Here is a 242190-nt window from a genome sequence, read left to right on the forward strand (position 1 = left end):
TTCTGTACTCCACTAAGCTTGTATCAAAGAAAATACTCTTTCAACGTTTGCATTGTGAGCTAGCAAACAAGAAAAGAATTGTGCTATTTTTTTTAATTCGTTGCAGTTTTTACCAGCTTCATATTTTTGAAAAAAGTTGCACCACATTTGATTGCAATTAGTGATAGTTTCATCTTCAGGTATATCTTTTACAAACTTATGAAAACAAAGAAATTCGTTAAATAGTTTTTCTTCATCAATTAGTATGTCGCGAAAATTTAAAAATTCCAGTGAAGATTGCAGATTTGGCTATTGTGGTACTTTAACTTTATTAATATCCATCCATTCAAAAATATTCAGCTCTTCCAGGGGTACAATCCAACCCAGCAAACACAGTTACATAACGGCAATGTTAATAAAATAAAATCGAAAGTAACACGCAATATAACATGCGCGTTACATGTAATGTCCATGTTAGTTGTAATTTCCCACTCATAAGAAAAATAACAGTTACATAACAGTTGTATCATATTTGTTATACAGCCCTGTCGAAAATGTACGATTAAAACCAATAAAAAAAAAGTAATCCGAATCGATCGGGATTTCTGCACCGAAAATATAGTATTAAAACCGATTGAAAATAAAAACCCAATCGAAACTTAGATAGATTTATTAAAACAGAATACATTAATGTAAATGTAATAAATGTTTAATTTATAAAAAATATTTCTTGTATTCTTTTCGTTAAAAAGGATTAAAAAAAGATTAAATTTGAATTAAACATTTCATTTAAGTACAAAATTAAATAACAATACAAATTGTTATTTACACATAAAAATATAAAATTTTATATAGAACAGCGTTCCACACACACACATCATGTTTGAAAAAAGTGAGAGCGAGTATTCGTCTCGAGGTTACAATAAGCAGCTCCTAAAAGTCTCACTGAAGTATGAGCTGGGGAGTCGGCCGCCGTGACGCCTAGATATAACGCATGTGGCTGCACTCGACTCACGAGAAAATCTACCACGGCGTGGCCACCTAGTGGTGGCGCCAGAACTCATTTGTTAAATCCATTTTAATTCGAAATTACAGAATTTCATAAATTATAATTAAATCAAATTTTAATGCGATGTGACACATTGAGACGCTAACAATTCTTATGTACCATTTTTAAATAAATATTTTGATGACAACACTATAAATCACGTTAACAAATTTGTAAAATTGTCCGAAAGCTGTTTTTTTTTGGCAATTAATAATTCTTGACAACCGTCAAGAAAAGTTTCCGAACAATTTTACAAATTAGTAAAAATGATGTACAATGTTATTTTATCAAAATAGCTTTTTATTTAAAAAATAGCACGCAAGAATGTTCAGCGTTTCAGCATATCATTTCTCGCTACTAATGTCAGGATTTTGAAACGTGGTCGCTGAGAGTATTTAGGAGTCTTAATACAAATGAATTAAAATTTTAAAAAATTTTTATATTATGCATTACACTTAAATAATTCACAAAAGCGATATTAAAATTAATTACGATTTGTATATAATTAAAACCGATTACTTTTTAATCCTCTCGTGGATTGAATCGATTAAAAACAGATTAAAATCAATTAAAAAGGATTCCGTTTTAATCGGTTTTAATCGCACATTTTCGGCAGGGAGGAGTCGTATTAATAATTCAGTTTTATAACAGTTATATTATTAAAATAAAATGTTTATTATATAAACCTGATAAACGACAGTTATATGACTGTTATAAGTTATTGTGTTGTAATATCAACAATTTAATTTTACATAACTACAATATTGCTAGAATGTAAAAATTCGTTATATAACGTGACACACACAAGTTATATAACTATTATTTTCTGTGTTTGCTGGGAAGATTCTAAGTAATTTTTTATTGTTAGATGAAAGTTATGTACTTCTTCAATGAATTCTTCAATATTTTTTCCAGTATCTTTAATTGTACTTAAAATTTCTTTTATTTTTAATGGCATGAACTTCTGATTGATTCTTTCATTCAAATTGTGAACAATTTCCTTCAAAACTTTTCTTACTTCAATAATAGAATTAACAGCTCTTTCGAGTATCTCAATATTTCTATGCATTATGTTCATGGTTGAGTGTATTATAAACAAAAAAGCTTCACTAATATCGTTTTCGAAAAAATTTTTTAAAACTTTTGGTGGATTTTCTAAACTTAAAAAGTAAAGCTTCAATAGTACAAATAATTTTAATAAACGTTCGATAAGCTTAACCATCTTGTTTTTGAATGATATAAAAGTTTAGAATATTTGATTTCAGATTGTTGGCAAAAATCTTTTAAGCTTCTATTCTTACAGTATATATTGAAAAATGATTAAAAATTTTTATAACAATCGATTCTATATCAATAGAAAAAATGTCACAACCTTTATGAACCGTGTTGTTAATAATATGAGCTGGACAGCCGATGCCAATTATTTGTTTCTGGAGCTTATTCTTTAATTTGGCGTAAACATTGTTTTTCCCTATTCTGTTTTTACCACCAAAATTGGTATTGCAGTTGTCGCCACTGAAAGCCACACATTTTGACAATAAAAAATGTTTTTCTAATTCAGTTAAAATGGCATCACTAATTGTATCAGAAGTTTCATCAGTTATTTTTAATATTTCTAGAACTTTTGTTGTAATACCGCTATTACGAACGTCGTAGTATTGAATAAGTATGGGCAATAATTTTATTGCCCCATAATTACTGGTGTCACATGAAACACTTATGAAAGACACTTCTTCAATTTCTTTCATCATTTTAGAAATTGATAGTGGAAATAACACATTTTTAATTATTGTAGTGGCTTTAGTTCTACTACAAGTAGCGGTTCTAGCAATATCGGAATCTCGAAATAATAATTTATTTAAATTCATCGTACAATCGAGAGATATGAATGACATATGATGAAATATTGTATGATACGCAATAGTTCCTTCTGCTGCGCGGACTTTTTCATTTTCGAACAATTTTGGAAAAAAACTATCGATTTTTGAAGTGCCAACTTGATTTTTATCCCATTGTTTAGGCTTTATCGTACACAAATGTTCGACAATATCATTTGAGCCTTTATTTGCAATTTATATAGTTGATGAGCATAAGGTACAAACTACTTCCCAATCAAAACGCCCACGTTTCATAAATGGATATTTAGTTTGTAGTTCTGCATTAAATTTACATTTTCTTTTTGGCATCTTGTCAGTTCTGAAATAAAAGTTACTCGAATTAAGTCAAAACAAAATATTTTGATTATATTATATAGGTACAGAAACAAAAGTTAAAAATAATGTAAAAAATAATGTACCATTATCTATAAATACATGGATAGTATTAATACTTATTAATACTATCCATGTATTTATAGATAATGGTTCATTATTTTTTACTTACATTCTTATAAAGTACTCTTGATTAAGACGTTTATTTGTTTAAATATTGTTAAACAAATTATAGAATTATTTATTATTTATTAAAATTTAATAAATAAATAAACCAAATAATGTTAACTATATAAATATTATAAATTATATAGGTTACGTTGCACTGCTGTGAAACCGAATGAGAACTAAACAAGTAAACAAAAGACATTAGCGACTCGGCGTTCACTCGGCAACAGTCAATTATGTGTTGGGACTCAGAGATGCTACATGGTGACAGACAATTGCAGCACGCTACGGCACGTGGAAGTGGAAGTGGAAGTGGAAGTGGAAGTGGAAGGGATAGGTCCCATTCCTAACCATCTCCTCTGCTGTAGCGTGGCTGCAAACGTCTGCAGTCTGGCATAAGTTAGTTATTCGGCATCTTTTCTTTGCACTTTATCAAAATTTACAAATTTAGAAAATGTCTTGAAACCTCAGACACACATAATTACCCCGGTCGCATTCAGAACCCCTCCCCGGATGTCCCCGGACGCTTTGAAAAAGAGGACAGTATCCGGGGAAAAGAGGACGGATGACAACCCTACTATAACTACAAAAGTGCTCACAGCGTATTGTTGGCAATTTGTGATGAGCAATATATTTTTCGTTATGTCGACTTCGGAGCCTACGGGCAACAAAGTGACGATAGTATTTTTCAAGCCAGCACAATTGGTAAAAAATTTGATGTGGATCACACGAATGTGCCAAAGCCAACAGCGATTGAAAGAGAACAAGTATTACCGTACTGTTTTGTTGGAGACAAAGCTTCCCCTTTTAAATTGTACCTGTTTCGTCTTTATCCAGTCAGAAATAGACTCACGCAAGAGCAAGCTATTTATAATTATTGCTTGAGTCGTGCCTGAAGGATAATTAAAAATACTTTCGGTATTTTAGCAAGTCAATGGCGAATATACCGAAAGCCAATAATTGCTGAATCAGAAAACGTAATAGCAATGGCGTGTTGTGCCCGGTGGTAGTCCAGGCACGTCGGTAGGTATTTCGGGATTCGCTTTTGTCCAAAGAGTTAGAACTCACAAGACAGCAGCAGCTCAGACGGATTGCCAATCAAGAAACACCTTTCTTGTCGCAATATAATGTAAATTTATTCTTGATACTTTTTGTTGTACAGGTATTACTTATGTTTAGATGCCTTGTTACATTGGATCGCGGTGCGCGTTATCTTCTTTTGTATTGCGTCACGGCTCGACGTATGAGTTACGCACGGCCATGATGTTACTCTGACGGTTGTTCAAATTATTCTCCGTCGTTTTCCGATTCAGAGGCCCTTTTTATCCTTTAATATTGCTGATGCTGAATTGCAGGTCGGTTGCACGCTGAATCGGCGGTACGACATCCGGCGAAAGACTATCTTGTCTTCCGTCATTGTCGCGTTTTTTGCACGTCTTTCGAAGGGAAGTTTTGAAAGATAATGCGCTCTTTCCGTTGCTCTCGCGTTTTGATCGATTCCGAGTATTCGCTTAAAATTAATATGCATAGCAACAAAATTAATTTTTTAGCTTAGGCTACAACACTCTTCCCCCGTTGAGAAAGAAAAACAAAGAAAAAGAGTTTTCTGTATACAACACCTCTGTCCCGTTGGAAAAAAACGGAATTTTTCTAAAAAAAAAAGAAAAATTTATTAGTTTAGAAATGTGCACTTTTATTGCGTTTGAAGATTGATTTTGGTTTTTGTAAGTCATCGTTATCTCTTAATTCTATTGTCACATGTTTCTCGGAGTTACTTTTTTCTTTATAACGTATATTATTATGCCTATAACAATTATTGTGACTACTATCATAGTAGAGCCACTGGTTGCCATTGGACAAATAAAATGTTTTGATTAAAAATACGTATTATTATCTTTATTCATATCATCATTCACTTGTTGTAATTTTGTCTGAAAATTTTTTAATTTTGAATGTTCTTTATTGATTTTTTGTATTTGTGTTATTTGAAATATATTTACATTTACATTTAAATTATCTTTTGGTAGTAAGATGTTATATTCTGATAAATATGATTCTATTCTCGTTTCATTAATTATTTTTGATAACTTTAGTATTATTTTATGACTTATAATTTCACAATTATTTCTTAGTTTTTACCAGTATTTTTAATCTCTTGTTTCATTTGTCCGTGATCTTTATAAATTATATTAACATATTATTTTGTTGACGATGAATATAACCACGCATGGGTTTTTTAGAAGTATCCACATGATGTTATTTGTTGGAATTTGCTTTATGTCGCAATTTTTTTCTTGAATTCTATTTTTTATACATATGTTTATTTCGCAAATTGGATTATTTTTTGTATTTGAAAATTTTGTTCGCACAAATAGTCAATGTTAGTAAACTTACATGTTTGCAGATCATTCTGCGAAAGTATTATGTATGCGCGTTCCTCGGAGCTTATCGCTATTAAGAAGTTTTTTATCTCGATGATAGTAAATATATTTTCTTTTTCTGGTACAGGTAACGAAATTATATTTAATATTTTATATTTTGGGTGTAATATTAACGGAAATTCTAATATCGAGAATATATTTTTTGTATCGCAATACGCGCTCATAGTCATTAATTTTTCTATTTTGAACCATTTATTTTCATTAAAGCGGAATGGGAAGTAAAGTCCTTCCGGCAATTGTAAACTCGCTTCTTTTAGATTCTCGATTATATTTTTTTATCGGTGCTAACCTAGGATGTAATATCTCTTGTTTTTTTGTAGTTAAGTAATCTAGTATATCTTTTATGTCGCAGTTTAAATCTGCTAAGATCGCATTAATTATAATAAAATGTTCGTGAATATTATTGTGGCGTTTATTGGCTATTAATTGCTCCCTTAAATTTTTTGTCGCGCTCGCGAGATTTTCGTTTCTTTGTATTGTTTCTTTTGTATTTTCAATATGGGCTATTGTTTGTTGCAGTATTTTAATTTGATTTTTTACTGCATATTGTGCCGTTTGTTGTTCGTCATGTAATTGTTTGTTAATCATTTTTTTGTCGTTTGCATTGTGCCAAATAATGACTTGGCTATCGTGTCTATTCCGTCAACTAGACCTTTTTTTCTTATTTCTGATGATTCGCACGTAAAATTTATTTTTATCAATCCTTTATTTATTAATGTGTCTAATGACAAAGATTCTGATTAGATTGCTTTGTTACGTCCTGCGGAGTAACGATTCTTTCCTTCGCAACCAGCGGATATTCTAATTAACGGGCGAGCGACGGTGATCTCACCCCGATCCCAAGAATACGATGACTCTCACGGCAATAACCGAATGTCATGAATTAAGTAGCTATAAATTCACCAATTAAGGAGATCTGAGGTGACACCGTTGCTCGACGCCGGAAACACCCAAGATAGTAAAATCAAAGAGCTGGAAGACGCACGTGTGCACCCCTTTGAGTTCTGATGTCCGACACCCGCATAGCAACAAATCAAAGAATTTTTTGACATTTAATGCTTCCGAGAGTTCAATTGTCAAACCTGCCGCTTTCTCGGATAACAATTACCGAAGAATATAAAAAAGTCGTAAAAGTAAATATTGCACGTGGATATATTAATGAATAAAGTGGTGCACACGGCCCTCGATGGGACAAAGGGAATCATAGATGAAAAATAGTATAAATAGGTGCGTCTTCTAGCGGAGCGCACAGTTCACTGCACACAGTTCAGTTCAAGCAATTCAGTTCAGCCTAGTCTAGTCTTCATTCCTCGTCCGAATCACAGTTCCGTAGCATCTTGCATGCCCGAGTTCTGCGACTCTCGGATCCGCGGCCTTTAAACTCGTACCCGGCGCAAGTCTCGGTCGAGAAGAAAAAGTGTCAGTTCAAACGTCCCTGGCTGGGATCTGCGGACCATTGTGCATCGCACCCGGAACACCTCCGACCGGACCTACCATCTCCCGCCGAGTGCAGCCCAGTTTGAAGCCCTACGGCTCCGAGAGAATCACATTGACCTGCATCATTGAACTATACTCTAACTGGAATGGACACTAGCCGCCAGAAAACGTGACGAGAGAGAGCCATTTCGAAGGGCCACCTCTCTTTATCAGTACAGTCACGTTAAAAAGATTTGCAGTACCGGCACATAAGAATAGATAAACGAGCGACTTGAGTGACATACATAAATAAAACAAAAGTAAAATTGTATTGTATTTTTTTAAGTATTTAAGTAACTTTTTAAGTAAAAGTTAATTTCTTCCTCGTTTCCACGAATTTCGTTACATGCTGTATCAACATGAAAACAAAGAAGAAATTTAACTTTTGAGTAGAAATGTAAGGTGAATGCTGACGCATGCGCAGAGGACGCTTAGAAAAAGAGAGGTGGCCCCTCGCATCATGCTATTTCTATCACGTTTTCCGCTTACGGATGTTATATGGCAGTGCCCATTCCAGTTAGAGTATAGTTCAATGACCTGCATCGACACTCACACTACAATCTGCAAGCAGTAAGTCCCGAATCAACCGTTTGTTTCGCTCTCGTTTTTCGAACACCCTTTCTCTCTCTAGTGCGAAAGACTTTAACTTTAAACATAATATATTTATTAAGTTTATTACTCTTTCCTTCCTATACTCCTCTCCATACACACTCTCTCTCTCTCTCTCTCTCTCTCTCTCAATCTCTTTATTTTTAATTCCTCTCTTTCTTGGGATTAACTCGTAAGAGTTAATCCGAAAGAATTTCTTTATCTTTAAATTTTTTTCTTTCTTGGGATTTACTCGTAAGAGTTAATCCGAAAGAATCTCTTTATTTTTAATTCTTCTCTTTCTTGGGATTAACTCGTAAGAGTTAATCCAAAAGAATTTCTTTATCTTTAAATTCTTTTCTTTTTTGGGATTTACTCGTAAGAGTTAATCCGAAAGAATTTCTTTGTCTTTAAATCCTTTCCTTTCTTGGGATTTTCTCGTAAGAATTCTTCTTTCCTTCTCTCCCCTTAGATTCTGTCAAACCTTTTTTTTTCTTCTTCCGATCTTTTTTCCTCGGTTTCACTCGAACCCTATTCGAGTTCGTATAACTAACCCGAAAGAGTGTCTAAATTTTAATCTTTCGCCAAACGGAGAGAAACGAAGTATTTTTTTTATTTTAGTGAATAAAGTCCCCAAAGTTCATAAAAACCGGCCTCGAGCAGCCGCGAAGCGCCACCAAAATCGCCGCAATCGCCGAATCCGCCGCCTGGAAGCCATTGAAATACACCGGAGGAAATACACCGGATCGCCGCCCAAGTCAATCGACTTTGCCTCCCTGTTTCGTACTCTCCGGTCGCACCGGAAGAAGAGCGACTTCCCCCGTTCGCATTTTTCCCCCACTCCCTCGTAGATAATTTTCTTTGCGCCGATTCCCCCGCAGATAGTTTTTATCGCGCCGACTCCCCCTTAGATAATTCTCCTCGCCCCGACTCCCCCGTAGAAAATCTTCTTCGCGCCGACTCCCCCGTAGATAATTTTCTTCACGCCGACTCCCCCGATTCTCAAATAACTTATAGAATCTTCCCGGACTCTCCCGTTTCGCTCTCTTCTCAGGGATCTCCGATCCCTGAAATTCACGATTTGGAGGAAGACCAACCTCCTGCTGATTTTCCAAACGTAGGAGCCCACGAGGAGGAGGAGGAACTTTGCTCCACCCCTCCGATCCTCGGATCGCATAATCTCGAGGACGAGGCTCGTTTTCCTAGCCCCGCGCTTAGTGTAGAGATCGTAGAGGAGCTACCTCCACCTCCCCCACGTTGTTATTTTGCCCCTGGTCCTCTTCAATCACTAGAGTCAATTCTTTCGGTGTTTCCGATCTCTTCTATCCCACTCCCTCCTGGCGCGTTCTCTATCGGCCCCGAAGAATTTGACCTCGAAGCGATCCGTGCTTTCCTTTCTCGGTCTCCCCCCGATGCACCAGTCCCCGTGTATCTCCCCTATATATATCCAAAATATTATTTAATTCCCAAATTAATATTTTTAAATCATTTTCGCCTCAATTTCGCTACTGTAAGAGAAATTAGAGAATAATATTTCTAAATAATATGGACACAATTACACATACACGTGCGAATACCCTGTCCGTCACACTAGTATAGGATATTATAAATGTAAATATATATATATATATGTGTGTGTGTGTGTGTGTGTGTGTGTGTGTGTGTGTGTGTGTGTGTGTGTGTGTGTGTGTGTGTGTGTGTGTGTGTGTAATCGTAATTGTTAATCTCGAGCTTTGTATCACGAGTCTGCGGATTTTTCGGTTTTTTTAATATTACTAAATTGTGTTCCTTAACAGCTCTAATTTGTAATAAATTACTTTCACATAGAATTAATTTTTTTTTTTCTCTTATATATATTTATCTTTCATATTTTCTTTTAATAAATCGATGATTGATTATAAGGAACTTGATTGATTTCTCAACTTGACTCATCATCCCTCGCTCTATTAAGCCAAGCACTAGGTCCGATCCCGAGGTAAAGCAATTAAATTTGCTGCCTCAAAACAGGACCGAGGGACGCGGAACATCCTGAATGTTTGTCATTGGGCCCCCTGCTGTGGACCCATTGACCCATATATTCTGGGTTGTCGACGCGGCCTGCCTGTGCCTCGTGGGCACATTCTCAAGTTGTTACGTCCCTCCTTTCTCCCTCCATGTCTTACCTATCCTACTTCAACTCTGGACGTAACAGCTTTTTGATTTAGTTTCATATTTTAGTTTTAGTGTAGTTTGTAGACCTTAATGTCGTTTTCATTTTGTGTTTTTCTGGATATTTAAACAATATTTTGACTATTTTGTTTTTTTTTTACACTTCTGGCTTTATTTCGTTTGGATTGTTGAATCATTTACTCATAATTGATGAGTTGTAACGACCCGTCTTTTTCCGCGCACGGGGCGGCGCGAGCGCGGCGGACTAGGACGCGGATTGAGGTCGCCAAGAGAACTAGACTTTTCGGTTTGGATGGTATCAAAGTAGCGAGTTTATTTCGCGTAAGATATGTACAGATGACGAGTAACGGAGTGGCTTAGCCACGACGCGCGGACGGACGGATGGCGGTGACGCTCGGACGGACGCAACAGAACTTAAAGCCTACGCGCGGACGGACAGACGAAAAACGGAGCGCGCGGACGGACGAACGGTATTTACAAACGTGTTTGACGCGGTATCGGAGCTATGTACACGGCGCGGTTCGCAGAATTCCTGCGCCGAGGCTTCCGGGAACTCGGAAACCGTCTGTTGACGCGCGCAGACCGTGGCCTTGCCGAAGGCCGCGGCCACGGCTGTAGATGACGCGCGCGTGGTGCGGCTGTACGCGGATCGCGATTCCCGACGCGAAGCAGTTAATACCGCGATGTTCGGCGGTGGTGATCGACTCACGCCAAGAGCTCTTGGTAGAGGCGCGGAACTCCACACCCCAGGTCGTGAGTCGATACCCAAGCGGGGACGGCGGATCGGGAATTGCTGACTACCAGGAGTCCCTGGTGGAGCCCAAGGTGGACTTGAGCCCGTGAACCGACGGTTTCAGGAAGGCGGACGGCTCTTGTCAAGACTTCTTGACGGAAGCTAAGGCGCTTAACTCCCTGTGAGCACTAGGAGGGTTTCTTCTGCGGACAGGAGAGCGGACGGAGAAGAAGACCGCTCGACTCTCGGAGCGGCGGCGCTTATATACCCGAATCTCGTGGGCAGGGACGGTGCGGGGGTACGGAACGGTACGGAGTCGGTGGGGGGTCTCCCCGCCGCTCGAGATCGGTCCGATGGTCGCCACTCCGGTCGAGCGCGTGCGCGCGGAGATCTGCCACGGAGATCTCACGTGCGGATGCGTCAACGCGCGCTACGCCGGTGTTTGTGTGTCTTTTCGGCGCTATGCGCCAGGTTTCTGCTGTCCGGCGGTTGTTCGGCCCGACAGCCCGGAACGGTGGACGGTCCGAGGGGGGAGCAGAAAGGCGGTTTGTTACAGAGTTTATTATTATTATTTGATTATAATCTTCTTCCTTTTTAATATTCGTCTTTATGTTCTTTTTATTCCTTATTTTGCATATATGTAATTGTATATTTTTCTTTACATTATTGTATACATTATTATTTTTATTATTGTTATTATATTTTTTTGTATTATTATTTTGCTTGTATATATATTTTTATGTGTTTGCGTCGTGTATTAATGACTTATAAATAATTTTTTAATTTATTTGCGTGTATGCGTATTTTTTTGGCTTTGCCTTATTGTATAGTTTACGTTGCTTTTGTATTCCTGGTACTTGCTTTTACTTTTATGCTTCATCATTGGATTGTGGTCCAAATTCATAGACGTTTCTCAAAGTCTCAAATCTCAGATCTCAAATCTCAGATCTCAAATCTGTCTTTGTTTCGCGTATGGTAATGTAATAAGCAAGACAAAGACAGATTTGAGATTTGAGATTTGAGATCTGAGATCTGAGATTTGAGAAACGTCTATGAATTCGGACCTATAAGTCACTTTTGTTTAATTTTGACATTTTTATTTTTACGGGTTTTTTTAATTTCTTTTTCTTTTCTTTCACGTATTTCTTTACGTTCCCGTTATCTTTGTAATGATGTATATGATTTCCGTTAAATATTTCATTCTTTATTTTATTATCACATTTTTCTCCGTTTAAATGGTTTACTCGCGGGAAGTCCTTTCTCGAAATTTTGGACATATTTTTTATCTTTAATTTTTTTGATCGCATCTTTGCATATTATTTCTCTTACTTGCGATGCTTTGATTTTTATTTCTTCTTCCGTGGTATTTAATATATTTACAGGGCATGTGGACTCATTAGATTCGACCAGACAACATCCCATATAAATTCCTGGTTTTATTTTTTCTGCCTTTATTATTCTGGTTTTATTTCGATTTGTCGATATTTGCACGATAGTTTCTCTTCGTGGTTTTAGCATTACTCTTCAATATGAAAATAATTTAAAGCTTGTTTTTCCGCATTTTCTGCATTGCGGTGTTTCATACGAGGGAATCCGTTCTTGGAACTCTGATTTATTCTTTTGATAGAAATTTGTATTGCAATTGCTTGGCGTTTTAACTTTTTCTTCGCCGGTTATTGTTTCAGCTAGTGTCGGGTATCGCTGCGCGCGTACAAAGAGCTTGATATCCTTGTGCAATCTGGTCTGATAATTATGGAAAGCCTGTTCTCTAATACTTTCTAAAATGGCTTGTTGTTGTTTTTGAGTGTGCTCTTTGCCTTCTTCCATTGATTCATACAGATCCATTGCCAATGTACCTACTCGGTATCCAAAGTCTTGTGCGTTTTCTCAACTTTTCTGTTTTAGTAAATTAAATTCTATTTGTAAATGCGCTGTGCTTCGTTTGTCTAAATATTCATTTTCTAGCTCTCTTTTTAATTACTTGTAACTTTTTATATTCCGTGTTTGAAAATCTGTCATGGCTTTTCCTTTAAATTTTGTGCAGATCATGGCCTCAAGTAGTGAAGATGTTTTTCCGCTGAGTGGATATTTTTTATAACATATGAGCTAGCATTTATAAATTCTTTTACGCGATCTCGGGTTTTCTCTACTTCTGGGATCATGTTTCGAACGTCTTTCAACGTTAAGAAACTAATATCCTTGATCCTCTCTAATTTCTTATATCATACATAGATCGGCCATAAGAAAGTTTGCGAGCGTGATTATGGAAACTTCTTGTTTCTTGGTTCGGGTCCCTAGGTGGGGTACCGCGGGCTTCGGGTGCGGTTTTCGTGAGAGATTCCTGAAATTCCCTTATTTCGCGTAATAACTCAAAGAAAATTATCCGCGTTTGGCACATTATAACTGGTTCTTCTATTTTGATCAGATTCATTGTTATGCCGACTTGTACCTGGTAGATTTTGCGTTTCGTTATCTACCGTATTATTCAATAAATTGAACGACGGTCCGGCGAGAATTTGCCGTGATGGCGCCTCGCCGATTTGTTGCGTCATACCGTTTAGTCCATCTCCGTCCATATTTAAGAGACTAAAATCGAGCGGATTTATAGGGAATCCCCTTTCTATTATTACATTCTCCGTATCGCTCGTTTTTATTTATTTATTTGATCGCAAATCAATTTTAGCGCAGTTATCGCAATTTTTTATAAAGTTATTGAGGGATTTAGTCTACTGTCACTGTTTACTATTTTAGCGTATCGGGATTTTACGGAAGTAATTCGACTTACAGTAATAACGCAGTGCTCGCTCGCATGTTGGTGTCGGATTGCGCTTTCTCTGGTGTTACCTGCACGCTCTAGCTGGGCTCGCGTTCGTCGGTTTCCTGGCTGTTGCGGTAGGTCTCAGGCGGTGATCTCAGGGATGGCCTCGTTTCGGCTGACGATGCTGTGGTCCTTAGCCCTGGTCCTTTATTTTGCCTGTTGTCCCTTGAAGTGTTGCAATTTCCTCAATGTTCTCGATTATTGGCAACTGTCGTCCTTTTTTGTGCAGTTCCCTGGTGTTGTTTCTCAGCTTATCGTTGATGCGACTTGCAGGATTACTCTCTTCCTGACTTCTTCTGAGCGATATCTTAAGCGGAATCCCACCGTTGCCATCAATTTTACTGTTGTGCCTGGTGGTGGGTCCAGGCACGTCGATAGGTATTTCAGAATTCACTTTTGCCCCAAAGAGTTAGAACTCACGGGACAGCAGCAGCTCAGACGTGTTGCCAATCAAGAAACACCTTTCTTGTCGCAATATAATGTAGCTTTATTCTTGATACTTCTTGTTGTACAGGTATTACTTATATTTAGATGCCTTGTTACATTGGATCGCGGTGCGCGTTATCTTCTCTTGTATTGCGTCACGGCTCGACGTATGAGTTACGCACGGCCGTAATGTTACTCTGTTGGTTGTTCAAATTATTCTCCACCGTTTTCCAAATCAAAGGCTCTTTTTATCCTCCAATATTGCTGATGCTGAATTGCAGGTTGGCTGAATCGGCGGCAGTACGACATCCGGCGAAAGACTATCTTGTCTTCCGTCGTTGTCACGTTTTCTGCACGTCTTTCGAAAGGAAGTTTTGAAAGACAATCCGCGCTTTCCGTTGCTTTCGTGTTTTGGTCGATTCCGAAACACGAATATTCGCTTAAAATTAATATGCATAGCAGCGAAATCGCTTTTTGTTGCTATGCACTGGTATTAGCTTAGACTACAACAGGTGCAAGCAACAGTTTGCTTACACAGTTAGCTCCAAAAAAACGACATGCAGACAAAATTGCATATTTGCACGCAGGTTTAGTCGACAAAGATGATCCGAATAGTTCCAACGGGTTCAGACACGGCTTTTGGCAAAGAATAATGGAAGATAGATGTGCGTTTAGAGATGTAATTCGATACGAATCAAACATGAGTGCTCGCAGATGCATGGGAATTCAGGACAAATTTTATGATTATTTTAACAACAAAGAAGCAGTACCGTGACAAGAAGATCGTTGTTTTTAACGTAATTCCATACAGCACCGAAATTTTTCAGAGATGTCTCAACTGAAAAAATAAAACGTTAAAAAAAATAAAACATTCCATTTTTTAATAAAACGTTGCTTTTGACGTCATTTGCTATCTGGGTAATGTTATGTTATTATTAATAATATCAATATTAATAACATACAATATTATATTTATTATTGCTTGTATTTATTCGCAAATTTGCGTCTAGCATAAAAGAGCATTTTGAATAAACAATGTATGACCTCGTTTCGTGCATCTTCGTCATTAATTGCATGTAGCTCGCTCTGCATAAATCTTGTGAAGTGCGTAACGGCATTTTTGAGTGTGGTGGCGTTTTCCGGTACGGTGGCAAATTTTGATAATTCCACGTTTACGCAAAAAGGCTGGGCAAAGTTAATCGATTGCATCAAAGCTTTTGATAATTCCATATGCAGTTCACGATCACCATCAAGTCTCCGTCGCTTATTGGTGGTACTGTTTCCTGGAAAAAAAATACGGTATATAATTACTTCGATAAGACAACATTTATTAAATTATACGATAAAATTTTGCATAAAAATTGTAATATGCACTTATGTAATGTGCCTGTTGAGGATATTTTCTCGTTTATGTACTATATCAGTAATATCATCAAAATGAGTATACCTAATGAGTCAGTGGCATATCTACCTGTTAAATTGGTTACACTGTTGGTGTCCAGTCCAACGAAATTTTCATTGTTTTCTACCTCCTCTGTCTCACCCGTTGCTGGGTCTTCGTCATCCAATGCGTTCAACACCGTTTTGTAAGATATCATTATTTTTACGTTACTTATATACATATAAGATATATAATATATAAAGTATAAAATATGATTATATAATATTATTGCAATATTACGTACGAGCCTTGTGGTTGAATATCTAAGAGAAATTCCATTCTTTCGTAATGGACCCATGAACTACGCGATAAAGCCGCAGATTCACTCGGCAACTTTCTCTTTCTGCAGTACGCCCTGAAGGAGTCGCATACAGATTTCTACTTTTTTTTATTTCTTTGGCTGACTACTCCTATAGAAAAATTATTCAATTAATATTTAAATAAAATGTACAATTAATATCAAAGAATAATGTGTTATAATGTAAAAAAAATTATACTATTAAGTTTTATGAAAATCTTCCACAGTCTCTTTTTCGTACGAACATCGCGCTCTACGAGTGAAAGTTTAAAATTCCACAGTGGAGGTCTCTGCCAAATCTCTGAGATAAGTTACTCCTTCAGACAAATTTTATCACTTATCCAGGGGCCATCACCTTCACTACTGCAGTTGTTAATATTTTCCCCAACTACCTGTTCAACCCCGTTTTTGCGTAAAATTTGACCATTAGCTGTAAATTAGTTAAAATAAATTTTTATTTGCACTTCAATTTCATACTTTTTATTATCTAGTACTTACCAGCTCTTGCATAATAATATAAATTTTCATCGGTAACAATTTCACGATAACCTTGCACACACTCAGATATGAGTCTCGATTTCCGCTAATTTGCAAACGGTCTTGCAGATTCCGCAAGTATAGTATGGTGTTAGCTTATAGTAATTAGAAGAAAATATCAAATTAAATTTTTGTAAGAAATTGTTCGACACCTTGTTCTTAAAAAAAAAGTCTTTAACGAACTTATTTATTTTATTCCCGCAAAGCGCGTAATATTGCTGCAATATTACAATAATATTGCAGCAATATTGCTGCAAAATCTAATGTCCGTGAAAATTTATCTTATTAATATTACTGAGATATTGCAGTAATATTCTTTAATATTATATAATATTATTTAATATTAAAGAATATTATAGAGATATTGCTGTAATATTGCTGCAATATATTATGTTCGCAATCGATTTATCGAAGAAATATTTCGATATAAAAATTTCGCTTAAAAAATCATATAGACAAAATTCTATGTTGTTATTTTAACTTTGTATAACTTAAAATGTAGGGGAAAGTAGGGTTATTATACGCACTGGGTAATTGTACGCTTCGTGGTTTGGCACCTTCCCGATGAATAGAGATTATATCACGACAATATTTGTAGGCTGAAGGTATTTTTTAAATATATAACCATACGTTATATCATTTAAAAACGTAGTTAATTGAAAAAATAAGAAAAAGTAAAATCGTGATTTTTGTTGCAATTTTGATGTTCAGAAAATAAAGCAATAAGTCCGTATTTTTACTTTATTCATTTAATCTTGTTATATCAAACAAAAATACATTTTTTCTGCGTTTTTTGAGCTATTGTTTATTAAATTTAATTAAATAGTTATCAAGTAATTGTTTTTTTATCAAATCAAGTCTGCCGTGGACAATTTTACGCATCAATCTTGAAAGGCATAAGACCACGTGAGACCAACTATAGTGCCGCTAATACAGTGTAGTGCAGCTAAAAGAATGGACTATAACCTTATTTTTCCTCTGCGTACATTTATCCAACCGCGCGTATACAATTACCCAAGGCGCGAGAAATTTTTTCGTTTATCCACTTAACTCTTTTTGCTGAATATAGCATTACCAAATGTCGGAAAATATATTTCGATATAATTTTTTTTTTTATTTTTGCGTTACGAGCACTTTTGTATTTACATCTAAGCGGGTCACTTCTATTTGGGTAACAACTATTTGGGTTTGAAAGAGAAAATTTTTATTTCCCGTGCGTGTAGACCCCGCAAAGTCTTTTGTCATTACAACCGTTTATTTTAAATTGTATTCAGATTTCTTCCATTTCAAATATTAAATATTTCAATAATTATAATCGTGTCTTAAGTGTGTTTTATTGAGCAAACACTGGGAGAGTTCCGATAGCGCACATCCCGATAGCCCACCAACCAATCATCTTGACTTATCTAACCCAACCTACGGAAAATCTCTAGGCATCTGCCATTGTGAGTGGTTCGTGTGCTATCGGGATGTGCGCTATCGGGACCCGCTGTTAAACAACACTATTTCGCAATCTACGCCTCTACAACACCAAATGAAAAATTGTTCAATATGACAATACATAATGATAAAAAAATGTTTGAGGTTTCTATTTGTCTAAACAAGAAAGCCTATTCGGTCATAGCTGGATCTTAGTGCTTTTGCATACGTGTGATTTTATATACTTTCTCAGACTCAGCCAAACTGCGCACCGTTACTTTTGGTCATATAACACAGTTATAATTGAATAATTATAATTTTCTATTTCTGTACTTGTATCGATTTCAACTTCAAAAATCACTTCACTGCGATAAATTTCCCTTAGGTGCGTGCAATTTATGTACTTTTCTCTATACGACCGAATAAAAAGTTAAATAACAAAAAAACACTCGAGTGTATGTACAGTCGTGAGCTAAAAGGTTGCAACACATTTTCTTCGATTGTTTTTGAAATGTAGACTTGCTCATCGAACGGCGAACATCATTGGTTCTTACCTGTGGATCCAACCAATTACATTCGCCTATCGATGAGCAACTTTACATTCCAAAAATCATCGAAGAAAATGTATTGCAACCTTTTAGCTCACGACTATACATTCGTGAGCTAAAAGGTTGCAACACATTTTTTTGATGGTTTTTGAAATGTAGACTTGCTCATCGATCAGCGAACGTAATTGGTTGAATCCACAGGTAAGAACCAATTACGTTCGCCGTTCGATGACAAGTCTACATTCCAATAATCATTGAAGAAAATGTATTGTAACCTTTTAGCTTACGATTGTACCTTTATGTGATAATACACTCAAGTTTAAAAATAGGAAGTGTATGTAATTAAAGATTAAAAGTTTTCCTTGAAAAAGTTTAGAAATGCTCAAAAGTAAAAATGCCTTGTAACAATTGTCAGTCATTATGTATTGGCATATTAGCATCACTAAAAAACAGCGGGCTACTAAACAAATAACTCCATAAGCAATTGTTAGAATACGTCACCTAATAACGGAAATAATAGGAGTAGCCATATTGTCGACAATAGCCATAATATCCTCTTCTCCTCTACGTAACAAGTTATCTTTAACAAAGAATATTTTCTTGAAAAAAGTCTTTGTTACGTCTGGCGCATAAAAATTTCTTTCTTTTTCCGCACCATCTGTATACATACATAAAAATAATTTTTAACTTACAAGGAAACACATGGAAGTATCCGCCTCAGATTTACACGAGCTTTTAATATGTTGTAGTACAGATAAAAATAAGAGACACATATTTTTTTATATGTGCCCGTTTGCACTTTCAGGGGGTGAAACACCCCTTTGAAGAAAATCGTTTTTTTTTTAAGCGTATATTATCGAAACTATAAGAGATAGAAAAAAATGTTCTGATTAAAAGTTAAATGACTTGAGAAGTATTTTATAAAAGTAATAAAAAACTTTTTAATTTTTTTATTTAACTTTTCCTCACTACTTACTTGTTTCTTCCAAAATTTTTATTTCTTTTTATAAGCAAAATAAAGCTTATTTTATTACAAATTCAACAATGTATAAATAAAATTCTGTTCCGACATTTTCCAAAAATAATTTAAAACGTCTCTACACGCTGGTACGCGCACTCATCCGTGCATTACGAAAGTATCGCTCTTCGATTTTGACGAGCCTTTAATATGTTATAGTACAGATCAATATAAGGAATACACGTAGTATTTTTTTATACGTGCTCAATCTCAATTTTAGGGGGTGTAACATTATTTGAAAACAATCAGTTTTCTTCATTCAAAGCATATAGCGTCAAAATTTTAAGAGACAGAAAAAAATGTTCTAATTGAAAGATTTTGCTTATTAAAAAAAGTAAAAATAAAAAAAAAACAGATAAGTAGTGGATAAAAGTATTAAAAAAATTTTTTTTATATTTATTATACTTGTTATAAAGTACTTTTCAAGACATTTAATTTTTAATCAGAACATTTTTTTCTATCTCCTATAGTTTCGACAATATACGCTTCGAAAGAAGAAAACCAATTTTATTCAAAAGGGCGTTTTACCCCCTAAAAATGCAAACGGGCACGTATAAAAAAAATACGTGTCTCTTATTTTTATCTGTACTACAACATATTAAAAGGTCGTGTAAATCTGAGGCGGACACTTCCATGTGTTTCTTTGTTAGTTGATGTGATATACAATGAAAAATTTGAAACATAAAAATAAGTTAACATAATTGGCATTTCTGAATAAATAAAAATTAAACGGTTACGCATAACAATAACTTTCTGTAACATTTTTCTCATTCTCTTCTCAATATAATTATAAATAGAAATAATAATAAAACAATAGATTTAAGATCGCATAATAATTGCGTGTACTGACTGCTGTCGCGCCGTACACGTCAAACTGAGATCATCACAGAAATTATACCTTAAAACAAATTAAATATCATACACGGAATCTGAGGAATTCGTCCCGCGATATTCGCACGCGCATCCTCGCGTCTCGCGGCTCCTGCTAGCGCAACGAAACTCGCACGCGCTGATTCCCATCTTTCTTTGTAAGACGATTAAAAATAATAGCAACAATAAAATAACAAGTTTCCTATCTCAAAACAATTGCTCGTGTATATTGCTACCTCACTATGCACGTCAGATTAAAATTAAAGCTATTAATATATCTGAAGGTTTCTAGATAAGGAAAAATTTAAATCATATAAAAATAATTATAAAACCTTTATTCTTTAATTGCAAATTTACGAAGTAATGTTAATATGTCAATAAATAAGTCAATATGTTAAACTTATAAATGTATAAACACATAAACTTATAAATGTAACATTAGATCATTTTATCTATTTTTCTAATACTTTTTGTGAAAAAAGAGAATCAGACCATATTGAATACATATATATTTAACACGACCAATACAATAAACGATACTTTTTCTAAAAATCTGCATTGCACTCACGTGTAAATATCTGAACTGTCCCATATTTTAAATTTATGTTTAGAAATATTTTTTTATTTTAAATCTGGACATTAGTTTTTAATTTTGGATTCAGCAAAAAATTAGAAAAAATTGAAAATCTTAGGTTAACCATATAGAGTTACCTTATATAATATTTATAAAGGAAAAGATCGAGTGTATTATGCCCAGATAGCCAAATAATTGCAAGTTGTCGACAACTTGTCACAAATATTCATATTAGTTGTCAGCAAAGCAACAGAAGGGGGTATCCTCTTACCATTACGTTCTTGCCAGCAATAGTTTTTAAAATATAATATCAGCAAGTTTCCAACAACTTATCAGCATTATACTTATTACAAGTTATAAATGGGAATTGTTGCTCACATGTTGCTGTCATGTTGCTCGTAGATTGCTATAAACAATTTTTAAAATATAGTAATGGCAAGTTCTAAACACAACTTACCACAATATAATAACACAGATTGACTTCAATAATTTTTCTACATTTGCTCGACAATAAAACTCAGCATATTGATACTAAATTGACTAAAACATTTTTGTCGCATTAAATAAAAGGCAACGTAATAGCAATTAACAAGCAATTTAATCTGCGCGATGATTTGCTTTAGATTGAGTTATCACGTTTTGCTATCTGGGATGGCTACTGTCGACAATATGGTTACCCCAATTATCTCCATTATTAGGTGACGTATTTTAACAATTAGCTATGGAGTTATTCGTTTAATAGCCCGCCGATTTTTAGCGATGCTAATATACCAATACATAATAATTGACAATTATTACAAGGCATTTTTACTTTTGAGCACTCCTAAACTTTTTCAAGGTACACTTTTAACCTTTAATTCCACATACTTCTTTATTATTCTTAAACTTAAGTGTATTATCACACGAATGTATGTACACTTGAGTGTTGTTTTGCTATTTAATTTTTTATTTGGCTGTACACAGTTATATTCGAGTTGTACAAAGTTAAAATAATAACATGGAATTCTATTAATATAATTTTTTAAATAAAATTTTTATATTAAAATATTTCTTCGATAAATCGATTTATCATTCTAGAGGGCGGTATTCAGAAACATTAGAAATATTATTTTATGGTTATTATTTAATGTTAAACAAAGATAAAATAATATATGTAATGAAATTTCTAATAGTATTTCTAAAGTTTCTGAACGCAGAAAAATTCTAAATCAGGAAAATTCTAAACAATGGTAAATAAAAACATATAATTTTGTAACAAGGTATTGTGTTTCTTTTAAACCCGTACAGCATAGAGAGATTGCAGGAACATCCCACGCAACACAAGGACGTCCTTTGGACGTCCAATGGACGTCGCGGTCCGACATGTCTTGGCGTCCAGTGGCATATCAATTGTGTCTTGTAGACGTCTAGGAGACGTCTAGGAGACGTCCTTTGGACGTACAATGTACCGCCTTCAGGCGCCAAATGGACGTCATTAGAACGTCTCGGCAGGACATAAAAAGGACTTTTATGGACGTTGTTTGGACATAATTTTATATTGTGCGATTAGGCCTTTATTTAGTAAAAAATGATATTTGTTAGTAAAAGTAGTATTAACCCTACCGAAAATGTGCGATTAAAACCGATTAAAAAAAAAAAAGTTATCCGAATCGATCGAGATTTCTGCACCAAAAATACGGTGTTAAGACAGATTAAAAATAAAATCGGAACCCAGATAGATTTATTAAAAACAGAATACATTAATGTAAAACGTAATAAATGTTTAATTTACAAAAAAATATTTCTTGTATCTTTTTCGTTAAAAAAAATTAAAAAAAGATTAAATTTGAATTAAATGTTTTATTTTTGTACAAGATTAAATAACAATACAAATTGTTACTTACATGTAAAAATTATAAAAATTTATGTGGAACAGCGTTCCACACACACGTCACATTTGAAAAGAATGAGAGCGAGTATTCGTCTCGAGGTTACAACAAAGCAGCTCCTGAAAGTTTCACTGAAGTTATGAGCTGGAAAATGAAGACTTGGCCGCGGTAGCGCCTAGATATAAAGCCTGTAGCTGCATTCGACTTACGAGAAGATCTCCCGCGGCGTGGCCGCCTAGCGGTGGTGCCAGCACTCACTTGTTAAATTCATTTCAATTCAAAATACAGAATTTCATAAATTATAATTAAATTGAATTTTAATACATACACGTATTTGATTCACAGAATCATGTAAACAGATATGATTCTGTAAATCAAATATATATACCTTGCTGCTAGATGTATGTATAATTACTTTCTTTATATTTTAAGGGATAACACCACCTTTGAGGCCAATGATATCTAACAAGGAAACACAGGGAAGTTTCCGCCTCAGATTAAAACGAGTTTTTAATATGTTGTAGTACAGATAAAAATAAGGGACACGTATTTTTATACGTGCTACTACGCACTTTAAAGGGGGTGAAACACCCCTTTGAAGAAAATCGGTTTTTTTCTTTCGAAGTGTAGGCCGTCGAAACTATAAGAGATAGAAAAAAATGTTTTAAATGAAAGTTGAATGGCTCGAAGAATAATTTATGACAGCGGAAAAAAAATTTTTTTTTTTAATTTTTTTTAATACTTTCCCCCACCACTTACCTATTTTTTTTCAAAATTTTTATTTTTTTTATAAGCAAAATAAAGCTTATTTTATTACGAATTCAACGGTATATGATAAAGTTACGATACAACATTCCCATTTTCCAAAAATAATTAAAAATCTCTCGATACGCACGGTACGCGCACCCGTCCGCGCGTTCGTGCGTTACAAAAGTGACTTCCTTCGATTTCGACGTGCCTTTAATATGTTGTACAGATTAAAATAAGGGACACGTATTTTTTACACGTGTCCTAATACACTTTTAAGGGTGAAACACCCCTTTGAAGGAAATCGGGTTTTTTCTTTCGAAGCGTGTATCGTCGAAACTATAAGAGATAATAAAAAAAAAACTCCCAACTGCTGCCAAAAGTTGGTTTAATAACAAGAATTAAAAAGTTTAAGATTAAATATTAATTAATAACAAAAAAAATTTTAAATTTAAAAAACAATTTAAAAAATTATAAAGTTAATTAAAATTAAATAAAAATTAAAAAATTAAAAAGTTAATTACAAAAATTACAAAAGTAAGAAAAAACCAACAAATTAATAAAAATTAACTAAATTAACAAATTTAGTAAATAATTGGAAATAAAAAACAAATTAACATAAAAACAGAAAATTAACAAAACTAAAAAATAATAATAAAAAGATTGCTTTAAAAAGTTTGAAATAAAAATCAATTAAACAATTAAAATAACAACAAAAAATAAAACTACAGATACTAAAAAATAGTTTTAAAAGTTTGAAATAAAAATTAATTAAAGCAAATACTAATACTTAACATTTTAAATGCTAATTATATTTTTAGCACATTATTGTACCAATTAAAAATTAAAATTGAAATTTACACTTTGTTTAATAAAATATTTTTTTTTTCAATAATAAATTGTACTTAACCAGCAGTCGGAAGACGCCACGCTAAATAATAAATATAACATTACATTATATCCTGAATAGTTATAACATTCAGCGTTGCGTCTCCCGACTGCTGGTTAAGTACAATTTATTATTGAAAAAAAAAGTATTTTATTAAACAAAGTGTAAATTTCAATTTTAATTTTTAATTGGTACAATAATGTGCTACAAGTAGAATTAGCATTTAAAATGTCAAGTATTTGCTTTAATTAATTTTTATTTCAAACTTTTAAAACTATTTTTTAGTATCCGTAGTTTTATTTTTTGTTGTTATTTTAATTGTTCAATTGATTTTTATTTCAAACTTTTTAAAGCAATCTTTTTATTATTATTTTTTAGTTTTGTTGATTTTCTGTTTTTATGTTAATTTGTTTTTTATTTCCAATTTTTTACTAAATTTGTTAATTTAGTTAATTTTTATTAATTTGTTGGTTTTTTCTTATTTTTGTAATTTTTGTAATTAACTTTTTATTTTTTAATTTTTACTTAATTTTAATTAACTTTATAATTTTTTAAATTGTTTTTTAAATTTTTAATTTTTTTTGTTATTAATTAATTTTTAATCTTAAACTTTTTAATTCTTGTTATTAAACCAACTTTTGGCAGCAGTCGGGAGTTTTTTTTTTTATTATCTCTTATAGTTTCGACGATACACGCTTCGAAAGAAAAAACCCGATTTTCTTCAAAGGGGTGTTTCACCCTTAAAAGTGTATTAGGACACGTGTAAAAAATACGTGTCCCTTATTTTAATCTGTACAACATATTAAAGGCACGTCGAAACCGAAGGGAGTCACTTTTGTAGCGCACGAACGCGCGGACGGGTGCGCGTACCGTGCGTATCGAGAGATTTTTAATTATTTTTGGAAAATGGGAATGTTGTATCGTAACTTTATCATATACCGTTGAATTCGTAATAAAATAAGCTTTATTTTGCTTATAAAAACATAAAAATTTTGAAAAAAAATAGGTAAGTGGTGGGGGAAAGTATTTAAAAAAAATTTTTTTTTTAATTTTTTTTCCGCTGTCATAAATTACTCTTCGAGCCATTCAACTTTCATTTAAAACATTTTTTTCTATCTCTTATAGTTTCGACGGCATACACTTCGAAAGAAAAAAAACCGATTTTCTTCAAAGGGGTGTTTCACCCCTTTAAAGTGCGTATGGGCACGTATAAAAAAATACGTGTCCCTTATTTTTATCTGTACTACAACATATTAAAAACTCGTTTTAATCTGAAGCGGACACTTCCCTGTGTTTCCTTGTAAGTTTGGAAATTTATTGTCGGCAAATGAATAACTTTATATAAAAAAAACTTAGAGGACTTTATTGTTATACATATATTGACAAGTAAAAAAATATTTTTTAATTTTCTTTTATGCACAAAATGGCGGCGTACTAGCTCATTTACGAAATCGTCTTTTCTGAAAGATGAATTTTTGCTTACAAGTTTTCTGCGACATGGTTTATGTTGGAACCAAACAAAAAAATTCTACATATTCAAAGCTAAGGAAGTACGTAGGGATTTTTAAAAATATTAATTTTTATCAAAATGGCAGCTATTTATAGAAAAAAGTGGATTTTTCACCCAAAAATTTGTTTAAAAAATGCTGATTACAAAAAAAGTTTTCAACATATCGCAAAAAGCCTACGTACTTCCCTGTAGAATAGTTACAAGAAGATTATGTTAAAATTTCAAGTCAATCGGATAAAAATTGTAAGAGTAACCTTGCACGCAAATTTGAAAAACTGCCCTTACGGAAATGAACTATTGGAAAGCCAATAATCACTATTGACTTACAATAGTGATTATTCATTCTCTAATAGTGATTATGTAGCATCTCATGATTGGATTATTCGCAATAATCATTTCCTAATAGTTTTTGAATGAGTGATTATTGATTTCATAATGAGATTATTTGCAATAATCATTCCCCAATAGTTCTTTTATGGAATGATTATTGATTTCATAATCAGGTTATTTGGAATAATCACCAGCACACTACTTTTAATAGTTAATATATAAATGATTATTAGTCGACTATTCACAATAAACCCAATAAGAACTGGATTATTTTATACGTTTATTAAACGCAAGTATGGTATAAAACAGGTATAGGTATGTGGCAGATATATATATATATATATATATATATATATATATATATATATATATATATATAGGTAAAACGGTTTTTATACGTTAGTGCAATATACGTTTATAATAGAATGTTTATAATACGTTTCTAATCGTTCTTATTACGTATGTATAATACGGAACGTATTTTATACGTTGAAAAATGGTTTATAAAATGCCAGAAATGTATTTACGTTTATAACACGTATAAAAATACTATAAAATACTATCATATACTAATTAAACGTTTCTTAAATACGTTTATGATTTGTAAAAGTTGTCCCTTTAAATAACGTATCAAAAATAGGATTTAATATCCAGGTATGTTATACTTTTTAAATATGTTAATAAAATTTAAGCGTAAATTGTATTTATACGTTTTTATTGCAGCAATATTTAAACGAATAATAAACGTATTTTATACACATTCGGTATAGCTAATTAAAAATTTATTGAAAACGTATATTATTTATGAAATGAAAAACATTTATAAATCATTTCAGAAATACCGAATACGGTTAAAATCCAAGACATTCAATTATTAATAGTTATTTTACACGTAAAAACATATTACGACAGTGCTTTCAAAAATCGAGCGATTTGCTTTGGTTTTGAGTCTAGACTTTGTACTATGTCTATGGTCTCAAAGCTTTTACGCAACGCCAGTCTTTGCGCCTTCGCGGCTTGCGCGGCTTCCACTCGGTGGCCATGCCGCGGAGAATTTTTTCGTAAGTCAAGTGCGGCCACAGACATTATATCTAGGCGCCACCGTGACTATTATTTTAAATCAAACTTGTTGAGTGAAACTTTTGGGAACTAGGTGTTGTAACCTCGAGACGAATTTTGCTCTCGTTTTTTTTCAAATGTGATGTGTATGTGGTGTAAAATTTTATATTTTTACATGTAAAAATAATCAATTTGTATTGTTATTAGATCTTGTACATAAATGTTTAATTCAGACTTAATCTTTACTTAATCCTTTTGAACGAAAAAAAAGAAATATTTTTTTGGAAACTATAATTTATTACATTTAATTTATTGATTTATCAATAAATATTTTATGACTATATAAATTGTAGTGACTATTCGGCTCAAATATTTTTTAATAGTTCTGTGTAATAGTTCGTCCCAATAATCCGCGAAAAAACCATGACGAATAATCCAATAGTTTTATTAATAGCTTTACTAATAGTTACAACAGTTCATTTCCGTAAGGGTGTGTTTTGAGAAAAACGCGTTTAAAATTTTGATAACTGATTTTTTGTGTATAAAGTTAAAAATTTTTAATTTATCTCTAATCTGCAATGCCTGCCCCATAAAGCTATCCTTCCACAAGTTCAGCAGCCTCATTATATTTCTTTCTTGTTGCTAATAATGATATTCTGGTCTCTTTTGTTTCTTGGGTGAGACTGCGCTCGGCAAGTACGACGCGCCGCGCATCCAATTTTTGGCAATAATAATAACAAATAGTGCCCACCATGAGGTTTTAGACTTGCAAAGTTTTTATTAAACTGTTATAGCCATCATTATAATAACAAACAGCCAAGTTTGTTGCATAAACACAGAAAAACTAATGGCGTCGCATAAACACAGAAACCGACGCTTTCAAAACTATTTACTGATATAGTACAAGTCATAACATCTATATTGTGTTAGATAAAGGTCTATTTTTAGTATATAGATAAGGCCCAAATAACTACGAAGCATAGAGAAGACGGAGCCGATCCAAATCGCTTGCAGCTGCTCGGTAGGCGCATAGAGACGATTCATTTAATCAGCTCAAACACTATAATACAGTTTGAATTTTGTTCTAAAACTACTTACAGCATATTTTTATAAGTATAAACTAATGATTTAAGCAAAAAAAAATCGATTTTTTCAAATCTCAAAGGTGGTTTACCCCTTAAGTTTACGTTCCAAAACGTTTTTTCCGAGAAAAATTTTACTCGATATAATATTCATTATTATTTATTTACATTTTGAGTAGAATTTTCCTCACAAATAAAATGGCTATTAAATAGCATATTAAATTAATCGTTATAGTATTATAGATATGTATTAAATATGATATAACCCATACAGCACAGAAAATTCCAGCAACATTGCAGCAACGTTGCAATGTTGCAGATTGCAATGCAATATATTACGGAGACATTGCAGAAACATCCTGATCTACCAGTTATATACACATATCAGCATAAAGTGTTCACAGGTCACCATGAGGAATCAGTTTGCAGCGATCACGGAGGTCAAGCAACGTTCACCGGAGTCGCGACTTGGATGGGTGACCGCTTGGAAATTTCCGAAAAAATATTCCCGAGATTTTTTTTGCGAAAAATGTTTTTTAAAATGTTACACAAATATTGTTTTGTTTATTGAAATTATGTGATATAATAATATTTATGTGAATATTTTGAAAAAATGGGATGTTTCAATGCAATATTTCAAAAAGCGGACATCTTAATGTTGCTGCAATCTTCCAACAATGTTGCAGCAATGTTTCGCAATCAAATGCAATATTACAATGTTTCAATGAAATCATTCTGCAATGTTCCTGCAATCTCTCTGTGCTGTATGGGGATCTTATTAAAAAAATATATTTTGTAAAGATAACTGTTACTTAAAAAAAGAAAATTGAGTAATTGTTTTTTCTAGCAATAAAATGATATTTTTTTTTTGAATGTTTAATTTACATTATGTAATAACATTTAAAAGTTATTTATCATTATTATTACATCTTTTGAAAAATGCAGGGGGCCTATTCTTGAAAACATGCAAGTAGTTTTCGTATACAAAAATAAATATGCCAATAAAATTATTTAATGATATGGCTATTTTACCATTTTTATATACGAAAATTATTTGCATGTTTTCAAGAATAGGGCCCCAAAAATATTGTTTAAAGAGGTTATCAGTTTTAAAAACATCGATTATTTTGCGCATTTTTTTTAAATTATTATTATCGTTCCTGAATAAAATGTTTTGATCGATGAAATTTACAAAATTACCGATTTAACAGCTAAAACTGCTAAAAGAGTCAAACGATGCAGTGCATTAATTTGATTTTGCTTTTACCTGCAGCGTTGGCCACGTTGCAAGGACAAGGGTCAAAAGATATTAGTACAAAAGGGACTGCCGGTTCACCTTTTTTATTGTACAATATTATCGGGATCAGATTGGAACAGTAGAAGTCTACTGAGAAGAACTAGAAGAAAAGGACCCCCTCTTTAAAGCATCACAGGTAAAAAATTCTTTTAGTTTAAAATCATGACGACACCTCGAATTCTCTTCTAAAGTACAAGAAAACATTAAATATTACATACGTTAAACATTTGACAAAAATTCCAATTTGCTATCAGAGTTCTATCGATGATTACAATTTTAATAAAAAATTCACACAATTAACATTTTTTTTACAATAAAATATTGAACGTACCACGACACTTGGACAAAATGTTTTGTGCTGCCAGGCTCTTTGACTCAACTGAACATACTTCATACTCTCGCATGCGCATTCGATTCGAGAGATTCTAAAGTAATCAAAAAAACTCAGAAAAACCCGAGTTAAATGTATATGTGCATACATACGTATGTACGTACTTCGTGAGACGTTCGACAAATTAAGTATAACAAATTGAATAGTGACATGTTGTGTGTGATAAATGATAGATTACTACGTTTATTACATATTTAAATACTGTTGAATTATAAGTAAATTATACAAAGATTAAGTATTCAAAACAGTTACTCTTTCGCATAACCTAAACGTCATGGCCTGTCAAATTAGAGGAATAGCAATCATACCAGATGTGAATACCGTTAAAAAATTGCTTTACGGCGATGCTATCAGTAAATGTAAGTTCTTCTTTATTCGATACGGTAAATATAACACGCGTATTAATTTTTGCATGTATTTCTTTCAGTCGAGTATATATCAAGCGATGAATTACCTCTTCAAGACTGTTGTATAGCTCTATCGTCGGTTGGAGATGTACTTACCATGGCTTGGAACACAAGAATGATCATATTTGTTTGTAGGTATACATCTTATATGTATTTTTTATGTTAACAAGCCACAAATACAATTTAAATTCATATGATTTTTATAAGTTTTTTTATATACATATGCGCGCGCGCGCGTGTGTGTGTGTAAAAATATGTGTTTATTGTTATATTATATAAACGAACACAAATAATAGTAATACAGTAATAACATATCAAATATGTTTTATGTTCGTTAATAGCAAAATGGGACTCGCAAGAATTAGATGAAGTAAAAAATAAATTTCACGTAACGTGGCATGGAGAAGTAACAAAAGAAGCAAAGTATGTATGTATAACGTTTTCCAATATTATTTAAATTATAATGAGAAATGTTTTTAGTGAATGGGTAACGTCAGTGATCTGCTTACCTTTAATATCCTTGGGAAAGGCTACCGGTCCAGATTGGACCTGTATAGCTGTTGGATACAATACAGGTTTTGTTAGATTCTATACAGAAGTAAGAAAATATTGATTTTGTTTTTCTTGCAATATTAATTTTATATTATATCGTAGTCTCATCGATTTATTATTCTTTGTTTTTATTAGACAGGTGCATTCCTCTTTGGGGAGCAAATACATAATGAATCGGTTCTAGGAATCAAGTGTCAGTCGTGTTGCTTACCCAAACACACTGGAGACGCTGGTTCTAGTGAAGAAATATATATTTTATATAACAGTGGTGTTTGTATATTACAAGGATTTCCATTATTTTCAACTTTACGCGCTTGTAGAAATCATTTAGCTAAAGGTATATTGTTGACCACTGGATGCTATGTCTCACTTTGAGTTTAAATTTAATCATTTTTTTTACAGTTCAAGCAAATTGCAACGATTTGCCACCGGTAACAAATTTATCTTATAAAAAATGGGCGTTTAAAAATCAAGATATTACAAACGATTTAGAAGTGATTGGTACAACGTCGATAAATAGTTTTGATCATTTAATGACAGCTTCGATATGCGGTGGATATAACGCAATGTACAGATCCAGTGCACCACAACATAATTTAGTCCTTGCGACAGGAAAACGACCATTTGTAGGATTCCATTATGCACTGGAAGGTGGTAATGCACCAGTCCTGTCGGATGTTGCCATCGCTATGGCTAGCAAACTGGCTAATGCTATCGGTACTGCTGTACCGTAAGTGTTTCTCATGTATCGTATAATTTCCGAATCAATAGATTCCAAAAATTAATTTATTGTGGAAAATTGATTTTTTCCTCAGATGGTTTCGTGGAAAGAATGCAATGTCTGAAGCGTCAAAGGGTATTAGCCATGAATCTATAGAGACAATGACGTGTCGATTTGGTTTGAGCGATATTATGAGGGAAGGTGATTGTATCGTTTCTAGTCCAAATAAAATGTTTTCGGTAATATCGGACGCTATGGGCAGAGTAATTCTCTTAAATAATAAAAAGGGCACAGCTGTAAGAATGTGGAAAGGATATCGCGATGCTCAGTGTGGTTGGATTGAAGTTACCGAAGAGAGAGATCGTGGAGTACATAGGAATGTTGATAAAAAATCTGGACGTAAAGCTTTATTCCGTACCGCTCTGTTTTTAGTTATTTATGCACCAAAGAAGGGTGTAATCGATATTTGGAGTATACAGCAGGGTCCAAAAATCACTACTTTCACTGCTAGCAAGAATGGACGGTAAGTTTTATCTATCGACTCCTTCCCTTCCCCTCCTCGTCTGCTAAAATAAATTTATTTTATTCTCTACTTTCGTCTTGCGCTTTTTTCATATATATATTCTTGCAGATTATTATACATTAATTATGGTTTTCTTGGTACAAATGATAATGCCATTTTATCGAGAAATAAAGCGCAATACTCTTGCGTATTTATTGACCCACTTGGAGGATTAAAGGAGATTTGTGTTCCATTTCACTTTGCGCTTAATAGTAAAAATGGAAAACGGGCACGCGACGTACATCTACTTAGAAAACTTAGAACGTTTCTGAGAGAGGAGGATTTTAACGAGGAGAAATTAGTTTTCAAAGTTACCGATACTTGTCTGGGTTTAGAAACAAATGAAGTTCGGATACAAACGATAGAGGTTTTAATGAACAGCAAGCATATTTTACCAGATGCTTTGCTTGCTGCAACCAACTGTTTTGCAGTAAAACTAGGTATATGCAAAGCGCATGTTTCACGCTATAAAATGTCTTACGCTGTATACTAAAAATGATACGAATGTTTTGTTAATTTACAGAAGAAGAAGGAAAAAGAAAAGGAGGAGCAGAAGGAGGAAGAAAAGAAGAGGAAGAAGAAAAATTGGAGCCTACCGTCAAGATGCTTCATCAATTGACATTGCAATTACAACATATAATTACATTTTATAAATATATCGAGTCTCAACTTGATATGCCACTCGAGTGCGATATTACAACAGTTAATAACGCAATAAGTGTTAAAAATTTATCTTCGATATTATCAACTTCGGAACGAGAAGTAAACCGTGTTACCAAATTGGCTAAAATATTAAACAACCTAACGGATGATAACGTTTCTGCGGAAACTAAAGTGAAATTTAAGGATGAAAATGTATTCTTTGACTTTTTATCGTGCTTCGAATTGGGCAAATCGAGATTGATTGGACTACGAAATGACGTAAAAGAAGAAAATGTATACAAAATTTGTAAGTATACTTTGTGATGATTGAAAATATGCTACTATCGTGATCGCATATTTTCGTATATTTTTTAAATTTGTGATTTGTGACATAACTTTTGTAGCACGATTGATATATCGAGGACCGATGTCGTCCGATGATACGAAAGAGAAATGGCAGCAAGCTGCTAAAGAAAGTAACATTCAACCGTTTATCTTTATGCGACTGGCATTAATATATTGGATGCACAAGGAGGAAGCTGAGTTTTCGGAAATTGAATTAAAACGCTTTACGCAGCTGCTGCATCTAATTTGTTTATTAACTGGTAAATCGTGATTATTAATTAATTACTTAATTGACTAATTACTTAAAATTATCATGTATCTCGTGCACATAGGGCGTATTGAATTTCTAATTATTTAAAATCTGGCAGATGTGGAAGAGATATGTGTCGAATATAACGAGGTTTCTTCGTGGTGGAAAGACGTACGCACTATTCTGATAGAATCTACGAAGCCTTTCAACGCGTTTACCGCTGCCTTAGCATGCAGGGCAACTGCTATGATTCTAGACAAGTATAAAGAAAAATTACAAAATGAAAAACAATTTGGTAATAACGGAAACGAGGAGGAAGAGGATATTAAAAATGGAAATAATACAACTAAAATAAATGAACTGGAGAGTAAGTCGAATGAGGTGACACCGGACGATGAAACGTACAGTTCGATTAGTGAATGGGAGAATGTCAGTAATGACACTTGTCAATTCACACTGTTGATCGGGAATCTTGAAGACATCGCTATTTTGAATGCTGTTACTAGGTGCGTATCATAATTATCAGAGTGCGTGCGTCATAAACGCAAATACAATATGTATCGTGATATTTCTTTGTTACCGAATAACAAACTTTTGATCCAACTCTTTAGTCAGCGAGTTGTATCGGATGAGACGACGCAATTTTTTGCTCTACCATTTACAAGGCACGACACTTGTTTAGCATCGATTCTCTCTAGGGGAAGAGGTAAACTCGCTAAAGTCTGTTATAGCATAAGCACAGGTGAAGATTCTGCAATTCTTCTTACTCGTTCTTTTTAAATTTCAGGCTCAGTGTCTGAATTGGTTACAAAGTGGCTCAGCACCACGGGTATCGATCCAGCGCGGTTAATCGACACGACGGACGTAGAATTCGATCAATTGCAATTATCGGTAGATAATTCTTTACAATTGTCCGATACGCTGAGTAAAGCGACTGCTGTTCGAATACCTCGACAAGAACGGACGAAACTTGTTTCTTTATCGATCGAAATCGAGGACGAAGCAAAAGTTAACGCGACTGCGGAAGCGTGCATTTTAGGCAAGCGTGCATATTTTCGAAAAACTATAGAGATTTATTCCCTAATTAATATCGTAATTCTCCAAATCTTGTCTCTTCTCCAGACAATATGGCCCTGCTCAAACGCCATTTTCCATACAGTTTAACGAGCAGTGTCTTATTAGCCAATTTATGCTGGGAGTTTGCCATGTCGTGGGATAAGGAGATTACTCGGCTCGATTCACTCGCAGCTGCCTTGACCGTTTTAAGACAAATACCCATGAAGAATATGAGGCATGGTAAAGACGTTTTTACAGCAAACTGCTATTCTGAAATATTAAATATTCCCAGTATAGAGATTTAGGCATTAAGTACGTGTATTTTGTCCGTTCGACAGGCGTCTGCTGTCTTTTGTGGACACTTCACATAAAGAAAAGAATGGAAGCGGCGGCCAAATTGATGAACAAACTCGGAAAGTTGCCAAAGGAGAGATTATGCATGCAAGATATTGGTTTATCTGACATTCAAGTGACAATGTTTTTACAACACTGCGTTACCTTCTTGGATATATTTCTCGATGTACGTAGAATATAGATAATAACATAAATGACATAAATTGTTCGATAAAGTGAAAAATGTACGATTTTTAACTTTATGAGTCAAAATTTGCGCTAGACTGAGATACTCGAACGAGGAGACAGTACGGTAATAAAATCGGAAGAATTGTGGGACGGACATCTCGGTGGACCGCAACCGTTTGCCGCACTAGCCATCTCCCAGACTCCAGCTTGGTACGACTTGATTTTGTTACACGTTCAAGTGGCTAATGTCCTATATATGATGGCGTGTCTCAACTTGAAAATGTTGAAGCCATTAAATAATTTGTTCGAATCCGTGGTAAGTCCATAGTAAATTCATACGATAATTCATTGTATACATGCGTTACGTATACCGACGGCGATTCGTTCGTTACTCGTGCGCTTGCAGGTACAGCCCTATCTCTTTCAAGATATAACGGACAAAGTGATGCTCACGTGGTATCGAGATGACAAGAGGGATAATATACGTACAGAATTTTTGTGTAGAGTAATTACAGCATCGATGGAATTTATTCATCGGGAAACTACCGACGGCGTGACGATTAGTTCGACACAGGCCATCTCGTGGATGAGCAAGTGTCAAGCATTAGCATCTATCTGGAAAATTAATAATGACGAATTGAGGATACATCAAGCCTGTCAGCTATACATAAACGGTTTTGATCGTTTGGCCGAAGAGGTGAATATAAATTCATTTATTATTTACTTTATTTACGATACTTACAATTATGCCATGTATTACATAATATCAAGGATGGAGACTTCCTTACAAAGGGTATGGAAGCTTTCACATCCAGATTTCCCATGAGTGAAATTCCATACCCAGAAATCAGGATTATTAAAAAAAAACTATTTTTTACAAATTTTAAGAAATTTTGAATAATTTGACATAAAAACGGCATTTGACTAAGATTTCCATGCTTAAATATAAAAGAGTATATATGTAGAAAATACATTTCGTGCGTACAACAAAGCGATAAAATATTTGTATATTGTTGAAACCACCTCCATCTCTTCCCTCCTCCCCTTCCTCACACATGAATGAGATACTCCACACCCCAAAAAATCAAAAGTCTCCGTCCCTGCGTAATATATCTATTTTGTACTTACTCTATTCGTGATACACGTATTGTGCTAGGTAACTACAGCGGTAACCGATATCGAACGGTTGGCTGCAAATTTATTGCCTACAGCTGGAAGAAGAATGATGGCATATCTCTCTAAAACGCCTAATCTTCTGGAAGAAATGTCCCGAATGAGTCCAGCGCTTACAAGATACTTGGAAAGCCTGGTAAGTGCGATACAAATCTATTGTATTATCCAGTATTGTCGACTTTTCTGACTTTTTGTTCAATTTTTTCTCAGAACATGCCTGAAATAATCTGTACAAATTGTTCGAATGCCGACACTGTGGAGTTGATTCGCCGAGTATCTGTGCATTTACCTAAAACTCACTGTGATTATCACATTATGGTGTTAATGTTAGACGCAACATTTATTTATAAAGATAGCAACTAGATTTAGATTTTGTAAACTATGTCCTGTGATATCGTCGAGTGGAAAGCCGAGAATAAACAAATTTTATCGAGCTGTACGGTTTGTATATTGATATAATATTAATAACGAAACAAGAAGAACGTATACTTGAAGGCATTAACTTTCTATCAATTGAAAGACACGGTATTAACGATTACGCGTGATAATGTAAAAGTTAGTAATAATGAAGTTGCAAAGTTGTAAATAATGGAATTGTTATGTATCTTTCGATGTATTATAGATAATTTAATTTAAAATTGTATTATACGAGCTATCTCGATTCTGGTTATATTCTGGTTCAAGAAGCGATTGCGTATCTGTACATATAATACTTAATATTGGACTGCATATTATTATATCACAGGACATTAATTAATTGTTGTAAAATGCACATATAGTTTATCGACGCCCTTCACGCGTTTTTACTATGTATAAAATTATATATATACATATATATATATAAAATTTTGTTTAAGAATCTATGGAGTCATTGAATTTATATTTTATAAATATTCCAGTTTCCAAATGTAATCAAATGTAAAACATTTCTTTCATATATATATACGCCGTTTAATATATGTACACTGTTATGAGTAATCATCTTTTAATCATTTTTATAAGGGATAATTTATTAAAAATACATTAAATATCGTATCCGAACCAAATTGTACGTAAATAAAATCTAATTAAAGTCAAAATAAAATAAGACACTGATGCATATTTTATACAAGTGTCACATGACCACTCCGGATGTTATCCGGTCAAACTCCATAATTTCTGAGCATATACCATGCGCCATATCACGCGAATCAAATAATTTGCATCGATATTAGGATTTAATGCATTAAACATATACAGTGCGTTATACAAGTGCTCTTAGAAACGAATGACAAAACCTTGATATTGCTGCTTTGCAACAGTTTCCCAATTTGTAAACTCGCAATGATGTATCTCACTACCTGGACTGCCCACCGATGTTAACCACTGTGCCCTGGGGATTAGATTTATTACACGTTACATATTAAAACTATTATAAATACTGATAGTACTGATTAAGTACCATTGATAAACGTTCGCTGCTAAATTTCTTGATTGAAAAGGAACAGAAAGCACGTATGCACATACGTGTCAGTTTTCAAAATAAGTATACAACAGTCTATACTTTTGTACAATTCATACGGTTGGCAGAGACGAAAAATTGAGTGGTAGTTGATTTCAAGTTTAAGAAGGCCATGCAAATGTTTTTGACGTGTTGCCAATTGCGTCGTTGACATCGTTATTTGTCGTTACCAAACAACGCTGTTGAGTGCAACGTAAGTGTGCGTTCTGTATACGAATGCATTTGCCACTGATGCGTCACATGCTCAAAAATTATAATTAGCGACTAATTAGACCGCCGAGTGCAGATATTCTTACACAAAGCTGTTCAAATGTCTTTACTGTAATACCGTAGCTTGACTGACAATGTTAAATCGCTTCGGGCTATTCGCAAGAATATTTTTACAATTTTAAGATTCAGCTCTCTCGCGTTATAGGTATCTGACGATGTTGTTTACACTGCGTTTACGTGATCGCGATCGAAGAAATGTTATATTGATAATTTCTTGATTCGCCATTTAACTCACATTTCATATAACAATATAAATATTTTCTACATTTCTCTTAAACGACTCGACCATTCTTCTTCCAAGAGCAAATGCATTCTATTTCGCTCTCTTGTCGTAATGCATATATTATGTACTTGTTATTCGTTTGCAAATATACTTGAAGATTTAGCTCGATTAACTTTCTCAGATTGTCTCGAGATCTTTTTTGAAGAAATTGGAAATAATTCCTTGTGCAAGTATAAGATGATCTGTACTCTTTGCTACTCTTTGCCGCGCCGCGCCGCCGTATGTAGAGATGTGGCAATCGCCGACGAAGGAAAGAGATGATACGTCGCTGTGTCATTATTTCATTAAATCGTTATTAAAGTCAGTTTTCGACATACACCGCTTGTTGCATGCAGGCAATTGTTAGTCAAGGCCACGTACGATCGAGGAACTGTACAAGTATAACACCGCGCCGTTATACTTGGGTAACATAATAAACTGATGACTTGTTTTAGTTCAATGATTAAATAGTCTCACTAATGTTAGTTCGATATAGACATTGGACAGATATTAGACAGATTCAGTTACAAAACTTACATCTGATCGACGAGCGCCCGAGGTCCTTGCATCTTTCCGAGGATCGTGCCAGTTTTACTATTTTTCACCCAACCACAGATTTTCAATTGCAGGCATATATCCCTCACGTACTTGGGAAAATATACACCTGCAATTTCGTTGAAGGATTTTTCATTTCTGCTAACGAGCTAAATAACGAGCCAAATTCATATACAAAGGCATGTACATACACCGCCGCGGCCGCGACCGCGCTCGCATTTGCTGCAACAACGACGCGTAAACGACAACTTCAAAAAATTATCATTCCGTGAGCCTCTTTTCTTTGCCTGCAAAGAAAAGAGAACATTCGATACACTGAAAGAAAAAAAAAAAAACTAGACAGTGAATAATATTTTTATTTGCAATCAATAATTACACTAAAATCGCATTTAAAAAATGATATTACAAAATTTTTATAATTAAAAGCATTCACATAAATTAGAAAAGTTGTTGTTTTATGAACTATGTCGTTGTTGAAGAAAATGAACACACGTGTGTCGAACGTCGAATTTACATAAGGTAAATGACGCGTAAAACTGACTTGATTAAATGCAAATATCAAAGGTACCTTTTAATCAAATGTAAATATGTTTTAGCTTTACATTTAAGATAAGCAATAGGTAATAAGAAATACATTTAAGTAATTAGCACTGTTACATATATGTAACATATAAAATTATGCGTGTTGCGGAGGTATAGGATAGAGATAACGTAGACAAGTTTACTACATTTAAAAATAATTTAATGTCGTCGAAACTTTACGATCGACATATTATAAAGGGGGAACATTTGAAATCGAGACAATTCATCTGACCTGAACGATTGCGTAAAATTTAAAAAACGCGAAAGTACTCACCTGAGTACGCGATAGTACTCACCTTGCACTTTTCCAAAAACCTCGAATTCGACGGACACTAATGGTTCCTGGCAGAGGGGATCCACTGCCGCCATTGTCGCCGCCGCCGCCGCCGCCGCCGCCATCCCGTTCCCGAGATTGAATGAAACGAAAAATCGTTTGCGTCGATATTTGTCTTGTTCAAGACTCGTCGTCGAATGTCAGAGGTTGAGATAGACCGCGCGAATGACAAATTAATCTGTCCGTGGACAGAGTGGACAGAATTCGCTATTGGACAGTGGTCGTTTTCGTTCTAGAGATGCTTCACCTTCGCTTTTTCTGGCCACGACTCATCTCGCTGGCTGGTTCTTGTCGCGCCGCGCCGCGCCGCGCCTCCCCAAATAGATCACCCCACCACATTGACATTGATTTAAACGCGATCGATCGAAAACCGATCGACGTGCAGGTCTGATCCTTTTGAAACTCTGGCTGTTTAAACGCGAAATGAAAGAAAGGGAAATATTTCTTCACGTTCGATACGCAACTCGTCACATGGTCGCGTGTATCGTGTACGTCGCGCGAGAGAACATGTTTAAAAATTATTTTTTTACAGGAATGTAAAGAGAAGGAGAAAAAGGGAGAGAGCACTATACGCTCGAAATATCATCTACGATAACAGTGACACGGAATGCAAGTTATTACAATACGAAAACATTGAAACATAAATCCAAGGAAGGAAAGAATAACCAATGGCACGTCAATGTGGCTCTCCTCCCTCCTCCTCTTCCTCCTTCTCCTCTTTTTCCTCCTCCTCCTCACGCTGGCCACACAAAAGAGTTGTTCATTGTGGAAACATTAAATGTAGGCCAGAGGGGCGAAAGCATTTATCGTCGAACTAAGCACTTCCCATCGTGACTGCCGCCTATTGTCCCATCATTACGTCCCACACACGCAGCTAATTAGTTATTAGTACGCTATGACGTAATAATTGCCAAGCACAAGAATGAAAACTACGGGGTGCACGGGATACGAGGGAAGTTACATTCTACTTGGAACGATCCTGCTCCAACGCGAATCTGTCGCCATTGTTATTCAGGGTCTCGCTCCCGATACTAAATTCTGTAACACTATCGAGACGATTCGTCCGAATTATCAACGACGAGCAATCCCAAGCATCTTTCGATCTCGACGAGAAGCTTTCAAATAGCGAAGCGAGTCTGGAACGAATCTGGAACAGGATCGCCTCTAACGATTTTACAATTTGCCGCACCCCGTATTACAAAGATGTAATCTCGTGAAAATAAAATCCTTGTTGGCAATGACATTTTTTTTGTTATCTACTTAAATTACGACCGAGTGACAAGTCCAAATCATACTCGACACACTCCAAAATGCGTGACGTATATGTATATCTCTGTTTTATTGCACTTTTTTTATATTTAATTCATTTACTCTTTCTCCTTACAAAAATTAAATATACCTGTATATTCGTCATCTCTCGCGTAATGTACAGGAAACTAAACGGAACTAAACCAAACGGACTTTGTAATGCTAAATGGCTATTACAGTTGCATTGGAAAAAATGAGTAAATGAATAGTGAATACGCGTACGAGCATATTTTTATTATTAATATTATTTATTCGGTAAGTCCCCCTCTCGACTCCTCGGCCCCGTCGTTTTCTCTGTACTCGATCTATATATAGGTATATGTACATATATGCATACACATAATATATACGTACGTACACGCACACACATCCTCTCGTGTACAGTATACGCGCGTTAGACTGGATATAATCAACTATACAAATAAATTTCGTAGATAAAACACACTCGAACGGCAGCATTAATTTCTATTTGCAAATGCTTAACTTTCGTTACTTTAATGGCACATAAATCACTTTTATATATCTCGCGTATTATCGTACTGTTTTGCCTTGCAAAGTTTGCAATAAATTTTCCGTGGTCACGTACAGAGTCTTGTCGCAAACACATCATTCACTTGGTACGTTCATTCACAGCCATACGTCTTCCCCGATTGTATTTTTCCCTTTGCTCTGTGTATTATTAACGAAAATGTCTCTTTTACAACAATTGATGGATTAATCGCGCCACTCGCGTATAATTACGCGCGAGTAACATCCTTGATTTTCCATGTATTAAGTATGCGCTATTCAGTCCCTGCCTCCCCCCAGACGAGAGGCGAGAGAGCGGGACTCGATCTTTCGGTCCTTTATCATCTTCGCTATCGATCGCACTGAATTAGGCCAATTACTTAATTACGGCTCTTATATGAGCGACAACTTCCTAGCGCGTGGAAAACAAAACGATACAGAAATCTAACGATATCTAATTATTTGTAATAAAACATATATCGATCTTTAATACTGAAATGTTCAATAAAGGAATTCAAGAGCGATAATGGCACGAAACTTGGCACGTAATGTTAATCTATGTAAGAGCGCAATCGAATGGGGCGCTCTCGTCATAGTCTCTAAATCCCGATTTCAATTACCACCATACATTTCCGGAAAAGACCGTAAACTTAAAGACTGGGCAAAAATCGATCTCGAAAGAATCGAAAGAATCTTATTTTGAAAAGAGTTAATAGAGTTTTCGATGCGCCTCATTTTTTTTCACTCGACATATTAAGTTATTTCTCTTTCTCTCTTACCTGGATCTCTCACTCGCATCTATAGAAAAACAAAATCGATTTCTCGTATCGTATCTATGCAAGAGAATCCACGTTCGCCGGTATAATCGATACTGGGGTACTATTTGGCAGAAGAGTCCCGTTTTCACCATCCTTCTCATTTACATCGGTATGACCGATAAAATCTTGAGTGGCTACCAACAGTTTCTGCTGTCGCGCTTGCTTCTTCTCGCGTTCGATCTGGTAAAGCGAAATAAACGATACACAGAACGTTAGACAAAGCTCTGATTGAGAAATTGTTTCATTCAATTTTTTTAGAAATCGATTTTATTTTATTTACTTGTGAACGATTTATACAAACCTTAAAGAATAATCGAAGATAGTGACATGGAAACACAACGCACTGTCCTTCCTCTTCCTCGGCATCGATGTAAACGCCACGAACTAGAATGGTGTTGCTACAATTGAGAAGGACGAGGAAAATGAAGCAGCCAACGTGAGTGATCCAACAGGACAATTCCAGATTGTCCGGCAGCAGCCACAGGTCGAGCGCGTTCCATATACCGCGCCAGACGTTCACGGTTCCCAGAAAGCTCAGAAACAGAAAAACGTCCGCGACCATCAAGCGAACGAGACCCTGTTGACGCGCGCAGATATGTCGCATCAATGGTTGTAGACAAAATGTCACGGCGACTATAAAATACCCAATTGCCTGAAATTTCATAATGTTATTTTTACAACTCATTCTCTCTCTCTCTCTCTCTCTTTCTCTTTCCCGTCTCTCATTCTCTCTGAATACATTTATTAAAAGGAGAAATTTCTCCTTTTCTCTTAAACACTACATTGAAAAATATTGCAAAAAATAAAAAGATAAAAAAAAGATTTATAATTTGGAATAATAATTTTTATAGCAATAAAAATTAAATCAAAAAAATTCTTAAAAACTGATATTTGACACATTTTTTTTTCGTCGTACATTATTTAAACGTGATCGTGCCAAAGGCAATGTGACAAATGTAACGAATCACGGATAACGTGAAACATTACATACGTATACACCGACAATTGTGCCATGTGCCACGGCAATCATGCAATTGGCGAATATTCAATTATATAATCCAACTACCGGGGCGTGTGTAGTACCATAACGCAGTACGTTATGTACGTCGTATGTCTATAATGTAAAATTTGCAATTTCGAATGGATTTAAAAATTGTGAATGAGTGAAGAGAGAGAGAGAGAGAGAGAGAGAGAGAGAGAGAGAGAAACGACATTCTTTAGACGTTTATTCATGATTATTGTCAAAGCTTCCTATTCGAGATATGTCAATTACTTTTATTTTAGCCAATTTTTTATTTTGATCACGTGACACAAGCCTTGTCAATTTGATCCAGGTTTAGTGATACGACGATATTATTAAGTGCCTGCGGATTATTTCGTGTGCTGACGATATCAGATAGTGCGCTCAAAATTTTCCGCTTGCGAATTCAAATACTTAAATTGCCCTGCTATAATGGTACAAAATGGTTTAAAATGTGATTCTCTTGTTATCACGAACAAGTTTGTCGTGTTTGATGTGTGTTTAACGTTAAATGTAAAAATATTTGTTTCAAGATTATGCACTTTAACATTCACTGCAACTATTATCATTATTTTTATTACCATGACTCGTGTCATTGCTCCATTTTCATACTTGTTTTTACAATTAGTATTATTATTATTATTGATTCTTCTCTTTTCTTTTCTTTCTTTCCTCATGTTACATTAGTATCTCGATGAAATTTCCACCTTCTTATAGCTTTGCTCTTTTCTCATTACCGTTGTGTAAAGTTGAGGAGAATTCCGTTAATAAATAATATTGTATATGCAGCTCGATAATGAGATGCAGGTGATGAAAAAAAAGAAAAAAAAGAAAAATAAAGAATAGAATAAAATAAAATATAAAATTTTGTTGTATCTACCTTTTTGTTTGAAGAAACGATTAAACGCGCAACGGATCTACGTGAGCGTACGCGCGAGTTCGTATATGCGGGAACAATACGTAGTACAAAACGATTGAATCAAAAATCGTCTTAAGGGGGGGGAAGGGATTGAATATCGCGTTGATTGTGATTGACAGACGATACGACAGGCTTATATTTACCAGTGAGCCAACGGCAGAATACTCGGGGTTTTCTGGAAACAGGTAAATGTCGATCAAGATCCAAACTCCTCTCCAGACGAAGACAACCAACGTACCCACCACACCGACGCTGAAGGCGCAATCCAGTAAGTACAACGACCAGTCCCTCGTATTCTGTAACGCGATAGATGGATAATTATTGCGATATTACAAATAATATAACAAATAACAACAATGATAGATATTATAAGATATTATATTATAGTAATAGCGAGAAAAAGATATCAAACGAATCTGACAAGTATATATCGAAATGCGTGGAAATTGTGCAGATGACAATTTATATTAATGGGAGGGTACATAAAACGCCAATGCAAAGATGCTATCTTATCTCAAGTTATTTTCTTCCATCGCAGCACAGTGCAATATTTGAGAAAAGGGAAAAATGCAAAGTGTATAAAAGTGTATAATCGATATAATAAAGGTGTCGACCGTCGACTTGTCCAGTTTAAAGATGGCAAATCGGCATCTCATTAGAGAGAGAGAGAGAGAGAGAAGCAGATAGAGATCGATCTTAAATGTGCATGTTATTACGCGAAATTACCTGCACATTTCGACTGCAATAAACGAGATGTAAAATAAACACCAGTTGCAGCAGCAGAGAGAAAGCAACATTGAATTGACTACGATTTTCGCATACGTACAGCAGTGATTGACAATTGAATCAACGTTTCAACTATAAGGGTACTCTAGTCACGTAATATAATCTTTTTTGCGACATCGTCGACATTTACGATCGCAACTGAATTATTTTAACGCGGCAATAAATAAGTAAAAGATGATCATAAGTACCTTTCAAATGCGATTAATCAAACGACAAATAAAATAGCGCACATGCACACGTTGCGCTAATGCGCACGTATAGACTATACTACAGGCGCAATAGTGGTTGACGGTCGGGGGACTTGGCCGGAAACTGCGCTTATACACACCGATAACGCGAGCTTGGACAACGCGCGTGTAAATGAGGTGCATACAATCCATGTAATCGCGATTTATAGTTTACGATTTGCGACGCGTTTTCGCACGGCAGAATCATCGACAGTACAGGGAGTACACATGGAACACAAGGAACGTAAAAAAGAGATCTGATGAATGTTAATGTCGAGAGAGAGAGAGAGAGAGAGAGAGAGAGAGAGAGAGAGAGAGAGAGAGAGTTGTCGCATGTCCAAATGTTTGGCTTTTAACACGAATTCTCCGGATGTGCCGTTGGCACTTTTTCGTTTTTCGGTCTTCTTTCGCATTTCTTTTTCTTGAATATTGACAATTTTTTCTCAACGAAAAGGACTCGAGACAAAACTATACGTATAGATGTTCCTTAAACTCAAGAATAGGCAAGCGCTTTTTACATCACACTTTCCAAAGTTCCTTTACATATTCGGTCACTTATTTTTTAGTGTTTGCATCATCTCACTTGTAAGAGTAATAGCTTTCGCATTTGTCATTATAAAATTGAATATAATTATTACAGACCAAAAAATCAAACGACTTTTGACACGTGTGAATTTAATCGTTGATATATTGAGAGAGTTTGCAAATTTATTCGTCTTAATCAGTCTTGATAGTTTGCATTTGAACGTTACTGACAAACAACATAAACGATATAGTGTGTTACGTTAGTTTTACACGACGCGACGGCGACGGCGACGGCGACGGCGACGATGCGGCGCGGCGTACAAGCACAGTGCAGACGTGCAAAGACAGACGACGTTCACCCTTTTGGGAGGTGAAGAGGGAAAGAAAGAGAGATTATCGAGGGCGAGTGTATACTTACATTGACGCGAAACATAGTCTGCACTTGAAAATAACCCGGACACGAGTCGAGAACGAGGGAGAAGGGTGGCGCGGATACGTTGCGAACCGCACGCATAATGCCAAGCGCGAGGAGACTAACGATGGTCGTAGCAAAGACGGTACTGGGTGTCAGCTCCGTATAGACGTCCAGGGCCTTCCAGGCACCGCGCCAGGCGTTGACGCAGCAGAAGCCGAACACGCCGGTGTAGAATCGCGAGCCGAGATAATAGGACAGCCGATGCTTATCCGGATGCAGAATATCGTCCAGGCCGTGCTGCAGGACATTAAAGGCAAATAGACCGGTGAAGCCGATCGTGATCGAAGCAAAACTGCTCAGCATCGGCTCATCCGGATAGATGTAGAAATCGCTGAGTTCCCAAGTGCCGCGCCAGTAACCGACCACTGCCGGCGCGGCTACGAGGGCGGAGAATATCGTATCGAGGATCGTCAAGATGGCATAGTGCAGACGATTCGACGATCCGGTGTCTAGGCTGCCAGTCATCCTGGCACCAGCCGCACGCAGCTCAACCATTCTTACCCAATTCGAATCGAATTTAGTAGTCACGCTGCCGCCGCCACCGCCGCTCGTCATTACGCATCGTTCGCACCCTCGAGAAATTACTATCGTTTCTAGACGTATGAATATTTTCTACCTTCTGGAAGACGAGCGCGCGAGAGCGAGCGAACGAACGAACGAACGAACGAACGAACGAACGAACGAACGAACGAACGAACGAACGAACGAACGAACGAACGAACGAACGAACGAACGAGCGAGCGAGCGAGCGAGCGAGCGAGTGCGACTTGAAGTCAACTTGAAGAAACGCGCGGGCGACGACCCTAAGCATTTAGGCACGTACGACGCGCGTACGACGTTTCGTTTCTGCTCTCGGCATTCTCTCGGGCATTGTGTATATACGAGTTCGATATAATTTTCATTTAATACGCGCTTCCTATTCGTCGAGATTAACTTTCGTCGTCAACGTCCACCACGTCCTCGTTCTCGTCCTCGCGTCCTCGTCGTCATCGTCGCCGTCGTCGTGACATCGCGAATGAGTCTTCTATCTAGGAAGAATAGTGGCATGCCTTCTCTCGTACACGTCGTCGTAATACTTCCTCATCGAGTTTAAGCAAACTCTTTTGGCACTCTGCGAGATAGCGTAAATTCGATTCGTTAACGACGCTCGTCGACGCTCATCTTCTTTCACTGGTGAATTGAAAAAAGTGACTCCCGTCCGTGACTCTCCTCCAATATTATCCAAATCTCCGGTAGATCTTGCAATCCGATCTTGATCTCCGATCGTTAATCGGTTATCGAAGATAAAGAATGAAAGTGATGTGAAGGAGCAGTTGGCTCGAGTGTCGTCGCATCTACTGTCTCTGGACCAACAACCCTCCGCGTCGTACGTGCGTCGTCCGCGAGCGCTTAGGGCCGACGAACTCGATCGAGCAAACTCGATCGACTCGATCGGTCGGGAAGCGGTCGGGAAGTGGTCGAGAAGCGGTCAGGGTGACTACTGACTTGTCTTCGGTACAACCGTTATCTTTTATTAACCGCTAACCGCTAAACGCGCGGACCAGCACTATCGCATTATCGCGAACAACGTCGTCGCTCGCGCGCGCGGCATATGCTCTCCTTGCCTCCCTCGTTCTCTTCTACGCCAACCATCTCCCCACCTACGTATGCGTATGCGTTATAATCGCCTCGTTCCATCGTGTATCGTGGTGCTATCACCGATTAGAATGATCGGTGGCAGCCGATGACAGCCACGCGCGTTTACTCGCGCGCGAATAGCGAATACCCGATTCCAAGACGATTTGGTAGCAGCGTGCGCTCTGCTTTCAACTGATCGAATCGTTGTCGAATCCGATTATCATCGTCCACTTATAATCTCTTTTAGCTTTCGGTGCGCTTTCATGCATTTTTCTCACTCATTTTAGATTCATTTCAAAAAAGTTGCGACCTTCGTCACCTTGAAGGTATGTACCTCAACGAACAAGTTTCTTATGTATGTACGTAGTATTTTTCTTATTTCTTTTTTTTCTCTTCTAAACTGCAGTGTGCATTATGCAAGAAATACTCTGTGATAAGTCAGACGTATAGCACGTACACGATGCGATGCCAAATTATTGTACGTATTGTAATACGTTGTTAAGAGCGACAAACGTGAGATCAGTATGCAGCTAAAGAGATCTGAAAAAAAAAAAACGTAAAAATGGTTTATATATACTTATAGCGAGAGTGAAAAAAATCTTTAGAAAGAGGCATTTCAAACTAAATCAACAGTGATTCCAAACAGTCAACGAGAATCCATTCCATTACAAGAGTAGACTTGTATTAATTTTGTCATTTGATTACGCGATAGAGATAAAAAAAAGAATGATTTGACTACAATGGCATAATTTTTAGTCACCTTGATGTTATATTTTTCTGGGCAATGTTTCCTGCCTCCTGCATTCATTTAGCCATTGACGTATATTCATTTATTTAGCCATTGACGCTTTAGCCAAAATCGTCGCTAATCAACGATCCTTTTTGTGTGTCAATCAAGCTTGGGTTACAACATCTTGTCACCTTCGTCCTCTAATTCGTCCCAGCGAAACTCGTCAGGGTCAGATGAAGATTCATTGCTATGTCAAAAGTGTCATACGGAAGAGAAATATCGAAAATGAAATGAATTATCAAATATTTTGCTCCATCAAAGTTTACCTGAAATTATTTGTCTCTATACTTGCAATTATATCTACTATTTTCTAAAAAAGCTTTGTAATATATAATGTATGCGTGCCTTTTACTCATAAACACACACACACACGCACACGCGCACACACACACATGCACGCACGCACGCACGCATATCGCGATTTTAAAAACCTCTCAATAAATTAATCCATTGAGACTGTATAATGAGTCTGACTCACCACACACATGTATATGTGTGTCCAAATATGAAAATTATCAATTAGATTAGTTGTAACTTTCTGTGATGCAATGGATAGTTTCAGAAAATAATTTAGTTAATAAATTATTCACTTATTTGTTAAAAATTATATATTAAATATTGATATTTATAGTTCTTAAATTAAAGAATACTATATCGTATGAAAAGCTATGCATGTTTAGATTGAATCCTTGTAAAACATTCTGGAATTAAATTGTATCAATCTCAATAGCTTAATAACACATACGTAAAAACGATAGCAACATATTAATGATGAAGCTATATATAGTTAAGTATTTGCATTTATTTCGGACATTGTTTAGTGGATGTATGAAATTTTTATGTCTCTCTCTCTCTCTCTCTCTCTTTCTCGCGCGCGCACCAGAAAACTAGTATATAAATAATATTTGAAATTGGATTACTTTTCTCTTTCCTTGTTATATTTAACAATGATAGTATGGTAATTGGTCAACGGGAATTTTGGATAAAGAAGCAGTCGTGTGTCTAAATTTCGCAGATAAAATCATTACTTACGTGTCAAATACGACGCGATTGTTACAAACGATATAATTTGTGTCAAATACGAAGAAAAAACGGATAGCGTTTCTTTTGTAGATAAGAAACATACGCGTTGATTCGCGTTTGTATGGAATCGCAATGCCTGCGTATCATTCTATTATCAATAGACGATAATCGGTAAGAGCGTTTCGTAAACTTCCGGGGAAAACCAACGCAACACCGTTTTGATCTTTCTATTTGCAAAGTAGCAAGACCTGCTCTCGGCTATATCGCGTTTCTTTGCAGTTTTTTTTCCAATCATTTTACAACATTCTTTATACATGAAAAAAAAAATTAGTATCGAATCAACAATTTATTGTTTCATATTTAAGCAAAAAGATTTTATATTGTTGCTTATATGTGAAACAATGAATTGTTAATTTTGTTCTGTGTAGGTGAAAAATAATCTTTAAGAAATATCCAACAAATTTTATCGATTATTTTACCTGATTTAAAATTTTAAAATACACAATGAGAAGAAAACAAACGACTTAGCGATTCGGAATTAAATTACTTCGAAAAAAATATATTCCTCGCGCATTATGGAATAAAATCAAAGTAAATATACGTATATAGAATATGTTTGCGCAATTATTGAGCGAACTATGATTTTATCAGTCTAATACGCGATAGCTACACAAAAATTCGATAAGGCGCTCCTTCGAATCTTCCTCAGCTTCGTTATTCGAGACAACTCTTGTGATAACGTTTAAAAAAAAATTCTCTTTTACAACCTACAGAAAACAAATAGGTAATCCAATAGCTACTCTCATCACATCGTCGTCGTATGTAAAGACGGCTTCGTCGAATTAAAGCGACACAAGCAAATTTACACACAGATCAACAGTTGCAGATTGCGATCGAGAAAGCGCACGCGGAAATATGAGTATTTTTTTCCGCATGTAAGTTGGTTAATCAAAATAACAAACTTTAAATTAGACAATTGTGTACATGTATCGTGTACCGCTCCGTGTACCGTACAATTGTTAAACACCATTTGGCAATTGAGTACAGGGTCGGCTCGACACGGCGCGGCGCGGTACGGTGGTGACTCTTCAGACGCCATGGCTATCAGAGAAGAAGAAAAAAAAGAAAAAGAAGCGAGAGACTGTCGCAAAGAGCGCGCACGACTGACGATTGTCGAAGCGATATCGAAGAAATTAAGAATCGTATAAGACTCTAAAGCCAAGAAAAAGTGAAGATTCGAAATGGAAAGATTCTAAGACTCGGTAAAAAGATTTACGATTGCGGAAAATGAGGAGTAGCATCCGACTTTCACAAATTCACGAGGTTCAATATTTGTATTCGCGCGTTTTTAATCACGTTAATCACACATACGTCGCGACGCTTACGTCAATTATATTGCAAGTGTCGGCGTACTCGACGAGCAGCTCAACTACCTAATTTAATCGTATATTGGCCTCTTTTCGCGCTTATATAATTGCAATTATATATATAAATGTTATCCTTGAAATATGACCTGTGATGATGTATATCTTATCAAAGACAAGAGACTAGATTGTTGAATGTTTAACACTTACCACGTTATATCTGGTAGGAAATTGAAAAACGCAACTCGGCGTGTCGATGAAAATTATCAATGGGGTGGCTATCAAGTTTCGAACGGAACGTAGAATCGCCAAACACGTCAGTAGCGAACATGTCAAAGACGTCGTTATCCTATAGGAAGATATCGCGACAATTAATAAACATAATTGATGCATAAGTAGCTCCGCTGTAAAAAAAAAAAATATTTCGCTGTCGAATCGAATGTCGAAATCTCTACACGTCTCTACTTCGACAGCTGTTGGCGCGTGATCATTAATGTAACGTAAAATTGCGATTATATCGAAACAATGAATAACGAGTGTCACCGCTCACGGTCATTTGCACTTACCACATGTGCGTAAATAGATAATTATCAATGATGATCCAACCACCGCGCCAATGCGCGATACATGCCACTCCAAAAGTATAAGTGTACAGGACTCGTAACGCTCGATAAGGCAGTCGTTTTCGCCAACTCAATTTCGCCCACTTCTTCATGAAGACGTTGTGAAATTGATCTTTGAAAATGGTGTATGCCGCGTGCAAAGCTGCACCGAATGTAAAACAAAACCAGCTGGGAAACCTGTTAACAAAGTATTATATTGTATGTACATTCTCGATCCCAAAAAAATGCATGCTACGGAAAACTACTGAGGACAATATTTAATTTTGCCACATCTGCAAATTGAAAAATAATATATAAATTCTCGAATCTCGCGATTATCCTGCAGCGAATCATCGAAATTACTGGAATTGATCGTATCTTTCGGATCTACGACTCTCGTTAGTTAACTGTTGGCATTAGTTAAGTGTTGACCATGCAGGAGTATAACGTAAAGCTCATTGATTCACGTTGGTTGGTGCTGTGTATCGATCGACTCTCGATGGATCCATTATTAAAACAATGTTTTAATTTTTTTTCTCTTCATACAAGTACATCGAATATTCCGATTAGACGAGCAAAGTGTTCTATCACCTAATTGCTAACGACACTAAAAATTCCAACTGTAAACTACAAGTACAACGTACGAAAAATTCACGGTAAAATTTCCATACGTTGTATATAAATCGTAAATGAAATATGTAAACTAACAGCGTTTTTCACTGGACGGCACTCAGTGCGTTTTGCACTAAAACCAAAACTGTCTATTGGAGTTCGTGCCAAATATCCACATTTAATGCGCACTGAGTGCGCACCAGTTCAGCCAGTGAAATACGCTACAAGATCTGACGCTCGGCGCTAACTTTACCTGCGTAAATAGAAACTTATTAAATCTAAATGTCTCATTGATATGTAATTCGCGCGTAATCATTAATTTCACTTTTAATATTGAATCACTTGAATAATTTTCCAATTTTGAACAAGAGTTAAAATTTTAATGGATTAATCTTTAAAGCTATTTCTATAATAGTTTATAAAAAAATACTTGTTTAAACACAAACAAAGTGTTTCTTACAGAGATATTTTTAGATGCTGAAAACGATGCCGTAATTCAATTTTCACCAGCATGTCAAGTTTCAGAAATAACTGACTTGTTTAATTTGCAAAAAATTTTTGCTTTTCTACGATATTTGAAATTTTTTATAAAAAAAGATCATTTTTAAATTCTGATCAGAAATCATAAATGTATTGTTCATTCCGTATAAGATGCATTTTTTGCGGTATCTTACTTTTTAATCATGATATGAAGGATTTAATATGATATAGAATTTTGCTGAGATAGCAAAAGTATTCTATTTATGATAAAGTCATCAAAGTTCTTGTATAATACTTACAATATTCATAGTTTAGAGTTACACACATACATAGTGTAATTTATCCTGATAAATCCTGCAGATGATTCCACTAAATGTATATTTATATATAGGGTATCTTATTTCAATTGTCCACTACAAATTTTTTGAAATAAATGCATTTTTGAAAAAAGTTGTATGATCTAAATATTCTAAATAAAGGCCAAATAAATGATAAAAAAATTATTCCCTTCTTACTGCGGCTCGAGCCACCGATCGTGCGTGTAATGCGACGCAACCTCAGAAGTAGTTCCCATGCAGTTTTAATCTTTCATAGCGTGGCTAAAGATATCGAAATAAGAAAATTACATTTTATAGATGCACAATACATTCGTGACATCTGATGAAAATTTTAAGATAACGTCTTAATCTTTTCTACAAAAAAATTTCAAATATCGCAAGAGAGCGATATTATTTTTTACACGTTAAAACTCAATTATAATTAATATTTTGGAAACCTGACGCCGACGTACAGGTAAAATTTATTATTTGCGGCATCCTGTGTTTAGCAGCCAAAAATCTAAAACAAACACCTTGTACATGATTTAAAATGATTTTTGAACGTAAACTAATGTAATCGTCATCGAAAAGTCTACCTCTAATAAAGTCAACCTGTCACACTGATCTCGTCATTATTCCAATTGACTCTATTACTTTTTGTTACTCACAATTCCGCGCGACGATCCATGCTTGTCCATACACCTCTCCAAAAGCCGATTGCTAAAGGACCAACGATGCACATGGAGATGAATGTATCGAGTAAAGAAAACACTCGTTTCTTGTTGCTTCTCGATCGTTTTGAATCTTCCGATGATCCTTTTGTCGATTTAAACACATGATGACCCAAGATCTCCAAATGGCCGAGCTTTCCACAACATATGCAGTACGATTTTTCTTCCTACGATCCCGTTGTTGTGAAATTAATTATAAAGATGATCAGGTGACGGATTTCGGATGTAGATACGATAGCATTACGATTATATAATAATTTATAATAATCGCAAATTCGTCCAGTGTCCCAAAAGTTTCTAGAAATCTATCAAAACTGAAAACTTGAATACAAGTTGAAAATTGAAGTAAAAAATTTAACTTTGGAAATATTAGATTCGACACATTGAAATAATTATAATGCACGTATTATGAGTTATATCCTGTGTGTAAGTGTGTGAATAATGTATACATTATTATACATATATTTGATCCACAGCAGAAATAATCCTTTGGAGAATACGTGTGTAAATGTATTTCAGCCTCATCTGGTTCAGATCAACGAATGTCGGGCAAATGAAAAGGAAAGAAATTTTACCTTGTATGAGTTATTTCGCGTTTCCTTATCGATAATCGATATCATCTTATCGTTCTCAGCACATTCGTCATTTTCTTCAATTTCCACATTTCCAAGCGTACACACGGAAAGATGGTAGTTTTCATCCTTATCAGTAGATGTTGACACGCTGTCATGTTTAGCGACGTTTGGACGTTTTTCTTGCGATATTACCGGCGTTTGTATACGGCTGTTTGAATGATGATCGACCATCTCAGCCACCGAATTTTCTACAAACTCTTTATGGTCGGATAACGAATGCGTAACGTTTAATTCCGTATCACAGGACATATTTATTCTTTCGTATGGAAAGAAATTTGGAAGAGAAAAACTTTTTCGTTTCTAATCACACGACACGCAACACACATGCGACTGCAATTTCAACACGAAATCGATACGATACACACTGTATACACATAATACGAATGGAAATAGAGCGATCGTTTTTTATCGCGCGATTAAACGCCGCTGTTCCTTAAATGAAAAGCGAGTATGAAGCCTGGCGACTTGCATGTCGCGTTATCCACTTGCACGTACTACATAGTACACATGTATACACATTCTCTAATATATCTAACAAATAAAATACGCAACACCTCTGCGAGTCAATCCTGCGGCCGCCGCGCCGCCGCATTCCATCCTACGTGTTGTCCACCACGCAATTCATTCTTTTAATGTAAAACTAATTATGATACACGTAATACTTGTGTTGCTGTTTGATTTCTTTTTCGGATTTCATGTCAATTTTGCACCTCTCGTTGCGCATCACTACAAATCACCATTCTCGATAACGAGAGCAAGCAGCAGAGGTATCTTTCAGCTTCTTTTCTTTCAGCGACATTTTTTTTTTTTTTTTTTTTTTTAAGACTTGTACAAATCTAAATTTTGAAGATACAAAGCGCAATATTCTTACTTCTCCAAACTCTGAGGATTTCTCATCTGCTTATATCGAAGCACAATTCGCAGATCCAATTATATCCATATAACAAGTGGTAAGTAAATGATACTTGGATAATAATCACGCGCGCGCGGCGATTTGCTTTGGCGCAACATCATCACACGTGTGTAGTATGTACCTATATGTACTGTTCCATTATCATCCAAGTGCTGTTTAAACTTCAAACACGCGTTTGCGCACATCAGACCAAAAAAATATAATTCCATATTCAAGGTAACGTAATCAGCGATAAAAGAAAATTGAGATTTGGCAGTTATGTAAAATATACGTAAGATCAAATGATTCGCAAAAAAATTAATGTATTCTTCCGTTGAATCCTATCATAACCGTCTGTGAGTTACGAAAATAAGTATATAAACAAATGCAAAATTGCGAAACAAAATTGTATATTTAGAAACCTTGATGACGACGTTTCAGTTAATTATACACATTTCATTTCACTCACAGAAAAAAAACTAAATAATAAAATTAAATGTATCGCATAAAATCACATGAAAAATGAACTTATTTCATTATTGTCAAACTCATTTTTCAAGATGCTAATAGAGACAATCTAGCGATGTTTTTCTTTATTTTGCGCATTACCACAGCGATACTGTAATACTTAACTAGAAATAATAAGCTCTTCTCTGTAATAACTATTTTAACTGAAGCTGGTTTGAAAACATTTTATTGTGAATTTTACAAAGTAATAGATAAAACGCTCTATAAACTTGTATTGCATTATTTTATATTTTTCACAGACCAGAAAAAAATGTAAAATTAAAATTTAACGTATCAAGTTCATAGGCCATCGATAAAATATCCAAATTTCTAGGCCGTCTCGTTATTGATTGGTTAATCTATTGATATATATATATACAGGATGATTATTAATGACTGTTCCCACTTTTTACCATAGGAGCACGCATTTGTAATTTCTAATATAATATGTTAGAAATACGTATCCGTCGGTAAATCATGCTCCTGTGGTAAAACATGGAAATAGTCATTAATAATCACCCTGTATATATATACACAGGATGTTCATTAATGATTATCCCCATGTTTTACCATAGGAGCACGCATTCATTATTTCTAATATAATAATATGCTAGAAATACATATCCGTCGGTAAATATTGCTCCTATGACAAAAAATGCGTACAATCATTAATGAACACCCTGTATATATATTCATTTACGTCATGAAATGTATATACTATATAAAATATTTCATAAAGTTGTTTGTTTCAAACTTGACAAGCGTATACCTAGTTTACAATAGTTTCTCTCCTATTTGTATCTTTCAAATCTGATTTATATTATGATTTATCTGAGTTTTTTATTTTGCAAACTTTCGCACAAAATTCTTTTTTTTTGCTCTTTCAGTACGCTGTTCAAGTTTGATGCAAGTCTTGTAAGAGAATCTCCTTTATATATATATGTAAGTAGGAGACTGCAAGAGAAATGTAATGTTATTTACAATTTACATCTCTCACGCACTTATATTTGTATGCAATTATTGAAATACTTGCCAAGAGGTGGAGAACATTGCGAATAAAATTCATTTAAAAATTTAAAATGACAAAGAGAATCAGTCAAGTCGTTATGTATATATATGACTTTGTTGTCAATATTAACCTACTTATTCGTTTTACATTAAAATTATAATCATAATTTAGTGGTATTTCGACAAAAATGTGCCTCTTTTTTAAGAAACTTGCCTTTTTCAGCAATGTGCGTTTATCAAGTGTCAGTTTGAAATGGAAATACTAATCGAACCTTCCGATTTTCAGGAAAAAATTTGAAAATTTCTTACCAACTACTCGTTACATCAAATTCTTCAATGCTACAAAAAGTTGTGATTACTTCGTATATATTAAGATTTCGTATTTTCGTATAATAAATAACAATGACGTATAATATGCACAATATAGAAGATAGATGATGTGATTATTTTGAGATATACGCGCTCTGTATGCCCTGTGTAAATTATAACAAAAAATTTCAAGTATACACACACCTTCCCCCCTTCTATATTGCGCGCCATCTTACTTTGCGTTTTGTTCTTTTTAACAATACCACCAACAAACTTGGCTTGAAATTAGTGCCTTAGTACAAAGCAGGCCACCGAGTTTTCTTACTGATATTTATATACAATCACGTCCGCACATAAGGCGATTTCGAATATAATAACTGAACATGTGATCTTGACTTTTAATGTTATATCTGTTATATATTAAATATTACGCGTTATGTATAATTAAAATTTATCACATAAGAAATATGCAAATCGAACTTTATAATCGTACAAATTGTCCGTTACGTTTTATCTGTAATATTGTAACTAGAACTTTCCATTATACTGCTTTTATTTTAATCACTATTATCCTACTTACCTAAAAATCTTTACGTTTCTCTATTCTATCCCTACGAATTAATCGCTATCCATTGCGACAGATTCTTTAACCAAACTTTCCTTTATGTCAGATTCGTCTACATAATTATATTTTGAATTCTTCTCTTCTACAGATTTTACACACTGAAACGATAATAATAGCACACAATTGTAAAAATCAAGTTTATATACGCACGCACGCGCGCGCACACACAACGCACACGCGCGCATTGAATAATATTGAAAAAAATTAAAAATTGTACATATAAAGAATTAAAACTATCACTAAAAGAATCGACGTATGAAATCTATACAATAGTGAAAATCTAGTGAGGCATACAATAATAAAAAAATATGAAAATGTGTAGAAAAATAAGCTATTCCTTACTTCTTCGATACGTATTCTAGGTGCCATTATTTGTTCAGGATAATGCCAAGGTTTATAATTTGGATTATTAAGTAACTTCCAACTTGGATAACCCACAGAGGCTTTGTGCAATCTTTTTACCATCTAGAAAGTACAGCTTCATAAGTAAATATTACATTAATATTGTTATAATATTTTTCATAAAATGTATCTCACTTTAGGAGCAAATATTTGTGTAACTTTATTAACAAGCCATACAGGTAATTTGCCATGCGGGTCTGTGTGCGATACATAACCCAATTCGGACCCGTCTCCATTGCGCGAAGGCCTTACAATATAGCCTTAAATACAATAATAATACTTTTAAACATATAAAAGACTATGTAATGTATTATACATGTGCATAAAATGCATTTTGATCTAAGATTTTTACCTGTGAGGTAAGATGTTGCTCGTACAAAGTGTTTCCTAGGTGGATAATCTTTGTGATAAACGGAATGATTCAATATTAACTGCTCTACACCAGTATCTAACCAAGATCGTTGTAGGACAAAGTCTCTATTTTTTAATGGAGATGGACATGTCACTAAAATTTGAACAATGATAATAAAGTGAGACCAATATAAAAATTCAAACAAACATAATACTAACTGGAATAATATCCAATATCATTGTTTGGATTAAAAAATCCTATATCTTTCGATTCAATCATATGAGTATCCCAAACTTTTCTATATTCAGGATCATGTAAAACGTCGTACAATGTTTCAGGCGAAACATCGGAAAAGCGCGTTCTAATCTGTAACATAAAACTGTTCAGTCACATTGAAAGAATAAAAAAATTCATTTGTCGTAAAAGAACTTACTTTCACCATTCTAAAACTAATTCCTGGGACGGATTTTGTCCAAACAGATAGATCAGGTTTATTGTAATCTAATTTCCAGTCATTATTATTATCGTAAAGCTGCTTCAATTTCTCAAAGTCTTTATCTTCTGCAATTTTGACAACGCCAATATCCATTGTAGTAGAGTAGTCTATGTACAAGTACAATGATATAAATCTTGTGTATACATATGTATGTGTGTGTTTATAAAAAAATTACCTCTCCCTCCCTTTCAAAGTTATTACGTAATGTGTTGTCTCTTTCTATTTCTCTCTCTTTCTCTCTCACTTGGTATTCGTTTAGCAAGCTTATCGACGGGAGAATAGTGCTATCAATTCTTTTATTCATTCAATTTGTATTTTCGTAAATTTCTGCACAAGCTCAGATATTATTTAAAGATTAGAAGAATACTCAAGCATATCGATTCTCTTTATGATCCATCTACACAAGAAAAGATTATTAGTAAATTACATAGATAAAGATACAAAGAAAGAAAAGGAAAGGAAGAAATGAGGGAAGAAAAGAGAAAAAAAGGGAGAAAAAAACAATGTACATACATGCATGCTTCCGCAGTCCACGATTTCCCCATTCGTGGCCTGGAACGAATCGATGATAATCAAGTCATATCACACGTCTGGTTAAAAAGATTCGTTATCACAAATGATAAAGACTCGGGATAATTGAATGTATTGAGATCGCTCTCGAGCATGTTCAGCCAACGACGAGCTACAGTGATGACTCGTTACCCCCAAGTAGCACAGATAGCACATATGAGCTAAACGTATCGCGGACATCGGGAACTTGTATACTTGGACTACTACGGTAACACATTTTTTGGACAATGCTCGTCTTTTTACGCTCGACGCTCAACTTGTAATACAAACGCGATCGTTTTACCGTCGTTTACTCCGGTAGAAGCAAAAACGGTACTGACAGCTGCATACTCGCTGTCGTGTGCCATCGGATCACGGCAAGGATTTCAGATTCGTTGTTATATATATTATCATCGTTGTGATTCTTTCAACTTTCAAGCCGTTTGGCACGTTTGACACGTCGACAATCGGCCGCCTTGGCCTATCATCGTGACAGCTGATGCAGCCCGGTCGAACCCGGTCCCCGGTGCAGCAGCCAGATGTAACCAGGTGTAACCAAGTACAACCAGGTGCAAACAGGTTGTACAACCGCTAAAACACGAAATCGCGCTCGCGCGCAAGGGAGTGATTCCGGAATTTACCGACATCTTGCCACAAAAGAGGGAGAATGGCTGCGTTCAGCAAAAAAAAGCAGCTTTGCAACTGGTGTAAAATTCTTGGATGCGATTGGTTCTTGCCCTTGGTTCCTACTGGATCTAAATTGATCTAAATGCACAAACCAATCATATTAAAGAATTTTACAACAGTTGCAAAGCTGCTTTTTCTGCTGAACGCAGCCAATGAAAAAGAGCAAGTAGTTTGCGAACCAAACAACTTCCGAAATCACGTTGTATGTTATCAAACTTGACCAAACTCAACCAAACTGTACCAAACTAGTATCAAACTGTTCCGACTACATTGGTTAATTAGGTTAGATTATTTTATTTGCACAACGAAACAAGTGCTTTCGATGATGAATATTATTTGCAATCGTGTCACATCCCGCGTAAGTTTAAAAATAAGAATAGTGAATAAGCGAACGTATAAAATTTTCAACTCTTATATGTATAAAAACACGCAACTAATATTCTTTAGATCAGACCGCTTGTGTTTACAAGAGATTTATTAGTGAGTAGATGCAGACAGAAAGATGATTTTCAAGATATGATACATCCAGAGGGTCGAGAACCTGGCATTCCACGTTATGTAGAACGCGAAGGAGAAGACGCAAGTCTCAAAAGAGCACGGTATTCAAAATTTCATCAGAATAAATGAATAGTCAACCGACAGTTCAAAGTAACATGCTTCTTTCGGAATCTCATGTCGTATGTCATATCACGCGACACGCACATACCATACATTTACAATTTGTGAATATAACATAATGTAACTATAATATAATTTAGTGTTATTGTTAGTATTTAACTATAGTCATACTTTATCGTCAATAATATCAGAATCATTGTTTATAATCTGCAAATGCAAATTCTCGTTACATTTTTGCAATAGGATTTATTTTATTTATTGTTATTTTAGATTGACATATCAGTCTCGTAAACGTGGAATGTTAGAAAATGGTCTGCTTCTCAGCACCTTCGCAAACAAATATTTAAATACGTTTGATGACAAACAATTAAGATTATATGATCGACTTATAAATTTGCCATCCAACGATTGGGATATATTCTATTGGGCAACTGGCGTTAAACCAACTCCACGTGAATTTGATAACGAAGTGATGGACTTGCTGAAAAAGCATATTCAGAATGAAGATCGACAAGCTAGAATAACACAACCAGATTTATAAATAATATATTATGTAGAACAGAGTACCTAAGAGAACTTAACGTATAGTGATATTATAGTCTGGATTCTAATGTAAACTTATTTAAATTATGTATATTAAATTATGTTACAATAAAAGACAGTAAGGAATTTAAAGCGTTATTACTTGAATTTAAAATTATACTTTTCTTGTGTATCCATTTTCATTGATTAGTTAATGATCAAGACATATTTAATTTCTAGTCTAAATAAATATTTAATCTTCCGTAAACCAGGTGGGAAAATCAACATGACAAGCTGTGTGGGGTATTTCATATCCCAGGCTACATTTCACCTCAATAATACTTCACCACTATTTTAATGAAAGAGTAATTCTACTGTCACAATTAATTCTTTCTTGTTCTTTGAGTCATAAAAATAAAATAATAAAAAAGGAATAAACTCTTTAATCTTTTAAAACAAGAAAACAAAAAGTAAAAAGTTGTAAGAATATTTAAATATTGCTGGAATACATTGTATCTCACTTTACCAAAGATTAACAAGATCTCATTTACATACAAAAAAGTTTTTATTACAAGTTTTATTTTACATACATGTCTGGTGTCCACTTAAATATCAAATATAATTTTGCAACGTTTATCAAATTGTTTTATTCAATAAAATGAACGCCATATAACAACTTTTGATACCAAGTATCCCAAAATATGTACAGAGATTATATTTATGCACCATTACAAATGCTATAAATAATTTATAATAAACAGGAAGACTGAATCAAGCAATGTTCATGTATCTGTTGGGGTTTGTAAGATATTGTTTTGTTTGACTGAAACTTGCAAGTCCTACTTCTTTTTTCACAGTTGCTGTTGAACCTTTTGTACTTCTTGACGAGCCTTTTGATGTACCTTGACGACCTTTTCCTTTCCATGCACTATAAACAAGTAAATAAGCTATTACGATTATACAAAAAATACATAGTCAAGTGCATGCAAGTGTGTGTTTTATCATGTTATGTACATGTAACAAGAAAGATGACATACGCACATATGCACCCTTCCCTTACCTCGAGCCACCCCTTTTATATTTTTTATTACTCGTACTGTTAGATCTACTGCCAATCTTTCGTTTCCTGCCACGACTGGCAGTATTATTACTACTGTAAGAGCAGCTGGAATTATTGTCATCCCAGGTGTTGTCATTATCATCACTATCCTGTGCTTCATCATTTTCATTTAACAATCCTAAACATAAGAGAATAATCAATAATGTTGAGTACTACTTTATACTTAATACTATGCATATCATACCAGTTTTTTCTGCCGCATATTTTTGTGTAATGTTTAAAAGAGGTTTGCCATATTTGACAAAGTTAGCCTTAGTAACGTGTGGTATTTGTAACATGGCTTCTTCGGTTTCTGGTAAACGCTGGCTCATAACTCTAACAGCTACCATATTCATAATGGAAGAAGCGGAAACATCCAATGCACCAGCGATTCCTCTTATTATCGTCATCAGCTCGGTATAGCAACGATCTTGCAATTCCTTTATAATACCATCGACTTTCTTTGTAACTGTTGAAACTGTAGCCACACCACTTGTAGATTTATTAGATTGTCTCGTTGGAATTTGTACCTATTCAGAATAGAATAAAAGCGCAACACGTGATGAAAGGCAACAGATAAAAGAAAATTTTCTATATAGTGATATGATACGAATATTTAAAATGAAATGTAAACTTATTCAATTATACATTTTGCATTCTAGATATTCTGTTAAAAACATAAATTTACCTTTACATCTTTTTTTGTCATGAGTTCGCTCGCTTTTGGTCCAATTGTCACATATGCGCAAGCAATTTCATTATTAATATACATATATTCTCGTAAATATTCTTGCAGTATCATGTGGTGCAAAAGGCGTTCTATGTCACTTTTGTTCCACGATTTGCCACGACCATATAAAGGATGTTTTGTTAAACCTATAAAAAAAATTTATTTGTATAATTTTTTATACAAAATATAACTAAATAAATTATAAAAAATTCAATTTTTCTTTCTCATTATCATTATTATATACATAATAAAGGTATGTAAACCTGATTCTCTAATTTTTTTCAGATCGCTGCCCTTAAAAATATCTGTTAAGAATACTACTGTAAGTTTCTTTCTATTACTAATATCTCGTACAGCTTCCATAATCTTTTTTGCATCTTCAGTAACGTCCAACATTGTAATCTCGTCCTAAAATTATTAATTAATAATAATTTCATTTAAACAACTACATTTCTGCTGCGATAATTATTCCATTCAATTATATGTAACATACCTTACATCTGCAATTATCACACGCAGTTATCTTATTCATGATACATTGTTGCCTATCAAATATCTCTCCAAAATAATTAAGCTGTAGCGATCTACGACAATCTGTACTATTTTCACAAAATGCTACCATTTTAAACAAATTGTCCATGTGTGTATTTATGACTTGTGGGCTTGGGTTATCCAATTCAAGCATTTTTCTGATTCGATGCATATCTGAGTAATTATAAAATAGAATGCAGTCTGCTGTTTCACCATCGCGACCAGCACGACCACTTTCTTGATAGTAGCCTTCAATGGACTTTGGCAAGGCTGCATGTATAACAAAGCGCACATTTGGTTTATCAATCCCCATTCCAAAGGCTATAGTCGCGCATATAACACGTATCTAAAACGTATATATGCAGGCGTGTTAAAATATCATCATTAAATATAATTACAGTAAAAAGATAAAAACACGGCACGCGTATATGCACGTGTCTATACGCACATACACAAAATATATAAAATTGTACATCACGAAATATAATTGTAACGTACATAAAACATTAAAGTGCGTGTAGACATGTATAAGTACGTTTTCATCTTTTATAATCGTATTTTATTCGCAGAGTATAATAACATACTTCATCGGAAATCCATTTTCCTTGACAATTGCTTCTTTGAACATCTGAAAGTCCTGCATGATAACTTAATGCTTTAATACCATTTTTTTTCATTTGTGCAGCGTAATCATCGCAATCCTTACGCGACAAGCAATATACGATGCCGCAAGCATTTTTAAATTTTGTCATTATCATAGCGACAATTTCATCGGAACAATTTTTTCCCTTCTTCGCTATTATACTATATCTCAAATTAGGTCTGTTGAAACTGGACATGAACCTAAAAAATGTAATCGGTGATCTTTTTACTCTTTTTAGTATAAAATATACGCGCTAATAATTATAATGTATATGTGTATGTGCGCGGGCATGTGCATAGAAAACATACCATTTTGGATTAGTCATACCCAATTGATGCAAAATATCCGTCCTAACACGTGGCGTAGCCGTTGCAGTCAGGGCCATTGTTGGCACTTTAGGGTAATTGTCCCTGAGACATCTTAATCTTTTATAATCTGGTCTAAAATCGTGACCCCATTGACTAACACAGTGTACCTCGTCAATAACAAATCTTGCCAATAATTCTCTCTCGTACAGATTAGTCAGAGTACTACATAATTTTGGTGAGGCGGAGATTTTCTCTGGTGTTACATATAATATTTTGAGAGCAGGTTCTTTTTTAGAGAGTTCCCTATATATTGCCTCTGCTTGATTCTCTGTGATAGAACCAGATAAATGTGCCGCAGGAATCTGCAAATTTAAAATCAAGAATGAAGTGAAACGATAATAATAGTACATACTCCTGCAATGTGTACGCTTATTATATCATGTTTTTATAATACATTATTTCTCTCATTATATATCTAGTATGTAACAATACTTTATCTTACGTCAAGTGAGATAAGTTTTTGAACTTGGTCTGAAATAAGACTTTTTAATGGTGAAACGACAACTGTTAATCCTATACTTAAGAGGGCAGGCAATTGATAACAAAGGGACTTTCCACCTCCAGTTGGCATTAAAATGAAACAATCAAATCCCAAAAGTGTTGCATTAATAGCTTGCAACTGATTTGGCCTGAAAGTATATAATCCAAATCTCTGTCGAAATATCTAAAATAAAGAAACATGGTTAATATGTGTAACATATATTATTACTATTGATCATTGAACGTGTATGTGAATTACTTATTACATACTCTAACAAAGATGAAAATTACTTATCAAATACTTATATACCTGTAACATTTCTCGCGAATGTGGATATGTTGTACCATCAAATTCTCCACTAACACCATCATTTTTATAATTACCAGTAAATTTGCCATATACCACACTATTTTTTTCACATTTTGAGTTTGATTTGTCATCAGCATGCTCCTTGCTCTGTGCCATATCATTCTGTGGCCAATCTATAAATGAGATTATGAGCAATATTATTTATTGTATTATCAACACGCGCGCGCGCGTATTGGTAATACAATATATATGTATGTATATATGTATATGTGCATGTATGTATATGTATGTATAAATAAAACTCGTAACCTGTAAAATCGTCATCGTTTATATCTATATTACAATTTTCTCCCAAAGCTGGAAATTGTTCTAATTGTTGTGTTAAGGTTTCAACTTTTGTAGCAAATCCTTGATTGATTCCTATAAAATATTTTTTTACTAAGAATTCCAAACAGAAAGCATTGGCAATTTCTTTATTATCATACCTTGAGATTTATTTGCAATAATCTTATGTGGACTATCTGGACTATCTAAGATGACATTTCTTCTTAAACTAAACATATCTTTTTTATTACTTGGTGACGTTTTAATACTGTCATTAGATGTATCATGCACGGGAACACAATCAGAATCCATGGAAGAATTCATTGTTTTAGACATTTGTTGGTCCTTTTCCCACATTTCTGCTATTGTTTTCGAAACTTGAGCATCTAATATTGTTTTGACTGGTCTTTTCAATTGGAAAGTACTCTTCTTATTTGGAACTGTGGTTTCATTCTTAACTGCTGACACAGGTTCCATGTTATTATCATGTTTCTTTACATTTGTTGCATACGATTCCATTACATTTGCCAAATCTTGACGAAAGTCTGTTGTCGCTTTTAATATTGAAGAATCTGTGGCTATGAAATTGTCATAGTCATAGCCACAGTCATTATCATTTAAGCTCTCGGACATGCATGAAATTGACGTTGCACCTGACTTTGACGTTGAAGATCCAAGTGTTTCTGAGGACTCGAATAAATCCTCCTTTTCATCTTCTTTTGATAACTTTGATAAGCTTGTTTGTATTAAACGTAATTTAGCTTTTACATGCCGATGCAGACCTTGCAACTTTTTAAAAGAGCATCGATCAAATTTTGGAAATTGTTCCAATATTGGTAATGGAATTAACTCAAGAGCAGTATAAAATTTGTCCAGAATTTCAATTTCAAGTTCCTTTAAATCTTGGCGTCTTTCAAGCAACTTATCTTTTGTAACAGGTACTGTAGACATTACTGATTTTTGTTGAATGAATTCAACCCATGAACCTAATTGTTTGTTTAAACCTAAATCTTTCAGATTCAATTTAATATCAGGGCCAACCCCTGCCCAGTGTTTTCTCGGTGATCTCTCGCCATTATACTTTGAGCTAGGGCTATCAACGTCAGACTCTGAAATTATAGCATTTTTCTTTTCATTAGCCATTATATTATCCTTTTTAGGAGTGCATAAATGTTTATTTTTTGTATTGTTAGGCTTTATGTTATCGTCATCACTGGATTCTATTTTTATCTTTTGTTTATTTTCCTTTAATAATGTTGCACTACTAGAAGGAAAATATTCATTGTTGCATTTAGCATATTGATAAATTTGTGATGCTTGCTTTGTCTCATCTTCTATTACCCTTTTAATTGGACACTGATTTAAACGCAAACATTTTTTAACATTACTTTTGTCTTCCTCACTGTCAGAAGACTCAGAAATAACACAAGTTTTTTTTCGTGATAACTTTGAAAATCCAAACTCTTTTTTAATTTCCTGTTTTTCCTCTGGTGGGTTTTCAACACGATACATTTCCATTGTACTACAAACTGTATTTATTCGTGTTTTAAGTGGACTTTTGCAAGAGTCTGAACTATCTGAATTATCCTGCAATTTAAAATACCAAAATCATACAAACTGTTTTCTAACAAATCACAAATGTTCAGTAAATCACATTGTATGAAGCATATTAAAGTATATGAATTAAAAATAACATTTCACCAGTTTTTTTTATTTTTTATCAAACAAAATTATATTCTTACAAGATTTATTATTGTGTCTATTGTTACCAAGTCTCCAGCTATTCTCCTTTGTTTAGCAAAACATAAATTATTGGTTAATTCATTATTTAAATCAGCTTCCTTATCTGTCAATGATTTTGATTTACTAAAAAATATAAGTACTCTTTAATGTTAAGAAATATTATAAACATAAAATAGATATTGTACCAGTAAAAAAAAATTCAAATATATTGAACTGTGTATGTATGTATATATCTTGGTGTGTATCTTATTTCGGACATTTTTTTTAGCTAGAAATAAATTATTCCTACCTAGTTTGCAGAACATTGTTTTTATTAGTTGTCTTTGCCAAAAATCCTACTATTGTAGATTGATTGCTTTTTTGACCAACCGCTATCTTTTTCGACATTATTAACACAAATATTGGATAATTAACAGTTTGGCAGTGTCTGTTGAAACGTCAATATCTCTCAACATTTGTATAGACGTTTAAACTTGCCTCACATTAATTAAACTTTGCAAGCTAGAGCAGAACGTCCTCTGTAAAAATATTAAGGTAATGGGTAATATAACACGTTCCAAAATTAACTGCCAGTACTGAAAATCTATAATATACATAACGTGAACTTGGATTTTCAATACTGACAGTGAATTTCGCGGCACGCAGCCCATCTCTCATTTAAAAGCTCAGTTGTTTACTCATGCTCAGACCTGTATGTATGTACATATTTAAAAAAAAATACTTGACAATTTGATGCACGAACAAAACGCACAATTCTTGAAAAATGATATTATGTGACGAATATGCTACACGCACAATACATTCTATATACTGCTGTATCGCTTAGTTTTGGTTTGGTATTTGTTGTATATTGTGGCGCGTACAAGCGCGTGCAAACTGCAATGGTGGAGGCAGGTGAAGGTTAGAAAAATCATAAAGCCTGATCCAGACTACACGCAACAAACGACGTTCGATCAGCAGCCAATCAACAGAGCTTGCTGCTTGGGTAATTGTTAAGAATACTCTAACAACCTCCAATTTTTATGAAATTAGGCTTATTCGACGCATTTTCGCACGAAACGAACGAATCTGGGACCTGCTGGGACCCTATTCTTAAAAACGTGCGAATAACTTGTGTATACGAAAGTGCTAAACAGCCAATGGGAAAATACTATCGAGTAACTCCATTGGTTGTTTTGTCACTTTCGTATACGAAAATTCTCCATATGATTTCAAGAATAAGGCCCCTGACCGACAGGAAAAAAATGTCGCTCTGCCCCGCGCAGCCCAGCGCACTGGCCCCGAGATATCAAGCATTAAAGTCGACAACTATTGAGGTCCTCTTTGATACTGACAAAATGTAGCGACTTTGTGATAAACGGTATGTTAGATTTTGGATAAGTAGCAAACTTCATTGATTAATTGCTGCTCGACGTTTACCATTTGGTGCAATAATCCACTTTATGCCGGCCGCAGATCAGGACCAGCCAGCGCGATGACGCGATTTTGTAAATATAAACATGTGTACAAATATGTATTTGTATCGACATGACTGCGCATATAAAAACTGCCGGTACTGAAAATCTATAGTTCACGTTACGTGTACTATAGATTTTCAGTACTGGCAGTGAATTACGGAACGCAACCTAATTGTAGGGAACAGCTGCGGAGTGCGGAGTAGCAAGTATTATAATCTGAAATTAAATCGATTAATTCTAATTGTAAATAATTAGCCCACGATTACGTAGAATAACTTCACGATCGTTGTATAACATAGTATACGATTTAAAAATGCATTTACACTTTACATTCATGTATCGATATATACAAGAGTATATCAAATTTACATATGCAAATAAAAAGTATTGTCTTTAAAGTAGAACGATATGCATATCGTTCGAATTTCGCAATTCTCTTCAATTGACCGCGCTACGCTGCCCTCGCCTATCAGTAAATTATCACTTACAAGCATATATCTGATATATGTATATAGTGCATGTATATATACATGGACACATTACAAATCTCGTTAGTCTTGTTCTTTTAGTTACCGTGAGATATCAGTAAAGGTTGAAAGTTGTTTTTATATTAATTTTGTTCTTACATAAGTATATATGTAAATTTGTCAACTAATGGTTTATTGATCCATCACGAAATTACCAACAATTCCAATAGGGTGTTACATCTAATTTGTTCTTTGTAAATAGAATTAATATACTTTCTCCGAGTCTAAGATATATTAAAAATATACTTTATTTATACTTTATTTAATCTGTATTATTAAATTTAAATAAGACTAAGAATAAAACAAATTATTTCATAAAATAGAATTAAGCTATGAATGTATGTGAAGAACATCTTAACGTAACGATAGATGAAAGTGAAATTATTATTGGTGCCAAAGACATTATAAAGAGGATTAGACCATCCTGGCCTTTGCAACACCTGCATTTCAAGGTAATAACTCTGTATTCTTTTGTTATGTAAGTGATAGCGACAGATAGACGAGTAGTAATACTTACAATTAATTCAAAGTTAAAATTGTATATCTCTTTTAGTATTTAATAAGTAGATTTGTTTGGTTATTTACAGCACTCTTTTATCAATTCATTCAATTTATCTAATGATAAGTTTTATTTTTATCTCTAGTTATATTGATATGTGATACAGTTTCAATTTCTCTCTTTTATAGAGCATTATCAAAATTATATTTTAATTATATTCATATTTTTATTACATTTGTACCTTTGTAAATACAGACATATTTCAAATCACAATTAGTTTTATCAAATTTATTAAAAAACAATAAGAAATACAAATATAGATATTAAACTATAAGGAGAAAGAACTGATGAGAATATACATAGTTAGCACAAGTAGCAAAGTATAATTCGATAATCCATAAATTTACCTAATAATTAAACTTATTACAACTATGAGAATGTCATTTTTTTCTTTTATTTCAGGTATTTACTGATGGAAGAACAAACAAATTGATAGGAGTATGGCATTCGGAACATTATACAGATATGGTCCTGATTAGAATTTATGGCAATAATTCGGATTTACTGATTGACCGAAAAAGCGAAATAAAAAATATCCGGGTAAAATCTTATTAATTTTATATTTTTATCCTATTCATATTTAAATTTATAATTTAATTGCTGTAATTTATATGTATTTTTTTTTATCAATGTGCACATACATACAAGTATTATACACAGTGACATGAAGAAATGTAACAAATTCAAACATTATTCAACATGTAAAGAGAATCTAATGTAAAGAATAAATATTTTGTATAGATATTAAACAAGGCTGGCTACACTCATTGCATTTATGCTACATTTAACAATGGATTTGCCTATGAATTCTTAGAAGGTGAAACTTTGACCACTGAAACAGTAAGGAATCCAAAAGTATATCCATTAATTGCGAAACGTATGGCTGAAATGCATAATCTTGATTCTGAAAATGAGTTTATACCAAAAGAAGCTTTTATTTGGGAAAAAACGAAGAAATTTATGGAAATTATGCCTAAAAGATTTTCCGATTCCCTCAAGCAAGCAAAGTAAGCGCGATTTACTATAGATGTTCTTATTTGTATATTACTTAAAATATATCTAAATGATGAGTTGTTGTAATGATTTCTACTTTAAGGTTTGAAATGTTGATACCATCCTATGCGATATTGGAGAAAGAATATCAGATATTGAAAAGTACACTTTCCCGAGTGAATAATCCCATAGTGTTTGCTCACAATGATCTTCTACTAGGAAATATATTGTACAATCAAAAACAATCGAGAGTCGTTTTTATCGATTATGAATACACTGCACTAAACTATCAAGCGTTTGATATAGCTAATCACTTTGCGGAATTCGCCGGTAATTACGCATTTTTCGATGTCTTGAATAGTTTAGAAAACAATACCTCATATATTGTATCCTCTATTATACATATAACTTCAGTGCAACAAAGTATAAAATTATAAAGAAAGAAAATTTTTCACAATTTTTAATGTATTTAAGGTTTTGACGAACCAGATTATTCTTTATATCCGGATAAAAATTTCCAAAAAATGTGGTTGAAAGAATATTTGCAAGTGTATAACGCGACAACTAACGTGTCCGAAAAAGACGTTGATGAATTATATTGGCAAGTTACTCAATTTGCTCCCTTGCCACATTTTTTTTGGGGCTGTTGGGCTATTATCCAAAGCGAGCATTCAAATATTGAGTTTGATTTTTTGGCGTAAGTTTTTACTTAATCGATAAAAAACATTTATATTGTATTATATCAAATTTTATGATAGTAGAAAAAGTAAAGAATAATAGTGAAGATAAGATAACGACAATAATACTCATCGCCAACATATTATCATTTCCTTGTACAATAGAAAAATTAAGAAAAATATAATATTAATTAAGAAAAGAAATGCTTTGAATAATTATTACATTGAATTTTCACGTGACTTTTCAGATACGCTGCAATACGTTTCAACGAATATTTTCGATGGAAAGAAGAAATCTCTAAGTTGAAAACAGAATATGACGAATGAAACAATGGCATGTTTAAAAAATGCATAGAAATAACATGGCATTTTCCAAAATATGCATTCCCGTTGAAATATTTTGTCTCAATTGTATATGTTGGCAATTGTATTATACAATGTATGTATATGTATATTCTATTGACATGCATAATGTGTACATTATGTATTCATATGTGATATTATCTGTGGATAACTGTGGCCTAACATGACCAATATTTTATATATTGGTGCTGCTAGTGTGCAATATATGTGTACAAATATATGCATCTTTATATGAATGCAATATATTAAAATAAGCAGGAGACAAGATTGGAATAATTTTTAATTTAAGTTTTCTCTATACATAAAATTTGTCAAAATACTAAGATTGTCAATATTAAACCAAATTATATTAATATTGTACCCTCGATGATAATTCTAACAATAGGTAAATGAAATCGATTTCATTATTAGATAGTGTTATCTCTAACAATGAGTGGCGAGTGACTAATATCGATTTATGAAGATATATAAAATTGATTGAAGATAACAGGCTTTAGTCGATGACTTATTAAATGGAAAGTATAGGTACTCTTATGTAAAAATCGTATGTGCTTTTCTTATCTATTAATACCTATCCTATAGGTAGGAATATTTCGTAGGTACATACCCTGCAGTTTAGATAAGTTACCAACAGGTATTAAATCTGTCTTATCGATGTCATCGTGTTATCAGTAATCGTTAGTCGATGAATTAGAGTGATTGGAGTCATCTTAAATGCAAACGTGGTAGATGTCGCTATGGGCTCTCGCTTCCCCCCCCCGCCGCCAGTTACACTAGAAAACACACACGCACACATTGATCGTCCATCGCCCGCAAAATGACCGTTTCCCGAAACGAACGAGAACGATCGCAATAGTAACAATAGTAGTGATTGTGAGTGATTGACGTAGCGCTACTCGCAACGTTTGTTGTTGACGGTTGTTTCGTGTTTCTTGTCGTACACGTCTCTTTCGCAGAAAAAACATACCGCGAACATTCGGTTTGCCAGACGAAAGAAAGAGAAAGAAATATAGCTTCGACAGTTTATATCTGATTGCGAACGACACAATATCGGCACCGTTCCTCGATGCTCGTTCATCGATAAACGACGTCTCGACACGGTGACGATATCCGTTTATTCGACAGTTTTGAATAATCTCGAGGGAGAATAAACCGAAATCATTACACCCGCAACAAAGTGCGTAGTTTGCTGAATTGCGTACATCTCGTCAAACTCTGGAAAAGGAAGAGAGGAACGCTACATTCTTTCGGTCACACTCCGCGCTTGCCAATCGGTTACCGAAAGATGCACATCACCTGTAAATGTTTGAACGTGTCTATCGAGTCCAGGAGCACCGAGTTACAGCGGGTTAACATTGAATTGACTGACCTAGAACGCGCCGATGCATTTTTTCGTGAGGTGAATAAGTTTTTTTTTTGTCATTCTTTGTCTTTCTCTTTCTCTTGAAAACTTCTTCTAAATACGATGAAATTTTTGAGGAAAAAGAGAAAAAAGAAAAGAAAGCTGAAACGCCTGAGAATCCGCGAACGAAGCACTCCAGCCATTCCAGGCTCCTTCTCTCTCTCCTTCCTCTCACCCGCTCTACCACAATGTTATGTTGACCGGTATGAATTCAGAGTTTAACCATTTTATCCTCTTACATCGTGCATGATGAGCACGATACATCACTTATCCTTATTGTTTACTGAATATTAAATAAGGATAAATAATATGCATGAAATGGAATGCACCCATAGAGACTAAATTAATTTTTTTGGCATTTTTTTCTAATTTTGTCATAGTGATATTTGCACTAGTGTCATACTGTCGTGATAAATTATTTATGTAATTATAATTAAAACAAGGAACAATTAAATAATTTATTAAACATTTACCAACCACATTTTAATATGACAGATCTTGATTTTATCTTTTACAGGATCTGGCAACTGTATCAGAATTGAAAAATATTACAAAAGAACAACCTGGTTTGATGGAAATAAGAAATGTTGGATCATGGATTATACATCGTTGTTACAATTGCTCGATGTATACTCATGCAGTTCATAGAGAATATGGTGCTGCTTTAGTCCTTGTTAATAACAATATTCTTGTAAGTTGTTTGGATAAAATGTATTCACCATATGCAAAAAATATTTAGTTACAAAATAGTCAGGAGACAATCATCTTAAAACAATGGCTCCAAATTGCTTTTGTCATAAATGATTTGTCTTATTTGATACACTTGGCTTATTCCTGTTATATTGGGTTGTTGAAAAAATCATGACACATTTTTACATATACATTTAAAAATGTGTCATGACTTCCAACAACCTAATACATTCTTATTGCTGTTGACGTAATAAACTATTTAATAAATGATATATTGTATAATTAAAGATGTTTGTTTTAAGCATCATTTAATATAGCTATGTGGCTAATTTTCGCAATGACGATTGTCTCTGCATATGATATTAGTTATAGATTACAGACATGTACTTGTGTTTGGTACTCGATTTGGTATTTATATATAATAAATTACAAAAACAAAACATCAGATATATTGTATATTTATGAATTTTATGAATTTTATGAATTAATTGACCTCTGAGTGATCTCGTTCGTTTATAAGAAAAATTGATTTATTGTTTTCAGTTATCTTCCGAAGACATAAATAAATTGAAATTCAATCCGGATTATAGTCCAGTGTTTAGGATAGTAATCAATCATAGTTTAGAAGATCTTGATGATTATCTGCAACAGCCTAATAAATTTTCTGGTAAGTCAACATATGTCTAACATATTTACATGTTCAACATGCATTAATTGTAAGTATCATTAGATTGCTAAATGGTTAATATATATATCATAATATACATATCATTTGCTACAGCAAAAAATCAAAAACCATCATTTTTTAATTATTTGCAAGGAAAGGAATCTTTGGGATTCTTATTACTAGTAGAACGACATGACTGCTTCTAAAATTGAAAAAAGGCATGAGAAAAGAGAATTTTGCATCAAGAATGTTGCAAGTCAAAAGGGGTGACTTTTAATGATTCATTATAATAAATGAGACTTCAGTATACTAAATAAAGAGCTAATGATATTTTTGTTCCTCTACAATCAGATTTTACAACAATTATCAAAATTGCTTAAGGCTCCTGACTCCTCAGCCGAGAACTCCGCGTTGACGGTAGCGACATTTCGTTGCGGACAAAATTAGAACTAATACACGTGAAACGTGACAGATTGACGATGAAATGTTATCGTGCATGTCATTTTGTTATTATGTGTTTCATTGTAAAAACATGACTTGTCTCGTATTTACCAAATTCGTAAAAATGGACCGCGAGTAAAGTTTCTTTGAATTTTATACATAAAAGTACATTTTTCACTCCTTTTAATAGCTATCCGTGTGTTTTCCTGTCTGAATAGACGTCACTTTACGTGCTTTTTACGACTATTTACTGACTGCTAGGCGAAAAAAGGATAGTCGTGACCGATATTTAGAAGTGTTTTAAAGCCATCTGATTAGTCTGTTTTATCCAAATTGGCATTATTTAGAAATGGCACGTCGGACAAAATTATGTGCCCATGTGTTTTCCTGTTTCAATTGCTTCACTTTACATGCTTTTTACAACTATTTACTGATTATTAGGCGGAAAAAGGATAGTCGTGACCGATATTTAGAAGTGTTTTAAAGTCATCTGCTTAGTTTGTTTTATCCAAATTGGCTTTATTTACAAATGGCATGTCGGACAAAATTACGTGTCATTTCACGCAATTTCTCGCTTCTGACGTCACGACTTCAATATGGCCGCGGCGAGTACTCAGGAGCCTTAAAAATGATATTCTTTTAATGATGCAAGACATTCAAACTCATTTTCTAACCTTTTTTTTAATTATCATTAATTGTCAGGTCAATTTGATGCTACAAATGCTTTGAACACTTAATTGACCAAGCAGAATAAAAAATTTTACTAATTGATCAATCAAAGAATACTTCAAAGCATTTATAGTATCAACTTGATTGTACCCATTATTTTAGTAAATAAATAATATAAAATATATATCATCTCAATGTTATGTCTTTCTTTTTTGCCAGTTTCACAATTACCTAGCACGGTTCAAATGGCCCTAGATGGATTACAACGACAGCTGGAGGAAGCTGTACAACGTCAAACAACAGCGATAGAAAATAAAATACGTGCGTTTACTGCAGAGCAGTATCAACTGTTGGAACAATTTCGTGAAAGAGCACACAACGAACATAGGCTATTATCAAAGTATCATCATCTTACTTATTAAGAATGAATATATTGCTATTATGTAATAATAATCGCAACTTTTTTTTTTTTTATAATTAGACTAGTATGTAAAGGAGAAGAAACAAATAAGGTGACCAATAATATAGAAACTCCACCAACGACTCCCGATGGCTTTAAAAATACCTTGACTACCTCTGCTGCAACTACAGTAAATCCAAAGTCCAATATAATATTTAATGACACAGAAGTGTCCAGTGGCCCATACGTTAAACAGGAGACAACCATCAAAGATTCTTCTAAAAGCAATATTAACGTAAGTTACTTGTTTAAAGTTATTAAAGTTTTCTCAAGCACATTATTTTATCAACAGATTAAATTTTTATTGTAAACCTATGAACAATCAACTTTGTAGAATGAAAGTTCGAGAAAAAAAGATCCATTGTATATTTGTAACAAGGAATCAGCTAGCTTCGATACAGAAGCGTTGTTTCCTTTTGAAGGAATAGAGGATATAGATGCAGCTGGCCAACAACTTATGTGGTCTTCAGAAGAGGGATCTGACACCGATGGTATGACGTATTAACATCATTTATTGTCTGTATAGCAACATTTCGTTTAGAGTTAAATGTATGTAATAATTTGTTCAGATTCAAGCCAAAACGAAGGGATTCATATGCCAAGAGGTCAAAGGGATAGTCATTCCACGTTAGCTAAATCATTACCTGTCACCGTGCCTGTCTTCCCTTCTATCGTTCGTCGTACGGTGCAGGACCAAGATGATGACCAGGTAAAGCTGATTTTCACATGATTTTACAATATATTCGTATATGTATACAAATTATATATATATATATATATATATATATATATATATATATATATATATGTGTATACACATGCACATGTGCGTGTACATATATGTATGCTACAAATAATTTTTATACATTTCGAGTCTTTTATCGCTATTTGATTAAAATATACTCAAGATAAAGAATAATAGTATGTATTTATATATGATTTATATAATTACAGTTGCCAACTGATCCATTAGATCCGCACAACATTCGAGCTTCAATTAAAGCCTTAGCTAAAAGCGTCCATGGTGATACGGTATTTGGAGATTTACCACGTCCGAGATTTTCTACTCAGATCTGATTTACCAAGTGTGATGAGAAAACTTCACTCATCATTTCTTAATTTTTTGATACAATATATCATAGTCTCTATCATCCGTCATTTGTCTTTCATATAAAAGTTAATGAGAGGTTTATGTATACTGGAAATAAATGTGGCCGGTTTTGCAGACAAGTACACCTTGCGTATTTCTATAAAATAGAAACTTAAAAATATGCCTTAACTTATGTTATCTAAATTTATTAAATGTAAACACATTTAAGAAAAGACAAAACTTTATATGCTACTTAAATTGGATGCTGTATTTGCAAATATTGCGTTAAAAATAATTTAATAGACAAAATGTATAAAATGTTTAGAATTGATTTATATGTCTGCAAAATTTTGAGTTGTCTACTGCATCAATTTGGAACTTGATAATTTATTCCGGCATACTTTAATTGTGTATGTTGTTGTAAATACTTAAATACTACACAATAGACTGAATTTTTTATCGAGTAACTTGAGATTAATTTGACATTGCGGCACAATAATAATAGTAGATAACTACGTTGTGCTTTTCGCTTGACGCATTGCCACATTGCTGGTGCTCATAAAATTATGTGTGCGTGTGTGCATGCGCGAATGCGTAAATATTTTACAACATTAATATTTTGCTCGTTTTGTCAAAAATTTAAATACTATTGAAAAATGCAAAGGTAATGTCAATTATGCACAAGAATGCTTTATAAGAAAAATTATATAATTAATGTGATAGAAAAATACAGCGCAAATGTCAATATAATAAGAATACGGAGACCTTACAAAGAGAAATTACAAACTATAATTTCATATGTAGAGTAAGGTCTAAAGCAAATTATTGTCAAACGCTTCTTATAATATCGCATATTTTATTATAAAATAACGGATATCTTTCCTGCAACTAATTTTTTTAACATATTGACTGAGTATTAAATATTAATGAGCTTAGATACTATGCAAGAAAAAAATAAAACTTCATTGAATATAATATAATTATGGTCTGTGCTTTTGATAAAAAAGAAATATTTCATCTTATCACATTTGAACATATATTATTGATTCAAGTTTACTTATCATGAAACACTTGTAAGAATATTATTATAGCTTTGTGAAGTTAAAAATATATTTCTTGATATTTTTCCAACAGTTTGCAGTTTGTAAGTGCAACATAGCATTACTTTTTTTTACCCTTAAAACATTAAGATGACATAACGCGTAAAAATGACGAAATAAATCTTGAACCATTCTTTTAATGTACATACTTTATTATGAGAAATTTAAATCACTGTTTATTTTATGACACAATTTGACACAGAGGGATGAGATGATTAACATACTTTGCTTTTATATATAAAGTATATGTATAAATGTATGTTCAAAATTATGTAAAAATTTTCTATTTAACAGCTTTGCATTATACAGACGTAATATCGTGATATAATTATTACCATTTATTTTTAGTTCTACATTTCTTTTACGAGAATGGTCTGATAAGTAGTAGGATTTGAAATGAAAACACAATATTCAGTGTAATCAGTTTTACCATCATATACCCCCATTTTTCTAACAACGCCTGTTAAAATTTCAGCCTACTCCGTCCATTAGTTTTGTGTTGGCAGCCAATTAAAGTGAACGTCTCAGTCATTTTCATAAATATGGAAAAAGAGCAAATGATATGGGAAAAGAGCCAAACTGGTCGAATTGGCGTACAAACTGCTCCTCCATCCACTGTATTCTCCAAATTTGGCTCCCAGCGACTTTTTCCTGTTTCCCAACATGAGAAAATGGCTCGCAGGGAAAAAATTGTTCTTTTTCCATATTTACGAAAATGACTGAGACGTTCACTTTAATCGGCTGCCAACACAAAACTAATGGATGGAGTAGGCTGAAATTTTAACAGACATTAAAAAGATGGGGGTATATGATAGTAAAATCGGTTTCGCTGAATATTGCATTTTCATTTCAAATTCTATTGCTTATCAAACCGCCCTCGTACAACTGAACTGAATGAATTTCTGTCATATTTTGGAAAAAATTTCAACTTTTGATCATTTACGTTATTTTTATAAATAATCATGTATGTATACTTATGGAATTTTTCGATACTGTCAGTGAGCAAGAGTAGCTTTATTTTTTGCCGCAAGCTCCATTTGTGCAGCGGCTACGGTCTTCATGCCATCCTGCACAGCCGAAAGATTAGCTTTCCACGATACAAGTAAATCTCGCAGTTGCATCCATTGCGGACGACCAAACGTTCTATGCATCGTGCTCGAAATTAATACTTTACGACCAGCTTGATCCATGCGAGCTCTCACAAGTTTGGTTTTTAAAACTAGAATAAATAAATGATTGAAACAATATTATTTATATTATTTTGTAAAAATATCATACGTAATATTTCACATTTCTCCTAAAACTCTGTTTCTTAAGCAATAACAAAATTGTTGAATGTCTCGATAACTCGGTATCAAAATATAATTCTACCAAGTCAGTACGAATTCATTTAATATACCCTGTTAACAGGTGTCTCCACTCTTAAATGGGCAATAGTGGAAACTATGTTATTTACAACAGGATGTATGTGTGTTGTCATTTATTGTAAATAAAAAGTTAAAGACTAAATAGCTTACCATCAATTATAAAACTTTCTACTTCAGATTCATCAATTTGCAATTCCTCTTGTATAGTATCAAAAGACATTTCTGGATTTGTCTCTGCAAGTTGCATAAAGGTCAACAGCCTCATCTTCTTCATGTTTTGTTCATGATTTAATCCTACAAAAGAAAAAAAAGTACATTACAATTTTGTTTTTTTACACAAAATAAATTTAGTATCTTATATTACTCTACATTATTTAGTATCTCATATTAGACTAAGCATTTACCAAGTTGATGCTCTACAAATTCTCTATGATGTTGATAGAAATGCAAATATGCTGGTAATTTATCTTGCACAAATACAAGAAGTAAATCGTGTATCAATTCTCCTTCTAAAAATCTCACAGGTTTCAAAGCTAAAAGCGGATCTAACAAAAATGTATTTGGATCCGCTAATGCAGCTAATATACAACGCTGTGCATCTTCTCTAGCTGCAGAAGCATTCTCAGCTGTGTAAGTTCCCAACAGTTCTACCATGACGGCTGCTGCTTGCTCTCTAAAAAATATTTTTTTCATATAAAAAAAAATATATATAGTATGCATATGCGTGTGAAAAAATCTGTGAGGTCATACCCCTGTTTGCAGCTTAAAAGAACTTCATGCAGTAAACGCAGCAATTTTTGCATTTGCTCATTCGATGGAGGAAAGGAAGCAAATTGTTGTTTCAATTGATCTATTCCACTATATACAGCTTTTACTTGATCAACATTGCGGGCTATTTGTACCAAGTGATAATAAACATGATATCTCATTGGAGAATCATCAGCAAGAGATTGAAATAAGAGCCATAAACTGTAAATATATATTGTTGTTACATTAATATGTAGGCTAATATGTAGCATATTGACTTTATAACTAATATGTAGCATATTGACTTTATAAAAATAAATAATTTATTACGCTTTTAAGCAAACCAATCCGAGCTTGTAGCCAGGTGCTTTTACAAGTTTCTCACAGAATGCCAAAATTAAATTTTCAGCACGTTCTGTAGGTATCTGTAATAATGATGAAAATAAAAAGGTAAATTAATATTTATGTGTAATAATAAAAGAAAAAAATATCAAATATGAAACTTGCCAGAATCATAATAGAAACAATGTCGTTTAATACAGTTTCTATTTCATTTTCATTTCCTTCTTTGAAACATGCCTCACACACCCCAATAATCTTGTGCAAATCATCTTCTATGCCTTTAGGAGATTTCTCTTCGCTAATTTCTGCACCAAGACTCTTAAAATATACTCTCAATTCTTGCGCCTAACAATAATATTTAAACATTATTTAACCAATATATGTAATACTTTTACTAATGCTTCTACAGTTAAGGTACATGTCGATATAACCTAAAAATGATGTAGACAAATGTTTCAAAGATTTATACGATATGTATATGCCAGATATATTTCTAAAAAAATTAGCTACAATTACTTTTTAATTTTGCAAATTTACCTGATCATCCAATGGCAATTCCATGAAAATTGGCGGCACCTGCATCTTGACAAAACGATAACACGTTTTACGTGACAAAATCCAAAAATTCAGCTAGAGTCGGAAGAAATCTGAAAACTAGAAAGGGGGAAATGCTGGAACTGGAATACTCCGAGTCGTTCAACAAGCAAGATTGCGTTCCAAAATTTATCGAAAAATAAAGCGTTGTAACTATTTTGGGTCTGTTCCGTTTCTCGAGGTTTGTTCTGTTTGTTTACGTTGCATGCTTCAACATGATAATTATGTAGCACACATTGTACATACAATCAGCCAAATATTACACAGGATTTACTCTGTGCTTGCAATATCCAATTATTGATGATAATTGATGATCCAAAATCCGAAGATTTGCTCATATCGTATGCTTCAAGCTCCAAGAGTACTTGAATCACTTAGATCACTTTTTCGTGTGCAATCACAACAATATTGATTTGAACGTATTGACATTGAGTGCGTTGAAGTAAATAGGAGTACGAGCTTAGCCAAATTCCAGGGGATCAGAGCCTCGCACATAAAATGCATAACATAACATAAGCACAACATAAGACCGATAAGCTAATGAGCATCCAGCATAAAGTCGCCATATTGATTTACATAAGATTCCCATTGATCCAAAGGCTTTATGCTACGCTTATGCTCTATTATGCATTTCATGTGCGAGGCCCTTGAGGCCCTTAACACCGCACAAGCATAACATAAGACCAAAAGACCAATAAAAATATTGTGTAAATCAATATGGCGACTTTATGTCGGATGTTCATTGGCTCATTGGTCTTATGTTATGTTCTGTTATTCATTTCATGTGCGATAGGCTTTTGTCTGGAATCTGGATAGGCTCATACTCCTATTTAAAGGCCTCGCACATGAAATGCATAACATAACATAAGCACAACATAAGATTAACGGACCAATGAAAATGTTATGTAAATCAATATGGCGACTTTATGCTGGATGCTCATTGACCCATAGGTCTTATGTTATGCTTGTTATGTTATGCGTTTCATGTGCGAGGCCCTTTACTTCAACGCACTTCACCAATTATTGTGATTGGTGACGAAAAAGTGATCCAAGCGATTCAAGTACTCTTGGAGCATGCGACGCGAGCAAATCTTTGGATTTTGGATTATCAATCAACATCAATAATCGGATATCGCGAGCACAGAGTGAATCCTGCGTAATATTTGGCTGATTGTACGATGTGTGTTGAATAGGGTAACAACTGATAATAGTTGTTCGATTCCTCAACGTAATTTACGTAGTAGGTAACTTTCCAACTTTTTATCAAGTAGAATAGTAAAAAAAAAAACTGAATGAAAAGTATGTATTTCTCGCATACCACATATTTTTTCTAACAATGTAGTAACCGATTCTCGAGTTTTATTATTCATGTATTTTTAAATAGATTTTCTAATTATAAGAATTAGTGAAATATAAAGAGAAAGAGAGTTAAATTGAGGTTGATAGTAATGAACATTAAGATAAAATAAAAAGAACCTTTAATCATAGCTAAAAACTAGATGATATCGAGTACACACATGAGAAGAGCTTGTATTTATTTATGTAAAAGGATATTATATGTGAAATAAACTTTATAACTTGGGACCATTGAGAAATGTTATTGAAATTATTTTGCATAATTTTATTGATATTTAATTAATTATATGATGCATATACAATTGATTAATGAAAAAAACACTCAATTATCTTGTAAAATCCTAACATTAATATGAATGCAATGCAGAGTTTTCATTCTTCAATGTTTATTTTATGAATATAGATATTATAAATCACTGGAAATACAAAAATACAAAAAAATCAAAGATTTGTCAAAATTATAATTAATATAAAGAATATTTGAATTTTTATCAAATATAAAATATCCATAAACTTAGAAGCTTTTATAATGATGTTGAAATAACATATCGTTAATTTCTCTTAAATTAATCGCTTTGCAAGCTGCGTCTACAGCTTGTGTCATAGCTGGTGTACCACAACTGAAAACACCAATCTTATTTATCTGAAAAAAGAATTGTCTTGCTGTACACATAATGTGAAGAAACAAATATGATGCAATAAGGATCCAAAAAGATTATATGATAAATAAAATTAATATATATTTATATGATAATTACAATGGTAATAATGATTATATATAATAATAATAATGATGTTGTGATGATAATAACAATAGTAATAAAGTACTTACAGTAGGATGTAACTTTCCTATAGACAAGAAAAATTGAGAAAACTTTGGTTGTCCAAAATGTGTCACAGCTTTTAAGCCAGTAAACAAAGACTTGTTTGAAATCTTTTGAAAATGACGTTCACAAATATACTGTAAATAATATTTAATTATTTATAAAAGTCTGTAATAACAGGCTCTAGTCAGTTATAACAGGTGCATTGTCTTACCAAAAGTATCGTGCGTAGGTCAAATTTTTGATAGAATTGAGTAACAAAGATATGAATAGATACTATGTTATTGACATCTACTTTTTCGAGTTCTCTCAGTATGTCAACCATCCATTCAAATTGTTTTTGTGTTCTTGTTACCCAAAGAAAATATATCTATACATTGAATAGTTTTTTATTTCCTTTTTTTATCACACAATATTGATAGCTATAGTTATTACCTTTTTGCAACCAAAGTTTAACTTGCAGTTTGATTTAAAAACGATATCTTTAAGTATCGATGCAAAGGGTGTAACACCTATGCCACCACCAACCATGATTGCCACTTGATATTTATCCCAATCTTGGTGACCTTCTCCATATGGGCCATCTATGTGAATCTACAATATCAAGATTTGAAAATGATAATAATATATATCAAAATTTCATAATTAATAAATATTATATATATAATATTTTTAGTAAATATCTCATGCAATATTATTTGTGCAAATGTATGTATATAATAGTGATAATGATAAAGAATAGTAAACAAAGAATTTGCAATATAATGCAGATTTACCATTGGCAAGTTTTCATTAGACGTGGTACACAATTCTAGTTTCTCCCTAATATTTGTGGTCCATGGTCCAACCGCTCGAACGTGTATACTTAAATTTGTTTCGTGTGGCGCAGAAGATAAAGTAAATGGATGATACTCGTTTGTCTTTAACGCTGGGCATGCTATTCTAATCCATTGACCAGATTTATATTGAAAATTTAAAGGTTTGAGAAATGTTATACATGTGACACCTACAATAAATGTAGCACGTGAATTTATCTGAGGAATAAGATGAATAAATGAGAGAAAATTACAGTCAAACAGAAACTGTAGTATAAAAGTACCTGATGGCAGAATTTCTGCTTTGAGTATTGGTATTTCTATTGTCGTTCTAGTTACAGTTACGACTTTATCAAGAATAAATAGAACGGCTGGTCCCAGAAAGAAATAATGAAAGTACGGTTCCTGTTAAAGATGGAATGAATTTACACTCAAATAATAATGCAAATAATTACAAATGTAAACATTTAATTGAGTTTTATAGAAAATCAATTATTGTCAATTACTTGCACTAATCTTCCACTGCCATGTAAAAACATCAATATGTAGAAAATTGGGTACAAGGAATGTACAAAAGAGAACCAGTTGTAGAATGATTTGCGTACCATCGATAACGAGCATACAAAAATTAATCCAGTCAAAATGGTTAAAAGCATTCCCGTTATACCTGTCATTGTACCCCAACACCAGTAGTGAAACTTTGGAAGTTCGTGCGTCCTAGATGTCAATAATCATGTAACGCATGCAACGTGCGGTATTATGCATTGCAAGACGCAAACAAGCGCGAATAACGATATAATAATAAATAAAATGATTAAAATAATTGAAAGGCAAGATAAGCTTACGCGTGGAAATAATTGCGAAATAAACACGTCAGATCATCGGCAGTTTGCGTAGATATATGATAAAAGTTGAAGCCATGTCCAATAATATGTAACACTAAAAGTATTAAAAGAAAAAAGTTACGTGGAGAAGAATTTAAAGGGAAAGTACACGATTATATATATATGCAGGTGTGTATACACAAGTTATACAAGTTAAGGATATCTCACCAGTAAACACCAACGCCCAGCAAGCGATATATTTATGCATTTCGATTGCTGAATCGAAAGGAATGTAAAATTGCAGAATTGTACTTCTCAGAATAGTGATAGTGTTATGACACATCATAATTAATAATGAGGAATAGGTAAACATCATAGCTGACGCTGCACCTCTCGTTATAGTCAAACCATATCCTAATATTCGTCTCAAGCCAGAATGTTCCCGTTGTACGGAGTAATCTGCAGTGAAAACATTCATTGCAAGGCACAAAAAGTTGATTAAAGATAAAGATAGTTTATTAAAGATGTTTAAGGATAAAGACGTACAATATACTCGCTCTGCAAAAATCCCAAGTAGGAACAAAGTGTATAAACATATCCAGAATATCTGCAATCGTTTGTTAGCAAGGTATTTCATTATAGGATACCAATAATCATCTGAATGTTTCTTTATTTCTTCGACAATTTTTTCGTCCTTGTCGATCATTTCGCTATTACTTTTCCTTCTCTTTGTATCTCGTTCGCCTTCAATTTTCCCTTCAATTCTGAATTGCAATTCGCTGGGATCGGCATAGAGGCTCTCCACCGTCTTTTGTACCTCACCGATAAATGTTGATTTAACTGTTTTCACACCCGCGTGAAGTTTCCTGTTGCTTTTTCCATCCGTAGGTACGTTGAATTCTAACTCCGCGTAATTAAATTTATTATTAAAGTCACTTAGTATCTGCTGAAAATCTTGTAAATTTATCGTTTTTTTATTCGCCAAGTCTGCATGAATCATCATGGATTGCACTAAAGTTTCCAGTTCATTGTCCGTGACATCAGCATTGACAGTCTCCATAAATGATCTATGATGGGTTTAATCTTACGTTAATCTTACGTTATTTCTCTGAGAGATGCGCGAGCAAAAACTTTTTTCCTATTTATGATTTAAAATAAAACTAATTTATAGTTCGTTTAAGCAGATTTTCATGTTTTAATTAAAAATCGAAGGGATAACAAATGTAGATTAATAAACCTTGATCTCGCAATCAGTTTAATTTACTCTTTATCTTTTTTTAATTCTTAGAATTGGAATAAATTAAGATTGATTATAAATCGAGATCAAAGTTAATCTGCATTGGTGGAAATGGACACAACATATGAATAAATAAGGATGCTCTAAATCTTCCAGACCCATGAGGCAAAAGGGACATTAATCATTAGTGTCATTACTATCCTAGTGGATAATAACCCTTATAAACTATAATACATATAAAAGAATATGCACAAGAGGGCATTGAGCAATTAAACAATTTACAAATATACCTCAACATATTTGAGAACTCTTCTCTCTTTAGTCTTCCCGTGCCATTGATATCATACATATCAAACATTAATTTCATCTTCTCTTCAGCGGATCCCTTGAGAAATATCACCAACATGTCGACAAATTCTCGAAACGATATGAAGCCATTCTTATCCTTATCCACTAGATAAAATATCTGCAAATTTAATTTTTCGATATATGTACCAAATATTCGCATTAGATTGTTATTTGGTACAAATGTACAACCTTTTTTACGAATTCAGCGTCCGGTCTCATACTCAGAGCTTCCGCAAATTCTATAATGGTCAACTCGGTGTAAATTACTTCTCGTGCCACTGTCGAATCTATTTGTAAGATTTCCTCTTCTGTATGTGCGATATGGAATGCCTAAAAACATTTCGTAGACATGTAGATATTACATGTAGAGTTTCGCCTAGTTAAAATAGGTAAATACACACTTTACATTAAAAAAAAAGAGATAGATACCTGTGCAAATACAACGCGAAAAAACATTTCTAATTTTTTTTGACGGTGTTTTTTGGTTATCGCTTGCTTCAGTAAGGCATGCGTGGTAGTAGTCATCATTTGCACTAAGCGTGTATCCTCGGACGTTGCAATTTCTGATATAAATTTTTTGAACGTTTTTATAAATGCATTTCTCAAAAAATCAGAATCGAACTTCAACACTAAATCATAACTGTGATCTACGCGAATCAACATGTAATAACTGTCGGATGCACAATAAATCTGTAAGAAAAAAGAAAGGTAATTAATGCATGTGCGCGCGCGCGCGGGCGCGTGTTAAAGGAAAGAAAAAAAGAAAAAATACCATCGCGTTGCTGTTTGATGAAAAATCCACCGCACGTATCAAATATCCCAATTGATTTTTCACCTCCAGTTGCTTTGTTCTTATATTTGGCACTAATATTACGCGTCTTAGTGAAGTTTTTGGCTCTTGCCATTCGCTAGCTGTTTACAAAGCAACAATTTAATTGATATAAGTACATACGTGTAATATGACGCACGCACGCACCCATATTTGACGACGTGCTTGAAAACTTACCAGTATGTATAATATCTATATTATCGCTGCAGTCTACTTTCCTAACATTTTCTTTCACTGTTTTTCTATCTATGAATTGCATCTTGAAAACGATAAACGTAATAAAACCTGCGTGAAAATTAACGTTAAATGATATGAGATCGTCATGAGATTGTAGTAATAACAATAGGATTTTTACCACAGAATAGTGTTGATACACCTAAAAATGTTAAGATGAAGGATACATTGCTGTTCGAGAAAAAATCATAAGTTTCAAGCTTTGTGCAATTCTCAATTGTGTCTTCATTTATTTGATCAGCATGAAAACAGGGACCATTTGTACATCTGCCTTCTTTCACAATTTTATTATTGATACAACTGGGATGTATACCATTCACTGTAAATGTAACAATATGTATCTATCTTTTAATTGCCATCCAATAAATTTATATACCATCTATTTACCCGTGGTAGGAACTCTAAAAGGATTCCTTGGAATATCATTCCAGTCCATTTTAGTGGTACACATTAACACATCGTAAAACGATAATTGTTCCAATCTCTCTATTTCCTTGTCGGTGAAAAGTCTACGTGAAAAGAAGATCGTGTCGAATATTTATTGAATCAATCATACGGAAAATATGGAACATACAAGCGTAAAACGGTAAAATTAAAAGCAATAATTTGCGATTACGCACCCATTTGCGGTATTATTATACCAAAACCTATCACCGTCGCGAATTCGCTGAAACTGATCACGGATGATTCTTTGAAACAACTCTCCAGGTCCGTCACCAGTCTCTAATATTCCACCTACCCAGACGTCCACGTCATCGAATGAATTGTTGTACAATCTGAGAAATTCCTCCCGGATCTTGCATAAAGTACAAATGATTATATATACATATATAATCTTTTACACATAAGTGTTGCGATCAAAGATATGAAAAAATAGATTTCATACAACATACCGATACATCCACGCGATTAAAATGCGATATGTGTTTAACTTCCGCTAGACCGTAAGCACGACGGGCACTATTGTAATCAGGTACCCCATGATCACGTCCTCTCTGAATATTAAGAGCCATTAAGTCCCTTCTGGAAAATTCTAGTGGACCAAATAAACTGCCCCGCAGATCATCAATAATTTTATGATCTTCTTCTTCGCATAATTGAACAGCCATACCCATTAATAATTTCTCCACGTCGATAATATCCTTTATTCTCGTTAAATTGGCGTAGAGAGAGTTCTAAAGAACGATTCAATGTACATTACGTGAATTTCAAAATCAAAACTTGAAACATTCATAAAAGAGTCAGGATACCTGTGACATCCAGTAATTGTTGCACGTTCTGATTGGATACGGTTCCAAGGAACAATTATTCCTCCCATAGTTGCGCAAGTATACACCTAATAGTGCGACTATAGCGATTATCGTGCCAATGTCATTTTATTAAAATTATTATAACGCACACACATTAGATCGTAGTTTATATCTTTGATTATTATCTGCTAATGTTAGTTACAAAATCAAGTTTTTACTTTAGCATCATTTGTTTTAAATATTTAATAAATAGCAAGGTTGAAATGATCGCCGAAGCGCTGTGAGCGCTGAAGCGAACGTAGCCATAATTGAATGGAAAAAAGACGCAAACGAAAATACGTCAATAAGAGCAAATAGGCCATGCATATAAGTATGGTAGAAAAATTAATATTGTTCGCTTGATTGGAGCGTTGCTTGTAATCGTGTCAAGGTCGATACAGATATTGGAAACAATATTTATTACAATTAATAAAAAGTTATGACCGTTATTTACCTGGTGGAACCAAAGTATGCCCGAAGCGAAAAGCAGCTGACTGGAAAAATTGTTCAATTTGCGGATCGATATTGGGATTGTAACCTTTGAACAACGAACAAATTTTGTCATTTGGATTGCAAGCAAAATTAAATTACAAGTAATTTTAAACGAGAATCGTTATCTGTGTCGTGTATACGAAATGGAAAATTTCTTTTACCTTCATACACAGGAAGCATGTTCCCTAACCACGAAGGCAACCATTCGTTGACGATGATGTTTTGCTGAGTCGCTATCACCCATTTACGGGCCTCGTTATAAATCTTATCGCTCGACCAATTTGGATTGTGGCGTTGAACGTGAGACGCTATAAAATTGTGCCACCTGAACCATATTATACCAAAAGTCAGGAGAAACGGATTTTCATTCCCTCGAGGATTTCCTAATTCTGAAAAAAAATTTCATACATACGTTCAAATCGATAATCGAAAAGTAGAGCGAACAAAAATAAATTTGCTCATAACATGTATCTTCCTCGACTGTTGACAAGTGTAAATTGTAAACGGATACTGCGAGTAACGCAACAGCGTATCTTCACCGAAACGTCTCGCAGATGGGTGACGAAGATGACGGTGCGCGATGCACTGAACATGGCGCTCGACGAGGAATTGGCTCGAGACGAAAAGGTGTTTATAATAGGAGAGGAGGTCGCAGAATTCGATGGGGCTTACAAGATAACGCGCGGCCTCTGGAAGAAATACGGCGACAAGAGGTTGATCGACACACCGATCACGGAAGCTGGATTCTGCGGTATCGCCATCGGCGCGGCGCTCTTGGGCCTAAAGCCGATATGCGAATTTATGACCTTCAATTTCTCCATGCAAGCTATCGATCGTATCGTCAATGGCGCCGCGAAGAATCTTTATATGTCCGCAGGAAGATTCCCCGTTCCTATCCTGTTCCGAGGTCCAAACGGTAACGCCAAAGGTTTGGCCGCGCAGCATTCTCAATGCTTCGCCGCGTGGTTCATGAGCACGCCCGGCTTGAAAGTCCTGTCACCGTCGACCTGCGAGGATTACAGGGGTTGCTTAAAGACAGCCGTGCGAGATCCCGATCCCGTAATCATGCTAGAGAGCGAGCTTCTTTACAACATCGAGTTCCCCCTGTCGGATCAAGCTATGGACAAGGACTATCAGATACTCATCGGCAAGGCTAAAGTGGAGAGACCTGGCAAGCACATCACTTTAGTGACGCACGGTCACGCGTACGTGTATACGCTTCAAGCGGCCGATTTGTTAGCTAGCCAAGGTATCGAGGCGGAAGTTATCAATCTACGATCACTGAGACCTTTAGATTGGGACACAGTATTCAAGTCGATCGGAAAAACACACAGGCTAATGACCATCGAACTCGGCTGGCCTAGATGCGGAGTAGGAGCCGAGATCGTTGCGACGGTGATGGAGAATCCAGTCTTCTTTCAGCTAGACGCACCTGCGGTTCGATGCACCGGCATCGACGTTCCAATGCCTTATTCAGAGAAGATCGAGTACGAATGTACCCCGAAGGATCACCACATAGCCGACTACGCCAAACGCATCTGTGGCACAAAATTCTAAAGTTTCTGATATTTCGCAATTTATAGAATAAAGTTCTTCACTCACTGAAATATCTGGTGACACTCTCGGTGTAATGCCGTGAAACGTATTGATGATGATGAATAGGCGGCGGTGGATTGGCCATCGGTAGTCTAACGGTGTTGTAGTCGGGATAAAGAGGAGGAAAGTCTGACGACGCGAGTTGCCCACCCTCCTGCAATGTTCCACTGGCAGTTGTTCTTAAAACGTCAGACCACGCTTTGGATGTACCGTAAATCAATCCACCATCTATGAATGGCGTAATCTCGTTCAGCTGCGATATATGTCAACGTTTAGACTTGAGTACTGGTCGGTCCCACTATAGTCTAACATTTCACAAATACATCTGCGTTTCGAGGAAACACAGGTCGAATTCGCTATCGTACCTGTTGACGAGGATTATTCGGCGAATGACCCGTCCGATGATCGTACCGCGTACGTAAAACGGGCATTGTTGTGTGTCTAAGATTAGTGTCTAGCATTGTTCTGTATCTATGATTTTCCGGAATTTTTATGTTGATATACTCGGGTGGACATGCCGGTCTCTGAGCATCTAAAATTTCCTCCACCACCTGTTGACCTGTCGAGCGAACATTTTTGGTAAATTGCACTTGTTCCAGTTGTATAAAATATATTGCTCTATAATCTGTAGAAGCATCATGTCTAATTTCCAAGATCCTAAATATTTAAAAGTGTGTGGAAACAACACACACATCTAATAATAGTTGATAAATATGCGTACGTGTGCACGTGTGAAATTTTATATGCATATCCAGGGTGAGTCATTTTAATCAGCGCATGCAAATAACTTGTAGAATGCATTGTACATAAAAATGTTTCCTACAAAAGTTGTAAGATTTCAAAAGATCTATTTACTGATCTTGTTAGTTTGACCTTAGATGGCGTCACCAAGGTCAGATCGAAATCACATTAACTTTTTTAAATGAAACACTATTTTTGATTCCAAAATATAATAGCTGGTATCAAGAACTTTCTAAAACATTACAAGAAAGTTTATTTTTGTTAAGTACTTTTCGTGTTATGAGGCTTGAAATTTATAATACACTGTAGTTTTCAAGCCTCACAACTTGGAAAGTACTTAATGAAATATAATTTTTTTGTAGTAACGCCAGCTATATTAGATTCTGGAATTAAAAATAGGGTGTTCCAATAGGGTCCTTTAAAAAGTTAATGTAATTTCGATTTGACCTTGGCAACGCCATCCAAGATCAAACTGATAAGATCAATAAATAGATCTTTTGAAATCCTACAACTTTTATCTGAAGCATTTTTTCTAAAATGCTTAATTTTCGAGATATTTCGCTGTCCCGGTACTTTTTCTGCACCCTGTATACATGCATGTATGCATTCGCACACATAGACATATTTTAAAAATGGTCGTAGACTATCGTTTCTTGTATACCGAAAAATACAAGGAGAGCGTTTCTCCCTGTTCTTGATTTAGATCCAATTTTCCCACTCAACAGCTTCTCACTTATCTCTAATGGTTTTGGTCTTTTAGAGCCTGAAGGTTTATACACTCCATCTTCATAAGCCGCTGGCAGTCTTCTTAACAACGGAGTATCAACTGCACCCAATTCTGGTCTTCCAACGTTATTATACCACCCGTCGTAACCAGGATATTCGATTGCAGTGCGATACGGTGAACATTTATTCGGTTCATTATTATTTCCACCCCAACATCCAGTAAATAACCAATCTGTCAAGTCCTTATCGAACGTTTCACGAACCAATTTCTTGTCCGGCTTCTTAAAATCTACCATGTAATAGAGACGTATATATTTTTATGTTAGTTCAATATGCGAAAATTCTAAAATGAGAAAGGAGGTTAAACTTTACATGTTATCTTACAAGGGATAAGATTCACAAAGCTATCAAATTTATAAGCAATTTATATCAATATTGGGCAAAATTTAATCAATTTATCGATTAATAATAATTATGACTAAAACTTTAGTTCTTTATTTAGTTGCTTTAAAAAAACTTCAGGCATTAAAAGAAATTAAATTTTAAGGAATAAAATAAATTGATTAAAATAAATTGTATATAATTATGATTCAATTCATTCGATTAATTGAAAATAATTGCCGATTAGGTAGTTGATCGTTAATGTGATTATTAATCGTTAATTCTAGTCATTTATTTTAAATTGATTGATGGCTGAATGACATTAATATAAATAAAATAATAAGTTACTGACTAATATGAATTTGTGACTAACATCATTTTGAATATCTTTTTGATTTGGCAAACGCATTCTGTAAATTCATAATTATTCATAAAAATTATAATTTGTTTAAATATGGATTAAAAATTAATGATCAATCACATTATTTTTTAACAAAAAAAATAATTATTAAATGTGTTTTTTTGTTTCAATAATCAATCGTGTCCATTATATTTATCACATTAAATTAATTTTTAATCGATTATTTCAGTTAAGAGAAAATTTAATCGTTTAATTATATAAAATCGTTTGACAATTAATTTCATTAATTGATTACACGTTAATCATAACTATATATATTTTAAATTTTAGTCCATTATCTCTTGGTTAACAACAAAATTAATTGACTAATACCCAATACTAGCTTATGAGATATGTATACATACGTCTATTCAAATTTGGTGCAGGTGTTGTAGCTTGCCGTCCCGATGCGTTTTGTGCGGTAATTAATAAAAAATTAATTATGACAATAAATATGTTTAAAATAAGATACATATTGTCTTCTATTAATGCGACACATAAAAAACATACGTGTACTATGCGTATGTCACATAAGAATTATCTCTTCCAGGACTCATTTATTCGGAGCTGCAGCACTTTCTACCGAATGGTATCGTTTGTGACGACTTCTTCCTCTCCATGCGATAAGAATACACATACAGGAAAAAATATGAATCATTGGATATAATTAGATCGCGAGCAATATGATTACAATACAATATTATTTCCTTTATAATTCATTAGATGTGATTATATAAAAATTAGACTACAGAAGTACACGCCAAAGTAGCGAAAAATGTATGCACCGAGAAAGAAAGTTCTTTGGTTCGCGATCGTCACTAGAATCACAATATTAATATTACAAATAATTTTCAATGTATTAATCCCCGATCATCAAGCAGATGCATTTAAAAGACCTTTGGATTCCGCAGAGAAAGTTTTCTTCCAGGATCGAATAATTTATTTTCTATTTAATGGTCTTACACGTTGGGACGGAGAATATTTTTTACATATTGCAAGATATGGATACACATACGAGAACATTCTCGCTTTCTTTCCATTGTATCCAGCTACGATTCGCATCGTCACCGTTATTTTGACGAAAATATTTCCTCTATTCAACATTCAAAGTACGATGATCATTGCTGCAATTTTGATTAATTTCATATGTTTCGTAAAGTCGGCTATTATCTTTTATGATCTAACTGAGCGTGTGTTTCAAAATACTGTAACAGCGTACAAAGCGGCGATACTTTATTGTATAAATCCAGCTAGCATATTTTTCTCGGCTATATATTCAGAATCCATGTTTGCGTATTTGACATTTTACACTATGCTCGGAAGTATCGAGTATATGTCCAATATCTATTTTCCGTTGGCTTTATCAATTTTGGTAAGATCAAATGGTGTCGTCAACATTGGCTTTCCTATATATTTCGAGTTTAAAAAAGCTCTATCTTTATCTAATTCAAAGAGAATAGAAAAGCATCAACGAAAACATATTATCGACATATTATTAGTCTTATGGCATATTTTAAAATCAATTAAATTAAAAAATTATTTCACCATATTAAGCACAATGATTATATCGCTATCTCCATTTATTGTTTTACAAATATATAATTATATGAAATTTTGTACTTCCACATTCGATAAGTCGTTATTGCCAGTTAACGTTTTACAATATGCTGTAAAAAATAATTTGATTCTACCAGGTAGAACAGATTCATTGTGGTGTAACGCTAGTGTACCTTTAGCGTATTCATACGTACAAAAGACATATTGGAATGTCGGGTTCTTAAAATATTATCAATTCAAACAAATACCAAATTTTATCTTAGCTCTCCCAATATTGTATATCATGTTGCAATGTATAAAAGAATTTGCTTGTGAATATAGGAATGAATTGTACTTGTTGGGATTTTTTGATAGCAAGGCAAAAAGCAAAAATACTATTAAAGTAAAATATCCATTAAATATGTTTGTCTTTATAGTACATGGAGTATTTCTAACTATGTTTTGTTTATTTTTTGTACACATCCAAGTCAGCACCCGTTTATTAGCCTCTGCAACTCCCTTGATATATTGGTATTGTGCGTTGATCATGTCTCACAAAGGTACCGATCATATCGATTTACAGTACGAAAGTAACGAAAATATGTGCTCTAAATGGAAAGTATTTTTTTTATCTCAAAAACGTTATACATTGCAAGATAAATTTGTTTTATTTTACTTTATAGGATATACAATCTTAGGATGCTTTATGTTTTCAAATTTCTTGCCATGGACTTGATACGCCTATAAGACAGAGAAAATATGTTCCCATATGTATGAAACATGCTGCCTTTGACTCTTTTTTTATCGCAAAAACGTTTCTAAATAAAGGCTCTAAGATATAAAGCTCTTGTACGTGTAAAGAATGAATCCTTGAAGTCGAAAACTGCTTGTAAATATTATATTAAAATATTAATTTTGTATAAATATATATTTAATAATAAGGAACCTATTTTTATATACTCTGAAATAAGTACACATGTATATATGTATAGATTTTTGTGAACTAATGTTACTCATTGATAAAATATTTGTAACATGTGAAACATTACCTTCTAATCATTATTTATATGATATATTCCATATATTCCATTTACAATCCATGTATACAGTCAATAAATATATTAGCTTGGTTTCATATGTAATTTTTTATGCTTCAATATTTCGATGGGCGTGAGATATAATGTTAGTGAACAATCAGGACATTCGTATGCTTGACTATTAGCTTTACGTATGACATTTTCATTCTCTTTAGCAACACTAATCGTATCTGCGACTATACAACAGCTTTGATGTTGAAGTTTTTCGATACTCGATAGGATTGCTCGAAGATTACAATTTTCACAATGCCACTCGGTTTCTTGCACTTCTGCGATCAACTGTTCACTCCAATTAGTTTCTTTTATACTGTAATGTAATGATTAAAGTTTCATCAATAAGATATTGTAATCTTTGTATTAATCTAATATTTAATTTTACAATAATAATTTAAACAATCGTCTTACGCATTAATATTTTTTTGTACTTACCAGTTATATGTAATATTGTCTGTTACATGGACTCCACCTTTAATTACATTTGGTATGCTCTTAAAATCAGGTTGAAAAGGATTAAGCTCTATACTCGTATCATTATTGCCGTTACCCACATATATCATTTTTAAATCAGCTGGTAACAGCCGTCTTATAGTGTACGGTATCGTGGTATGCATATATTCAATCAGTTCTTGCGTAAGACTTTGCTCAACTTTACTAAAATCTTTTCTTTCATCGTTAACACTGCCAGAGCCTAAAAAAAGAATACATACATACATACATACATACATACATACACACATATATATATATATATATATATATATATATGTGTGTTAAATATTTTAATTTTACTACACATTTAACTTGGATGTTAAGAGAAAAACACACAAAATAAAAAGCATATTTTTTACCTTGCAATTGCTGATTTAATAAGAAATCCCACTTATTTCTTAACTTGACAGCTTTCATCAACAAATTTTGACCACTATCAGGAACAGGAAATTCTAACATCAGCCACGAATCGCATGCTATTCTATAAAATATAAAAATTATCTTTTATCACACTAAACTCTTGCTATCTCACTAGAAAATATAAAATTTACAAAGTTAACGTACTTACATAGAGAATGTGCTATTTGTGTCTATTTCATGCGCAAATAAAAACAATGTTTGTGCAGCCGGCATTCGTAAAGTATTTACCAGATATGGTTTTGTAGTTTCCAAAAGGGATCTATCAATAATATTAACATATTACACAAAACGTATAAATTTATTTCACAAGTTATTGCAGAGCTCCCTTTGCCCACCCCCTCCCTCTCTAAAGTATAAAATAAAAACTTACAGATATGCCAATATCTGATGTTTAGAACTAATAGGAGACTTGTTCTTAAAGCCTGGTATTGGCATTACATCCTCTTCTTCAATTTGCAAAACTTGTGGATGATTTCCAAAAAAGCTCATTGGATGCAAAGCAACGTATGGTTTCGCTTTCGTGTGAAACAATTGTTCACTCATAGACTAAATAGTTTAAAGATATACATTAAATTATTTTAAATATATAGAATGATTCGTAAGTATATATCAATATTTCTTTAGAACATTTTCTTTAATTTATTATAATTCAGAAAGCGTAAAATCATCTATACTCATAATATCTTCTCTAGTTTTAAGTTCTAACCTTAAAAGGAAAATTCCTTAAGTATTGGCACAATCATAAGAATCACCCTAGAGGAACTATATACATTACAAAATTATAATTTGTACCTTGCAATAATTAAACTCGTCGGCACAAGCGAATTGTGGATATAAACCACTACATAATATCAATTTCAACATTGTCAAATCTTTATAGCTACATGCAGTAGACGCCGTTAACAGATTCTGCACCTGACTCGAGTCATTTCTCATTCGAAATTCTATATCTTTTATATCAAGCTCTCCATTATTCTCATCATCATCTTCAAACTGTATCTCGAATGTTTCTACTTTTAATTGTTTACGCCTTTTAGGTTCATTCTGTTTATAAGTTCTTTTGAGAGACTTTAACAGTTTTAGTTCTCCATGCCTTATTGCACGTTCTGCACTCGTCATAGAAGAATTTGGTTCTGGGAGACTCTTGAGTAAATTGCAATCCTATGTGTAGAAACATTATATAAGGTACACGCACATAGAAACAAACAAAAAATAGTATTAGATACTTGTCGCAACAATATTAAGTATTCATATAGGAAATACACAAGGTATAAACTAACTTGGAGCAAGTCTTTAAATTGAGTTCTCAATTTCGTCATTTCGTAGAATCGTTGTTCCTCCAAACCTCTTCTTCTGCACCATTTTCTGCTGCTATTATTATTACTTCTATATTCTTGAGCATTTTCTTGCTTCACCTCCAGCCATTCTTTAAATGCATTCAGTAACGTTATTGGATCACCATGATCAGATTCTAACTTCTTTCTAGATGTCTGCAACATATTATCAATATTGTTTCATTATGTAATTAATATTGTAACACAGTCATCTTGTACTCATTACCTCACATTCGGTATCCCTATAAGCCCTATTGGTAAACGGGGTTTGTATACTTAGAGCAGCAGCTAATGACAACACGGGTTCCACTTGATGAAAAATTGATCCCATTATTAACATCTTCCCTATTGTGATATCAACGGGCAGCCGTGCCAAGGTTTTACCGATACATGTAATCTTTTCGTTATCCGTAAGTGCACCCTAAGAAAAAGGAAAAAAGTCCAACTTTATCTGATATTTTACAAGGAAAAAAAATAACGTGCACGCATACACACATACACGCACACATCTCTATAATAATAACCAACATGATCTTTTAAGGATAGTATAGCGTTTTCTATACTATTGGCTGGTGGTGATTCTATAAATGGAAACTTTCGCGCATCAGGAAGTCCCATTGCTATCATTTGTAACAATGAAGAATCTAAAGGTACACGTTGTAATTCCGGCGTTGAATATTTTTCCAATGTCTTATACTCTTCCTCTGAATAAATTCTATGAAAAAACGTTTTTTTTTTTTTTTTTTTTTTTTATATAAAATCATTGAAATAAATTTGTAGAACTCACAATATTAGATGAGTTACCTGTAACAAACTCCAGGTCCAGTTCTGCCGGCTCTTCCTTTTCTTTGTTCCGCACTGGCCTTACTTATCCAAAATTCTTTCAGTCTTTGCATTTTACACGACGGATCGTAACTCATTTCCTTCACTTTTCCACTATCCGCAACAAATCTGATTCCATCGATAGTAATAGAAGTTTCTGCAATGTTAGTTGCAACAATGCACTTCCTAATACCGTCAGGTGCATAGTCGAATACCTAGAAATAAGAAGAAAGGACTTTTCAATGCATACTTTTAATGTAATGTAATGTAATGTAATGCATGTAAAAATGATTTATCAGAATAATGTAGAAATATACCTTGTCTTGATCGGTAATAGAGAGAGTACTATGAAGTGGTAAAACTATCCAGTTATTTTTCTTTGTACTAAATTCCTTGGCAGCATCTACGACTGCAGTAATTTCACTTATTCCACTCAAGAATATTAATAAATCGCCCTTCTCATCAGCTAAAATATTTTTTTCATTGTAATTATTTCAACTTGTATTTGTGTATTTGTAATTTTAAATCAAATATAATGAATACAAGGAACAATCTTATTTTTACTACCTTACTAATTTTTTGTCATATAATATATAGATCTTCCTACCTGGATATTTTTGATCAATCATTTGCATTATTTGCACATATGGACTAGGATTAAATCGATCATTTTTGTATCCAAGATCTTCTACAGTCACAGGACGATAAAGCAATTGAATTGGATATAATCTTCCAGGAACCTATGTGGAAAATATGCAAAATCTCAGTGGAATCTGACATATTTGACTTGTAGAAAAAAAATAAAGACAAAATTGCATTGGCGTGCGGGTATTAAGCTCTTGTTAATTATTCTAAAATGTATTGTAATTATTCTCTTTTCCAAAATTACCGAAATGTGTACCAAGACTTACTTCTACTATTTTAACATTTTCCTTTGCGAAATAATTACTAAAAAGTTCTATATTAATAGTGGCGGACATTAGCACTAATTTTAAATCGGGTTGTTGATAAATTATGCATTTCATAATGCCCATTAAAAAATCTCCATGCAGATGACGTTCATGTATTTCATCCAAAACTATCACATCATATGCGGATAAAGTTGATTCACCAGACACCTATGTAAAAGAAAAATGTGTAATTTCTTTGTGAAATTTAACAAATAATAAAAAATAATTATAAATAATTTGTAGACATTTGTGAAATATCCACCTGGCGCAACAATAAACCTTCCGTTATGAATGTAATGTTTGTTTCTTGGTTTCTTTGTTTCTCAAAACGTATCTGATATCCAACTCTACTAAGATTCTCGCTTAATGTTTCAAAAGCAACTCGTTTCGCTAACGAGATGCATGCTATTCTTCGAGGTTGCGTACATGCTGCACAAATTATTACAAATAAGATTGAAAGTTAAAAAAAAAACATTTACATATTACATATTTTACAATGGGCAATTATAAATATGATACAAAATGTTAAGACTGTAACGCTTGTAGTGAAAGCACTTTACCAATCTTCCGAAAACCAGCTTCGTACAAGTATCGAGGGATCTGAGTAGATTTTCCGCAACCAGTGTCTCCTGCCACAATGATCACTCTCTCGGCTTTTATCATCTTGATAATTTCTTCTTTGTATCGTGCGATAGGCAAGTTGGCTTGCGTATCTCGGAGCTTTTTTAATTTGGCAAATTTCTCTTTTTGCTTAAAGTCCAAATACAAGAGTATGACATCCTTGAACTTGAGCAATCGTGACTCGGTCAATGGTTTTATTTCCGGGACTCTGGTAAACAATTCTCCATAAGACAAACCAAGCTTCAAGTTTAGACAATGGGACTTGTGATACTTTTCCGGCAGCCCGATAGAATTTAGAGAGGAATCAGCCGCAGATTCGTCATTGTCGCTCAATTGCTTCTTGACAGATTCGTATTTCTCGACAAATTTCCAAAAGTCGACGACGTCATGAACGAGATTAGAGTTTGCCATGAAAATCTGATTCAATTCGCGCTTATATTTACTGAAATACGAGTCCTCGTTGCTATCTTCGTAATGACTTTCCGAGGATAAACTTTGCGATTGAGAATTAGTCGCGTGATCGAAAAACTTGTGATGCACTTTTCGATCACTTCGCGCTTCATTTTTTGAAGAGGTCCTCGCGCGGTTTTCACTTTCGCGATCGTCGCGATGTTTCTTCCTGTAATACTTGTCATCCTCACGTCTACTTTTGTGGCTGGAGGAACGTCGTTGCTTTATTTCCTTTCTCGATGACATTCTGCACCGTCGTAATTTAATTCGTATATTGCGCCATAACCTCACCTTTTCAACTTTTTTTTTCTGTTTTTCCTATATAACCTTAAAATAGAATTGAAGTGGATTGACCTATAATGCCCTTCCTAAAAAAAACTCGTTCCTCGTTTTATTCCTTTGTGCATATAACTTTTTTCATACTTAACATTTTATTAATATTTTTACATACTTTGTTAGTTTTTTTGCACATTGAATAATGCAGCTCGAAAATGCCATTGGTGCGATCTGGTGCGATCTGTGCCACAAACGTCAAATGACCAGAGAGTCTTCTTAAGATAATCACTTGTCACATGTGCGCGAGATGTTACTACATCTTTTGACATGTACTCATACTACAAAGACATCTTTTTTTACCGTCGACCAACATCGATTACTCTGTTGATTATATTGTCTATTTTATTATCGATTATACCATCAGTGTGATATAAATAAGTCATCAGCTGATTCAAGGTTCATGTCCATTTCTTTCCGCTTTGGCAGAGCCAAATTGATATTTCCCAATCAGGAAACAATATTTTTTAAATGTTTTCTAAATATTTAAAAAACATTGTAATGAAGAATAAATATTTAAAAGACATTTAAAAAACATTGTTTGATGATTGGATTATTTTGAATCATAACATACGAGCAAAGTAAATGTTAAACAAAAATTAAAATTATTAGAATATTGAGATGCCATATTGAAAAGTATGTTTGTGTAATTTAAAGAAAATGAAAGAAATAAAAAACGGGCATAAGGATTACAATATGTGATGCGACATGGATTATACAATTGGTGAATATATTACTTGTTGATTTTAGTAAGAATTTTTCTCAGAGTTGTTATGCTAATTAGAACATTGAATCTACATATCTTTTCTAAGAATTTTTCGTATACACTGAATTCTGATGTATTCTAAAGTCGTATAAAAAAATTTAAAAAATTTTTTAAAAATTATACAAATATACATAAAATTTTGAAAAATTATATATTGAAAAAATCTGAGAAAAATTTTCACCAGGGTTATAATAAAATGAAACGTTTTGTAGAATTTTTTGAAATATCGATATTAAAAACTTTAAACTTCCAAGTGAGGTACACATTCATAGGTATATACAGTCCGCGACAAAAAAATAGCACATTCAATGTTTTGTTAATTATTATTTTATAAATTACAAAAATATAATTTCACGTATCTATACATTGTATGCCAATTTCTACAACATATGTACAAAAATTATAATATAGTATTCTTAATTTATCTGTAAACACAAAAGAATCCTTAAAACTCGGTGCGACAAAATTAATAGTACAGTATTTAAGTAATCAAAGTCTGATTGATATTTACCAAGAAATATCGATATTTTATATTTCGTAGACCTCCAGACTTTTTTATAATTGAAATCATTTGCTTAGGAAGTGATTTATAAAGTTTTTTATTTATATTTGATTAATTTTTTTCCATTCTAATAAGATACATTTTTTAAATTTCTTCATGCTATTGAACTGTCTTCTTTTGGCATAAACAGCTCCATGCAGCAAGATCTGCCTACAAAAGTTTTCTATTATGTTTATATCCGGAGAACGTGCTGGCCATTCCAAAAGCGGAATATTATTAGCTTTAAAATAGAACTTTACTACTTTTGCACTATAAACCGCTACGTTATCTTGTTGAAATGTGAACTCTTCTCCGAATATCCTTATAACTTGTCTTATAATTTGTTCATTAATTAGTTTAAATACATTTGGTATTCATTTTACTCCCAAAATAAATTTTATATCTGTTCTCCCATGGTAACCAATACCAATATTATTACGTCTCCACCACCAATCTGACGACAATCTCAAAATTTTTGTTTCTTTTCGCAAGTAACGATAATAATAATTCCATGAATAATAATAATAATTCCATCTTTCAAAACCGAAAGATGGAAGTTTCCAAATTAAATTTCTTTTTATCACTAAACAATACTCTTTTCCATTTTTTAGTCCAATGCATATGTTCTTCCGTAAATTTTAATCTTATTTTTTTAATTAATTAGTGAATAAATTGAAAGACATGCTATAAGGATAGCAGTTTACATTTGAATAAGTTAAATGCAACGATTTATAGTGCAAAAGTAGTGAAGTCCTATTTTAAAACTACTAATATTCCACTTTTGAAATGGCCAGCACGTTTTCCGGATATAAGCCGGATAGAAAACTTGTGGGCAGATCTTGCTAGAACTGTTTATGCCAAAGGAAGACAGTTCAATAGTATAAAGTAATTAGTAATTAAAAAGAATGTATTTTATTAGAATGGGGAAAAATTAATCAAACAAATGAAAAAAACTTTATGGATCACTTTCAAAGTGAATGATTTCAATTATTAAAAAATCTGGAGGTTCTACGAAATATTAAATATTAATTTTTCTTGGTAAACATCAATAGACTTTGATTACTTAAAATACTATGCTATTAATTTGTCGCACCGATTTTCAAAGATTCTTTTGTTTTTACAGATAAAACAAATACTGTATTATGATTTTCGTACATACATATGTTGTAAAAATAAACATACAATATCTATGTAACGTGAAATTGTATTTTTGTAATTTATAAAATAATCATTAAAAAAAACATTGCTATTTTTTTGTCGCAAACTGTATATATATAAGTGTGCGTATATCTTTTTTTAGAAAGATTTAATAAAAGAGAATTTTCTCTTGTCGCTAGTGTGTACCCACGCGAGGTGATTCGTGATTCGATAATGACTTGTTTATTGTGCGCATCATGCGTAGCCATTACTTATCGCGATCATGCACAAGTTGATTGAGATCGCATCTTCAGAGACATAACAGCAACTGTTTCGGTAATATCGCTTATCGCTTGCGTCGCGCGTGAGTATATATCATCACCAATATACCGTTTCTCTTTTTAGCTTCATTTGACAAATAGTGTCGTTGTGTCAAATTGCCTATGCGTTAGTTATCTCATATCATTGAATAGCATTAAATTACATTGAGCATTATTAAGATTTTACAGTATCTAAAATTTTAAGAGAGAAAGAGAGAGATATGCCTCAAAGCTGACATCGTTTCGCGTTCGATAAGCAAAGATCTCGCTAGACGCGAAGCGTTAGTCGAGAGACTCTTGGCGATAAAATCGTAACAGATTCTCTCTCTCTCTCTCTCTCCCTCTTAGATTTGCTGGATGGAGTCAAGTGTCGGTCGATCGATCTCTCTCTCTCTCTCTTTCTTTCTTTCAGTGTTATCATCACCGTCAGATTAGGGTCGCGCCTTGAGACAGTTGCGCGCGAGTCCATCGTGCCATTGCGCACAACGTCTTCATCAAAGTCTCGCGTTTGCTGTGCTAGGATCGAGGTCAAAGTGGAATTTCCGGAAGACACGAACCACCGCGCGCGGTTCCGGTGCGGTGTCAGATGAGAGACAAGAGAGGAAGAAAGAGAATCGTCATCGCGAAGAAAGATAGCAAGGAGCGATAGGGAAGCGCGTCAAAGATCGTGTAACGCGAGATAACTGCATCAGCCGCCACCAGTTGTTGTAATATACTATATAGAGACCATGTTCAGCAACGCCGTGCAAGCGAAGCTGGCGTCGATGGTGCTGATCGGCGCTGGCAGCTTCGTCGTCGGCATCGCACCCGCTTGCTTTGTCTCGCGTACTCGCAATCTGCAACAGAAGTTGCTGCTCTCATGTACCCTGTGCTTCGGCGCCGGGGTCCTCCTAGCCACAGCGACGCTTCACGTCTTGCCGGAAGTGCGCGAAACTCTACCGGATTACGCCGAGCTGGTCTTCTCCTCTGGTTTTCTCATGCTGTATCTCGTCGACGAGTGTGTACATTATTTTTGCCGAGGCGCTAATCATAATTCCGAGATGCAGGATTCTCACTCTTCCAGGCTTACGGCTTCTTCTAGGATCGCGCACGATCGCGAGCGAGGGTAGGTACGTGTACCCGAGTCCAAGAGGGAGGACCTAAGCTTCTTCCCTGCTTCTACGCCCATCTCGCTCATTCCTTTCAAAATAGAATCAAATAAATAATACAAAAAATATCTCCATTTATTTTCGAATTAATATTTCTACATACCACGTGATACACATGTGACATCAATCGTCCATTATTATTTGATAAACGACCAAACAATAATGTTCGCGCATCATGATCGAACTGATTTAATTTTTATATTTATGATAAAGGTATCAAAATTACAACGTACATGTGTGTTCATCTTTTACAAAAACTATTTTAGTAAGAATCAATATTGATAATTTGAAACGCGGACAACTCGAGACGTCAAAAATAATGCGAATAAGAAAAAATAGCTGCGCTCTCTCTCTCTCTCTCTCTCTCTCTCTCTCTGTACTATAGGCAATTTAATTTCACGGGTTTCATCATTTATGATATCGTTATCAAAGATAATAATTTCATTGAAACTTTTTTGTTTTACTTTAGATAAAATTTCAACGAGTTATAATCAAGTTATTATAGAATAAAATTTTCTTTTGAAATTTCAAAAGCCTGCTCGTCGTGACGTTGGGGAAGAAATATAAATCGTTGCACGCGCGATCACTTTCGAGATAAATTAATGGATCGTGGTAGACATAAAAGACCATCTAATGATGATACAATAGTCAACGATACATTATTTTTAACTACTTGGCTTGGTGTTTTTGGCCAATTGTTGGGCTATTTTTGATCCTCGAAAATACCTTACAAGTACCAAAATGGCAAAATATCAAGATGAAAAATGAACACGATGAACCAAGCGAACTTGTATCGTAATAACGATAAACGATCACTCGAACCATTTTATTTGTTACATATCATTGATGTTGTCTATTCTCAAGAGTGCTATCAACATTTCTATCAGCGACTTGAATAAACATCTCGAATATCCTTAAATTCTCCGTGATGTGGACGCAACTTTTACATTCATGCTTGAGAGTAAACTATTTGAAAAAACTGGCCCAACATTTTTTTGCTCAATATTCTTTAATTTTCTTGTCTCTTGAAGCTACTGAGAAATTATTGCTTGCAAAATGCAATATTCAATATACCTATTACACACGATTCCCTTATATGCAATTTGAAATGAATAAAATGCATTTTGTTTCTCTCATTGCTCTTTTCAATGTACAATAACATTGCTGTAACGCGCGACATTGTAGCATTCTCAATTCCGTGATATTCCCATTGCAATATCAATGGCAGAAGGACGTTGTGACATTAGGAACATTTGACGATGAAAAGGTCGCTGTCGTTTGAGCACGCGGCCGATTCTCGATGCTTTTCTCGTCTCGTCTCCTCGCTCCCCGGCCTATACCGCGCGCGTATGTACATATGTACATACATATATATATATATTGTACATAACATACCTTTGCGTGGATCTCGGTTTTGCTTCCCTTTGATCGAATTACGTCTATCTTGAATTTCAGTTTGAACTGTCGGAATCACTCCCATGGTGTCGGTTATAACGCCAGCACGGTTGCCGCCGCCACGCAAGACAACAAGGTTTACATGTCCGAGGGCGAAGTGAGATTACCGCTCAACAGAGATTATCGACAAAATCTTTTTGGTAATAACGCGTGGACCTTTAGTAACTACGGCACGACGCGATGTGTCGCATGTGACTGTCATTCGAGATTGTCATCGAGTGGAGAAAATACATTTTTATGTCACGGAAATCACGGCGAGCAATGTATCGATGCCAACACTGGTCTCGCCGGTCTCGCTCTCGCTCTCACTGTACATGCTGTCCTGGAAGGGCTTGCGATAGGTTTGCAAACGAAAATTTCCGAGGTAGGTACATAGACACGTTCGTTATTATCCACTGGAATAATAATAAATAGACAAGACAGTAATGAGACAAGAGAAATAAATTGGAGTTGTGAAGGATTGTAGAGAATACCGACTACAAGTCCAAGTGTATTGCGACAACGAGATTGTTTGTTCAATTTGCCTAATATTTTTATTATAAATATGTGTAAATTTAATTATGAAAAGAGAGAGGGGGGAGGAGGGGGGGAAGGCGGGACAGAAATTATACGTACTATTTTTATCTTTGCATTACGCGTATATTGTATTTATGAAACAAACCAAAACGCGGATAAAGATATATTATTATACGTATATAAGGTGCTTTACTTGTGTAAGTCACTCAATTACGGGACATCATTGCACTTGTGTCACAATCTCAATTTTGTCGTCATAGATTTCCTAATCGATTTTGTATGCATTATTACGTAAATACGTTTTTTTTTTTTTTTTAAGGTGTTGTTACTAACTGGAGCGGTAGCATCACATAAATTTGTCGTCGGCTTCTGTTTGGGACTGGAATTAGCGGGAGTTAGTAAATCTATCCCTAGATTAGTATTTGCAATTTTTCTATTTGCCATTGGATCCGTCATCGGAATCGGCATCGGCATGCTAACGTTTCAGGTAAGCAAGAAAAGAGAAACAAGTCTCTCGACAAATCAAGTTATTGAAATGATGTGTGTGTGTGTGTGTGTGTGTGTGTGTGTGTGTGTGTGTGTACGCGCGCGCGCACAATAGCGTCAACTTGGAGGAACATCCAACTCTAATATCCGTTTCAAATATGCATAGGCTGATACAGAATGGTCCAAGCTGGTGTTGCCGATTTTGCAAGGTCTGGCAGGCGGAACTTTATTGTACGTTACCGTAAGCGAAGTTCTCCCGAGAGAGAGGACGAGATGGCATAAAAGTTCGCGCAAATTCGCAGGCATTTTACAATTTCTATCGGTAGTCGTTGGATTTGTCCTTATCTTTCTTCTTAATAAGTACGTGAGCGAATGAATCAATTGCAATGTTGTTATATTCCAACATTATTTAGGCAAAAATTGAATCACAGACTTATTTGAAAACCGAGTTGCTTCGCGTGAACACGGTCGAGTATATACATGCGACTGCATGTATATACTCTCATGTAAAACTGCGTGACGAATACCGAATAAGTGTAATGTTGCATCGGAGCAATGGATATGCCATCATAATTAAGATTTGACATTTCTCTTCAAGTACTTGATAATACAAAAACAATGTAAAGAATCTTCTATTTGCGACTCAATTCTTTAAGCGATACTAGTAATTTAATATTTTAATAGATAATTAATTCTCCATTGATATAAACAATATATAATTTTATTTGTACTTTGTTGATTTAGATGTAACAAAATTAAAATTGTGTGATCAAAATATTATAAATGTCTCTTTAAATGCATTGATAATAACCTTTTTTGTATTTTTAAGTATTGTGTGTATAACTAATAAATAAAATCCCACAAAAAATTATTAAAAATAAAAAATTTATTTTATTCCGCAAGATTACGTTACAATTCTTTTCCTGATTGTTCATCATGTTCAGAAGAAAATAGTGAATTTCCTGTTTCTCTGCCATCAATTAGAAATATGTGTATATGTGTGTGTGTGTGTGTGTGTGTGTGTGTGTGTGTATGTATGTGTAATTCTCTGAGAATTAACAAAATAATGACGATTGTCAAACTTTTTTTATCGCGAAGCACGATACAATTTGAAAGTGAGGAACAATATTTTTTTATTAGCTCTTTAAAAGTTCGCTGGAAGATGAATATTTTTCTTATGTGATTTTGAAATAATAGTATGTAAAAAAACGTTTTTTCTTCTCGACCACAATTTTCGATCCGCCGCATGTTGTGCGAAAAATATTTTTGAAAGAGAGAGAAATTAAACACCACCTTGCAAAATAATATTAATTACGTGGAACTGTTTAAGATAGAGATAACTCATGAAGAGTCTAAATGGAAAAAAAGTTTGAAAAACAAGTCCTATCACCGTACGTACGTTCTTTCTTTGTCAAGTTCTTCCTGCATAAACCAACAACAATTCCAGGAACGGACTCGATCCATTAGCGAATTACTCGAACGTAAGAACGAATAGCCTTAAGAGAACACGTATAGCCGAAGCTTTAAAAGAATATATATCTGATAGTTAGAACAGAAATTGCGAACAAAATATACGCGCTTTTAAATTGACAAGACATGTTTATTATTAAACTGTTGCGTTTATTAAACGCGCAAACATAAATGACGAGTTAATTAAATTAATTTTCTTTTTATTATAATAGAATTATTTAATGAGAGTCTTGCTTTTTTCAAGATAAACATATAAAATTTAAAAAGTTGATAAATATTATATGAGAAATCGATAGAGGGGGGAAAAATCACTTGGACTTCTGATAACGAAATTGGCTCGTTTAACAAACGTGGCGAAAACATTAGCAATGCGACATTTATAATTTTTGCACTACAGAGTATAAGTATAATACATTACATCTTCGTGGCAATGTTTATCGAGTTTGACGGTAAAATCTCGACAGAGGTGCGACCGCGCCAAAGATTAAATCGTTATTGGCGCATGCTGTATCCATGTTTTATCATTTTTTAGTGTTGTTTGCGCACATAAAAAAACCTCGCATTTTTTTATTAGAAAATTTAAAGTTGAGGATGCCTTAATTGAGAGAAAGAAAGAGAGTTGCGCTCTCTTTCTCTCTTTCAAACGGTATAAAATGGGATGAAATTTCATGAGATCCGTAGCCTACTTTTCTCTCTCGTGCTTCGTCGAACGAACGTAATTTCGACAAATGGATCTGTGCGGAGCGCGGTTACCGGTGGAAACAAAAGAACTCAGCTGCTCGACAGAATAGATAAGAAGAAAGACAGATTCCGAGTGCTTTTTAGGGAGCTTAGTGTGGCGATTAATCTCTTTTTTTTAAATGTCAAAGCGATTTTCGGCGCATTCCGGCCGTCACTCTCGAGACTTTGACGTAACGCGTTCATCTATTATAAAATCGTGGATTCTGTATATAGAGGAGACTGCTTCGTCAACGATTTTTATTCGAGGCCACCTTAAATAGCATGCTTTAGTTTTCTCGATACTTACAAGGCTCGCGCGAGGATGTAGCTTCGTTTAGCTGGTGCTGTTTATAACGCAATTCAATGTACGCTCGTCGCAAGTTGAGCGCGCATATGCTGTCGCGCGAGACCGCCATCTTCTAACATTAAGCCTATCGCACATAAAACGCATGGTATGTACAAGTGTGTCTATAGCACAAGATCGCTAGACCAATAAGAATCTTATGTAAATCAATATGGTGACTTAATACTGGATGCTCATTGGTCCAGTGATCTCATGTCTCTTTATGATCTGTATCTACATTTCATGTGCGATAGACCTAATAAGTCTATCAAGGGCTTACTGGCTTACGCCGGCAGGGCTTACGGCGCAGCGCGGCGCCCAGCGGCGCCCGCCGTGTGTGTCGCGCGTCGCGTCGGTTCGCGTCGCGTTGACTCGCGCGTTTTCGTTGCGTCGCATCGCGCGTAGCCGCCAGCCGGTGTAGCGCGTCGCGACGGCGGTGGCATCGGCGTCATCGTCACCGTCACCGTCACCGGTCGGTTTGCGCACCGTCTCGTCCGTCCCTCTGCGTGCGTTCGTTCGTTCGTTCGTTCGTTCGTTCGTTCCGTCCGATTCCGTCGTCGTTGACGCGTGTCGTGCAAGCCGAGCGGAATCTGCAGTCGCGAAAGTGTAAAGCGCCGTCAATTCGATCAACGTGCAACGATCGATCGCGTAAGCCGCGCGATTTGCACCCGGGGCGGTCTTTTAAAGCTTCGTCTACGCCGCGGTGTGTATTTCGAGATATGTACTAATAATCGTTTGTCAATCACGTACGAATCACGATTCACGACTGCAAATAAGCGATCGAGCAATCGTCGCGTAAACATTAACAATAATAACGCGATAATAAACGTATTTTGACAATATTATTGTTATATACGATAAAATATCGTTGGCTTTTGGATATTTGATTTTCGACGTATACGATTGGTTCGACTGTCAAGTGTACGGCGCGCAAGTCATCGCGCGCGCGAAAGAGACGGAAAGAGAGAGAAGAGCGCGCGAGAGAGAGGGTGTGTGAGTCCGCCATCTTAGTTTTGCTTCGCGCCGCGCGCTTTATACGGAGTCGGAGCAAATTGCGTTGCGTTGCGTTTACTTGTTGAAAATGGACAACATGTCCATTGCAATTATAGCACGCTAACGACAACCGTGAGCGATCGCGAACTGATGCGGGTCGAGTGAAGGATTGAGAATTTATTTGCTCTCGAGATTGTCTCAGATCGTCGGTGATAATTGGCATTATAGACGACGGCGTTCGTGATTCAGTTTCTCGCGCATCCCTCGCCCTTTGTTTGCTCGCGTCTCGACGCGTCCCAGCGCGGCGCGGCATGCACACGGTCACGGTACATCTCCGCCGGTTGTCGATCGTGCTGTAAATCTCGTGCTATTACAAAGAGCAAATACAACTCGCTTCGTTTAAGCTAATCGCTTTAATCGCGTGTACTTTTCATATCAGTATCGAGAGAAAGAGAGAGAGAGAGAGAGAGAGAGAGAAAACTGCATTGACTCGATTAATCTTGCGGCTACTGATCGTTATAAAAATTATCTCTCAATATCTTATATACGAAAGCACGGAAATTTTTAAAGAATTCTGTATTTTGAGACAAGTTTCAAGCTGCACCCCAGCAAGAGCCAGTTAAATTGCGTATATAACTATTTGAAAATTGTACAAGATATCCCTATCAGCAGACAATGTTTATTAAATATTTATTCTTTATTATAACGTTTTCTAAATATTTAAAAAACGTTTAAAAAATATTGTTTCTTGATAGGGATACTCGAATGTACATAATATATCTCGTTTATGGTTTCACGCGTATTTGAGAGAGATAACAAAGTGAAACTAATGAATGTGAATAATCGTGGATACAAGCATCGGTGTGTGTTGCGACCTACGTGCACCATTTTTGCTACGTTGACGATTTTCCAAGCCGCGGCGCGCATCGACGACATATCGCGATACGCTCGTATATGTATACATACGTTGTATTACTCTCATTAGAAAGCGCGTAAACGTATAGTAAGGCGATAAGAATTAAACGTTTCTTTTGTGCAGGTAAAAGACAGTATTAAACGCGATCGGAGCGTCTCCTCACTTTGACATTCGTCTCTCGCCGGACTTGCGCGTTAAACGACGAGACGCGAGGCGAGGCGCGAGGTGCGAGACGCCGCGACGCAACGGAATGACCGATCGTAATTAGCTGTGTATTTTTTTTCTCCGTATTCGCCACGCGTCCGAATCGTGTGCGAGTGTTATCCGAATGGAGGATTTGAATCGGTACCAGAAATCACCCAGGAGTTGGCGCCGATGGAACAGCTGGCGGATCTGGCCAGGCGGTAGTGCTGGTGCAGCTGGTGGTGAGTAAATGCCTTTGTTTATCTTACGTTTTCTATTTTCCTCTCTTCGCCGAAATCTTTGTCGATCGCGACATTTGAAATTTTCACACCTCAAGTGTGCATCATATTCTCTTTTCCGTGTATGAATGTCGTACAATTTTTGTACAACACCAAAAATCTTGTCTTTTTTTTTATCAGACATGTACAAACTACGTTACACATTTTTCAATGGGATAACTAAGCCGATTAACGTTATTGAGCGTTAATGAGTTTTGAAATTCTGAAAGAAATTTTGAATGAACCACGATGGAAGCTTTCGCTAAAGTTATTATAATATCATTGTTGCCTTGTATTTTTCAACCACTGTCATTATTTTAACAATTAATTATTTTAACAGATACTGAAAGTAACATTTGTTACGATATATTGTATACATTTGTTTTTTAATTTTATCACGTGTAGATATATTAAGTGGAAAATATTGATTTCTAGTATCGTCACTCTCGGAACTTGAAATTATTAACGTGAAATAAAATTAATGAGACGTTTATTTACCAATGTTTACCCTGCAGAAAAACTATCAATACATTTTTTTGCATGTGCAAAGTATTACATTATTGTTTATTAAAATAAACAAGATGCAATCGTACATGTACTATTAATCAACTTTTTATCAAATTTATTCTTTCCATTTATGAGAAACTAATCTATCTATTATTACAATAAAAGACATCGAAGTGTAGTACTCTCAAATTGTCAAGTAATCAACCATTAGTGGGCTAATAAGAGTAACCGCGGTTGTTGGTGTGTAAAATTAACAATTTTGTTAATTGAAAAACGGACGTTTCAACTCAGCTTCGAGTCATCTTCAGTTACAGTTTCTTCTCTCTTGAGCGCAGTTACGTACGTTTGCTTTTGCGAGATGCTCCTCAGCTGGACAATTCACCGGTTAGGACCCACGAACAATATCCATAGGAAGATTAATTTCCGGCCACTGTATAGAGCATTAACGTTGATTGTTTAGTCTCTTGTTAAAAATTTTTAGTAAACATTGTATCCATCGCTCCCCCATCGTGGAATTACTCACCAGAGGAGTCCGCAAATTGACAAAAACCAGTCACATTCATTCCACTTGAATTACACGAATTATACGACTTACAACTCTAACAGCACGTGATATCTAATGAATATTGTAATATCGTATAAATATACGTACGATATTATGATATTGTACAAATATTCGTACGATATCTAGAATATTCCAGAATATTCATACAATATCTTGTGCTGTTAGGGAACGATTATACTTTCGCGCAATGACCTGCCAGGTCGTCTATCTATTATTATCTATTAAGTTATCTGTATCGTGTGTTACTTCTTTTACTTATTATCGACCAAATAAAATATTAAAAAATGAGAGAGAAAGAGAGAGAGAGAGAGAGAGAGAGAGAGAGAGAGTATCTTTTTAAACGATAGGTATATTTTATATAATATACATAACAAGTACAAGAACATAAATTGTTCCTTTTGAAAAAATTGTGTTGTCCGAAAATGAGATTTATTCCGTTTGGATAGGTGTCAGATCGAATTAACGATTATATCCCCGCGGCGAGGGCCAAGTTATCCCGAGTTATGACGGCAATTAATTGTTGCAGCCAGGTTTATCTTGTAACTAACTTCCGCTGACTATTTACTGGTTACCTTGGTCGATTCCGCTCATCGATTTATTCCCCAGTGAGATTACCCCGCTATTTAATTAACGTTAGAATATTGCAAACAGAAATATAATTCATTTGCGTAGAGAAATTGTTATGCTTCTAGATAACAAATCTATTTAGCCATATATGTTTAATCACGTTGTTTGCATGTTTCTCTCTTAAAAAAAGATTGAATCTTATTGAATGATATTCAAAAATATGATTAAAACAGTAGTATCTTTTTCAATCTAGAAAAATTAATTACTGTGAACAAAAACTACATATGTTTAAACATTGTACGTGCCATGTATGTAATTAATATTGTTTTAATTGCAAGAATTGTATTATCTATTGCTTATTATTAAGTATAAGTTTTTGGTAATGTAAATATGTTTGATCAACAATTTGTACATTTGTGTCGGAATTAACGTCGGAATATTATTGCACAAAATATTCATGTAATTTAATTTTAAATTCATACATTATCTCAGCGTAAGGGATGAAAACGGGAAAATCTTAATCAATTATTATGTGTTGAATGAATTTTTGCGCAGTTGATGATCTGGAAATTACGCTCGGTTGCGTTAATTGATCCGCTGATGTAAAACTTGTTTCGAACAACGGAACGATTCGGTACAGAGCACTGTTCGATACCGTCGTTTATGAGATCGAAAATAGAACCGCTGATGAGATTTTCTGGAGAACTATCAGGCGCATTAATGGGCGACGGCCTGTGCTTTTAAACGATGTTAACCCGACATCCTTTCTCGCCATTAGGAATACCAATGGAGGCGTTCTTCGATCGGATCCCTCGAGGCCCTCGCTTAGACTCTAATATCTCGGCACAAAATGCCGAACGGAGGCGGAGAATTCATAATAAAAGAAAGAGAGAGAGAGAGAGAGAGAGAGAGAGAGAGAGAGAGAGAGAGAGAGAGAGAGAGAGAGAGAGAGAGAGTGAGAGGGAGGAAACAAGAGAGAGAAAGAGGTGCCTCGTGCGAGAGTGCTCGAAAGGATGAGAAAGCGACGGATTGCGATTGAGAACCAGACATTGAGAGGTATTTGTTAATCGGTTTCCAGGAATTCTTAATATAAGAGAGAATAATGAACGATTCTTCTTATAGAGTTTGATCGCTTTCTTGCTTTCTCTCTCTCTCTCTTTCTCTCTTTCTGCTGTGATAAATGATGCGCAGATTATTTATTATCTTTTCTGCTCGGAAACTGAATTATCTACCCATTGTGACAAACAGTGGTCTTGGCATTCGACGTCAAACTGTTGTTGTAGGTGTGCAGTTTTATTAATTTGACTATGCTTACTTATAATTGTACTTTCCGAAAAGAAACTTTGAATCTTCTTAAAAGTCGTTCTACAATGGCAGTAGTAGTAATGGATTAAGGAGTAAGCATTATAGACGTAGGCTATAGAATTAAGGCGTTTTTATGACCGAGTGTCTATAACGGCGTGTAATAAAGGTTATAATGAATCAATTGCACTAGTTTTTGTATTATTACTGAGCTCTCATCATTGGCTGAGAGTAAGAATAGATCGTAGGAAATGGCTTTCACCCATTTCGCTTACTCTGACATTAGTTATCCTTAATCCACTATTACTACCGCCATTGTAGACGGACCTTAAACAAATTTTGAAAAGTGCAGCTATTTGTTTGATCTATTTTTGTTTAATCTTTTATCACTATAAAAACCCTAGCTAAATTTTTATCCTTCACTTCTTAATTTATTGTCTTGTAACGGATGAGCGTTGAAAAATGAATCACTAATTGAGAACTGATAATACTAACATAATTAATACATTAGCTCCGTAATTCAAGTAACAATCCTGCCGATTGAGTACAAACGGGCGTCCACAGGTTTTTTTTTGTGAGAATCATTTGCCGTTTCTTATTGGTACACAGTTAGCCTCCTTTTTAACGAAAGATTTGGCAGATTGGTTGGCAGACAGAGATGCGCAAAATAGAGTAGTTTGTCAACTTGTCAATTTTTTATATCTTGTAACAATCATATGTATATTTTATATATTGCTTCGCACATCGTAATCCCGTGAATATAAATTGTTCGTTGAAAGATGATACATAATCTCCTACAGTGATATACGAGTTTATTATTCCGACACTAAGTGCCTGCTTGCTGCTTCACTTCGAGTTCCGTAAATTTTCCATATTTTAGTGAGTGAGAGCGTCGTATACATCTACATACACACATATATTATATACACATACATATATCTCTCATCGTAGAAAAGTCGTTGAAAGTGCGCTACTTGACCCTTGCACGAGTTATTAATTGTACGATGCCGAATAGTTAGCCGAGAAAATAGTACTTGCCCGACTTGTGTCGGGAGGTAGATGAATCTCACCACTTGTGCACGTTTTTTCCTTTGTTATACTGCGAAACGTACATTTATACCATTCTGAATAGGCACAATTTCAAGTTCAGCTTGTTGTTTTCTCATAGTCGTAGAAATGTTTATTTCGATTCCAAAATGTTTCATTACCTCTGCAAAAAAATAAACGATTTCGACATGCTCAGTCCTTTATCTCGATTAACTTCAAGGGCCGATTAAAGTACCTAAGTACGACGGAGGAAAGAAATCCTTTGAAAATCGATGAACCGAAAATGCATCGTGGACGGAATAATTAGGGTATGCAACGTGATACGCGTACTCGAACAGTTTCTGACGTCATTACTGTATAAAACCGTTATCTTTTGGATATAAATTTGGTCAGGATAGTCGAAAGTTGTGAATTTTTTCGACATGGTATTGTTCCTCATCCCAACAATGAGTTGTCTGTCATTTTTATTACAACTTGACCTAAAAATTTCTAGTTTCTTGCAATTGTGAACAATGTATGTGTGTGTGTGTGTGTGTGTGTGTGTGTAGGTTTTATTGCTAAAAAAAGTATGTTATATCGCATGAAAAAGTATATGAACTATACGTTGCGTGTAATAGATAGATTCAAGCTACTTTGCTCGCGCAGACTTTTTATGCACGCATATATACATACAGTTTTTATATTTATGGACGCAATCGATCTCAGAACCTTTTTCAGAGCCATATTTATGGGAGATGTACGGCAGTTTACTGAATTTTGTGGCGACAAAAGCAACGAACGTTCGTTGTTTAAGTATCGCTGAGAAATTGCTCAAATATCGATTTTGCACATATAATATAGACGACACGCTGCCTTAGTGTTGACTTCACGCGGTCCGAAATGGATGCTATAAATATATATATAAATATATACATTATTTTATTACATAAAACAAATGCGAACAAACGAAGCAATCTTTTGTAAACAATCTTTCCTCTATATTCGATGAATTCATCCATCACAATTGATCATCACCGATCGTCCAATTATGTTATAGCGTACCATCCCTAACATACATCTAACCGTGAGGATTTGAACATTTTTTCGTGAAAATTCAGCGAAATAATTTCACATATTATTGTCAACGAATTTTATTTTCTTCGCAATTGACGAATGTTAAATTTTTAATATTTATAACGTAACACATACATCTGAATGAAAGAGTCTTTGCAAAAAAATTGTATCTCTTATAGATTATCTTTTCGCATCTTGCAATTTAAATTTAATACCATTGAAAATTTGAAAACACAAGGATAGGTACTCGGTGACATTAGTCAATTAAATCTTTTTGTAAATACAAATGGTTTTAGGTTACGTCGCATACTCTCGTAAGATTCTGAAAATAATTGGCAAAATTGCGCGATCGCGTAATGTCGCATGCCTTGCCGTGTCTTGAATCAAGTGTCGTGGATAGCGAACGGCGCGGCGGCGGCGGCTGTCAAGCGAACGAATATCTTTGTTAGTCTAGGAATAGCTATCGCGACCGGGCATATTATTATCTTTGCCATTAAAACATCCCCTTTAGTTAGCATTTCACCTTGCAACGAGGACAAAGTATCAGCGGTACGGCGCGCGCGGAGAGCGTATCTCTCCGGCAGAGTCGATCTTACACGTCGTTGCTCGACAAAGTGAACCGACACCGTACACGTATTAATATCTAGGGTCCGTAGCTGTCACCCTCTCTGTATTTCTTCCTATCCTGCTGCTTTTAACGCTCCAAGTCGCTTCGGTTCGCTCGTTGTGAGAGAGAACGAAGAGAATCATGTTCTGAAATTCATGAGCCCTGAGCGACAAATAAACGCTCGCGCAAAATTAAATTATGATAAGATGTATTGATTGTATCGATTGCGTGTTTGTGCGCGCGCGAGTGTGTTTTGATAACGCAAAACAACCTATTCATCAAAGCGTTTTCGCTTTATAAACTACTTTTTCCGCGATACGAGATAGCTGCTGTAGTTGATTCTACATGATATCTCATCATACTACATAATCTTAATTTTGATACGATCAATTTGAAATCACGATATTTCTTTTCTTTTCTTTTTTGTTTTTATTGAAATGACGAGAGAGAAAGAGAGAGAGAGAGCGCCATATTTTTCAGATTAAAAATGATGCAGACAAATTGTATAAAATTGTTGAATTGCAATAGTCAAATAGTCTCTTCGAATAGCTTTATGTACGAATTCGAGAGAATAGAAACGTTGCAAAAGGTTTGAGAAAGGTTGGAGAGATATCGGGAACTTTGAACTTGTGTTATGCTAATTATCCCTTTCTTCAAAAGTTCAGATAATTTTCTTTCAATATTATTTTGACCTGAAAGGTTTTCCTTCATGCTTTCTTCTCGATCTAAAATACTCGGTAGTCTTCGATAGCTGATTATATCATTTGTTATTTTTACATCATAGATCATCATTCCCCTCGCTTTTGTTATTTTAAGCTGGGTTCTGTTCCACATATCATCTATCTCCATACTGTTTTTATCATCTATCTTGTTGTTGCATTATACGGGCAAATTCGGACTTTGACTTAAATTATCTAATTGGGAAGGAAAACTAGATAGCGCATGTGCAATGAGAGTGCGTTGCGAAAGTAGTACGAAGAGATGTTGAGGTCAATTTAATGATAATAGAAACAATACGTTTATACGTCGATGATTTTACAACAATTATTAATTGAGATAATTTTTAGTAACTGCAAATATATTTTTTCTTGTTGACAAATTATGAGCTAGGTTACTCCATTTACCCAGTAGTTAGAATTTCTCCATTTGAGTCTATTATTACATCTCTTATATCATCAACGAACAAGTCCCAGGGAGAGTTTATTCTCTTTATTTAACTTTTATATTCCTTTCTCGGTATAGTTGGAAAAAGGAAAATTCGTCGGTGCTCGTACAATTGACTTTTTCTGCTCTAGAAATAGCTATTTCTTTTTCCCTTTTCTGTCAAGATCCTCAGCAAATGACCGCGTATGTGTGTGTGTGTGTGTGTGTGTGTGTGTGGTGTGTGGATAGAAGAGGACCAGTCGCGTGGATCGGTGCGGATCTTTAGAGAAACAGAGTGATTCGCCAGCGTGCGCACGCATATCAGATTTTCGCGGGATTCGTCGGTGTCGTCGTCGTCGTCGTCGTCGTCGTCGTAGTAGTAGTAGTAGTAGTCGTAGTCGTAGTCGTCGTCGTCATCGCGGCGACATGACGCGCTTAGCCGAGCCGCGTCCCGCTCGCTCAGCCGAGCCGGCGTTCGTTCTCTCTCGGGATCGTCAGTACTGTCAGTAGTCCAACGACACTCCGCCGAAGTGCATCTACCTCATCTACCCCACGACGCGACGCCTCGTCGTAGTCGGGTGTTGGGTAGTCTTGCCGTACTATCCTCTTCTCTCAACACACAAATCACTACGCGCGCGCGTCTCCCACGAATCTTTAGTTATCTCTCGTTTACACACGTTCAATGCCTTCACTCCTCGTCATCATCATCATTATCATCACCCTCTCACGCTGCTCTCGCCGCCTTTCGATTGCGTGTAGCCGCGTGCGGAGTGTACTCGTGTCTCTCTTCCTTACGCTTCTTCTCTCCCCCTGCTACTCCCACTCTTTATCCGTTGTCCTTTGTTGTTCTGGTGTTGTTACACGTACTCTCCGTATAAGCTCTCTGTTATGTCAGTGAAAAAGAAAAGCATGGAAGAAAAGAATTGATAAACTTTTGTTACTATTTTTCTAATAATTTTTCTGTTCTATTTTTCTTTTCTCTCTATTGCCACCGACTCGAAATCACGCTGGTAAAAGCCAAAGAATTGAAAAACTAGTTACGAATGGCCTTTCATTTGATACTGTTATACGTGTGTGAATCGTTGATTTAATCCTCGTGAATTGTCGGTTTAATCCTCTTGAATCGTCGGTTTAATCCTCTCGTCACACTTTCTCCGCTTTGCGATTTGCTCTTCGTGACATTAGTTGCGTTTTTCTTTTTTGCATTGTAACGCTGAAATATAGTCGTGATTCAAAACAGCTTCAAACGAAAGACAAATGCATTGATAGATCAAGAGTTATTTTCAACTAGAGATTTTCATATCTCGGCGGAACAATATTATTTTATCACGGCAGTGGATCGTTTTTAAATATGAACGATGCGCGCGTCATTGTCTTTCTTCTTTCCGTATCTTTAACTTTAAAAGTCGTTTAAGATTTTTAGAGAAACTTTTTCTTAACAATTAGAAATAAAAGTTAATTAAAAATGTACAAAATTAGTTGGAAATTTAATAAATATTCACAAATTATGTATGAGTTTGTAGAGAATTTGAATTTTGTATTTTTGTTTTTCATACATGACTTTGTTTTATAATTCTTCTTTCTGAAGCATTCCTTGCTTGTTTTAATGTAGCTAAGACTGCAATAAGTTATGTACAAAAAATGCCCGTGACAATCTTTTATTAATTGTAAATAATGTCATTTTGAGAATATTTTATTTCGCGAGTGATCTAAATGAGTTTTTTTTGAAGGAAAACTTTAATTTTATACGCATCTCATTTTACTTTAAATTAATCGATTTCTCTTTATATTGTTCTTCATTTTATTATTATTAGTTATTATTAATACGATTTTTTCATTGTTTCCTATTAAAATCCAAAGAAATTTATTTATAAGTATAAAAATATATAAGAAGATAGATGATTTCTAAAAAAAATTTGAATAGTTATACATATATATGTGTGTGCCATTGACGCTGTAAAATTATATTTTTCAAGTTGTATGATTTCTTAGTAATCTGAAAATGTCAAGTACACGTTTTCAATCCTATATATACATATATCCTTCACGTTCTCTCTCTCTCATCATATTCTGTAAATCTTGTAGAGTGGAATGTCACTTTAAAAGAGTGAAAATAGAACCTGCGGTTTCTTACTCTACGAAATTTAGAGAGTATACATAAAAATGATTTCCTCATCCAGATTTGATCCTTCTTATAGCATCTCCTACCTTTCGCGTTAATGATCTACTATTTTCCAATTGCTACACAATAGACGCTTAAAGGTGCCAGGTATTGAATGGCGTCGATGTTCTTCACACTAATAATATGTGTATATATTTTTCTTTTTTTTTATCAAAATGATATGAATTAGTAACATGAACCTGCGAATGTAATTTCCGCAATTATAGAATATGATGATTATTTTTTCATTATGTAACCATCTGGCAATTAATATCAAATTGTGCTTCCGAAAATTATCTAAATAAAATATCGCGCGTTTCAATTTCTTTTCTTAAACACTCAGTTTCTTTAAATAATTAATTTTTCCCATTGAATAATGTTTAGTTAAAGAAATATTGAAAAAGTATATGTAGAATGTACCTATACAATATCATTTTCAGTATAGTTGATTGATATTTAATTTAATTTTAAGTGAACCAAATATCAAAACAAATATATTAAAATTTTATTTCGATTTATTTAGATATGCGATCAAAAAGGAAATAATTACGTTATTACATAAAAAAAAATTAATGCATTTATGCGAGAAACCATTATTACCCATAAATTAAATGTCAAATTTTTCCATGTAATCTCAATTCGATCAAATTAAATTCACCCTGCACATTAGATTCATCATGTGACGCGATAGATTCTTCAGATTTCCTCGATTTACCGCAACCACGAATATCTTCGTAATTCGTATTTCATCTATCGAACAAGAGATAGACGCGTACCCGCAAATCAAAAGCGTTCATACATACATGAATCCCAAATTTTGCCACCAATGGTGTTTCATTAATTATCGATTTGAATTCGAGGAAGAACGATTGACCAGTTTGGAGCAAAATTCTCCTATTACATTATTATGAATTGGATCCCTTTACGAGCATATTTGGTATCGGTGATTAGTTCGTTTGCGACAGATGCGTACACTTTTCGAAAGGCTGTTAAAATCGATACACGCGTTACGGCTCAAGATTGATCAAAGTTGGAAAGTTTCGTGATGCAGTGATTCGAAAAGACAGTGTTGTGCTTACCTCTCATCTTACGAAGGAAATGGACAAGGACAGGCATGCACAAGGTAAGGGAGCTATTTTGGATGCTACTTTTATTTCTGAACACTATCGATGACCTTTTTCGAGCCATCGCGTATCTCGTTTAATAAAGATATATGTCTTCCAACTCCTTCTTTTTCTTCTCCCTCTGTTTTTTTCTTTCTCTTTATCTCCTCTCCACCGCACCCTCTTCCTTCCCTCGCCACTCCGCTCTTTTGAACGCAGAAAAAGCAGTATCAAACGTTATATATAGTATAAAATTAAAACTAATATATTCTATTTAACAATTATTGTTTCATATATCAGCAAGGAATTATGATATATTCTTGCTTACATATGAATAATCCAAATATATGTAGTATAATAAGATTTTAATAAGGATAAAATGGGAATAAATATGATGGTTAAAAGATATCCATTATTTGTAGTATCGTGATTTAATTAAGTACGTGATTTAATTAATTACATGCAGAGCGAACCTTGTCGCTTCAGTCGTTGAATTAACAATATCAATAATCGTCTCTCAAAATAGTTCATACAAAAAAAAAAGAACTCCGAACTCGTGGCTAACTCTGAATTTCTGCACTTTGCCTCTCGTTGTCTCGTTATCTCTGTCTCTATGCACTGACTCTTACACGGAGCTTTGTCTCATCCTACGACTCACAGCGGATTGCCCGCGCTCTCGTTTTCTAAATCTCGACAACATGTAAGGTCACGGCAGTTCGTTACGATTGTCGAAAACGACCAATGATAATCGATCTCCAACCTTTAATTATTGTCTCTATCCGTTAAATATTCTCTATTCTCCTACATATCATTTAATCTTCTTTAAAAACTTTGTAATCAAGAAAATGTTATTTTTATTTTAATATATTAATTATCTAAACAACACAATATTATTGTTTCGATAATATTAGTATAAAAGAATTATAATTCTTGAAAATACTGTCATTTTTTATTCAATATTTTTAAGAGCTTTATTAAAAATATACGCTAAATACGGATCTAAAAATAATTTTTTTTTTGTTAGACAATGAAATGCATATGTATGACGCTCAAAACTTTTCAAAACTTTTGCTCATTATAGTTGATTTAAATAATTATTTTAATAACTCAACAAAAAATTATTTTCAGATTTGTATCTAGCTAAATTTTTAGATACTTTTCCAAAACTGTTGTTTCGTATTAATATTATACATAGAAATGTTGACATTTTTAAACATTTTTTAACGCGATGATGGTTTTTCAGAAGTGAGAAAAATCGGTTTCCTCTGAATATATTCAAATACATAACATTTTAATTATTCTCTTTTGCGGTTAAGAAATTTTAGGCTTTCAAGTGAGGTCAAATTTACAAATAAAAGTGCAGCTGACAATCATGAACAAAGTTGCTGAATAGTCGACACTTTTCTGGGCCGTTCGATCGACTCGTACTCTAATGATGATCCAACAAATTGTAACTACGTGAAAAGTGCCGACTCGTTTCTAGAATTATCTTGCATTTGTGAGATTTTGTATGTGCAAATTAAATCATATAACTACTTTGTTTCCACATACAAAGATTACACTTTGAGATTGTTCAAGTGACACTATTATTTGGTGTTTCTATAATTCTCACCATGTGGTGTTAATATAAGCATCACGTTATTTTTTAAAACCATTAACCTACCGGAAGAATTAAAAAGAATGTTTATAACATTCCATTAATGAGTAATATTTTTTTATGAATAGCACATAAACAAAAAAAAGATAGCAATTTTTATTAATATTAGTGTGAGCATTAAACGTAGATGATCCATTTATGAAAATATATCAATTATTTTACGTCGTACTCAGTTGTTGCAGCTGCTCTTTTAATATTATATACAGGTACTCTTACTGTTAATTCATGTTTTGCTGACTTACAGATTTTGTCAGTTAGAAATAAATGATGGCCAGTACGTAAAATAATTTGTTCCAGTCATTTGCATAGCAATAATAATCGTATCAGTACAATTTTAATACACGTATTATTAAGCAATAAGAATTAAAAGTATATACATATTACATTTAAGCAATATAGGAAAATACAGATTGCATTTTCAATGAGTTACGGTGGCAAAAAAATGTCATTCTCTTTTAATTTCAATCTCTCTCTTTGCGAACAAGTATGCATTATTACAAATTGGAAACATAATTGTTGCTGATAATTAGTTATGATGAATTATATCATCGTATATTATTTATATTTGACATAGAAATCATAATACGACGTAGAGAAGTACGATTCTTCTTATTCAAATTTGGAAATTTTTGAAATTTTTGAAAGTATAACGATATCAATCAAAAAAGTTATTGTAATATTCATTCTAAAATTTTGAATGATTGTTCAAGGCAATTATTTGCAAAACATAATAAAAACATAATGAAATTGACATTATTTAGGAAAAGTAATATTAAACTAAAAGATTAAGAACTTGGATCTTTAGTAGAAAATTTGGTTTATTTCTCTTTCAATCTAAATATCCGTCAATAATGTATTATTCAAGAACATCACTCGCACGAGTTCGACTGTCGACTATTGAGTTCAGTTATAGCGTTCTTTCTTTTTTACTACTACTTACATTATTGCTTTACGGTTCGACTGTGATTGACCGATTTCTTTAATAAGTTTACGTCTTTTTACGTGCTACTAGTATAATTCTTTGTGTAGTAAATTGACTGGTAATGACATTTTTTTAGCTTAATGTCATATCGGGGCAATAAACAGTCGAACTTTGATAATTGCAGGAAAGCGCTGTTGAAACGTTACGCTAAAAGTTATCGAGGTTGCTTTAATTAACCACAGTCAACTTGACGTACCACGCATTAACTTTCCAGGCAACTTTGTATCATTGAGTTTTAACTGAATCCAATTAAGGTGATTTTAACTATTAAGATTCAGTTAGTTAGAAACATGAAAATAAATGAAATGCTTAGAGTTGACCGAATGACGCTAAGCTTTTTGGTGTAGATGTCAAATTTATACAATATCATCTAATAATAAGATCTAGTACAAGAAAAACTTTATTTCCGAGAAAGTGAATCAAATACGAAATATCGCGACATGTCGAGTTACAACAGAATATCAACGGGAGTGCTTTACTTGATGATAATTAATTTCATGCAAAATATTGGATAATTAAATTTCCGCAAACGTTTTTATTATTACAAGATTATACATATAATACTGTTAAATAAAATTTAACTGTAATGAAAAATCTTTTTATAATAAAATTCTGAATAATCAAGCAGTAACTAGCATTACTTCTAGCAAATCGAAATGGAATAGAATTTATTTTTTTCAACTTACAGTAAATCGAAATATTAAATTAAATCTGATTTGTAATCTGATGATGACAATTATGTTTGAGAGGTCATATTTTTTTTGCAAACAGCAAACGCTAAAATTGTACTAGTCATTATTAACATCATCTTGTAATTGACTGATTCTGTATAATGCTGTTGAAAGAGCTGTCGTATATGTTATCAAATGCAATAATGAATTATTCAGACGCTTGTAAATCACTAATCATCATGGCAATCAGCATGTTCCCCAAATGCGTAATATTTGTATATATCTGTGTGGGTAGTTAATACGTTAATGAATATTTCAATATGACATTTGTAGTAACTTATCAGCCATTATATATGTGAAAATTTTAGTAGAATTTATGTGTGTGTAGACCTTTATATATATAAAATAGTTGACATTTAATTATTTTACATTAATCTATGCAGTGAACATTTTTATGTAAAATATTTAGAAACATGCGAATTGCAATAATAATACTAACAAATTTTGATCGTTAGTTACACTAATGAACACATCTTTAAATCTCATAAAAATTTTCTCCAATTAAATTTTATAGAATATAATTTTAATTTTTTTTTTAACTTTGTTACATATACTATATTGATGCATCGTCTAAAATCTAAAGTCTAAATATAAAAAAAATGTAATTTTTCTATTATTAACATCTCGCTTGAATCGTATTTTAACCCTGCTGGTCTGTTCGGGTCTATTTGACCCAAAATGATTTTTGTTTCTCTGTAACATTTTTATGTGACAAGTGAGCGTTTTGGTCTTTCATGACTTTGTTTTAACTTTACTGTGATTAAGAAAGTTTTTAAGATATAAAACAAAGTCATGAAAGGCCAAAACGCTCACTTGTCACTTAAAAATGTTACAGAGAAACAAAAATCATTTCGAGTCAAATGTCGAACAGACCAGCAGGGTTAAATTACATCCTGTACAATCTGCCAAAAATCAATAATATTGTTGAGGTTGTTCATGGTAGTCACCTAGTGGGCGCCAGCATTCCTTAGAAATTTTCTTTACGACAAAATCTGATATCTCTCCACAGCTTACGTCGGTAAATTATCCACTGTTGAGACTACAATGCAAACATTTCGACTCAAGTTTCATTCATTTCTACCGTATGATAAGAAAGAGCAACTGCCGTTTATAAATCCTACTATTATCCATATAATGGCGTATGGTAGACCGTTATTAGATTTCCTCTTGTGTCATTCAAGCTTGCTCATAAAAGGTCTTTCATTTTTCTAGTGGAATCTTTGTTACTTATCTGCTTTCTAATATTTTATCCACTCTTTGCGCACTCGATGATTAAGCCGATGCGGTAGCGTCACAAGACCTATTATATAAAAAAGAATGTTATGTTACAGCCTTTCTAAATAAGAAATATTTTTTTCAATAAACAACCTAAATAAAAACATTTATTAAATATTAAGATTGTTCAAAAACAAAAGTTATACAACTTAATTAGCTATCATTATGTATAATTATACATAATTATATTTAAACAAAAAATTGTTTAAATATAATTATGTATAATTATACATAATGATTTATATATCTGTACCTTGGTGATACAAGGGCCAATGTCCGAATTTTCAAATTATCTAAAATTTCAATTTTGTTTTTTATATTTTTAAAACAACAAGTAAATTTGTACGTAATTTGTATTCTTTATATTTTAATTAATAATGTAATGTTGTTTATTAATGTTTGTGAACAGTTAATGAGTACTGAGTAAACGAGGCCTATGTGCACATTGGTTGTTTTTGCACAAAGGTTAAAATGAGTTTGGCCTATGGATAATTATTATCTTTCAAAATGTATTTATAGGACATTAACTCTTTTTACAATAATAGTGGCTTTCATTTAGAATTCATTAATGTATATAACTCGAATTTAATAATTTTGGACATTGGCTTTTTTAGCACCAAGATACAGATATAATTTTATACAAGGTGTTTAAAAAGTTCTAGGACGGCAGAATATCTCGAAAACTAAGCATTTTAGAAAAAAGTGTTTCAGATAAAAGTTGTAGAGTTTCAAAAAATCTATTTACTGATATTATCAGTTTGACCTTGGATGGCGTTGCCAAGGTCACATCGAAATCACATTAACTTTTTTAAATGGAATACCCTATTTTTGTTTCTAGAATCTAATAGCTAGCGTCAAGAGCTTTTCAAAACCCTACAAGAAAGTTTACTTTTGTTGAGTACTTTCCGGGGCTTGAAAGCTACAGTATACTGTAACTTTCAAGCGTCGTAACTCGGAAAGTACTTAACGAAAATAAACTTATTTATAGTGTTCTGAAAAATTTTTGAAATCGACTACAAGAAAATGCAATAAAAAATATAGAAGGGAGAATATGTTAGGGAAAGAAGAATATGGGGAAGGAAAAATATGTTAGGGAAATACCAATACTCTTTAATTAAGGAACTACCGATACTCTAACATTATATCTTTTATTGCATTTTCTTATAGTCAATTATGAGAACTTTTCAAAACACTATAAATAAGTTTATTTTCGTTAAGTACTTTCCGAGTTATGACGCTTGAAAGTTACAGTACATTGTAGCTTTCAAGTCTCACAACTCGGAAAGTATTCAACAAAAATAAACTTTTTTGTAGGATTTTGGAAAACTTTTGACACCAGCTATTAGATTCTAAAAACAAAAATATGGTATTTTATTTAAAAAAGTTAATGTAATTTCAATGTGACCTTGATGATGTCATCCAAGATCAAACTGATAAGATCAGTAAATAGATTTTTTAAAACCCTACAACTTTTATCTGAAACATTTTTTTCCTAAAATGCTTAGTTTTCGAGATATTCCGCCGTCCCAAAACTTTTTGAACACCCTGTATAATTATATATAAGTATATATAATTATATAAGTATATATAATTATATATATTTTGATACATATGGACATATTTCATATATAATTTTATATATAAAAATTTTTTTCTCAGACAAGTATTTGTTTTATCATAAAACACAAGAGTTTTTATCCTTAATCTAAAATATTTTTCTAAATTTACAGTTTAAATATAACATTAATAATTCTAAAAACTTTTCTAAAACATGTATATAACATTAAGACTGTTCAAAAACAAATATTAGCTTAATTAGTTAAGTATTTGACTATCAAAAGTATATGCAGCAAAAATTTAACTTTTTTATCTTCTCTAATTATTTCAAATTTTGTGTAACAGAAGAATTACTAAAACAACTAACGAAATCATAATGAAGCAAAATTTGTCCAGCGTGTCCAGGTCGTATTAATTAAAAAATGTATAAGACGTAATATCATACAAAGCTATATTTAATATTTAAAAAATGTTTTTGTTTAGATTGTGTATTACAAAAATATTTTTGATTCAGTTTCTTTTATCAAAAGAGTTTCCATAAAGATCATACGCTATTAGAAAGATTCGCAAAAAATTCATCAACAATAGAGAGATATTTTAATAAAGTTCTTGCAAACACACGCATGCACACACACACACACACACACATATACATATATATATATATATATATATATATATATATATATATATATATATATGAGCGCATTCTACGATCTGTATGATAAACTTTCAAAGAATTTAGGGTTGAACTCGACCTGAGCGAATTTTGATGAGATCAGAATAATCACATTCTTGAAATGACACTTGACTGCTCCATTTAATCAATATGTATATGCCCTATACCTTGTGCATTAATAAAAGACCATTATATTATATTATATTTAAATAAATAAATTATGACGATAATTAAAAAAAGCCCCGTAATATAAAATATTGAAAATATTTTCCATGAGTAATATTTTTTTAAGTTCTCAAAAAAAATTGTTAACAATACTGTGTTATTCCTTTTCTCGTTTATTTTCCTTATTCCATTTAGTAAAGTAATGTGACTTTTAGCGTATAATTAGGTGATTATGCCATATGGAAAAAAAGGGAATTTTTTTGAAAGATAAATTGATACGTACTTGAAACATTTTTAAAGATTTTTTTCAGTTATTGAGTTAAGTTTCTGTTATCGTTGCTATATTACATTAAGTAGAACTTGAGTTGGTGTATTATGATGTTAATAAACAGACTGCCATTTTTAAACACTACTTCTGCAAACAGTCGCATCTTGAGAGTACATACTTACTAAATGGGAAGATGTTTACATTGCCTTTAAACACACCCACGTAAAATCATGGATGCGTCGTCAACATGTATGTGTTGTATGTAGATGCGACTATTTTTTAAATTGCTGCATCATACTGATATACTCGAAAATTTCATTAAAAATTTATCCATAATCACTATTATTTTCGTCATTATAAAACAATCAGATTATTTTAATTGTGACACAAATAATATTAGTTTGTATCCTTGACCTTTCAAAAGCAAATTCCTCGAATAATTTCTCTCTGTCTTCTCTCTTTCTCTTTTTTTCTGAGTGAGTGAGTGTGTGTATGTGTGTGTGTTGTTTATTGCAGGCTTGCCAAAGATTCGTTATTGGCTCGAATTCATTGATTCAATAAGATTTAGCTACAAGATAAAGAAAAATTAGTAAATAAAACAAAAATTAATATTTATATAATGTATTTGATACAATAATATTTTTGGAATTAATTAAAATATAAAATCCTAAAAATGATCAGAAAACGCAAAAGAAAATTGAACACAAGATTACGTACAAAGATTGTAATAATTGTATACATTTCTATCAATTACTGACGACACAACCTATCAAACATTGATTTTCCTAGAAGGTTATTATAATTTAACGTGCTGATTATTTAAGAGCAAGAAAATCAAGTTGCAAACAATATATATATATGTATATATACTTTAATGGATTGCATTAGTCACACTATCGCAAAAGTCGCACTACGATTACAGAACCGTAGCTAGAACGAATTTTGTGAGGGTGCCTGGGGAAAAGTAGAGGATGCTTACAATTTAATCGAAATAACGTTTTAGGATATCAATTTAAAACCTTTTTTAAAAACTAAAAAATAAAATATATTAATATAAAAATTACAAAAATAAAATAATGCATTATATCTATTTATAAACAAAAAAAAAACGTCTTTTATTCCATTTATGCATACAAATACAATAATAAACTCTTAACATTGAAAAAGCGAAAGATTGTGTAAAGATACATTAATCGTTATTTGTTCTGTTTAGAGAGTGCCAAAAAAATGTTGGAGAGTGCCGGACACTCTCTGGCACCCTTCTGGCTACGGCCCTGTACGATTAACGTTATCGGGAGATTTCTGCGATTTATTGGAAGAGAATACGCAAAGAATTTTGATCGATGCGCGACAACATTTGAAGATTTCTAAGAGAAAACATAATAGACATTGATTTTATGCTAAATTCTCCGTTTTTTGAGCGAAATATTTGCAAGTTTACGATGCCGTTCTCATGTTTATGCATGATTTATATTCTTCTTCACCTGTTCCTCTTTTTTTTTTTTTACTTTATCAACAAATTCTGGAAACTAAAAATAAATGTTTATATTTCTATTTCAATCACTCACTCATTCTTCCTTTCTCTCTCTCTCTCTCTCTCTCTTCTCTTTTTCTTTCCCTCCGGGTATTTTACTTAAATTGAAACAAATATGAAAGACACAAGATATACACTTCCGGATTCACCGGATTGAGTCAACTTGTATCGCCCACATTTCTTCCTACAGTCAGAGATCGTAAATTCGCGATTTTATGCCAATTTGAATTTTGCAAAAATATCATTCGTAACGTACCCACGGTTCTCTCAATTCAATGTTGCTTGCAATTTTCTCTTGCATTTATGCATGCATCTTTCGAGGTCGATGTGGTAACGATGCTTTTCTATTTTGCAAATTTACGATCATACCGACGCCGCCGCTCCAGTCCGTTCCGAGCGACTGAGACAGGCGGCGCGGCGCGGCGTTATGCATATGATCGTCGTCGCGCCGCGTCTTTATAGCGCAATTACGAATATGCACAATACTACACACGGTACACAGAATCCGGCGCATAACGTATCGTTGAATGCGTAAGAATACATAAGAAAAGCTACGCGGAAATGTGACATTGATTTTGGTACGCAAATGTCTGTGTGTTCGCAGCTGTACTGCAATCATTCAGAGCACAAAAAATAAAGAAATATTAGTGAAAGATGACACATAAATAAGATATTGATTATTGTTTAGTGTAAGATGTCGCATGTTACACTTATTGTGTATGTACATAGGTACATATTATACATAGGCGATTCAAGGTTGGCATGTTATTAGATTACTACCGCCGCTACCGCGTATCGCACTAGATGCTAGACCGCAGATTACTCGATCGCTCATCTTATTAAGGCTTAAGGAGGATTTTATCATTTTTTTTTAAACAGACGATTAAAACTGATTTGATCATCTCGAAAGCTACAACCGAATATCCGTTATTTTTAAAATAGGTTTTGAGAATCATTTCGATATTCATTTCACGTTATATTTATAATCGCGATTCGATTTAAGGAACTCAAAGTCTTTAAGTATTAATAACACGAATCATTCCCGATCCGTCTTCACCGTCTTCGTTACTACTCGAAACAAGTAATTTGAACGATTTATTCTCACTAAAAATAGAGAGAAATCCGGATATTAGTAGAAATTATATTTACACAAACTCTTTCCTTAAAAATTGATCATTTATTTATAATGCTTTACATTCGCGAATACAGTGAATAGGAAGCAGGTGGTAATCTAACAACTTGCGCAAGTTGCTCATGCAATTTCTTTCTTCTTTCTAATGTTTTCGGTTTCAGCTGTTTTTCAGTTTATCAGTTGAATTTTTATTTTATGTCGCGATATTAAAGTTATGCGAATATGTAAGTGTAATCTATGATACATGAAAATTATTGTGATACTACGATCAATTTGACATCGGTGGAGTAAAGATGACGGGACCGTTCTTTTTTTCTACTGCCTAGCTGACAGATGGCCGATTTGCGTGTCAAACGCTCGGAAAGCCGTGCACATATCTTATCATCGCAATTGCTTCAATTGGAAAATATTTCTGTGAATTAATTTTAAATTTTAATTTTAAATTTGCGCCATAATCTTGGAATAATCGGTGCTAGGTGCATTGAACTGATACAGAGACACACAAATTAAAATAAAATTAGAATAGTAGGTGAATCAATAAATCTATTCACAATAATTTCAATGTATAATTGTTGAAAAAAGTAATTTTCTATTCCACTATTTAGACGACCTTATTCCGTTAACCTTTAAGTAGGTAGATGGTTTACTAGTATATTACATAATTAAATTTATATTAATTTTATATCTTTAAAAAATAAAAAAATAAATAAATTTCAAGGGTTAAATAACAAATTTATTAATTATATTGCCAGCCTAAAAATAAATATAATATTTATGTGGCTCCTCAATGGAAGCACCTACCCACTTGAAGATTAACACCGACAACGAGTTTATCTGCCAATGTCTATTATTTATTATATAGACTACTAGGACATGTGCGATCAGATCAGATCCTATTATTTAGATTGTGTCTTATAATCGTTAGATTATATTATATTTCGATTATTTGATATCTGCAAAGCGATATACAAATAACATACCGTTTACGTTACTATTACTAATAGTTGCACAGGACAATGTTACAATTACACAATAAATTTAAACTAAATACATATTCCTATACACTTACTTTGTTACGACTTTTTTCACTTACATTACTAATGAAAATGACGGGCAATTTGTACATATTTTATTTAAATTTCAATTCATTAAATTTAATAAATTTACTATTAAATCCTTTTCTATTATAATTATTAAAATCATAATATCATTTTATTATTATGTTAATTTATCTTAATCTTATTTGTTAATCCCACATAGGCCGTGCATGCGTTTATTAATTTTATTATATGTGTATAAATAATATACATAAACCTTGAAGATTCGATTAGATGCGTAACACGATAATAGATCTTGAATAGAGCTACTATTGTCATATCTCGAAATATTCCAGGCTGTTTGCTCATCATCTGTTTCTCTGCTCGAATCTCATTGTCAATTTCTCTTGCGGAAAGATTAAGGATAGGCTTCGAAACTGAAATATCTCTTGACGACCTTCGACATTGCCGAGCGTTTCCTCGATGATCCTCTATCTTCGACGTGTTTCAGGCTTCGTTCAATATCGTTTTTGCTCTTGCCTCCGTTTATCCATTGCCTGCGGGCCGTTCTTTCTTTCCCGCAGTTCTGCTTCTGCTGCTTCTGCCTTCTGCTCTGTCTCGAAACGCGGCGGCTTCCTCCTTTCTCCCTTTGACACGGTCACTTAACGATCCCCTTTTTCTATCCAACCCCTCGTGTCCCCCGACTCTCGCTCTCTTTACCACTCTTCTACCTCGTCTACCCTTGCCTCCCTCGTGTATTCCCATTTTCGTGCATCTATATCTATCTTTGCTCATCCGACCCTTGAATTAAATTACACCCCGGAGGTCGAACGACTTTGCCCCAACCAGCTCTAGCTATAGGCCGACCGCAATACACGTTCCTTCTGCCTATTCAGCCTCTTCGACCGCAATGATATCGTCATCATTTATATAATATGTATGTAACTGTGGCCGTGCAATTTTATATCAGCCGTCAGTATCTCACTCGTCCCTATACAGTCCCTATTTTATCTCTCTTTTCTATTCAGAAATTCAAGTCAGAAATGCCTCACAATCAATAGTAATAATATCCATGTAATATCCATATAACATCCATAGTATCCATATAATATCATAATAGTGTCAAAATAGTACTAATATCGTTATCGGTTATATTACGCATCGGAGGCATTTACCTACAATTTTACAGCTTCCTAACGCGTGTCTCTTTCTCGCTAACGAGATTATGAACGAACACTATCCGGCAAAAGTCACAAATTAAAAGAGAGTTTGTCTTTCACTATTGTTACATGATTTTGCTGACACTGCTGGCATAGTTGATATTAAGTGACAATTTATTTTATTCTATAAACTGTATGCATTTATAAAGCAATTGATATTAGCGAGTATGACGGGTGGGTAAGATGTAGTAAAATCAGTGTTATATAAATTATCTTATAAAACAATGGTCTAAAACAATAGTTTTGCTTTATCTTACATTTTTGATATTTATTAGCACTCTTCTTGGCATACACAAAACAATTCAAGTAAATTACGACTAGCCAAAACGAACCGCATTATAATTTCTAGCAGTCGTGCCGTGTGACATTTTCTAAAATCCGATGTACGACTCTTTAGATTTACGCAGCTCAAACTTGAATAACATCGAGGCTTAGAGAACGATGCGCTAATAAAGCCAAGAGCTATTTTAATCTAGCCGGTATGGCTTTACCTTCACAGATAAATAGAATCTTTAAAATTTTCCGAGTACAATTCGCATTATCTCTTTAAGGATTAAAATTTCATGCGATTTAAAATTATGAATGCGGGTTTTTTAGTGTGTGCGTGTGCGTGTGCGTGTGCGTGTGCGTGTGCGTGTGCGTGTGCGTGTGCGTGTGCGTGTGCGTGTGCGTGTGCGTGTACGTGTACGTGTACGTGTGCGTGTGCGTGTGTGCGTGTGTGTGTTAATATAAACGATAATATTAATTGATAGTTGTAATTTTTTTTTCCTGCGCGCGAGTACTAAAATGAATTTGAAAACGAAAACGTACGCACTGATATATATAAATATATAAAAGAATTGGCCACTTTAGGCAAAATTGATGCATGACACACAAAAAGTAGTAAATTTTAAAATTGTTCAATAAATGTTTTAAATTAGAATTTCAACGAATTGCTATTTGCTAAAATTAGACGGAATTAAAAATCAGCAAGTTAACATGGAAAAGTGATTCGTTTATCGACTCTAGTAGTTGAAGAGAGATTTAGTCCACATCGCGTCGCTTGAAAAGGTCACAGCGTGGAGGCCCGTGTGCTCTGCACATTCGTCTCTTTTCATCATTTCTCAAAAAGTGCATACACTCGAATTTTTTATGAGAACAAATTTCTTACGAAGCAGTCACCTCGAGAATTCTCGCGCGCGCACTCCGCTCGCGTTCACTCGTTCTCTTTTCCTCTTTGCTTAGTTCCTTACGAACGGAGACACGCTTACGCGGATTGGCTTTCGACGAGCCGCACCATCGCACGCTTGCGCAAGCTTTTCGAGGTGAGCTTTCGGGCTGCGTTCGAGTCGCATCGCGGACCGTGGCACGTGGAGTAGTGTCCGCGAACCTCTATCAGAATAAATTCCGTATTTTTTTATTGGTCGCTCGTGTCGCGCGAATATATCGTCGCGCCCGATTGTTACACGGAATTTAGATACATAATAAAATCCAATTGTCGAATCGCGTTTAAGCGACACGCGTCGAGGAAGCGCGTTTGTGTCTTCGTTCAATTTATACGAACACGTGCGAACGTATGAAATGATCGATGTCGCGCATTGATATGGTGCAAGCTGGCAAGTTGTATAGTGAAGTGTTTAATATGGAGGAAACGGTGTATTTGAAATAATAAAAGTTTGTTGTGCTTTGTATGTACCTAGATATCTTTTTATCTATTTTTTACGATGTAAAACGTCGTATTATTTTCACGTTTGCACTCGTGTATCATATTTTTTTCCAATGATAATGATGTAAAATTTAATTTTTAATAATTTGACGAGCGAATCTCGAGGCATTCTTTATTATTCTGCCGCAATATTTCTTCTATCGATTGGATTAAAAAAAGGATGGATATACATACATATAATGCACGCGCGAGACCTTCTCGTCTGCACTCGTGACGGTTTATTAAATCATCCATTTAACACTGTTTTCTGATTTACACAGTAACTTCTGTATTTTGAAATAACACACACGCACAACACAACAAATCGTTAGGCATGCATATCCATTATATAAGGGGAAAAGAGGATCCATGTATGTACGTATATATTAATTATAAATATGTATGTATGAATTATGAACATTAATAACGCAAATAGCGCGGATTAATTAAAAGAGTAAAAGATTTTCCGTAGAGTTTTTATATTTTCTCTCTTGTAATATATTTTTATCTCAGCGTCCTTTTTTTAATATGCGATTTTATATTTAAACAGTAATAAGCGAGTATTCATGTATTCATATAAATTTATAAAAACATATAGGGGAAAATAAACTTGGTCGCCGCATGAATATAGCTAAGCGTTTAGACGGAGAAAGAGCTGTCTAGAATTTTAATTAACGAAAATGGAACACGATTTTAATCATCATAAACGTGTTGCGATCTGTCGGATGTTGATCGACTTTAAATGATATGTACGTATCAAATAATTAAAATAATAATAACTAAGTAGCAAAAATTGATTTAATATAGTCGCATGATCTTGACGCAAAAGCGATAACTACTACTCAACTCGAAAGTTGTTTTGCCGTGCAACAATTACAAAGCACCGCATCTCCCTTCCCTTTAATTTTCCTGTTTCTACCTGTCATTACACTCGACCTAAATTAGCACCGTTGAAAGCGGAGCTTTGCTTTCACAAATTAAATTTCTTCAAAACGACAGTCAGTTTAATGCTATAAGAGTTTGATTTTTCATTCGATAACTCATTTTATTTAATCGCTTCGTTATATTCACATTACGCACATTACGATCGGTTCTTGCGCTTAATTCAATTTTAGTCGTATTAAAAATCTGCAATTGTGATAAAACGTGCATTTTATGAATGCGGAAAAAACAGAGGAAGAGATAGAGAAGGAAAGAGCGACGAGAAAAATGAAAAGAAAAAAGTAATTGGAATAGTTGTCCCCGTGAAGATATGACTTTAATTAGACGGGTTCCTCATTCGCACATAAAAGCGCACATCATACCGTGAATATGTTTATCGTGCAGAAATTTGTCCATTTTTCTGTTCTCCAAAATGGATTATATAACTGATATAACGCGTGATAAATTTCTCGAATATAAGGACGGTGAGAGCGTCGGAAGATTTTCCAGGTCGTTCCGTAGAATGTAGTGGAAATTCAAATTGGCTTGCGGCGAAAAACGAAAAAATGTGGATGTTCTTCTAGATATTTGTATCGCATACACGCAGTGACATACAATATATGTTTTGTTCGTGAATTTTTTTTACAATTAAATAAAATGAACATAACGTATAATCGGCCGTACCGTTTTATCTATAGTTTATTTCTTTTACAAGTTGCAAGAAGTTTTTCTCCGCTGAATTTCATTCGTTATCTTTTTTTTTCACCGAGATAAAAATCGACAAAGTTATATGAAGATACTAGTGAAGAGGATAAAACGAGTTTCGTGGTATCGGATTTGTAATGAACTTGACGTTGCAGGGTGTATCGAGCAAATTGATCAATCGCGGCGATAATCTCGTATCGTCACGATTTGTTTCTATGCATTTTATGCATTCACGCATTCCTAGAGCATTTTTCTTTTATTTCTAATATTTTTTAAATTTTTCCTTATACTTATATACTTATAACCGTATACTTATATCGTATTAACCTAAATGTATTATATAATTATATACATATAAGTATCCTAATGTAATTCTATCGTCGAAGAGATAGAGCATAATAGAATAATTATTTTAGAATAATTTTTTCAATGCAATTTTAATCTCAAGAGCTTTGAAGATTTTAACGGTCATTTTGTATATTATTCACATGTGTGTGTGTGAATCATATTTCGACGAGATTGTAATAAAATTTATTTTGATTTTAAAGAACCAATTTAAGATAACTTATTACATTTTCACATATCGAAAAATTAATTTCTAAATGACGATTTGAAATGTAAATTATTGAGATATAAATCAAATGTAAATTAAATTAGTAACAATCGTAATAATGTAATAGAAAATAATTTCGTGATTTTTCAAATAACACAGATTTAGTTTATATGGATACACGCGAACAACGTTGTTTTATCTCATTAATATAATGGTTATTGTACGGTAGCAATAGCAATATCGTGCAGATGACTCTATATTCAGCACAAATTGGATTGTTCTAAGCGTTTCAAAGTACATGAATACTCGCATTCTGTAGTAAATATATGCCTCGAAAAAATACGCTCCGATAAACAGTTTATTTTAAGAAAATCAATTTATATATTTATCTAATTGTAAGTAGTAGAAAAATATAATATTTTATTGTAAATATACAACCAACCGTAGCCAGTGATGTGAATTCTTATCGGAACTTATTTAACTTCTTCTCTTGATAAAATCAAGTCGTTGAAAATTTAAGCAAAATTAAAATCTAATAGAGATCTTGGGATCATTAATTTCTCTCATTTTTCGTTATGACGCAGAAATTTTTTGACCCTTTGAATTGAATTACAAATTTTTAATTACGCCAATTAGAGAAATTAATCTTTTCCAAATTAAATTTCACTTTCATCAAGTTTTAGTTTGCAGCAAATTAACACTTTGCACTTGTATATTGGACTCGGGAAGAAAGGAACTTCTGCGGAATAAAATCATATTATCACGGGCTAGAAGTGTGACAATTAACTCTAAGACTTGAAAGATAGTAGTTTAAGTGTGCGCGATAAGAAGAGAAATGAAATAACGATGATTTCGCGGAAACCGATGGAAAATAATTTACGATAGTATTTGATTACAATCGAATCGTGTCAAGATCAATGATTAAAAACATTTTTCAAGTGCCAAGTAGTGTTCTAAATCATGCACACGTCCAATGATGAAAATTGCACGAATCGCTGTGCTATCGGGAGCGAGGAAAGGAGATTGTGATTACGTTTCCTTTCCACCTAAGAAATGAGCCAGAGTGAAAGAAGAGTTGTGGAGCACGGTCCTAAGGACTCACCTCCGCCTTTATCGCCGTCGTCGCCGCCGCTGCCACCGTCACCACCACCTCCACCTCCACCTCCACCTCCTCCTCCTCCTCCTCCTTTGCCGAAGCTTCCGGCTTACTCGCAGCAAAAACTCTTCAAGAAATGCAAGAGTGCCACGTTCCAGCTTGATGGCGCGACATATACGATAGGTAATTGTCATAAAGCGATACAAATCTGTTTCGTATAATTGATTGAAAAATTGTTATTTAAATGAATTGGCAATCACGTGCTTACAGTAGATAATTAAAGATAATTACAGATAGATAATTAAAAACATTTTCCATAAATCAGTACAGTTTGAGCATATTGTATTAAAATAATATGAAATTGAATTAACAATGAGAGTAGCATATAGAGCAGAATAAAACTCGACAAGCGAATATTTGCTTATTTTTAGACAATAAAATTAATACATTTTAATTAATTTTATCTGTTTATCTACATGTGTAATAATTATACGCTATTCTCGCACATTATTATTTATAGTATAATGAAAATTATGAGATTCAATTCCTTTACGAACGCTCGATTCGTAGCACACATTTACTTTTTTCGTGAGAAAACAATCGAGAGAATCACACAATTCCGCAGACACAATTACTTGCAATACATGGATGAAAAATCGGACAAAACTCGGAATTTAAGTACTGTCTTTAGCCATGAAGAAATTGGAGTAGTTTATAGTTACTGGGTAACCGCTGTCGGAAATAGTTGCAAAGGGAAGGTTGTATGTGAAGGGTGAAATAAAGCAGGACGAATACAGAACCGAAACAAAGTCGACGTCGAGTATCACGGGTCACGTCTTTTCGTGGAGAGTTTTCGCAAGTTGCCAAGCGTGAAGATAAATTTGCTCTGGCCCGAATGCAAAAACAGAATTTAAAGACTAGTGCCGAGAGTCTCAGCTTTGCCAACATTTATTCTGCCGTAAAATAAGATAGTTGAGAGATATATGTATATATCGTTACTGCCTGCTTTTTTGCTGTGTAATTCATTATTACGCTTAGATGACGCTTAGTTAGCCTGCATGAATTTGTTTGATGCATTTGCGAAATGAAAAACGTTCTTTTGTAGGATAGATATTTTTCTCGAAATGTAAATACTTAGTTACCCGATGTATTTGCGAATTTTGAATTATAGCTCCTTAATATCTCGCGCTCAAATGCTAATAGTTAATAAGCGTGACATTTTGTAGAGAGTATTTTATTTTACAAAGATGGAAGTAAAAGTAATCCTTTGTAACTATTATTTCCAATTTTTCTCTCTCTCTCATTTTATTATTTTAAATTTTATTTTTGAGCTTTATGTGTGCATTTAATTATATTAGGATAAAATCGGTATTTATGCCGCAGCAGTCAGAAAAAATAGAAGGAATAAAGATAGTTTGGTCACAATCACTTTGTTATGTGCCTTTATGCTATATTAGTATTGTGTTATAATTACAGTTCTTTATTGTTAATATTAACGGAAATATCGTGAATTGAGTTTTTTTATGTAGAAGTAGCGCGATCGTGTATTACCATCCACGTAAAATGATTACAGTAGGAAATGTAAAAGGCATAATGATTATTTCATGATATGTAAATGTAGAGCAATAGCAAAGGATGGAATACAAGTGCATAGCTCTTGTATTCTTTATTTAGTTTAATATCTTGTATATCCCACTTGTTTAGGATATACGGCCTTTTCAGTGAGCAGGATTTATGCCGTAATACAGACGCTGCGTGATTGTAAAGCAGCACTTGCCTCTATATTGAGAATACAATGTGCACATATCAGATCTCTGCACTCTGTTGATGTCTGTGCACACTAATTTCTTTAATATTGCATTATTATTACTTTGTATACATATTTACTGTCCTTATTCCCTAATAAACTTTGTAAACACGTTTCGTAAGGCATTATGTTATTTCATATCATATTTGTAAATGTTATTTGTAAATTATCGATGCGCCGTATATCTTACACATGAGTAGTCGTAAATCCCACCACTTTTTTTTATATGACAAAAATGCAAGGGTTTTTTTTTAATTTTTTTTTCAAGCATAAAAAAAGAAATATTTCATATTTAAAATTTTTTTTATAATAGTAAACAGCAGTGAAGTTTTCATTAGTATAATTTATTTTCCTTAAACATAGTAAATAATACTTGATAAATTAAATTTTTGATAGCTACGGCGTACTCTCTAAAATCTTTGGAGTGGAATCCCACTCTAAAAGTGTGAAAATCCTGCCAGTCTTGATAAAGAGTGGCAGGATTTTCACACTTTTAGAGTGGAATTCCACTCTTTTAGATGAAATTCCACTCCAAAAAATTTAGAGAGTATATACGGACTTTATCTTATGTATACAGCTTATACGATTAATGATAATTTCATTTTTCTACAAATGTTTTCTTTTCTTTTCAACATTACTTTTTAGTGAAAAGTACGAAACAGAACGTAACATTTATAGAAATTAAAACAATGAATTGAATGTGTAGAAAAAGAAGAAAATGTTATAGACAGACTTTTACGATCGCGTATCGTGTTACAAATCTGCTTAATAGCCACATGTTTAAATAACTGATTAAGCTGCTAGCTATTTATTACGATAGAAAATAACGATAATAAGTAATCCATGACATGTTTCCTTTCGATAAGGATACACGGCTTCGTAACATTATTCTGGTACTCTTCTTATCTATTCAGTACTGCACGCAAATCCAGCTTGGTCACGACACCTCAAGAATGGGCTTAAATATTGATTTCCAATTTCTGTTACGGGTTGCGCGCTATTCTTATCATTTAGACGAATATACTACCGACGAGGCGTCGTCTCGTATGCTTTTCCGGTTGGAGTTGAATAGTTTTGTACCGTTGGGTTGCTTCTTTAGAAGACGATAATAGTACCATTTCTCTTTCGTAAACAAATATTTTTCGCCAACCTTGTTTTCGCGGCAAAGCTACGGCAATTTCTTCTTAGCTTAGATACTTGATTTGTGCAAGATCGCGGAAACATTTCGCGAAGAGAATGCCATTTCAACAAAAATAAACTCAATAAACGGTCGAGCGTACGAATATTGCTTCAGTTATAGAGCTTTTTATTTAGAGAAACACATCGTATTTTAATGAAGACAACTTTGATCGTCTTCAATGATCGCGTGTCAGCCACCATTCCAGTCAGCATACAATAGTTTGTTGCATCGTGTTATTAAAGCGCGGCAATCAATAACAACGCAACGTACGTATCGTTTTCAAATATGTCGTAACATTTAACATAATAATGTATGTATATGTACATCAATTCAACATGAACAAACTTTGACTATATGACCTGGCCAAATAATGTTTTTAAAACATTTCGACAATGTTTCGAAAAAATTATGTGCAAGTCAAATACAATCTTTTTGAAATGTTTAAACAATGTTATTTTAAAATGTTGAAAAATACACATACAATTAACATTTCTAAATGTTTCCTACGGTTTCTGAGCGTCTCTTTAAAATTTTTGAAAGGTGCATAAGAATCATCAATATATTCCGTCTATCTACGATGCGATAATTGGGCGGCGGATATCGACGGAAATTCACAATGTGATGATTCTGGACGAACACAACTGAATGATGTAGTTATTTTTTGTTCTTATCAAAGCAGTAGCGTATAGTTGGATGGACGGATGCGATGAAAGCCAATGTAATTTGAAAGCCAGTTAGAAATTCATTACGGATCCGAAATAGTTGGTGCCTACGTGATCGTTCTGCTGCCCATTAATTAATACCGTATATTACTCGAGTTTCAATTGATTGCGAACCGAACGATATTGTATTTCTTCGCGGCCGGCGGCCGATGATCGTATCATCGATTTGTTGATGTGTTAACCAACGATTATCGGATTATCTATTTAAACTCCATTGTATTAAAAGAAATAGCCACTCATATCTACTGAATAATAAAGTTGCGAAGAATTTATCGTAGCGACTTGAGAATAATCTAACAGTCTAGCAATGAAGTTCGATTGGGGCGGAGAAGTGCAGCAACGATCCATCTATCCACGATGCGATAGTTGGGCGGGCAGATATCGACGGGAATTTAGAGAGTCGCGGTGACAAGATGAATGGGATTACGTGTTCCAGTGACGACGTCATTCCATTGGAAGCTATCGTCCGCGCCGCGTATTTGTGCGATCGTCCGCCGCGCTCTCAGTATTATTAGATCGGCATTTTGTCCGTTGGCGTATTAGCCATCGACATACGTCGATACAATATCAGTTCGTTTAACGGAGAAACGCATCGATTTTTCCTATTCCCCGCTTCGGATTCACCGCGCTGCTGGTTATGCACCCGTTGCGTCGCTTCCGTCGCGCCGCATCGTCGACTGCGTCATAAACCGCAGCGGGCGCGTGTTTATAACGCTTCAGCGCAATGCTTTAGCGAATTTTACAGAGTTTACGGAGAAATATGATCGCTGTGTCGAAACGCCCGAACATGGCCGCGTATGCGACACGTAGCGAGACCTTCCAACTCTAATTCTCTTCCGTCAAGATAACCGCAACAGCATGTATTATATCTGTACCTTGGTTAAGGCCAGTGTTCAAAATTGCCAAATTCGAGTTATGTACATTAATGAACTCTAAATGAGTCACTATTATTGTAAAAAAAGCCAAACTCGAATTTGGCAACTTTGGACGTTGGCCCTTTCAGCACCAAGATACAGATATTATGGTTGTCTTGATGAATGCCGATGTGTTTATCGTAATTTCGATGGAAACGACGCGTTATGTTTAACCTCCTTCGTCTTTTTAATTTCTTCGTTGAAATGACCAACAATCGCGTAAGGACATTTAAATGCTTAACTTGTTAGAAATACTAATTTCGTTTTTAATTCACACATATTGCAACAATGCAATTTTCTGCAATTTCTGAAATTTGTCAGATAATAATCTTTATTTAAGAAACTCCTACTTTTTCCTAGTAAGTAATGCTCAAAGAAAGTCGCTTGAAAGTCACTTTATTCGCGTATGACTTATCATCTTTTAGTAAAACTTTGGACTTCACGAAAAATATACAAGTTTCCAAAATGGTAAAATCCCATCTCGCCATTAAGTAAAACTGTCCTACTTTCGCAAAAGTTTTTTCGCGCATCTTTCATTGTTGTTGACCAACGATTACGAAATTTGCTGTGGAGATTTCACAGTTTAAAAGTTTTCAAGTTCTAAATGACAAGATCGAAGAAGGTTCCTAATTAGCCCTCCGCTATCCCTCGTATGAAGAAGGGTCATTAAGCTGAACAGCACTATTCGTAACGTATTGTACATAGAAGTTTAATGGAATTTTACATTTAGTTATTAACCGAGACCAACAAGAATATTTAATATATTTTAGTATTAATAATTTAAAGAGTGAGTTTACACGTAGGACGTAGGTCTATTATCGTACTTTGCTATAGTCGCAAGATCGTTCATTTTAGATAGACTTTGCGTAATCATTTTAGTTTGATGGAACGATGTGTTAATTAAATTTCAATAAAGATATGAGCTATGAACGTTATACGGGCTAATGTATGTTATAAATTGGACGGATGTTCCAAAGTGATTTGGCCGAGACAACCGTTACACATACGTATCCTTTAATTAACTTATTTGCAATTTGTTTCTTCTAAACTTTGGCAAATGTTCAGTAATCTTGGATAATCTGCGTTCGCAAGTGCTATTTACAAAATTGTTTACTTGAACTTTTTTCTTGTCTTTAGTACATGCTTAATCGAGGATTCTTCGGATGGTGGCAGATAGCGGTACGAAAGTGATGACGTACTTAAATTCGCACTTATATTTTCGCAGACACGTTCGTGCTTCTTACCGAAATACGAAATGCAAGAATTGGCCGGTCGCCAGCTAAAATGCCGATGGCAGAGCTTTCTCCAACTCCATCCTTCTCGATCGATACCGAATGGTACTCACTGTTCGCAATGATATCACGGCCCTTGTATTTCGGCACGATATCATCTTCATCCATTAATTAATTGACTGATTAATTTGAGATCGTTATACTTATATAAAATATATTTATGACGCTAAATATTGGAACGTCAACAATTTTTAATCTTTAAAGATTGCTTTAAAGAAACTTCAATGATCCTTCTGTTTCCTCAATGCACATTTATTTGCGGAATATTCTATTGGCTTTTTCTATTGGATTTTATATACAGTATACAGTATAATGCGACAATAAAATATTCATAGTCGAGATGAATATTCGAGCCGGTATGTGAAGTATTCTCTTATAAAAGAACAATGCCACAACAACGATAAGCGTGCACGCGAATCATTAACGCGTCTGCGACTGGTAATAAAAAAAGGGAAAAAAAAAGAAATATATATCTAGGCAGACCTGAGAGTTCTCAACTACGAAGAGGATACGCCTACCTTTCAATCGTAAGCGACACAACAGTAAATATCGCTTACGATGAATTATTCGTGCGAGCATATTTATTGACACGCGTCGTGGCGAACGCGATTTGCCGCATGTTCGAAAATGCATCTGATGCATCTTTCGCTGTGCGCAGTTCAAAGGCGAAGGTCACAAACATCGCATCGTTGTATCGTGCAACGTATTGTTGCATTGAAACATAATATTTCATTTACACGAAGCTTATCGTAACACTTTACCACTGAATAGCTCATAAAATATGCGAATAGATAACTTAAAAGTTATTTCTAGTGCCGGATTCGTGCTGGTAAACCTGTTTTCCCTTCCTTGACCTTTCTGGTTTGAAATTTTACTTTTTTGAGAGATAACGCATATCAATTTCACAGATGAGTCATTCTGAACATTGTTGTGATTCTAACATTCTTTGTGCTTATATGTGAGGAAATTTTCATAGATTACTAAGTTTCTAAACGTGAAATGTTGAATGTCGGCTACCTTTCTTTTATTGTTAAAGCTTTTAATTAAAATTTTAACTTATAAAAAGTGAAAAGCGCTGTGAAATGTAAAGTATAAATGAGATTAAAAACTCTGTGAAATATAATCGAATTGAAACACTACAAAATGCGTAATATTAGTACAAAATTACCTTTTCAAAAAAAAGAGGTAAAAACAAGCGTCAAGTGTGTGGGTGCACCCCTTAAATCTTTTTCTTTTTTTACAAAACCCAAATGGTACTATCTTTGTATCCTCATTAAAAAACTTTCCTATTCTAACCCATGTAGTACTCTCTTTAATTTCTTATACAAAACCCAACTGGTTCTATCTTTGTATTTTCATTGAAAAATCTTTTTATTCCTAACCAAAGTGGTATTTACTTAAAAATAAATATTTTAAATTTAATCCAACTTAAATGTATTTTTCCAAAAAACGTATAAAATCTTTAAATTGCGCCAATTATAAAGAGAATATATTGCTGTTTGAAATAACTGCTGTACTACTTTTAACAAATAAAATGCAAGTGATAGTATCTTTATTTTTAAATAAAACCCAAGTAGTGGTATCTTTAATTCCTTTTTAAATAAAATTTAAATGATACTATCTGTGTACTTTATTGAAAAATTTTTCTGTTTTAACCTATAATAAGTGGATGTACTTAATTTAAAAAAGTTTTAATGTAATATACAACATTTAATCTGAAAGAATTAAAGAATTAAATAAACAGTTTTATTAAATAAAATATGTTCTAAGCATTTATCGCATTTTTTTTTACGTCAATTTTTTTCATTGTTTTTCTTATCTAGCAGCGCCATGTTTTGGTCACTTGGGTTTAAAAAAAAAATTAAATATTAACAGAAAAACTTTTATGAAAAAAGATAGCTAAAAGGAGCAATATTGCTCGCATCATTAGCGGTACAATATAAAAAAGGACATCTTATTACCCCCCGATCACGTATATCTCACTTGTGACTCACATTTTTTTATCTATTTAAAATAATTAAAAAATTCGTGAACATACATGAAAATTTTTGAAACAAATGTATTTTTTTTCAAAATCTGTACTTTTTTAGAAAAAATTAAGTGTAAGATAATTTAATTACCTTTGAAATTATGAAAAATTTTGATGGATAGTATTAGTCGGACACAGAGTATTCATGATTGGACCTTACGGAAGAAAAGTAAAATTTTTGTACAGCTAAGTAATACATATAGCTAACGCGCTTGATACGATAATAATAAGAAAATAATAAAAAAGGAATGTTGAAAATCAATGCTGTTCTTAATTTTCATTACTTTTACTTCAACACATACGTGTATTGAATAAATAAATTAACTTTGTCTTACAAGATATTGAATGGTAAACACAGACCAGATTATCAGTAATACAATTTTTTATCCTATTACTATTATGTTTTACTCATTAAAGTAAAAAATTAAATTTAGTAGTTTTTATATCTACAAAATTTTTGTTTTAAAAATATATTTCATATCTTGTTTTGAACGAGAAAAGGTTTTATTATTATAAAGTTTTCTTATTATTGATTGATTTTGTTTTTTTTTAAACAATAGCAAACTATAATAGACTTTGCAACAATTAAGACAAAAATATCTTTTTCACATAAAAGTTTTCAATACATTTTAATGTTATACATATATTGGTCATTTTTATTGTGTTTTAAAAATTGTTGTAGCATAAAGTTCAGGATGATAAATACCGGAATTTCTCATGATTTTTTCCGCCCACTGGACTTTTCCAGCCAATCTGATAATGCGATTCTCAGCACAACCATCGGCCAGAGATGATTAATACACCGAGATTTAATTTAATAATGTTATCATCTGACGCATTTCTACATTAAATGAAAATTAAATTAATATAATTTAATTGCTTGAACTACGTTTTCTCAAATGATAATAGAAGGATGAGAAATTGAATGAGCGAGAGAGAGAGAGAGAGAGAAAGTAGGGAGAGATTTCTTTGGCTTACGGCCAAAGTGTTGGCAAAAATCACGAGTTTTCTATTGATCTGTCTGTACTAATATCGTGTGACATTATTGTCTATTTTTGAGTTTACAAATTAATTTATATTCGTGAATTAGAGTAGATTTTATCTAATATTTTTTTATCGAAAGATAAAAAGTTGAATAAAACGATCCCCTGATTTTGATAAGAGTTTTGTCAGACTGTGTCACGGAGCAAGTTGCAAGATATATGGAGCGGCGGTGTGCTTGTTAATGAAAAGCAGATAACTGGAAGGAAACGCGTGGCTTTAATTCCGTCGAACATTAATATCCCCTTTTGTTAATGTCTACGGAATTAACCGGAAATGTCGTAGCTTGCCGTAATTTCCGGTGGAGGTCGGTAAAGTAGAGCTACAGCGAAGCTAGGGAGGGAATCGATTTCATATTGTTTGGTGTCTGATGCTTTCAAACGTGGTGTATGTTAGAACTTGTTAGTAAGGCGCACGTCAGGATACTGCAGGGAGCTGTATTAGCAAATAAGTTTTATTCACATCTCATTTTAATGGATGTAGACCTTAATTACATTTACTCATTTCTTATAATCTCGCGGATTCTCGAAGCTTTCTCGTTTTTTAGGTTTTCTCACGATCAAAAATTGTTTACGGAATCGATATAATTACATCGATATAACGAGTATTTTAAGTAAAAGAAATATTTTCTTTGCCAAACGAATTTTCTTTAATTTTCGTGAACGGCAATCACATAAATTACATACACATCAAGTATCAAAGTATTGTATCTAAATTCCACTTTATCGGAATTACTGTCCTAACGTCATCTGACGAATTATTTACGGGAATCGTCTCTCGAATAACATCTTGAGGAGCGATTACGGTGGTACATGGTACATTGGTTTATCTATCGACCGACTGCTCGGTGCGAAACGAGCGATAACAGCGATGACGAGCGAGAGATTCGAGAGCCTAGGGGGTCCGCTAAAACGTTAGCGGATTATTCGATATTTCGCGATAGAGGCGATAGAGACAGTGCGGCAGTGAGCGCACCATAAAACAGCATGACAATTACAGATTCATCGAGCTTATAACGAGCTGTAACTTGATCGTATAATGCACGCGGGTCAGCGTAATCGAAAGTGTCATAACGTCGTCGCTTGGTCAACGATGGAACGTAGAATGGCAGCTCGGCAATATCACCGTCAATCGACTCTAAGCTCGTTGCGTACACCGCGACTAACATCCGGAACATCTCTCTGAAATATTCCGCGAGGCTGTCATCCCCAGATCCGTCTACCGTCATCAACCTCGCACAAAATAAATACGCCCTCGATAATATTGCGCGCCAAGATAGGAAAGACTAGAAGCCGCGGGCCGGCGCTTGAGGCCTTTGGCACAAGAAGCAAATTAGCATATTCCGCTTATATATAAATATATATAAATATAAATATAAATATATATATATATATATATATATATATATATATTTATATTTATAGTAAAAAAAAAGAAGTAATGGAAAAATTTGTATTTTTTTTCAAAGACTATTCCCAAAAACATTTTTATTTTAATTAAACAAATATAATAAAAAAAGGAAAAGATTTTAATGTACAAGAGAAGACAAGTAAATTTTTGCATGTATAATTTCATAATGTCATAATTTTATATTATTGTTTTCTAGTTTGAGATAATAAAGTTACATAGCTAGCCTTAGCCTCTTTCATATTTCCTATAGCAATCGAGTTAGGTTAAAAATTTAGAAACGCGTAAAAAATTGTTCAAAATTTAGAAACAGAAAAAAATTTAGTATCAAATCAATAATTTATTGTTTCATATATAAGCAAGAATATAAAATCTTTTTGGAAGATTTTATAATCTTAAACAGACATAATTTACTTACATAAAGAGAAGAATTTTTTTCATGCAAACGAATTATGTCTGTTTAAAATTCTTCCAAGAAAATTTTATATTCTTGCTTACATATAAAACAAAGAATTGTTGATTTAATATTAATTTTTTTCTGTGTACAAAACGCGTATTCTTTGCCAGCTCCAACGTGTATATGAGAACACACGTGTGTCTTCACGTTTGGAGGAGATTGATCTAAATTTTTATGACAAATTTTTTAATTAAAATTAAAAATAACATTAGAGAATTTTTTCTTAATGAAAATGTATATGTGCGCAAAGGTCGGTTCTATTTTCCATTATGGAGCATCGTAATTATAGGACATGTTATACATATTTCAGTTAAAAAAGATTTATACTTTTTTAACAAATGGTCCGAAGTGATCACGTGGAAAATTTAATTGAGTAGAAAACTTTTTGTAGTGAATTTGGTTAACATGGCTTACCCAACTCGCCATATCCTTAGTCTTAAATTAAAACGGTGGTATGGAGCTTACAAAATGTTGATTGAATTTGGTTGTGCAAAATTAGGCCAGAGTTTACGCGTCTGCGGTGTAGTTGAACTTAAGCCCGGATTACGTGCGGTCACCATTGGAATAGCGCGGTTGATTTTAATTCTACATGACAATAGTTTCTCATGGGAAAGAGAACTACCTGCTACTTTAATTAACTATGAAACGTATGCGAAAAAATTACAATATTATTAGACACTTTTTGATTTTACATTTAATCGGATTATCACGCTATTATTACTGGTCTCGACGAGTGTAGAATTTAATTAAATTAATGAATGATATAATTGCGGATGGAGTAATTTATTTGAGCCATTGTTCTAACGCTTCATTGATCCATTTTCGTACAATTGTACATGCAGTCACACGGGAAGAAATTGGTATACCTCGAAATATCTCGTGCGCTCGAAAATTTATATACTATTGGAATTAATTAACATACGTTAATTATATAAATTAAGAAAATTTGTATTTTACTTTACGTTTCAAATCGTATTACTTAAAATATTCATGGGCAATATTATCAAGTTTTTATTATTATAAATTTATTATTATTATATTATATATAATATAATTTAATAATATTGATACGTTTTTCTCACACACACTTAACTGAAATATTATAAGTTTATATGGGGCATTCCACGTGAAAGGGGTTTACCTAATTATATCCATTTTTAGAAATCTGAAAAAATTTTTTAAAATATTTCCATACATGTAGAATATTGTACCATAAAGCAAATTTTAGGATCGCAATGATATCCCCTCAAAAATTAATATTTTTTCCAATATAAAATTTTAACCAAAAGCTAGATAATATCAAATTTTATTGGTCAATTATTTAACACTACGTAAGTAATATATTTTTAACAAATAACTATAAAATAAAAAATAGTTGTGAAGTTTTTTTATTGCGAAATAAATAAGTCTAAAAAATTTAAAACGCAAAGACTTTATAACTATTTTTTATTTCTTTATTTAAAACTAAAAAATTAATTTTTTAAATACTATTAAATTTTTCACATTAAAATTAACGTTTTTATCTGAAAGTACGGAAAAAATCTTATAAAAATTATGTGTTTAAAAATGTTTTAATTTTAGCTACAAATGTTGAAAAAAGAAAGTTTCTTTTTTTAATTTAAACGATAACGTTCAATATTTTTGATGCAAGGGATATAATACTTACATCTTTTATCATCAATCTTATGTCCACTAACATGTTTTCATTATCATTAAAAAAATCCCAAACAGTTTATTTTTAGGTGGACACCTTTCACGTGGAATGCCCCATATACTCTAATATTTTTTGTTATCGTGTATCGTTAACATACCTAATTCTTTATTTTCTCTCTCTCACACCCACACATACACCCACACACATTTTGCGCTGCGCAAATTTATGATGCGTTATCACTCTAGCTGCAGAGTTGATTCAATTTACTTTGAATCTGTCGATATACATAGAGTCTCACACAACTATTAGACAATGTGCGATTATAGCCGAAAATACAACTCGCGTTCATTCGACTGCGGCAACAAACTTTTCGAGCAATAAAAGCGCGAATAAAGCTTACATGATTAATGCCTCGACCATTGCAGAGGAGGATAAGCTGCGTACGCTTACAATTAGTCAACGCGTTTTCGCAAGAGAAAAGAAATTCGCCTCGAGCTCGACATCTGAGCATGACGGAAGGTAACTCGTGTTGTTCAATCAGCAACATCGTTGCCCTTCGCGCGGTCAATCAAATAAAAATGCTACTGACGTAAGCGATGACATGCATACACGCATGAGACACGCGATCATACCATTTTTACAATAAACTGTTAAGAAACATAATATCTTTGCCCATGAGATTGTCATCGATATCGTTGACGAATCCAGTAGCTATAATATAGCGCGTACGCGTCTACTAACGGTAAGTGTTATCGGGCGGATAATAGGAGTCGATAATTGGTGCGACATTAAGTCGCACCAGCAAAGGACGTACACGCGCGCCGCGGATAGGAATATACACAGTCTCACGTATAATTGGCTGACTCTGACATTGCCATCGGTTTAACTCGGTGGCCCACCATCGCGTTTCTCTTCTGTCCATTTGATGAGCACATAGGTATTAATTGATGAGTACATAGCGGTCGCCATTAAGTGCGCCGCGCGTGATAAATAGAGGTGAACTTAACATTATCGCGAGCGCCCGCGCCGTGGCGTTTTTATCGCGGAAATATTCGCGTTATAGCGACGTCGGGTGAATTATGCGTCTCTTGCAACGCTGGACGCTTTTATATCGTGGAATTTAAATCTCTCTCGCTCTCTCTCTTTCTCTCTCTCTCTCTCCCTCCTCCTTGAATTGATTTAATCGTCCGTGCACAACTTTACGATTGTTCGTGGCGTCTATCAGCCGCCCATGTTCTTGAGCGATATATCGTGCGTTATATGTATGAAAGATTTCATCAATTTGAAAAAATGACATTTTTTTCAACTTGCGTACAGATTCGAGTCAATAATTTGAGATGGAATAAAATGTAAACTTGGTAATTTAAAGACGTCTTTTTATTTCATCAGAATTCATACAATTTTTATTCTATTGGATAAATCGAGAAACTAGACGAGTGATTGAAGCAGAAATAGAACAAAATTGAATATAAATTAATTTCTGTATTTTTTATTGTATTATACAAGAAGAAGGAGATAAAAAGAAGAGGAAAAGAAAATTTCCGGGTAACGAGAGACAAACAAAAGAGAAAACCAGAAAGTACATTTTGCTATGTGTCAAGTACAGAACATCAAAGAAAATTCCGTTGAAACGAGCGTTGAATAAATTTTGTGCGCTGCTATACATGTTTGCGACCTCGGCTTGAAAAACAATCGAATATCTACAAAAGAGGTATGTACCATTTCTACGCTATCGCGTTTCATTTCTCTGTCAGATCGACATGGTATAGGCAGCAGCAAACTTTGTCTACGTTGCGCTTAAATCCTCCGTCTCAACTAAGTACGTCTGAGTAAACGTGTTTCAGATTATTACCTTTATCAAGTACAAAAGGTTTTTGTGTACGTAATATCCGAGTCTTCACTGGGGAGGGGGGAAGCGTTGTTTATTTATTCTAAAACATTTTACGACTAGTAATTGCTATTTGCTATTTTTTTCTAAATACATCTACAGGGTAGCCAGAAAGCTACGCAAGTTTTAAAACTTTAATAACTCCAAAACTATTCAAGATAATTTATTTAAAGTTCTTTTTAAATAACAAAAAATGTATGAGATTTATTATTTCTAATAGTAAATATTTGCAAAATGGCCGCCATTGGCCTGGATGACATACTTCAAACGCTTGAAAAAATTCCACATAACGGCCTCCATCACTGCTTTAGGGATTTCACGAATGAATTGTTCGATGACTTCTTTGACTTCTTCCACTGTTTGAGGATTGGCTTTATAAACTCTACTCTTCAAATAACTCCAAAACCAAAAGTCACATGGGTTGAGAGCGGTACTATTCGGTGGCCATTCAATACCAGCGATCGTTACTCGATCAGACGTCGTATCAGCAATGCGAGCTGACGCCATTTTGAAAATGACAAAAAATGTGCTCATCAAGTGGTGTAAATAAAATTCCATACGTTATACATGATTCCCATAGCAACAGCATTAATTCATTACAAGTGGTTTTGAAATGGTGCAAAATTTAAAAGTTGCGTACCTTTATGGCTGCCCTGTAAAATTATGTCTTTACACAGGCAAATGTAACAATGCGTTAAGCATTTAACGACGTACTCTGTTATACCCTGCATTCGTCTCACGCTTTTACAAAACAGGACGAAATGATGCATACATTTGTGCGACGTAACGACATGCGACTAATTTCATCGTAAAACAAAAAGAAGCAAGATAAAAAGAAAGTCAAGATAAAAAGACAAGAGACAGATAAAAAAGGAAGAGGGAGAGAGAGAGAGAAAAATAGGGAATAAGATTCGTAGCGATCTCACTTATAGGGGTGACGGTTTCTTGAGACAGGGTTTCGTTTAAGGAAGATTAGAACGGCTTGGCACTCGCGGCAGCAAGATTATCTTCTCGCTAAATTGACGTCCTTCTCGCAGACACGCGCGCGACCAGCCGTAATCGAAATTGCCGTCTCTCTCCCCTAATCCTCTCTCCTTTATCAAGGTAGAAATATCGCGAACAGAATGCATTTGCATTTATAATAAACGCTGGCTACTGCACAGCTCGTCTGGCCAACTATTATACCGTTTCGTTATAATCTGCTATTCCCCTCTAGGGTTGTAATCTCGACGGCAACAAAAGACGAGAAGGATTGATGTTCCGTACATAGTAAAGTTCTGCGAAGAAAATTCTGTACGTAAAGTAAATCTGCACGTTAATTGCAAGTCGTTTTACTTTTACAAAGAATTTGTTATCTTGGAAAAATGTTGTAAATTTTTATCATTGTGATTCTCTCTCTCTCTCTCTCTCTCTCTCTCTCTCTCTCTCTCTCTCTCTCTGTTTAGAGATACGACTTTTGATTTAGGTCTTGCATAAGGTTCTAGTATTTCATAATTTTAATTATATTATATGTGTATAATGCAATATAATACTTTTAGGCTAGCTTTCGTATATACATGTGTATTATGTGTGTGTAAAAAAAGAAATATTTCTATTTTTATTACGACAATACTGTAAATCACTGGAAAGAACGTTTTTTTGCTGTAGATATCGATTCTTAATGGTTCTAATTTCACATCTAAATATTTTCCCTTGAAAATATGTATTTAAATAAATAATTGATTAAATGAGTTACGAAAAGGATGATTCTTTGGTGCGATACATATGACGCAGAAGAGCTAATCGTGTGAAACTTGGCTTACGTGCGAAATTTCTTGGATATTTCGGTCAGTGCACAAAGATTAAGAGCTACCGCTGAAAGAGATGGGGCGGATAGGTATATGAGTGAACGAGCTACGTAACAAAAGAAAAGTGGACGTGATAGTTACTAGAAAGACGGTTTGTGCTGAATTCTAGTAAGCTCCGAAGGTTTAATGGTGCGACAGCTGTTGCATTTCTGGTCCTTTAAGATCTTCTTGTGTACTGTGATATCGATCGTGGTTGTTAAGTATCTGATCCGACTGTTACGCTTAACGCTAAACTAGTAAATAAAGGGTCTTATTTGTTTCGTATTTTCTGCATTTATTCCAAGATATTTGCGAATGTACTTTTGAAAAGTACGTATAAAAAATATATAATTAAGTATCACACTAAATAATTAGCACATTTGGCACATAAATTTTCATACATTTCTGCGATTTTTTTGTAACGAAATTCTCGTTAGCAAAAGAAAAAGTTAAAAGGAGACGGAAGTTTCAAGAGAATTCTCTAATTCTAAAGATAATTTTATTTTGCGTTTACATAGAATTTATGATTAAGCGCGTTCTCAAAGCTAAAACGATCGCACGAGTATTCTGGAATTCTTGGAAAGTTTTTTACAATTAAGTAAAAAAAAATTATTAAGTTAAAACATCGACAAACTTTTGATCACGTATAAACTCTATGAATATATCGAATTATTGCAATGGATTTTTTTTATTAAAGAATGAAAGGATAAAAAAAGTAAATGTAAAGGATAATTTTAGAACAAATGCCCAATTCGTGTGCGATCTCACGTTTATTACATATTTCGTCTTTTCTTCACGTTACGTTAAATTAATTTACTACTCAGTAAAACATTTAGTATCAAATCAACAATTTATTGTTTCATAAATAAGCAAGAATATAAAATCTCCTTGGAAAAATTTATAATTTTAAACAGACATAATTTGCTTACATGAAGAGAAAAATTTTCTTTATGTAAGCAAATTATGTCTGTTTAAAATTATAAATTTTTCCAAAGAGATTTTATATTCTTGCTTATATATGAAACAATGAATTGTTGATTTGATATTAATTTTTTTTCTATGTATATGCAATCTTGGGGAATAAATTTAATGAGTATGACATCTATGTGTCATTTATCTGTTTGCCTCTTCATTACTTATTGTACTTTCTGAAAATATAATTTATCTTATAATATAAAAGAAGCGAATGGAAGATTTAACAATAGTGTTATTATTTGTTATTAAATTTGGGGAAATAATTAAAGGCATGTGTAATCTAATGCACACTTTGTTGACGCGCGCGCGTTTAATTATCGTTCTTTAATTATTCTTAAATAAACTCGCTATTGAATGCTGGCAACAATAAGAAAATGAAGGTAAAAGAAAGAAAAACGAGAAAAGTATAGAACGACATAAAATCAATTGATCGTACATCGTTTTCGATCGTTTATCGTTTCACGCGGGACCTATGGTGGCGCGGTACTAAGCGCGCCGGAGAAAGTGCTGAGAAATATTCACTAGCAGACACGTATCTACGTTCGAGGGCAAAGAAATAAGTCTTGAAACACGATGCAAGTGAAGGAGAAAGAGTACAAAGAATTTGCGCGGCGGTTGAAAAAAGAAAGACGAACGGGGAGAAGATAGCAGCGGAGGGAAAGAAGCCACGATGGCGAGAAACGAGAGCGTCGCGTCGCCTCGCGTCGCGTCGGACAGCGAGAATAAGCGAGACCGAGAGATGAAAACGGAAGGTGGTTGGATAGAGAGAGGTCAAATGGGTTGTCGGGGTGTCGCGGGAGAGCGGGACGCGATAAAGAGAAGGGAGGAGGACGACGGCGAGCGAGAGGTGGAGGTTTAGAGTGGTTCAGTTGTAGCGGCACCGTGGCTGAGATCGGACGTTCGTGTCCATTTTCCTGGACTCGGTGTGACTCTCGCACGCATTAATTGTTCGTTCCGTTTGTTTTGTTTCGTCTCGTGGAGATTCGCGCGTCCCGTCTCGCGTGTCGTTCTCTCGTTCACCGTTACCGTTACCGTTATCGTTATCGTTACCGTCACCGTCACCGTCACCGCAGCTGCCGCCGTCGCTGTCGCCGCCGCTGTCGTTGGCGTCTGACCAGGCGCTCGGCTCCTCCACTGCTCGCGCGCGCGATTCACGCGGCATCCGTCATCATCGTCTTTTCCACCGTCTTTTCACCGCGAGCCGGATACTGCTGACTAAGCTACGATTTATCTCAGCGAACAATACCGATTACATAAAAAGACTGACAATGACTCGATATTATGTCGCGATGGCATTGTTCGACGGCTTCTTCGTCGCTGGCTGAATCTGGATTTATGTACATAAGATATTGCATATCGTAATCTCTGTAAAAAGAAACAAGAAAAATCCACTATTTCACGCTTGTTGACGCGTGACGAGTGAAATTGCGTACATTGCGTACTCATTTTCGAGTCTCGACAAGAGAAAAAGAATCCTAGCTCCAGTGCAATTGCGAGTTCAATGAACTAAGGGCTGCACGGGCGGGAAGTTTGGAAGTCACGCAGGAAGGAAGCGAGGGAGCGAGGGAGCGAGCGAGCGAACGCGATCCTCGAGTCCGAGTGTCGAGTGTAGTTATGAACAAGTTTCTCTCGGATTTGATCGCGTGGAACGCGATCGCAAACGGGGGATATAGAGATATAGAGCCTGTGCAGTCTGCGCAATTTGTGCACGATGGTAGTAGCTGTCGTGCATTTTCGAATCGTATCCCGTGAAAAGTCGTGCGTGCCGCCGCCAGCCGCCACCGCCGCTCAGCAGCATGGCATGTCGGAAGCGAGACGGCATGGGCGCGCCGCCGCCGCCGCCGCCGCCGCCGCCGCCGCCATCGCCGGTGCACCGGTACGGGTAACCAACCTGCGACGTTAACGTTATGGTAACGTGAATCGATCGCCTGATTTTCGTTCTCCCTCCATACCATCTGTCAGGGCAAGAACTCGCGAGCGGCCAGACGTGCGTGCACGTCACGAGTGTATGCCGGTGATTCTGCCGCGCCGCCGCCGCCGCCGCTGTCGCCGCCACTCGCAAGCACATTCGACGCGACGACGCTACGCGAGATACTCTAGATACGCTAGATTCGAGATTCCGTTTTTGCCAATTTTCTACACTGTACAACATTTTCTACTCATGTAGTAATTACACATTTTTTTCGAAAATCTTTTTCCACTTTCCAAAAAAAAAATCATACGCGACGAGCTGCGCGAAGAGCAGCACGTGGCCGCAGAGACGTTGACCGAGCTGTGAATTACGAAGATAGTGTCTATACTGTTCTATAAAATTTCCGCCTGGCAATTATGTGCTGTCGATTGCGACAGAAAAACATTATAATTAGAGAATACGTTCTCCGATCGAGAATCGAGACTGCCAAGATTGTGAAAAATGATTGTTTCTACTTTGTACGACGATCACGTCGCTCGGGATTCGTCGATCGGAACTGAAATGCAAATTGCCGTTTGATTACGAAAAGTTTTATTGCAGACGGACGGACAGAAGGAAAGAAAAAAAAATAGGATTATGTGCTTATACGCGAAAGGAATTGGAGAGTAAACAAAGAAGGTAAAAGATTATCCGTGTAAACCGTCCTTAAAGATGTTAGATGTTAGGTAATTTGTGAATCGCAAAGGCAGATAAGGATAAATGTATTCCTTTTACATGATAAGAATCTTGATGCGCCTTTATGAAAAGATAGAACTAAACTTTTGTCTCTCGCTTCGTTGAAAATTAAATTGCTGTGCCATATCGTTCACATTTTGAGCGCGCCTCGATAAATCTGATTCTCACACAAAGGAAGCTGACATAACTGACTGATTACCTATACAAAGAAGGTGAACGGGAACTCGAATCGTTAACATCTCTACTTTTCGATGGTTTATCACGCAAAGAGTCCAAGATCTCTCGTGGCGAACCGCAGCGCTCGATGCGCTGCACGCACACGCGCGATATACGTGTAAGAGATAAACGGGACCCTGCGTTCTATGTAAACGTATATATTTTAACTAAACTGTTAAAACATTACGTAAACTTTGCGTGGGTTGATTACACCAATATCGCGCATCGTTTTCATCACGGCAGTGTAATCAAATTGAGGAAATATATTGACCGATAACGCCGATAAGAGAGAGAGAGCAAGCGAGATTTAAGTTAATTAAGTGTGATAGTTGCGAAAATGGAGTCTCATAAGTTTCTATACTTGAAGACGAGAGGATCGACAAAGATGTGAGAAAATAAGACTGAGTAACCAAGATTGACGACAATGTCTAGACCAGGCAAAGATCCTGTACAAAAGTGCCACTCAGATCCGGGTGCAGCTGGCTCTTCGTGTAGCCCGAGCAAGAGAATTTCACGGAGACAAGTGCCGTGTATTCCGTCCTCGCCAAATACACGCAAATGCGTCTTAACCTTGGACGGATACAGTTACGTGATCGGTGAGTAGAGACGCGACCTTTTATAAAGATGTTTCTCTCACTAAATAAAAACTTTGATTTAAAAGGGTCAAAACAGTTGGTTTAAAAGTCTACACAAACTTAAATTATTCTTTGCAAGTTCCCTCGCGAAAGTTGCATGCTGTTTGCGTTTGCAGAAAAAAGCTATTGGTCCCTCAAGTCTAATTATATAGGTTTCCTATGTGCTAAAATCTAGGTATTGGAAAGTTTGCGTTCTAAAATCTGAAATATTCAGTACGAAATCAATTTTGATGAACGTTGATTACTTTCGTTGCGAAAGTAAAGTTTGCAATTAATTGATGTTTTCATCTAAATTGTATAATAATAGTTTAAGAAGGAATACCGCATGTGACGAAATGATGATATTCATACCTGACGTATAGAAACGTATATGTCAAAAGCTCTCGCTAGTTACAGCAATTCAAGATTTAAAAACTTAAATTACATACATTGTTCTAAAAATATAAACTTAATTTCTCTCAAGTTTTACCAATTTATAGTCCATGTTCATGCATTATACACACGAATATTCTTTCCTCGTATAATAAATTTCTTTCCTCATACATATTATATATATTTAACCTAGTATACATTTAACGATAAAAATTTTAATATTTTCTCCTTTCTCAATAAATTTCTTTCAACTCGGGTAGCAAGCTGACGTTATTTGTCAAAATGACGACAAGTAACGTCAGTTTACTACCTAAGAAATTTATATATAGTTACAAACAATTACTCTTCGCATATATATGAGTAAAAAAATTATATACATCCGTTCTTTACGAAATGAATGATTTGAGACAAAAGTTGTGCAACTAACGATATATTATTCGTAAATTCGTAAGTCGATGTTTTTCACTACGCCATGTATGTACATGATGTTATATGATTATTTCCACGTGATTGTTATTCATTGCAACGTCATTAAAGAATGCGCTCGACGGTCGTAATCAATGCATAGTAACAATATAATTTAGAATTAATCTGACGTTTCTCCATGATTTATATGCTAGTAGCGGAATACGAGCTGATTGTAATTACATAATCTCGTTATTAATAATTAATTTTTCTTCTTCCGTATACAGCCGTAGTACGTACAGCTACAAATTCCGATCGTAGAATCTCGCTGTGCATGTCGCGTATCGTATGTATCGCGTGTATAATGTCCGAGAACGTAATCAGATGCCCAACCGAAAAATCGCACGCGAATGTGCGAGAGCAGTTATTAAGAATTATGCAAATCTGTCGGCGGACCGTCGCGCCGCGCTGTACTGCATCGTGTGAAGCGTTTTGCATTTATCTTGCATGCATTAATGTGACAGAGAACAAGAGCGAGAGAAACGTGTTTCCGTCTCTTCTCGGTACACCTTATTTTTCTCCCGGGATACAAGAGAGAAAGAGAAAAAGAGAGAACGCGCATTAATATGGGCCACGCATATGGTCGCTGCTACCACAACTCGACAACTCAAAAACTACTATCATTAAAGCGAATTCAAAAGAGGTTGTTCGCGAAAAAGAAAGAAAAAAAATACAGGTCATCTGCAGTTAATGAAAGACGTATAATACGCCTCGTTTTAAAGAGACTTTTATTTTTACGATCCACTTATTTCCTCTTTTTCCTTTCTTTTTTCTACGCGTACTTCTGCTCGTTTAGATCTTTTCGACGATATCAACAAATTTACTTATTGTCACATGTAGTAAATACACGTCGTACACGTGAGACAAGAGAGAATAACCTGTGTTATACTTTGTTCTTATAATTCCGTAGAACATTTTAAATACGAACGTTCGCTGGAAAATCTCGTAATCCGTAAAGTCTTCGGTTACAAAGTTCGGGGTCAGAGATGAGAACTCTTTAATAAGATTAACGTCTTTTATCGACATTGATCTTTGCATCGTTCTTCTTACATCCGACTTAAGTCGGCTTTTCTCTCGATTTATTGCGAAGAAATGAATGCATCCGTTATTTGTGATTATTTGCGTGATTAAATTTCTCGAGTGTCTATTCATTTTCTCTAATATACGAGTCAAGGGATACGATAGAATTGCCGCAGCGTCTCTAATTTGTGGATTTAATTAATCCCGTGACATTTGACGAAAGAGAATAAATTTGATGTTCTATTTCCGTTCTCGATATCTGTTATCATACACAGATCGCTACATTATCCATCAAATTTCTCTGACATTAGTCACTGCACAAACATGCAGTTACAAATAGCATGTAAATTATTAATAATTTAAGCTAATTCAACAAAAATATGTGTCATGCTCAAAAATTTAGTGATCCAAAATTTATAACTGTTTAATATATTCTCTCTCTCTCTCTCTCTCTCTCTCTCTCTCTCTTTCTTTGTGTATTTATCTATACAAGTATTATGTTATGTACATAAGTGTTATAAAATAAATGGACGAGAGAAGAAAGTACTCGTTCCTTTAGTCACAGAAAGTGACATTAATTGCGCACGGTCTAAATATCATTGTAACAGTCTTTCAATATTTACATCTATCCGTTAACATCCACTTATTCAATCGATTGCACATAAATGTCGCGTTTTAGTCGGTCAGTTAATTGCCTCTCTCATATTGCTCTTGCATGATTTATGTCTACCGGACATAATGAATACCCAGTTATTTATTCTCTTAAAAAATATTCGTAACGTGAAGGCTATCATTTTTTAAATAGACATTACGTATCGTAATATTTTTTTACCCGTTTCAATTGGACCGCAATTCGAAAGAATGTCTTTACTTACATTATTATTTAAAAAAAATTAAATCGTTATCACAAATATTTAATAGGAAAAGTAGATCAGAAAGCAAGATGGATGGATATTGTTTTAAAGCGATAATCAAGTTATTGAAATCTACTTTGATGGGAAGAAGTTTGTTGCTCGCGCGTCGTTAATTAAGCCGGCTTATTGTATCATTTCGCGCATCTGTTATTTCCCAATATATTTTATCGATTAATTTTTCATTTACTTTTTTTTACGTATTGGGAGGAACGTTATTATGGACAAAGAAATTCATTGGTGTTTGTTTTCATATTTCAGTATCATCTCCTCCCAATGTATATTTGCGAATCGAAATTTATTCCTATGTGCGTGTAATGTCGATAAAATTGGAAAAATATTGATTAAATAGTCCTGAAGCAATATTTTGTAAAAAAGATAAACACTTATCGGCAAACATTAATCTCTGAGTGGATTTGCCATTAAAAAAAAACTCCATTTCTCCTATCATGATGTACGGGGACGTTTTATTTTATTTTTATCTTTCTATATATTTGACACGAATTAATTTCAAACATTTAGAGAGAGAGAGAGAGAGAGAGAGAGAGAGAGAGAGAGAGAGAGCATAAAGCAATCATCTTTTTTTGTTCAGAATTAAATAAATATGTATAGTATTATATGTAGATGTGGCATGTAAATTTTATTCTCCGGAACAAAGATACTAGCATATTTGAAAAATATCCTAAAAAATTAAACATACTTTTTTTAAATCAATAATTGTTTCTGAATAAAAAATTATTTGATATACAAAAGAGCAAATTATTTTGTGTAAATTACTTTTATGTACCAATTTTCTCTAACGAATCCTCACAAATTAATAAAATTATGCTATCGCTCGTCAATGTAAGCACACAAAATATTTTCAGTACAGTTAAAATGAGATTATCTTCGACGCGTTCGCGCGCATCTTGATTTACATTTTATTTTCTGTTGCTAATATCGACGACACATACAAAAGTAATTTTTAAAGAAAAAGATTCCTAATTATTTAACCTCTTTTTAAATCATACCAGTAGCGGGACTTCGTAACTCTTAACGATAGTTATCGGTATCGTTGCGGTATCGATGCATAGCTTTTTTATCGTATACAACATCTGAGTAACGATAATATAACGACATCGATACTGTCATTAAGAGTTACAGAATCCCGTTGCAGATTTAGTTTTCGTTTATTTCGAGAAGCACTGTGACTAGAGATCTGCGCACGTGCTATTACGGTTCGATGAATCCTATTATTTGATAGGAATAAAACTCCCTTCAATTTAGCGATGTCTATTGTATGAGATAGTATTGACGTTTACTCTGTCCCAACACCTGTCGTCCAGTTATTAATTGTATAATATTGAACGTATCTATAAGAAATGCATCTATAAGAAATGCATCTATAAGAAATAATCCATGAAAAGTCCAAGAGATAACAGCATTTAATGATAAAATACAAACAAATTTATTTGTTATTTCTAAAAAATATATTTTTTTATATTCTTTTTATATTTTTTATTACGCTGAAGATGACTCCAAAGCGAGTCGAAACGTTTGTTTGCTTGTATTTTAGATATGAATAAATTTTAATACTTGATCTAATTTTAATACTTGTGATTGCGTACTTTTACCCGCGCTGACTTTCATTAGCCTATTTTCCATTTATTAATTGTGTTTAAATTTTGAGAGTCCGAAACTAATTAATTGTTAAAAAATATGTATGAGACTGTGTTTGAAAGTTAGATAAAGCAGTACCGTACTAGTGTTGGATATATTTTAGTTTCAAAATAGCTTATCCACAAGGCGTATTTTGCGTCTACAAAAGCGACGGCATGTCACAGCAAATTCTTGTAGAAGTAGAAAAGAGACTACGACAACTGGCCAAATGTTGGTAGGAACTTCCAACTCCAATCAGACCGTAAAACGACTACGCGGAACAGTGACTAAACTTAGAAAACAGTTTCGTTGGTCTCGTCATTGGGATTTGTTTCGACTAGAAACCTTACGAAATCTTTAAATGTTTGTTTGCCCTTTCTTTATATTGTAAAATTCGAAACTTCTTGTTTGGAGAGAGAGAGAGAGAGAGAGAGAGAGAGAGAGAGAGAGAGAGAGCGTTTTATTTCGGTTTTGTTTCGGTTATATCGCTACACAGAAAGAATGCTTTCGTCGAAATACAGATTTAAAAATATAAATTGTGTTGGATTATTAAAATAATTACATTGTACTGAAAAAGAGATTTGGTAATTATTATCAAATTTAGTAGCTTTATTAAATCCTTTTTTTAAGTGAAACGTAATTATTTTCAGATCTGTATTTAGGCAAACAAATAGGAATATGGATCTAAAGAAACATTTTTCTCTGTGTACAAAATTAATTTACTCCATTTCAGTTTTATACTGTTATCAAAATACATACATACATACATAAATACATAAATACATACATACATACATACATACATACATACATACATACATACATACATACATACATACATACATACATACATACATACATACATACATACATACATACATACATACATACATACATACATACATACATACATACATACATACATACATACATACATACATACATACATACATACATACATACATACATACATACATACATACATACATACATACGTATATACACACACACACACACACACACACACACACACATACACACACACACACACACACACACACACACACTTTGTTTTATATTAATTTGCAATATTTATTTTGCAATGATCATTTCCTTTCTACACTCGTAATATATTACAATACAATTTACAAATTGCATTTAAATTGTTCTGCATCATAATGATATAAGAAAGATTATAAGTTTCATATTAAAATATAATGTATATACCTATTTAAAATATATGCTGTATGTGTATTAATAGTCTCGTGAAATCAATTTTAATTGTTTTAACTTCGTTACTTTCAATTTGTTTCTAAAACTGTTAAAATTTGCTGGCAATTATCCGAGGTACTGGTTGTACTCGAAATATAGTACATCGTGAATTATGTATTAAAAGAAATCGCGAAGACACCCAAAGTCGGAAATAATTTAAAATTTAAATTTAATCATTAATCGTTATGTAAAGGCCCGTGAGTTTTAAACGAGAATTCAAACTTCTGAATAAAATAATAAGCAACAATAAAAGTTTCAAAGTATGTTATGGTAGAGTGTGTAATTAAATTTATTTTTAAATCAAGTTTGGTAATGTAATGTTTGTAGTACTATTTAGTTGTAAATATTAGGACGTAATAGTAATCGCTGTTACGGCTGTGTTGTGCAACGCGATCCGTTCTTTTTACGAGTATATTTATGTAAATAGAGTAGATATAAGATAGAGATATTATTACACAAAGGTTACACAAAAATTTGCAAGTTTACACACTAGAGAGATTGGGGACAATAAATCATTTTCCTGCAATAGCGTAGTTCGAACGTCTTCTGTTCGAGAGTAATATCGATGTTCCTAGCGAAATGCATAATTCATGTTTTGAAAGCGCGGTGTTGAGAACGGATGCCGTGAGGCGACGACTCCATCCGATAAGCAGTCCGTTTATTGTCCACGTCAATTGCGATTATATGCCGAGCTGTTACGAATTTCGCAAATTTATTCATACGCATATTAGGAGGTAATACCCGTTTGAGATATTGGAATATCGATTGATTTTATTTTGATTATCATTAATGAACTCCTTAAATAAGCTGAAAAAGTGTACAAGGAAGAATATAACGATTATATTTTTAATATTTTATTAATAATATTATTTTTGTGTACATTTTTTTAAATATTTGTATATTAATGAAGCATTTCCGCAATGTTGTTGGATTTGAATTTTATTTATTTCGTATCAATATTTTTCTATCTCAAATTACGATTTTTTAACGCATAGTATATGTATGTGCGCATTATACAATTAATTATTAAAATTATATAAAAATTACTTATAGAAATTTTAATATTAAGACAGATAATAGCTGAGAAAATAATTTTTTTGATATAAATAATCTTTATCTTTGTATAATTTTTGCGTGCTACAAAAATATTGATACAAAATATTGGATATTTAATAAACTACAACGTTTTCGTGAAAACAATACAATTGTAAATTTTTATAAACAATATTAGGTATAGTTTTTTAAATTTATTTCTTTTATAGATATCATAATGTTGAATTTACAATATGTTTATACACATTATAGTTTTTAATGTTTTCTATACATGCATACGTATATTGGAGTTTGAAATATTTTTCACATACTTTACAGTTATTTATCTATTCATACACATTACGATATTTAGTTAATATAAATCGACTCGATTGTAGAATCGGAAAATGACAGAAGACATGTTTCTCTGAAGATTAAAATGTCACCATCTAATCGGATTCAATCAAGTATCGCCATGAATACGAAAAAGAAAACGTGAAACCAATAGATAAATTGTGAACTCAATGGAAGACGTACGTCTTGGCAGATTATTTTGTCGAAACTCTCTCTCTCTCTCTCTCTCTCTGCCTCTTTCTCTTTTTCTCATACGCACATATACATACGTACACATACACCTGCCATTTGATTCTGTTCTCAATCTCTCATAAAGATTTTCGCGTGTACGCGAGATTTTTTTTCCATCAATCGGGATTAGATGTAAAAATTGGGTCTCTAGTTTTGCTACCCGTATAACGAATTATCGATTCACTCGCGAAGGCGAAAGAAATTTTATGTTCGGAAAAAAATGTTTTACTCACATACGCCAAGCAGTTGCTAAAAAAGGATAGACATAGAAAAGATTTATACAGAAGAATCTACAATTGGTGCATTGAATAAAAAAAAGTCGATAAACTTTTTAGATTTAATTTGTGTGTACACGTTGAAAAATAAGTTTGTTACGCTACTATATATTGATAAATTGCATACATTGTGTAATATTTTTATCATACTTTGGAATTCAATGTTTTTAGCGTATTTTGTAGAGAAAAAAAATTTAATACTGCACAGAAAAAAAATTAGTATCAAATTAACAATTCATTGTTTTATATACAAGCAAAAATATAAAATTTTCTTGGAAGAATTTATAATCTTAAACAGACATAATTTGCTTATACAAAGAAAAAAAAATGTTTTTTATGTAAGCAAATTATGTCTGTTTAAGATTATAAATTTTTCCAAAAAGATTTATATTCTTGCTTATATATGAAACAATGAATTGTTGATTTAATACTAATTTTTTTTTTCTGTGTGACATTATTAATAGTTATATAATTAACAAAGTCAAACAACACTTTTTGAATGTAATTAGTAGAGTAGTTTGTAATTGTAATATTTTATAATTATAACGAGCAAACATCTCGTTAGTTATTATCAAAGAAAATAATAATAATAGAATTATTTGAAGAAAAGCAATATAACTTAATGAAGTTTTAGAGCTGGCTGAAAAGGTTATACATGATAAAATCTGTCGGTATTAACTTTGTTCTGTACATTTTGAAAAATAAAAAAATATGAGATAAATTTTGTTATAATATTGATAGATATTATATTCTTGAGACTTTGAAATAAACATGAAGACTTATACCGCATTACGAAAGATACGAGTTGTAGATAATTGTCTGTTATTGGTCTATTGGTCTATTATTATTTGATATTGATTTGATAGGTTTTTGTTTAGTTTGGAAAACTTTCACGGTATTTATTACGTTATACGTATTACTTATTAGCATCTCATTTTCTATGTAATACTATTTTTTATTATTTGCTAAGAATGATATATATTAATGCAGGTTATTATGTTTAAAAAAATTGAAACTTTTTATAATGGATCTAATATTTAAACGTAATAATTACTTACAATTAGATTTATATACACACGTACATATTGTATGTACATATACATATATATCGCTTTTAGATTTTACTGTGTTAAGCCGTTATATTATATATTTCCGATAAAACGTGATTAAAAAAATATATATGCAATATAGTTGTGACGACTAAAATCAGAGTGAAATCTGAAAGTGATAACTATTCGAATTACCTTCTCGTTTCGAAATTCTCAAACAATGTGCAATTACGTTAGGTGGATATATGTGACAGCAGCGTTATTTTTATTGATACTTATCACGAAGATGAAAAAGATAAAGCACGGATGACAGATAATATAACACTGTGCGTCTGGACGCTTGATGAATTTTTTTCCGTTTTTCTCTTTACTTTGAAGATCACCCATACCGTCATTGTCGGAATCTATAAAACTGCGAGAGCAAATTTGATAGAAAACCAAATGTTTCTACCATCTCTGGTTCATAATCTTTTCTGAAATCGAAATGTCCGTCAATAGCAGACTTAGGAGGATAAAGCTATGCTGCGGTTCGTGTATCTTTATGATTACGTATAGTACGTTTTCCGATTTTCCGACACGCAATTTATATGTGAAGCTGACGGGTATTAGAAAAATGAGACGAACGTTTTTCCAAATAAGTTGGAAAAATCTTATAACCTGTATTTATTTGAAAAGTAGCATTGCGCTGGTGATATAAATCGTGGATAACAATTTTCTGTTTTGCGCGAATAAAATTTTATAAAGCGTGATTCTTCTGAAGACCAACGGCGAAATACAAGCTGGAGAAAATAAAATCATCAAGGTCAGGATTTTTGTTGAACCTGATAAATTCAGTAGAAAAAAAGGAGAAAAACACAGACAAGTAAAAAAGAAAAAGACTACAGAAAAAACAGTGTGCAACTGTATTTTTATACTGTTAATACCAATTTCAATGGTATCGTATATATTATACAATTAATTTCTTTCAGAGATTGGCTTTAAACTTTTAGCGATCTGTTTTCGAAATTTTGTTTTGCGCATAATAACAACGGTTTAGCTTTTTTACTTTATTTTCTCACTCTCTTATTCAGTATGAATTTCATATTAGATTTTTCCTGTGAGAAAATTTAATTACACTTTGTATTATGTGTCAGTTTGTTTACTAAAAATTGAAAGATTCAATCTTTAATTAAATCACAGACAGTTTTGTTTTTCTTTAAAAAAAAGCTTAATTAGGTTAATTATTGTACACTGACGTTTATGTTAAGGGAGAATATTTACTTTAATTATACTTGACTAGGTGTGTTAATAATAATGAAATCTCGACAATTCCATAGTGCACGGTAATCTTCTGTTCTCTTGTTGATATTGATTATCTTTTGTTTACAAAATTATCGGTGGCACCTAGATAATCATAGACGATATCTAGTGAGGTATTATCAGGCCCTGACACTCATTGTGTTGCGAAAACATTTTTCAACATTTTACTCTTTCGTAAATGGAATACACACGCATTTATTAAATAATTATTTAAAGTTAAACTTACTTTCGATGATAACTGTTGTATTATCGTAGTAATATTTATGTTTATTGTTTAAAACTGATTTTATAAAAATAAAATTTATAAAATGTGATTTAATGTAATAATGCTAAAAGCAATGCATGTTGTATTTTAATAAATAAAGTTGTACAAATTACGCAAGAGGTAATATTATATTATTACACTACATAATTCCAATGAGTAAAACAATATTTTAATAACATTTTTAAAAACATTTTTCGCAAAAAAAAATCGGGAATTTTTTCTCGAAAATTTCCAAACGGTTAGTCATCCAAGTCACGACTCTGGTGAACGTTGCTTCACCTCCGTGATCGCTGCAAACTGGATCCCTCGTGATGATCTGTGAACACTTTTTATGCTAATATGTGTATATAACTGATAGATTAAGTAAATATATATTATCGAAAAGATGAACTATGTATAATTAAACCATATTATTTATATAAATTATTTATATAAAAAATTATAATTTTTCTACTGATTTTTACAAATGCGAATTAGCATCTGGAATAACTTTTCTGTTATTATTTGTTTAAGAATGCAACTAAAAAATATGTCAATATAATACAATAATTAAATTAAGTATGAAAAAATTTTTGTTAACAAAAAACATTTAAAAAACATTAAAAAAGTATTGTCTGCTCATTGGGATGTAGATTGAGATTTCTTTATTCATAAATCTACCTTGTCTATTGATACTGTTGTAAAATTCTTTGATACAATTAATATTTGCCCTTACTTTTCCTATCTGAATGTGTAACCATTTATATTAAAGAATTTTACAACAATTGCAAGCTGTATTTTCCGCTAAACGCAGCCAATTTTTGATGATATATGAATAGCGACTCTAAATCTTTATATGTTTGAAATTGTGAAATTAACATTTAATTATATGCCAAAGAAATTTTTCTATTTTATTTTTATTCATATTTGGGATTAAATATTTGATTAATTATTTAAAAACAATGTATAATTTTAAGTGGATCTTTATGATTCAGAGTAGCTGTCATATGTATTATAGGCCTGTTTTTTATTGCTGAAGTAGTGCACATTCTGCGTTAAAAATAATATTTAGATATATGTTCAAAATTTGATGAAAGCAAGAAGAAAAAGCTAGTGCAGTCCAATGCAGCAATAAAAAACAAATCCTACATATACTTAATTTTCTGATACAATACAAACGTTTTTCTTTTATTAAAATAATTTTATATGTTTAAGTATGATTTATAATAAAAACTTTTTTAAATTCTTTATATACATACTTACATATTATATATATTATGGATTAACCCTCCCTAGGCAGGGTCTTTTTTGTTTGAAGCGAAATTCTTAATCTCAAATTTCTTTGCTCAAATTCAAATTTTTATTAAATAAAAGTTTTAACATTAAAAAAGTTAGTTATTTGATAATGTAGGAATGTAGAAAAGTATTATAACCGTGAATTTTTCTATTTTCCCTTTTTCCTATTTTCTATTTTCTATTTTCCCAGTTTGTACCATATGACACAGAGAGACGGTCAAAGGACGTCTTTAGTATCGACTTAGGATTTGAATAACCTAAGGACGTTCTTAGGCTCGGCTTAGAACGTAGACGTCCCAAGGACGTCCTTAGGATCGACTTTGTACTTGGACGACTTAAGGTCGTCCTTAGACTCGGCTTAGGACTAAGACATCCCAAGGACGTCCTTTGAATATAGTGTGCTGTGTGGGCGACTTAAAATTACGTCCAGTGGGTATAATGTAGGCTATATATAGAATTCCTCTAGTTTATTTAACATTCCTCCGGAAATCCTGAAATTGTCATCCTAGTATAATGTCCTAAGTCCGTTCCATTATTGTCCCGGGACATTCAGGACGAATTCAGGATCATCCCGAGAACGCCTTGTGCTATTAGGGATTGTTTCTTTTTAAATTTATATAGAAAAAAATCAGAGACTTTACAAATATAATTACATGTTATGTTTTATTTAGAAACAGGAATAATTAAGTTGCAAATTTTATAGAAAATTTTATATAATTTTAATTTAGATTTTAATTTAACAATATTGCATATTAATAAATTAACATAATGCTTAACATAATTAGTACACATCATGTATATAATATTTTTTATAATATTAAAAAAGAACGATCAAATCGAATTGGTCCTACAAAAAATGATTTTTTTTTTTTAATAAATCTTTTAGTGATTCTTGTAAAAATTAATTATGGCATATAATAATACAATTTTTATATAATTGATATTTAGGCATTTGTATAATAAATTTTATGTCAGTATTGATTTGAATAACAACTATATCATTTATACATTTTTATAATGTCGCAATTGCAATGATCATTGCTTTTAATCTGAGATTTAAAAATGGTGAATCTTCTCGTGTGAGAATTGATGACATAATATTCTCTTTGTGAAACATAATTGGTCGGCAGTCCAGAATACGTTAAATGTCCTAGGGGTCTCGATGAAACGTATAATGATATAATTCAGCTTTCGAGAACAGGTATCGACAAATGTTTTGGAAAACGAAACGAGATATTAAATTCAATTTTTATCTTTTCGGCCACTAACGCAGAGAGATTTAACCCCTAAGGATTTGTTGAGAATGATTTTTGCGTAGTATGATACATTTATATGCAAACAATAAGAGAGTACATGTAAAAATAAACTTTGATAGTACACGCCGCATAAGTAGTAATATAAAAAATATACTGACTGCTTTTTTTAAATTTGAATTTTATTCCAGAGAGAGAGAGAGAGAGAGAGAGAGAGAGAGAAATATATATATATATATATATATATATATATATATATATATATCATAATCGATCAATACATATGTAGAAATTACACTATTTCACACAAAAATATGATAATTGCAGGTTATTATTTTTTATTTAATGTTCCATGTAATATAAATTAAAACATTACATTTTATTATTCTAACACAATCATTCATTATTACTTTTAATACTTGATTGTTATCTAAATTGTTATTTAAACTGTTATATGCGCTCTATGAGCGTAAAATTATTTTTTTCACAATTGAATCTGCGATTAATAAGATAAATATTGATAGAATATCAATAAACAAAACATTACATAAATATATAGAAACGGTAGAATTAGATAATAAACTTACAGTCAATAGAAATATTTTAACAATTGAATAATTCTACCTTTTAATCTAGAGAATTGTAGAAATTATGTTGAAAAATATAGTTTGTTATTCAAATACTCATTCCCATGGCTTTTTTCACTTGGTTTTAAATAGTGCTGGCATATATAACAGCTGCTGATGCAGGAATTTTCACGTTCACAACATCTTCGACGACGTCCCTATTGAAAAGAAACGAAAACATGAGCACACATTCGAAATAAAAAAATAATACATATAATGCTTTAAAATTCGAAAATATATATTTTATTTTATAACGCACGTAATTTTATAACGTACATGCTACATGCAAAGATCAAGTACGCTTACCCAATAAGATGATGAGCATTCGTAGTAGCATAATAAACGTTTAACTCTGATTCGTTAACGAGCGTTGATAAATCAACAGTTTCTTCTTTATTTGCAAAGTTTACGGCTACGTAAACCGATTTCTCTCCATCAGCTTTCCTGTAATAAGAATGCAATAAAAATACATCGTATTTTTCTTATTGACATTTAACTTGAAAAGCTGCGTTCTGAAAAATTATCCTGAAAAATAGATATGTGTGCTAGCGGTGCTGGCACGTAGTGAAGTGAAATGCATTTTGAAACGTCTAAAACGCAATAAAGGACTACTTAACTGCATACTCCTTTCGATAGTATTTATGATATATATTTATTCTACCTGCTAAAAGCGAAAACATTGTCGCCCAATAATCTCGTGTTTAAGGTTCCACGTTTAACTGCAGGCCATTTTCGCAGAGCAGAAACCGCTTTGTACATAGCGTAGTAGGAGTCGTCCCGTTCTTTTTGCGCGGCTAAATTAAGTGTTACGTAGTTTTCGTTAACCGGTAGCCACGTGGAAGGATTTGTGGAGAATCCTAGAATTATAAAATATAAATTAGAGTTCATTAGCAGATAAGTTGTACGATTGTGTAAAAAATAATCGCGTCAAATGGTTGTGCTTTTAGTGTTACATACGATATTATAGTTTGTCAAACACATATCGCCCTTTTCAGGATTACAAATGACAGATCCAAGCTGATAGCGATAGCGTACGTTATAATACGATCGAAGCAACCTGTTTCATCTCGAGTTTTTCACCCACTTTCTTTTCGTAATTTCAAAAATGTGACGCGTGACAAACATGTCGCGCTGATTCTTAATATGTGGGCCATGACACGAGACTGACATCAAATTGCAGGCTCGCTTCGTTTGACATGAACCAGTTTTTATAGTGACCGGTTTCTTAATGGAATTTCTCGCTATTTATTAACAGATTATCAGTTATCGTTAATCGATTTTTGATGAAGAGATCTATTCGAAAAACGTTATAACCAAGAGGCATTTAATTTGATCGATATTAAATTTTCAAAATCGATATAATAATATTAAATATTGTTTCGCGATTTAAAATAATTATTAATAAATTATTAATATTGCGAGGTAACGAGCAATATATTTTTTTTATCATTGATTCAAACATTCTGTTTCTCCAACTAACGAGAGATGGCTCAATTCGTTGAGGTCACACTTCCCAATAATAACATAACGGTCACATGGGACTCCTTGCACAAAATCAGTCGCCATTTGCCAGAGTTTTAATATTTCTTTGCAAAAATTTTACTGGACACACTTTGAGGTCTTTATCATCCAATAATTTTTTTAAATTAGTATTTAACATAATGAAAAAAGTCAAATATAAAAAAATTGCAAAATTTGACTTTTTTACAAAAATATTTATAAAATTTTTAATTTTTGCGATAATTCAACAAAAATTTAAGGGTGTATTCTCAAAATAGTATACTTTCAGATAAAAATTAGTTTCATAGAAGGTTGCTTGATTTTGAATGTATACCCTTAAAGTTAGCGTGGGGTCTTTTGGACCCCTAATGACCTCAACAGATTAAAATTTTGCGATCAGCTTAGTTTTATCAACTTTCGTAAATTTTCATAATTAGTTTTGACAGAAAATAATCAATTTAAATTACACTTTTTAGTGAATTTAACTGATAGATTGATATAGCGATTTTAGAAATTGCTTGGTAAACCGGTCGTACCAGCCGAAGTGGTGTTGTCCCATTGGAACGGTGTCCTTTCGGGATCTCGAGACGCTTTTTCGTAGCCGTCTTTGCCAGCGTTGCAACCTTGCGGATCTTTGGTGTCTTCCCACGAGATCCACGTGTCTTCCATGCCGATTTCTTCACCATTATAAGTTACACCCACTCCCGGAAGTAGTAGAATTATTACGGTTATAGCTTCCGCTCGTTCTCGTCCATAACGGGTGACTAATCGTGAATTGTCATGATTTCCAGCCTGTGGAAAGAATACCTGTACGCTTTTTGTGCAACTACACATCATCGGTTTAATTTATCATTAATTTTAAAAATGAAGTGCAAGATTCGTGTGATATAGGATAGCGCATGTCGCACTCCGCGCTTTAAGAAGAAAACACGACTTTTTACATTAGATTTGAAAGACCCAAACGTTTCTCTCGCTCGACTTACCACCCAGTTAGCAGTTCCTCTCACAGTAGGCATATTCATCATCCATCCATCGATCAAGTTCTTAAAATCGTTTGCTTTGGAATCTCGATTCAGATTGGAAATCAAACCAAAATTGAAGGGAAAGTGTGCGCCGTACACGTAATACTTGATTGTCATCGTCATGTTCGAATAGGCTTCCATCATCATAATTCTTTTATCCGGATATTCGTTTAGCACTCCTCGCCAGCCTTTGACTATTTCGTAGGTACGTGGCTGGTCCTTTGTGTATATTTTGTCCGTATAGCCGTAGTTATTAGAATCTGGATTACCCGTGAGTGGTTCGTCCAGCATTCGGACGTCCTCGCACAAATGTGGTATTGCGTCCACCCGGAAGCCATCCACCCCCTTGTCGAGCCAAAATCTCATGACATTCTGATGAGAACAGAAATGGAAAGAGAGATAAAAAGTATGATATATGTTTGAATGAAGCATCTATGTATCTTCCCGATCTATATATCATCCGTATCTTTGAAAAGTGGATTAAACCACTAGGCTATGTACCATGTTCTTCGAGGATCGAAATAACAGTTTGCATACAAAAAACAAATGAAGTTCTTTAATGACAATATTTTGCTTTGTTTGTTTTTACACAAAATCAAATCGTTAGTTTCTACGAATAAGTGTCTCTTGTCAGGACACAGAAATTTATATGTAATTGTTATGGCATAGTTACCCCGTATTGTCCCGATTAGTATGAATACTTGGAATGAATACACAGGCCGGTATTCATAGTCGATTCTTATATTTAAGATCGTCTTAAGTATCACCTTAAGATACCATCAACCAATCAGAGAACCGTATTAGCATCTTAAGACGTTACTTAAGACGATCTTAAAATAAGAATTGACTATGAATATCGGCTACAGTCACACAAAAAAACAAAAGTGTCATACGCGAGATATTATTAGACCTATGTATCCTTATATATTTTGACGTCTTGAAACCGTATATGACTTCAGAATTGCTCCATCAGGTCAGGATTTTTTTTTACTGGGTTGAATAGCGTGTAATTTTAAAGAACGTTTAGCAATTTTTTGAGTGTAAAAAAAATCGTAATTTGATGGAGCAATTCTAAGGTTATATTCGGTTTTAGGCCATCAAAATACATAGGGATACATTAGATTTAATCTCTCAGCATGACACTTTTTTTTGTGTGTGTGTGTGTGTGTGGCTGTGCTTAACTACACACAAAAAAGTGTCATGTCCGAGAGATTAAATCTATGTATCCCTATATATCTTGACGCTCTGAAACCGAATATGACCTCAGAATTGCTCCATCAGATCAGGATTTTTTTTATCCTCAAAAAATGGCGAAAATTTCTTTAAATTACACTATTTTTGAAAGTAAAAAAAAATCCTGACCTGCTAGAGCAATTCTGAAATCATATTCGGTTTTAGGGCGTCAAAATACATAGGGATACATAGGTCTAATAATCTCTCGCGCATGACACTTGTTTTTTTGTGTGGCTGTGATATTTTTGTAATTTTAAATCAACTTTTTATAAAAAGTTAAATTTTTATTAAAAATTACTCAAATAATTACGTCAAATTAGTCTACTTAAAAAGATAGGCGAAATAATTTATTTATTAATATTTGCCAATAAAAGGCAGAAATTTCTTTTTTTCTTTTTCTACCTCCACATTTAATCTTATATCTTTTTTCCAAATATTCTATTCCATCGCCGATTTTCGGAAGGAGCAACTCTTTTATCTCTGAATACCAATTGCAGTTTAAAAATGTTGATTAGAATTCGAATTGCAAAAAATTTAAAACAGAAAAGCGCATAAGGTTCTCTGTTTAAAATTTTTGCAATTCAAATTCTAATCAACATTTTTAAACTGTAATTGGTATTTAAAAGAGATAAAAGAAACATGATAAAAGGAGAATAGGAGATAAATGATGTTATAATAAATGTTGGAGTTAAATTGAAACAGTCATTAGTTAACTTTAGAATGCTCATATTTTTCCGACGTTATTACAATATTATTCTAGGTAAAAGATTCATCTGTACAATTACGAATTTTTTTACTTTTAGAAAAAAATTTTTGTTAGATATTTTCTGCTTTATAGATTGCAAGGTTTGGAATAACTTGACTAACACATTATTTTAACGTATAAAAACAATTTTGTTAAATATTATTTTTAAGCATAAAAGTTTTAATAACAGTGAATTAGTACCCGAGAGAAAATTCACCCACAGTAACACTCTTTGCTTACGATTAGATAATACTGATTTACACGAGAGAATGATATTACAGTTTCTCTTCTCCGTACCATCTGGCTTTACATTATAAATGTAATACGTTCCGAGAAAAATTTGTGACATAGCGGATTTGAAGGAATTGAAGCTGCGATAAGAAGAAACGTTTTGCCCTTGTGAAAGAGTTTTTATATACGAAAGGAAAGAAATTGAATAGAACCTCGACATCCACGTCTTACACAAGTAGCGGAAAGTGTGTACCTATATGCTGACAAACAATTTTTGTTACATATTATTTAAATCTATGAAACGATTGTGCAACCAGAATGCGAGAGGAGGCTTGTAATTATGAAATAAAACAAACGAAAGACGCACACGGGCGTTTTGCACGACTTGAAATTTCGCCAAGTTTTTAAGGCCAGTTCAAAAATGATTGCAGATTGCGTCACGCGAGCTTACCGCGCTATTCACTCGCGCACGATAGTTCGTCCAATCCGGATTTTATTGCGTGTACCGGTGTACTTAACAACTTTTGGTATTACGACTGGATATTTCACAATTTCACTGTTTCTCAAATTACGCGCGCAGAATTTGATCATAGAATATGAATGCTTGCAAAACTTTCGTGTATTGTAATTCTCTCATGGCAATCGAGTCCTGTAAAGTAAAAAGAAAAAGAAAAAAATTCTCCCACAATTGCCACGAAAAAACTTGACCTTTGGCCTTTAATTAAGTGTGACGCACAATAATTTGTTCGAAAGTAGTTTTATTCCGCGTGACTCTGCCAACTTTTTTTTTGTTCGTTAAATGAGATTGTAATTATCTCGCTTCACGCCCACTGGACATTTGTCATCGCGTGGCGTGCGGTGACAAATCGGACGCGAAGATCACTATTGATCCTCTTCCTCGTTAAATCGCATTAGTGCGCATTGATCGCGCGACATTTTAAGTGTCCACCTTTGAAAAATTGTCAAATTGTACGTCCGTTTCTCTGATTCATTCCGCAAACATAATTTTACGCTCATCGCGTTCGCGTAACGAGCAGGTAATTGCATCCGCTTGCCCCCGTCCCGACGCGCGACAACGCGATCAAAGAAAACACTCGCTCGCATCCGTTTTATATTTATTTCAACGGACTTTGCTTTATCGCGTGAGTTAATTACCTTTAGTGTGAAAAAAAAATACGACGTTGCTACGACCATGCGGTGCGACAGCTGCGACGCGACGCGACGCGACGCGACGGGACGCGACGGGACGCGACGGGACGCGACGTACCGTACCCCGTACCCATGTGCATCGTATCGTTGTTTTTTATCGCGGTCGCGCGCGATTTTTCTGAAACGTCAATAATTTGGAGCAAATTGCTAAGAGAGCGGAAAAAAAAACAGAACGGTGTTTGCTTTTCGTTTCGCAGCGCGACAAAGAATGGAACCCTCTGTCGCGCGCGCACGGCGGCGATGCGATGATGGAAAAAGTGATGTCCTTGCACGATGTATACAGGCCAGATTTATTTTCACCCCTCGTGACATCGACGACACGCTGTCGCTGTAATCCATCGCCCCTACGCAGCTTTGCTGTGTGGTTACCCAAGACAACGAGATAACAAGATAATCCGATATCGGTTTTAATCCAAGTCCCGATCGAGAATCGGATATTTCGTTACCGATAATTTTTTTTTTTTTTTTATTCTTTTATTTTATATTTTTACGCTAAGCTGCAATTGAGCCACTTATCGGGGATTTTGTCTCAGAGTTGTTAAATATGAAATTAATTTGCATCACCCTGCAAGCCGCGTTCCGAGCGCAATAACTGAAAATTTACCGCGACTTCCAGCGTAAATCATCATGTTGTAAGATCTACGCTGTAGAGATTAAACAAAATTTAAATTTTCAAATATATTACACTAATGCGAAATTGCAACGTTATTAAAATTAATTAAATCTGTCAAAACAATTTAGCTGAAACGAAACAGCGATTCAAACTTAATTATAATAGTTCCGTTATACGTACCTTCATTTCATTCACTACGTTCTCGTTTTCATAGTTGAGATCGGGTTGCTCCTTTGCAAATTGATGCAAATAATACGCTTGTCGCTCATCACGCCAGGTCCATGCCGGTCCGCCGAACACACTGACCTATGCGTGCAGATAATCGCCCAATTATCATGTTATATTCGATTAAAGCTACAGAATATAAAACGTCAACTAATACGTAAACATTAGGAATATTCGAAGGGACGTTGTACTAACCGGAGTCTAGCAGTACTGCTCACAATCAGTTTGAATCTATTATTTCACGTTGCAAATAAATACGCCTACACATATGTGTACAATACATATGGTACCAGCAATTTCGAAATTGACGAAACGTTTCACGGGAAAATCGCAACCGTGATGATTAATCGTTGATATTTTTGATATATATCGAATAATGAAGTAAGTTTTTCAGATGTTACGCATCATATGTTAACTTTTCATAAAAAAAATATTTGATAAAAAAAGATCGATCGCATTAACGAGGTGGTTGAAGTGTTCATCTGATCAATTCTTGAACCTACATTGAACCTTTATCGAAGACAACGTAATTTGTATGTACATATTTTACCTATTTTTTTCTAAATTTTTTTTAAATGTTTGTTTCGTAATAATTAATAAGAAATATCTTTCAATGATAAATGTTTCTGCTAGTACAATGAATATGAATCTTTTAACGTTTTTCAATATTTATATAATCACATTGTACGTTAAGGAAACTCGAATATATCTCTTTGAACGTAAAATTAGCTGAGTAAGATTACTCGTGAGCTTCATTGATAATGCAAACTGCTAATAAGCACACCGTGCGACGTTCGATCATTATGCCATGGGCTTAACATTCTCTAATGTTAAGCATTGTTTGCATCACGCTGCGAGATGGAGAATTAACATTAAAAGTCGCCTTTTAATCCTGTTCAGAGAACACGAAAGAGGATACTTGAAATTTGTACTCGTGATAGAGTTCGCGTATTCAGATTTGGATTAATTTACTGACTTTAACAACAACGTCGGCCATTCACGAAGCATGCGAACTCTTGCGTTGCCGCATCGTCAGTTTCCGTTGCTCTTAGTTATGTTACGGATGTAGTTTCAAGTTACTTAATTACTTACCCAATTATTTGGCACCGTAACCGTTCCATCCGGTAGCACCTTGCCTTTATGCCATACGTAATAGTCGGTGTAAGGTTCTATGCTTTGCAAACTTTTTTGGAACCATTCGTGTTGATCCGACGAGTGATTAGGAACGAGATCCATAATAATCTTCATTGACGCATCGTGCGTGGCCTTTGAAAGCGCCTCAAAGTCCTCCATAGTGCCAAATTTCTCTTCGATGTTGCGAAAATCGGAAATATCGTAGCCGAAATCGACCATCGGGCTGCGATAAATCGGCGATAACCAGAAAGCGTCGACATTCGACTCGACGAGATGGTCCAGCTTGCTCATGATACCTGTACATAAAAACTTTTCAATTCTATTCGCGAAATATTTTTCTACTAATCTTGTAGCTATTTTAGCACATGCGATTAAAGAGACATATACATGTACACATAGACGAGTTAAAACGACAGTCCAAGTGAATTTTTTATAGCGAGGGGGAAAGAGATAAACAAGTCGTGTTTATTCCCTTGTGAAAATTTTACTTTTCTCCATTTGGCATTTAAATTTTATTAAAAAATGGCGTTTACGGCGTTTACCACTGCTGCTCTCGTAAAACTAACCAGAAAGCAAAATGAAAGGCAATAACTTTATAAAGTTAAAATATAGATCTAGTTATAGTCTCCTAATGAATAGATGGAAATGAATAGACGATTTAATTTCAACTATTCAATGACTGTTTCTCAGACTTATAACTGACTTAAAGATAGTTATATGTATACGAAAAACTTGTGACAAGTAATTGATACGTTTCCAATTGGAATATATCCGAAGGGAAGAAGAAACTAATTTATTAAGATTTTTCTAAATCAATTCTGTAAGGAATTTGTTGCTACAAGTAAAAACTGTAAATGTTTAAATTTCTAAAATATCTAAACGTTCAGGTATATGATCATATAAATTTAATGACTAATGACGATACCTTACCGCAAAAGAATACAATTTTTTTTTTATTATTGCTTATTTTTAAAATGCTGTGTACGTTATCTTATAATCATGAGTGATATATTTTTATTTTATATACATATAATATATTGCTACGATATTATCGCGAAATTGTTTCTAGAATTGAAAAAATGAAAAAAAAACGTACCTTTAAGATCTCCGACACCATCGCCATCACTATCCTTGAAACTTCTGGGATAAATTTGATAAAGGGACATTGACTGCCACCATTCTAAATCAGATTCGCTATATCCGAGATTAGCCGATAGTAGTATCGCACAAAGCGTTATTATAGCCCTCATTCTTGTTGGAGCTTAAAAATAAATTATAAAGCATTACTGCGAATTTATGCGACAACTTAAATGCCTAATTATATAGTTTCATAGAGGATTAATCTTTAAATAAATAACATTAATTGTAGTTTATTAAATAGTAAGAGACAAAAGGAGAATTTTTTTAAAATGTTAGATTTATGAGAGATAAAATAAAGATAACTGCGACAATTTTAAGTGTAACCAATGACTTAATATAATAGCCAAAACTTTATTTATTTTAACAGATACATTTGAATCGATCATTTAGTAGTACTCTAAAAATATGACATTTTTAATAATAAATTGTACATATTTAAATATTAATAGCTTTAAGACCAATATTTTATTGTTGTATGTACAATAGATCAAACTTTTTATACTTGTATCACAACGTCACAAAATTACAAAATTTCGAGAATTAATTTAGAAACATTTTACTGAAAGGCGTAAACGAAACTTAAAAGCTTTTAAATTTAAATATATATTCTTATCTGTTCACAAGAATTACCTTTGAATTCAAGCTATGGACTGAAATTGCGAACATGGTAACATTATGCATATATATATAATAACCAATACCTAACAAATACAATTTTGCAATGTATTACGTAAGCGATACATCTGCAATATACATCTGTATAAACAGTTATCTCTCTTTATATCTCAATAATCCTAAAATCGTAAAATGATAATGTATTTCAAATCGAATTGCACAAAGTTATTACGATTAATTTAACACTTTAAAAAATATGTCTATTTAAAAATTTGAGAAAAATAATATATATATATATTTTATATATATGTATATATATATTTTTTTTTTAGCTCGTTAAAGGTAAAATAAATTATGTAAATTATTCCTAAAATAATTTTCTTGCGTTTTTTTTCTCTACTTTATCATAGATCTGTGTAATATATATATTTTGAAACATTTTGAAATAACAGGTACTTGATTTCTGTTACTGTATGAAATTTATAAAATAATAACCAGCAGTTAAATTGTTTCTATGAATTTACTTGTTTCTATGAATGTACTTACAGACAATTCGTTAGCTTATGTTCGGACTATAACAGAGACTTTTCAAACACTCGCCATATGCTCTACTGTGTAGAATAAATGAATCTTTCCTCTTTTATAGTCGCATTATGTAATTGCAGTAGAGTAGGGTTGGCAACTGATGAATTCTGCATGAAAACATATGCATTAATATATGTCTAATCGCAAGATAGGCATCTTTGTTTTTTAATCTAGTTCTATCAAGATAGAAAGACTTCAACGATTATACAAATAAAGCAGTGTTTCTCAAAATGATAGAACACAAAAATTAAATAACTGAATAGAATATTTAAAAATACGCAAATACGTATACGCAGGGATTTCCGTTTTAAATGCGTAAATTTTTCTACAAAATCTTTTCTGGTGAATTTAAAGTTAATTATTTTTTTAATAAACTCCATTCTCCTCTGAATACATTAAGGAATCTGTCATCAAAATTTAATGTCTAAACTCTCCATTTATGTAAATTTTAATTAAATTATTTAATTATGTTTTTGTATCTATTTAATATAAAAAGTGTTTTAGATACATTCTAGCGAAAGATGTCTATTCCAGTGTGAAATTAAATTCAAGTGATTTATTTATTGATACTGTTGATATCAGTTTGATAATATTAATTTGATATGTACTAATAAATTACTATTATTGCACATTAGTAATAAATAAGGTAAATTGTAAATTTTAAATGGAAACAACATACAGATATAGAATACATTATACAATAAAAATACATATCAGTATAAACACATAACAATAGAAAAATTTATTAAAAATTAACTCTGACAGTATCAACTCTACTTAACGAAAATTTAATCAATGACAATATTTAAAAGAAGATAACTCGTTATATAAAAGATTATTATTGACAATATTACACCAGGCGTAAAGATAAACTTATTAAAAAAGAAGATTAAAACCGACATTTATATTGAAGAATATTCAATTTCAAGTTGGCATATTGCTAAAATATGTATAATATCGAAATGCGGAAATATCTATTTCTATTCCTTTGTCTCTAATTTTAATAAACGAAATATACTTTTTAATTAATATTTTATATCTATAATTCTCTTTATTTTAAGCGACATTTTATATGTTTTTAGCATCGTCTGTAAAGATTATGTAATTTGTCGAAGAGAAAATTACGATTTAATTGTTTTTTATAACAACTTTTGCTCATAATTCTCGTTTTTTTACTATAATAAATGTTTTATTTTTTTATTTGAAAATGTGCATGTGACAGATAAAATAGAGAACGTTTTCTCTTTGTTGTCACGTTACGCGGATGTGGCTAGGAGAGAGTTTTAAACAAAAATTCAATCTTGTGACCTAAAAACATTAGCGCGATTGCGCAGTTTTATACAGCTTTCCTTTGGGAAAATTTTCCCAAAGTTCATTTAGTTGAATTTAATAAATAAATTAAAAATTTACCACATTGTATTATACGTTCTAATTAATAATATATATTAATCGGATAATGAACAATAAAGTTATAGAGTTACTGGATAAAAAGATGAACCAGCTGAATTGATTAAAAAAGAATATTATTCGAGCTTGTTTGTTGCCGCTAATTGCAAAAAATTTAGTATATTTCGATGAACGAAATCTAAAATACTTTTTTGTAAAATTAACATTTAAATCTACACTTTTGTATTTTTTACCTACATAAAATAAAATTGTCTGAGTTTTTATGATGGAAGGAGAGAGAAGTCCATCTCCTCTCTCTGGATGACATAACATTTAGAATGATAGGAGAAATCAAGGTGCGCTGGCACAGTTTTCACAGTTTTGGCACATTCGACATTTTAAATACATAAATATTATACTTAAACTATACTAATGTGTGACAGAAAGACCCTTTTGCTACATTTTCATATAGAGTATAGAGGATAATTCTGTATATCAGAACTTTTCAACTCGTCACATGACTATGTTTCCCCACCAAGATTTCATCAGTAAGCGGTTCTCGCCTGAAGTTAATCTCCCTTTCATGATTGCTGAAAATACATGGCAGATCCCCTCTACCTATCTTTGGTAGAATCGGAATTTTCCCACTGACATTTACATCTCGGGTGGGAGAAAGATTGAACGACGTGGGAAGGGAATACAGGAGAAGCACGAGTGTTTGAGAGGCAAAGAGATTTCGTTAGGTAAACCGCACGTCGTATGCGAATTGGTTGGCACTGCTGCTGTATACGGTACAGCTTCTTTGTAAAAAGTGAAAATACGAGCATGCTGCATTATATATTCAATTTGATCTGCTAGCAGGATAAATTGACATGTACCACAAATTCTATCTAACAAATTCCATATTAAATTAATGAAAAATGTAATGGAAAAGAAGATCAAGTCGCAAATATATAAGTGTTATTTCTCGTAACTATTGTATATCTTTTAAAGTTATTTTGTGATAATCAAATAGCAAAATGCTGTTAGGGAAGAACAAATGTTAACAATTTTAAACTTTTTTTAAAATAGAAATATTGAATATGTTTATACATTTTTTGCGCTTGTTAAACTTGTTTTAAATATGACTCAATATACGCCATCTCTACATACAATACGTAAATGATTTTAATTTCAATTGTTTTATTATAACAAATTACTGTTATTATTTAAAACAATTTGTTATACAGGTCAGTATAATTGTCATCATCTACTTAACAGAAACTTTTTTAAATATTAAAACAAATACAAAAAGTTAGGGCTCCTGTGAATAACAAAGGAGCACGGCTCCTTTCATTTAAAATGGGAAAAACGAGCTTAAGAGCCGTGCTGGATGTTGTGCGCCGAAACAAAAACTAATGACCAAAATAAAAGCAAACGTTTTGACTTTTAACAAACAGTCTTCATCAGTAGCTTTTCTTCATCGGAAACTATTCTTTTAACTAATATGAAATTTTAAAATGCTCGAAAATTTACTTGCCTCTTCTCGAATCAGATTTTTTTCCCTTTCTTGATCGTAGTAAAGTCTTGTTTGATTTAAATAAAACTTGGAAAAATAGCACTTGTGTTATAAAAGAGAAGTTATTCCGCGATATCTTCTCTTTCGTCATAAATACATAAACGAAATGCAATGCCAACGATGCCAACTGCCTCTCGTCCCTTACGCATGATAAATTTCATCTCTAATCGAAAAGATATTACGCATAAATTACGATTAACGGCGTACGCGATATTTATTCCGACAATCTAATAGAAAACGACGTTAAGAGTTTGCATTATTCAAAGATACGCGAATACGCTGCATGACGAACGTAGCTTGTTACTCAGAGGCAAAACTAAATTTTACATGTGACCATACCAGTGTGCCTGTTATGCGTTGCAGACAAGCACAAAATGCATAATCATCTGCATACGCCTGGTTTGCATCCAGTGGTCGCGATTGGAAATCAGATTTCCTGAATGTCTCTATATTTAGTGCGGCATAATCTGCACGAGCGTTAAATCGCAATGCGGCGAGCAACGAAAGGAATGAAAAACGAGACGATAAAACACAGGCGCAGTCCGGCGAACGAAATGCATTTGAGTTAAAGTCTTTGCCAGACATAAAGTCTAGGGAATGTATTCCGACAGAAAGTTTCCGATAATCAATAATCCAGGTATGCGCATCTTTTTGAGCTGTGCTCATGCATTTGTACACCAAATGCTATCGTCCTTTAAAACTGCAACTGGCGCAATTTTATTTTACTTTTAATTCTTTATGGATAGAATGATTTTGTTGAAATATCTAAAAATTTAATTAATTGCAGATTTGAAAATAATTTTGTTCAACTATTAAAATAATTATGAAAGATGTTCAAATATAATGTATCGATCTAACAAAATTATTTTTAGATCTGTATCCAGCTAAATTTTTAAATACTTTGGCAAAATTGTTCTTTCCGTGTTTTGTTTTTATTCTTTGTCATATTCCAGCAGAATTTAATGAGACAAAATCAACATCTTTGAAAGATTCAATTAATAAAATCGATAAACTGTTAAATCTAGATGCTAAAAAATGTTTAGACGTTCAAGATTTTACGCAATAATAATAATAATAAATAAAAAAAAATTTTTAATTAATATAAAAGCTTTCAGTTCCATAAGAGCTTAATATTTTATTAATATTTTTTTTATATTAATAAACAATTGCCGTAGATATAATACCTTTTCATAATATTTTTTAAATAAAATATAATTTAAATTAATTGAATTTAATATATTATTGTGAGATCAGATCTTATCATGTGTGCGTCAAATGTGTGTATTTTAAGAAACAGCCTAATATTTTGCACATGCAAAATTTTATTTGCTCTTAATTAATACGCATGCCGTTAACTTGTTAATTAGTGATTGATATTGAAATTACGTCTTTTTATCGATAAAATTTCAGCCTTGAATATTTTCTGCGAACAATACATATCGAAGAGGGATTTCCTGTCTTATCTTATTCACCTTATTAATTGAATCAAACTTCTGCAGCGACCGATAAGCGCCTTATCGTACAGTACATTCGCTGATACCAAATTTTTAATGGAATTAGACATATAATTCAGTTTTTACAGTATTATTATTTCGACATAGCTTTTATCTCTTTACAGGTTGGTTTTAATAGAACTCTTAAGGCAAATTTATAAACTTGAAACATATTTTTTTAAATTTTAAAATATTTCATTGAATCCTAATTCAATGAAATCTTGAACTAAAAAAATAAAATAAAAATAAAGAGTAAAATCTGCCGCAGACGATGCGTTTTTCCTTACCAGATTGCTTGCGTGCTCCTATGCTGGCAGCCTTGCTGGTTGATGTATTGAAAATGTGTAGCATACTGGCCACGTTGCTGGCGTCTGCTGGATTTTCGTAATAGATCAGGTGCTATTTTTCTTGTGTGATTTTGTACTGGTTTATTGTGAGAGCCAATCAGGATGCAGTCTCATAGGTTATACTGGGTTATACCTGGTTATATGATCGATGTGTCGTCTTTACCTCAAAGTTCAAAAGTGAATTTACTTAGCAATTTTTCAATAATTAAAAATAATCCAATAGCAATTTTACAACGATGTACCACTGTGGCAATAACCTCATCCATCTCATCCATATTTATTCCATCAAACAAATTCCAGTTGTTCAGCCTGCACGAAAACTCGCACCGTATGAAGCCACAGCCAGCAGCACTGCAAGCACTGCTGTACGTACGGTAGCAAGTAAATCCAGTTAGAAATCTAGCAAGGAAAAACGCATTGTCTGCGGCAGGCTTGTTAAACTGAAATTAAAATTTACGTACACTGGTAGAACTGCATATTAAAAAGACATTTGGTAATTGGAAGATACTCGATGTGTGTGTGTGTGTGCGTACGTGTGTGTGTATGTGTGTGTGTATAAAATTATAAAATTACACACAACGCACGCACGCATGCACGTACACACACACGCACACGCGCACACGCACACGCGCACACACACGCGCGCACACACACACACACACACACACACACAAACGCGCGCGCGCGTACGCACGCACACAATGGAACTGGCTATTTGACCCAAAACGATTCTTGACCATAGCGATCTAAATATAGATAACTATGTGACTTATCCGGCTCCAAATTCACTTAATAAAGAAAATAGCGAATTATAATAAAAAAATAAATACATGATTATTTATAGTGTAGTAAGATTAGCAAAGATGCGTAGCAAACCTTGCATCTCATGATACATGTATTTTTTATTAAAACAAAATATTAAAACGTTTTTAAATAATAAAAAGAATTACTTTTACACTATGAAAATTAATATAATGGCATGTGCATCTAGAAACAACAAAATTTAAAACGTTGCTTCCTATATACAAAGTAAAATAACATCCATACCAATCTAAACATTCTGGATTAGTCTAAAGAGTCGATGATCTATGATATTCCGTGATTTATGATTTCACAGTTTCTCTTATATGTGTGTATGTGTATATATTGTACATACATATATAAGAGAGAAACCATAAATCACGAGATACCATGAATCATCGACCGTTTTATATATATAAAATTATAAAAGATCTCGATTTGATATCAAGCAAAAAGCAATTTATATATATCCTAAATTACAATTAAACGACACACTTGGAAGAAAATAATTACAATTATTTGTATTGTTGCAATATTTGTGTTGTTTAAATAGTTTGATATAACTTACCACATAATTGGCATTGCCTCTTTTATTACCGTACTGTGTTTGCTTTACAAATAATTACATACTTGTCATTGTTGAATAATAATATTGAGTGACATTTTGAGATCGTTACCATTTCTGTCGTTTACGTACACATGTCCATATACTTTCAGAAAATAAATTGCATGACGCACAATAGCGTGATAATCATCGTCCATTAAGTTAATGAAAAAGTCTATGCATTAATTTTGGAATTTAAAAAATATCTTTTTTTTATTACTTGTTTTTTGTATTTAAAATCTAGTTTGGAGCATATTTGTTATGAGGCTTTTTAATTAAAATAATTTTTCTATAATTTTCTTCCTTAATATTCAAAAAATAACACTGATCTTAAAAAAAAATTTCTTTCTTTTCCACAATGTTTAAAATTTTACGGATTCATATGCAGAAGATGTTTAGAATCATCCACAATCCATTGACTCACATTGAAATTCATCATTTCATATTCATTGCATTCCTGTATTAATAAACAGAAATATTTAAAATTTTGAAAGAGTCATTATACGCGAATGTGATTTTATATTCAAATTTACGTGAACGAAAAGCGATTTTACGACAGGAATTATTCACGATATTCGGTTTTTAATATATTGAGATTAAAGAAATTCTCTAGCTCAACATAAAGTGTAGGATAAGCCATCGGATAAACCACAATTACTTCCTGTGATAACTGGAGATATACATAATTTTTTTATCAAAATTTATTTTCTATATTGCTGTTTATATCACTATTTAAAAAAAACAATATTTTATGTCTAACGTAAAACGTAATAATTATTTATGTAAGTAATACAAGATAATCTTATTTATCGATTTTAACACATATCGAGTCTCTCTCGCTATTAGTGAGACGCCTCTTTGACGCCAAAAAGACGTACTCGCCCCTTTGAACCAATAAGAAGGAATTTGTCGAAGCTAATTTTCGAGCTATTACCCACCTCCGATGTTTCTATCTCTTTGTGACATGATTATTCTATACGTCACTAATTGCATAAATGTATGGCCAGGACAAAGCAGATCATCGAAATGCAAATCTGGTCTACAATCAAGTTATTTGCATGAGAGAATTGGATCTTTAATATAATTATATGTATAAAGTGGTATATCTTGCATTAACTACGAGTATACTACTAGTATCACATAGTTTTTTTACTTACTATGTATAATTTATAAAGGTATAGATATTATTGTTATTTAATATACAGAACATACACTAAAAGACTAAAAGATTAATTGTATTTATATTCTCGCGTAAATGTTAACGAATGAAAATAAATTTGAATGTAATTACTTCTGATTGCCTTTACATATATGTACAAACATATTTTCGTACCATGAAGGAGGATATGTCATCTTGTTTGTTTATTTACGTTATTTGTAAAATCTACAATAATTAGTAGGACATATTTCTCTTATTACACTAATAAAGTTCTGAAGTTAGAATCACACACATTTATACATACATACTCGTATATTATGTTTTTGTGATGATTCTCTTATATTTTGCAGATATCTAAATTAGTTCCTCGCGAGTTTGCTTGACTCGTGCAGCTCAGGAATATGGCATTACTTGATCAACTTTAGCACTTTAAGAACGTCATAAATAACTTGAACGCTGGTGAAACAGCTAGGGATGATAGTATGATTTTACATACACGCGTCAGATACGCAATCGTGGCGTGAAAGAAAGAACGTACTTTTGATAAAAATAAGAACGTAATTTTATAAAAAAAAGAGGCAGATATGAATTGTGCAGTCTATAGTCCAAATACATACATTTCGTCATTGCTTCGCAGTTTCATGTATTATTCAAGCAAAGTGCAATAATTCACGTATGTTCGCGTTCGTTTGCTTATCCGCTTACAGTGAATAATTTCATAACCCACCATGGCACCGTCGCATCAGTGTTTGAAGGTGTTTCTGAAGAGGGAGAGAGAGAATTTCGCAAAATTATTATCCAAAATATGCACCGCAGAGCTCGTGGCCATGAAAAAACGAAAGTTATATAGTAATATAATTCCGAGATTTTACACGCTTAAATTTCAACGAAATTTTGCTCATTTCATCATATAATGCACCTTCTACGCAACTTGATCTTGTCGGAATAAAATTATAGTCACGTACATAACGCGCGAATTTTTAGAAAAATATATTTTCTTTAATGATATAATATATTACAATGTTAATATAGTATATAAAATAATGTATATTTAAAAAAATAATATAGAAGTAATGAATCATATATTTTAGAAAATATAAAGCTTATGAGTTGTTTGTGATGTAAAATTTAATATTATTTTCTTTACTGTTTTGCTTTTTTGTGAAATTATAAGAGAAGAGTATTATAAAGAAAATTTTTTTTACAACTTTTTCGTTTCTCTGTAGTTAAGGAGAATATAAGTTACATCAACATTCCATTCAACTGCTTGCGGTATTTTATAGAATTGTTCGTAGACCATTATTTTTTATCAAAATGTTTTGTTTCTGTTACCACGCGTCACGAAAAATATAAAGATTATAAATCGTACTTTTATTTACGTAATACCGTTAAATACAGTATTTTTATTTTGCACATTATTTCTCTAACAAGCCAATTTTAAAAACACTATTTAACAGCTATAACATTATATAAGTAATTAAATTCATTATAAGTAATGAAAAATAAATTTTTAAATTGTCTATATTCTAAATATTTCTATCGTTTTGACAAATGTAAGATTCGTCGATAAATTATTTTAAATGGCAATTTAATGCATGTGGCTGACAATGCTGTGAACAATGCTATTTAATTAACTGCAAGTTTCCAAACATAATTATACATATAATTATGTTTGGATTCAAATTCAACGGATTAGCCGCATGACAGAAATAGAAGTACATCATGTCGTACAATAATTCCATTTTAACTGCTGAATTATATTATTTTAATTAGCTGTAATTTTGTTTCCAGTTATAAGAAATAAAGGCGGCTCAATTTCTCTTTTCGCTAAATTCGTTTTTTAATCTCACCTTAATTATACCATTCCATTTTTTTTTATAATTATTCTCTCTCATTCTTTATTTCAACCGTATTTTAAAATACCATACGTGTTATAGATATGCCTGCTATTATTATCGCATCAATATTTGAACACCATGAATAATCAGTTATTTAAATTTGACTAACGGGACTTATTTTCTTCGACCTTTCATATTCATTTTCTATTTCTGTTATATCTTTCATAGTAAATTATGATTATTGACGCTTAGAAACACTACAACTTGTGATTAGCATAATGGGGAGCCGTTGGTAACTCGTGTGCGATCGATTGGCTATGAGACTAATTCGTAAGCTATAGACAGAAGCTACCGATCGATAGCTGCTCTGCCGCCGCGCGGTTTTACTGCAGTGATACAGCCTTGCACTTTGCAACATTACATTCGTCAAATTAGTTATGGTAGTATATGTACGTCCAATTCATAGAAGAGAGAAAAAGACAATATTTACAACATTACATATTATTACATACGGCATGCCGATAAGCGTGTTAATTAGATTTGATTATACGATACGAAAGTCGACATCAAATGTATAAAATGTTTGGATGTCTTTGAATTTGTTGAAACCTTGAAATTTTATCATTTATCTTTTGTTGAAGATTTGTACAAGACTCGTGCGAATAATTTTCGATCGCATTCTGCAGTATTTGTGTAAATAATAATAGAGACAGATATATATTTCTGTTATTCGTGGATGTGTTGAAGTATTCCGTGATAGTATTTTAGACTTTTTGTCTCGCATAAACTTTTTTTTTCCCCAAGCACATTACGTGCTTGGACAGTGTTATAAAGTTGCAGGTGAAGCAGATTATATAACAAATTTTAACAATTTAGAATATCTCTTATAATAGAAGAAATATTAATAATTTTCTGGCTCATCCGCATTGAGATTGAGACGAACGAATGCATTGTACAAAGTAGAAATGTACATTTTTGTACATTTTACGCTTTGTTGGCGTGTAATTGCGAAGCGATGGAGGGATTAGATTAGATATTTTATACCAGTACAATATTTTATTAGTTAAATTTTTGGAAAATTTCAGTTGCATCTCCGCCAGACAGACGAGTCACGAGAGACGATATCGGAGTAGCCTCGGGCGGTGTAGCGGTGAACAACGCGGCTGCTACCGGTTGTAGCAGTAGCAGCAGCAGCACGAGCGGCGGCGCAGCATCCTCGAGGTCGCGCAATCCTTCCTCCTCTTCTCCCGGTCGGAATGGCCAACTCTCCAGTAAGTTTTTGAGGTATTACAACCCGAGGTATAACGCTTCGACAGTTGGACTTGTGATCTGTTTGCCTACTCGCGCAAACGCATCTATCTCATCTATCTGTGCACAGAGAAAAAAGTATGTGGTATTTGTGACTATAATTGCAAGGTTGGAAAATTAGGAGTAAGAGAAACGTTTTTATAGTTATTATCACTATATTGTCAGTACGAATAACCTTATATGTATAGTTGTGCCAACTGTGAAAAAATTTTACTATAAATTATGATAATCACAATTATCAATATGGTAAAATATCAAGATACGCGTATGAAAATTAAAATAACCATTTTTATATTGTTAACGCAACTACATTATAGTGAATATAATTATTTTCTTAACCATGCAATTATAGTCACAAATACTTTTTTTCTCTGTGTATAGTAGTACACAAAATTGTCACTAGATGGCTGCGATAGCGTTCTATTTCTCGTAAGAAAGAAAACACATAGAATGGTATAAAAGACGAAACATTTTTCTGATGTTTTATTATAGTAACATAATTTTTCTGATGAATTTCCTATAATTAAACCTTTTTAAACTCCCAATATTGGAACCGTAGTAGATGTAAATGTAACTATACATGAAAGGTAGAATGTTATAATTCAGAATCACTATAAATTAAAGTTACATTAACGTATATTATAGTTATAATGATCATAATTCATTGTTAAAGCAGCTATAATTTGCATGGTTAAAATAACTATAAGTTTATAGTTCGCACCGAAAACCACTATAAATTATAGTTGAATTGCAACCTCTTCTTCTCTTCTCTCAGTGTGCATTTATCGATCACGCATCGCAATCTTCGCAAGTTATACCATACTATGTATTATACCATACTATGTATTATTGTATTGTATAATTAAAAATAGTCCAAGTTACTGTTTTGCAATCGTTCTGCGTTGTTATTTAAAACATTTTTATACTTTTATTCAATTATACTAGTAAAAGCAATTACGTTCATTGTATTTCAGAAGGCACTTTGACGATAGTACGTCGAAGTTCAGGCAAAAACAAAGGTGTCAGCGGTGGAAATTTCGAAAGTTCTCCACCACCGCACAATCCCGATACTTCGTACTTGGCGAGTCAATCTGTCGATCTCGAAGAAATCCTCGATAATGTTGATCTTACGACGGATTCGCTTCCTGCCGTTGATACCCCTGACGCGTGCGACAAAGCTGCTCTGAGGTATTATATAGATACAGGTGTTAACGGCTTCGCAAATAACATTTTATATTTAGAGTTTTATCAAGAGTGACATAAATAATTCTTTTTCGATTGTGAGACGAGAAAAAAATTAGCATGCCATATTTTTTTAATTTCTTTCTCAATATATTACAATGTTGTGTGGGGGGTGTTAGTTAACAAAAGATTAGAATTCTACGTCGGGGAAAGTATTTACAAGTGACTCAACGGCATTGAGCTGAGAAAATTAAATTAAATGTGTAAAGAAAAAGTATTTATCGTAACCCTTTGACGTTTGAAGAATTAAAACTGCAATCTCGACTTGTCGCGTAATTATTGGAAAGCGATTGGAAGCAAATATCTAGTTAGAAGGCACGTTATTGGCGATCGGAGAACGGAAAGATATCTCTTTTTTTTTGCAGATTGAGGTGTTTATTGAGGCAGCTACAACACGGGGAGATATCTGCCGACTTACTCCAACGAAACTTGCACTATGCAGCTCGCGTACTCGAGGCTGTTTTCATCGACGAGACCAAGTAAGTTTCTTTTCGAACGAGAATTCCAAGCCTCTCACGATCGAATGGAAAGCAACAGTCTCTAATACTAATACTGATCATTACCCGCAATTATTTTAAGTACTGCTATTTCTTTCCCTAAAAATTTACAGACATTGCCAGCATCCTAACGATTTCAACATTATCTCAATCCTAATGATTTCAACAAATCTTAAATCTTAAATCTTGTGGTTAATAACGACTCTCTTTTATAGACATTGTCGAATATCCGATAAGGGCGAGATTCAAAGGCCATCCTGAATAATTTGTTTGATTAATGCGACAGCATTTGCGTGATCGAGACAAAAATGCCACCGTTTACAAACATGTATGATGTAATCGTTTTGCGTTTTACACGATCTGTAACGCTTATCGATTCGATTGTTTCACAGTGGAGTTTGCGATCAGCTATTTTAATGGTTGTCAGTCTGTTTCATTAGTATGGTACGCAACGTGACCTTTAAACATGACACATTACTCCTTTTCATTTGCTAGGCGCAACTTAAATTCAATGATCCTCTATATCTCGTAATGAGAGCTTTTAGTTTTCCCGATGCGTCGTGCCGGATAAAACTCACAACCCCTGTTCAATTATTGGACGATCAAAGATTCAGCTGACCGTGAAGGACAAAGGCTGGCTATTTCCCATATGCGCGCGAATGGAATCATTCAAGTACAAGTGATCTTTGAAACTTTCGCGTTTCCTTCGTCCCAATAATACAATACATTGTGACGATCCGCGTCAGGATTCCTCCTCGGATTCGTCCCTCTGGATTCCTATAAATTCGCCCGAGAGAAATTCACGCGTTGACGCCTCTTTAACAGTCAGTGCGGTTGAACACTGATCTTCTCCGCTAAATCAGGGGTCGTCAGTTCAATCCTCAAAGGAGATAAGTATATTTTCATTTTTATTCTTTTTAAGCACAGTTTCCTACGTTATTACAGCTCGTATATATTTACGTACGTACGTATGTATAATATATACTCGTTTTATGCGCGTACGTATGTACATACATACTGAAACTAAATACACGCTTTAAATTTTTACTTTTGATGATTTTGTTATTTCCATCTCTTGCGTTATCCGTTTGTAAGCAATACTGAATCACACGATCTTAACAGATTCTACAAATTTCTATGCCTAATAATTTCGAGAGACGCGCATTTCAATTTATACAAAATTTTCCACGTTTTTTTTCCGATATCACGCTTGGGGACAATAAAATAAAAATTTTTATTTTTAGAATGTCGTTCATTTTGAGTCATCGCGTATCGTATACGATAAGATGTTTATCGTTATGCGATACATGCATCAAGTGCGTGACAGCTGCACGCAGCTACCTATATTTGCACCTTAAACACCACCTCTTTGTCTCGAAGATTATCAAGTTTTTGAGTTGAAGGAGTTTCGCTTGGAAAGTTAAATGCTTGATCTCTTTTCTGATTTTTCGCGACTGCATTGCGGTGGAAATGCGTTTTAGCTCGCTTGCATATCCCGCAGCCTTTGTTTTCCAGCGATGACACTATGCAACCGTGAAGCACGACGCATCGAGTGTATTCTACTCTTTTGTTCTAGATTTTTATTTTAGATTAACTAGATTTTTTGCGACGTAACATTAGATTTATCGCAACGTGAGAAGAATCGTCGATGAGAGCGCAGCAGTGCGATGATAGTGCCGTGATATTAAAATCACAAGAAAAAAAGAATAGAAAAATTGTTATGTTGTATTACTCTAATCTTTTTTACACATGAAACTACTAACAAGCACTACCGCAGGGTGAGTTCAGGCGGGAATGAGTGCGCTCGGTCATCACGTAGGGGGGCGGGCCTGACGTCTTCATCCCTAGGGGGCGGCTTGGACCCAGACGGACCACAGGGCCACGCGGTGGTAACCCAGAAACGGAAGCTTCGCACCCCCGTATGGGCAAGGTTGCGAAACATTCACATTTCCAGCCCCCTTTACGACTTTACGTTCGATTCCTCCGATTTCTATAAAACGATCTCCTCCAACGACTCTCCTTCCTCCTTCGTTTTTCCTCCACTTACTTTAACTCCATCCGCACCATATATCCGTGCCGTTGACGCTCTTTGTCGTCCTCTTTCTCGAACGATAAATTTATGCTCGCGTTTATCTTAAGAAGCGAGATATTTTCTCTCTCTCTCTCTCTTTCTCTCTCTCTCTCTCTCTCTCTGTCACTCGAGGACGATCGTCAGTAATCGCGGCGATGAGAGCGACAATCATGAATTTTGTCCATATAATGTTTTCATATTTGAATATTGATATTTTATTTATTTTATAATATTTATGATCAATGAACAACATAAACGGGACATTTCTTATAACTCGGAACGTTATTTTTAGTTGTCTACACCGAGAGAAAAATTATGATTAAAATTAAGAAATTTTTTCTTTAAACATATTTTTTCAAGTTGAAGTGAAAATACTTTTGAGAAAAATAAAAATTTATTTGATTTCAAAAAATGACATTATTAGCTTTTACTAAAATAAATAAATTATTTGTTCAAATTATTTATTTAATTGAAATAAATAACTTTTTAATTCAAAGAAATACTGATGGAATTATAAGAAATAATTTCCTTGTTTTTTATTTAAAAATATGTTTCTTTTATTTAAAAAAGGATTTTTGTTGCCTAGCCAAATTATTTCTTGATTCTAATAAAAAGAAATAACCAAGAAATTTCTTTACATCAAAGAAACGTTTGTTTGACCGTATAGCAATGCACAAATTTGTTTTATACAAACAAATTTTCTTTGATTCAAAAAATCTTTTCTTTGGGTGTAAATGTTACATTTCTAATTGTTACATTGTGACATTTTGTAACCGTCTGCAATTATTTAAGAGTATCATTAGCGATATCAATCGATTAATGCAACGTTTAAATTCTAACGTTTAAAATTGTATGAATCTATCCATTGTTATATTACAAGTGACACTTTTAAGTAATTAAAAATATCATTTGTCATAACCATTCGTACAATAAAAATATTGGGGAAAGGGGAGGGGAGAAAAATGTTATTAAATATAAAAGTGCTGCGGTTTACATTGAGTATGGATTGAGTGGGCAAAAATCGCTCGACTTAAAAAGATGAACAATCTATTATAATTTCAGTTAATTAAAACAGCTCTAAACCAATTACAATAAAGGAATAATCTTAACTAGTTGCAGAACGTTTATATTTGTGGGCTGCTTGACACGCGGCAATTGGCAAGTAAATTGGAAAACTTTTAGAATCTGCCAGAGAAAAAAATAAAGCGAATAAAAAAAATTGATGTATTTCGTTATTCAGCAATAAAATCTTTTATTTTTTATCTCCAATATTTTATTTTACATGACATTTAATATTTTATATAACATTTTATTATTTGCTCTTTATCGATCGTTTCTCAGTGTTCAGTCAACCGCTAAATGTCAATCTGCCAATATTCATCACCGATTCGGTTTGAATTTTGTGCAGTTGACAACTAATCACTGTCACGGAGAAACGGCCAGGTATTATATTTTGAGTTATATCTTTTTGCAAATCCGATAAAAATTATAATTTAAAAAAATGGTCATAATTGACGCCAGGCTTTCTTATCTTAAATAAACTGTTCCAAGTTATATTAAATTAATTATATTCTTTTCTCCTTACTGCGATATTGAGAAACTTTTTCACGAGGAATTCAAGATGTCGCTCTCCTCTGTAAAAATGTTAATTATAGACTAATAACGAACGTGTCAAAGTTTCTTGATCTTCTAATAGGTAGTTGTTTCAAACGTTTCTAGAGATTAGTTGATATGCACAAAGAATTAAACGCATAAAATAGCTATGTGTTCTTTCCTTCTATCAAGCTTCTTTCTATATAGTTGAACAACTCGGATTATTTTACATCTGATAGTCTTACGATTAGCATGTTTCTACAGATCGTTGCGAGTAGACGATTCTCTTAGAGAATATTAAAGATCACAGACATTTGTCATTTCTTTAGGATTGTCGATATTGTGTTAGTACAACATAGCTAATACGTAATCGAACTTTTACATATACGAATGAGCTTAGAGAGACAACAATTATACTTAATATAGTCTTGCATCTTTATCTTTATACAAATGTTCGACGGGATACTTGATTCTTTTCGCGAAACACAAATTTGATTAAACAATCCGATGTTATACAACAAGAAATATTAATCCTGTAACCGTAGATACGGAATCACGTTTATCAATTTATTTATTTTTATTTTTGCATCTTGTGCGCGATTATTATTGGATCTTGTTGAAAAGATAAACCGATGAGAAATGATTGACTATACGAGAATTAAACGACACTTTCGAGCAAAGCATGGAAACATTATTCTTGCCTCTCTCTTTCTCTCTTTCTCTCTCTCTCTCTCTCGCTCTTTCCCTGTCTCTAGTTTACGTCTCTTCTAGATTCCTTTTAGGTGTAACCTGCTCAATTTGTCGGACGTATCTGCCTGCTGTGCAACATGCATCGTTCTCACGATAATCGACTGTTTCCTATTGGCACTATTCTTGTCCGAGAGAAGTGCATGTACATACGTATATATACGTTTGTCGTCGGGCGGACCTCAAGCATCCCTTGTAACTCTATCGCGCTGCACCGTGGATATGTATGCCTGTGTATGTGACTGTACGTATGAGAGTGAGTTGATAAAAACTGCGAAAGCTGGTTACAAGAATGGCTATATCTCAAAACGGTCTTCAGCTAGAAAAACGGTACTGGAGAGCGAGCAAAAAAATAAAAGAGAAGAAATATTTTTAAATTACCCTTCTACGCTGCAGGCATGCAGGGATGTTTGCTTGGATGTAGCGAGATGCTTAGATCAATGTGAGACCTTTTAATGTGATACATGTTTTTCCTTCGTATTTCACATTATAGAGATGCTGAGCGTGTGGAATCAACTGCCACGTGTCGTCCGGGTGTACACCGTAGGTTCGTTTCTTCCAAAAATTTTCATTTTCGAACGCGAGTCGTAAAAACGCATACGAAGACTACATTTTTTTGCACTGTGCACTTTGAGCTTGGCATCATCGAGCTCTTTTTGCATGAAAAATCGCTCGCAAAAGCGCACTCCAGCTCTCATGTTTACGACGATGCTTTCTTCGTATATGCTATACAGACTGTTCCAGGATCCATATGCTTTCAAAAGTTATGAATATTATACGAGATAGACTAAGATTGTCATATGATGATTTTTGGTGGCCAATAGTCAAAGGGTTAGTCAACGTAAAAGTTTTCAAAGTTTTAATGTACAAACATTTAATATCTCTAATAGATAAGAGAGGCATTTTTACTTTAACGCAAATTTATTTGCTTACAAACTTGATGATGTAATCAAAGTTTAAATGTTTATAGATAATGTATATTATTAGATTATAGATACAATGCAATATATTTAAAATGACTAATATTTTCGAAGCGCGTATGTATCAAAAGGAAAAATCCGCTTCGGAGTTATAAAATAGATAGAAGAATTTGTGCGCGCGCGCGTGTGTGCGTGCGTGCGTGCGCGTGTGTGTGTATGTGTGTGTGTGTGTGTGTGTGTGTGTGTGTGTGTGTGTGTGTTTGTGTATGTATGTGTATATATTATATTTATAACGGTTCTGAGACACTTTACGCAATTTTTGGCAACATATGATACGCATGCGAACACATAAAGCTTTCCTGCGTATATTTAAATCTATTAATGTTTATTTCGAAATTTTAACTATATTATTTAACATAGTTAGTCAACTATGTAACATTTTGCACATGCGTAATTCTTTTTTTTTCATCTTTTGGTTAATTGCTACAATTGTTATTGTCGTTAATATATCACACAGATTAATTCGATTTTTCATACCTGTTCACTAACGATGTTTTCCAAGTGTTTTGTGTTCAGTGTAATTCGCATCCAAGATCGATGTATACGTAAAAAATACACTTTCGAAACGAAATCACGGTATACTTCACGTATATTGTAGCATTGCTGTTTATAAGTAAACACCGTTGTTACGCTCGCATTAATGTTAACACTGAGGAATATGTTTTCGAAATTATTTGGCAAGACGATAGAGTTAACTGTTGTAGAGCTTCAATCAAGTCTACCAAATCACTGCTGCGATCTGTGCTGCGATCAAGTCATTAAAATCAAGGAGATATGAAACACAAGCTCGAAAGATTACAGCGGTTTATTTAAACTTGAATTTTTAACAAATCCTCGTTCTCTTCTCTCTTTTACTTTTTTTTTTTTTTTTTTTTCAATGCAATTCCCCTCCAATTCGCATACTTAAAAATCGCACATTAAACTTCCTCACTAAAATGACGCGCAATTAATAATGACCTTGGTTAAATTATTTACTGATACTTGAATATTTAATTTAATTAGAGTGTGAGTTTTAGCAAGTGAGTTAAGACTACATAGAATAGAATAGAGATTTGTATAGTATGTTTAGAATATTATGTCCTGTATGAGGCGACTTGTATGAAACAGCCAATATTAAATAGTTAAAAAAATACTTTAATAATACGTATGCTAAAAAATTTGCTTTTAAAATATCTTTTCTAGATCTAGATATTCTGTATTATTTATCTCTCGCACACTCTCATAGAATGTATAGTGCAATATAATAGAATATAAGGATCGAATATCTCGATTATATTCCGAGCCGCAACTCATTCTAATTTATTTTCATGATTGAAAAATGATATTTTACCGCATTTTATACGTGGTATTGATTCACGAGCTCTTACACGACGATCTTTTAAAGAAATAACATATTTCTGACAATCTATCACAAATTCACGATTTTAATATACAAGAAAAAAAAATAAGTAGCACAAATTACATCGAGTCAAGTACCTAACGCGATGAGTCAACATCAAATAGAATACATTAATCTTTCCTGGTCGTTTCATGATAACATAGAGCCTAAATATGATGAAGATTTTAAGCGAGTTAGTATACATGTATATTGTACAATGATAAATTTTCGAGGACCTCGAGTGCCTCGACTTGATACTCGATCGTGCGTAGCGAAGGTAGGCGTTTTGTTAGTGTCCAATGTGTATCAGAGCGCGCGCGTTGGGTGGTTGCTGATCTATAACGTTCCCTTCCACAATTTTCTCCTACAGACGATTGGCAGATGAAGATGACGAGCTGTCGGAGGTGCAGCCAGATGCGGTACCACCGGAAGTGCGCGAGTGGTTGGCATCGACTTTCACTAGGCAGCTCGCCACTACTAGGCGGAAAGCCGATGAGAAACCGAAATTCCGTTCGGTCGCCCACGCCATCAGGGCGGGCATATTTGTCGATCGGATCTATAGGAGGGTCACGAATACCGCCCTCATGCAATTTCCGCCGGAAGTCGTGAAAGTACTCAAGGTAATCTACCTACGACAAGCCGCGGCGCATTTGCCTATTTTTACAGCGTCGCAAGATTTTTGACAAGTCCATCACGACGTAAAGATATTTCATTTCATAAAGATTTCTTTGCAACTCAAAGAAATGTTCGGAATAGTATACATGTATACGCCACGTCTCTCTCTCTCTCTCTCTCTCTCTCTCTCTCTCTCTCTCTCTCTCTTTAGTTATTTATACAACATATCTATTCTTTACATCTCTGATGCTTGAAATTTACATATCTTTCTTTTCAATAAGAAATAATTAGTCCCCTTCTTTCTATTGAACTATTAGCCAAGGAAAAGAAAATTTGAAATCAAAAATCAGTTTATTATTATTAAAATTGAGGCCAAGAGTTCTCGAAAGTTCAAGTAATCGCAAATTGCTTTCTTTATTATTCAAGACTTTAGACGATTGGTCGTTTGATGTATTTTCCTTGAATGAGGCCGCTCTGGGTACACCAGTGAAATACCTGGGTTATGACCTCCTCAATCGATATGGTATGATTCACAAGTTTAAAGTACCTCCCGTAGTTTTGGAATGTTTCCTCGGAAGAGTCGAGGAGGGTTATTGCAGGCATCGAAACCCATACCATAACAATCTCCACGCTGCTGATGTTGCGCAAACGATGCATTACATCTTGTGTCAAACGGGTTTAATGGTGAGTATCCTTCTTTCTCTTCCCTTCTCCTTCTTTTCTCTGTTTCTGATGTACATATAATAAGAGGATAATTAACCAGTTGTGATCACACTTCCAAATAATAACATAACGGTTACATGGGGTCCTATAAATCCCCCTGCATAAAATCAATCGCTATTTGTCAGCTTTTTGATATTCCGTCGCAAAAACTTTATTGGACATACCTTGTTCTTTAGCGTCCAATAATTTTTTTTAATTAAAATTAACATAATGAAAAAATTCAAATAAAGAAGCCGCAAAATTTGACCTTTTATAAAAAATATTCATAACATTTTTAACTTTTGAGATAATTTAACAAAAATTTAGGGGTGTGTTCTCAAGATAGTATACTTTTAGGTAAAAATTAGTTTCATAAAAGATTGTTTGATTTTTAATGATCTGTGTATGTACTCTTGAAGTTAGCGTGGGGTCTTTTGGACCCCTAGTGATCTCAAAGGGTTAATAACTTATTTTTGAGAAAATTTTCAAATCAAATATTTGGTCATGATTATTATTATTAGCACACATGATATATTATAATATATATATACAATTTACAATTAGCATGTATAAATATAGGTGGATTCTTTACTCATCCTTTGCTATCTTTGTGTTTCATCTACGCGAGATAGTTGATACAAACTGAATATTCCTTGTAGAATTGGCTGACCGATCTCGAAATTTTCGCCACTCTCGTGGCAGCGCTTATTCATGATTACGAGCATACTGGGACCACAAACAATTTCCACGTAATGTCCGGTAGTGACACAGCGCTCCTATATAACGACCGAGCTGTGCTAGAAAATCATCACATCTCGGCCAGCTTTCGGTACGTGCAAATTCCATTATTTGCGATTGCAATCTCGAGCAAATCGTAGTTTTGTATTTTATTTTAGATGATTTTATTTTTAAATTTGCTATATACAGATATTAAAAACTTTGCAATATCTATCACGAGACATTATTATAATAAAATAATAAAATAATAAAATAAATCACCCTTAAAAATTTTTAATCTTTATAAATTGATTTTACCGGTTTTTTTTCTTTGAAACGTTTTTATATTTATATGACTTTTTTTATACAAAAATGTTGCAGTGACTTGGACTTTTTATATTGTAGACACAAATAGATAGCAAATATTATAAAAATAGGATTAATATCTCACATAGAGATGTGCTAATGTATTTTAATATTCCGTGTTTTAGGATACTCAGAGAAGATGATTGTAACATACTACAGAATTTGTCGAGAGAGGAATTTCGAGAATTTCGATCACTTGTAATTGACATGGTTCTTGCCACTGACATGAGTTTTCATTTTCAACAACTGAAAAATATGAAAAACTTAATAAGTTTGGCGGAACCAAGCGTTGATAAGAGCAAAGCCGTTAGCTTGGTTCTTCATTGTTGCGATATTTCGCATCCTGCCAAAAGATGGGATCTTCATCATAGGTAAATTTTTTTCCGACAGCAAATGTTAAGAAATATATGTTCTTATTTAACTTTGATGACATATAGTTTATTATAGAAATTATAGAAACAAAGAGATCATTTTTTACAAAATTTTTAAAATTGAATAAAAAGATTAAAGAAAATTTATAATTTAAACTGAACTTAAAGATTTCTTTCCTATTAATTTACATTGTAATAAAAACGAAAATAAAACAGTACATGATGTAATAATAAACGTGTGATTGTAATTTTCAATTCCCAGATGGACGATGCAACTTCTAGAAGAGTTTTTCAGACAAGGTGATAAAGAGAGAGAGCTTGGATTGCCTTTTTCTCCTCTATGCGACCGCAATAATACGTTAGTAGCTGAATCTCAAATAGGATTCATAGAATTCATTGTCGAGCCTAGCATGCAAGTATGCAGTGACATGCTGGAAACCGTTCTCGCGCCGCTCAATGTCAAGGATACTGCGGACGAACCCAGCAATGGTAAAACCGTTTTAATACTTTAATTAAATTAAATTACAAAATTTAATTACATCATTTCAAATGATTGTGTTTTGAATTTATTTTCAATTTGATTTTATTTGTCTATAAATCAATTAATAATTGTATAATAATGATGTTGCAGGTTCAGGAGGAGAAAATAAAAGGTGCAAAATTGGAAAACCTTGGATCTCGTGTCTTGCAGAGAATAAGAAAAGTTGGAAAGAACAAGCAGTCCGAGGTATGTTAAGACATACAATTAAATGTAGATATTATTTAATCGTATAGTTAAAAACTTTTTAATAACAAAGTTTTAACGCAATTAAGGATTTTTTAAATATTTTAACATTAAATGGAGTTTATTTAACTAATTATTTTCCAATAATGAGACTGAGTGCAACGGATAAATCATGTTTTATCTGATGCAGATGCAGAAGCTAAAGCACAAAAGGAACAAGAACAAAAAGTCAGTGGGGACGGTGGAGGAGCGCAAGTTCCAGCCGAAAAGTGAAGAATACACCGAACGATTATATTTTTTAAGAATCTCTGTAACTTTAGGTTACGGGGAAGTTTATGATCGCATTGGATGGCATCTATGATAAGTTTATGGACTTCTTATTACGCTTACGAATGATAGCTAAGCGTCATTCGGTAGTACAAATAGACATACGGATATTAGATGTGAATGGAAATAACGATCTAAGCACAAAATATGTTGGAGAATAATTTGTTTAGACACCTTTGATCGACACCAAAGATCCAAATCATGTATTTGTTCTATTATTTTTATAGAATATTCATAGAATACATCTCAACTAATTTATTTTTTATTGTTCCATGATTATACTTTTTGTATTGTTTCGTAAGTATTCGATTTCATACAGCACCCCTTGAGATAATCACCGTCGATGTCGCATTAGATTAGGTATATGTTTTTTCTAATTAATTTCGAAAGCTTCTTGAGGTTTGTTTTTGTAAAAGTTTCTCATTTTTTAAGTAAAATATTTTTTTAATCGACGATTTAACATCTTGAAATTCCTCCAAATTATATAACTTAATACATGATAGAAGAATTGATAAAAAAAATAACGTAAATTACGAATTATATATTACGATTATTTCACACAAGTAGAATGTAAATCATTCATATCTTTTTACTATTTTTAATTAAACAGAGCAAGAATTGACATAACGGTTAGATAAAATCACTAGTATATTATAGCGGAAGACACAGTAAAAAGTACAAAAAAAGAAGATATCCTCAAAGGAAAAAATTAATTCATATATTTCCTAAAGAGCAAAATAAATTTAAACTATATTAAGTTAAATGAGAATTTAAATAATCAATTCAATTTTGCCGTCAAAACTTAAAGAAAATCTAATGATGCATCAAAGTTGCATCAACACAAAATGTTTTGGTTATATGTATACATGATATATAATTACAATTGTAATTCATAATGGCTATTTTCTTTTATTTTTTTATATTTTTGAACTAATATTATAATTATCGACGGTGATTACACAAGATTTTTATTTCTTGAATAAGAGAGATTTTTTTACTAATTACTTATATATCTAATTTCCGCACAAGAATATAAATATTGCACAAAATATTGAAATTTCTTTGTAATTCTATTTATTTATTTATTTTTACTGTATAGAGTATATACATATATAAAATAGAGAAAAGATATTTTCTTTCTGAATAAAACGGGGGCCTGAGGTTTGCCTTTTCAATGCGATCTTTGCAAGCTTAGAATGCAAAACGTTATTTGTGACAGAGACCATTTGGAAACTTGGGAACATTGCTCCCTCTCGTTCACATGTTTATTAGTCGCGGCAAAAAGATCTATAGAAGCAAAATATTCTTGTACATACCGTTTGTTAGATGTGTACTCGTATACACGTACTGGTTCAGCTTTAATATGTGTGTATGTAATGTATAAAGAAAAACAAATAACAAGATACGGCTAGTGTTTAATCGACATAGGCGTACTACATATTTCGTGTATATGTACATATATATGTATATATGTATATGTATATATACAAAAAAAAAGAGAAAGAAAACATTATTTTGTTGAACTCCTTGCGATATCGCAGATGTAGAATGTACATGTTAGCACATGTAGCGACGCACACGTCCGTATTTAAGTTTGTAATAAAACATATCCATGAACGAATGCGCATTAGAAAATGCATACATTCTTGATACAAAGACGGACAATTGCCATTGTATCAATGCATCATTATCATCCTGTGTCATACGCGTAAAGGAATCGGAGAGACTTCGGTGAAATAAAAGATTTACTATTCTTTCTTTCTTTCTTATCATGTAGAGAAAGTGTTGCCGTTATTGCAAACATTTTACTTTATTATTTAGATGACTATAAATGTATAATTTTTAAGCATTCGCGTGTTACATACTTAGTAATTGTTACTTAATATATTGCGCTATGTTAATTAAATCATGAGAAGAAATTTGTGTAATTTAATTAACTTTCGCAGAATCAGCCTCTTTTCATTTATTTTGCGATAGAAAGATGCTTAATTTCTTTTTATTCGTTTATTAAAATAACAAATGATAAATGAAAGTATCTACCGAAATTGAATCCGATTCTGTACACGTGGCAATAATTTGAGGTAAGATTATGGAGAAACCGTTCATATATGTATACATATATGTATATCTGTAAGCACATGTATACGTATATGTATAGCATAAAATAGGACACATACAGAGATAACAGATTTTTCGAGTGGAACGTTTTATCGTTACAAAGATATTATATACATACATATATCGATATATAGATGTATAGAATAATCTCACTATTTCGAGATTGAACATATCCGTCCTGTATTTATTTAATTTCCCTCATTCATGAATTCTCAACACTGCTATGGAACAAATGTTTCGTGTTATTAATACAATATAATAGATAACGCTTATCTTCTTCTTCGTCATCATCTTGTAATGTAGCCTGACCAAATCGACAAAATCAAAAACTTAGCATTGAAGTCTCGGAAAAGATCCGAGCAAACTCCAAAAATTAATTGCTACGCTCACACTATTCACGCAATCAAATCTTATTTTACATTTAATTTCTCTTTTCATATTTTTGGTTATTGTTCAGATATTCTGTTTTTAATCAAAATTTGGAAATTTTTTACGCAAAATTTTATTTAACTCAAAGTGTTTGCCTTATTTTTAATTTTAAGAATATGAATAATATATATCATGTATTATTGTAAAGTTATAAAATTAGTTTACGTTTCATAAGAATCAAACTTTAATCTATGGCTGTGCGCCGGTCGTGTATGATTGAATTTTTTTTTTCCTACAGCAGAGAGGGGCCAAAACGCATGATAGAATTAAAGTACATTGAAATCACGATTGCATTAAGAGAATTATTGACCAGTCACGTAAATAAAAAAAAATTAATTGGTTATAGCGTAAAGACATTATTTGAATTCGCATGGCGCGGCCGGCCCGTTGCTCTCAGTAAATGAATGACGAAATGCGTTGCTGGACTTAAAAACTCTAAAAACTGTAGACTAAACGTAAATCTACTCTGCGTTAGAAACACATGTTTATATTCACGTGGCTCGGTCGTTTCATTGTCTAGAGCTCTCTTTAAATTGATACTGGCCTTTCCTTATACGATATGCGCAATAATATGCGAATTGCGGGATAATCACAAGAAAGAAGAGAGCGAGAGAAAAAGAAAGAGAAATAGAAAAAAATAAATAAAGCGACACTGACGGTGTCGCAAGCACATTATTACGCTTGACTACAAAGCACCTCCCAAATATGTTTAATATAAGCAAATGATTAGTTAGTATCAGGTAGTTTGATGAGACAAGCGAGAAAATTTGATGATATCATTCAAAATGAGTAAGGCGTTTTAAGAATACTCGAGACCAATACTATTAACTCTTAAGATAAAAGTGCACACGTGAATTCCTCTTCTTTTCTTCAGTCTCTTTATTTCTCTTCAATTGGTATATCCGTACACCTATACCATTCTTAATCTCGTTAATCTCGATTATTGTAAATCTCATTGTCAGTGGACGATGCGTTCGCGCCATTACATTGATGCTGATCGTTTTTAAATATGTGTCACCACGAATTATAATGATTCTACATTCTCCGTTTATTTTTCAGCACAATTTAATAATAAGAAGTGTACATAACCGGCAACTTCAGCACCATGTCCATTCGATGTGATGTAATGAAATGTAAACGTATAACGAGAGATATATTAATATATTACACAAAGATACGTCACATGTATGATTAGCATTGTACTATGCGTAACTTTACAAAAAGAAAAAAAAATAAAAATACTCGATTACTTAAACGCTGTCGATTTAATTCGAATAACAAATAAAAGGACATATAATGAAATGATTTTTAATCTCTATGATTTATTAAATACTTCTTACATTGACAAAGCATTTCAACTTAATCCTATAAGCAATCTACAAAGAATTTTTTTCGATCGACTTGATAATTTTCCAAACATAATTTTACAGAAACTACAGCTATAAGTTAATTGATATTAAAATTACGATATGTATACATATTAGCTTGTATTCGTTTTAGTTTTTTTACAGTGAATAGAATACGTTATAACAACTGTCGAAAAATTTATATGTGAATATAAAAATTTCTATTTTTTCCTATTTTATTTTTTTAATTCGAAAAATTGATGGAAAATAAAAATTTCTTTCGACTTTGTTTATTTTATAAGAAAACGAATTCAGAAAAATATTCAAAAAGTTTTATTTATTTTAAACGTTGCATATCTATTATTCCGTTGTGAACCGTTTAACATTCTCCACAGTGAATACGGTGTCGTGTATCCTCGTAAGTATAAGTTCTGATACCTGAAATAGATAAATTATGGTTATGCGTGTGCGTAAAATATGACGTAATATGTGATGATTTCATACATAATAGAAAGTTATAAAATTTAATCATATATACAGGGTGTCCCATTTTAAATGATTTAACCAAATATCTCAAAAACTAAACTCAGTAGACAAAAATGTTTCAGACAAAAGTTGTATGATTTTGAGGGGGACATAAGATGGTGTCATTAATTTGACCTTGAATAGTTGCTTGAAGATCATGTAAAGGACACCTTCAATTTTTTAAACGGGACTGTCTACTTTTTATTACATATTCTTGTAGATTATCTCGAGACCTTTCCAAAACACTACAAGAAAGTTTATTTTTGTTGAGTACTTTCCGAGTTGTAAGGCTTGAAAGCTACGGTATACTGTAACTTTCAAGCGTCATAACTCGGAAAGACCTTAACAAAAATAAACTTATTTGTAATGTTTTGGAAAAGTCTCGAAATAAGCTACAAGAATATGTATAAAAGATACAATATTAAAGTATCGGTAGTTCTCTAATTAAAGGGTATTGGTACTTCCATAACATTCTATATTTTTTCAATCACAATATGTCAATCAATTACAATATATATGTGTATATATATATATATATATATAATAATAATAATTGATAACCATGTGATGATAATTGTTAATTATTATTGTTTACACGTTATGCGCTCAAACATAATAATTATTCCGCGTTTCTTTCTTGCACGTTTATAATCAAATGAATTTTGTATATTTATAATTGCAAATATACAAAAGTATCATAACAAAATCATTATATCAAAAGCATCACATCTTTTTGTAATCACCTGTACGTAAGACGGACTACTCAGTACATAGATAACTGCTTCTGCAACATCCTCGGTTTCCAGGACTGGCCAAAGATCTTTCGAGATCGCGTCAGATAAAACACTTTCCGTTAACATAGGTGTTCTTACCCCACTAGGGCTGATGTTCTGTTTACAAAAATATTATTAACATTTCAAATATATCGTTACGTCTATTATTATTATGTTTTTGTTCTACACTCTTTGCTACAACATAAAGCTAGTAATTGTCACTAGATTAAAATTACTATCGTTATCAATATTGTAAATGTAACTATCTAACAACATTGAGAACAGGTAGACTTAAACTACTATTAAAGATAGATTCATACTAATATAAGTTTAATTACTCACGAGGAATAAATCTAATTCATTGTATTTTTTAATCTACTAACATTATTGTCGCATTGACAAGTTTATAATACAAAGAATTTGTATATATACCGTGACTTTTACATCAAGATTTGCATTTTTCACTTCATTACGTAGACTTGCTGCCATGCCAGTGATGGCAAACTTACTAGCGCAATATACACTAACTGGCATAGTAAATGCTTCAGCGTTATGTCCTGCTACACTGTGAATGAAACAAAAAGATGACAAGCAATACTACAAGAAAAACTCAATTCTTGCAAACTTGGGTATTATATAGAGAATTATTATAAATATTTCCATAAATATATCTCATCTAATAAGATTTGTATAATTGTATAAGAAAGTTTTTTTAATTTTATTATTGCATATTTTATTTTTACGTATTGTTTATTATTGTATCTTTTTTAAGCCTTTTTAATTAACAAAATATAAAGTAATTTTAACACAAAAAAAGTTGGTATTTGTGAGCACGCACGTGCTTACATATGTAATAAATTTATTTTTAATAATTATAAATTTTGTATGTTTAAGAAAATTTTGCATTTTTTATTATCAGACGGGTTTTTGTTTAGGCAGATTAATAAAATGTTTATTAATACCAACTATATAATATATCAGAGAGAGAGAGAGAGAGAGAGAGAGAGAGAGAAAGAGAGAGTGCGCGCGCGCGTGTGTGTGTGTGTGTGTGTGTGTGTGTGTGTGTGTGTGTGTCAAGAATACAAACAGCGTTTTATACTTTTATTTCATAGAAAATTTAAACATTTTCATATTTACGTTAACATTTACCTATTAATATTAATGATCTGACCCGATGCTTTTCGCCTTTTGACGGACTGCACTAATTCCCGCGAACAGATTGCTGATGCAATCACATTCACATCCATAATTTCGTGATATGTCTCTGTCGATCCCTCTTTCAATAAAAATACAACAGTTTCTTATATAAAGTCAATTTTAAATGTTTGCATAATAAAAATATTGCAAAAGAATCTTTATAAGTAAAATATCCAGCAGACACAGTATCCTTGTCAATATTAAACAAATGTTTTTGCAGTTATATAACTTATATGTTGCTTGAAGAAAAAGAAAGAACGAAAGAAGATGACAATTTACCTATAATCGATTCGAATGAAAGCACGCCGGCGTTATTGATCATTACGTCAATACCGCCTAATTTTTCCTCCGCCCATTTAAACACTTTGAGGATATCCTCTTCTTGTCGGACGTTGCATTGCATCGTATATATTTCAGCTTTAAGCTCAAGTTTGATACTTTCTGCCAATCTGTTCAGCTTTTCCAGTCTTCTTGCCACAGCAATCACTTTCATTCCATTCTTTGCAAGTTCTCGTGTGATCTGCATACCTATTCCGGCACTTGCGCCAGTAATCATCGCAATTTTTCCTACCCAACGATTCATCGTGGCAAAAATCTTTCGTGTAACTGTCGACCGACTAAACTGCTTCAGTCACCTTTAAATGCTTATCCTCACCAACAACTAATTTATCAACCACACATCAACGATGAAATATTTGTAATAAGATATTTTTCTCAAATTAAAAAAATTTTTAATGTAAAATAATTATTTTTTTCAAATTTTGCACAAAGGCTAATCTACAATGTGCTCTTTGGTTTTTGTTTCTTGCTTTGTCTGTTAGCGTTTGGCTCACTATTTTATCTACCAACGTGTTTTTTGTCTCTCATGTTCATTAACTTTTATCTCGCCAATTTCAGTAAAATAGCTTGCGAAAAAATAAAAAAATAATAGACAAAAAGCAAAAAACAGGAAGCAAAGCACATTGTATATTAACTTTAAACATTTATCAAAAATGTCAGAAAGACATTTTTTCAAACGTTAAAATAAACACATTTTTAATGAAATGAAAAAAACTTAACTCATTATTTTTAATATTTTTAAAAATGTTTTTAAACTTTATGCTTGTTATTCGATCTTGTTTCTCTTATTTTGTTTATTGTGTTATTAAAACTGTTTTTAAATGTTTTTAAACTTGAAAAATATTTTTTTCTGACGTTCTAAACAAAAAACTTTTCAAATACTAAAATAAAAGTTTGTATAATGAAAAAAACTTATTTAATTACTATGCTATGTGTCGCTCGTATGTTGATAAATTCTAACAACAAAAAACGGCGGGTCAATAACAAGCAATAAATAAAGTTGTTTTAAATTAAATATATTTTCTCATTACATATAAATAAGCAATGCGGAACTAGTTCCTGTTCCACTATAAGCTTTCATCAGCCGCTATAATAGATAACGTTAACAAAATAATTACATAGTCTAACTGTATGCCAAAATATTAACTAAGGAAATTGAAATTAAAATGATAAAAAAAATAACCAAACTAGTTTTCGTAACGCATTTTATGGCCATCGTTTCAAAATACGCGTTACGTATTTGTATGTAATGAGAAAATATATTCAATTTAGAACAACTTTATTTATTGCTTGTTATTGGCAAGTTTTTCGTTGTTAGAGTTTGTGAACATACGAGCGACACATTTTAAAACGCTAGCCATAAAATGCGTTACGAAAACCAGTTTGGTTATATTTTTTATCCTTTTAATTTCAATTTTGTTAGTTATTATTTCGGTTTACAGTTAGATTATGTAATTATTTTGTTAACGTTAGGATATCTATTATTATCTTTTCAAAAGAAAGAGGAAAAAAAAACGTGTGTGTATATTAAATCATTATTCCTTCTACAAAATCTAAGTAGTATTATTTTTGTATCTTCATTGAAAAATTTTCCTATTATAACCCATGTGGTACTCTCTTTTAAATTCCATACAAAACCTAAGTACCATCTCTGTATTATTATTAAAAAATTTTCCTATTTCAACTCAAGTCGTATTTACTTAAAAATAAATAGCTTAAATTTAATCCAACCTAAACGTATTTTTCCACAAAAATGTATGAAATTTTTAAATTGCGCTAATTATAAAAAGAATTGCTCTTTGAAATAACTGCTGTACTTACTAAAAATAAATATCTTAAATTTAATCCAACCTAAATATATTTTTTCAAAAAAAATGTATAAAATTTTTAAATCCTCCAATTATAGAATATATTGATGAACTCTTTGAAATAACTGCTGTACTACTTTTAACAAATAAAATCTAAATAATAATATTTTTATTTTTTAATAAAAGCCTAGTGGTGGTGTTTTTAAATTTCTTTTTGAATAAAATTTAAGTGCTACTATCTGTGTATTTTTAATGAAAAATCTTTTTGTTTTAACCCAAATAAATGTATTTTATTTTAAAAAGTTTTAATGGAATATATAACATTTAAATATCAAAGAATTAAAGAGGAAAAAGAAATATAAAATTTTATTAAAATAAAAAATATTTTAAACTACAAAAACTTTGCTCTGTTAGATAAGAAAAGCAATAAAAGGAATTAACATAAGAAAAAATGCAATAAATGTAATACTTGTAAGATATGCGTTATAAAAGTAATTACGCAAAGCAAGTTATAGATTAAGTTTTTTTAACATTTAAGTAACATTGTAAATTATTATAATTTTCTAAGTTATTGTAACTATTATATTTTACAACTTTATATTTAAATTATATTTTGACATCTAGCAGCGCCAAGTTTTTGAGTTTTTGTAGTTTAAAAACTTTTTATTTCAATAAAATTTTATATTTTTTTCTCTTTAATTCTTTAAGATTAAATGTTATGTATTCCATTAAAACTTTTTAAAATAAAATACATTCATTTAAATTAGAACAAAAAGATTTTTCATTAAAAATACGCAGATAGTAGCACTTGAATTTTATTTAAAAAGAAATGAAAGATATCACCACTGAGTTTTATTTAAAAAATAAAAATATTATCATATGAATTTTATTTGTTAAAAGTAGTGCAGCAGTTATTTCAAACAGTACATCAATATATTCTCTTTATAATTGGAGCATTTTAAAGATTTCGTACATTTTTTTGAAAAAATATATTTAGGTTGAATTAATTTATTTAGCTATTTATTTTTAAGTAAATACGATTTGGGTTGAAATAAGAAAATTTTTCAATGATAATACAAAGATAGTACTTAGGTTTTGTATAGAAATTAAAGAGAGTATTACATGGATTAAAATAGAAAAATTTTCAATGATGATACAAAGATAGTACCACTTGGATTTTGTAGAAAAAATAAAGATTTAAGGGGAACGTACACACACTTGGCGCCTTTTTTTACCTTTTTTAAAAAGATAATTTTGTGCTGATTAAATATACGTACAATTATATATATAAGTTAGTAAGAAAATCTCGATAGGACAACATTTATTAAATTATATGACAAAATTTTTGCATAAAAATTTTAATTAGCAATTATGTAGGTCCATTTACAAAAATAGATGTACAAGTATTAACCTTTTGTAAAACATTAATAACTGCCGATAATTTCAAAATAATATAACGGCAAAACTATGACAATATATAGATTTTTTTTATCTTATGATGTATTTACAAAATTAGAAAAAAATTGAAAAAATATAGCTAGCTGTATTATGCATGAAATGTTTATAAATATACAAATTACAATTTAAAGAGACTCTCAAGATTTAAAACAAAAAATATTGTCAAGGCTAATGAGAGTCAGCGCTGTTATCGGTGCGCACAAGAAAGTTTATTCTAATTACAAACAATGAACGTTTCGACTCTCTTTGGAGTCATTCTCAACATAATACAAGATTCGACTAATATAATAATTGTCCGGCTATCGTCGTTTCGGTATTCAGCTGAGTCACTCACAATTTGAACAAGCCGTGGTGTAGCTTTTCCACCGTGTATGATAGAGGAGATGGCAAGCTCTCTCTATAACTATATGTGAAATTCTGCATAAAATCTAAACCGACTGACTAGATTATTTAAAGCAGTGACTCACCACAAAGACCAACGAAGCCATGGAAACTTGTGGAAACTTACAGTCACTATACTAGTACGTTTTCAATTGCTGTGATTCGGTGTTTCTGACAGCGCTGCTTACAAGTGATTGAGCGTTAACCGTGGATATACGAAACATTGAAAAATCAAATAAGAGAATATATATAGTCAATATTCAAGCAAGGGGAGGGGGGAACTAAAGCAGACAAATAATCTCTGCCGTTGAGAAATACACAGATTATGTGAAGAGAACAAAGTTATTAGTTAGATAATTAAATAAATTAAATAAATTAGGACAGTGACCATTAAAAAGAAATTGATATAAATAAATTTTTTCAATGTGAGATCCCTGCAGTCCGTCCCAAGATTCGTCCAAAATCAAAATATCATTAAATAAACAAATTATATAAGTTAGGTCGATATAAAAATACAGGAATCGAATCACACGATACAACTACAAGATTCATAATTTTTTAAGCAATGAAAGATAAGCATGATGCAAGCATTCAGTGTCCGATTGTAGATTCAAACTATTCTTTTGCATCTGGATATGGAGCATTTCAGACATTAAGCGCATGCCCAAATATCTCTCTGAATCCAAGATTTGAACATTATCCCAATCGAATTCGTGATTACAATTAATCCTGTGTTCTGTGATTACTGAGTGAGACGTATGATTCCGACTGATTACGGTGTTCCGCTGTTCTTGTTTTCAGTCTTCTGCCTGTCTGGCCAACGTACGTAACATCGCAGTCTTTACATACAATTTTATATACAACATTTTTCTTCAAATTCGACGGGATAGCGTCTTTCTGTCTCACATCGAAAAAATTTATTTATATCAATTTCTTTTTAATGGTCACTGTCCTAATTTATTTAACTTATTTTATTATCTAACTAATAACTTTGTTCTCTTCATGTAATCTGTGTATTTCTCAATGGCGGAGATTATTTGTTTGCTTTAGTTCCCCCCTCCCCCTGCTTGAATATTGACTATATATATATTCTTTTATTTGACTTTTCAATGTTTTGTATATCCACGGTTAACGCTCGGTCACTTGTAAGCAGCGCTGTCAGAAACACCGAATCACAGCAATTGAAAACGTACTAATATAGTGACTGCAAGTTGCCACAATTTTTTATCCATGGCTTCGTTGGTCTTCGTCGTGATCGGTGGTGAGTCACTGCTTTAAATAATCTTGTCAATCGGTTTAGATTTTATGCAGAATTTTGCATATAGTTATAGAGAGAGCTTGCCATCGCCCTTATCATACATGGTGGAAAACCTACACCACGGCTTGTTCAAATCGTGAGTGACTGAATACCGGAACGACGATAGCCGGACAATTATTATATTAGTCGAATCTTGTATTATGTTGAGAATGACTCCAAAGAGAGTCGAAACGTTCATTGTTGATAATTGACATATAGAATAAACTTTCTTGTGCGCACCGATAACAGCGCTGACTCTTATTAGCCTTGACAATATTTTTCGATTTATAAATATAAGTAATCCGTATACATGCTTACAAAAATGCTTAATTATTTCTAAATTACAATGTAGAAATTGCAGCATGAAATATTACACATATTCAGCATGGTGACACTTTAAATAAAAACACAAACGATACTGAAATAATTATAAAATATTTGTAGCTGTTTCGGTCCCGAGGCAAGGGAGTGGACCTTGCTTTGTGTAGCCACATTAATTTTTTTATGTACGGTAATAAATGAAAGTTATGTTATCAAGGCAATATTTTATAGTTTCAATTTATGAGACTATTACTTTACATAGAGACGTAATTTTAATTAATTAATGAAACTTGTAAATCTCTTTGAACAATTACTTATTAAAATAATCTGTATAAGAAAATAATTTTAATTCAATTAATTTATAGATATGTTAACATTATCTGGTAAGCCAGTTTACTTTGTAATTGAGGTAAAACAATACTCTGAGAAGTGAAAGACTTCTTCATATTTCGACGTTACAAATTACTGTACGAAATTTAAGAAAAATCAGAATCAAACATTTATTTGGGTCATCTTCTCTCAGAGTATTGTTTTACACCAATTACAAAGTAAACTGGCTTGCTAGATAATATTAACATTTTTATAAATTTATCGATTTAAAATTATTTTCTAATACAGATTATTTTAAAGTAATTATTTAAAGAGACTTACAATTTTCATTAATTAATTAAAATTATGTCTCGACATGAAGTAACAGTTCCATGAATTAAAGCTTTATTGCCGTGATGACATAATTTTAATTTATTATTAAAAATCGTAATTCTATTTACATTATTTTTCAAACGAATCTTTGTATCCGAGTAAATTTCTTTATGCAATTAAAAATTAAAACAGTGCGCGACCAACCGTAGTATCCCGTATACCGTCCGTATAGGCGCATAGCAGTGACACCGAGTTTCTCCATGGTAGCACGTCGATTCGTGTCTTCTCTCTCGACCCAGCGTCGAGTGAGGAAGATATACTATCGTAACGCCTTCCACTACTTTCTGCCCGCACCCCGACTTTCGCTGCGCTGCCGCAAAACATGTATATGCGCGGCTTCGCGTGTGTGCGGCAGCCGAGAGTCAGCGCGGAGGGATACCATTTCTGCCGGTGCGTATACAGGTTTATAATCGTCAATTTTAAAACTTTGTGATGAAATATGAATTAGATATTAATTATTCCTTTAAAAAAAGTTAGATTTGAAAAAGTTAAAATAAAGCCTCTACCAACATTTTTTTATTTTTTAAAATTTTTTTATGATTTAGAATCATTCCTTAAATTTTTTTTTATCTGTTGCAACATCTGTACATTATGCAGCAATATAATATTAAAATCTAATAATAAATAATCTTATTTATATGATTTAGTAAATTAGATGAAAGCGTTGTAACTGCATTGTATAAATCCACACAATCTGAAATATACTAAATTTATATTTTATAGGGTAAACAAAGACTTTGGCTCTATATTTAGCACTTTATTACCGGGAGCCAAAGCCAAGTTACAATCATCAGAAAATGAAGCAATAACAGATGATTTAGAAGTGAAAGTTGTATTTTCGGATGTCTGGAAAGAGTCATTGGAAGAACCATCTGACGGTCAAAGATCCTTAGCTGCTTTGTCATTAGTGTTAGCCATGCTCCGTTATAAACTTACATTGGTTTATATTTTTGACGAAATAGATGCTGCTTTAGATCTTTATGGAAAATAAAAGTACAATGTTAAAGAGACACATTTAAACATTCACAATTTATTGTTATATCCTTAAAGAATGGTATGTTCAACAACGCCAATGTTTTATTTACAATTTGATTTATTGATGGTATGTCGACAATAAGTAGAAGTGAAAGAGCAAAATCTAAATAGTTATTTTATTATTATGATGAAATCAATATTTTGATATTATTATACACATAGTTTAAGTAACTACTTTTTGTATTGAGATACATTTTTATTTCCAATCATTAATTGTATTTTTATTTGTCTACAAGATTGATGTCCATTATGTATCTCCATTATGTAATAATAATACTTTCGAAAATATTTATGGAATTGTAATAAATCAAAGTTCATTAATTCCTTTGATTATAAGTAGATATACAAGGTGATTATCAATGACTGTTTCCATGTTTTACCATAGGAGTATGATTTAACGACGGATACATATTTCTAACATATTATTATATTAGAAATTACAAATGCGTGTTCCTATGGTAAAAAGTGGGCACAGTCACTAATAATCACCCTGTATATAAAGCGCATTAAGTTTGGAAATTGGTTACATTTAACCAATCAATTTCTGCAAAAAATGGATGACGTTTTATTTTCTCTACTGTTAATCGTTCTTCGGGTTTATATTTCAGCATAATTTTGTGGACATTTATAATTAATCGTTTTTATAATTACGTATATAAGTAACATATAGTGATTATGATTATATATTGTATGTAGTTGGTAAGGCTAGATAGCTATTTCTTAATTTGTTCACATTTATTTAGTTCTTTACTTAATTTAATTTTATTTAATTTTCGCTCTTACGCACTGTAAGATGGAGACTGAGTGCCCTCTCTTGGATCGAGACCGCTACACTTGCACACGCAACTGTTCACACACACTTACTTACACTCTAAGTCTCGATGTACCACGTTTTCACTCGTGTCTCGAAATAAATAATTTTGGTAAAAACAAATACTCGCAATTCATTGAAGGCTAACAAGTACGCTCTCCTAACCAGTAGTAATTTTATTAGAGAAAAATAGTAGGTTTTAAGGTGACGCTGGACTGACGGTGAAACTCACTCGACGTCGGTACTTCAGATTTTTCTTCTACGAACTGTAGGTTGCGCGTGAGGCAAAGAGTAAGAGGAATAGGCTAGCGCTCTTTGTCAAACGCACTCATCTTTCCTTGTTCTTATGACTTTAGCGCTTCTAATGCAACATTGAGGAACTAACTAGTGCTCTCACTCAGTCTCACTCTTCACCGATTTTCACATCGATTCTGCATGCACACATAAACACGATATTTTTTATTGGAAATATCTTTTATACTAAAGCTTCTAGGATTGTTTTGAAAGCACACTAACAATCTTACGTGTAATTCACAGTACGCTGGATGGTTATTTTGTAGGTACAAAGTCTAGAACTTTTATACGCAATATATATTGTCACGAGACTACTACAGAAGCACATAGTTTTGCAACTTTTTTCCGTTTTTCGTGTCAAATTGTAGCCAGCGTATTATGTTTTTGTCAATACTTTAATTGTAGAGAAGGATTTATCATTCTGTGAATTCAATAAAAAGTTTACTGAAATTAAAAATAATAGTGTTCAGTCGATATCTCCAGCATCGCCTTAAAAGCTGAAAAAATCCGTTTTTCCCCATTTTCTTGAAATATTAAGGCTATTGTTTTGTTTTCAATGGTTAATCATTGAGGAAAACAAATTCCATTCAAATCATTAAAAAGTATTTTTTACGAATATTCTTTATAAGTAAGTTTTTCTTGAAAAACAGAGTTTTCAAGATCAGTGATTGTATCTAAAAAACTATTTGATTTAGCTAAAATGTTTACATTATTTTCATTATTGCGTCTTGCTCTTTATATAGAATATTTTAACAAAACTGCCTAGTTTTTTTTTTATTAACAAAAATAGTCCTCAATTTTATACAAAAATCGTGTTTTTGGCTTTAGTCTTAGAAATGCATAAAGTAAAAAAATCTGATTGTAAAAATAAGATTTAAGTTTCTTGCTTAAAATTCTCAGAGTAATTTTATTTTTAGAATATTCTGCGATATAGTATAAATGATCGCAAAGTACGTTTTAATAAGCATGATCCGCACCGATAACAGTTCCAGCTATTATTCTTAATAAATCTCTAAAATTGTTTTAAATATGGATAAAAATATATTATATTTAATAAAGAAAACCTTTTCTTTAATAAATTTTTAAATTAATTAAAGAATTTCTGAAAAAACAATTATTTTTAGTCTTTTAAAACTATTATTTCCCCATAAACGAAATAGAAATCTGGAATTGGAAATTAAAAATTAAATCGTTAATATGAAAAAAATGCAGTGAATATATACCTATCTATAAACTTATTCACAGCATAGCGAGAAATTTGCTCTTTCCGTTAATCTACTAGGAACGGTAATTCTGGAATGTGAATGAAACGATCCTGGATGCGTCCTAAACAACTGTGTGAAATAAATCAAATTTTAATTGTTGAAATGTATAATTTTTTTTATAATTAATGTTTATAATTTAATTTTACGTACAGTTCCAGTAAGTAGTCCATACAAAATAACTCCACAACTCCAAACGTCTGTAGCAGATGTAACGAGTATAATCGGAGAGAAAATTACTGATTTGGGTGACAAATATGGATACGTTAGTTTAGCTAAGTCAACATTGCGCTGCGGTATAATGTAAGTAATCTAGATACATTCAGTATAAACAAAGAATTCAGTATAATAAAAGAATTTTATCCGCCTATAATCGAATCTTGGCTTCAGGTATTTGCCAAAACTGTTGTTCTTCATCTACATTATTCTCTTCATACTGATACCGTATTACATTAATTCCGCAGTTAACATTTGATAAATTTATTTGCTTGAACATACTTTTTGCATTGAAAATTTTGTCTTTGAATTCAAATTTGAATTGTTAAACAATACATCATCCATTTTATTAATTTTGTACGACTCACGAATCAAACAACTTCCATTTAATACAGACAAATAAATTTCTTGACACATTTGGATTTTCGTTATTGTTTGTTAATAAGAAATTATTGTCTTTTGGATCTTTGTTTTTTATGAGATTTTTTGTCGAAGGTTTCTCTACAACAATAATGTCGTTTATCTTTATATTATTTGGTGACTTATTACAATAAACATTAGTTAACGCAAGAAATGATTCTTCAAAAATCTGCATGTGACTGTTCTCTCATTCAGAGGTATACTTTCCGAATGCCTTAATTCCTCGTACTCATTTAATCAACTTGCGATGGAATTGCTTTTCCTCAATGTCGCATTAATAGATTGTAATGATTCTTGTAATTTTTTTAATAGTATAGTAGGCATTTCCATATAAATATCATTTTAAACGTTGTGTATTGATAATGCTCCCTGTGCTTTATTGTCTTCTGTAATTTGATTTACTTTATTTGATCCACGAATATTTTCAGTACCATTGACTTTTTCATTATTATCTTTATTTGTTTACGTATAATTTGAAATTATATTGCAAGAACTGTCGGACACCTTGTAATGTAGTCTTATGAAATCCCAGTCTTCCACAACTATAACGAAACATAAAACTATCGTATACTGTGAGAGAAAAGACTTGATTCAAATAAATATGATATTAATTTTTAAAAACGCATTTGTATATTTAGTTTTATAACAACTGAAAATTTATTTAAAAATTTACATATAAAATATTAAGCTTCAAGCTTATAACTTACGTTTTTTTACTTATTTAATGTAAATATTTAAACAGTGTGGCGGCCAGTGCTCCGGCCGTCACAACAAAACACAGGTGATTAGCGCGCGCACGCTGCCGCTGCCGCCGCCGCTGCCGTCACCGCCGCCGCCGCCGCCGACTCACCGCCGGAGTGGGACCTAAACAAACAGGTGTATTAAAGCGCCGCCGCTAGGCGGCTACACCGCGGGGCCTTACGGAGTAAAGTGCGACCATTTTACCTATAAATAGACGTCGCGACGGCCGAATTATCAGCTCGCTATCCAGCAAATAGATTAGATAATGACGGCTCGTAGCAAGCGGACATGTTTCTCTGCGACGTAGTTGTTTTGTGAGCGCTTTCGAACTCTTTTCGAGCCTTCTAGTGGCCATTTAGCCTCTCGAACAGTCTAAACTTTGCTTTCTATTTACTAGTGCGCATACAGTGAATTTGTGGCTATACCCGCGTACAAGTAATAATGACCCCCCTGCCTCAGTGGCAGGGGGCGGCGGGATGGGTGCAAATATCGGCGATGTGCGCCGTTTGCATTCAGAGGTACCTGCACGTCCTCCTGATCCTCTCCCGCCCCCCTCCTCCCTTTTAGCCCTCCCATCCTCATATCCTCTAATTTTGGCATCTCTGCTGATCAATTTAACGAATTTGAGTCCATATTGAATAGTAACACCAATCTCAGTTCTGACTCAGTTAACAATTAAAAAATCTTTCAAGTAAATACACTCTCATCTCAAGGCGTAACTTCATCCATCGTTAATACGAGTCTAGGTGACCAAGGACATATTACATCAAGCACCTGCCCTTCAAGTGATAAAACAAAAACAACTACCTCAGAGAAAGTTGACGTTCCCATGGAAATCGATCCTGCCAAAGGCTTTCGAAAAAGATCTTTTGAGGACTTGTTGGAACAGTCTCACTCTTCTACATCTAAGGTGAGCAAATCTCACAAATCCAAATCTAATTCCGTCAAGAAGAACAATAACCAGTCTGCGAACATCAAACCTTCCAGTTCAATTCCAAATCACGCTCACTTGCTTACATCTACGCTGGATAACAATAATGAGAAATCCAATTGCAATCCCTCCCCCTCTCCGGATGGTTTTCGTTCCTTTCCTTATAAATACTCGCACAAAGATAATGCTTCTTACACGGTCTATGTTTACAACACTGACAATTTCAAGACTAAGGCCACATACCCTCTCCATATTAGTTGCATCATTTCAAAAATTGCGCTCAAAGATATTCTTGAAATTAAAAAAATAGGTAGAGGCAAGGTTATGGTGAATTTTAGCTCAGCCAGTTCCGCTAATAATTTCGTTTTTTCTCAGATACTCAACTCACATGGCTTGCGTGCCTTTATTCCTGCTTATCGTACAATGCGTACAAGCATTATAAGAAACATTTCGCCTAGTATCAGTAGTTAGTATCAGTGTAGAATCAATCATCAAGTCGATTGAAGCACATCCATTTTAAATTATTGAAGTCAAGAGACTACAAAAAAGAGTTACTGTTGATGGCACTACTAATCTTGTACCTTCATTCCTAATCACTGTCAAATTTGAAGGCCAAACTCTTTCTAAATGTCTACATATAAAACCAGACACGAGGTTAGTCCCTTTGTTCCCAATCCACGCACTTGTTTCAGATGTTTTAAAATCGGACACATCAAATCTGTAGAGGATCCGAAAGATGTATTAACTAATTGCGACAAACATAAAGATGGAGAGAACTGCCCCATGTTGGACAAGCCTCCTACTTGTATAAATTGCAAGGGATACCACCTCGCCACTTCTCCTGACTCCCCGATTGCATTTAAATATAAACAAATCCTTTTTTTGCATCGGAAAACATACTTCTCTTTGAAGCTAGAAAAATCATCCGATCTAACACCCCGATTAGTATTATACAATCTCGCTCTTCGGACTTCACCGGTGACTCTAGAGTGGATTACAAAAACTTTTTCCGCCTAAGTAACAAACAATCTGAAAATTACTACAGTTAACCATCACATGCTGATGATCTATTGCCTTTCTATAACAATAACATATATGACGTTTTAAACAACATAAACTCTTACGGCTCTCTCGAGTCGACACGTTTTTCTTCCTCTGACTCTTACGCAAATGCTGTATTTAACAAAAAGTACACTCGCACGTACTCTACTGGGTGCGCTCCTTCCCATCTTCCTACAGTCAACGCTGGTTCTAATCTGCACCGTGGTGGTTCTTCGTTACCTCGTCGCCCTACCCAGGTTAGACAACAAGCAGACTTAAATAAAGCATCTTTTCTTTACCCAAATGGTCGCTCTTCTTTCCCTCTAGGAATGGTGTCGCGTTCGAATAATTTAACTCTGGTTCGACCCCCACTTGTGTGCGCTCTTATAATCCTGACGACTCATCATTTAACTCTGTTAACCTCAATAATTTTATTGAAAATCTAAGCAAATTTTTCATAAATGTTCTTGCCTTTAATTCTCAAAAAAAGACTTCACAGCAATTATTGACGCCTCACTTAATTTTTTGTCTGTCCATATCAACACGAATAATATTATTAGCATACTCAAAAATCTATTTAATTGTAACTTTAATGATACTGACACTCTTAATACAGATACTCGCTTAAATCAGCAATTGGAGAGCTTTCAAATTCCTCAGACGGGTAAAAATAATCCAGGTTGTTCGTCACCTACTTTACCCTTTCCTAAACTCGTCAATACTAATTTTTCTTCTTAAATTTATAAACTTATCTTAATTGAATTTAATTTCTACATGTCATTACCTGTTCACCTCTCTAATTCAAACACTCTCATCTCAATAATGCTAGGAGTTCTTCCCCCTCTCATAAAAATAACACTCACGATCTCTCAAATAATTCATTTAATATATTACAATGGAACTGCCAAGGTCTTCGTAGCAAACTTCCCACCTTGCAGTCAATAGCTTACAATTATGAAATTATTTGTATCCAAAAGTCCATTTTATATAAAACCAATTTCTTCTATTTGAAAGACTTTCAAACAATTAGAAAAGACATTGACGGTCACAACAAACGTGGTCTGTGCACATTTGTACGCAATGATATTTCATATTCCACTATTAATCTTAAACACATCACAGATCTTTCTATCGAAATTCTAGGCATAAGAATTAAAGTTAACAGCACTCAATGTCTTATTGTTAATTTGTACCGTCATCCCGGCAGACATACTTCATTCTCTGTGTTTAATAAGATACTAGAACTTCAAGATAATTTCCAACTAGTACTTTTAGTTGGCGACTTCAACTGTCATCATTCCTATTGGAACAACTCATATGATGATGGTCCAGACAAATTGCTGGCTAAGGCTATTGATCATTATAATTTTGTTTTTCTTAACGACAAAAGCCCTACGTTTGTGCTCCCTTCTAATTATAGGGACTCGACTATTGATCTTTCCCTCTCTTCTAATAAATTAACCACCCTGTGTCTTTCTGAGACCTTGGATGACACCTGGGGTAGTGGTCATTTTCCTGTAATTACTCAAATTAATGGCTTGTTATCAAAACAGAAAAAATTCATTTATATTTATATTATAAATGGGCCCTTTCTCGCAGCCAATTGAACGCCTTTAGAACCCTTTGTCTTAAAAACCCGGTTTCTTATGACGATCTCTCCGGTGTTAATGCTTGCGAAAAATACGATAGCTTCATCATACACATCACGAATTTAATATTTAATCTTATTCCGGAACATCAGAGGTTTCCTAAATCCGCTATAGCCAAATTTTCCAAAAACACTCCTCCCTAGTGGAAAGAAAATTGCTAGAAGGCTGTTGATTTTAGAAGAGAGGCTACTGCCATCTACAAACGTTATCCTTCATCGGAAAATTTTAACCTTTTCATTCAAGCTAAAAGATCGTGTTCCAAAATTCTTAAAAAACAAAAAAAAACTGCTGGAAAAACCTTTGTAAGTTTTTTAACTCTAAGACTCCTTTGGCAGAACTCTGGACACTGGTTAAACTTTTTAAAAAACGTAATCTAGCCTAATCTTTGTATCAAAACGACAGAAGTTGTTAGGTCGCAGTTGATCTGTGTCGACAAACTGTGGCCACCTTTGTGTTTGCTCGATCTTCAAGCACTCTGCTCTATATATTCTTATCTCACAGGATACTATCCTAACACCAATTCAGATGAAAATTTCACTGAAAGTTTTTGCCTGCTGAATTCTGACATTTCTCTTTCTGATATTGTTTCTACTCTTTATAGTATGAAGATCCATTCTGCTCCGAGCCTTGACCAATTTACATACAATATTATTAAAGCTCTTTCTAACTGGTTCCTCTCAACTTTGGCAGATCTTTATAATGCCATCATCAAGGAATGTCTCTTTCCTGAACAATGGTGTCAATCACTTGTCGTTCTTATCCCTAAGCCTCTAAGCGGAGTAAGACCCATTTCCCTTTTGTCATGCTTCCTCAAAATCCTAGAAAAAATATTCTATTACAAACTTAGATGGGTCGTTAAGAATAATTGTTCTGTACCGGATTTTCAGGCTGGTTTCAGGTCGAACAGATCCTGTATTGACAATCTTGTCTCTCTTTCTAGTTTTATATACTCTGCTATTATTAAGAGTGAGACTATCGCCTGCGTGTTTTTGGATATTGAGGAAGCATTCGACAATGTTGTTCCCTACATATTGGTTCAGGATCTGGTGGATATGGGCTTGCCTCCCAATTTCTGTAGATTTATTGCCAACCTCATTATGGAAAGAAAACTCTTTTTTATTATCGACGGTGAAATCAAAGGTCCCTTTTTTTTACGTAAGGGTACCCCGCAGAGATCCACATTAAATCCTACCCTTTTTAACATACATCTCAGACATATCGGCAATCACTTAACTAAAGACGGTCAGATTTTACAGTATGCAGATGACATTGCCCCCGTATCTGCTAAGAATGTCAGCAATATGCTAGGCCTTCTTCAGCACAATTTGGATCGAGTTTCCATTTTCCTTCAAGATAGAGGCCTGGTTTTATCCTCAGCCAAATCACAACTTCTGATTTTCTCCCGGAAACGCCTCTCTTTACATAACATGCATGGTTTTTCAGATATCTACATAAATGGTGCTTTAGTTTCCAGAGTCCCTAGTGCTCGTTTCCTAGGTGTTTGGTTTGACAAAAAGCTCAAAGAAAATATACATTTTAAATATCTGATTTGTAAGGGTAGAAAATTCGCGGATGTTATTTCATCTCTTTCTGGCGTTTGGTGCTCATCCCCGCCTACTTTTACAAATTTTCTGCGCTACCTTTAGAAGCTCTATTGAATATGGAGGTCAGATTTTTCAATTTTGCAATAACTTATCTGATATCTTGAAACTTAAAAGACTTATTTATAGATGCATCAGAGTTGCTCTCGGTTACAGACTCTCCACCCCTATCAACATAATGCTTTATGAATCTAAAGAACCTTCACTAGAAGTCAGAATCTTTCATATTTCCTTTAAATATATATATATATATATATAAAGTTCTCTTTAATAAAAGTAATCCCATTTTTTTCCTTAAAGTTCTCTTTAATAAAAGTAATCCCATTTTTTTCCTTAAGTCTCTCAGAGATGTAGTGGTCTCAGTACAAGATAAAGTTAAGCTCATTAAAAAATTTCCCATTTTTGGAATTTATATTCAGGCTTCTGGAGATTAAAAAAAAATATTTCGCAGCACAATTCCTCCTAAATTCCAATACTCTTATTCCGCTTACTCCTTCACCCCACGTATCAACAACTCTCCTATGAAGCTGGATAAAGATGCTTCTAGTGACCTCGTTAACCAAAGTTTTCTTTACATGATCGATAAATCTTTCAAAGAACACACTCACCTCTATACAGATGGCTCAAAATCAGAACACTCTTCGGCAGTTGGAGCCAGCGTATTCATCCCTAATTTAAACAAAGCTATAAGACACAAACTCCCTGCAGAGACATCTATCTTTTCTGCCGAAACTTGGGCGTTACTTGAGGCCACAGGAATCATTGAAGAGTTCCATTGGATCAACTCTGTTATTTTCACCAACTCTTTAAGTGTGCTTCAAGCTATCTTGCAAAACAACCACACGGCTGATAATCACATCATATACAGACTTAAATACAAGCTCTTTCTTTTAGATAAATCAAACTTCAATCTGACTCTTTGCTGAGTGCCGGCGCACAAGGAAATTCCAGGAAATAAAAATGCGGACAAAGCTGCCAAGATTGCATTTCGTCAAGAATTCGTTCCTCCGTTCCGCATCCCATACACGGATTATTTTGCTCAAATTAACTGTACTACAATTCATAAATTTAGAGCATATCTGGAAGAAGCGGCATATGTTAACGGCGTCCAACATACCTCCTTATATCAGCATACTCTTCACAAACGTCCTTAGTTTCACCGCAAACCTCTTGGTAGAGAAGAAATAGCGATTATTAACCGGCTTAGAAGTAATCACCTAAAATACAGTTTATTTAGAAAAAAACATGTCTAATTCGCCAAATTGCCTCTGCGGGGAAGGTCGGCAGGACGCCAATCACATCATTTTCTATTGTCTAATTACTATTCCAAAATCAGCCAAACTCAGACAATATCTTAAAAATAACTATTCTTTATCCCAAATTAACATTTTTCCCATTCTTAGCTACCCAACCACTAAATTGTGTCGCCTCATGCTTTCGTGCTTTAAATTGTGCGAGCTTAATGTTTGAATCCTCCCGCTTTGTGCGTATGCGCGAATTTGTGTCTCCGACGCGATTTAAGGGAAGGGCGCTCAGTTCTCATCCTACATGGCTTCAGAGCCGTTTGGAGCGCTCTTGTGTCCCCCACAAAACTCCGGTTTGCTCCGCCATTATAAACTCAACTCCATCATTGTCATCGTCTACTTTTTATATTTTTCAATTCACTATTCACACTTCTCTGCAACCTGAAATTATTCTGATTTAATGACCAAATCGTCCCTGCCCTACTAATTCACTGGGGACGGGGGCCAATTCGATATGAAGAAGAAGAAGAAAAAAAAGAAGATCCAGCAAATATTTCTACTGAAGACGCTCATTTGTAACTTCTCGCGTAGACAGCTTCCTCGTGCTGTCTCGCCCAGGCGTAACCGTATAAGGGAAGCCTTAAAAAGCATTTCTCTTTTACTCGTAAAGCAATTCTGTTCGCCACTCTGGAGTCGTGAGATTCCCCACGCTGCACTCGGTGTAACCCTGAATACCCAGTTTCGCAACTTGATCCCGGAATTAGTTTCTTTCCGCGGAAATTAATTCCCATCGAGATTCCAAAAGAATCTCCACGGGATTCGCGACCACGACGACCAGTAGTACGCGATCAGGCAACACAGACACGCGAAAAGCGTAAAACCGTTGCTACGCAAACCTGCGAAGTAAAAAAGAAGAAAAAGAAGAAACAGAAAGAGAACCGACCTCCTCGTTCTCTTCGGTCCTTAACACCAGAGCGTTAAAAAGGCGCAACACGTACCTCGCCCAGCACCTTCGGGTGCCACCTAATCGCACCATTTTCGTCGGCCTGACGAGAGTCTATCGACCGACGTGCCCGACGACCAAACTTCCCAGAGGATTAACAACAGTCTGTCAACCGTTCTCTTCATCAACGATTTCCGGAAGAAAAAACAACGTCCAGCCAAACGATTTCAACAAAGGCAACTATCAACTGTTTCTTGTAAGAAGAATTATCGGTCAACACGGCGACCGCAACATATATTAATTTCACACTTACACACACACAAAGATTTAATTAAATGTCGGTGCTAATCAAATTACACATTCCTGTCAAAGAACTCTACATTTATAATTCATTTTATTGTTGGGATTAAAGAAAGATGTAGAAAATTAATCGTGTTTATTACGCGACCTTTCCCTCCCACGATCCCACAAACAGTATTAATAACATATTTATTTGAATCAAATAATTTATCTTATCAATGTACTGTATCTTTCATAGGTAGCACGCTGGGACAGCAAGGATTGTAATAATTCATGTAATTCATAGATCATCTCTTCTCTCTTTCTTTCTACGTTACATAGAAGAGAAAAAATAAATCGTGAATCACGTGATATATTTACTGCCGCAGCGTACTGCGTATGAAGAGATACCTTGAGATATTACAAGTAAAATTTATATAATACTGTGTACCTTGCATATTAAAGAACTAAAAATACAGTAGTCTCCGTTTCAACACATGCGTACAAATGTACTATGTAAGGTACTTGTTTGTGTAACACATAATTGCTTATATTATCCTCGTAAATACAAGATTTTTCTACAGTCTAAAATTATAAATTATATTTATAAATGAAAAATTTCTTAAACTCTATCCATTACATTCAATTATGATTACCAAATATTATATTAATGCCTTCCTATACAGCACTGAAATTGTTTAGAGCGATCTCAGAAATATTTTAATTGAAAAGTGAAACATTTTATTAGTAAAGTTTAACTCTCGAAATTTTCAAAGAATAGTAGTCATAGGGCTGATGAAATGTTGGCACAGTAATTAATGCGCAAGTTAATATTTATAATCCAAAATCTATCTCAGACTTTCGACACTCTTTTGAACCATCATTAGTAAATAATATAGTATAGATCTTAATTAAATCTTCATAGCAAAAGAGTCGTTCAATGTATCTTTATGGTATCAACTCCTTGTAGTGACAACTTGGTTAAACGTTCCAGTGTCGATTAGCAAAACTAAAACTTTACTTTTTATCTTTTGACTTGTTGTTAGTCGTTAATGAACTACGGTATTGAACGTTTCTCAAATTAGTGTTGCGGATATACTTAATTATAACGAACAAATTTGAAAAACTTGTCATAATGAAATTTTGTCTTACAGTTCCATAGGTAGTCTGAAATTAAATATTCTGTGGCGATCTTAGTGAGTTGTCTCTGTGTCACTGATACATTTCATCAATCTTTGTAAAAGTATACGTATTCCATTTAAATTTTTAGTTTCGTTAGTCGACACTGGAACGTGCAACCAGATTGTCACTACAACGAATTGAAACCATAGAGATACATTGAACGACTCCTTCGTTTATATAGAGATTTAATTAAGATCTACACTTTTTATATATTATTTACTGATGATGGTCTAAAATGGTGACACAACGTCTGCAGTAAAGTCTGGATTTTTAAATAACAATAACTTGCGCATTGATTAAAAAATTTTTAAACTACAAAAACTTGGCGCTACTAGATGTCTAAATATAATCTAAATATAAAGTTGTAAAATATAATAGTTATAGTAACTTAGAAAATTATAATGATTTACAAAGTTACTTAAATGTTAAAGAAACTTAATGTGTAACTTGCTTTGTGTAATTACTTTTTTAACGCATATCTTACAAGTATTACATTTATCGCATTCTTTCTTATGTTAATTCCTTTTATTGCTTTTCTTATCTAGCAGCACCAAGTTTTTGTAGTTTAAAACATTTTTTATTTTAATAAAAGTTTATAGTTCTTTTTTCTTTTTAATTCTTTGATATAAAATGTTATATATTCCATTAAAACTTTATAAAATAAAATACATTCATTTGGGTTAAAACAGAAAGATTTTTTATTAGAAATACACAGTAGCACTTGAATTTTATTTAAAAAAAAAAATTAAAAACACCACCACTTGGCGGCTTTCATTAAAAAAAATATCATCATTTGGATTTTATTTGTTAAAAGTAGTACAGCAGTTATTTCACACAGTACATCAACATATTTCATAATTGAAGCAATTTAAAAATTTCATACTTTTTTTTAATATATTTAGGTTGGATTAAATTTAAGATATTTATTTTTAGTAAGTACAGCAGTTATTTCAAAGAGCAATATATTCTTTTTATAATTAGCGCAATTTAAAAATTTCATACATTTTTGTGGAAAAATACGTTTAGGTTGGATTAAATTTAAGCTATTTATTTTTAAATAAATACGACTTGAGTTGAAATAGGAAAATTTTTTAATAATAATACAGAGATGGTACTTAGGTTTTGTATAGAATTTAAAGAGAGTACCACATGGGTTATAATAGGAAAATTTTTCAATAAAGATACAAAAATAGTACCACGTGGATTTTGTAGAAGAAATAATGATTTAATATACATACACTTGGCGTCTTTTTTTACCTTTCTTTTGAAAAAATAATAATAGATATTCTAACGTTAACAAAATGATTACGTAGTCTAACTGTAAATTATGACTAGCGTTTCAAAATGTGTCGCTTGTATGTTCATAAACTTTAACAACAAAAAACTTACCAATAACGAGCAATAAATAAAGTTGTTGTAAATTGAATATATTTTCTCTTTACATACAAATAACTATAATAACGCATATTTTGAAACACTGGCCATAAAATGCGTTACAAAGACCAGTTTGGTTATTTTTTTCATCTTTTTAATTTTAATTTTATCAGTTATTGTTTCGGTATAGGTACAGTTAGACTATGTAATTATTTTGTTAGCGTTAGGATACCTATTATAGCGGCTGATTAAAACTTGTAGTGGAGCAAAAACTAGTTCCGCGTTGCTTATTTGTATGTAATAAGAAAATATGTTTAATTTAGAACAACTTTATTCATTGCTCGTTATTGGCTCGTTTTTCGTTGTTATTTAATTACTTTTAAAAATGTTTATTATTTAATTATTTTTGAAACGTTTTAAGAAATGTTTTTCAAGTGTTTAAAAAAATATTGTTAAAAACATTGTTTACTGATTGAAATTACACGGTGGAACTAATAAACAACTCTACCTGCATAAATCTTTATTTTCTGATCTCTTTTGTTTTAGATCAATGGTATGTATATGTCTATTTTATAATTTATAAATTAACACACACACACGCACACACACACACGCACGCACACACACATTCACGCACACATGAAGAGATAGTAGGCGTAGAAAGAAGCAAAAAGGTTGAAATTAATCTCTGTTTGGCGAATAAGAGTTACATAGCAAAGTAGAGCTTACATAGCAAAGTTGAGATCTTGTAAATGAGAATGATATTATAAATGTAGGTTATCTGGGCAAAATTTCGAATCAAGAAGCAGGTATGTAGCGACAAAGGTCGTGGCCAAAGAGTCTCATTGAGGGTGAGAAGAAAAGATTTTGAATATTGCTGATACTGCTACGCTCTGAAGTGTCCTTCGTAGTGAGTGTCCACTTCCAACTCGTTTCGCGGTTCTCACTCCTGTCCTTATGAATTTATATTCAAGGAACGCATCTATCTTGTAACAAGAATGAAAAATATTAGGCTTATGACCATTACATACAAAGGCCCATGACCTTTTTTTACCACAAAAGAAACCATCAGAGAAACAAAAATGTAAGAAGAAGAAACATTTAAAGGAATTTAATAATTTTTATATATCAATTTTATTAAGTTCAAGATTGATTACATATTATCGTGAGAAGAAAAGGATACAATCGTAATAATATAATAAAAATATTTGTGGCGAATAAGGTTTGACAAAGCTAACGATGTATTATCACCGATTTATTAGCACCGATCAATATGCCGTTGTTTACCAATCGACCATTCATTATTGTAAATTTTATATTTTTTAATATTTTAAACTATTGAGCATTGCATGCTGTGAATGTTGAGATAACACAAATACTATTTACATAATATTTTCTTATTAAAATTAACAATTATTTTTAATTAAAAATAAAACAAAAATTTCATAGCTCTGGAAAATTTATCATAATGTGTATATAAAATATTTTATAAAAAGTAAGTAGTTACTAATAACTAGTAACTTTTCTAACATATTTTATGTGACACACAAGTTATTCTACACAGTCTGTATTATAAGTTTATTAAAAGAGACGAAAAGATTAACCTATTAATGAATACTTCTAACGCACGTATGAAATATTTTATGCTCTGATAAAGAATACTTTTGTACCCTATAATGTTCGGATAGAAGGCAAAAAAGTAATAGTAATTCGGTTCTAGGATTAAGAATAATTTGTCAGAATGAATCGCTGCCAGCAATAGTATTGAGAACGCGTTTTCACATAGATATTATAATTGTTACACTTTTCGTTTCCCAAAAGTTCTTGTTGAGCAATTTTCCTTTGTAAGCCAACAAAAAGCGTAACAAAATTTTTCTTTGGAAAAGTCTCACATATGACGCGAGATATTTATAACAAAAGAAAAGAAACGTACGGGAAAACTTGTGCGAGTTTTTGTGGAAGCATAATGCTAGCGCTATATTTAGTTTTATTGGTTAATGTGTTTGTTGATATATCATTTACTATTATATCAATGCGCTAGACGCATAACTCTGATTTAACTTAAAGTTCTACAGTCCATGTAATCGATTACTGCTGTCTTTGCTGTGGACTACGCTACAATATCTAAAACTCATTTAGATTAAAAGAGTGCAAATGTTTCATTTCATTGAAGTTTTTAAATAATAAATTCTTCTCTCTCTCTCTCTCTCTCTCTCTCTTTTTCTCTCTCAATATAACGTAATTTTTATAGCTCATAGAGACCATGAGATAGCTAAGGAAAATGGAAAAAGTAATTAACGGCCGAGTCATTCAACCGTTATGAGTTACAGTAGTATAATGAGAGTAAAAAATGGGTGACTCATGGAGATTAGATTCGGATGAGAGACGATAGCGCGAATATTTTTGTTCGCCGACGAGAAATTTTTATTTGAAATCTACGCGAATGGTTCGTTTGGGATTAAAGTTGGATTAAATGGGAGCTGCGGAGAATCGCGAGTTAGGTTGCCACGAAATATATGTTACGCATCGTATCGTTAACTGGAAAGAAATCTCGATTCACAATTATGTTTGACCAACCATTTCTAATTTATATATTAAACCATAGAATAGAAAAAGGGGAGAGGAAAAGAGAAATTCTTCTTTCATACAAAATTAATTGTTTTTATGGCAGGAATGTTAATAAATAATTACATCAACAGATTAACGTACAAGTTATAGACGTAGGCAATAATAGAATACTTTTACAATTAGTGAAGCAGAGAATGATAATAGAAATCAAAAATGTCTTTCTCCGTGTGCGCTACTCTCTGTCCCAAATCGTATTATGATACTGCTTGTTGAGATTGGTATTGTTGTCCGAGATATGATTCGTGAAAAGGGAAACATCCTCTCTCAAGTTCCGGAGAGAAACGCGATACTGTGCCATCTTGGTGCAGAAAGTTCTGTCGGTTTTCCCAAGTTCGACACATGGTATCATCTACTTTTCGCTTTACATGCAAATTTGCTAGTTTCAAAACAAAAAGAGATACTTCTTATTAGATGGAAAACGCTTGTATGTAATCTAACTTGTGATCAAATCTTCAATGTCTTGTACTTTGTGTACAGATAGAAATATAGAAATATAGATTCTATATATAAAAGCAAGAAAGAGATGATATATTTATATCTATGACACATAAAATCTTTAAATTAAATATTTACGATAAGCATTGGGTAATTTAAAATAATTAACGATTGGAAATTAGACTAATAAAAGTCAGCGCAGTTAAAAGTGCGCAAGCACAAATATTAATATTATACAAATTGTTTATTCATTCTTGAAACTACAAACGAATGTTTCGACTCGCTTTAGGGTCATTTTCAGCGTAACAAAAAAATTTGAAAATTCTAGCCGTCGTCGTCGGTCACCAAAAATGAGAAGCAGTTGAGTCACCACATAGAGAAAAAGGTTTCTTTAGATTCAGTATTCCTATTTATTTGACTGAAATTTGTTTCATTAAAATAACATATGCTTACACGAAACATTATTTGTTTGAACAAAAATTTTGTTGTTTCTTTAAAAAACTCTCCATTATTTAACAAAAATAACACTATTATTTGAGGTAATATCTTTCAACCAAATAATATATTATTTGATTACAATAAGTATACGAACAATAAAACAAATAATTTATTTATATGAAAAAGGAAAAATATATTGAAAATATATCTTTTGTTTCAAACAAATGATTTATTTAAAGACAAATATATATATATATATATATATATATTGTTTCAAATTCAAATAAGCATACTTATTGAATCAAACGTTGGTTTGTTTGAATACAATAAAATTTATTGAGTTTGAAGAAATAATTTTCTCTGTGCAACGGTTTGCCAAATCCGTAGAGACATCTTTACCCGTGGCAGTATCGCAGGGAATGACTCTTCTCTATACAACTATCGTATATTTTGTTTTAAATAGCAAATAATTATCTTAATTAAGACTGTCTTTTCGTGACTCGCCCATTTGAACTGATAAGGACTAATAAAGCCTTGGATATCATTTGGTAATCAATCTCACACTAAAATTCTCTATAATATAATAATATAATTAAATATATAAGAGCATAATTTTATTTTTAATTATCCATGAAATCAAAACATTATTTCGTTATTTTAAGTAAGATGAAATTGAGTGTTTTAAAAATTGCGTTTAAGGGTGTGTTTAAAATCATTCAAAGGCACAAATCACTCTGCCATTAAAATTAAATAAATGAAAAGGTTTTGGATTTTTAGAATATTCTGTACGTGCAGTATAGCAAAACGAAATTTTGCGCATCGGGAAACGCGTCAGGATGTGTCGCGCATCCTGTTTGAAGTTACCGGAAATTGCAAATTCCGCTAGCAAATCTCGTTCGATCGAAGACACGTTCGCGATGACGGAAGCTCGCGATTGTCTCAGCTACTCACTAGTCTACATCAATTTTTTTTACGAATTCGAATTGCCGACTTTGAATAGTCGCCGCGCTGCGCGCTGGCACGAGATTCGATACCGCATCGTGGAAATGTCGTAATCGGATGTCCCAATATATCTTCGTGACGTTCTCGTTTGGAAATGATCGGAGCTCGTTACTCAAGACAAATCTCAAATGGAAATGCTGTCAACAGATATCGCTTTAATTATTTTCTGGAACTTGGTTTTTTACGTTTCAACTTCACTTTGAGAATAAAAGTTTATCGTATACTGATGTTTATCGTATACATATTGATATAATCACGTAATTACGTATAACTTGTATATCCCTGTAAACGTAAAGCATTTTAATTATTACTTACGTGACTTGTACAAAAACAACAAATAAGTATAATTGGATTTTAGAAACTATAAATTTGTATAATATAATCAAGTATTTCTTTTCTAAAACAAGATATAATTAGAAATTAGTAATCTTGAATTATTTTTGCGTCAGAGAATTCAACTGGGTTATCGCGTATATTAATAATGAGAAAAAGAGTAAGACCTTGAACTTTTTGCACTTTTTTCGCAATTGAAAAGATATTTAATCGTTTGGGATCCACTCGTGAACCTCGTGATACGATGAATTGGAATATTAGCGCACGTAGAACGTCGCTTCGCAATAGAAAAGTCCATTCGAGGATCCTCGCTCACGAAAGATTGACACGCCAATTAAATCACGTCCGATCAAAAATTTGACGTTATAAAATCCATCGTCACCAGGGATAATCGAGGTTTGTGCACTGCAATCAATGTTAGCAACAAGTACAATATGAAATTGTTCCAATAATCACGAAAAACGTAATAAATGTTATTAAATTTTAATATAATATAATAAATAACAAGACAATTTCTAATAAAATTGTTCGCAGAAGATTAGAGACTAAAAAAGGGATTTATACCCCCCTGAATTGCATTCTTTTTATAGGTAAAGAAAACGTAAAAGCGATTGCAGAAAAGTTGTAGAAGAATAATTTAACGCAATATGTTTTGCATCAAACGATATATTTAACGTTTACATACGCGATTCAGAAAATATCTTCTATTCGTCTCTAGGAATTGTACGAGATACGAAATGACGGAAAAATATGTATGTAATATGTGCATCGTATGAGATATCCCTACGTAGGGACGTATCCCGTTGTGAAAATTCTGATCTTGCCGGGTCGCGACGCGGACGTGCGCAGCTTTACCAGAAACAGGTCTCGTATGGTCCTTCTACGAAAACGAATGGCATGCGCTTTCGTTGAAATCCCGATATAAAGTGTGGTCTCGACCCTAACTTTGTTATTTTATTGCGATTATCTCACGAAAAAAATCTTGTATTAACTCTACCAGATTAAATCTTTTATATACATGTAACAATATTATATATTTTTTAAAAGCATATATAAAATACAACATCAATCTTTAATATTGAGCATTTCTAATCTTTAATTGAAAGTTGAAAACTTATTTTTATTGGCATTGATCGTACATGCTTATTAATATGTGTAAATCTATTCTAATCTACACAGAAAAAAATCAATGTTAAATCAACAATTCATTTTGTTTCATATATAAGCAAGAATATAAAATCTTCTTGGAAGACTTTATAATTATAAACAGACATAATTTGTTTACATGAAAAAAAATTGTTCTCTTTGTATAAGCAAATTATGTCTGTTTAAGATTACAAAATCTTCCAAGAAAATTTTATATTCTTGCTTAAACGATGAATTATTGATTTAATACTAAATTATTTTCAGTGTATAATTTACACAAAATAAGTTTTATTTTATTGTGCGTAAAATATAAAGGAACACCTATGTAAGTAGACGTAAAACTGTGCTGCATCCGATATAGTTTTCGTGCTGTTAGAAAATGTATGGCGACGAGAAATGGATTCGTAATTCCGATCATTGGTACACGTCAACTTAACCGATGGTAGAAAACGACATCGTTGATATTTCCGGCAGGCAACGAGTAACCGTAAATGTTCGACGCGTTTCCGACAAGCCGGTGGCGTAGTTCATTTTCTATACGAATTTATTCGCATACAAACTTATACGCTATGTATGCTTTCTTGAAAATGCCTCACAGACAGAATACCCTTGCCTTTCCTTAAAAAAGGGCCATTAATCTTGGATAATTCTTTTTCGTTCGTTGTTCTTGTTGAAGACTTTGTAGAACATCCGCGTGCCAAGCGAAATATTATCTAAGCCAAGCGTTTACCTAAAATCTTCAAGTATTTTATTTAATTGAAGAAAGCACATTCTTTTAAATTCGATTCGTATGAATTCAATTTTTGCTTTTTATATTTCTTTGTGCATTAGAGTTCAAAGTTAACTCTAAAAATATTAAAGGACTCTAAATCGTCATAATACACAATTGCAATTTATATGTGGTGAATGAAGTTAGCTATAGTAAACGTATATCGGAAGATAACGTGCACCACAGA

At 33.4% G+C, this 242190-nt stretch overlaps 19 protein-coding genes and 1 long non-coding RNA gene across 56 annotated transcripts; 8 read left to right on the plus strand and 12 right to left on the minus strand.

Moving 5' to 3' along the window:
• Positions 1-15031: 15031 nt before the first annotated feature.
• On the minus strand, positions 15032-15736 carry LOC120356895. The gene is made up of 2 exons (XM_039445743.1): positions 15528-15736; positions 15032-15339 (listed from the first exon to the last, which is right to left on the minus strand). The coding sequence occupies exons 1-2, from the start codon at positions 15676-15678 to the stop codon at positions 15032-15034; spliced, it is 459 nt and encodes a 152-aa protein (XP_039301677.1). The 5' UTR covers positions 15679-15736.
• A 14472-nt stretch (positions 15737-30208) lies between these two features.
• On the plus strand, positions 30209-37248 carry LOC105198679 (rab3 GTPase-activating protein non-catalytic subunit). The gene is made up of 19 exons (XM_011165494.3): positions 30209-30293; positions 30362-30472; positions 30683-30764; positions 30822-30939; positions 31029-31230; positions 31296-31623; positions 31709-32137; positions 32246-32616; positions 32700-33125; positions 33223-33423; positions 33532-33919; positions 34025-34119; positions 34201-34452; positions 34536-34709; positions 34808-34989; positions 35086-35307; positions 35398-35688; positions 36148-36300; positions 36375-37248. The coding sequence occupies exons 1-19, from the start codon at positions 30209-30211 to the stop codon at positions 36525-36527; spliced, it is 4263 nt and encodes a 1420-aa protein (XP_011163796.1). The 3' UTR covers positions 36528-37248.
• On the minus strand, positions 35453-36375 carry LOC120357018. Its single transcript, XR_005574204.1, has 2 exons — positions 36120-36375; positions 35453-35606 (listed from the first exon to the last, which is right to left on the minus strand). It is a non-coding gene; the product is annotated as an uncharacterized LOC120357018 (long non-coding RNA).
• Positions 37154-40840, minus strand: LOC105198671 (acylphosphatase-2). The gene is made up of 3 exons (XM_011165482.3): positions 39631-40840; positions 38735-38861; positions 37154-37536 (listed from the first exon to the last, which is right to left on the minus strand). The coding sequence occupies exons 1-3, from the start codon at positions 39731-39733 to the stop codon at positions 37422-37424; spliced, it is 345 nt and encodes a 114-aa protein (XP_011163784.1). The 5' UTR covers positions 39734-40840; the 3' UTR covers positions 37154-37421.
• Positions 40841-41197: 357 nt separating this feature from the next.
• Positions 41198-49260, minus strand: LOC105198659. Its single transcript, XM_011165457.3, has 5 exons — positions 48632-49260; positions 46198-48411; positions 44385-44537; positions 42603-42953; positions 41198-42481 (listed from the first exon to the last, which is right to left on the minus strand). Exons 2-5 carry the CDS (start codon positions 46807-46809, stop codon positions 42317-42319), a joined length of 1281 nt encoding a protein of 426 aa, XP_011163759.1. The 5' UTR covers positions 46810-48411; positions 48632-49260; the 3' UTR covers positions 41198-42316.
• A 2596-nt stretch (positions 49261-51856) lies between these two features.
• Positions 51857-55640, minus strand: LOC105198663. Its single transcript, XM_026136493.2, has 2 exons — positions 54366-55640; positions 51857-53957 (listed from the first exon to the last, which is right to left on the minus strand). Exons 1-2 carry the CDS (start codon positions 54672-54674, stop codon positions 53724-53726), a joined length of 543 nt encoding a protein of 180 aa, XP_025992278.2. The 5' UTR covers positions 54675-55640; the 3' UTR covers positions 51857-53723.
• A 355-nt stretch (positions 55641-55995) lies between these two features.
• LOC105198645 (START domain-containing protein 10) lies at positions 55996-60074 on the minus strand. The gene is made up of 9 exons (XM_039446250.1): positions 59530-60074; positions 59192-59413; positions 58954-59123; positions 58739-58886; positions 58521-58673; positions 58304-58428; positions 58109-58231; positions 57722-57864; positions 55996-57171 (listed from the first exon to the last, which is right to left on the minus strand). Exons 3-8 carry the CDS (start codon positions 59107-59109, stop codon positions 57760-57762), a joined length of 810 nt encoding a protein of 269 aa, XP_039302184.1. The 5' UTR covers positions 59110-59123; positions 59192-59413; positions 59530-60074; the 3' UTR covers positions 55996-57171; positions 57722-57759.
• Positions 60075-60277: 203 nt separating this feature from the next.
• On the plus strand, positions 60278-61542 carry LOC105198639 (succinate dehydrogenase assembly factor 2, mitochondrial). Its single transcript, XM_011165422.3, has 3 exons — positions 60278-60610; positions 60700-60851; positions 61141-61542. The coding sequence occupies exons 1-3, from the start codon at positions 60575-60577 to the stop codon at positions 61409-61411; spliced, it is 459 nt and encodes a 152-aa protein (XP_011163724.1). The 5' UTR covers positions 60278-60574; the 3' UTR covers positions 61412-61542.
• A 469-nt stretch (positions 61543-62011) lies between these two features.
• Positions 62012-68546, minus strand: LOC105198617 (Bloom syndrome protein homolog). Of its 7 annotated transcripts, none has more exons than XM_011165410.3 (15): positions 68416-68546; positions 67910-68138; positions 67620-67743; positions 66039-67464; positions 65863-65973; positions 65554-65726; positions 65206-65427; positions 64704-65065; positions 64337-64595; positions 63715-64098; positions 63485-63629; positions 63180-63367; positions 62697-63021; positions 62453-62630; positions 62164-62320 (listed from the first exon to the last, which is right to left on the minus strand). In XM_011165410.3, exons 2-15 carry the CDS (start codon positions 68005-68007, stop codon positions 62164-62166), a joined length of 4152 nt encoding a protein of 1383 aa, XP_011163712.1. In that variant the 5' UTR covers positions 68008-68138; positions 68416-68546. The 7 variants fall into 7 exon arrangements, with proteins under 7 accessions (XP_039302176.1, XP_025992280.1, XP_025992282.1 ...); XM_011165394.3 differs by having other exon boundaries at positions 68372-68533; XM_011165387.3 differs by having other exon boundaries at positions 68310-68531.
• Positions 68547-68844: 298 nt separating this feature from the next.
• Positions 68845-72743, plus strand: LOC105198536 (ethanolamine kinase 1). Of its 12 annotated transcripts, XM_026136501.2 has the most exons (8): positions 68857-68980; positions 69076-69107; positions 69974-70056; positions 70566-70703; positions 70905-71170; positions 71260-71486; positions 71631-71853; positions 72082-72743. In XM_026136501.2, exons 2-8 carry the CDS (start codon positions 69095-69097, stop codon positions 72158-72160), a joined length of 1029 nt encoding a protein of 342 aa, XP_025992286.1. In that variant the 5' UTR covers positions 68857-68980; positions 69076-69094; the 3' UTR covers positions 72161-72743. The 12 variants fall into 12 exon arrangements, with proteins under 12 accessions (XP_011163675.1, XP_011163587.1, XP_025992286.1 ...); XM_011165285.3 differs by lacking the exon at positions 69076-69107 and having other exon boundaries at positions 68846-68980; positions 69928-70056; XM_011165281.3 differs by having other exon boundaries at positions 68969-69107; positions 69928-70056.
• Positions 72744-72970: 227 nt separating this feature from the next.
• LOC105206008 lies at positions 72971-77758 on the plus strand. Of its 2 annotated transcripts, none has more exons than XM_039446244.1 (8): positions 72971-73595; positions 74116-74289; positions 74832-74955; positions 76285-76465; positions 76547-76760; positions 76860-77016; positions 77095-77234; positions 77480-77758. In XM_039446244.1, exons 1-8 carry the CDS (start codon positions 73482-73484, stop codon positions 77600-77602), a joined length of 1227 nt encoding a protein of 408 aa, XP_039302178.1. In that variant the 5' UTR covers positions 72971-73481; the 3' UTR covers positions 77603-77758. The 2 variants fall into 2 exon arrangements, with proteins under 2 accessions (XP_039302178.1, XP_039302179.1); XM_039446245.1 differs by having other exon boundaries at positions 73595-73801.
• Positions 77759-78849: 1091 nt separating this feature from the next.
• LOC105194859 (eukaryotic translation initiation factor 3 subunit M) lies at positions 78850-81884 on the minus strand. The gene is made up of 7 exons (XM_011159973.3): positions 81709-81884; positions 81337-81516; positions 81160-81254; positions 80833-81051; positions 80487-80755; positions 80233-80376; positions 78850-79934 (listed from the first exon to the last, which is right to left on the minus strand). The coding sequence occupies exons 1-7, from the start codon at positions 81751-81753 to the stop codon at positions 79711-79713; spliced, it is 1176 nt and encodes a 391-aa protein (XP_011158275.1). The 5' UTR covers positions 81754-81884; the 3' UTR covers positions 78850-79710.
• A 1481-nt stretch (positions 81885-83365) lies between these two features.
• Positions 83366-94432, minus strand: LOC105198516 (dual oxidase 2). Its single transcript, XM_011165254.3, has 26 exons — positions 94223-94432; positions 93012-93365; positions 91975-92168; positions 91616-91862; positions 90175-90402; positions 89976-90059; positions 89483-89568; positions 89126-89407; positions 88853-89028; positions 88620-88741; positions 88354-88551; positions 88176-88283; positions 87942-88081; positions 87599-87859; positions 87359-87499; positions 87112-87287; positions 86131-86651; positions 85813-86043; positions 85606-85699; positions 85267-85477; positions 85045-85165; positions 84722-84951; positions 84381-84539; positions 84160-84315; positions 83954-84082; positions 83366-83764 (listed from the first exon to the last, which is right to left on the minus strand). The coding sequence occupies exons 1-26, from the start codon at positions 94329-94331 to the stop codon at positions 83636-83638; spliced, it is 4887 nt and encodes a 1628-aa protein (XP_011163556.1). The 5' UTR covers positions 94332-94432; the 3' UTR covers positions 83366-83635.
• On the plus strand, positions 90402-91619 carry LOC105198508 (pyruvate dehydrogenase E1 component subunit beta, mitochondrial-like). The gene has a single exon (XM_011165242.2). The coding sequence runs from the start codon at positions 90479-90481 to the stop codon at positions 91568-91570; it is 1092 nt and encodes a 363-aa protein (XP_011163544.1). The 5' UTR covers positions 90402-90478; the 3' UTR covers positions 91571-91619.
• Positions 94433-94582: 150 nt separating the features above from the next.
• LOC105198525 (GPI mannosyltransferase 2) lies at positions 94583-96528 on the plus strand. The gene has a single exon (XM_011165266.3). It carries the CDS (start codon positions 94633-94635, stop codon positions 96127-96129), a length of 1497 nt encoding a protein of 498 aa, XP_011163568.1. The 5' UTR covers positions 94583-94632; the 3' UTR covers positions 96130-96528.
• LOC105198493 (probable ATP-dependent RNA helicase DHX34) lies at positions 96450-102405 on the minus strand. 3 transcript variants are annotated; one of them, XM_039446136.1, is made up of 16 exons: positions 102028-102405; positions 101066-101903; positions 100768-100934; positions 100467-100673; positions 100163-100295; positions 99873-100021; positions 99538-99770; positions 99262-99448; positions 98960-99154; positions 98680-98889; positions 98192-98560; positions 97770-97945; positions 97548-97658; positions 97339-97460; positions 96920-97178; positions 96515-96797 (listed from the first exon to the last, which is right to left on the minus strand). In XM_039446136.1, the coding sequence occupies exons 2-16, from the start codon at positions 101820-101822 to the stop codon at positions 96515-96517; spliced, it is 3558 nt and encodes a 1185-aa protein (XP_039302070.1). In that variant the 5' UTR covers positions 101823-101903; positions 102028-102405. The 3 variants fall into 3 exon arrangements, with proteins under 3 accessions (XP_039302069.1, XP_039302070.1, XP_011163532.1); XM_011165230.3 differs by having other exon boundaries at positions 101066-101944; XM_039446135.1 differs by lacking the exon at positions 102028-102405 and having other exon boundaries at positions 96450-96797; positions 101066-101822.
• Positions 102406-104521: 2116 nt separating this feature from the next.
• Positions 104522-109053, plus strand: LOC105198488. 2 transcript variants are annotated; one of them, XM_011165209.3, is made up of 5 exons: positions 104522-104717; positions 105086-105778; positions 107277-107640; positions 108112-108279; positions 108445-109053. In XM_011165209.3, exons 2-5 carry the CDS (start codon positions 105402-105404, stop codon positions 108652-108654), a joined length of 1119 nt encoding a protein of 372 aa, XP_011163511.1. In that variant the 5' UTR covers positions 104522-104717; positions 105086-105401; the 3' UTR covers positions 108655-109053. The 2 variants fall into 2 exon arrangements, with proteins under 2 accessions (XP_011163511.1, XP_025992325.1); XM_026136540.2 differs by having other exon boundaries at positions 104522-105778.
• Positions 109054-111191: 2138 nt separating this feature from the next.
• On the plus strand, positions 111192-211379 carry LOC105198448 (calcium/calmodulin-dependent 3',5'-cyclic nucleotide phosphodiesterase 1). Of its 16 annotated transcripts, none has more exons than XM_026136531.2 (14): positions 111192-111800; positions 112844-113145; positions 194983-195168; positions 196180-196393; positions 196813-196926; positions 198722-198874; positions 201849-201902; positions 204084-204333; positions 204755-205012; positions 205690-205859; positions 206239-206484; positions 206747-206973; positions 207116-207211; positions 207399-211379. In XM_026136531.2, the coding sequence occupies exons 2-14, from the start codon at positions 113049-113051 to the stop codon at positions 207479-207481; spliced, it is 2148 nt and encodes a 715-aa protein (XP_025992316.1). In that variant the 5' UTR covers positions 111192-111800; positions 112844-113048; the 3' UTR covers positions 207482-211379. The 16 variants fall into 16 exon arrangements, with proteins under 16 accessions (XP_025992316.1, XP_025992318.1, XP_025992319.1 ...); XM_026136533.2 differs by having other exon boundaries at positions 111192-111514; XM_026136534.2 differs by lacking the exons at positions 111192-111800; positions 112844-113145 and adding exons at positions 120388-120568; positions 122804-123256.
• On the minus strand, positions 174154-184818 carry LOC105198437 (alpha-glucosidase). The gene is made up of 9 exons (XM_026136539.2): positions 184673-184818; positions 183468-183632; positions 182330-182667; positions 181193-181318; positions 176943-177353; positions 176496-176751; positions 175121-175316; positions 174766-174903; positions 174154-174617 (listed from the first exon to the last, which is right to left on the minus strand). Exons 2-9 carry the CDS (start codon positions 183619-183621, stop codon positions 174545-174547), a joined length of 1692 nt encoding a protein of 563 aa, XP_025992324.2. The 5' UTR covers positions 183622-183632; positions 184673-184818; the 3' UTR covers positions 174154-174544.
• Positions 211380-211552: 173 nt separating the features above from the next.
• Positions 211553-214742, minus strand: LOC105198426 (farnesol dehydrogenase). Its single transcript, XM_026136546.2, has 5 exons — positions 214203-214742; positions 213876-214002; positions 213159-213291; positions 212697-212843; positions 211553-211866 (listed from the first exon to the last, which is right to left on the minus strand). The coding sequence occupies exons 1-5, from the start codon at positions 214504-214506 to the stop codon at positions 211789-211791; spliced, it is 789 nt and encodes a 262-aa protein (XP_025992331.1). The 5' UTR covers positions 214507-214742; the 3' UTR covers positions 211553-211788.
• Between the last annotated feature and the right edge of the window lie 27448 nt (positions 214743-242190).

The sequence above is a fragment of the Solenopsis invicta genome, chromosome 2 (genome assembly GCF_016802725.1).
Source record: "Solenopsis invicta isolate M01_SB chromosome 2, UNIL_Sinv_3.0, whole genome shotgun sequence".
Taxonomy (NCBI): Eukaryota; Metazoa; Arthropoda; class Insecta; order Hymenoptera; family Formicidae; genus Solenopsis; species Solenopsis invicta.

What these genes read in the sequence shown, in the direction of transcription:
- LOC120356895 (XM_039445743.1), bottom strand. Translation starts at nt 15,678, where the DNA reads ATGTATATAAGTAACGTAAAAATAATGATATCTTACAAAACGGTGTTG. An exon ending in CAGTGTAACCAATTTAACAG is followed by an intron (nt 15,340 to 15,527) that starts GTAGATATGCCA and finishes TTTTTTTTCCAG; the next exon opens with GAAACAGTACCACCAATAAG.
- LOC105198679 (XM_011165494.3), top strand. Translation starts at nt 30,209, where the DNA reads ATGGCCTGTCAAATTAGAGGAATAGCAATCATACCAGATGTGAATACC. An exon ending in AGAAAATGTATACAAAATTT is followed by an intron (nt 33,126 to 33,222) that starts GTAAGTATACTT and finishes TAACTTTTGTAG; the next exon opens with CACGATTGATATATCGAGGA. An exon ending in TTGATCGTTTGGCCGAAGAG is followed by an intron (nt 35,689 to 36,147) that starts GTGAATATAAAT and finishes GTATTGTGCTAG; the next exon opens with GTAACTACAGCGGTAACCGA.
- LOC105198671 (XM_011165482.3), bottom strand. Translation starts at nt 39,733, where the DNA reads ATGGCGGCGGCGGCGGCGGCGGCGGCGACAATGGCGGCAGTGGATCCC. An exon ending in GGTTTTTGGAAAAGTGCAAG is followed by an intron (nt 38,862 to 39,630) that starts GTGAGTACTATC and finishes ACGAAATTGCAG; the next exon opens with GTGTATATTTTCCCAAGTAC. An exon ending in CGGGCGCTCGTCGATCAGAT is followed by an intron (nt 37,537 to 38,734) that starts GTAAGTTTTGTA and finishes TCTAATCCCCAG; the next exon opens with GGCACAGTGGTTAACATCGG.
- LOC105198659 (XM_011165457.3), bottom strand. Translation starts at nt 46,809, where the DNA reads ATGACGAGCGGCGGTGGCGGCGGCAGCGTGACTACTAAATTCGATTCG. An exon ending in AGACTATGTTTCGCGTCAAT is followed by an intron (nt 44,538 to 46,197) that starts GTAAGTATACAC and finishes ATCGCGTTACAG; the next exon opens with AATACGAGGGACTGGTCGTT. An exon ending in ATCTTCGATTATTCTTTAAG is followed by an intron (nt 42,482 to 42,602) that starts GTTTGTATAAAT and finishes TCGCTTTACCAG; the next exon opens with ATCGAACGCGAGAAGAAGCA.
- LOC105198663 (XM_026136493.2), bottom strand. Translation starts at nt 54,674, where the DNA reads ATGTCCTGTGATACGGAATTAAACGTTACGCATTCGTTATCCGACCAT. An exon ending in CGCGAAATAACTCATACAAG is followed by an intron (nt 53,958 to 54,365) that starts GTAAAATTTCTT and finishes ACGGGATCGTAG; the next exon opens with GAAGAAAAATCGTACTGCAT.
- LOC105198645 (XM_039446250.1), bottom strand. Translation starts at nt 59,109, where the DNA reads ATGGATATTGGCGTTGTCAAAATTGCAGAAGATAAAGACTTTGAGAAA. An exon ending in TGATATTGGATATTATTCCA is followed by an intron (nt 58,674 to 58,738) that starts GTTAGTATTATG and finishes TTCAAATTTTAG; the next exon opens with TGACATGTCCATCTCCATTA. An exon ending in CTAGAATACGTATCGAAGAA is followed by an intron (nt 57,865 to 58,108) that starts GTAAGGAATAGC and finishes TTATCGTTTCAG; the next exon opens with TGTGTAAAATCTGTAGAAGA.
- LOC105198639 (XM_011165422.3), top strand. Translation starts at nt 60,575, where the DNA reads ATGATGAATATTATTTGCAATCGTGTCACATCCCGC. An exon ending in GCAATCGTGTCACATCCCGC is followed by an intron (nt 60,611 to 60,699) that starts GTAAGTTTAAAA and finishes AATATTCTTTAG; the next exon opens with ATCAGACCGCTTGTGTTTAC. An exon ending in GCAAGTCTCAAAAGAGCACG is followed by an intron (nt 60,852 to 61,140) that starts GTATTCAAAATT and finishes TTGTTATTTTAG; the next exon opens with ATTGACATATCAGTCTCGTA.
- LOC105198617 (XM_026136495.1), bottom strand. Translation starts at nt 68,007, where the DNA reads ATGTCGAAAAAGATAGCGGTTGGTCAAAAAAGCAATCAATCTACAATA. An exon ending in AAACGATGACGATTTTACAG is followed by an intron (nt 65,727 to 65,862) that starts GTTACGAGTTTT and finishes TCTCATTTATAG; the next exon opens with ATTGGCCACAGAATGATATG. An exon ending in TGACAAAAAAAGATGTAAAG is followed by an intron (nt 63,022 to 63,179) that starts GTAAATTTATGT and finishes TATTCTGAATAG; the next exon opens with GTACAAATTCCAACGAGACA.
- LOC105198536 (XM_011165285.3), top strand. Translation starts at nt 69,937, where the DNA reads ATGAATGTATGTGAAGAACATCTTAACGTAACGATAGATGAAAGTGAA. An exon ending in GATTCCCTCAAGCAAGCAAA is followed by an intron (nt 71,171 to 71,259) that starts GTAAGCGCGATT and finishes TTCTACTTTAAG; the next exon opens with GTTTGAAATGTTGATACCAT. An exon ending in ATTGAGTTTGATTTTTTGGC is followed by an intron (nt 71,854 to 72,081) that starts GTAAGTTTTTAC and finishes GTGACTTTTCAG; the next exon opens with ATACGCTGCAATACGTTTCA.
- LOC105206008 (XM_039446244.1), top strand. Translation starts at nt 73,482, where the DNA reads ATGCACATCACCTGTAAATGTTTGAACGTGTCTATCGAGTCCAGGAGC. An exon ending in CTTCTAAAAGCAATATTAAC is followed by an intron (nt 76,761 to 76,859) that starts GTAAGTTACTTG and finishes TCAACTTTGTAG; the next exon opens with AATGAAAGTTCGAGAAAAAA. An exon ending in AGAGGGATCTGACACCGATG is followed by an intron (nt 77,017 to 77,094) that starts GTATGACGTATT and finishes TAATTTGTTCAG; the next exon opens with ATTCAAGCCAAAACGAAGGG.
- LOC105194859 (XM_011159973.3), bottom strand. Translation starts at nt 81,753, where the DNA reads ATGCAGGTGCCGCCAATTTTCATGGAATTGCCATTGGATGATCAG. An exon ending in AATTGCCATTGGATGATCAG is followed by an intron (nt 81,517 to 81,708) that starts GTAAATTTGCAA and finishes TATTATTGTTAG; the next exon opens with GCGCAAGAATTGAGAGTATA. An exon ending in CTTTTAAGCTGCAAACAGGG is followed by an intron (nt 80,756 to 80,832) that starts GTATGACCTCAC and finishes AATATTTTTTAG; the next exon opens with AGAGCAAGCAGCAGCCGTCA.
- LOC105198508 (XM_011165242.2), top strand. Translation starts at nt 90,479, where the DNA reads ATGTATCTTCCTCGACTGTTGACAAGTGTAAATTGTAAACGGATACTG.
- LOC105198516 (XM_011165254.3), bottom strand. Translation starts at nt 94,331, where the DNA reads ATGTATCTTATTTTAAACATATTTATTGTCATAATTAATTTTTTATTA. An exon ending in ACAATTACTGGATGTCACAG is followed by an intron (nt 89,408 to 89,482) that starts GTATCCTGACTC and finishes ATCGTTCTTTAG; the next exon opens with AACTCTCTCTACGCCAATTT. An exon ending in TTCGCGTTGTATTTGCACAG is followed by an intron (nt 87,500 to 87,598) that starts GTATCTATCTCT and finishes AAATGTTTTTAG; the next exon opens with GCATTCCATATCGCACATAC.
- LOC105198525 (XM_011165266.3), top strand. Translation starts at nt 94,633, where the DNA reads ATGTATGCACCGAGAAAGAAAGTTCTTTGGTTCGCGATCGTCACTAGA.
- LOC105198493 (XM_039446135.1), bottom strand. Translation starts at nt 101,822, where the DNA reads ATGTCATCGAGAAAGGAAATAAAGCAACGACGTTCCTCCAGCCACAAA. An exon ending in GATTGATCAAAAATATCCAG is followed by an intron (nt 100,022 to 100,162) that starts GTAGGAAGATCT and finishes AAAATATTTTAG; the next exon opens with CTGATGAGAAGGGCGATTTA. An exon ending in ATAGGGATACCGAATGTGAG is followed by an intron (nt 98,890 to 98,959) that starts GTAATGAGTACA and finishes AATATGTTGCAG; the next exon opens with ACATCTAGAAAGAAGTTAGA.
- LOC105198488 (XM_026136540.2), top strand. Translation starts at nt 105,402, where the DNA reads ATGTTCAGCAACGCCGTGCAAGCGAAGCTGGCGTCGATGGTGCTGATC. An exon ending in TGCAAACGAAAATTTCCGAG is followed by an intron (nt 107,641 to 108,111) that starts GTAGGTACATAG and finishes TTTTTTTTTAAG; the next exon opens with GTGTTGTTACTAACTGGAGC. An exon ending in TCGGCATGCTAACGTTTCAG is followed by an intron (nt 108,280 to 108,444) that starts GTAAGCAAGAAA and finishes AAATATGCATAG; the next exon opens with GCTGATACAGAATGGTCCAA.
- LOC105198448 (XM_039446137.1), top strand. Translation starts at nt 140,390, where the DNA reads ATGAGCCAGAGTGAAAGAAGAGTTGTGGAGCACGGTCCTAAGGACTCA. An exon ending in TGCGACAAAGCTGCTCTGAG is followed by an intron (nt 196,394 to 196,812) that starts GTATTATATAGA and finishes TTTTTTTTGCAG; the next exon opens with ATTGAGGTGTTTATTGAGGC. An exon ending in CGTCCGGGTGTACACCGTAG is followed by an intron (nt 201,903 to 204,083) that starts GTTCGTTTCTTC and finishes TTTCTCCTACAG; the next exon opens with ACGATTGGCAGATGAAGATG.
- LOC105198437 (XM_026136539.2), bottom strand. Translation starts at nt 183,621, where the DNA reads ATGAGGGCTATAATAACGCTTTGTGCGATACTACTATCGGCTAATCTC. An exon ending in ACGTAGTGAATGAAATGAAG is followed by an intron (nt 177,354 to 181,192) that starts GTACGTATAACG and finishes TGTTCTCATCAG; the next exon opens with AATGTCATGAGATTTTGGCT. An exon ending in AATGTTTTCGCTTTTAGCAG is followed by an intron (nt 174,904 to 175,120) that starts GTAGAATAAATA and finishes TTCTTATTACAG; the next exon opens with GAAAGCTGATGGAGAGAAAT.
- LOC105198426 (XM_026136546.2), bottom strand. Translation starts at nt 214,506, where the DNA reads ATGAATCGTTGGGTAGGAAAAATTGCGATGATTACTGGCGCAAGTGCC. An exon ending in CAGATCATTAATATTAATAG is followed by an intron (nt 213,292 to 213,875) that starts GTAAATGTTAAC and finishes TTTCATTCACAG; the next exon opens with TGTAGCAGGACATAACGCTG. An exon ending in GTAGTCCGTCTTACGTACAG is followed by an intron (nt 211,867 to 212,696) that starts GTGATTACAAAA and finishes TATCTATTTCAG; the next exon opens with GTATCAGAACTTATACTTAC.